Consider the following 288358-nt stretch of genomic DNA (forward strand, 5'->3'; position numbering starts at 1 on the left):
TGCATGGGAAAAAAAGTTTATGTTAAAGCACTCAATTGCCTACTTCATTATTTTTTATTATTATTCATTTTCTGAATGTCAAACATTAAACATTATTCAGTTTTTCAATTTCAAATTTAAATTGTTTTAATTATCATTTTTTATCGTGGCAGGCAATGAATGAATGAATGAATGTTGAATGTGTTTGTCTGTTTTAGCGAATTCTTTTGCATAATGAATGTGGAAGTTTATTCAGTTCGTTAGGATAATTCTTTTTTGTATGAATGAAGTACTTATTTGGTATGCTGGGGTGGTGGAAATATTGAAGTGCAAATTTATGACCCTAGACACACTGCCAAATGTAGGCGTTTATATGGCTGCCGCATGGAGTCGGCTTCAATTTGATGCTGAACTTATCCAATACTATCTCGACGGCTGAAGCTCAAGATCTTCAACTCAAACTTAAAGTCGGTGTTACAATATGGTTACAAGATTTGGAAAATGACCAAGTTGCTTACTAATCATCTTTAAATTTTCGTAAAAAGGTTAATAACAGAGGTTTGACACAGCCTTTAAAGTTCCGTGACGGAGCCTTTTTCAATTGTGTCGCTCGGGTAATAATGTTCCTTCATTTATTAATTTGAATGTTGAAGTGTTCATAATTGTTAAGATGACAAAATCATTAATTTTGATGGAAATACTGAAAAATTAGTTTTTAAATCCAAATGCGCTTTCTGCCCAAAAATCTCTGTCACAATTTTTTAACTCGTTAAATCAAGTCTACTAACTAGCATAAAAAATAAATGAATTTTATTCACATTTTTCATAAATTTTAGCTCATAACTGTGAGAATTTTCACGTCACAATATGAAAAGCGAATTGAAGAGACACCGTCTAGGATAATTCATAGCTGAAAGGTTGTGAAGTTTGTTACCCTCAAAAAGTTGCTATTACAATCAAAAAAATTATTTTAAATTCAATTTTCATTTTCAGTCAGGATTTTGCAAACTTTTTGTACTATTCTATTATTGTTTTCTTTTTCCTATCATTCCTCAAACCACAAAATTTTGAGTGAGAAAGAGTAAAAAAAAATTATTTAATTAAATTCTCGCTTATTTTTCTGTACATCAGAGTCATAGTGTCTATATAGAAATTTAGTTGTATATTCATACAAAATGACGATGATGATGATGCTGTATAAAGATGAAGGAGTGAAAAGAATGGCAAAATTCGTGTTTCGTGCTCAAATTTAAATAGATAAAGTTAATTGTTTTAATTATAGCTCAATTTAATATATAGAAAACGTACGAGTGGTAAAGAGAATAGAACGAGAATTATTACAGAGGCGTTTTCTAAACTTTATTCTTAATAAGAATCAATAAGACAGACTCTTCGTATCTGCCTTTCTTATTGCCATTTAGTCATTTAGCGAAAAAAATGAGAACACAGAATTGACAATTTAGCAATTATATGTAAAATTCACGACCCGAAAATAAAATTGTTTTTTCTTATATGTACACATCACACTAGAGTATTAAGTTTGTTCTTGTAAAAATTGTATACTTCCATTTTTCTGTAAATGATGCATCACAAGGTCTTTAATCTTGCAATTATGCCTAAATTGGACAATTAATGACTTTGATTTCATTCATATTTTATTCATAAACATACCTGAAGTTGGCTGCGAATGAACAGATTTACTTGGATTTTAAGAATTGTTGCAAATATTATTTTCTATGTCTCAGCAATCAGGGACAAAAATCAAAGGCCAAAATATCTGACATCTCTCTTTGCCACATTTTTCATACTTTAAACTACCCAAACGAAAAAGATGTTAAAATCAAATCCAGACATTTTTCACCACAAATCCCTCAGGCCTAAAGAATAGGAAAATAAATAAGATATAAATTAACACTGAATGTGAGTTTAACAACAACTTTATAAAAAGATTTGCCATTGAATGAACAGTTTGTATGATAAAAAAGGCGAGAAGAGAGAAAAAAGAAGGACAAAGAAATAGAAAAGAAATTAAGAAATTGGAGGATTATGATTCGTTGACATTAAATTCTTTTTATGAGACACGTTACGTTCAAGGTAATAAAAAATTTTTATATTATAGAAAACTTTTTTCTGTAACTCGCAATTTGTGTTTTAAGTATGTGTAAAGAAGCACAAAAGACAGTCATTAAGAAACAAAATTTATATTGAGAATATGGCAAATTAAGTATATTCAGTGAGGGAGCAGTGGTGCTTAAAAGTGTGAGAAGTTTCGTTTGGATCTAGATGTTCCTAGTGTTGAGCGCGTTTATTAATATGGTTCATTATTTTATATGTGGTTTAGTACTTCGGTGTCTAATATTATTGCAAACAATTATTAACCGCGAATTATTAGCATTAGTGCAGCTCTAGATCTCAATGATCTAAATTGCTGATCTGAAATGATGTCAGAATCTGCGAAAGATTTCATAAAACTTCACTAGTCTATAAAAATATTATGGTCCAATTCTACCAAAGAAAATCACAAAATTTTCCCCCTAAAAATTGCTCCAAAAATATCTAGTCATCCATAAAAATTTATTGCCCATTTTTAAAATGCCTACGATCATATGGCAATGTCTAGGGCAGTCAAGTAATTTCTTTTCGCTTCACTCGACGATGGAATTTTAATTTTCTCGAAAATAAAAGTTATTCTATCTCCAAAAAAGAGAAGAAAAATCTTGAAAACTATTTCAGTAAATGAAAAAAAAATCTTCGCTTCCTTTTGAAAATTTATTGATTTGAAAACAATTTGAAGAAGAAGTCGAGTTGGAAAAGAAATTTATTGGCAAATTTGGCATCTTAATTTGAGATTGTATGTCTTTTTATCTATCTTTTGTGTTGTTTTGTTTACACACATTCGGCTTTCATACTCAATAAATTTTCAAAACCGACGACAGTAGGAGAATACGAAGAAGAATGAAAAATAAAACAAAAGAATGTTATGGCAGTGGAAGCATGCAGTATTTGAGGCTTAAGAATACAATAATAAATATAGAAAAAGGGAAAAATAAAAGAAAGTTAATGGACATTCTTCGAGTGAAATAAAAAGTTGTCAAAGAATTTTCCAGTTTTCTTCTAATTGCTGCTGTTGTTTTCTTTCTATACAGAGAGCTAGAAAGGCACAGTGAATAAATTTTTAACCGAGATTCTATCAATGAAATTGAATATCACAAATAAAATTAAAAAATTAGTACGGTTCTCAGTCATGGAACATGACTATGCCGAAGAAGAACGCGCTTGACGTAATTGAACGAAAGGTCATCTGTAGCATACATCTTGTACCAAAAAAGGAAGGAGACTTTTTCGGAAGTAGGGCAACGCAGAAAAATATAAATCAGTATAAAGCAGTTCCATTAATTGTTATTGGTTTTTAAAAAATCAAGAGGCAAAGAAAAGTTATTTTCCCATAATACTCAACCCCAACTGCGCTTCAGGAAAAATTATTCTTCATTTAATGTTATAATGTATGACACTGGAATGAAAAAAATTCTTTTGTGCATTTCACAACAATTGGCATCTCTTGAATGTGTCTGTATGTGTATTTGTAATAAAAAGTACTTAAATTGCATGGAAAAATTACACAAGAATTCCTCTTTATGTTGCTGAAAACTTTTAAAAAGTTTATTGTAGTTGAAATAACGACGAAAATAAAAGGAAAATTTAAAAGTGCTTGTTAGAGTGGAATGAAAAACTTGTAGAAAAATATTTCTTTTTAATGCTCATGCTTTGCTATATTTTTGAATATTTAAGATCGCATTTATCAGAATATTTATTGCACTACAATTGACCAAAGATGATTTTTATTATTGTTGAATAATTTTGTGGCACTACTTTAAAGAGCTAGAACAGTGTTGTCCAAACTGTGTGCTGTGGTTCATTAATGTGCAGTAGGACAAACTTGGGGTTCGGCTTCTTAGGTAGTATGCTTTGTACCACTGGAATCTTAGTAGATTGGTATAGTGGTGTGAATGCACAGTATTGGTATAGTGCACCTTTGGGCTGGTGGTCCACTTTGCGAAATCAGGTGTACCATTGTCACGGAATTGCTGTGCCACGAAAAATTCTTTGCATCCAAAGTGTGCTGTGGCTCAAAAAAGTTTGGACAACACTGAGATGAGAAAAACTTCACTTCATAAGTGAAATAATACCTAAGTTTTAATTTTTAACAATTTTCTAAATTCTGACTAAATGTCAATCAAGAGTAATTTCACATAGGCATCTTAAAACAAAAATGCTCACATAACAAAAATACATTTAAAATATTTTAAAACTCATTTAGTCCCCTCGATATGTAAAATGACATTTTTATAGTAAATGCCATTCTTTAAAAGTCATAAAAGAGCATTAATTAAGACTGCTATAAAAATTCCTGAGATAATATTTGTCTCTATTTATCTCTTATATAGAGAACATAGTCTAGCATTGGCACTATTCATCAAAATTTCCTAGTCCATTAAATAAAATAACATCAGATTCCAGACACACATTGCGTGACGATATTCCAAAAGTACTCAACAGCCATAGTCTCTAAAGAAATAAATAAAATGCTGTAAACCACAAAAAAACAGTAAAGGAACAAAAAGAAGGAAGGAAAAAAATAAAAATATTTTTTTTTTCTTCTCCTTCGTGTTGAATGCAATGTTATTTTTTTAAGGCTTTTTATTGCCTTCTCCAATGAGTCTTTTGAGGTGTTTTACGACCACTTTTTCTTTCTCTCTTTTTTAAAAGACTTTACTTCTCATTCTATTTAAAAATAAATTCTCATGAGAGATTTGGTTACAGCAGAATAATAAAAGATATTTTTAGATTGTCAACAGGAATTGGTGATTAAAGCGCATTTCTGTTATTTTTAAATTTAATCTACTGATTTAAATTTTAATGACTTTTTTACAGACTCTGCGAAATAACTTCTTTGAGTCTTTTGTTGGAAAATGTAAACAGGATTAAGGAGAGACTAATTATTTAAAAATTTTCAAAAAGGATAAACCTGAAAATCCGATTTCAGTTCGACTTGACTCTATCCTGAAGCCGGATTTTTCAAATCTAGTCTAGGGCCAGTTTCACATTGGTCTGGGTTACATTTGAAAAAAATTCGGACTAAGTTCCAAATTGGAAATTTTTTCCAGTCCAAGTTCGATATAAATCCAATGTTGATCTGACAGAAAAAAGATAATCTCGAATTTAGGATAACGAGTGAACTCGAACCTTCTTTCAGCGATTTCTGGACACACTAAACCTTCAAGGGTTACTCGAATATATGGCAAAGTGCCATATGTAAACTATATTTTTCAGTATCCTTCTTACAACCACTACTTACTCTAGTCATGTCCATTCCATTCGTTGATATTCTAGTCAGTCTGAAGCAATTTAAGATTAAATCTGTTTATTATACCAAGCATAGACATCCAATGTGATAAAAACTTTTCTTCCGTCTTTCTAAAATTTTAACATTCAAAAATAATAAAAAGTTTAAATGAAATGTTTATGGGGAAACTTGTGTATTTATGCGTGGTAATCAAGATTAAAATTCACGTTTTTCGCAGTAAATGCTATTTCATGAACTGGAGACATATACGTAAAAATTGCTGACTGCCTTACTTACAACAAAAGCCAGATGTTCCTGTCTTGATATCATTCTTTCTTGCGTTTTTTGAGTGTTTTATTGCAGCACTTCCTCTATCGATTTACTTAATTCTCTATTGTTTGGATGTATTACAACAAAAAGGTTCCACGTATAAATGTACAGGCACAAAGTCGGGATGAAAAAAAAAATTTTTTTTAATGCGAAACACATGGATGTATAAAATAATCACAACAATACAAACTTTTCCTAAGGTGACGAACCTAAGAATTCTTATTATAGATTAAGGATGTAATATTAGAAGATGCTACAATAAGCCTCAGGGTTATTCTCTCCTTACCTTCTTCAATGATCTTTATATTGTATAATTTTAAATAATCCCTTAACCTTATTCGTTTGCAACTTCTTTTGTGAGCAGCATTTTTATTAGAAAGAGACATTGAATCCTAATTTTGTGTAAGTTGACTGTCTCACAGCTTTTCTGATCATTGATATTCATAGCTGCGCTAGGGCGATTCACCTTTAATAATTTTCTAACGAGTTAGGGTGCACCAAGTAAACCATTAGTTTATGGTGTAATCAGAACCACCAGAAATATTTAAAATTGCGCTCCTAATCTCATTGAATAATCACTAGCAATCATTCATTTGTTATTTGTTTAATGGAAAGCTTAACCGTAAGAAAAGGTAAACTATTGCAAACTATGAAAAAGGTATCGGGACTAAACATTTTCAATAAAATAAACAGCAAATAGGAAAACATAATTTTAATTTTATTGAAACTTTTAGGTGAATTTATGGTGAATGAGTTTGATGCCATAACAATGAATTAATCGAGATATAAAGGTCTTATTTATTTGAGGATTTATGTTCGACTTGAAGTAATTTGTTTTTAAGAAGCAGTAAAGGGGAGAAAAAAGGTGTCAATGTATAGAATTTAATATGAATTAATGTAACATATTGCTATGTTTTATGCTTGTAAGAATACCTTTTAAATTTATATATGATATAAATTAATTTTCTATTTATTACTACCAATTCAAATTTTAGAGACATCTTCAAGGTTTTCAAAAACTTCTAATGTGTTTTTGGTAGAGAAATGAGTTAGATTATGGCTTAAGTGCTTCTGTGTCTTTATGATTGTTAAGAGCAGTTAAGAGAATTTTTACGACTATTTTTATAGTCACAAATCATTTTTGAGGTTTTGGAATCAATTTGAAGATATCTGTGGATTTTTTAAAAATTCTTCTTCAAATAAATATCACCATTAATATTCATTGCAGTGAGCATGTTTATTTCTACTGCAACATCAATCGTGACAGAACCAGAAAGGAACGAAATAAGAGGAATAGAAACGCACACACCAAAATTAAACAAAATATCTCAAAATACTTTCAACATACTTCAACAAACTTCCATTTTTAAGACTCTTTTTATTTTCAAGCAAATTTATCACGAATACCGCTCTTTAAATCCTTGCGATAAGATAAAATCTTCAGTCATTTCCTGTCTCTATCTCCTCATCAGCAAACAAAACGAACACATTCGTTCACTAAAAATTGCACAATCGAAAAATGAATCTTATGATCTTCCTTATTTCGTATGGAATGTCTTTGTTGAATCTGAATGAATTGTGAAAAGAGATGGAAGTGGGAAAAATAAAAGAGAGTTAAAATAAACTACAAGTTGTTTGCAAACAAAGATGATTAAATCAAAAAGAATGAATTTTACTCCCCACACTTTTTTATTCTGCACAGATTTTCCTTTCCATTTTTATAAAAGTGTTTTAAGTTTTCTGTGACAAATTTTAGTAATACATAAAAAAATATTATTATATGGGATTCAAAAGAAATAAAGTTAAAAAAGAAATTTAAGCGCAAAAACCTTCACGCTGAAAATAAATAAAAATATGTGTGATAAATTTAAACGAAAAAATATTTTTTTTTTATTATTATCGTCACTTTCGTCAGACTCATCACTCAGCATTCACAATTTTGTTCTGGTTTATTATTTTTTTTTCAATATTCATTTACATGTTCGCAGTAAGAGACAGCAAGAGAATTGATTAACCTTCACTGACTGAACAACCCAACGAATGGCCAACAAGTTGATATACTATTGTAGGGTGATTAGAATGTCCAGCATTTTTTATGGTGGATATGATGTAAAGCTTCTTGACTGGAATGTTTGGGATTTGGGAAGTCATTCGAGTTTGAACACTTAAAGAGGAAAAAATTACTAAGGATAACTAAAGGGTAAAAATAAATAGTAAAGGGTTTACATACTACTTTTGCGTACAATTCATCCCTACTATGGGCAATAAAGGCAAACAGTGGACAATATCACGCAAAAAAGGATTCTCGGTGCAGATTTCAATAGTTTGAGTTATGTAAGTAGTAAGGACAAACTGAGTATATCACTATGTGCGTTTAATAATATAATAAATTCTCAAAAAGATTATGAAATGCAGGATTTTCCAAATCAATTAGCTTTTATCGTTACACACAAGTTCTTTCAACTCGATGTCCGCAAAAGTCATGTAATTTTAAATTGTTTGACATTAAACTCATTTCATTGACCATAATAGTGAATTATTCTCTTGTAAAAATGTTGAATAATCATACTTTTAATCACATCTCATCGCTCTTTTGTTATAAAAGGTATTACTGTCAGACTCTCTTTTTGTGAATATATTATAATGCACAAAAGCGATCTCTTTACACTTCTTATCCACCACGGGTGTAAGTAAAGCGCGTATAAAAGGCGAAACAAGAATCAGCAATTGTAAATGTTAAAGGCAATAAAAGACAGAAGATATTTCGTGATTCTCTGTTTGACATTAATTCGAATTGAGATGGGAGACAACGAACTGTGTGAGAGATATGATACAAATATCTTTGACTGGATATGTACTTGAGCGTACGTGTGATTACAAACTTTATTCTTTTTTATTAAAACACGTTTTAGCTGAATTTGTACGATAGTAAGAATGGAAATTAGGTTGGAATTTTGTCTACAAGTTAATATTGGATTCTCTGAATAAAATGCTTTTCCTGTTTACTTTAGTAGATTTTTACTTATCATGTGATTAATACTCGATCGCCACAAATTAATTATGGTAGACAAGTGAATGCTATCCAAGTGGCATTTTCATGTTAACTGTCATGAAAATTAATATGTGACCGCCATTTGGCTGCCATGGAAAACTTGTATCGATCGAGATATTTTCCTTGTTATTTAAAAATGTAAAAATATGAAAAAATAGTCATAAAAAATCCTTAAAAAGTATAAAATTTCAGAGAGTTACAAAGTCGTGCCGTACTCACTATTTTTTGTTCAAAACTCTCTCTCATTTCATTATTTGCAATGACAATGATCTCGGGTCAATTTCAATTTAGAATCATGTATGATATCACATGTGCATGTAAAATAAATTGCTCATATCCCCTCACTTATCTCCTATATATTATTTTCTCTAGATTTAATGGAAAATTTTTCGTTTGATGCTTAGAATTAGATTAGGGAGTTTAGTTAAACGAAGGTTCAATGAGCTAGAAAAAGTTTTAATGAATTTTAATTTATTAGTCTTTTCATGTGGATGAAATTCTTTAATGAATAATTTTGGATGTTGCAAAATATGTAAGGCTTTAAATGTTATAGATGAGGAAATTTTTAAGGAAATTACTGCTAAATTAAAGAGTATTTTGAATAAATATTTAGTTAAGAAATGTCACATCTCAGTGAATGTTTGAAAATATAGCTCAGAGCATGTAAGAAAATTAAAGCAATTAAAATACTAACAATCATCTTAAAAATTTTGGTATCTAATTAAAAAACAATTCAAAGTTGTTATGTTATTGATCGAGGGACTTAAGCGCATTTTTGCTTAATGTTCGGCCCAGTGTTAGCCAAAAATTTCCAATCTGTAGGATCCAATGGTTTTTGTAAGTAAAACAGAAAAATCACTAGTTAAATCATTTAACAATAGTTTCCAGTTAGCAAACAAAGCGATGTAACTCGATAGTACAAAGCTAGTGATTTAAATCCGAACTCTAAACTCGCCTGGTTGCTGAGATATCACGCCTCGCCCAATCAGCCAATCAAAATTAATTTATTAGTGCTAAAAATCAGTTCTTGTAAGAGCAAATATGCCACAAAATTATTGCAAATTAAAATAAAATCACGAACTAATATTTATATGGCCAGGACACCTCCGAGTTATTCCAATTCATTAAAAGATTATGTCTTCTCATATATCTAATCTCGTAAAAATAATGAGGATTGCCAAAAATATTCGTCTCGAAGCGTTTTATGGAGTTTTGTTAATTAATTTTTTTTTTAAATATATATATAAATGAATCTTGAGACTACATGAGTCAGGCTGAAAGAAAATCCCACGCAAAGAAATAAATTCGAATTTTTTAAATTTATTTTAGATGAGATGAGAGATGAAAATTGAACGAGACTCATTGAGGACAGATGATCATTTTCTGTGCCAAAAAAATATTGTGTAGCATTCATTGTTTCGTGTCTACATCACCGCTGTTCGTTTCATATGACAAAAAATTCTTTAATTTTTATTCTTTTTATTTTGTTGTTCAGACTCTTTTTTTGTTCATTCCGAATGTGAAATATGAGTTAAAAGTAGTGTTAATTTCGCTACATTGCTGTTTATTGTAAAATGTGAAGCGTCTTTTAGAATGATTCAGTGACTCAATTGTTTATTTGGAAGTGATAACATTAGAGTTTGTCTGAAAATTTTGAAGTAGTATTTTTGAAAAATTATTTATAAATTCCAGTGTGTACCGCGGCACACGGTGTTTATGGCATTTCCAAAACTATTTAGTGTGACGGAATTTATAGATGTCAAAACAGGCATTTGTATTGGTCGGTCAACAGCATTAATCTCAACTGAAAATTAAGCGCCTGCAGTTATCTTTGACAAATCAAAACAATTTAATCTTATAGATCATGTTACTACAATATTTTATTCAGTCAAGCGCATATTCCATCATTTTATATCTTGAATCCGCTAATTTTATAAATAGAACAGAAAATTAATGACAATTTTCGTTCTTCTTAATAAGTGATGATATTTAAAGAATTAAGAATTTGTACAGCACATTAATATTTTTATTTTTCTCATCTTTTAACAGCTTCTAATTTTTCATAATATTGTCACAATTTTTACATGTGTTGAGTTTTGCTTCCTCTTTTACTGGAACATATGAATTTATCTATTGCGTATTTGTCAACTTTTTCGTTTTATTTGCGAAAACTTTTATTTTCCTTTTTTTATGAAAATAAAGCCATGTCTATGAAATTTTTGAATTGAAAGATGTAAAGCTAGCTCATATATTTTGTGTATTATGAGAAAAATATGATCTAGTTTCAATTTAGTGAATAGCCATAAATCCTTAAATTTCCTTCTTAAATTATGACAATTCCTTAACATAAGCTCTAAAATTTTTCTTTCCATTCCAAATGGTTTTTCCATCGCCTGCAGATATTTCTTCGTTCATGTTGATGAAATATTATCTATTGCCAAATTTTATCATAAATAAACATTTCAAATGCAAAACAACCTACAATAATACCGAACATAGAAAAAAATTACGCTTAACACAGTGGGAGGATTCAAAGACGAAAGAGATGAGGCATGAAAAAATCAACGCTAAATGTCGACCGAGAAAAAGGAAGACAAACAAATTGATGAAAACTTTTTTTTTATTCTATTTACGTCCTTTTTGATGTCACATGCCGTCTATAATTTATTGCATTTTGCTCCCTGGATGAAAAAGTGTGTGTATTGTGGCTATATGATTTTTTCCCTATGTGGCTTTTCACTACAATAGAGACAATATTAAAATTTTTCGTACATATTATTTATCTCTCTATCCATGCGACCATCAAATTTCTATTTTTTGTCTCTTTGGGTAACCATTGTGAAAATCAGTGGTGGGCAACCTTTCTTGTGACATTTATAATGTTCGAAGGATCCAACCGAACTAGTGGCACGGCTATTAATAATCTATTGCTATGTATGTCACAAAACCTGATATACCCTGCAATGTATTCAGAATATTAGACATGCCCTGAGATTGAACCCTGGTACCTTTGACACTTATGGTCAATGATCTACGATTTAGGACATTGATACCATTTCATCACTGAAATGTCAAACTAAATTGACAAACAGTAACAGAATCAATTATCTCAAAAAATTTAAAATTCAATAATAAAATGATCAACATAACCTTAAATATGCTTAAAATGTATTTATTTCATGTATAATAATGGACATTGTCATCAGTATACTTCCTCTCTATCTGTTTTACCGCTGTTTTTGTTGAATCTTTGACAAAAAAAAGCCTATAACATAAAGCAATTATTCAAATCAAAATAAACAGCTCTTTTGAATTGTATGTTTTTGTAATGCTGGGGGTTGGTTGAGTATATGGCAAGTCAGGTTGACATTATTATTGAAATTCATGTAAATATAAAAGGCTGACATATATAAATAAATTCTAAAGCATGAAGTTTAAATACAACAATCATATGTAAAAAAATTACCGAGTGAATATCTGCAGCTATTTAAGTTGACATTAAACATGCTGAACAAGCTGAGCAACATGACAAATATATATACATACCTATGTGAAATTAAATTTTATTTTATTCGACATTTTTCATTTTATTTTTTGTAGCTGAAGGGCTTTTCCTTTCATCTCATGTGTTGTAGTCTCTTACAAAATACAAATGCAATCATAACATTTACTGCCGCTCTTCTCGATGCTATTTTTTTGTACTTCTGTGTCTTTATGTCATGGAATATGACTTTATGCGGTGTTTTTGTGGTGATGTTGGAGTCTGAAAAATATATTTGGAAGTATTTATTCAAATAGAAACTTGTTGAGAATATGTCAACTGTCGTTTAATTTTCAAATTATATTTTCAACTAAAATTAGTTGATTTCCCCTTTTAAGGTTGTTGGTCCCCTGCATAATAATATTTAGTCTGTTTTTGATTACTGGAGAATAAACATCGTTGTTATTAAATTAAATACGTGGGGAGTCTTTAATTAAACTTATTAATAAATATGCATTTCTGATTTACATTCCAACAAGGTTTATAAATCCTTGTATATTCAGACGTCATAATTAAGATTAAAATTTAAAAAACCTGCGCTTTGGTTCATTTTAAAAATTAAATCTATTCAAACTTACACTCAGAATGTAGCAATTGTCTGTTCGAGCATGATATGTATTCAAGAGTCATTTGTAAAAATAATTGAATGTAAAGTATATAAAAAAAGTTCGTAATGAAAACAGGTTTTTGAGTATGGCAGTAGTAAGCGGCAGCAACAGCAGCAACGAACGGAAAAAAAGATTTCCGAGTGCAGCCACTCTCTTTATGTTGTTGCTTCTATTGCTACATGTACTCAATTCGGTTAGTATATTTTTTTTCGGTTCTGAATGGAATTTAATTATACTCCAAAAGAACTCCCTCGGTCATTCGCTAAATTGAATGAGGATTTGTGTCGTACGTACTATTTTTATTATCATCTATTGCCACTTCACTGCACTCTCCAGATAGCTTTTAATTGTTTTTAATTTCAATTTTTTTTTCCTCGATGCAGTAGTTCCATTTTAAATTATATATATGCCATGTACATATTTCAGTGCTTGAGGGCAGCAGTTATTTTTTGACTCTTATATTGTTCTCGAAATTTTTTTGGATTTCCGCCAAGTAAGATGGACCTAAGTTGGAAGACTAGTTTTGTAAATATTTGGAAAACCGTTCAAAATTTTTAATGATGCACGAAAAAATTCTTTAGATATTTACACTCCTGAACACTTTCACATATATGTAAACAGCAATTGTAAATAATAGAAGCAGTGACAACAAGATACAATTAATGTTATGCATCCTTGAACGATGCCACAGCAAAGATAATTCACTGTTCAAAAACTTCCCATTTTTTATGGCTACTGCACGACTTTTCTCGACCGTCTAAACATATTACTGTATGAGTGAGGAAACACAGGAGGAAGATAAAAATCGAAACACAAAAAAAGAGATCACAGTAAATAAATTTAAATATTTTGTTTTGTTATAGCCATGTATGTGGAATCGTTTTAAAAAATAGGATAGTCACACCGCACCATAAATCCTTAACTTGGATCCTCGCCAAACTTATAGTCTTGGCTAGTTTTGCACTTCTTTGGAGACCTTTTTACTTACATATAGGTATCCTAACACCCGTCACTAAATATTTATAAAGAAAAGCTTTCGACAGTCTTCACACAGTTCCAGACTCATCAACTATTATCAATCCTTACCTTCCTATAAGATAAAAAAATGCACAAATCTGTCATTCATTTATTTTGGTGATGACTTAGATATAGTTTTAGTGGTGCGTAGAACGAATTTATAAAATAAATGCATGAGAATCCAACATAAACAGCACTGATATTTGCTTTAATATCTATGCAAGTATTAAAAAAAACAAGTTCATTCACATGAGAATTTCTTCACATTTATGCTCAAAAGAAAAACAAAAAAATTCTGTGCAAAAAAAGATTCTTCTTTTTTGCATAAAACCTGAATGTATTTAAAGCAGCATAGAGAGCACAAAATAAGGGATTTTAAAGTAGATATGAGTAGATTAAAAATTGTTTCATTTTCTTCATCTTCTTCCACTCATTTACTTTTACGAATAACATTATGCACGAGGGATTCTCTCAGTGCTGTTTTAGAAATAAAAAGTTAAATTCATTATCATATATTCATATTTATGCAATAAACTTTTCACATAAAATTTGTGTAAATTAAGCACCTGAAGAAATTCACTTTTTTTTCAAATTCAATTTATATGCTAAATATAAAATAAAGGAAAAATCGTTTAAATTACAATTTAAGGATGGAACTAAAGTGAGCCATACTGTTGATTTGAGAGGGATTAGGCTGAAAATTAAGACAAAAGTATGAATTCAATAAAATTATCTAAAAACTGAACCAGCGATCATGGATTCAAGACTCGGTATGTGAAAATTTTCACGTATCCATTAGAATAATATGTGAAAACGCGACTCATATCCTCCATTTGTAGATTAGAGACAATAAGCTGATAATAGTATCATTAAAGGAGTGGTTCTGATCCCATTCCTAAACTATAGATCTATTGAGTGCAGTGGTCTTATTTGCAACGAATCGCCCTAGCGCAGCTCTGGATCTCAATGAGACAAGTAAAACATCAAAATAATATTTGACTGAATATTTTCGAGTGGGCAGTTACAATCGAAAGTGTTTTTATATTAATTTAATAGTAATTTTATCTATTATTTAATCACGTGAACAATAGGAAAATAAAAATCTGATTTGACAATAAATAAATTAGAAAATGCCTAATAAAGACTAATTGAGTTCATAGACACAATAGTACACTATGGAAATAACGAGATATATGTATTGGCTTGTTAAGAATCATATTCTGTTAATTGACTCTAATATCATCAAATAACTATTCTCATTTCAATTGAAAATTATAGTATTTTCAACTTTCTTTCTTATTTAACATATTGACCTATAAATATTACTTTATACAGCATCTGAGAGACGAATATAAACTTGTACAAATGAGAGTCATTTAGCTTCATATTGTGGATCAATTTCATTTTATCTCCATTTCAAATCCTAATTCGTTTCGATACATCACGTTTATTATACCATACTGTGTGCACTTGAAATGGAGAGTGACTAAACAACAAGATAAACATGCGATTGAGATTTTTTTTCTTTGTAGCTTGCCGTGCGAATAAACTGTGACGCACTTCTGAGATTTCCTTTATTAATTTTGACTTTTTATGAATTTTTGATGAATGCGTTTGAACATAAATAAAGGTGACTCTTAATTGTTTATTCAATTGGGTTAAAAAAGCAGTTAATGCTCGAAATAAGAAGTATGAATGTGATCAAACTAATCTCAAAAAACTAGTTTGAACTAAAAATATTCAAAAAGTTTATCAAAATTTAAAATCATGTATCTCAATTCAAATGTCTAATTAGTAACTCTTGTCAAACATATTTCCATTTCTTCACATTCGCGAACCAACAGTAATCGTGATCAAAAACCTTTCGCCGTATATTTGTTGATTGTTTCTTGACATTCAAAACAATTTTTTGACAGACAGACGAACAAGAATGAATAATATTGCGGCATTCTAACTATTCTTGATTTCGGTTGTAAACGAGAATGAGAGAAAAGACAATGGAAATAAAAAGAGATTTGGCAGCATGTCATTTTGAATTCTGGCAAAAATGATTTGTTCTTTGTCGTCCATTGAGCTACTTACAATATAATTTCGTTAGATTATTTTCTTGATTTAAGAAGATGAATTGATCAGTTGAATGGAAATGCCTTCATATCTCTTAGAAAATGATGATAATATTTATCCTTAAAACGAAAAGGGACATTGACCGTTTCTTTATTTTTGTTCACATGCAGCCGTACATCTTTTGATATGTTTTTCTTTGCTTTCCATCAGGGGTGTAGCAGGAGATTTTCTTGATTGGGGAGGTGGTTGGTATTTTGAAATTTGTTGTATGGATTGCAAAAATTTAGGTCAATTCCAAAGAATTGTACACCCAAACATATTCTCTCCCCTCTCTTAATACGTTCCTGCTCACATATCAAGAATGTTTTATCATTTCTCTTCTGCCCAAAAACTCGACATTCGTTTTCATCTTCTGACAGATGCCTATTAATTTATTCCTACAACTCATTCCTATTTTTATACAGACATAAAAAAGTACGAACAAATTGGGTTATAAATATTGCACAGCCAACAACAAATAATCTATGGTGTTATTTTGATTTGTTCCTTTTTATTTTATGCTTCTTCTTCTATCTGCTTAGCTCATCGATTTGTTCTTGATTTTTTTTAACACTTGACCTGATAAATATGTATTGAATACATTCTTTTCGTCAGCATGTTTATTATAAACAATAATATATTTTGAAAGAAAGAGTGACCGAGCGACATAAATGAAGAAAGCTCTGTCACGTCCATATGGCTCCCATTCTGTGCTAATAAAGTTTTCGGAGTTTTCTTCATTTGTGTCGCTGTTTGGAAAAATCCTTGCTGGGAAGGAGCCACTCAAAGGAATAACATATAGTAACGAAAGCGAAAATACTCTGGAATGCCTCAAAAATAGATGAGAAAACAAATAAAAGATCAAGAACACATCCATTTTTCTTTAGTTCAAGTTTGGTCTATTTTTGAATCTTTTTAGCACATTTTTGAATTGGAGAAGCTTAATAAAACACTATGTCCAGTCGTTCGGTCAGCTACCGTTTGAAATTCGTTAACCAAACATTGTAGAGTTATTAATTGAGTTATTAGCATAGTACATAATCTTAAATCTTGTAATCTTTTCTAAATTCGATAATTAATGATTTTGATATCATTCATAAACATACTTGAAGTTGACTATGAATGAAAAATTTGATTCAGAAATTTGAATTTTGAATAATCGTTGCAAATTTTATTTTCTGAATTGACCAATTTCTGATCGCTGATACAAAAATGCGCTGAAGTCTCTCGGTAGGAACGATTACTTTTATAATATTTTTTGCGTGAACATTTCATTTTTGAATTCAATAATTTTTGAATATCTTATTTTAAAAAATAGATTTTCAAATGTAGGTTGAAATGTTCTTGTCGTACGATATTGAAATTTTATACAGTGCGAAAATGATAATAAAGACATTTTGATTGAAATGTATACGCTCTTGTCTCTAATACTTACGAAAATGTTATGATGGAATTTAAAATTTTTTGCTGTTAATGTTCTGGTTGAGTTTGTTTTAAGCTATAAATAAATTTTATCTCTAAATCGAGACAGTTGACTTGGTTTTATATTATCTGTGAAATATTTTGATTTATAAATCCGCTGAAATTAACATAAAGTGTTTTGTTGGAACTAAGTGATGGTTGTTTATGTATTTTGAGACAGTAAAAAAATTATGTTTTTAATTTAATTCTTGGAACTTCATTTTTTATGAGATGCAGATCTTAAGAGAATTAAATTATTTTTCTGACATCTGATGCTTGATCTGGTTCTGATATGTCGAAATTTATCAATCAAATTTTAATCAAATGTCCCAACTTTTTAAGTAAATAAAGTTTGCTTATGAATCATTAGTATCGAATTTCATAAAATTAGGTAACATTTTCAGCCTCGTTCTAAAAAATCATAAGTATCTTTCATAGACGGATAGAAATTTGATTACAAAATATAAAAAAAAGATAATATCTTATTTCAGATTACTCTTAAAAATCTCTTCGCATTTCTCACGACATGAACAATTCTTAGATTCAATTCTAGCTGTAATTCTAAACTTTCGAAATCTAATTTTTTTAATCAAGTCTTAATCGCATCAAGTTTCAAGGCTTTAGGTATCTTACCCGATATGCACGTATTGAGCTAAGCAGCCACTTAGTTGACCTTGTCATCATAATGGAAACAATTCAATGTGTGTCGATCGGGTTGCTTGAATTATTTATCGATAAAGCAGACTCATACTACTTCATGTGCCTGCATTTATATTCATGATTTAAAGACCCACCATATACACAAATTATGTGCAGCAGGGAAGAAAATTTATGAGAATTTTATTCAACATTTCTCACTTATTATTTTTCCATCTTTTTATATACATTTCATATGTATATCGAAGCAATTAATGTCCCATTCATGTGAAGATGAAATATTTTGTTTTTTAATCAACGAAAATTATTTATTTATCTTCATATCGTTATAGTTCCACGGCTATTGATCATTTTCTTGACATTTTCAGAACGATTTCATACATTTTTGTTATGAATTCGGTCATTTTTGTGCAAAAATGAGTCTGAATTTTTGGGATACTATTCAACTGAGTATTTATTTAAGGGATCATAAATCAATTCATTTGGATAGGCTTTTTTGAAATTTTACGAGATTTTTTTTGGATTTTGATTTTTTTTTGTTGGAATTCTTTAATTTTCATGCAAATGATTTTTTTGAGGATAAAATAGAACTTAAATAAAATTTTGGCGGACCAAGCATGTAGGATTTAATTGTCAAATTGCCATTTAATTAACAAATCCTCAAACCTTCCCCCCTTGAATACGCCACTGATCAAAAAATTCTTGGATTAAATGTTTTAATCCAAAAATTATGTTCAGTATGTTTGGCGTGAAATAAAAGAATTGGAAATAATAAAAGAATAAGAAACAGAAGAAGAGTTGTGAGTGAGGATGAATGGGATGTTTATTAATGTTCTTATCTGTGACTTAAAACAAATATCAATAAATTACCGTTCAAAGCCCACGCTATCCCGCGGTGATAAATGCCACAATAATTTCTTATTTTGTCTTCTCCCCTTTTCTTCTTCATCTCATCTCCTCTTTATACACGTTTTATTTATTCTTGTTCCTCTCTCGGAATTCACATGTTAAATGCAAAAAGCAACACGACTTGAAATTGAACTAAAGGAAAAGAAGAAAAAGAAGAAGATGTATAGATTTATAATAATGTGCATAAACATTGTCAATAGACACTTTACTTTATGTAAGCGTGTATTTATGACTTGCTGTTCACAGCAATTATCATCCACACTAATTTTACTTAATCCGACATTGTTGAAAATTAACTATGTATATTGTCAAATTCATGATTTAACTGAATAAGGAATGATCATTGTTGTCTTATTTTTTCATCAGAAGCTGTTTTCTTAACCTATATGGGTAGGTAAGGATATCATAGGCTATACTTGCTTACTTTATCTACTCTATCTTACCTATCGCTAAGGTTACGCTACCTCTGGACATTTACTTGCCTTTAACTTTTGGTTCTCTTTTAAATGCCTTAACAGCTTTCAGTCAATTTTTATTATATCCGTGAATGCACCTATGAATTTCAACTAAATGCTCTTTTTCCATTACTTCTCATTGTGTGTGGTCGTTGTCTCGATATTCCCATCAGCTCCAAAAAAAATCGAAGAAAAATTAAATTACATGATAATTAAATGGTTATGAAGATGAAAATAAAATTAAAAAAATGGGAGGCTTTACTGTGGATATTTTCAAGTGCTTTGGGTCTTTTCAATTTTGTTTTTGTTTCTTCTGGCTTTTATGCTACTCATTATCGAATGAGAAAATGATAAGAAGAATAATGCAAAGTGAGAAAAAGAAGATATTCAACATTATTGGAAAAGGAAGATTGAGAATTTGAAGGAATTGAGCAATAAATGGAATTGAATCGATTAAGTTTTCTTTCGAATTAAATTGATATTTCGGTAAAAATATTTGTAGATTTAATATGATTATATTAGCTAAAAAATTAAGTTAAAAAGTCCAAATTTAACACCAACTTTCGTGAACCGCACCTGCTAGCCGAGCTATCAAGACACTTTAGCTTCATTAGCATTTTAGACTTGAATATTCTCATTTCTTTTTCAGAGTGTTTCTTTGAAATATAATTCATAATACATCATCTTTGCATGCAGCACGGCACTTTATTTCATTCTAGAAAAACTTGAAAAAAGCAAAATAAATCAGATAAATTCATAACCAATTTGTTGCATTCATTGCTTTTACATTGTATGGATATCTACAACTTCATCTATAAGTCTATTCCAAGTTTTTTATAATTTTTCTGAAACTGACAATGTAGCATGTAATAGTAGATTGGATTTTATTTGTAGACATTCCTACTTAAATTTTGATTAATTTGTAAAAAGTAAAGTCTGTTAGGTACATCAAACTTTATAATCAAAATGCAATCAATTAAATCCCAAGTAAATTTCAAAACCCAAGAAGGAAAATAATTTTCCAGAAATTCAAATAAAAATAAACAAATTGGAACTTTCAAACCATAACTTTATTATGCAGTCAAACAGAGGAAATTCCATTACACTCAGGACGTAAAATATTTAATGCTTACCTATGTATCTCAGCTTAAAAAACCAAAAAATTCATTCAACTCTGCACAGCAATTTCACCAACATGATTTTCAAATGAGTTTGAAAATAGCCTCTGGGTAAATGTGAATGATTGCTTGCAAATATTTGGTCTTACTCGTCCAGTACACACTGGAAATTCAAAGTGAATTTTAAATGAAAATTGAAGTGATTGCTGTTTTTGATATTTTTAGTTCTGTCTAGTTTATTTAATACTGCATATGATTTTTATATGTAAAGTTTAAACTTTTTATAAAAAGGTTTATTTTTTGATAGATAATGCCACTAATGGATTCACTTACAGTCCTCTTAATTTATCAAATTACTTAGCACCAAAGTAAACACAGAGAAAAAATTCTCAAAGTATCATTAAACCTCTTGTAAATGCACACAACATGGGCAGGTCAATAATTAATTTCATTATGAAAGTTTCCTTTAAAGTCAATTATTAATCATAGCCTAAGGCATCCCTGATTCAAAACACAGCAGCAAGAGGTTTCGAGAGAAAGAAAAGGTCAGACTCATAAAGATATTATTATTTTTTTATTATTATTCTGTAAAATCGTTGCACCCACTAGCAATGAATTGAATATAGGAGGTACGAAAGATGCTAGGTATGGATTAATGACGTTTTATAACGCTTTTAAAATAAATTTTAGTTTTCTATTTAGAATCGCTTGTAACGTTCAATTGAGATTTGAATAATATTTATTGTTCATAGTTGAAACCCCCTTTTCATATAAAATGTCCAGTCTGTTTTTGAACTCGAATAAATAAACATCTCATTTAAATTATAAATCCGTAAAGTAGGTAGTTTTGAGAAGATTAAAAGGAAAAATATTCTGTTATTCTTGCTCATTTGGCAGGTCTTTTGCTACTTTAAGAAAGTAATTATTGAATTATTGACAAAAAATGGCAGAGTCAAGATGAACACAGACTTTCCTGATTTGTAGTTCTATAACAATAATGCTAAATCAAGTACTTAAAGCTTTCTAAATCCATCTAGACAAAGCTACCATAAAAGTTCGCGTCAATATTACTAATATTGTTCATAAAAATAAATTTTTTTAGCTCAGCAAATCTCCTCCTTTAAGAAAGTATCAGCACAAAGAAGTAATAAAAACACCATAGTACTTACAATATGTGGGCGGTTATAATAAAAGCAATAATATCGATTGTAGGAAATGAAGAAGAAATCTACGTAATGAACAAATCTGTTTTGCATGTTATAGGCACAAAGTTCAGATAATCAACAAGCAGTGACTGGAAACTTTTCTCATTTCTCGAGAGCAGAAGCGGTAGGCTGTTCATGGATAAAATCTTACCTCGCCTCGTCTACTTTCCGCCTTGTTGTGATTTTCACTTTACTTTGGATTATTTTCAGGTTGAGTACTTTGCGCAAAAATTGGGTTTTATGAAGTATATTCGTAGTTGGCTATGAATGTCTAGACAATAATGTTTCAATATATTTTCTAAGATCACTAAGATTAATCAATTGAATTTGAGGAAAAAACTTTAAAATAACAGCACAATTCATATTGAAACCACAAAAATGCATCAAAATATGTAGATTGCTTTAAGCTCAGTAATGTCTGTATAATAATGATTTCCATTAATATATTGCAACATAATTTCACTTTGACGATTGCAATTTGCGTATAAAGCCATAATTTATTGATTATAGAGGGAATCTTACGAACATCATCACGAAATTCCATTAAACACAGGTTAAAAAGTTCAATAAATTCACAAAGTAAAGAAAATAAAAAATCAGATTGGAATTTGGACAATGTCATGTGTAAACAATGGCAAAATCATTGATGCATAAACTGATTCGAGTATTTTTTTGTGTACTAAATTCTTTGTTTACTGCTCATTGCTCCCATTTGACTCGTGCGCGATTTTTTTGCTGCTTCTCTTTATCTTTATTTTCGTTTTTTTCTCTCTCGTCTCTTTTAGCTGTTGAAACTTTAATTTTATGGATATCTGCAAACATTTTAATATTTTTTCGCTTGATTATGTTTCTGTTTTTCTGAAGAAGTGAAGAAAAGTTTTTGGCAAGAGCGATTTTGAAATTTAATATCATGTAATGGTTATTTTGTTTTGTCTGCCTTCAAACAACTGACGGTTTTCAAACAACTAACTGTCTTTATTTGACCAACAGCAAATGAAATTTGAATTTTATTATAATATTTATTGCGATTTTTTCACATTTGATCACTGCTGAATTTTGTAGGTTTGAGAAGAAATTGAGACTAATTTGGCTTACATATACGCGCTTGAAAATTTTTAAACTTTGTTACGCTTCTTTAAGAATTTTAATTTTCTAATGGTTATTAAAAATTTAAATTCACTGAAAGCAAAAATTTGACACCGAGCTAATGCTTCAACTAAGAGCTTTCTTCAATGTCTAGTTGTTCAGATCTTGTGCTCGAATGAGCCTTGGAGGGTGATAAAATACTGAAAAAAAAATTGAGAGATTAATTATTTTATAGTACTTTTCAAGTAATTATGGCCTGAAGATAAAGATCGAAATTAATTTTAACTTTTTTGAATAAATCAACAATTTTCCATATGTTAAGCACACCTAAAAGTTCTATATATTCATCACCAATCATCTATAAATTCATATTTTCACTCATTTCAGCTATAGATGATGTCACATGAACTAAAATTTCTATGTTATTGTCATTATATCTCTTCTAAAAGAGCATGACTATAATTTCTACATCATTGCGTCCTCATTTTTTCAATCTTTACTTATGAATCAACAATGTAGCTACAAACGAGCAATTTCTTCCAAGTAAACGAATATATAATTTCATAATTTGTAAATTCGCTCAAACATGTATCTAGGTACTCATAATAATCAAAAATCAATGAAAATAAAGTGATCGTAAATCAATCGCTGCTATGATTTTAATGTCATGTAACGGATACATTTATGATTATTGTTATCACATAAATATGTTTTCTCTTTGATTAATATTTTTGATTGTTTTCTAATAAACATCAATGGATAATGATGATGAAAATATGAAGCGTGTATGAGGTATTAGTGTGACAACAATAGACTAAAAAGAATGTATGAAAATAAGTATTCAAAAAAGAATGAATAAATAATTCATTCATCAATAATCCTCCTCTGTCAATAGAATCGAAAAAAAAGAAAGCAAGTAAAAAAGTCACTTATGGATGGCAGGTTGATTAATAACGCACATTTTCTATAAGTTTTTGTGAAAAAAATTGACTCGGTGGCGAAATGGTTTAGTACTTCGGTGCCTAATTATTACAATATCGATCAGGTGAGATGGGTTCGAGACTCGGCACGAGATCAAATATAGTATATATTCGGATCACGGTCTTCATTTCCAGGCAAGGGACAGTAATGTCTTCATTGGAGAGATTCGGATTCCCATTCTAATAAGCTGTAGGTCTACTTAGAACAGGCGTCTGGTGCACCCCCACTAGTCATACTAAATGCACCTCTGGATTTCAATGATTTGAATAGCTTAAGGTTTTTATATTCATATAAAACCCAGTCAGCCGTTAATCAAAATAGTTAAAGTCTTGATTAAAGCACATTAAGGCACAGTTGATCTCATCATCATCACCGTTTGTCGTCATCGTTGGTGTTTATGGGAGGTTTTTTTATCTTGAGCTCTGGCATAAATTTGATGCAAGACAAAGACTCTACAGTGAAGAGCTTTGAACATATTCTTTATATTGTAAACAATAATCTGAACGAAGGCGCATGATAGATGTCGATAAACATATAAAATTCATATATTCAGCATAAATCATTATACCACAAAGTGGATTTCATATGAAATCTGATATTTAATCTTTGCCGAGCACACACAAGCCGAAATATGCACAAGAAAATTCACATAAAATCTTTATTTTTTTGTTTTGTGACCACAAGAATGGATATGCGCGAGCGAGCGGTAAATGACTAAATTCAAAAAGGGGCCTTTCATCAAAAAATCATAAAAAATGGGGAATCATAAATTTAAAAAGAAGAGTCATAAGAAGATTGAAATTAATAGTATTAATAGCTTTACTAAAAAGCACTTGACAGCATGCACACTTTCTGTATTGCTTTACATGTTACGGATCAACTTTTGATGCCTATTTTCTCATGTTTAACTCAATATTTATGATGATTGTTGAAGAAACAGTTTCAGAATGACTCAATTTTCGAAATTATATCCTATAAAGCAGTGGTGGGCAACCTTTTGTTTATCATGGCACACCTGGGTCTCTCGATTGTAAAAGCAAACATAATACAGATTCGTGGCATTTTTATAAAAATTTGGCGACACCAAGGGGTGCTTGGGCTCAAAAAACCTGACTTTTATCAAACAGAAATTTCTACTTGGATCTGTGTTAAATCAGTTAATTGATCACAACTATATGCGCTTTATGTTCAAATCATAACTCATAATAGCCAACTACAATTAATTCTTTTTTAATCGCGATTGAATTTAAGTACAAAAAAATTCATTTTGTGTTGCAAAGCTATGACAACATCCGCATTTAAAGAGAGAGATTTTTGAATTCTGATAATTGCCGCTTCTACTGCAGCATGATACTCATTTTTTTCTGTTTTACTTTAAATTTAACGGTTCATTAAGAAAACAATTAAGATATACAACATAATTCCCATTTTGTGAAATGGAAGTTGTCAGTAAATTTGATAGTTTCCATCCCACTAGATTCACTGCTAGAAGGAAAAATGATGAGACTGCATAAAAGAAGTGAATATATATGAGCATGCATGCACAGACATTAAATTCATATTTTTTTATCTCATCTCTTCTATTTTAAAATACATTCATTCATGTACACATATTGAGAAGGAGGAGATTGAGGAAAGAAAATTGAAATAAGACAACATACAAGCACTTTAAAAACACAGCATCCACATATAATTTTTCACATGTACACATGACAAATATTTAAAATGTTCAACAACAATGTGCTAGAAGACAAATATTGGAAGACACTGGAGATGATGATTAGAGTGTTTAAAGGGTCGAGTTTGTAGAACTTTGTTGATTTTGGCTTGAATATGTTAGAAAATGTGCGAAAGGTTTACAGTTTTTTGGTGGATTTTACTGTTATTTTAAGGAATTGCACATTAAGTCATAGACATACTTTAAAAGTGAGGGCTGTTAAAAATTGACATGAATCGAAGTGACTAGGTGACGGACTGTGATCATCGGCAGATGAAGTTTTTCATTTGTCTTTTTTCAAATAATTTGTAATGGAACTGCGGCTAACGCACTTTTTTAAGGATACAGGCAGTAATGTCATCATAGGAGTGATTCTAATACCATTGTGAACTCTAGGTCAGTTAAATGGAGAGGTCTGGTGGGCCCTCACTAGTTAAAATTGCATTTCTAAATCATCTCGTACATTTTTAAATGAACCTGCAGCTAGCCTTGAATTTTCAAATGATTTTCTTCAACAATAGATTTTACCATAAAATTGTTTCTCCCCAAAATCTCATCCTCATGATTTTTCTATAATTTAAGTCATAATTCTGACAGACAGTATTTTCAGAATGAGACATCATGTACATTAAATATTTATTTAAAATAGAAGTTTCATTTGCAATGGCCTGAGACATAAGAGTATTTATCATTAGGCTTTAGATTTAATAATTTGTGAATAGAGATACACATATGTTGTTATTATATAAGATGATGATGATTATTATTATCAAGCTTTACCTTCTTTGCCTTACAATCTCATTCACACATAAAAAGTTATTCATTGAGTATGCCATGAATATTTTAACTCTTAATAACATGCAAATTGGTAGCCGCCACTGAATAAACATAAACAGATATAAACACACGTGATTTCATTAATTTCACACTGTGTGCGAATATGTGAGGTGAATGTTGTGGCAATAAATGCCTTTTAGTTGGGTTTTCAGGGAAACAAATTGGACATGTTGTGGTTTATGCTTTTTGGCTGGATAAATGGTTTATTTTAATGAAATTTCAGATTGAATTGCTTTTTATTTATTAGTTTAAAATAAAGTTAAGATTATTCATCTAAAAATGCCAAAAATTTGCTTTTCAAATTGCCAAAAAGTTCATTGATCTAAGGTTGATTCCTTAAAAATGCGCTTTAACAGTACAATCACTAGTCCTTCTTAATTCTATTTTATGGAGAGGATTGAATGAGTGAGAATATTAGCAATCAGGCAGACACACAACTATTTAGTATCATTAAGGAATCAACTCACGTCTAACAGTCTATCTATACTGTGTATCAAAATACAAAATATATCCATTTTGCTTCAAAACACCTCCTACAAATAACATATACAACACTATGATTGAACAATTGCATTATATATTTTTTTTGTTATCAATTTGAGATGTGCACATTGTGTATTTGGTATTGTTGAATAAAATTTCATTTTTGTGTCTATTTTTCTCTCTCAATTCATCCACTTTATAACTAAATTCTTTCATCAGTGAATATTGATATAATCGATAATACCACGACTGAGGGATAAGAGCAAAACACTGATATATCCCTCGATAAAAAAGAGCGTAAAAATAAGGAAATTGGCATAAATAAAATTAGAAACTGGGGTAGAGTTCTACATTTAATTTGCATATGAATAAAATAGGGCAAGTTTAAAAAAATAAAATGAAGATAGTTGTGGATGATAGATTAAATTTGATCAGAGAAAATCAAGCCATAACAATGGTTAAGCACCAAGAAGCATAAAAATATATTTAAAGTGTAAAGTCCTCGTGTTATTGATTGAGGGAATTAAGTGCTTTTATTCGCAGCGATTAGCATTTGGTTAGCAAAAAGGATTCAATCAGTAAACCAAGCAACAAGTCAGTAACTCGAAAATACTGAACTCACCAATATAAAATACTCACCAATGTCTGGTTGCTGAGATCTTAATAAATGAATAAAAGCTTCTGCTCAATAAAACTTTCGAGTGCATAAATTTCCATCAAAATTTCGGAAGTCATTTTTTCATCTAGAAACCCAATTGGATGTACCGTAATCATTATTTGTTGGGAAACAATTTATATCTTGAAAAAAGAAAAATGGTACAAAAAGTTATATTACTTCCATTCTCGTTTTGTTCACACAATTTATGAACGATTTCATACACAAGCAGATGACAAAATTGAGATATCACAGATGTTTGTTAGTGCCTCAATTTTCTCGCATTTCATACCGTAAGGTGAAGTAATAAAGAGACAAGTAATAATAGAGGAACGGAAATTGAAACGAAAAGAATAATAGAGAGAAATTGTTATTTGGACATGAAATAAAACTTTATAATTTCCTGTGACTGCGTTATCAATTTTTATGATGTCCATTTTTCATCGCATTCACGTATGCTGGATGACAAATTGTCCAATTACAATGAGACGTTAAGTACTAAGAAGTGGGAGATAAAACATAGTAAGAAAGTTTGACTATGGAGATGAATAATTTTGTAAAGCTTTTAGTAGAGGAAACACTAGACATTTTGATTTAAATCAGTGGTGGGCAACTTGTATGCTGCGGCACACTAATTTGTCATTTTTCAATGAACCATATGCTGCGTGGGGTTTCGATCGAGGCTAACCACCAAAGAATTTCGAGAAGAAAGGTTGTCCACTCCTGATTTAGATTGTTGCATAATTTTTGATTATGTTTGATCCAAAACAATGGCTTCTTTTTTAAAAAAGAAGCAAAAAAGACATAACCAATTCCATTCAGTCAATAACTTTTACTCATAAAAACAAAAACAAAACGACAAGCACTTCCCACAAGTTTTACAATAACAAGCTAAACATCCTTAAAGTAACAGACGTGATTTTTATGGTTTAAAATGAAGTGAACTTTGTAAAGAAGTTATTAAGAATCTTTTTCATAATGCAATATTTTATTGAAATTGTAAACTTTTCGCATTTCAAAAATACTTGAGCAACAAAACTTTTTCCCTAAATTTTTCGCTCCTTAAGTTTATGGAGCACTTCAGGCGGGCATGTAGGAGGATAACAAGAGGAAAAAATAAAGAAACAATGTGGAAGGAAAACTGTCAAAAGTTTAACATTGTGATGAAATATTTTAAAATTTCATTCCCATTCATACATCTTAATTTTTTCTGGTAAAGGCATGTTTATGGGAGAATAGAGGAGTGTCGTGAAAATAAGTATATGCAGCATGCAATCATATATCATTTCAACTAGAAATATACATGTTTCATAAAAAAATTAAATAACGAAGAAATGTACAGCATGATGAGAAGCGATGAAAAACTCAAAAGAATGCCAACATTGACGTCATTCTTCTACGGCTGCTTTTGATAAAATGATTTATGCTTTCGTTAGCAATCAGGTGTAGCTGCTTAAATTCAAATTTGAAATGAAAATAAATGAATTTGTTTTTCCACTTCTTGCCAGAAGAAATTCCTTCCTGACTGACTGAGCGTTCGTGAGTTTCTTTCCGCATTTTTATTTCTGTCTCTCTCTCTCTCTCTCTCTCTCTCTCTCTCTCGCTCTCAGAGGAGATATAGATAGGAGGTATTATGTATGTCTGCCTATGATATGAGATTGTTTTTTGAATTTAGTTGATGCAAAAGAAATATATCGGATATTGACCAGAATATTGAAAGTTACTTTCTCTTGATCAGTGGTAGGCTGGTGGCCAACATGTGTGACGCTGCACACTAGTGTCACTAGGCCCAATGCTTTTGTTATTATTATTATTATTATTATTATTATTTATTTTATTATATTTCTTTTCAAACAAAGGAAAAGCCGATTTAAGTGTCTAAGTTACACTTAAAAAGGCATAAAAACCTTTGATCAACGTTATAAATTACAGAAGTTTATATTACTTAAGTTTCAGTGGCATAAAGCCGTTGAAGAAACTTCAAAGTTCTTGGAAATTATTGGCTAATTACAATTTTTTAGGTCTACAAAGGGTGACATTAATTTAAGTTTAAACATTAGAAGAATAATACATATATCTAGAGATTAAAAATATTACAGTAGCAGTTTTAAGATATAAAATAAATTAAAAGTTTCAAATGAAAAGTGTTATCCTAGCTTTTAAAGATATTATGAATGTCCTATTTGATTTCATTTTAAGAATTATTTGAAATTTCCTTGAAATAAGTGCTATTGAAACATCTTGACATGAAAGTCTCATTTCTCACGTGACATTTTAACGCCCATTTAAACGATGACATCGTCTTGAGACTTTGCAGTTCTTTCGGGATGCTGTTAAAAATGCCAACTCCCATGGACAGGATATCCTTTTTGCCATAATTAGTTTTGACTAGTGCTTGTTGAAGATTTCTTGAATTTCTGCCTCTTGGTTTACTTCTATCTAGAACGAGATTTGTGTGAATTAGTTTATGAATATTACCGTATATATAACACGCTGTGTTGACGAAATGTAGGGCTCTTATAGGCAGACAATTTTCGACCAAGTGGGTATACATGTTGACTTTGCTCTCAAGTCTGTCTATGTCAAAGACGTTGCGAAGAGCTCTGTTCTGGATTAGCTGTATCGGCTTGATGATATTGTCGCATGCAGATCCATAAACCTGAATCATGTATTGAAGGTGTGATTGGAATAATGCGAAATAGATGTTCTTTTTGACTTTTCGTGGAATTAAGTTTTTGAATTTCCATAATACGGCCGACGCAAAGCATAATTTCTTTTCAATATGTTCAACATGCATATTCCATTTGAGATTTGGATCCAAGTGAAGACCAAGATATTTGTATGAATATGTTCTTTGTATTGTTTGATTGACATTGACTTTAATCTCTTGGTCATCATAATATGTTGTGTTTGTTGAGTGAAAAACCATGTACATGGTCTTGCTCATATTCATAACCAATCCTAGGGACTCAATGTAGTTAAGGATGATGTTCATATCTTTTATTATCTTCAGCTCTACTTTTTCGTTCTTCCGATGTTCGTTAATCAACACAATATCGTCTGCAAACATAACAATAGATCCATTTATGGTTTTTAGCATACTTATCTCGTTAATAAAAAGGATGAATAGGAGACTTCCCAATGTGCTGCCTTGCACTACTCCTGTCTCTATGTTTAAAGCAATACTACATGATTTGTTGACTTTGACGATTTGTTTTCTGTTTTTCATGTAATTTTCAAGTAGCTCCAATATTGTACCTCTAAGACCATATTTATACAAGACATTCATCAATAATTGTCTATTCACAGTATCAAATGCTTTTGTAATATCCATGAATACTGTTGATGCTATTTTTCCTTGATCAATAATTGTTCTGATTTTCGAGGTCACTTCTAAGGCAGCTGTTTCTGTACTACTTTTTCGTCTAAATCCAAATTGGTGGGTGTACAAGATTTTCTGTTCGTCCACAAAATTGTATATTCGATTGTATAGAATTTTTTCAATTATCTTGTTGAATGTCGGCAATATTGAGATGGGTCTGTAATCTTTCATATTTGTCATGTCACCAGATTTGTTGATTGGAATCACTACTGCCACTTTGAAGATATCTGGATATATTGATGTCCGGAACATGGAATTGATTAGATGACATATTACCGGCACTAGTTCGTCTTTCATTATTTTAACATCATTAGATGAGATTCCATCAATACCAGGAGAGGCATTATTCTTAAGTGTCATAATAGCCATAATAATTTCATCCTCACCTACATCGTCCAAGTACATTGTTTTGGGAGCATATGGAATGTCTATTTTGCTGTAGTCAGGGGCTTTAGATGCGATGATTTCTTTTACGCTTGTAATGAAGTGTTCGTTGAATTTGTTTGCCAAAATAGATTCGTTGAATACTGGGTCACCATCGATTTTTATGACATCAATTTTATTTTTTTTATTCCTACCTAGTAGACCATTAATGTTATTCCACATTTCTTTAGGATTCTGTGTTGACAATTTCTCGTTGTAGAACTTTTTCTTCTCATTTTTAATTGTTGTTTTGACTTTTTTTGCAAGGGATACTAACTTCCATTTGTAGAGCTGGCTCCTGTAAATTCTGAATTTCCTTGCAATGGACTGTTTTTTCTTTAATATTTGAATTACTTTAAGGTTGAACCATGGACATTCGTCATACTCTTGTCGAATTCTAAATTTAAATGTTCTTGTGTTTTTCTGTTTCACTTTTGTCATCGTATCCGTAATGAAGGCAGCTATTTTGTTAGGATTTTTCTCTTTTAGAATATTTGAGTTACTAAGTTCTTTTGATAAGTCTTTTTTAGTTTTGGTATAGTCGATATGTTTAAATTCTTTTATGATACATTTCTTTCTTATTTTCGTATCGTTGAAAACACTAACAATCATATTGTGATCTGATAGACTATTGTGGATAGTGAAATTTTCAATCGGAACAGCATTGTTGAAGTTGCATGCCAGATGATCAATTATTTTATTGCTAGCATTTCTTGTTGGACAATCATTAACTACTTCCAAAAGATAAGAATCCATCAGGTTTCTGTACTCTTTAGCATCTTTTGTAATTGCCTTTTTGTCAATATTTATATCTCCTAAGAGAATTACTTTTCCAATTATTTGTTTTAATTCATTTTCCATGTCATCAAAAAAATTTACTAGATTACTTGGTTCAGGAGGTCTATAATAAGATAGAATTGAATATTTGGTGTTTTCTACAAGAATTTCTAGAGAAATTCTTTCAAATGTTGTTGAATGATATTGAGCATTGATTATTTTGATGTTCTTTTTGATGAATATCATTAGTCCACCTCCACTGTTTGTAGCATTTCTGCAGCAAGTAAGTCTAACGTATCCATTAATGTTGTAGATGGAATGTGGAAAGTGCGGTTTTAACTTGGTCTCGCTTAATACTAGCTTAATACTTGTTACTCCTGGATTAAAAATTCTGAATGCGTTTTAATAATTTAACATAAAACATTTAGAACAAACTTTCCTTCCATCGACTTCTTATTATTCACTTTTCCTTGTGATTAATGTAAAAATTTATTGGTCATGTTGAATGTTGACAGATTGTATTAACGGCTATAAATCAATTTAAATTTAGAACACGATGAAAAAATGCTTTTATTTTAATTTTTATTATTTGATTTGTTTATGTCTTTCAAAAATTGAAATCGAAAGTTGCATTTTGTGTATTGATTGAAATGATATTAATTATTATCAATTTGAAAATCTCCTAGGGAACATAACATGTCTGGCTTGTTGAATTATTTATATTAAAATAGAATATAACCAACTTTACGAAAATTATTTTACAAAATGAAAGTTTGCAAAAAGGAACTTTCATGCAGAATGTTTATTCTGAATACCTGTAAATACTAACTGCCCTGCCTGTCATTCATTCAACTTTACCGACCCATGTCATGATATTGTTTTTTCTATAAAAAAATCTTTCCAAAAATAAATGACCTGTCTATGACATATTATGTTTTTTTACCATGTGGAACTAAATATAGCACTGAAATCAGCCAATATCTCATATTAAATGTTATGTGACAAGTTTGTGTACATATCAAACATTGATATTGCTCAAAATATTGCACAATTTTGCTCTTACTTCTGACTCATAAGTTATTACGGTTTTATTGACTGCATGAATTTACTGAAATCTTTTAAAGTGCATTGACGTAGTAAAGCAGACTTTGGAAGAAATTGATTAAAAAAGGGAACAACAATCTTTTGAGATTTAAATAATATTTATTGTGCATAGTTGAAAACCCCTTTCATATAAAATTTTCAATCTGTTTTAGAACTCGAATAATTAAACATCTCTTTTATTTATAAATTCGTGAGGAAGACGTTTAAATTAAACTACAGAAACCGCAATTACAAAACCATCAGTATCTTTCTCTCTGTTGCTCAATCAAGGTCGTATTTGATCTCAACACAAAATAATTAAAAGAGTTGGTGTTTTGGCAAGTTAGAAAATTAGATTTTGGTACATGATTCTGGACATATTTGATAATGTTTAGCTTATTAAAGATATGTGAATGTAAATAATACAGCAGAGCTTTTCTTAAGGTCAGCAAATTAACTTACAAGCTCGTAACCATTAAGTTTGTAAAAATTTTAAACGACTATTGAAAATTTTTATTTCAAATCAAATTGACCGTGTCAATTGAACAAAACGGAACAAAAAATAACTCTGCTTCGTTTAAAAGACATCATAATCATAATGCAGAGACAAAAATCCTTGACAATAAAGCTAAAAATTCCGAAAATTCATCAAAATCGGAATGAAGCAGGAAGATATTTTCTCTTAATATCCAATTTCAATCGCAATTTCTTTCTTGATAAAGAAAGATTTAAGAAATACGAAGAAAATAAAATAAAAGAAAAACAATTTTGTTTTTAGAAAAGAGAAAGTTTTCCACTCAACTCTCCCTGTATTGAGGAAAATTGAGGAAAATTTGCATAAAATTCCCATTTTAGGATTATCCGCAAGTAGAAGCAGTAAGAAATATTCTTCAATCTTCGTCTTTGCTGGCGATAAAGATAGAGAAATGAAATTCTTTTCATAAATCTCACTCGATACTCCCTGCAGTAAACTTCCCTCAGCCTCGCTTCCTTATTTGTTTAAGAAAATTTTCTTAGTTCTTAAATTTTCACCGAAGGTATATCCATCTTCATAGCGTGAATTCTCTTTAAAAACCATTTTTGATTAAATGTTTTTGTTAATTATGGCTTTTCTTGTTTCTATTTTTAAGGTCCTCCGGGTCTTCCGGGTAAACGAGGAAAGAGGTAAGTGGAGAAATTTCGATGATAATGAAGCCTCATCAAGTTAAACAACCAGCATATCAACTATCTTTAATTTTGTATTCACAGAGGGAAGAAAGGAGATTCAGGGGATCCTGGAACACCAGTAAGTTTAAACAGCTTTCTTTCTAATGAGAAATTTGCATAAATGTTGTATTTCAACTAGTTTAATGATTCGATTAAAATGGAATGTGCAATGGTATATGCAAAAATGTTGATTAATCTCCCGAGTGGACAACTTGACATAATGCCTAGTTAATAAATGCTTCCTTTATTATTTCCCACAAGAATTAGTTTATAATGCAAACAGTAATCAGAGCTTCAACAACCACTTAATCAGTGAAATAGAATACAAAACCCTTTCCTTTTCCAAAAAGCTACTGCACAAAAAAGGTTTATTTTTTGCAAATATCCAATGATTTATGAAGTGTAGCAATAACAGCAAGAACGACAACATCAACAACAATAAGGCGGATATTCATAATTTTTTCAGTCTTCCATTTAGTAAGATAAATTGAACAGCGGCATATCAAATTACGACTCTAACATGGTTATAATGTGTAAAATGTTGTGCGAAGAACATAACTATGAATGAGAACGAATGTTGCTGATAAGTGTCGAGGAATTTCCTTAAGTAATTTTATTCTATACTATGTAAATGTCATGTTTTGAAATGGAATATTTACTGTGAAGTTGTGGCTAGTATGGCAAGGAATGTCATACCGTTCATTTGTGATTTGAATAATAATTATTATGCATAGTTGAATACCCCTCTTCATATGACATTTTCAGTCTGTTTTTAAACTCGGATAAGTAAACATCTCATTTATTTATAAATCTGTGAGGAAGTTACTTAAACTACAATAAGATTCTACTGTGTAAAGAGATGAATCTTATACACATCATTAAGTCACCAAAAGATTTTAACCTTTTAAATTAGAAAAATACATGAGTGTACTTTTAAACTTAAATAAATCTAAAAAAAATATTCAAATCCATTGCCCACAAAAATTTTCTTTTATAGTACAAATCAGAACAGGTGAGAACCTACAAAAAGGTCATGATGTTCATTTACAAATATTTAAATCGGTGTGATATAAAAATAAAAGAAAATTTCCATAAAGACCTTTTCCTTCTTGATTTTCCTCCATTCTAACACTTCAACTTCATTTATATCGTGTCAGAGTCTCCTTATTACAAAAGGAACAATAGTCGAGTAATCTTTGTGACATTTTAAAATTGTTCTTTTCATGTATTTTATCAGTTAAAAAACTTTTCACTTTGCTTCTAAAAGCTAAGCTCTTGAAACATGAAAATTCATTCACTTCAGTTTTGTGCCTTTTTGTTGTAATAAAGTTTTTCTTTTGAAGCAATAAATGCAGACTTAAATGAGAGCATATTTCATTCCACTCATTCCATTCAGTCGTGCTTTAACATCACTAATTTTCCTGCTAAATAATCCGCATGAAATTGTTTCAACTTTTCTTTCTCTGTCTTCTTCTTCTTTTCTTCTCAATGTTGTGACTATTATTATTGTTACTACTCCTGCTGTTGAAATGATTCATGAATTGGGAAAAGGAAAGAAAGAGAAAAGTTTTTTTTTCATGCGCTTCCACTTTCCACTCAACTAAACTTCTACTTTCTGTTGTTCTCCTTTTGTTACTTGTTTATTGTTCTTTTTATTATTAACGCGAATTTTCTAGTTTGGTGCTGATTATTTTAATTTAACTGTCTGCTTCAATGATGTTGTCTCATGTGCTTTATTCATAATAATGCTATTGTTGACTTTAGATAAACTAAATAGTTACTGGATATTTTCGGCTATTAATGTGAATGAAACTGTAGACCTACTGAGTGCAAAGGCCTGCTGCACCCTTCTTCGTTTAACGATTAGTAGGGGCGAATCGCCATAGATTAGCTCTGGATCTAAATATTCTTTCGTAATTTTTACTCAGGTACACAGCGCATAATGCAAACAGTTTTGTGTGTCCAGCAGCTAATTAAACTAAAACGAATAGTGTTATAAATAGAAAAGTTTCCAAAGATAAGCTGTTCCATATATACCATTTATACCTTTTCCATATGTACTGTCATTTTACCTTATCCAAGCTATATCCATGCACTTCCTCATACTCTATCCAAATATTTTTTACATATGTAAAGAAAATTTTTCATTTGTGCTCAACATTTCCACTTAAATATCTTCTCGTGTTGTTTCTCAACAGATGGTGATGTTGATTGTGTTTTCCCTCTATAACACCGTCATTTTTTCATCGCAAACCATTATTCTCCCTTTCTTGAAAAAATCTACTTTGTATAATAGTTTTTCTTGCCATCGGGCAAATTATATGTTGTTTCATGTTTTTCTTTATGCTGAAAACTTTAATTCGAAATTTTTTCCCTCTCAATTTTCTTTAAGATGCAAAGTTTTAATAATGAAAGATAAAATTAGATGAAAATTGAAGATTGTAGATGTATTCATTTTCTAGGGAAATAACCTTTAATGAAAATGAAAGATAAAGTTTAAAAGCTACGTGGATTTTCATTAATGCAAATTTCTCATGTTAAAAAAAATCTTTAGAAGGATTGCTGTGACTAAAGAAAATTTTATCTTTAAATATTTTAATAGGGGCCAAAAGGTCAGCAAGGAAATCCAGGTCATCAAGGTAAGAAATTTACAGTCTTTGTTGTCGATTTAATTATGACTTTTAATGAGAGGAACATTATCCTTTTTAAATAGGTCCGATTGGATTAGATGGACCAAAAGGAGAGCCGGTAAGTAAAAAAATTGATATTGCTACATTACTAAATGTCAAAAAATCTTAAATGCATTAGATAGTTTAAATAGATTTGATTTTATTCTGAAACATACAAGCTAAGCTATCCGAACAACACATGTTTATAAATGTTAACAATCACATTGATAATTGTTTTCTTAATTACAGGGTAGACAAGGTGATAAGGGTCAGAAAGGTGATGGATCATCAAGTGCTGGTGTTGATGTCTTTTCAACAGTAAAGGTAAATTGAAGAAGCAATATCCGTAGGTATATTTTGAAGGGTTTAGAGAAATTTTTATTTTGGGGAGATTAAATTGTATTCACCTTATCCTGCTTTCAATGATAACATTCTAATGACTTTCCTATTTGATACATTTGTATCTACCATAATTTTTGCGATAGTTTCATGAAAATGTTTCTTTTCATGTCATAAGAAATAATAGACAAACTTGGACACTTTTTCATAATCCTTTATAATTTCCCCAAAAAAAAACTTTGTCTATCCCTACTTACAAGTCACCCAAAAATAATGATGTCAAAACATGGAGAACGAAGATCAAGAAAGTAAAAATTATGGAGAAATGTTTAAGGTTTAATGTTGTCATATTTCTCTAAACCCTTTTTTAATCTCATACATTCAAGTCCCATTCCATTTTATGCTCATTTTATTCCATAAACTCTTAAAAAAACTTTTTTTCCTTTTTTTCAATCATTTCCTATTTTTTCTATTTCTTTAATTTAATTTTATTATTTTTATAAAAATGAAAACTTTTCAATATCAAGCAGGGATTGAAAAGATCAGTGACAACACTAAGAGGCGGCTCATTAGGTTATGCAGAGATAGTCGCAGTAAAGGTATTTACATAGAGCTGACTATTTTTAATACACAACAAATCATTCTTAGTCAGATTAACTTAGTTGCTTTAAAATTTTTTACTAGTTTTTTTGTATTTTTTGCTTCGGTGGTTTTAATATTTGCTGTAGTTTATTAATCCTGTTGAGATATGTCGCTTTATGGCTTTAAATTTTTGTATCAGTTGTTAAAAAAGTATGCAAATTAGATAGAATTTTTCCCCTAACAATACTCTTGAACAGAAGTGGGCAACCTTTGTGTCGCGGTACACTAGTAATTGCTGAAGATTTATTAGAAATGTCATGAATCGTATGCCGGCTGCGATTTTGGTAAAACCTTACCACCAACATGTGCCGTGAACAAAAAAAGGTTGCCTATCACTGGTCTAGATTATTTGGATACACTGAGTAGATTATTTATTTTATACATTTTTTGTGGAAAAATTCTACATATCGTTTGGAAGAGAACGACATTTTGACAGATCACTTCCACCCACATACATTGCATATTATGAGTGTAAAGCACTGAATGTACTATAAGCAAAAACAGCACATCGTATAACTCATATCTGATTTATAATAAAAATAATGAATGAATGATGAAAAATTATACGCAAGGATGACACTTGCATTAACTGATTATAGCGCAATTTTTAGACTTTGTTGTTTAGCTGACTTTATGTCAGTCAAAAGTTCATAGACAAAGGGTAGAATTTAGGAATTCCCGAAGTCTTGGTCTCATCGGAAACTTAGTTGATTTGAATGCTTCGTTGAATGCACACGACTTCATTTGGATGAAATTAGATGTAATTCTTGTATAAAAGAATAACACGGATGAAATCGTGTCTGATTAACTTCATTTTCCGGACTCAATTGTTGAAATTTCGGCAACCTAATAAACTGTCATTTAACAAGTCCCAACATTTCTAAAATTGCGCTTTAAAATCACGGATGTATTCACATCTCCCGAGAGGATGATTCTTTATGCACAATTTTCACAATCTTTTTTAATTTCTGTCGTGATGATATGCACCGCATATACATATCTGAACATTTTATTACCCTTCCGCAACAACGTGTAATGGCATCAGTTATGGGAAAAAGGCTGAATGCAATGGTAAAATTACTCTAATTAATAAATATGTGAAGTGGAGAAATAAAATTTTCTCGCATCGCTTCCAACTCTTTCTCAACTGCTGCAATGCATGCTTAATAATGTTATTAATATCCACTTTTAAAATTTTTGTAGTAAAAATGCACTTAAAATTTTTTCACAGTTTATACTTCATAAAGTTTCATGGGAAACATTAGTCTAGGCTGGCCATTTGCACGATTTTTCTTGGGATTTTATATTCTTAACGTGGTTTTAACTAGTTCTTCATATATTAAGATTCTCAAAACAACAATAACCCAACTTAAAAATGTCCTGATTATTTCAAAAATGTCCGATTTTTAGTGCAAATTAAATAGTCAGCCTACATTAGTTTGACATTTATTGCGTGGGTTGTCGATGGTTGAACAAGCCGTCAGAAAGTTGTGAATTATGAAAACCAAAAAACAATTGTAATAGAACGAAAAACTGTTGATTGTAGAGGCTGGTCTTGAATATCTTAAAAGGAAACTTTTTCATTCAAGTTAATTATGAATAATTTAAAATGAAGAGGAGTTGCTATTATCGTTTATAATTGAATTGATTGCCTTAATATTTATTATTTTTAAGTCATGATTGAATGGTTTTTTGAGCAGGAATAAAATAAATTAAACTGTTCATTTTTGAATATTTAATTAGATCAGTGGTGGGAAACTTGGACATCATAAAACATGTGCGAGTTCGGTCGATACTTACCACCAATCTGAATTGCTAAAAGTAAAAGGTTAACCACCCCTGAACTAAAAATTTGTGCAAAGTTGGGAAAGTTATTCTGTAAAACTCAAATATCCGTTCCCACAAAGTTGAAATTTTTAAATTAATGCCACAAATGTGCACAATCTATTTTCCAGACCCTTCTCTATTTTAATCTTTCTTCTTCCTACTCTCATGTCATTAATGCAAAAATCTTCATTTTTATTTCTTTTCATTCTCACTCGTTGATTCCATATGTACACAATGAATAAAAATTCTAATAAAAATCATCATAATAATTATTAGCAATATTTGCACAAAAAACAAATAATTCTTTTATTATTCTCTTCTTACACACCACAATGAATTAATTTAACTAAAAATATTCAATAATAATAAATAAAAAAAATACTAAAAGGGTTTGCAAGCTGCGGGACATAACGTTTCAGCTGCCACAATAATACACTTGAAAGTGAGTAGCCTAATAAAAATAATTAACTCTGGCATGCATATGCAATAATTCTATTCTTTCTATATTGTTGCTGCATACTTCTCTCTTTTACTCTGTCTCTGTCTCGACACAAAAATCCCATTTGTATGCAATGTTGAATGCTGAACGTAAAAAGTGGGAATCAACTTTATGAACCAGAATTTAATAATGAAAAATGTAAAAAAAGTTAAATAAATGAATGAATGGAAAAAGTTTTCCTTTACTTTTTCATACAATTTCGTCGTTTTTATGATCATTGTTGTTTTACAAAGTCGTAGTCTTTTTTCGTAGGTATTTTGAAAAACGGCAATGCAAAATTTTTATATTTTCTCTCATTTTATTTTCTATACATTTAAATTAAGTAATATAACAGATTAATTACTGCTTGTTGGATAAAGTTTTTCTCTGCTATGCTTTGTTTATTTTATGATATGTATATGTTGATTTTGTGTGGGCAATTTTATGGGTAGTAGAGAATATTTGCAAAATGGATTTTCGGATGTCGGGAGGTAGGAAATAATCTTTTGTTATGGTATTGAATGGAAATATAACTTTATCTTGCAATTGAATTTACAATTTTAAAAACTCGTGAATAATTTTTGAATACATTTCGATGTATTTTACATCATTGTGTTGGCATAATTTATGGTACCACTTCCTTTAGAGCTACATTTTATAGTGGAATCCGAACCATTTGAAAGCAAATTAGACATGACATTTCTTTTCTTATAATTTTATTGTTAACTCTTATGTAAACCTTGCAATCAGGTTTCAGCATTTCAAAAATCACCAAAAATTCAAAATCTTTAATTTTTGCTACCCCTGGAATTGCCCTAATTTATATTGCTAGAATATAGAGAATTTCATATTATAGATATATCTCTATGCATGCTTTTATATTGTTGGCATAATTTATTATTATACTGCTAATTGAACGTTAACATATTTTGCATGATGAAAGCAGTAAATTATGATTATTTTTTGTTGCATTGCACAGAAAATAAAGTTGAATGATGAAAAACATTTTAATTTATTTTTCTCTCTTTCTTTCTCCATGCTCGTTCATATTTTATTATTTCAATTTGTTTTCGTCTTCATCTACCGTCACTGCTGCGAATTATGATACAATGTTAATTATATAGGGAGAGCCAGGAGAGCCTGGGTGAGTTTAAAATGAAATTTAATTTGATTGTTTGATTGATTAATGTCAAATTACAAACAATTGCATCAATTTAGACCACCTGGACCGATTGGACCTGCAGGAATTCCTGGACATGATGGACGACCGGGAGTACAAGGTGAGTTAAGGTTAATTGATTGAGTTATCGATTGAATTCTCTTTAAAATCAAAAGGTGAACCAGGAACAAGAGGAGAACCAGGGTGAGAAATACATTTATGATAATTAAAGTAACATGTTCGGTGATAAAAATAGCACTTGCAGTTATTCAGTTTATTATGTAACATAAAAATGAATCTAATTATCGAGTTCATGATGTGGGCTTTTAATTTTAATGCTTATTTATATTTTACCACTCAATCAAATTTAATTACTGATGAATTTTTAATTGAGTAATAGTAAATTAAATTAAGTAGGAATCCTTTATGTATTAAGGCTTCAAAATCATTAAATATTGACTAATTTAAAATAAATAAAGCTATAATCATCAAACATGTTTAATTTAAAAAAAAAAAAAAATCTATGAATTTTGATTGATTTTTATTTATTTTTTTCAGACCACCTGGGTAAGAATATAACATAGTAAATGATAAAGCAGTTTTATTTATGATGACTTGTATTTAGACCTCCGGGAGCACCAGGCGAAACAGGAGAAAAAGGGCCTAAAGGTGAGATATCTTTATTATACTGAATGTAGGATAGTCAGTAAGCATCTCGTAAAAATTGAAATCGATAAAATTTAACAATTTCAACATTATGAATATAAGATGCTCTAACTGAACATTGTAAAAAGTTTTCAAATAAAAACATAATTTGCCCATATTTTTTGGAGAATAGAATTACATTAAGGAGCATAAAAATTCATTATTTTTTATCTCCTCCAGGCGATACAGGTGACAAAGGTGATAAGGGAGATAGAGGATATACGCAAACAATTAGTAACGACGGACAATTTCCCACGGGCATCATCGAAGGTCCTCCCGGACCGCCAGGTATGAATCAAAAAATTTCAAAGCAATTAAATTTATTTTTATCCTGTTTTTAACAAACTTCCTTCATTTTTCTTTTACCTTTTATGTACAATTCCATTTATAGGTCCCCCAGGCAAGTTTTTCAAAATTCTTTTTTCCTCACAAAATCACAATATTTGAATAATGAAATTCAAAATGGAGAAAATAATTTGTTAATGAGCACATCCTAACTGAATATTTTATGTGTTTTTTTTTATTTCTTCTTCCACTTCCTTTGAAATTATTGCGAAAATTCTATCTACATTGGGATCATTACAATGCGTCTTTTTAATGAATTTGAAATGTCCTGTTGATGATAATTTTATAATTTAATGAAAAATTAAGGACCTGCAGGACCCCCAGGACCAAAAGGAGACGCTGGTATGTAATCTTATTCGAAATGCTTAAATAATTAACTAGCGGAATAATAATCTGAATTGTAATCATCATTAACAGGTCCACAAGGCGAGAAAGGCCCAAGAGGCAAACGCGGCAAGAAGGTGAGTAAATTTGTTTCTAATTAAAGACTTTGCATTGCATGCAATTATAACTTAATATATCACATTTACACTAACTCACAAAATACAAATTAAACTGTAGAATAAAGAAAGAATTGCATGATGATTTATGAGCTTAAATCGCCCATTGCCACTCATTATTCATTTTTTTGCAAAACACACGCTTAACTTTCTACCATGATTGCATGCTTAATTGTGGAAATGAGCAATAATCCATAACAAATTATCACTCATTTGTGCAGTGTTTAAATCTGGGAAAAAAGGGAAAAAATCCGCAATGACAAATTTTTAATTAATTGATTTAAGCTTCAAAGCGGAAAATTTTCCAATCATTCAAAAATGAAAACTCATTAAAATCATTTTCATTTTCATGATTTTCCATATTCTCTCTGTAAATAATCTAATTTTAAGTTAATTTACCAGTTTTTAATTTCAGTAGATAAAGATTCAAAGGTTTTAATTTATTAACGAACATTCATGTACACACACAAAAAAAGTCATGCAAAATTTACACAGCAAAATAATGGTGAATGGCAGTTGATGGAATATTAGCACTGGATTATAAAAAAAAATTACGCACATAAAAATTTTAACCAAAATTTTTGTTTTTCACTCGCATTAAGTTCGTTGCACCTCACTCGCCTCGCTTTATATAAAAAAAAATTAAAATCAATTAGGAAGACTTTATTTGGTTTTCGTGGAAATAAATAGCAGCAAAATAAATGTGTGGGCAGACCCCCAATTATGTGAATAATTAACAAGCATATAAATATATAGAAAAAAATTTAGAATGAGCGAGAGAGAAAATGAAAGCACAAAACCACTAGATAATTATAATTAAACTAAACGCTCATTATCGTGCGCGCCACACTAAAAACTTTTTATAGCACACACTTACCTTGTAATTTGTAAACTTCTTTTATGATCAAAGCGTACTTTTTTGAATTGATCAGTTCTTTTTTGTATTTCCCGAGAGGCATAAATGAAGAAGGCTCCATTATGGGACTTTAAAGGCTCCGTTAAACCTCTTTCACTCCTTGGCAAAAGTTCTTCTGAAGGTTATGGCTGCTTTATGGATTATGGTCCATATAGCTGCCAAATTTAGACGGCTTCATTTAGTGATAATAAAAGAGGTTTAGCAGAGCCTTAACTCTCGTCTTTGTATCTCTCGGGGTTTGCTAAAAAGTTTTAATGTCATATAAGCTTTGATGCTTTTAAATGAGAAAAAGCGTTCTTTTTATATCGGATTATCTAGGAATTTGTAGGTTGATCCTTTAGATAGACATTATTAAATTCAGAAATTTTTACTAAAAATTAATTTATATTTTTCATCTCAATCATATGAATTTGAATTATATTATTCATTAATGATCTTCAAAAAATACGCTTTGAACATTTCACAATGAGAACTTTTAAAACAAAATTTATAACTATTGAAAAAGGTAGAATTAAGAAAAAAGTTGTTTTCTTGATCTTAAATCACATTAAAAAGCAATAATTTACTAAAAAAAGCAAAGAAAATTATAAATGTAGTTTACACACTCACTTAAGAACCACTCACAATGTTGATTAATTAGATGTTGCTGTTGTTATTAATAATATTAATGCTTTGTTGTTGTTGTTGTTAATTACATTCAATTTATATTATTTTGCGATAATAAAAAATGAGGAAATTTAATTTCTCTTAACACAAAATAATTGTTTATGTAGTGTAAGTAGATTTGCTGTTGAACATCTTATTGATGACTAGATTTATAACATTATCTAACTAATTTATGATTTTTCTATTTCATTTCATTCAATAAAAATTGAAGATTCCTGGAAAAGATGACGAGTACGATGATACGATTGTGTTACGAGGCCCACCTGGAGAACCTGTAAGCTTTGAATTATGAATTTATTAATGAATATTGATTGGAAGTTAATTGAGTGAACAATGATTGATGAAGATTTTAAAACTCATATGCTTCTGGTCAATTAAATATTGAGTTTGATTTTGATGTTTTCATTGTATTTAATTAAAATACGTATGAGTTCAATATATAGAGCATCATATATCATTATTATGATGGCTGAGAACACATTGATTCGCTTTAAATTTCTATCATTTACCCGGAAAGCACATTATGCATAAATGGATAAAAATCCGGCCCTAAGCAAACTTACCTCCACACTGTGTGCTTTTCGGGTTTTAAATTATGATTTAAGGTTGAAAATATTGAATAGTAAAATTATACCGAAATTTATTATTAGGGTACACCTGGTAAAGATGGCAAAGACGGAAAAGATGGCCTTCCTGGTGGTAAAGGTGATAAGGGTGATATTGGTGCACCAGGATCATTAGGACCAAGAGGACTCGACGGAATGCCAGGTGAACCAGGAATCGAAGGACCACCAGGTCATCCGGGTTAGTCATTATACGATTGATATTAAATGTTTAACTGAATTTCAATGAAACTTAAATTTTTATTAAAAATGTAAATGCATAATATTTAATTAAATTAACAATTATTTAAGGTATGCAAGGCCCACCCGGAGAGAAAGGAGAAAGCGGCGATATTGGACCTCCGTAAGATTGCAAAAATATTTTCTTTATAACAAGATAAATAAATTCCATAATTTTTAATTTTTAATATTCAGTGGTTTAATGGGACCGCCAGGATTGCCAGGTAAATAAATTGTAATTATATGAAGTAGACTAATTAGTATTAATAAATAATTTAATAATCCACATGTAGGCCCTCCAGGATATCCAGGATCTAAAGGTGATAAAGGTGATAGAGGTGATGCTGTAAGTATTATTTTACAGACATGCATGAATTACCGTAAGCCGACAAGATTAATAATAAATTAAATATCTTCTCTGTTTATCTCGTTCTCTACTTCATACACTTTCTTATTACATGTACTGCCACAGAAGTACCGTAAAATGAGAAGAAGACAAGATGAACATGGAATGTCAGATGCACCATACATCATTCCTGATATCGTAAGTTATTTTTTTTTTGAGAAAGATACTTAAAATAATAAATTATACTGCCGCTATTTACATAATCATTTCAATTTGTCAATTTCTAGCCAATGGGTCCGCCAGGTTAGTCTCGACTGTTTATTTACTTCACGTATACATAATTATAAAAAAGTTATGCTTGATTGGAGTCAATCACTAACAATTATCTTCATTCTTTTTTGCTTCTTTTCTTGTCTGATTGATTTGGAATGTAACAGGTCCACCAGGTATGATTTAAATAGAACAACTGAGTTTGATTGATGAATTAAATATTTTTGAATTCTTTTGATTAGGACCGCCGGGAGCACACGGTCTACCAGGTCTTCAAGGTAAGCTTTTATTTCGATTTTAAAAAAAGAAAATTTTTCCGAAAAGTGCAAATGAAAAAAAATTTCCTCATTTTTTACGGAAATATTTAACTTTGTAATGGGAACTTTGTCGGATTGAATTTAATTAATTTTTCATTTCAAATGAAACATTGACTTTTATTTTGACACATACAAAGAGAGCTTTTGATGTTGGCTTTACGAAAATAATTGGCAATTTTCATTCAAACATTTTTGAAATATTCAAAATTTGTGACATTCTGGCATTGTTTTAATTCTATGCTAGCTGGATATTATTACCATTGATTTGTAGGAACCTAAAAAACTTAAAATTTAGATTAAAGGTTTTTAATGGCAAAATTATTTAATATTCAATGCAGAGGAATAAGTTTAAAGAATTAGCCCTAAAATGGCTAATGCTCATATTCGGAAATTTAAATTTCTAATAACCTTAACAAATACTGTTCTTTCCATTTATTATTCAATTTCTTATGTATTTTTTTATATAGCAGTGCTAATTTATCGCGTAATTGTTTTCAGAAAGCAATGCTAATTTTCTATAGTTTTGTTCTTTCATAAAAGTATAATTCTTGCCACCTCCACATTTCTCATCTGCTCCTTTGTTTGTAAAAATAAATAATTAATTTCTATACTAACAGCAAAAGCAATTAGATTGAAGTTAAGTTTTCTATTTCTTCAGCAATATTTTTGATGAATTCTCAGAAAATTAGCTAAGTTATTTTATGAGGAATTTCTTAAGAATTAAATAGATGAAATAATTACATTTTCAGTCTTCAAGTTTTGTACATGAAGTTCTACATTAGAAAAATTTTATGCTACGGTGGTGCTAACGAGTAACCTCATAAAAGCCTTCATTTCACCCTCATAATAGGCTTACAACACCTTTATCACATCACACTTTGAAGGCATTACAAAACCATCATCCTTTCACCGACATCCTTCATGTATTTTTCTTCTCTTTTTCACATGCTTCTTTTTTGTCTTAACAATTTTCGAGAGAAAAACTTTTCCATTAAATAAAAAAAAAAATTGTGGAAATTAAAGACACAATGAGATAGCACAAGAACGAAAAAGTAGATTGGAGTGAAACTATTGTTGTTTAATGAAAATGAAAATTGAAGACAAAACTTTTGCTTATGAATGTTTAATGGTTTTTCCTCCCATATATTTTTATGTAAAATAAATTTTAATGGTGAATTTTATAAGAAAAAAAGTTTTTTTTCACCATTGTTTTCAGCATCTTGTCAAATGAAAATTTAAAACATTAAATGTTCACAAATTACGTAATGACATCCGATTTATGCTCAAGGGGGAGGCATGAAATACTTCTGACAAAGTTTCCATTTTTCTTGACCTTATTGCATTCTACATAATTTTAATTTCTATTTAAATATTATTTCCAGGACCTAAAGGAAATGATGGAAAGAAAGGCGATCGAGGATCAAAAGGAGATCAAGGTCCAATGGGTCTTCCGGGTCCGATGGGATTTAGAGGTTCTGATTTCTAAATTTCTTCACACACAAAAAATATTTATTTTTTTTCCTAATGAACTATTAAAATGACAAAAAACTTTCACAATTTTAAAGGAGAGCCAGGGCCTGCAGGGCCGATAGGAAAACCCGGATTTTCTGTAAGTAGACAAAACGCTATGTTGTAATTTGTTCAGTTTTGTTATGATTCACTAAATAGTTTGTTACTAACATATCAAGTTAAAAAAAAATCCCATTTGAATTAATCAATTGCCTTTATTGGTCTTTCTTTTATTCTTCCTCAGGTTCGGGATACTAATCACTATTAAATTTTAAAAAAAATTATCGCTTAATTTTGTTTTTGTTTTTCATTCTGACACAAAATATGAGAAATTTTATCTGAGAAAAAAAAATCATGACAAATAATGAGGTGAAATGTGTGCTCTAAAAAAAATAACAACAAGCGATAAAAGCAATCGCCTTAGATAGTAAAAAAAAAGTGAAGAGAAATAAATATTAAGATACAAAAAAAATTACTTAGTTAGATATTACCCAATATTGATGCTGCTTTGTATTTATTTCCATGCCATATTATATAAATGTCGTTTATGTTTTCATCTTTTTCACTTTTTGTAAAATAAATCTATTTAATCTCATATGTATATTAAGGAGTTTAAATTTAGAAGAATCATTTAGGATGGCTGTTGATTTTCAGGGTGAAATTGAATATCGTAGCTTAAACTGTTGGAAATAACAATTCAAATGAATGAAATCTCCAGGTCAAATCAGTTATGAAAATGATGAAAACACGACTTACAAATTTATAAACTATAGTTTGAAAATCAATTGATTTGACCTGTAGTTTTCATACTGTACAAATTTATTAACATTTGAAAGAACAGTTTAACATGAAAATTAGGCTATTTATGATTTAACAAAAAACAGCTGATATAGGCAACAAAAGATCAATCCCACTCAAACTATAGATCTGTGGTGAACAATCTGTGTGCCACGACACATCCAAATATTTTTCTAGAAATGCCATGAGCCGCATGTCGTGTGCGGTTTTAAAGGTTGTCTACCACTGCTATAGATTAATAAAAAAAATTCACGTTGACTCATAAATTAAGATAAAACAAACTCAAAAGCCGTGAATGGAATACGACATAAATAGATAAGACAATATATTATTGGACATTCCACTCATGTTCCATTTTAAAGATGTCACCAGATCAGATGACAAAATAAATTAAATGATAGTTTGTCAGGAGTCATACGATTTTATAGCCATTTAAAGATGTCACCAAATTTATACCCGAGTGACAGAAATGAAGAAGGCTCGACCAAACCTCTTTTAAAACATCAAATGGTAGCAGTCTTAATTTGGCGTCTATATGTCAAACTCAGGTGATATCCATTTGGTGTTAATAAAAGAGGTTTAGCGGAGCATTACGAGTACCGTGGCGGAGCCATCTTCATTTGTGTAGGTCGGAATACTTATCAGTTAGTTCATTGCTAAATGAAATTCCTGTATAAGGTCTGATCATAAATTCGTGGTATATGATCATTAAACTCTAAATCCTTGTATCAAAACGACTGTAAAGTCTTACAGGAATACATTAATCTTAATTCTGCCACTTGACCATACTAAAAGACATGCCGATGGCACTTAAAACGCCTTCACTTTTTTGTTGCGAAACAACACGAAATGTTATAAGGTGTTTATGGACAAGTATAGGTTTGGCTTAATTTGTGTTGTTCCGTGTCTTTAAAAAACTATTTTAAATAAATGCAAGTTCCGACAATCAATTTCATCGAATCACATATATCACTTTATCCCATCCTAAGTCATTCTTTTTAGCGTATTAAATTGTTTTATTTACATAAAAAAATAAATTTAATTTATTACAATATCCATTGAAATTCATTAAGTAAAATACAGAAAAAAAGAAGCATAAAACATAACAAATCTTGATCTTTCATTTTATTTAACGTCTCCGATCCAATTTATCTTACCAACAACAAGCAATTTCATGACAATTTTCATTTTGCATTTTTTTTATATTCATTTAATGAGAGTAATGTGTAAAAAAGTTAAAATAAAAGGCACAAGAGATGGTTTCATGAGCATAAATCACGTTTGTAAATTTACGATATGAAGTGGAAAGGGGAAAAAAAGTATAATGAAAAATCAGAAGTCATTTATTTCTTGTTCTATGGAAAGAGATAGAAAGGAAACGATATATTCACAAGCGCAGAAAATAAACCATCTGAACTGGCTTGAATAGTCTGTTTCTTTATTAAAATTGATAATAATCTTTAATGAAGTGCGTAATATATCCGCGTATATGCAATAAGAAGTGCACATATTATGAGGAAACAATAAAGTTAGGGACATTTGAAGCGTGAATCTTATTTCAAAATATTTTTTGTGTAAAAATCAAAATTTATCGTAATTGTCTTACGTGCTCATCTCTTTAATAAAGACTCTCTAATCTACATAGATCAAGATCTGAGATTGATAATTGCTTAAATTTCTAGCATCGATCTACATAGTTCATTGTTGGTTAGGGGAGGTACACAATCAATTTTAAAATGCCCCTTGTCTGTTCGAGATTAATAACAGAAATTGTAAAAAAATAATGAAAAATAATCAAAAATTGAAATTTCAACTTTTCGTTAATCGGAGTGTAAAATTATTAAACTTCAGAATAAGAAATGTATTAAGTTGAAAAAGAGAAACAGCTTTAATTTGATGAATTGGACATCATTTTGAAGTAATTGAGGTTTTGTTAACAATAAATTCTAACATTAAATCAGTAAAAAATTGACCAATAATAATTTCTCAAATTTATTCCTACCCTAGAGAAGCTCTAAACGAATCAATTTAATGAAGCATTCTATCAAAAAGCAAAAAGAAACGATTGAAATAAAATAAATTATCTTGATTTAAATCTCATAAATTTTATATTGCAACAAATCTGTATCTTCATGTTTCATATCCAATTTTATATTTATGCAATATTTTAAGGAATAATGAAAATCTGTGAGTATAAATGGATTTTTATGATAACAACATAAATCAACATATAGCTCCAAATTCGACCTCAAAATTATTAACATAACCTCAACATGCTTTATTATAATTTAGCATGAATTTCTCATATATCAATTTCAACTCAATAAATATTCTTCCTTTGAAGTTTTACAAGTAATTTATTAATAAGATGTTATAAGGAAATAAATTGAGTGTGTAAAATAAATTGAAAGAAGTAAATCCATCCATGGTAATGTTAAAAAAAGTTGCAATAAACAAATAAAAAGTTTTTACCGTTAATCATTCTCGATTTAATGTTGCAAGAAAAAATTAAATAATTTCTCAAACCTTCTCTCGTTTAATTGTTTTATGTCAATTGATGATAAATTGTTACTTAAAGCCATCATTTATTGAGAGCATTGAATTTTGGTTTTAAAATGAACTTAGAAAAGTACCAAAAACGCTAATTACAATGACTCTTCCGACAAAAAGAATCAAATAAAAAGTGAGCAGACAGAGAGACCGCCCCATAAAGTGGATAATTATAATTTAACATTTTAATCATGACAGGAAGTGGGAGTGAAGGATTAAAAATTACTGAGACGGCAACGAATAAATTTTATTTCAATTCAAGCCTTTTAATTTTTGATAAGAAAATAATGATTACAATTATTTTGTTTCTGTTAGTTTTGAGTTCTCTCTACTACTGTTATTTAGCAGAATTCAGGAAGAGTTCACGACCTTCAAATATTCTAGGAAAGCAAATCAAATGTCTCCTTTCATTTCTTTTGCTTAACTTGCAAAGTAAAAGCATAAAATCCGTTCACAAATTTGATGCTATTATCATATAATCAAGACATGTTGTTTTCATATTCATCTTTCATACCACACCTTTATCTTTACTCTTTATCCTTGATTCTATTACGCAACATACTCAATTCATCATTTACTTCCCCTAAACTTAACTTAAACTTTATTTTTATCATCATTTCTTTTTTGTCAATCAATATTTAATGATTTCTTTGTTCTGCATATAAATTTATTATGCTCATTTTTTAAAACAAAAAATTGAAGTACAGTTGATGATTGAAAATTAGCCCGAATACCACAAATCGTTTAATGATCAGAAATTCGACCCAGATCGACGTGATTCTGACTTAGTGTCGGATTCGGTTTAAATTCAGAAGCATATCAGAGTCAGACCGGCTGCTTGGTTTCATTGTTACCAATCAGAGTTTTGATTTTATTTTAGTTTAATTAATTAAACTTGTAAATATTTTCAAGCAATTTAAGCCTTTATCTTTTTCAAGTATTTCCGATACTCTCAATATTTTGATGATAACTTTTCATGTTTGTGTATTCCTGTGTATTCATTTATCCTTTTGCTCACTATCTCTATCAATCTATCTCTCTTGCCTCTGTAGGTATCGATGTGCATAGAAATAAAAATATGTTAAGACATATAAGAAAAATTAGACATATTGAAGATATTCTTCAATCATAAATAATTGAATTATTAATTTTTCTTTCTCTTTTCTCTTTTCAACCCAAGAACTCCTTCGTCTTCGTTCTTGCAAAAATTTATTTTCATTGAATCTTTTATGAGGTTTTTATGAAAGATTGGATTATGGAGATTAAGGGAAAGTTTTCATTTTTTTTCAACTTTCTTTAAAATGTTTCATAGTTCCTATATTTTCTTTAAAGCATGATAGATGACTTGTAAATTATTTCAACAAATTTTTCTGCAATTAAATTTAATTAATAATATTTATGAGTAATTCCAGTAAAAGCTGTGAAAGTTTTGTAGCTTTTTGGTTTACTGAAAATTGAAAATTTCCTAATGAATTGATTGAAATTTTCAATGAAAATGTTTAACTTCTTCAGTTATTCAGAAATTTATCACATATTCTTCATTTGAAAATTGATTTGTAACTCTGGCGTAGAGTTGGATTCGGGAAAATGGCACCGTGTGCCAATGAAATATTAGCTTCATCAATTAATGCATTTTAATACAAACTATTTTGATAAAAATTGGTTAAGTTTTAGTTTAATTTTAAATTTGATTAAATTTGATGTTTTTTAAAATTTTGAAGTGTTGTTCAAAAATTCTTGAAAAATTCAAAGCATGCTAAATTCTTTATTATTTAAATAAAACTTTACTCACGCTAACAAGTCAGGAAATAATAAACGAAAGAGAAAGAAAAATTAAAATCCCAAATGAAAATGTTTTCAAGAAAGAAATCAAAATTAAAATAAAATAAAAATTAAGAAATAAAAAAAAAGTGTAAAAGAGAAAAAGTCATGTTAAAGTTAATGATGATAAAAAAGGTAACACAATAAAATAATAATAAAAAATGTTAAAAAGGATAAAAGAGAGCAAATAAACAAATAATAATAACATTATTACGATAATATCAATAAAATAATAAAAATATATTTTAAGGCATATGAAAAATTACGTTTTGCTTTAAAAACGAGTTGAAATTGGATATAAAATGCAGAGTTGATGATTGAGTTTTGAGCCATTTTAAGGTCAATGATAGCTTAAATATTTTGCTAAATAAACATCCCTGACCAAACATAAAGGCTTGAAAGGAGAAAGAAAATGTGTAAACATGCGAAAGATAATGATAATAACAATAATAACATAATCATAAGTAAGTCAATCCAAGAGCAAAAGAGAAAGAAATAAAAAAAATATTGCGAGAATGATGTTGATTATAAAATACATAAAAGATATGAAAATAAGAAGAGAAAAAAAACACAAAGTAAATTTTTAAGGAGAAATAAGATATAAAAAGTGAAACAAGATTAAGGAGAAATAAAAAAAAAGAGATGCAGAAATAAATAATGTAATTTTTATAATTTATGTTTCATAACAAAAAAAATAAAAAATAAAGAAAAGAAATTATGAAAAACGAAGAAACAAAAATTACGATAAACAACGACTGAAGCACAATGTTTTAAGTAGCAAGGCGGTAAATTACTGTGAAACAATTTTGGCGCTTTTTCTACAATGTTTTGCGGAAAATTTACCTGATGCTAAATTTTTCTGGTATTTTTAGTTAGTTGCACAATTAAAATTTCTTAATTTTCTCTTTGTAATTATCTGGAACTGTCATAATTCTAAATATGTTTGAGCGGTGAAACGGCATTGAAGTTGCCAGAATGGTTGAGCCAAAGGTTGTGGGTTAAATCCCAGGTCAAATCTTATTTTGGAAGCCCTTTTTCTATTTTACCGTTCTGACTACAAAGCTCGACTCGTATGTTTGAGGCATAATTTGTCTCTACAGCTAGATATAATCTTGCGCACACGAATTATAACTGGGCACAATGCAGGGTACAACAGATCTTATGAACTCGTGTCCTTGTCATGTTTAGAGCTTGTAAGCAGTGTCTTCAGCTCAAAAGGTTGGTCTCTCCAAACATTATTGTTATTATTGGAGCATCCAAATGTAAAATATTCTTTAAAAAACAACAGAACAATTTCGCAACTTGAAAATATTTCGCAACTCTATAAATAAACCATTATTATTGCCAAAAAGCATTTAATTTGCATAAAAACAGCCTTATCTCGAGAACGTCTTAAGCATTTTTAAAGAAATTGAGCTAAAAAGAAATAAATGTGGAAAAAAGCTCATTAAAAATAATAAAGCCATTGTATTGGCTCGAAAGCGTGCGAGTGGGGTTGAAATCGGGGCGAGTTCGTTGAAAAATTTCACAGTCGGTTTTTATTGCTGTTGGTTTTATATTTTTAAATATCATTATCGAATATCAAGCTATCTTCTACTCTTAGAAGGAAATTCAAAGCAATCAGATCAGAATTTCTTCTTCCACTTCTCTTCACTTTTTATTCCATCGCCATTAAAAAATCATATCTGCTTTAAAATGTATGAAAATTATTCAATCTGGCCGTTGGGTAAGTGTCGCTGTTATTAATTTTTATTTACAATAACTTATTTTATGTATTTTTACATCATACAGACTTATTATTGTAGCTATTGCATGGGAATAATAATAGCAATAATATTTATTGGTACATTTATGCCCTTCCTCCCACCAATAAAAGCCATTACACATTTCATCCACATATCAAGTCACAATCATTATTGCCCACTTTAATTATTTAATTTTATTAGCATTATCAAAATATTTTCATGCATGCCACGCTTTTGCAATTAATTAAAAAAATTTCATATTAAATTAAAACTCCATTCCTCAATATACTTTGTATGGATAGAAGCTGAATTGCGTTTGTTGATTAATACTTTAAAATCTGTCATTTCTGTTAATTTGTTATGTTTATTCAGACTGCATCCATACAATATTGATTATCATTTTTTGTTTGCTTCTTTTTTTATTTTAATTAATATCCAGGGTCCAGCTGGTTTGGACGGAATGAAAGGGGTAAGGATATAAAATTGATTTCTACTCATGCTCAGTCAGTGATGCTCAAACACTAAGATCCATTTTTGGAATTTTTAATTCTCTATTACATTTGGGATTGTTCACTTATAACGTAACGCTTCCAAATGGACATGTTTACACTCAACCAAAACACCCAGCACAAAATTTTGACATCACTGAGTCACAGGAAGCTTTCAATCAGATAATTTATTTCTCTCTGCTTTCTGCTTCATTATTTCACATATAGGCACAAGGAGAGACTGGAATGAAAGGCGAACGAGGCGATCCCGGCTTACCGGTAAGATTTTAATCACAAATTTTATTTTATTTTATGTAACTTTTCAATTAACTCATGCTGATGACTTGCAAACAATGAATGAGTTTTATCGAGTGGATATTATTTTAAGTATTGACTGAATACAGTAAAAAAAGAGTACAAATAAAGAATATTAATTGAAATATTTTAATCGAAGTCATTTAGCTGATGAATGTGCAACACCTCTTTAAGAAGTTGTTGAAAATAAATGTTACATTTTCAATCAAGAATTGTAAACATTGAGTAATTTTAAAAAGCTACATATTTAATAACCGATAATGGACTAGATAACAGAAATAAATATCATAGCTTACAGTTTTAGATGATTTCTTAAACATTACTTATTTCAGGGAACTGATGGCATTCCTGGACAAGAAGGACCACGTGGCGAGAAAGGCAGTAAAGGAGAAGCTGGTCCAGCTGGAAAACGTGGTCGCAAAGGAGATAGGGGAGAGAAAGGCGATCAAGGAGTTCCAGTATGTTGAATAATATTATCCATTAAAATGTCAGAAAATATAATTTATTGCATTAAAATTAACAGGGATTGGATGCGCCATGCCCATTGGGTTCTGATGGTTTACCACTTCCAGGCTGCGGTTGGCGACCACCAAAAGTTAGTCAAATAAAACTTTATCAAAATTCATAAAAACCGCATGCGAGCATGAAAAATGAGTCAATAATTTATTTCATAAAAAAATTTGCTGTAAAAATTTATTTTCCTCATTTTCTTCAATTTATCTCTCTCACAACATCCACACATCCAGTCAAGCATGATTTTCAAAAATCAAAGAGAGAGAATGAGGAAGAAAAACATATTATGAAAGCCAAAAAATAATCTTTCTAGTATTTAATTAATGATGTTCAATAAAACAATCCATAACAAACCCTTTGACAGGAACCAATAATACATACTCCACAACACAAAGACTATTTACCGGATAAAACAGTACCAGCGGAGAATGAAAGTGATTATCACGAAGAAGATGAAGCACCCGGTGGCCCAGAAGATTATGAGGCAGATTATGAGGAAAACGGAATGCAAGACAGGAAGAAGAAATAATTTTTTTAAAGTTTTTTTTTACACGACGGAGTACAATTTTTTCATATTTTGGAACTTTACTTCTATACAAACTTCTTTTGATTTGTTTTGGCCAAAAAAGTAGGAAATTTGTTTTATATAGTCAAAAATGGATTTAGAAATTGAATTTATTATTATACTTACTTTTGTATTTATCTTGGATTATTTTTCATCTTTTTCGTGGCATTTGGCGCATTTGGTTAAGTGCTATAATTTTTTAGTATGTGTATAGATTAATGGCATATTTTGGGTTTATCAAAATTTTCAGGTATTAAAATTTAACAAAATTCTGTATTTTTTAGCCATTTAAATTAAATAGCCAGTCACTTCAACATTTATACGATAGATTTTTAAACAATTAGATTCTTAGACACTCATGAAATTCCCTATCTTCCTGTCTTTCTACGCATTCATTCTCAATCTCGTTTGCTCTTTTTCTCTGATCTTCACTATCTCCCCCGATCGGCACAAGTTTTTCATGGCATTCATTTGGTAATTTTAAGACAGTTAATATTTGAGATCACATAGCAGTCACAATATTGCCATGAATAGTTTGTGCCCATCGGGTCCTTTATCTCTTTAAAGCTTGTTGTAGTATTTCTCTACTCAGTATCTTCTATTGTATCTTCACTATTTATTATTTTAATTACTTTTGTTCTGTTTATCGACTGACCATTATGAAATCCACGAACGTAAATAACCCGATCAACACAAATTTTGCTTGATGGTGACCACATGGCATCCAAGTGACTGCCATGCAGAACATGTACCGATCGGGTAATAGATTCATGAATATGAATAAAGTTACCATGAAATGACACAACACATCACATTTGACGACGGAGACATTTGACACAGAACTACATATGAGACATAGAATTTATTGAGACATTAGAAAATCTTTAACACAAATTCAAACTCTCTTAGTTCTTATACATTTCATCTTTAATTAATTTTTATCCTCATAGATGTTCCCTTTGGAAAGATTTTGTTGGAATTTTTAAGCCTAATTTAATGAATTTTCAAAAAAGTTCTTTAATTTCATTCTATTCTATGTAAGATGGTCAATATATAAATAATAATTTTGACACCTTCAAAAACTTGAAAAATCTGACAAAATTTCCCCATTGGAACTATTAAATTTTGTAATATGAGAAATGACTTTATGATTTCACATTTTATAATAAATCATGAAGAAAATTTGTAAAATATGAAAATAAAATTAATTTTACTGTAAAGATGTAGAAAGAAAAGCAATAAATTTTTTTAAAAAAGAATTTTCAAGTGGATTTCTTTGCACTGACTTTCAGCATATATGTATAGACCGTTCCTCACATATGCGGATGATCTTTTGATGGAGATGATATTTCTCTCATACACTCAACATGATTTACGACATTAAATGTGTGTTTTGTTTTTATTATTTCAGCTTAACTGTTGTGAGATGAAGAGTAATATTATGACTGTGCGTTAATATATTTCATATGAATTAAATTAGTTTTCATCTCTATATTTTGAATGTTTGGACATTGAAGTTCTATTTCTTTCATTATAGTTTACACAAAGTAGGTAAATATCAGAAAAGATGACAGTTTCTTTAAAAATAAAGTTACAAAGCAGAACGAACTTTGTAATTCAAGAACAAAAAAATTAATCCAGTGGGCAATCTGTGTCCCACATCATGAATTAATCCCTGTCAAGTTCACCCTATGTCAAGTTCCTAAGGCTAGATCATTGGATATATTATTGACCTAAGGCGAGAACAACTTGCCCTGTATTTTTTGGACTCATATCATTTTAGTAAAGTATAACGGAATTTCTGTTGAAGTCTAGCATCGAGAAGCAACAAGAAGCCATAAAAATTTTTACACAAAAATTTATGAAATTAAAATCCTCTAAAAAATTAATACCATAAATCAATTAACAATTAAAATAAAGAAATATTTTAAATGCGATTAGCACTGATTCGTTCCCTCCAATCTTGTGGCTGTTATAAATTCAGTCAATTATTTTACAGAACGTTGAATGAACAATTTTTCGAAGCGAATGAGACATAAAAACGAAAATTATGCTAACAATTGTTCAAACCAGAAACTCTTTTTCAAATAGTTTTAATGGTTTCTCATTTGATTATGAATAATTTATGCGATAATATTTTTTGATTTATTTCCATTTACCATTAAATTTTCTTCAATTCAATGAAATAATCGAGTTTTTTTTTTCAAACTGAATTGTGAGTTTTTTCAGCTTGTGAATGAAGGGTAGACATAATATAGAGCAATCAGTAAAAAATTTAAATTTTGTTTGGCTAATTGAAAAAATGCGCATTTTCATATGAATGATTTATTTAATAAACGGAGAAAGGATAGTTATTTGGGGAGTTATGTTTATTTAGTCCTCCTGAGAATATACTAACGGTTATTTTATATTTAAATTATGTGCAACTTCAATTAGTTGTTTTCCCCTTTTAAAGTTGTTGTCCCCTCCATGTAAATATTTAGTTTGTTTTTGAATACTGAAGAATAAACATCGTTGTTATCAAATTAAATCCATAAGGAGTCTTTAATTAACTTATTAATTAAATAAGTATTGTTGATTTACACTTTACACAAGTTCTAAAGACAGCGTATGTCGTCTGGATCCGATTTTTTGTCATCAAAATTAGACACAAAACTAATCAAATACAAACCTGACCACTCAATATCCCTTGAAAAAATCAAAACGGTTAGATTAAAACCATAACGAGAACAAACTGTAAAAAAAGTTTTCTTTGCAAGAAAAAAAAAGGAATGGATTAAAAATGGAAAAGTTTCAATAATACTCTGATATAATAATGCAATTTACAATTTTATCTGTCTATGTACAAAGTTTTGATTACAATACACAGCTATTGTTTGTTGTTTGTTTAAAGATTTTAGGAAAGCTCAGCTAATTGATAGTGCAGTACATGCTGAATTATTGGCAAATATTTCCATTTCATTGAATAATTTCCTCTTTTTATACAATTTCATGATTCGCTTCTGTATGCGGAAAATTGTGTTTGTATAATGCTTCTTACATGAATAGTTTTGTATCAGAACGGAATGGGAAATTGTAAAGTATGTATAAAAAAATGAATGTTGACATTTTACATTAGATTTGACATGAATACATTTAATTAAGATATCAAATGTCAAAGCATTTGTACAATTCTACAGCACATAAAAGAGCTTCTCTTATTTCAGCATTTACGTGTGGATTTAATGTGTAACATAAAATTGAAAAGTTCCTCTTTATGTCAAACAAAACTGAACATATTCTTAGCATGTGTAGGCAGTAATTTTGCACGAACGATTTTCATAGGCTTCTTTCACTTAAATTGCTATTTTGCTGGAAGGTGAGTAAATAAAACAATGAATGTGAGTTTCGTAATTACATCTACGAGAATAAAAAGTTCATCTCTCTATTTCTCTTCCTCTATCTAATTTTCAATTTGCTCCTGTAGACTTCTAATTTAACTTTTTGCTTAAATACATAATTAGAATAAGAGAGTTCAACTATTTAGTAACTTGATTAGACCCAATGTAAATACTATTTGCATACATGCGTCATTACTGAACAGCTATTTTGTAAGTATCACGATAGATAACTCGTAGTATCTAGCCTAACATTCACTAAAAGAAATCTAAAATCCTCTTTGAAACATCAGCAGATACAGTAAGTAGTTTTCACAGAAAAATATTCTTCTTACATTCAAAAGTACCTATGCTACACATAATATACTTCACATTTATTTTCAACAACATCTAATAATTTCGTGAGTTGAAAAATAAATAAAATAAATATTTATTATGAAAACGAAAATTTTCCTGCTTTGAAGTCGTACTTGACAGAAAAAAAAGCTTTTAAGAAATGTTTTAGCTCATACATGAATATTGAGGCTTCAAAAAATTTGTTTACCAGAAAAAGAGACAGCAAAAAGTAGGAAGAAAATCGATAAAAGAAAAATCACCTTCGTTTTTACTTTTTTATAATACCCGAGTGACACAAAGATTCATATGGATTTCTTTGCTACCAAATTGAGCATTTTGTGGCCTGGGATAAGTTCTAATGACTATTGGGTTGATTACTGCATTTCAAATGATTCAAAAATGTCCCAAAAAGCACAAGGCGTAGATACCCGTCCTCAACCCAGAGTCAAGTTAACATGGAACTGCATAGTAGGCCATTTCCATGCCGTGCACCTTCCGGGTTCAATAAAATGTTCTAAGAGTTTAGTAATCGATTTATAACATTGACAAATAAGCAAAAGATTACATCTTTTACCTATATAATATTGGTTTTCCTATATAATCCTCATGTAGGTGTTGTTTTCTCATGGGAAACTAAGAAGAATAACCGAAAAGGTCAGTTTTATTAAGCCTTATTATTTTACTTTAGGTATTACATATTTCCTTAAATAAATTTCTCTAGAAATGATTATATTCAGATTATTGTTGGCTTAATAAAAATAAATTTAATTTAATATACCTAGATACAAATTGAAATTTAAATGTTAAAGTCAGTCATTAGGACTTACTTCAGGTTTGAATCCAGATTATATATCAAACCCCGCTCCTTAATGAAAAAAATTCTCCAATTTTCTTGGGTTTTCGTGAAAAAACCCAAACCCTCTAAATTTTAATTCCACCCACACTTTATGTACGCTTGATCAGCACAACAAAAAACAATAAGAACAATTTTACAGAGTTTCCTTATTAATTGCCATTTTAAATTTACAGTTTCATTAAAAACACAAAACATTGAAAAATCATTTTATCTTGAAAAATAGAATTCACTTTTCAATTAAGCTAATTAATTTCAATTGTCTTACGGAGTCTGTTTTAATGTATTTACCATTTACATTACAGTTTAAGGGAATTTTCATTCTTCATTATTTCGAATAATTGTGCTGCTTTTCTTACAGAAATTTATAAGTTTTATTTGGAAACAATCTTCTTTTGTTCCTTATTCCACCTTCACCAATGCTCAATATATCGTCTCAATGTTGCAGCAATAAATTCCACATTAATGTTGAATAAATGATGTAAACTTTATCAGCTTCTTCTCTTCTACTGCTGTGATGCTACGTGACAAATAAAGTTGACAATACCTAAAAGGAATTATAAATCTGATTGTGTGTGAAAGAAGGAATGCAAGATGCTTGAGGGGAAGTTCAAATAAAAATATTTTTGGTTTGTGATTCACAATTTTATTTCTTCTAGGTATCAACTCATCCTCAGTTCCGGAATAGAAAAAAATGTAAAAATTTTCATATGAATAATAATCAAAGCATATTTATATGCAAAATAAGGACATTGTAGGAGAATGTCGCGAGATCAAAAGAAAATTTCAACGTGCAAACATCATTTGTAGCGCTCTATAGAGCAGCGGTAGACAAACTGTTTGCTGCGGCACCCTAGAGTGCGGTCAAAACTTTTCGGAAATGCTGTGAACCAAAAGCTTTTTCAGGTTTCGGTCGAGACTTACTACCAAGGTGTGCGCGAAAAATAAAAGGTTGTACACCACTGCTCTATACAGATACGAGCTATTAAAAGACACTCGTTGACATGAAAGTGTGTCACAAATTTTCATTTCTCTCCCTTATGACGTGAAAATAAAGAGGAGAAAAATCAAATGAAAATTTCGCATTCAAGAGCAACGACCATAATCATCACCTTTTTTCTTATTTTTTCGTCTTACTTGCTTCGTCTTTTGCTGATTTTCATCAGCGACTTTGGTAATTCTGTATTCATGAAAAGAATTGCTCATAATTTTTTCGTCAACATTGGAAGGATGGATATGTAAATTTTCATTCCTGTGATTTTTTTCATTTGCTATTTCACATTCATTTTAAAATTTTTAAGAAATTTCTCGCTATATTTGAGAAGTCACAAGGAAAAGTATTCATGAATTTATAAACAGTTTTAAGTTGCAATCACAATTTTTTGAAGATATCTAAATATGTAGATCCTCGAGAGGATTTTATGAAATAATTTTTTTCATTATGTGAGATCACAAAATAAGGTTTTTTTTCTCTTCACTTGAATTAGTCACAGTGGCTCGGTGATGGAATTTTCTTCGATACATATTTATTGCAAAGCCGACTCGGCTACAGACAGTAATGTCACCAAAGGAGACATTATATTTACCATTAAGTTACCTTAGGCCTAAAGCTTTTCAAAACATGCATGACTTAGCTCTTTAAAAATTTATTAAAAATCTCCGGAAATTAATAGCGAAATTCACACCTAGATGCACATTCCAATGTTGTCTGTTCCCAAAAGGAAACAGTGCAGAAATATCAGATTGTATCTTGCACATTATGTGCATATTTTCAAAGTAATCTCTTCATAGTGGAATTCTCATATATTCACTAAAGTTTTTATTCATCCAAACATTATAACAACGTCGGTTTTGCTGTTCAACAGCAAAAAAAGTGAGCATAGAGAATAGAGATAGGAAGGAAGGAAATAATTTCATTGGAGGGTTGTCGGTAATGTTTATTTATGGATATAATAAACGTCAATTGTTAATATTTATTTGATTTGCATATGATAACATGAACATACATATTCATAAAATTCATAATTTTAGCTGTGAAAGTCAAGTGCATGTAGCAATACATGAGAATTTTTAAATTACCCATCCCCTATAATATTTTGTTACTATGCACACATATCCTTTTTGGAAGGTTAATTAAGTGAATCTATTGTTGCTATTAGCAACATTTTCATGCTCCATAGATAAATTGTTCCATATTATGTCATGTTATTCAGAACAATAACATACAATCTTATTTAGGTAAAAGTTTACAGGCACTTGATGTCAATAATCTATTAAAGGGATTTTCCTTCTTTCATCCGAGCTGTACACACATTTAACATACCATGTACATGTGTAAATACTTATTTCTACTCATGGCATGTTCTTTTCTATGCTTTCTTATTTTGATTTTATTATTCTCGAAACAAATTCACATCTTTATTCTTCTACTTTGTTTCTTTTATTTTTTGTTTGCTCCTAGCCTGCGGATATTATGGAACCGACATTTATATATGTGTTTTCAAGATTTTCAAGGCAAGGAAATATTTCGATGATAAACTTTTATTTGTCGTTAATCGCCAACTTACTTCCTTGGCTGTGGGACATGTGGGCCCATTGCCGCGCAGATAGAACATATAGAGCCGGCTCTATCCTTCGTGAAAGTCTGGCAGTTCAGAATGTTTGGGACTTTAACATCCTTTTCTACTCATCTTATTGAGGAATTATTTGGCCTTCCTTAAAATCTCTTACCTCATACACAAAGTTTGATACCGTTACATGCCGGGGCATCCTGTGGGCGTCTATATGCAAGACCAGCTCGTCTCTTTTCTTGGGAGCGCTGATACCGTCATTGGGTCGTAATTGATACTCATCGCCCTTCTATTCCTTCTTTTAGGCAACCAAGGGCTTCTTGATCAGCTTGTGTTTAGTTCCAAATTTCTGAGACACATAGTCGATGATGTTATTCTGTTGAAAATTAAATTTTGCAAATTCCTCATTGATATTTAATTAAATTTTTACATTTTTTTAATCACCATTATCAAAATGAATCTATACCTTGCACGGACATACAAACAAATAAAGCGGAAAACGAAGAGAGAGAAACGAAGAAACTTTTCCTGGTTGTAAATTGTTTTGCTCATTTCTTTTCCTTTTTCCTTTCTTTTTTCCGACAATGTTCATCGTAATCTTCTCCTATCAACACATCGTAGTAAAATACAGCACAAAGTATTGCGCTTATTGGAAAATATATGTATCTATAGATGTATACAATGTGTTACAAAACGATATTTAATTACAACAAATTTTCTCTTCGTTATTTTATTGCTTTCATTTTTTTGTACTTATTTTTGCAAAACATATGCGAAGATGAATAGCTTACTATTTGTCTAATGAGGTATTTTATTATTTATTTTGTTTATTCCTGTATATTCTAATTATTTATGAATTTTTGACATTAACTTATACTAAAACCTTCTATCTCGACTTATATATACCCCCATACTTCTATCTACCCAAAAGTGCGAATTGAATATTGGATGATAACTGAAATACTGACTCGGCACAAAGCTCGGATGCCAGCGGTGTATTTAATGGATATCACGGCAAGGTATACACGTGACATTTGGTCCGTAGCTCATCAAATCAAACTTCGGCTTCCCCAATCCCCCATATTGGATGATTGTTGAAGTGTAATTGAATCCATTATCAATCCTGTATCAAATAAGACTTCTTATTATCATCCATTAAGAGGAGATAATTCCATTTTATACACACTGAATGAATACAATAGCATATGCTATAAGCTAGATCACTATTGACTGTAACATATAGTAAAAAGACAGATTGTATAATATTCATGCGTGTTGACGAGCATTAAGGCCACAAATCTTGAACCTTATTATTCAATTTAACACAGCATTAAGCTGTAAAATTGACTAATGAATTTCATCAATCTAATATGAATCACATCACAAGTGTGATTTGCCCGAGAATATCATAAAAAAGTTTATCTATACAGATCAGTGGTGTGCATCCTGTGGTTACCAACAAGGTGTGTCGTGGCACAAAAATGGCTGCCTACCACTGATTCAGATATTCATTTTTTACCATACATAAGTTAGCTTCAATCTATATTTCAACATAGATTAAAATTTCAACTCTAGTAACTTCTACAAATCATGTGTAACTCGGACCTTGAATAGAAATGTTTAAGCTTAATCTTCATTTCATTTCTCATTGTTGGGATGATTCCATCCTAAAGCGACTCTCGGAAAATAATTTATACGGCACACATGGATGGAAGAGAATGAAATAGACAAAAAAAAAAATAAAAATGGGAAATGAAAGACAGAACCGAAAATAATGTATAAAAACGAGACGAGAAGTGTGCTTCAGACACACTGACTGATAATGTGGCAATTCATTTAATTAATTCAAATTAGACAGAGTGTCTTAAATGAGCACACAGAGCATCTGGAAATGAATTTGGAATGAACATACAATACGAGAGAGAAGAGACGTAGATAAGAAGAAGAGGATGACAGTAAGTAAAAATGCAAATTTATTAAGACATTAGGTCCACGCCTGCTGCTTTCAAATTAATTAATTAAATTAATTTTTCATTTTCTATTAGAGACTTTATATTTCCATGATTATGACGATTTTAAGTATATTGGGTGTTGATGTCTTTTTTATTATTATTTAAATTAGTGACATATTCGTAAAAGATTATACTTTTTATGACAATTTTTAAAGTCATCGCCTAAACAATGGCTTTTTAAGTCGATTACCACACGAAAAATTGCCTTGAAATTATAAATCGAAGCAAAAAATATGTTGCATTATAATAACAATAACTTTTTGTGGACTTTTTCCGACAACTATTTTTGCTTGTACTACTTTTGCTGCCACTGATGATGGAAAACTTAAGACAAACTTTTCATTTTTTTAATGTTTAATGTTGCACAAAAAAAGCAATTTATTCATGCTACCAACAAGCCAGACGAAAATTAAAAAACTTTTCTATGAAACATCATATTTTTTCTTCAGATTTTACTGCATTTTCTGTGATGGAACTACGTTTATGTCACAATTTTTTGATTATTTGAGATTCTTTTTTGTTTAGAATATTAATTCTGTTAAATGAACGTTTTTTAAATGCTAGATATTTTAAAAATGAACTTAAAGAATTTTATTGTTCTATTTTCTTATCGTAAGCTCGTAAGCTCAACGTCAAGTTTGTTTGAGTGCAAAATAGGTTTGAGAGGAGTAATAAGTTAATAGGTAGTGATGGAGGTTCAATTGATTTTTTGCATTAAGTAATAAGTAAACGGCCAATAATCATTGTGATAAGCAATTCGAAGTGGTCAATGATTATGTCTAACTAAGGAAGTTGGTTATCAGCAACAATTTTAGAACCTCCAAAGAATTATTTGAAGAGCTCGAACACGACTACATATAAATTTTGAGTTGACTTCAAGCTCTGATTTTTTAGAACGAAACTGTTGAAAAACAGACAAAAATGTGTTCGAGAATTTAAATTTATCATAAATTTTTGAAAGACAAAAGCAAGTGGAATACTTATAAGGATCACTGCAATGATGTACAGAATTTTAAATACCATCGAGAATTGTGACAGAAAGTGTTTGTCTTTTACTTTCTAATAGTACTCTTATTCTTATGAAAATTAGTTTTTATTGCTCTTCCTTTATGCTCTTTAAATTGTATCGTATTCAGCATAATATTATGCTGCATTCAATCCACTCCACAAATTCCAAGTATTTTAAAATATTTACCATACACTTCATTGTGTTTCATTAAAAACAAAATAATTTGAGTGCTGTATTTTTAGTTCTGTATATTCAACGAAGGAAATGATACGCTTTGTGTTTTGTCACTAAACTACTTATTGTATTTTAAATATTTATATTTTGTAATAAGTTTTGTAATATTTCAATACTTTACTTTCTTTCTACCTTTAAAACGTAGTTGGAGCTTAAATGATTGCATAGAACACATTTAACATCTAAAACTTATTTAAATATTAAAAATTTACGATTTAAGATATTATTTCATCAACTCTAAAGTTCATTAAGCTGTCTTTCAATTTTCATTTTTGTTGCTATTTCTTTTGCTTCATTCCTTTTTACTTTACCAAGACTTGTCAATGGTAAACTTTTAACGAAGAAAATCCCACCTGTGAGTTGTTGATAATGAGGAAGTTGTCTTAAAACTGATCGAACAGAATTTTCATTTACATTGCTATTTGGATCTTTAACAATTAAAGCAGTTGCGACTTCAAATTCCATCAAATCAGGAGTTCCAACTACAACAACACGAATGATGCCATCAATATTTTCAATCATATTCTCTATATCAAATGGATAAATCTCATTGTGAATATTCTTAATTGCTTGACTCCTTTGACCGACAATACTCAATTCACAATTTTCATCAATAAATCCCATATCTCCTGTATGGAACCATCCATCATCATCAATCCGCGCTCTTGGTTCATTGTTGAAATATCCTAAAAATCTGACTGGATGCCGCACTAAAATTTCACCAATTTCATTGACAAAACCTGTTGATCCATCATCTAATTGTATCTTTATTTCTGTATTTACACATGGAACTCCAATTGTCATTGTAATTGGTAAAGATACAGCTTTTGAAGAGATTCCTCCAACTTCTGATAAACCATATCCAATTATTAGCTTTCCTTTTGTTAATTTACTTAAAAATATTTGTCTATAATACTCAGGAACTGCAACTCCTCCAGTAACAATCATGTCGAAGTTACTAAAGTCAGCAGCTCGAAATCGTGGAGAATCTGCGATGAGTTTTAAAAGTGGCGTAAACAAGCTGCACTCATTGATATTGTACTTCTCAATAAAATCAAAAAATAAATCTGGAGAAAATGGTTTGGCAGTGATTAAGCGTTTTTGAGCATTTAAGGTTCTATAAGTGACATTGCTGAGTCCATTTAGCCAAAACATGCTCGAAGCACAATAACTAAATCTTTTATCAGCATGATCTTCAAACCAAGAATAGAATTGAAGTTGTTGCATGTGAGAGATGAGGGCTAATTTTGATCTTCCTGTACTACCAGATGTACAGACTATATATGCAGGTATATCTGTTGTTACATTTTGATAAATAATGCTAAAAATTAATTTTTTATAGATTTAAGACATATAGAAGGAAATAAAATAACTTACTCGTCTAAGACAAGGTGGTGATCAACTAATAAGTCTGATATATGAGGAATTCCTCCAACTTTTTCTGTTAATGTTATAACAAGTGCATTATTCCTTAACGACTGAAGTACTTCAAACACTTTTCCAACATTATCATGATCACAAAATATAATTTTCGGCACTGTTTTTTCATAAATACTAATAATTTCGGAAACATCAAAAAATTTATCAACAGGATTTAATGGAAGTTTGAGAAGCAAACATCCAAGAATCACTGGTGCAATGAAAGTAGAATTAGATGCACATAAGCCGGCAACATCACCACTTCTGAGACCAAATCTATATAAATTCTTAGCTATATTGATCATCATATTCGCTATTTGACCTCCTGTAAGTTCAATTCCATCATCATCATTCACTTGCAGTACTTTTAGAGGATTCTTGTGTATCTCATATAGAATAACTTGTCCAATTGACACATTTTGGTGGAAAATTTGAGGAACTCGTTTTCCACTTAAAATTCTTTTTAAAGGATCAAAACTGGCCATCCTCTATACAGTTTAAATAACAACTAAATTTTATTTTTTATAAAATTACTTTATTTGGAAACTTGAAAGTTTTAGATTTTTTCTACAATTGCAGGTGTTTTTGTATTGTCTGTGAGAACTTCCAGATACTCAAATATTGATTTCCAGATATCTATTTAATAATTCATGTAATATAATGTGATTGAGGAATTAATATGGCCGGTTCCATGGTCGAATTAATACTGAATATTGAATTTTTTTTTAAGAATTAATGTTTTCTTGAAATAAAACTGTATAAATAATTGAAACTGTACTTTCATAAAAGCTTGTATTGCGTATGATTTTAAATTGATATCAGTTGTGTTAGTACTTGTTATCAATCGTTTTGCATCTAGGTATGTGTTATTACATCTTATCTTTTATTTAGTAAACATTAATTTTCTAAACTCATTCTTTCCATTTTAAGCTGAATAGCAAGTTCCTTTGCTTCAATTCTTTTTATTTTATTTGAACCATTTACTGGTAATTCGTCCACAAAGAATATCCCTCCAGTGAGACGTTGATAGTATGGTAAATCACTTACGGCTTCATAAATCGAATCTTCATTAACATCGCTATTCTTATCCTTGACAACTAATGCCGTTGGAACATACAATTCAATTAAATCCGGAGTTCCTACTACAACAACTTGTTTTACACCGTAAACTGCTTCAATTCTATTTTCTATTTCAAATGGATAAATTTCACAGTGAATGTTTTTGATCACCAAAGTCCTCTGGCCGACAATGTTGAGTTCATAATTTTCATCAATGTATCCCATATCTCCTGATTTTTGGAAATGGAAAAATTAAGAAGGAATTAAAAACTAAAAAATTTTAGTCGGAACTGTTCGGAAGTACGGCATGAATTACTAGAACTCGACTGTAATTACAGCTAAGTATGTCCGAATTTTCGGTTGATCAAATGAATTTGTGCATACCTGTATGATACCAATGATCATCATCAACCTTATTTGACGGGTCATTATTAAAGTAACCAAGAAATTTTATAGGATGTCGTACAAGGACTTCACCAATTTCCCTAATTCCACCTGTAGTTCCATCATCAAGTTGGATTTTCACATCAGTATTTAAAAATGGAGCTCCTACTGATGAAGTTGAAGACGGAGTTATAATTTTTGTACTTACTCCGCCTGTTTCCGATAGTCCGTAGCCTACAACAAACTTTCCATTGACTAATTTTCGTCGAAAAATTTGACAAAACCGTAATGGTGTAGCAAAGCCTCCACTGGAAATCATATCAAAACAACTAAAGTCTGTCGATTCAAATCTTGGAGATTCTACTAATAGTTTTAAAAGTGGTGCATACAGACTAGCCTCATTGATTTTATATTTTTCAATTAAATTAAAAAATAAGTCTGAGGAAAATGGTTTAGCTGTAATCAAACGTTTCTGGGTATTTAATGTTCTGAACACAATATGAGCAAATCCATTAAGCCAAAATAAACTTGCTGGGCAATAACTAAATTTAATTTCAACAATATCATCAAACCACATGTAAAGCTGTAGTTGTTGTATATGAGATATCATAGCTAGTTTTGGATTACCGGTGCTACCTGAAGTACATACAATAAATGCAGCAATTAAATCACTTGGAATGTTGTAAATGAAACTGTTGAAGAAAGATGGAAAGATTTTTCACATTAATATATTATTCTCCGTCATTTGAAGCTTTGTGAGGTTGTTTAATGGATTTGAAGCAATTTTTCTTAAAAACATATTCTTATTAAACTTTTATTGGCAAGTCGTTGAGAGCTCAAGTTTGAAGCAATAATTCAGTACTTTTGAATTAATTGCTTATCACTTGGTTTACTAGCTTAAAATTATTGCTAATTGGTTTATTTAATCGCTGAGTAAAAGTGCGCTTAACTCCCAAGGAGTCGAAACAAGCTTCCGTAACGGAGTCATATTAATTTGTGTTGCTCGGGTAATATTCAGACATTGATTAACTTAATCGCATGTTGATTAAAAAAGATAATAATCACTTACCTTTCATTATCTATAAAGCAGTCACGCATGAGATCAGATATATGATTTAAATTTCGAACTCTTTCTGTCATTGTAACAATCATTGCATCACTTTCCATTATTTCCAAGACTTCCATTATTTTATCAACGTTATCATGATCACAAAAAATAATTTTTGGCTTAGTTTTTCTAAAAATACTGACAATTTCTTCAACTCCAAAAAGTTTATCAGCTGGATTGATAGGAAGTCTTAATAATAAACATCCAAAAACCAGTGGGGCAACATAGGTTGTATTAGATAGACAAAAACCCGCGATATCTCCACTTCTTAAACCGAGTCTATATAAATTTTTTGCTATATTTGTCATCATTTCTGCTATCTGTGTGCTAGTAAGTGAGATTCCATCATCGTCATTAACTTGTAAAATTTTATGTGGATGATAACTTAAAACGTGTAATGCGACTTGTCCAACTGAACTAAACTCATGATAAACTTGGGGAACTCTTCTTCCACTTAAAATACGATTTATTGGATCGTAATTTGACATTGCTGCGGCTTGAAATTTCTAATTACTTAAAAGTCTAATTACTTTCCTTAATTACTGATTAATTTTCAATAACAATATTTTAAGTTCAAACCGCGGAAAAATTACTGTACGTAAATAGAAATTTGAAAATGATGCGTGGCCGACGAAAGCACAAAACATAATAAATTCTATTATCGATAAAATTATTGTAAAGACAAACGAAAAAAAAAAAACGATTCCATCTGTTTAAACACTAATACAAGAAAAATGAGGAATGTTCTTTTGTTTATAAGTCATTTCCATATAATCAAATGAAAAATTAATGTAATTCATAAGATCATCTTTTTTCTGCCTTAAATTTGATGAATCAATTATAAATTTTAAAAATTGTTCTTTAATAAAATACTAAAATTCTTGGTTTCAAATCCAGAACGTGGCCCTCTCAAAAACGACCGTTATTTTTTTTTTCAAAATTTTTTTCATTTTTCTTTTGTAACGTAAATTTTTATTTTAAATAAAGTCAGAGTTTGAACTCTTTAAAAATGTTTGAATTTTTCGATAATCGAATGTCGAAAAGTTTGAAATTGAGATGACCTGACTCATTTCAAATCCTTTAAAAAACTCCCACAACTAAAAGTCATTTTAAAGACTTTTCAATATCTGAGCAATTTATTTTTCACATGTTTCATGATGCATGACTTGCAATAATCATAACCATTTTTCCTCATGTACAAAAAGATTGAAGGGACAAGAGAGGAAAGTCATTGTGGATGGAAAACTTATCATAAAAGTTTTTGTCTCTTCAATATTTTTTTCTATGTGATAAGAACTTGCCCGAAAGTAATTTGTAAACATTCTCCTGGGAACTTTCCTTTCTTGTCATCCAATCCATGTATGCTAGTATGTAACAACAACTCATCTCCGCTCAATTCACAATTTTTTCCCTTCTTTTTTTTACCCGCCTTAAAACAAAGAATCGAATTTATTTTCTTCATGGCTTGTCAACGACGCCTCTAAATATAATTTTTAAGAGAATGAAAATATGTAATAATAATAAAAAAACACATCAAGATTTGTTATTCCCACTTGACGATGTACATGCTGTGAAAAAAGAGGAAAAATTAAATTTTTCGTTTAGTCTGACTCACTAAACTATGAAGAAGCTTGTAATTGTAAATAAATTGAATTTACATCGCTTATTGCATCCACGAGAGAATTTTTAATACACAAAAAAATAAATTTACTTCACATATTGTCTCATCATAAGGCACAAATTAAATTAAGTTGTTGCCAGCGTTGGCATGCTGGTAGAAATAATTAAATTGCCATGGGATGTAAAGGATGTACATCCAGGAACGTATATTTACAGCATACCAGGATCCAGGAGTATAAATAACCCTTTATTTATGTTCATTACAACATCCAGCGTAAAAGTTCTTAAAAAATTCCCGAAATCAGCGAATTACAAGACTGCAGAGGATCATCTGAAGAAAGCGACCACCTGTGGAAAGATATATCCGCAAAATGTATCAATCTGTGGAAGGTGGACTAGTAAGCAGCAAAACCCTACCTTTGCCAACTCTGACTGTTGCAATAAAATATTGAGTCTTGTGATTTTTGAAGAAAACTCCACGTAGTTAGGTAAAATTTGATTTCCATATTTTGATGGACATCTTTTGTTACTGTTTCTTTGCTTAGTCAAAATAATATTAAGGACTCAGATTTCCGACAAAAAATCACAGCAAACACAATTTCTGTCTTTTCATTCATCTAAAACAGCATAGTAGAAAATATAAATCCCTTGAGATATTCATCACTTAATTTGATGACGAAAAGTCAATAAATATTTCAATGTGGCGTATAATGAGTCACGATTATGAAATGAAAAGAAAATTTGATGGAAAATAGAAAATTTTAAATTCACATTCATGTCTGTAAGGTCTGAATGATGTTATTATGGGATTTTAATTCAAATTGATGATATATGTGCGCGAGAGTCATGAGAGATGTGGAAAAATCTGCTGTCGTTGATGTTTATGTCATTTATGAATATTCATATGATATAGAGGCTGAGTGATAAGCAAAGACTAACGAAAATATCGAGGGTTAAAAATTTAATTTAAAATCAAAGAACTCATTGACATTCACTGCTTGAAAAATAAGCAAGCGAGCGATGAGATATCATCATAAATTTTATGTCGCATTAATTTCTATAAAATAGAGACAAGTGACTATGATAATAACGTTGATGATGATGATGACGATTATACGAAAATCATGAATTATTAATTTCTCAAACATAAAATTGACTTTTAACAACTCATTTAGAAAATGATTTTTATGTATTAAATTTCATTAAGTATGAATTTATTATAGAACATTTTTGTAATGATTCTTATCTTGAGATTATCATATGAAATTTTTTTAGTATAAAACAGTTAGAAAATCATTTTGTGTTCCACTAAAGTAAAGTATGTTGTCTTCGAAAAATATGTTTTCTTCTTGAAGTTGGCTGCGAATGAAAAATTTAACTCGGAAATCGAAATTCAAATTTCGAATAACCGTTGGAAATAATAAGAATTTTAATTGCTTTGTAAAATTTATTTCGGATTTATCAGATGATCACCCTAAAATTTACTTGATATTTAGTACTGCATAACACTCATAGAAGATAAACATTCTCTAAAATTGTTTATAAGGCTTTTTCTGATATTCTTTCAACCTATTCATATTGTTGCCATGTTACGAATTTTTTTGAGAATATCATTTAACATGAAAAGTAAAAATAAGTTTCAAAAAATCGAGGTAAGAAGAAGACGTACAGTTGTTAAAGGATTCAAAATTAAATTTCCTCAAATTAGATTAGCAAAATTTATAACAAATTTTCAGAATATTGTGAAATTTTAAATTTATTCGTATTGACATAACAAGGGAGGAAGTAATTCTCATATATGAACATGTTCGATGTAAAAAAGATCGCACGACGAAGAAATTCACTGAGTAAGAAATAAATTAAACTTTAATGTAATTAGTAGGAATGCAAATTGCTAAGCATTACTTTTTGTCGTTGTACGCTTCCCTCAATTCCTTCCTTTCTTGTGTCATGCTGTTATTTGTAAGTTAGAAATTCGCACAGTCACAAAAACGGGGGCCAAACATAATAATTCATTATCACAAAAATAAATTTATCTTCATTTTCTCACACAACATCACTGCATGTATACATGATGTTGTAAAAAAATAGAATTAAAGATAGAGTAAGTGTAAAACGTATAACGATAAAAATCCATTTAAGTAATTTCAAGAATATCACATTTAATTAAGCTTTTTCTTAGTATTTTCACATTTCTTCTGACTTCATGTTCAACTCTCTATACGTAATGGCATTTTAATCATTTTAAAACAATGGAAAGAATTTGAACACTTAAAAGGCAGCATTCACTTATTACGTTACAGAATAATGAATTTTTTGAAAGAACTTACACGGAAACGTTTCTTATGAGACATACAATAATAAAAGTTCATAAGTTTCATAAGACAAGCTCAATGTCTAAAACAGCACGAATGGTGATGACTGTTTTTTGTGACACATTTTAGTGAAAATTTTATAATGTTAAGTGACAATATGATATTGAAAGATGGAGATGCAAACAAGCCCAAAATGAAATATTTATATGAATAGAACATGCTGAAAAGTGTTGTTGAATATTTTTTTAGTCATCCTTTCTCTCCAAATTTAATATGCACTTAAAAGTGTTGTATGTACATAATGTTCTTTGACACATTTTGATGTTAACATATAGTGTGAAAAATGAATATATATCCATACTTGCAAACTCATATCTGCTATAACAGGACCGAGTTGATTAAATTGTCAATGTGCATTTATATGTGATTAGGGGTCCGAAAATTACCGGTAATTGTGATTTGACGGTAACGGATATTTACCGGTAATTACCGGTGATTACCGGTAATATCCGTATAGTCCGACTTCATATATCCGAATATTTAGCGTAAAAAAAATTTTTATTTATGGTCACTTTTTTGGTAATTTTGAAAAAAAGCCATTTATAAACGTTTTTAGAGGATGGCTTGTATAGAAAAATTGTAAAACATCCAAAAGTAAGAACTTTTGCATTAAAACTTTCCTGCAGTTTAAAATTTCAAAAAGAAAATATTTGAAAAATGACCGAAATATGGTCAGTTTTAGTTTCAGCTTGCGCTTGCGCTAAATAACTAGTTTTTCATAACCCAATAAATACCTGAAAAGTTAGTGTCCATCAAGTAGAACGGTGACCTAACGAGTTTAGTGAAACACTATATATGGGTTTTTTGTGCTAATTTGTGAAAACAAGAAAACAACTTTTAAAAATTTATTGGCAAAATTTAATTTAAAAAAAATTTATTTGAAAAATTTTTGCAATTTTTTCATATGGGAAGGTGTAAAAAAGTATTAAAAATCTCTATTTTTCATATTTTTAACTCTCAGAAATGCAAATCTTGATTAAAATTTATGAAACTTTTTTTGTTTCATTTAGTAATGATTGCAAATAAATCAGACAAAGTTACAAAAATTTTTGTTACTTCCTGTTGAAGTTAGAGCTAAAAATCTAAAAAAAAAACTAACTTTTTCACTATCTTGGAGAGAAAAATGGCTATATTTCTATATATAATCAAAAAATTATATTTTACTAAACTTTTTATGAACAATTAATATATGCACAATATTCAGGAGAATTTTCAATAATTTTGGTAAAGTCTTGCGTAATTTCCATGCAAAATTGTAAAAAACTTTGAATTTTTTGAGTTTAGGTTGCACGGGAAAACGGCTATATCTTACCACATAAGCTACATCCAAAAATTATTTTATGCTTATTTTGTTAGGTAACTCTTGCACAAAAAACAGGCAAAATTTAAAGAATTTTGGTGAAGATTTGTAGATTTCAGATTAAGAAGTGTGAAAATTTTTCGAGTTTTTCACTACTTTTTCGGCACTTAAATCGAAAAATTGATATAACTCTGTAGCGGAACTATTTTGAAAAAATTTTTTTTGGCTTATTTTACTGGGTATGGGTTGCACAAAATAACAGCAAAGTTTCAAATTTTTTGGTGCTGTTATGTTGGAGTTACATTTTGACTTCCAGAACGTCAAAAATTGCATCTTTAAATGCTCATATCTCGGAGCAGGAACCTTCACAAAATTTTTAAAAGTTGTTTTCTTGTTTTCACAAATTAGCACAAAAAACCCATATATAGTGTTTCACTAAACTCGTTAGGTCACCGTTCTACTTGATGGACACGAAAAGTTACCTTTTTCATCTCTCTATCATTCCTGATATTACCTTTTCAAATAAATAAAGCACTTCTTCAGGATTCATCATACAAAATTACTGATTTTTAGATGTAATTTTTGGTAATTTTTTTCAACAGTAATCAAATAAAAGTTATAATAGATCCAATGCTCACTGTGACTAAATGTGACCAAAAATATTATTTTTTGATCAAAAATTACATTTTACTTTGAAATTTATATATCTTGGAATTGGCAAGTCTAAAAATTCTTTTGGAAATATCCACATTAAAAGTTTTCAAAAATGAAAAATGTCTAAAAATAACGTTTTTACCCTAAAAATCTGTTACCGCTGGATAATCCATATAAATGAACGGTAACGGTAATGGATATTACCGGTAATTACCGGTAACGGGCGGTACGGATATCCGTCATTCGGACCCCTATATGTGATGATGCTGTATGTCGTAGATAAAATGCAGCACGATTTTTATTTATTTTCATCATTGGATTTAAGGATGAACTTGAATCAATTTTAAATATTTAAAAAGGTTCACACTTAGAGCATTAAAAATAGTTAAGGCCAACTCCCTGATTAAGAAGAATCTTTTGTGGGGTTTTCTGTTTAATCGTTATGTTGAATTTTTGATATTTTCAGTCTTTTCTGCATAATTTATATCACTAATGTAAATGTAGCTCAACGAAAATGCTTTAATTCCATTTAAATAATAAAGTATATCCAAAAATCAATGAAAAGTCATTTACATACTGAATTAACTCAGAATCATATTAAAAGCTATAAATTTTGCAAAAGGTGAATCCAATTGAAGGAAATTAGTCAGAAGTAATAAAATAGTTCAATCATATTAATGACTTATTGTGAAATTTGTGAAGATTTTCCGAAGCTTTACCTAGACCTAAGTTTGAAACCAAAAAAACGATGTTTTTCAGAATGACAATGAAGATTGATGTCACAAAAATATAGTTTTAGATTATCCATTAAATAAAAGTAACAGTGCCTTACACATTTATGTTTTCTTAAAACATACTTTATTTTTTATTGCAGTACTTTTTCCTCAATGATGATGAATAAATTTTTAATAACTAACTAATTTACAATTCTGCTTACTTTTTTGTTGTATTTCTAGTAATTAGACTAGGGGATGTAAATAAATTTCATTATTTTTTTAAAAAAATAATCGCGATTTTGTCCATGTGCAACGTTTAGACTGCATACTGTCCGATATTACAATTTTAAAATAACAATTTGATCATAGTATCGTTCATTCAATTAATGAGTTTAATGCTCAACCATTATTGTAAGCATTGCCATCACAAAAATACCAAGCACAAGAGCTCCCAATTGCTTAAGTGATTCAATTTTGTCTTCTTCTTGTAATAAATCAGGCAGCACAGTTACTAATGCGATATGAAGAAATCCACCAGCTGTAAATGGCATAATCCACGATGTTCTTGCTTCCATTGCAGATGTTACACCTGATCCACCAATAGCAACTAAAGCACCCATTAATCCAGCGCCAGCTGTCAATAATTGTGCCTTAGCTGCGTCCCAACGTGTGAAACCAGACCGAAGCAAAATAGCAAAATCACCAATCTCATGTGGAATTTCGTGGAGTAAAATTGCAAATGTTGCCAAAACACCATGTCTAAATGATACTAAGAATGATCCAGCAACAGCAAGTCCATGTGTGAAATTATCAATGGAATTTGCCAAAAGATTCAAATATCCTGCAACTTTCTTTTGCTGCACTTGATTTCCAATCTTATCTTTTTCAGCTAAAAAGCAGCCATTTGGTATATCTTCAATATCACAAGAACCATTAGATGCACAACTCACAGCCGTTTGCCCATCAGGTAATTTTCCGCCATTACGACGTAAAAGACAATTTGCTATTTCTACACATTTCGGTTGGGGATTATTCTCATCTGCATTTGCATATCCACTAAATATTTTCTCTACTATTGTAAATATTAAAACTCCACTTAGTACATACAATCCGCTTCTTATCGATGGATGTTCTTCTCCTACAAAAAGTCATAAAAGATAAGACAAAAATTATTGTTTTATATCCATACTTTGTATCTTACCATTACTCATCCGCTCTTTCATGTCATACTCCCATGCTTCTGGTAATAAATGTAAGAACACGTCGCCTAATAAACCTCCAACGGCAAAAGAAAGTAGCGTTTTTAGCAACTTTGAATCTGCGACTGTAAGTCATAATAAAAAAAGAAATTAATTGCAACAGTTTAAGCTTGCAAATAATGAGTTTAAGATAAGCTCGAATAGATGATATTTAACAATCTATGAATCATTTCTTATCAGTTTGGAATCAGATAATAATCTTTACAAAATCATATGAAAAGTTGAGAATTTGTGGCGCCAAAATACTTAAATTTATTAATAAAGTTAGCTAAGGTAAAAAAATGAGTTTAAAAATCATAAGATTTGATTTTTACAACAATGTATTTTCTAGCGTAAATCTGACAGAAATTACGATTAAGAGACTAAATAATCCACTTCACATGCGAAGAAAATGTGTATCCAAAAATCTCACGTACAAGCGATAAGGATGGTTAATTGATTGGCACGTCTAAAAAGTTTTATAACCATGACGACAGATAGGATTTAAAGTGTTACAAATTCAGTAAGGCATGTACATGGATTGATTTATGATTTGCCTCCCGTATGGCAATATAAATAATATAGCTAATTAATCTTTGGATTACCACGCGAGAAATTGTATCGAAAAAATTTCAGCTAGACGAAATCAATGAACGATAAGAATCTCTTTCATAAGTCTAGTGGTGATAATAATTAGGGCACTTGAAATTACATCATAGGACGTGCATTTACGAATAATTCATTTTATAGCATTTTTAAAATCACTCACGATTTTTCACTTCATTTTCCTTTCCCGGCTCAATATTTGGAATTATAAGTAATGGTAAAATGCCACTAAGTCCAATTAGTGCTGATCCAAATAGTGAAAAAAGCCATGGCACGTAATGGATCGTTCTAATATAATCCGGTACATAAAGATCAATTAGTGTCGTTAATGTATCCATTGATGAGTTCATTTAGCTCCTTATCTGTTTCGCAAAACTTTCTACGATTCAGAACAAATGTCGATGAATTTTATAGTAAATAGTTTGAACAATAATTTTGAAAATCAGTCAACGCTCATTTCTCCAGTCAAATGCGAAATTTTGGATTATTCCCAAATAAAAAAGATGATCTGACCTGAAAAGGAGAAAAAATTAATATTATTAATTGATTTAACAAAGAAAACTATTTCCTAAGAAATAAAAATAAGTACACACTACCGGATAACTCAATTGCTCGACACAAAATGACATGAGAAATTATTTTTACAAATGTATATTGAGAGCTGCTTTATCAGCAGTAACTAAATTGTTACACATTGATATGCGGTGATTCCTCTCTTCTTTCTCTGTTTTTTTTTCAGATTTTTTCTCACAACAAGAAGAAAACTTGTTTGTTGATTTAAGTGAATCAGCTGATTTGGTAGTACATAAATTTGTGGACATATTTATTATTGAAAATGTATTATCTTTACTATGACAAATAGAAATTTCTGATAGCTCTTATCAATATTGTAAAAATCATAAGCTCTAATTTTCTAAAGCTATGAATCTCGTTTCTTCCGAAAAGGATAATATGACAATATCGACAAAAGATCAGAATTATTCAGTAATTACAACACGACGTGAAAATTTTGCATTTAAAGTAAAAAGCAATCTGCTTACTCAGAAAATAGCAGAAACGTTCTGAACATGAAATTATTAATAAACTAATTAATTAAAGTTCTAGATGCAAATATTCTATCATTAAATGATTCATTTGGATTCTGTAATTATCGCAATTATTGTATGTTAATTAATCTTAATTGAGACACTATAATAACCCTGTCAAATGAAATGTTTATCAGTTATCATGTCCATTCCAGATCACTCAATAGCATTAAATGCTCTTATCATCAATTATTTGTGCAATTCTAGTCAATACTACGCAGTCATAATAAAGTTTGATAACTGAGGAAATGTATCAAAGGTAGATGTGTATGCATAAAACCGGCTATAAAAACTATAATGTGAAAATTATACGGTGACGATTTGCCTTAAATCGACCTTGACCATACTCAATATTTTTTCTCTCTTTTACATCTTCAAATAGTTAAATACTTGGAATTTAGAAGAAATGACAATTTATATTTTGAAATGTATGTGATAAAACTTTTCTCATTTCTTATGAAATTGACTGTTTGTGAATGATGAAATAGTAAATTGTTGATATATGACTCAGCATTAGTTATTTACAGTTCCACAACGTAAAATATTTGCAAAAACTTAGTAAACAGATCGTTCACTATTCTTTTTATTTAACTTTTTATCAGAATCAATTTTAATTGAGAAAACAAAGAATCGCAAATGAAATGAATTGACCACATTTAACGATAAATGACTTTCGATAAAGCTTCATTTCCTGATTGCGTGTTCTTGTAACTGAATAAATTATTAGCTTCAATTCATTTCACTTCAATATGTCATTAAATGCTTTTATCCTTGAAATGTAATATTCTGCTTTTAAATTTACAATAATTTCATATCACTTTTTAATAATTGTGTGCTTTTTAAAGCTAAAATAAATAAAATAAGTTAACTTACACTTCTCTGATTAATTTTGGAGACGTTAGTTAAAGAACGAATTTTGCAATGATTTCTGCGATTCAAAACAATAACAAACAACACAATGAAAATTTATTCCGAGTCTGTCACGGTTTTTAATAAAAGTTGATAACTTTTGCAAAATTTCTTACTTACATATTAATTTTATGCTGAAAATTGAATTATTTAAAAGAAATAAATATTTTGCAGCATATAAATACATTAAAAGTCAGAATCAAGTAGTTATACTAACATAAAAATAAAAATTCTGTCGAATTCTTAAGAATTCCGCGAGAAAATGAAATCTTGCTCAAATTTAAATCTGATTCTTAACCGTTTTTTAAGGTTCTATTTTAGGAATAATTCTCAAACGCAATTTAAATTTTTTAACTCAAAATGATGTTTTTTCATTTTTTTTATTTTTACTGATCGATAGATTTTTCTTCTTTACATTTAATTCTTTTTATTTCTTGATTTTTTAACTTTTTCTTTTGTTTTAAATTTCCTATTTTCTATCAATAGATGTGTTTTTATTTTTTTTTTAAAGGGATTGTGAGTCAACAGATAGATATATTATTAAGAAACGAGCTTTGCGTGACTGATTCTGAAGAGTTTCCACTATCAATTAATACTTATTATTCATTAATTACACTTAATTTATTTAAAATTTCTTATCAATTTATCTTTCTTCGGGTACATTTTTGCAAGCGAGCTATTTTGAGTGCTTTGGCGATATGACCAATATTGATGACCACGTGTTCGTCATACATGAAAGTTCCCGTTAAATTTTCAAAAGTTACTTAGACAAAACAACCAAAAATTTACTTAAAGAACATTGGAAAATTTTGATGGTGTTAGTTTTTTAAGGGGCGAAGTTTATTAACTTGACCTTTGCCAAATAAAAATGTAAACACGAATGACCTTGAAACCACATAAAACAGACTTTGCACTGTAAATGTCAATGCCTTTTCTCTGACACAAATATACATAGAGCTTAAATCACTAAGAAAACGTTTTGTACAAAAACCCTGATTGACAAAGGTTCCCAATACATGAATGCACGCGTATGCATCTAGTATCCACGAAAAAGAGTTTGTGTTAATGTTCATTGAATTTGGTTGTTTTTCTTTTTCTTGAAAATTTAGCAGTGGTTTTCTAGCACTAATACATACACATGTCATTATTGGGTTCTTTTATTAATCTACACTTTCAGATTACTCGAATTTAATAAATCCGTTAATGTACTAATTACCCGCATGCAAAAATGCCATATAGCTGAGCCATTCAGCCACAACGCCACTAATTCAACATTTGTTTACCCAATGGTGGCGGAGAGAAAATTTAAGGGCCTTATACTTAGAACTAAGGGCCTTATACTTAGAACAAACGTAGAACTCAAATACTAAATTTATAGAACAAAATATTTGAATTTTTAAAAACCGTTTTTTAATTAAATGAAAATATTAAATTAATGCTGTTTTTCCAATTGTAATAGTTGCAATCGAAATGGACACTGTTTATTTAGTCGTCACTGTCGTCAAATTCATAAAATAAATGAATTTGCGTCACAAAATAACTGAATTTATTTATCTTCAAAATAACGGTCAAAAATATTTTAAAATCAAAAATTTTTGATGTAAATTTGTAACAAGTTTCTTTTCAAAAAAATATTTGTTGTAACGTTGACTTTTCTGTCCGCCACCATTGGTTGTTTACATTTTCAATTGTTCAATAAAAGTTAATTAAAAAAGTAATTCTTACAAGATTCGATTCACAGAGAAGAGAGATAGTATCTAAGTGAGAAAGTTCGTCGTATATCCAGGGAGATGTAAATTATCCAATTCATTACTTAGTTTCCTCTGCTTATCAATCAGTCGTAGTATTTCATCTCGCTCGCTTTTTGATAGTGAACGACCTTTTTGTTTTGCGAGTTGAACGCGCTTAGTTTGTTCTACAATTTCGTGATCGACATCGTCGAGTTTCCTCTTAATCTCCAATCGCTTCAGTTCATTGTGTGCGACTTCTTTAAGTGTCGTCAATTGGCTAGTATTTGATTCTGCAATTGCAATTAAATCTGATCGTACTTTCTGGACTTCTGAAAGTACTTCGTCTACATCCTCTTGTCCCTCGCCACTTGATGTGACATCTTTTGCCTCTAAAATTCCCTGTTCAATCAGTTCTTTTCGTATCCTTCGCTCAGCCGCAATGCCATTTTTGAGTAAATTTGTTGCACTTCGCGTATGAACCATATTGGTATTATTTGGTATATTTTCAAGACTACTATTGGAATTTTCAGTACTTGTGGTTGTTGTAGCTGTTGCTGTCGAATGATGATGTCCGTCATTTATGAGATTCTCTTCCATTAGTGCACTTACAAGTCTTTGAGTAAATGGCCCAGTTATTCCTTCACCCATTTTCTTACTATTCCTTAATACACGCATCACATCACCATTCTGTTGACCATTTGGCTTCTTACCCTTTCCAATTTGTTGCTGATTATTTGTATCCTGTTCCTCTTTTACATCTTCAATGCCCCACGTAGTGGCATAATGTGGGCCCAATTCTGGAATCTGTGGTGCTAAAGTTCCAGCATATTCATCTAATAGTACATCTAGTAATCGAATGTCTTCTTGTGTAATTGGCACGGTAAACGGTTCAATTGAAAGCCAAAATTTATTTGGAGTGTCATTACGATGGTATATATGTTTTGGATTGTGACTCGATACATCTGAACTATCGTCTGTATGCTGACTTGGTGCAGGTGATGAGTTTTTAAGTTTAGATATTTTTGGAGGCGGGTGATTGAGTGGTGAATTGGCGGAAAACTTTCGTGGCTTACCACTATTATTTACTGTTGTTGAAACTAATCCTGCCCCTCCCCGTCGAGAAATAGGTGCACGATCTAAGTTCTTTGATCTACGACTATCATTTGATTCCAATTCTGATTTTAATACTCGATATCTTAATGCAACAGTTGATAGGAGGGTCTCAAGTTCTGCCTGTATATGTTCTAAATCATCGGGTGGCAATTCGCCGGTTGATGCTCGCGATAATGCAGCATGATACTTTGGCAATTGTTCTGCATTCTCTTGGCAACGTATATGTGGAATGATTGGTGATGATGGCTCTACTGATTCCGGCGATGATTTTGATGTCATTACTTTGCCTTTGCCTTTGGTAAATCTCTTACCACTGCCCTTTTCAGCCATCGTGTTTGTTAAATAGCAGTTTTTTATAATCAATTTTCAATATCAATGACTTTTTCTTATGAACACAACTAAGGAGCGAAATAAAAAATTTGAATTTTTATTCTCGACATCCAGACGATATGAAATAATAATTTTTTCGTTTCAACTTTCCACTCAATGTGCCATTTTTTTCTTTTTTCACTTTTTTTCAGACGAGAAACGACGACGGGCGGAAAAGAAGAAAAATACAAAAGTATGGTGTGTATATACAGCTAAAAGAGAAAAAAGAAAAACAAAAAATATTTTTTATGAGTTTCAAGCTACGGATTTTAGACTTCGCCACAACACATTCATATGAATTATAATAGAGGTAAATGTATTATGTTGCATGGGCATAATAGTCTAATTATGTTGCAATCATAATAATTTTCTCTTTATGGACTAATGCTTCATTGATTAAAAAAGCCGTTGACATTAGTAGTGCACGAATCCGAACAACCAATCACAAAGCAGGTGTCGAAGTATAAACATTTCATACTCACATAAAATCAATGAATTATATAGCAATTACAGTTTTTCTAAAGATGCAAAAACGTCTTTTCAATGCAGGCCAATGTTAATTTAATTAATTTGTTGATTTTAGACCTCAAAATATCCTTAATATAGCTTAATATTTATTTAATTCTTGTTGAATTAAAGTTTCTTAAGAATTTTTTCTGAACGCACGTAAACAGTGATGGACAAACTGTTTTTGTTTACTTCACGACATACATTATAAACAATTTATTTTACGACATATTTACTGACCTTTTTTTGTAGGCTAAAGTTTCATCAATCTCTAAATACAGGTACTTTTTTGGATAATTTTAAAATATTACGTTAAGTAAAGGTCAATATAGATTGAGCATCACTGTAATTATCCGAGGTCAGTAATGTTGATGACTCATAACTGTAAACCAATTAAATAACACTCTTCTTCATTTATTTAATTGAATGGATAATTAGCAAAAATTTACTTTTTTAATAATAATAAAATACGTTTTATTCAAAATATAATTCAATTCACATAAATTTGGTTAAATTTATCTTTTTAGGGAACATTGTTAAAGCAGCGCTTCAATTTATTATTCGTTTAAATTTAGATTTTTCGTTAGAAAAAAAGCACGACTAACTTTTCTCTGATAAATTTTTTAAACATGATATTATCTATGCACGAATGGTTAATTAACACGATTTTGCCAACATGTATCACACACACGGACAGGTTTTCCAAGAGCACCTAAATATAAATCAAGTTTTCATTAGTTTTTGAATCTACTATTCATTATTTAATTTAAATTACCGGTTGCATCTTCTAAAGGCAATAAATGATCAGAACAACTCTTACAAACAACTTCTCCGCAGCTCCTATTGAAAACAGGAATAGTTAAGGCTTTTTTTAATCAATATGAAAATCATTAATACATACCTGCAATGATGTTTTCTCTTAGTAATTGAAAAGGCAGTTTTACAGCAATTGCAGTTTGAGACTTCTTGATCAGGCGTCCAGTCCATCGCCATGACTCTTCCGTTCCCTAATTCCTCAGCTATTTTAGAACGTTCTTTAAGCTCAGAAACTTGCAATTTTGTCATGCTTAATTGTACACCTAGTTCTTCCAATGTTTGTTGGTCTTCATTATACTTTCTACGCAGTCTTTCCAGTTCGGCTTTGGTTTTTTCACTCTTTTTCAACTCCTCAGCATGTTCGTTAATTTTTGACTGTAATTTTGCTATTGCTTCCTTATATTCAACTTCTTTTGATTGCAATGCGCTACGCCACTCACGCTCTATTCTCAAATCAGCCTCACAACGCGAACGAGCTTCTTCACAAGTAACAATTTGAGACGTCAATGTCTTGGTTGTATCTTCTAATGACTTAAATGATGCTAAGTCTGATGAATGCCTGAAAATTTGAAGTTAATTAAAAGATTTAAAATTTTAAATTTTTATCTTAATTTTATTATCATTTTTAGACTCTCATAAGCATAGAAAATCTGCCAATATATGCTTGGGATTATGGGAAAAGACAAATGAAAACAAAAATAATTTGCATGGAATTGTCTAAACTTCATTTTTGGCATAGCTTTAAAAATTAATATTTGTTCTTTTCTTACTTTTTTTCTAATTGCAATATTGCACTCGACATAGATTCACGCTGACTTTCGAGCTTTGTGAGCAGATCTGTTTTGTGTTTCAGTGATGATTCACACTCCTAAAAATTTATTTTATACATAGTGTATAATGATTATTACATTATGTTCCTTTACTTCATGATATAGGCATTTTTATATATAATATAATTAGTAGATAAATAGTAATAATAATGTATAATAGATTATGTTAGTCAAAACTCTAGCTATTCATATTTGTTCATATGAATGGAAATATTTTGGTGATGTTGAACTTTTAAACAAATTTATGGTAAGGTTTCAAGAAAATTGCAAATCCACAAGTACTAGATCTTTGGGTATTAAAAATTAAATTTATTTTTTATTCAAGCAATATCTTTGAATTTTATTATTTCTTTTTATATGTATGCTTGGTGCGTCTAAAGCATTACAGCATTTTCTCAGCTCCAATTTCCATTCATATGAACACTTATGCATACACAAGTTAATTAATGCAAGTTAGTAAAGCGAAAAACATAAATTTAAGTTCTAATGATGAGTAAATAGAAGACAATAAGCGATAATTTTTATTCTTCGTTCTTCACTGGTTCTTCTGTTAAAGCTTCAATAGTCATGCTTGGTGATTGCTTTTGTTCTGGCTGATCTTCAGGAGTTTCACCTGATGGTGATTTTTTAACTTTATTAGCATTAAATGGTGGAATTTGTTGAATTCTTAAATGAGCGCGTTTATTTGGTGGTTGATTATGGCTAAGTAGTTGACCAGACGGAGATTTTTTTACTTCTGATTCCTCGCCACGTGTGCTTGTGTATTTCTTCTCTAAACTTGTTAATATTCTGCCGATACTTGATGCTTTTACCTGTAAGCGTTCTACCATCTCTCCTTTTTGTGTTAATTCTTGTTCACATTCCTGATTTTTAGTTTATGTTAGTCAATGTTAACTTATTTTATAGAAATTGTTTTGAAGACGCTACAAATGCCAACCCTTGTGTTGGAAATTATATCATTTGTAAAGTCTTCAGTAGATTTCAATTGCCACAACAAAGTAATTTAAAATAATTTTTTGTAAGTATAACTTTACCTGTAACTTCTTATACATTTCCAAATTAATCTGTTTTATATCCTCAAGTTGACGTCTCAACGATATTATTGTGTCCTGCTTTTCATGAATATCCTTTTCCAACAATTTCATTGCCATCTCAGTTTCAGCTTTTAGGCACACTTGCAATTCCAGTTCTCTCTCTAATTCTTGTCGTCTTTTCTTCTCATCCGCTAATGCCTCTGCCATTTCAGGATCAATTCGATCCAATACATTTGCTCTATCGACAATTTGCTGACTTGCATTTTGATTTTGTCTTAATGCTGCATTTTCAGCTTGTAGTGTCAATAAACTATTACGAGCGATTGCTAAGTCTTCTTTCATAAGTGCATTTGTTGTTGTAAGCTGCTCAGCCTTTTGTTGAAGATTCGCAACTGTAGCACTAGAAATTAAAATATTTTTAAGCGTCCTAATAATACTAATAATAAAATAAATTTACTTTAAGTGTCGATTCAATTCTTCAATGTAATTTTTCTGATCTAAAACTGCAGTCATATTTCCACCACCTTCAATAGCTGGTTGATCTTCTTCAGGACTAGAGCGTGAGCTTGATCTCAGATATAATGAGAAGTCAATAACGCCTTGTTGTGAATCTAAATCCTCTCCTTTAACACACAAGTTACAATCAATAACATTCAGTCCGACTAATATTCCCATGATAACAACGATTTCATCGCTTAACATTAATGCATGGGGTTCATAATATTCAACAAGAATTTCATTTTTGTGCTCAATTAAGGCTTGCAAGTAGTCGGCAAGTTTCTTTTGCATTAATGCTAAACGTAGCCATGCTCTCGATCGTCCGGTATGTGTACGAACTGTTGGTAAATCACGAATACTCATTGTTACATCCTGTGCTTCAGGACAATACTTTTCAGCACTTTGCAATAAATCCCATAGTTCTTTTTTTGGACCAAGTAATCCCTTCTTGGGTTTTAAGCCATGTCTAAGAATATGTTCCAAAATTATAAAGAAATGTTGCAGCGGAAGATGATCAGAATCTAATTGACGTCCATAGCGTAGTGATTGTTCGAGAAGTTCCTTAACGACAAGTTTACAAATATTCACTAAATTTGATCTCTCAATTGATGCTGGGTCACGTGCTAAATGTTAAAGAAAAATGTCCAATTTTTATTAAGAATTTATTTTGGTCGAGAAATTTTTTTAATATTTTCAAATTCAATCATAGAAACCAATTTCTTATTTTTCTTTCTTTAAAAAATGAATTGAAAATGTTACGTCGCACCGCGAGTTTAAAACTACTGATAATCACGTTGATCTTAATGCATTATTGTAAATGTTTAACGCAAATTCAGCCTTTAGGATCAATTTTATTTGAGGACCATGGATTTTCGAAGAAATGCTTTATACAAAATGACATAGCACAACTTGCAACCAGACTAAAATTTCAAGAGCTACTGCCAAAAAATATTGAATTAATGAATGATGACAATTTAGTGGCGATGATCAAATATTTTTATGGATTCAATGAGATCATAGAGCATATGGATCAAGGGGAAGCGAGACAATTAGTTCTTAAGTGTTTTTACGACATGCTTGGAAGGTGAATATTGGCAAAATTAATCTTAATTATTTTCCAATAGTATATTCCTTCTATTTAATTACAGTTACTTAAAGCATATCATCCTTCCAATCACAAAATATTCGTTCTATGCTGGCAATGTGACATACTCAGTTGCTCAAAATGTCTTTAATCTTTTCGATCGCTGTAAGGAACTACTTGACACAAATGGAAATAGTTGGTCGGAAGGAATAACAGATTTCTCTCAATTAAACGTCAAAATTATTCCACTAATGATTCCAACAATTTCTGACGATGAGGCAATGAAATCTTGTTCTAATCTGGTCACTAATCAAAACGACGATGATAATGAAGAGGATATGCTTGTTCCATTGCCCAAAATAGAAACTGAAGATAATGATGATTTATCGACAATTCGATTGCCATTAAAGCGCAAACATACGTTCAATATAAATTCTAAAAAGTCTGCCTTTATTCTACTTCGTTATTTTGTGTCGGTGACTCAGTGCTTCAAATATCAAGGTATCAATCAATCATTATTCAATAAGAAACTTAATTTGTGGATAAATGACAACGTTTTGCCATATCTTGATGATGAACAGCTTTATCCAGCATTTGGTGCTGTTTTGAGAATTTCTGAGTCAATTAAAAGTCCTTATGATATTACGTATCAAGGAACTAGTCAAAAAAATATGAAAAGACATAAGCAGCAGCTTGTGGAATCGACAAATGTTCTTGATTATAGTAGAAACTTTAATTCTGATGAATTTTCGTTCGACGACAGTAATCGTGATCTTAATTGGTGGCTGAATGCTGTTTTAGCATCAATCGGAATTGGAATATTGACTTTCTTGTTAATTTATATGATTATAAGGATTTGTCGCAATCGAAAGAAGATTCAGGAAGTCGAATACAAACGATTTCCAAACAAGAAAACTTTAAAGGAGAAAATTAAAAATGTCCTTAAAAGCAGCACACATATGCCTGAACATGATGAATTTTATGAATATAAAAAAGTTCGCAACAAAAAAGGAATCGTTTTTGAGAATGAAAAGAAGTCATCGCCACTAAGAAAATTTAGAAAAGATAAAGAGAAAGTTAATTTGCCACTATTAAACATGGCTGAATCTGAGGATGAAATTGTGCTTCATGAATCCAAAAAATCCACTCCACATTCATCACTAAGCTCATTGAGCAAGAAGACTGCATTTAAATTATCAGAAGATTCAGAAAACAATAATGTGCAAAACATGAAAAATTCACATAGATTCCTACAAAAGATTCGTCCTAAATCGCCAGCACGAAAGAATCGTAACGGATAGGATAGAGATGTTAAGGTTTTGTAGGGTTTTTCAGCGTTTTAAGCAAAGCTCTTTTAACAGATTATAAATTGTGTTTAATGTATTTACAAGAATGTTCGAGATGAATAAAGGAATTAATGTTGTTGTTATGTGAAAAGAAATTTGCAGTGAGTGGGTGTTTTGTACATTGTGTTGTTGACTCATACGATCGATATTTGAAACATTTGTTTTTTAACTTCTATAAAATTATGCTAATTTAGGTTGATCACTCAATTGTGAATTGACAAGATTGAACATCACTTTAAATTAGAACTACATATAAGCTAAATATTATATACCAGGAATTACTGACTAAGACCTTTCATATATTTTCTGATTTATTTTAAAGCAGGTCTTACAGATAACTTAACTATGAGCTGATCTTCCAGTCGTATTATTCTATTATCAACAACATTTGTAATTTGATTAAGTTTTTGAATTGTTATAGCTGGTGTATAAAACAAAAATAACAGAGCGATAACATTGACTTATGCAAAATGCGGGCGTCGCAACTAAATCATAAATCAATGAAACTATGTGGAAGTCTGTGTATATGTGATAAAGTGTGATAAACATATATGTACTGTGTAAATTGTTAAATAACTTATAAAGAACAGAAGAGCATAAATGTCCAAATTTTGAGGAAATCATAAGGAACTTAAGAAAAATTTTGATTTAAATAGTGACGAAAAAAGCACCTACAATAATAATTAACCCAATCTCGTTCGACAATCTTCTCATTGCACTTATCAGTACTTGCAACAATACTTTTATCATCAATTGCTGCACCTTCATTTTGATTTTGGACACCGTCTTGCAATTCCTTCAAACAAAGCCATTCGCCATCAACAGAAACTCGAAAATTACATAGATAAATTGTGTCCTGAACGCCCGTCACATCCTTATTTCTCGGTAAAGTAATGGTGCCTTCATTATTATTATTGTTGTTGCCTCCATTCTTCAGCTGCGACACTTTAGAATTGCTTGATGGATGCTTGTTATTATGACCTCGCATATTTCGTCTCAACATTTACTGAAATATGAGAATTTTATTTGCTTTAGTTCTGTTGGATTCGTGCGGCATACGATGGAAATATCTTAAATCCTCACGTTGTGATTCATTATTTGCAAAATTATCGATTTTTCGTTCCTTATTGCGTTTCTTTTTGGTATCCTTTTATGGGTTTATTGTGTTTAATTGATGATATTCGGTATAAACTTCAATAATTTCTTCACTGGATGTTACTTATTGACTCATTTTTGTATAGATTTTGACGAAAATAAATAGAAAATCCAGTTAAATTAATTTTTTTGTTATTCAACACACGGTACGATAAACTTTCACTATACTCTTCTTATTTGATTTATGCGCATGCTTAAAAATTACATTTTATGCAATAAATTTGCAGCACAGATGATTTTTGTTTTCAAAACAATTTTCAGTTCCATTAAAATTTCTCCGAAAATATGGAAATGATACATCTCTAACGATGTTAAATGATTAATTCATTATATAAGGCACACAATCAAGATTATTATCGCTATATGTTCAGCAGAACATGTCATGGGATGTTTACATTCTTAACTCTATTAACTCACCAATTCTATTCAGGATTTTTTCATTTCTTTCGTCGCTATTCTCATGTGTAGACCAGGAATCTATATTTTCTCTGATTGATGTCAATGATGGTGATCTTGTAATATTTTCACTACTTTCGGATACACTTCTTCTCAAAAATAAACTCATTTTGATAAAAACTTTTTAATAAATCACAATTTACACAAATATTACATAAAATACACAGCATAAAATAACATTATGGAATGCACAATTTATTAAACATTGGGTTTCTAAGATTTTTATCGCGTCAACACACAGGAGATTAAAGAAAATTAAAATTATTTATTTTTTAATAAAATCCAACTTTTCTTTCAAATCAAAACATTTACAGAATAGTTTGAATTTCCAACGACCGTTGAATGCTGTAGGAAAGTTCAGTAATATGAAACTACTTGCTTGCTGTCTATCTCGGTCTATCTATTGATTATTATGGTTTTCAAGCACAAGTGTGTTGAGATATGAATTTAGTTCATTTGGATCGGATTTAAGACATTTTATGAACTGAAAATAAGATGAGCGTTGATGGATAATCAGGCAATACAGGTTCTTTACAAAAAATTTTATTAAATAAATTTCTCTCATTTTTAAGTGGAATTTTTAGTTAGTGTTATTATTGTTTATCCTTACTGAATCATTCAATTTTTAAGAATCCATTCTCACATATCTTACACAGAATTTCTATTAGAAAGGAAATTACACAAAGAAATTGTAATATTGAGGATTATGTGAATTATTATGTTCTGTTGATTATAAAATTTCCTGTTGATGCATGTAAATTTATTGTTTGTTTAATTCAAGGAATATATTTATTTACAAACTACTGAAAAGATTTCATTTTGTGCAAAAATAATTTTTAATATTATGTCTTTAACTGCACGGTATAATCACTTTTACAACTCCTGTCATTCGTTTTGATCATCATTAAAAAATATTGAAAAATATCTAACAAAAAATATTATAGTTCTTTTAATCCCATAACAAAAAGAAATAAAAAATATGTTGGTGTATGAATTCTTGCAGAGGTAGTTGGTGGTTTCTTGATGGTATCAAATTCTTGCTTATTGAAATACTATGGATATAAGCTTGCACAACTATTCTTAAAATTTGACGGATTTTTTTGAAAAGAAATAAGCTTTAACAGCGAATAGTCCTGAGAATTTAGATAATTTGGATCTATCATATTCATTACTGCACAAAGAACAGAAATTGAGCAATTTTTAACATTTAGTGAATATCACATGCAAACAATCGAATGGTATCCACAATAATAAAGAGCTTTAAAAATGACACCAAAAAGAAATCTAATCAACTAGTCTTGACATCTAAACATTTTGTTGAATTCTCGTCAAGAATTATGTTAAAAATTTTTGGAAACTTAAAAACGAATAAAAATAGAAGCCCAATTTGAGAATACAAGAACCAAAAATAAAAATTATAAAAAGCAGCATCGAAATGCTCTCTAATTTAAAGAGAAGAAATATGGTGGTTGGTAGAAATTAAAGAAGTACATAACATAATCTATAAAGGAGCATTTTGAATTCTGTCTATTGATATTCGTCACAATTAAATTATTTCTTCTTATGCTCATCCATGGAAACACCACCAGGTCCCAAATTGACAATCATTAGGAGACCACCGATTACGGAGAGTGTTTGGAAGAAATCGTACTTGAGGAAGTCTCTCAATGGCTTGTATGATGGAATTGTCCACCAGCAATTGTGGTAGAGATTGAGGACTGTTAAGAGAGCAACTAAGATTAAAGCCGATAACTTTGTCTTGTAACCAACTATAAGGAAAAAACAAAATTGTCAATGTCATTCAAATTATCTTTAAGTGATTGAATACATACCAACAACAAGAACCATCAAGATGGATCCAACGATGTCTTGAACGATTTGCATGAAACTGAGCTCGAATCTAATCAATGTGATGAACATGAAAGCAAGTAAGATTCGTCCAGCAAGCTGCATAAATGATTTTGGTTTGTTATCTCCGAGACTTGGAACACCGGCAAATAATGATCGAGCTTCGTTTCTTGATTCCGCAAGAACCAACAATAAAGCTCCAATAAGAGCCAAGTTTCTAAGCAAGAATTGTAGATCCCATAAAATTGAGTAGGCGATAGTCTAAAAAAAAAACCATTCGTAAATTATAAATATTGACATTATCACTTGTTGAATGCCGTTGAATGTAAATTAAATGACCTTACCTGAAGTATTACAATAAAGAATAACATTCCGCAAGCGATTGGCACACGTAAACGAGCAATAACCATAACAACGCCTCCAAGTTGTCCAACTAAATTGATAAAAACAAATACTGTTGCTAAAAATGTTCCACATCCCCAACTCATGTTCATGTAATCCCTCTGCTCGTACCATCTGAAAACATATAGAAAATAAATACATTAATTTTCTTCTTCTTATTAATTATTGAGATTCTTAGACTAAAAGTCAAAGTAACTGATTTTAAACTATAAATGCTTATCATAAGCTCAAACTCAATTTGTCAGATATGTTTCAATCTCTCATTAAGTACGTATACTTTTTTGATAAGCATATATGCACAGAACGAAGCATAAGATGAAAATACTTACTGGACCCACATTCGAATGCCATCTTCTAAAAATGTAGCAATTAAGCACAAACGAGCTATTGTTGGAAGAATTCTTTTGCCTTTTCTTTGAACCTGCCAAATTAGATGCAATTTATTATGTATTTAGAAAGTGAAATTTTTTGATGATGTGGAGATCGAAGTTAATGTTTGGAAATTTCCACATAGATCCAGTAGAATTTAACAAAATTTCAATCTCACCTGATCAGCCACGTCCTCTAACTTTGAAATTAATTCATTGCTCGGCATTGTATTCCTTATTTATTTTAAATTTTTTGTTAGATTTAATATTCTTTAAACTCAAGTTGATATTTTCTTTCAAAAAATGACATAATTTGCTTCAAGGGACAAAAGTAATTGGATTTTCCTGCATTTATGTCACTTTTTTTATTGGATCTAAAAGTTTTTCTTTTTTTGTGTTAAACTATTAACCTGCTTATTAGATTATTTTTTGTTGCAAATCACTAATTATAATTTTAAAGTTAAAATGACTAAAATATAAATTTTTTACTTCAATCACGATTAAAAACGAAATTGTTTGTAACGGTTTTGTAGAATTTAAAAAATTCAAGTCGTATTTACAATAACATTGTAAAACATTGTAAAAAGTTGTTTTGAAGACAAATCAGTGAAATTTCACCAAAAAAATATTTAAGTTGGTGTAGAGCCATTAATTAACTTTAAAACCAGTTTCTAATAATTTATAAAGGTAAAATATATTGGAATAAAGTGAAAATATGATAGAAAATTCAAGAAAAGCATCAAAATCAGTTCTTTTTTCAAAATGGCATTGGGAAATAATTGATCGAGAATGACTTGCAGATTTTAAGCTTGTTTTATTCTTTATGCGCATCTGTATTTTATATTTTAGTTGGATAAAATAACGACTGCAGCATTGGATTACACATACGGCAACATGCCACATCCGGATATTAAAAGGGAACGGAAAAGTTCAGCGGTAAGTCTATAATCATTTTTCAAGTACTTGTTGCACTGTTTACATTCACTATATTTAAAATTCATCTCATTCCTACTCACTCAATTCCACAAAAAAAAATTCTATCTCATTTATTTAACTAGTTTGTGCCACCTAATCACTGGAGTCAAGTAATTAAACAAAAAGCTTACAGAACGATGATTTACCATTTAACAATTGTTATTTTCATCTTATTTTAGGCACCATTGTCGCCATGTCCGTTTCCTGATATATCGGATGATGAATTGGTATCTATTTCAGTCCGTGACTTGAATAGAACACTAAAATTAAGAGGATTAAATCGAGATGAAATTGTTCGAATGAAACAGCGACGAAGAACGCTCAAAAATCGTGGGTATGCTGCTTCATGTCGAATCAAAAGAATTGAACAGAAGGATGAGTTGGAAACAGAGAAGACACAAGTAGTTAATGTAATTTATTCTATTATGGACTTGAAAATTTTTATTGATACATATTTCTAGGAATGGAGAGATATAGAGTCGATGAACGATGATAATATGGTCATTAGAGAAGAAATTGATGTTATTCGAGCAAAATACACTGCACTTAAAAAATTTGCAAATGATAAAAAAATATCATTACCACCTGAATTAGAGAATTTATAAATTTTTATTGTACATGCAAGCTTGTACTTACCTCAATACATTTTTTTTTCATCATTACAAGTAGATCATAGATTAAGGGAAATTAAAAGGATATCAGTGAATTTATTACCTATGTAGTATAATAATGATATTAATATAAACAATAAATGACATTCCATTACATTTTAAACGATTATGCAGGACAAATGAAATATCATAATAAAATTGTATTCGCTTTAACCGAATATTTTTAAACTTATAGTTTGTCATGCACTACACTTAAACTTATTGATATTACAGCTCGTAATTTCGTTAATGCAACGGAGGAAGTTATGATGATTTTTCAAAAAAAACAATGCTCCACTTTGTTCCGTATATTGAAAGAGATACAAACGGTCAAAAAGGATTTAAAAAGTAACGAAAGTTCAAAATTCAAAAAAAGAAGTTCAAAGTTTGAGCTTCAGGAATTTGTGTGGGAACTTTTTCGTTTTTAAAAATAGGAGATTTTTAGAGAAAAATTCAGTCGAATTAGAATACTCAACGAGTAAAAATCTAAGTGAAAAATAAAGGATAAACATAAAGGAAAAGGATAGAAAATGGCTAAATATAAATAAGAAGACGGTAGATTCATAATTGAATTGCCGTTGTATGATTTTAAATTATTCACAGCCGAGATCTAATTCGGATTTATTCTGCTAAGAACAATTAAATTAATCATCCATAGTGACACTTGTTCAAAGCAATTGATATTTTTGAACCTTCAACAAACTTAGCAAATGATGGAGACTTAAAAATATCTCTCGGCTGATACTGCAAGGGTCTGATTGCGATTCCCAAAATAACATATTCAAGTAAATACAAATATAGGACAGGATCACACAAAGAAAACAAATGGTGTTGGCAACACAGCAGCAATCAAAAGCATCAGGAAAGGCTAAAAGAGTTTCGAGCAGAGCGGATTTCACGTGCAGACTTCACACATTTAAAGAATTACAAACCTTATGACCTTGATGTACAGAATAAAAAAGTAAAATTACTCCTGAAATTAAACATAATTGAACTATTATCATTAAATAAACTAGATTTTGTGTTCATTTTCACTAAATTTCCATGTTTTATTCTTCATCTAATTGGATTATTAATGTAAATACAATTAATTATGATTATAGTTTTCTTCCTTAATTCTTTTGTTATTTTCTTCGGGTTAAAGGATCTCATTTATTTTGAAATCTAAGAAAAACGTTTCTATAGTTCATTATCCATTCTTTTATATGACAATAAAAACTTATGCTTTTTGTAATTCATTTCATTTTATGTAGTCCATTATTATTATTTCCTCGTAAATAATGTATAGATTGTAGTAAAAATTGGTAATTTCTATACTTCTACATGATTCCTCATCATTTATTACTTATTTAGTTTTAAAATATGCTTCTTTTTTGTTTTTCATCGTTTATTTTTTATTTTTCCTTAAGTTTCATTATTTTTTACTTCATCGGGCACCGAAATGATATGTTTCGAATATTTATTTTTCTTGTTTCCATTTATTTATTTACTATATCTTATCGTTCAATAGAATGCTTGATTAATTTAATTTATCATTTTAATTCAATTGTATATATTCCCTTTCTTAATTACAGGCTATCGTGTAACTTTTTTTTCATTTATTCTCTTGTTAGGTGTAATTTATTCTTTGAAACTGAATGTTTTTGCTTGACTGAATCTTTGAGATTTGGCTGCTTTAATTCGTTTTTGTTCAAAATTTGAATAATTTATCTTTAAAGATTTAAACAAATCCTTATTGCAGCATTAGTGCCAGTCAAAGAATAAAGGACGCTCATGTCGAACCACAACGGCGACATCATGCTACTCTGATTGTTGGTTTTATATTTTTTTCATGGGTAAAAAAATTCTTCCTTTTGTTTGAATTGATAATTGCTCTCGATTCTGAATGACTTCTTTCTTCTTTCGTATTTCTATTGTGCTTATTTTCATAAAATTGTATTTTCTTGTATCAAAAAGAAGGTTTTTTGTGTACTTTTTGTGTTAAAACTCCCACGAGTTTATCGAAAAGATGAATTCTTATTCCGTTTCTTTTTTGTGCTACTTATAAACTTTTTTTTTTGTCAATCAAGAGCAATTTGTCAATTTCTCAAGGACTTGATACTTCTTTCTTCTATTTAATATTTCTTTTTTTGTTTTGATAAGAAAAGCAATGAAGAATTCCGAGAAAAAAATTGCTAAAATTTTATAATCGTTGTATTTTTATATTATGTATTGTTGTTGGAAAAAGGATAAGCATCCGAAACAGAGTTGGTAACTTTTAAATTTTTTGAGATTTTAATTTCAAAATTTTAACTGAAATTGACGTTTAGTCATCTAGTCATCTCAAACTCAATATTCAGTCAAAATATCTTTTATATAACCTCAAAAAAATTTTCATATCCCAAAAAAAATCATCAACTCTGTCTGTAGAGATAAGGATTATCAAAAAATTCCCTTCTCTTCTTGCACAGATAATATATTTTTGTCTATCACATGTATTCAGCTCATTATAAAATATTGTATATCCCCATCGAAACATAATCAAGTCCTACTCACAACAAGCACGGTTATAAACCTTTTTTTTCCTTTCTTTCAAGCTTTAAAATTGAATACCTTTTATCCCATATCGAAAATACTTTGCATTATCGTCTTTATCATCCAATAAAACCCTTTCTACACTTTAAAAATGAGAGAAAAAAATTTAAATTAGGTATTTGAATTTTCCTCCAACCTTTAGACATCATCTTCATTATCAATCAGTAGTTAATTGTTTTACTACGAATTTGTTCATTAACAACTGATTCTATTATTTCTATTTTTAATTTTTTTAATGATTCTTTCACCTCGAAAAAGTAAATTTGAAATTAATTTCATTAAAAAGTCGAAAATTTTTTTTCATTAAAATATTTTTTTAAAATTTTTATAGCTCCAAAAAATGAACGAAAAGCTTCTTTTTTGATATGTTTTTTGACGTTTTAAAATTGTATTTATATTAATTAAAAATGTTTGTGTATATCATGTTAATTATTATGATTATGATGTTGTTAATTAATTGATTTGATCTTTATGAGCAGCATCATGAGTGTGGCATCAATTAACACACAATTAAATAAATTATTTAATGATTTTTTTGACTCTCTTTGGTGGCAAGAATTAAAAAGTTAAAAATTACATAAAAAAAGTACGGATATATTTTTAATACATAGGAAATTGATGATGTCACAGACATGGCTGAGTGATTTGAATCTTTGAACGATCTTTGAGAATTTCTGTGATTTTACTTACATTCTTAAAAATTCGCTCAAATTTTCAAATCACTCATTACAGCCATAAAAATCAAAATTTAGTTTAATAAAATTTCACTTCTTCCACAATAATATAAATTCATAAATAGCAATTATTTTTTAGGTTTATTATTAAAACTTTTTTTAATTAATTTAATTTTAATTTTACTACACATTGAAAATTGGACGGAATGTTTAATAATTTTTTTTTTCTTTTTCATCATCTTCATTTAATTTATCATCTACATTATCATCTTTAATCTTTTCATTTATGAGGAAAAAAAAGTGGTGGAAGCGGATCAATAGTTGGAGATGCTGATAGAAAATTCGACGAATGTGAAAAATTGGATCAATTTGTTAATAATACAAATACAGTTCATAATCAGGGCTCAAAGTCAACTAGAATTTTGTATAGAAAGGCCAACTTGACTGCATATAAAATTCAAGTCGACTTAGAGCTCTGATCGTAACTAGTCAGTACTACAATACTATGATATTAATTCAGATCCTTGCTAGATTTCTCACCATAAGTCGCCTCCCTCATTATGTTTAAAAAATCCCCTCGAAAATTTTTTTGCACTAAAAACACGTGAATTTTTCTTTATAAAAAAGAACATCTCCGCTTATATTCACAGTTATTATAGGTAGTTCTTATCCACACTGATTTTTTTCAATCACCATGAAAAGATTAAATATGTATCTTGGTTTATATGGAATCGTTAGAATGTTGATTATGCACAGGGAACGATTTGAATTTAAATTATATTTGTTACATAGCTTGCCTGGTATCTTTTCGACATTCTCCTTTTCTATCTCATATACCAAGATACATAACTTGTTCTTCTTGTTGTTTATAAAGCACACAGTAGAGTATTCTTTTTCGAAATGAGGGGGTAAGTGAGAGAGATACAATTTTAGAAAGGGAATGAAGCTTTTCGGTTGTATTTATAAGGATGAAGAGCTCCCGTGAGGAGCTACTCTTTTCATCACAAATCCACACACAAACAAAAATATCACTTCGGACTCAATTTTTTTTTTCTTCAGAGTTTTGTGATTTAATCAGTTTTAGTAATTTATCATTTCACTTGTTTCCTGTTTTTTCAAGCTATCTTATGTGTGAAGCTTCGCCTAAATCACCTACTAACTCATTTCAGATAAAGAATTTTCCACATAAATCTACATTATGATTTTCACACACACACACAAACGTACACACACGAATGATATATTATAAGTTATCAATTTTTAATTGCTATAATGTAATTTAATGGGAGATTATAAATTACAAGCAAAAAAATCATAATAAATTAAATCATTTTTTACCATAATTTATAACATATATGTTTATTAATTACATATTACGATTCTTTTCTGCCTAATTGATAATCATGAAATGTTGTTGTTGGTGTTGTTAATATCAAAAATAATATTATTAATAAATTAACAAACAATTAATGCGAAAAATAATTTAAAGGTAAATTTTTTTAATTTGTTGAAGCTCTATTAAGTGGATGGGATTATAGAGATTTTTTTTCCAATGATGGTGTCGCTTTTGTTGTAAATTTTGAATAAAGTTCTTAAACCCGAATTCAAAAAATTACATTTTCCCGATCAGTGCAAGTTTATGATGGCAGCTAGAAAGAGGCCACCTGACATCCAAGTGGTGACATGACATATGACATGAAAATTTCCTCTTAGACGTCATATGGCAGCCACTTGGCAACCATGAATAATTTGTGCCGATCGGGTTTCATTCTCCCAAATATGCATCCACTCGATATGAGATTCAACAGTACAATAAATTACTTCGTGTTGTAAACGAGAATTAAAAACCAAAAAATTCAGTTAATAAATTATGCTTGCAGTAAAATGAACGTATGTAAATGATATTGTTATTAATTTAATTAATTCATTAAAAATTTTAATCATAGACATAATAAAGAACTTAAATATTATAATTGCTTGTCTTTTTGAACCATAAAATCAATGCCATCGGCAGAAAATTGATGGTGAAAATTCTCCGATGACAAACTTTAACATTGATTTGGTTTAATTTTAATTCATCTCAACTTAATTAAAATATTTATTATACGATTCATGGTTTATTTTTCTCACAGATAATGAAGAACATTTAGCGCAATTTGTCGCATTTATAAAAAAAATTTAAACTAATACAAAAAAAATTAATAAAAGTAAAAATAATAAAATTATCATTTTAAATTTAAGCTTTGGCTTATTTTGTCTTCAAATAAAATACAAAAATGGTCATTTCAAAATGTTTTTTATATATCTATATATATATCATATCCGAGGGACTGTAAATTGATAGAGTGTTGTCGATTTTTTGCTTCATTGATTGATTTATGCTTAGAGGACTTCTCGAGAGAATTTTTTTAGTACTTTAAATTAATGGATTTTGGTTTCTTAATAGACTATGAGCGTGCTCATGAGCATGCTCATTTTCTGTTAAGATGTATTAAAAGCTTCAGGCATACAAGTGCTGTGCCACATTTTTTTGGAAATACCATGAACCACATACCATTCACATCCAAGTTTCCATGAAAACATATTAAAGTACATACAGTATCTTGGGACTTAATATAATCACATAAATATTACAATGGAAATGCTCCAATTATGTTATTCACAGTCACATATTAACTACTTAAAACTTTGCTGACGATTAATTAACATTCACATGTCAATTATTCCATACATTCACGTTTATGTGACATTTATGGTTCGTAGCAATTTAATTGGAAAATCAAGAAGATTTTTAAATATGGTAGTTATTCTGATTATTGAACGTAGTTAACAGACAGTGACTAAAATTATTTCAGTTTTAATGAGCTATTAACACAGTGTTGTCTAAACTTTTCTTGCACCTTGGCACATATTGGTGGTAAGTCACGACCGAAATACGGTACATGGCAACAAACAATAGTGTGCCGCGGCATATAGTTTAGACAACACAGACCATAAATACAAGTAAGCAAAAACTGGACAACATTCAGCTATTTATATTCCTCAAAATTCATTAAATTACTTTTTTTTTCATTTCTTCTTCGTCTCAAAGTTTTAAAAATTTATTTTTCACATAAAAAATGTTTTTTATTTTTTGTTTTGTTTTAAAATTTATTTAGATCTAATAAGAATAAGCACTTTGGTAGTTTGGTAGGTTCTCTTTTGTCTTTTATAATAATTCATTTTATATTGAAAGACATAAGAAGATAAAAAGACTTTTTCATGCACAAAAAATGGTTTTTTTGAGAGCTCAATAATCAATAATTTAATTACTATTTTTCATTATCATAAAACGTGAAATCCTTAATGGAAAAAATGTAAAAAATATAATAAAAATTTTTTCTTCTGGTAACAGAAAACAAAAAAAAATATTATTTATGCCTCACTGTTGGATAAGTCCTTTGATAAACTTACACGTAGCTTACTTCATTATACCTTCCTTTTTTCATTCATTTAATTAGTGTGTTAATATTGTTGAATGAGAAACAAATGACGCGTCTTTTGTCACTGGCAACTTCGAGATATGGATATTTTTAGAATATAAATAGAACCTTTTAAGAAGAGATTGAAATGTAGGACGTTAACGTCATTTTGATGAGATGTTAAAGGACATCTTCATTAAATTGAAATATGAGATGATTCTATGGAACATGTGAAAATTTGATCAACGATTGTTTCTATGAGCCTTACATTAAATCTATTTATCTGGTTTGAGTTTGAAGAATCAGATTAAAAATCTTAACCTTATTTCTTGGAAAATATTTCAATTTTATTTGTGAACTTGGCAACTTTAAATTAACTTTCGCTCACAGATTTTTAATTCGAGTAATTGAATTTAAAATTTATAAAGTTATAGATCAGAATTTAATTAAATTTCACAATTTAATTGAAGCGATTAAGTTAGAAGTTTGATAAATGAATTGAATAATTCATTTAATATGATAGGAGGTGCAAACGTAATTTAATTTAATTTTCACATTCTTGACATCTGACGTATATGTTCCATTGAGCATTTAGTGACTGAATTGTGTCAACAATAATTTTGAATCTCCATGGTATCAAAGCATTTTAGGCTATTGATTTTTAACGCGATTGAAGTTCATGTGTGGGCTATTTTCTTAGAATACATTACTTTAATTGTAATTAATCACATAAATTGTGTGGTATTCGTTGGTAATATTTAATACCTAACTTCAATCTTATTGAAATTTAATTGATATCGTTTTGTAATCAATTGGTCTAAATATTTCGTCATATCCTCAAAATAAGTCCATATCTCGTCTTCTACCTTGCCAAATTAATTTAATTAAGATTTAAAAAATAATATAGAATGACAAAAGGGAGGGGAACAAGGGAAAAAGGAAAAATATGAAAAATTAATTATTTATCATTCTAATATAAAAAGTTATATCGTAAATTGATTAATATATCCTCATATAATAATTTTTTTCTTGTTTTGTATCATCATAATTTTTTTAAATATTAATTAGTTAATTATTCACTAAATTTACATCACTTTTTTGTTTTTTTGTTTTCATTACTTATTTTCCTTAGTTACTGAAAAACGATATACTTTATATAATGTATCATCTCCATCATCATTTTTTTATCATAAAAGATGTAATTTTCCCAGCGCATTTAACTATTTGACCAAGAGCAACAACATAATTGGTTGATTTATTATAAACTATAATATTATTTATCATTTCTTTCGGGAGGCAATTTACATATTCATATATATCCTTTCTGATCGTAGAGCATGTAGAAATATATTTTTTGGGATCCACCGTATATTGATTTTTTTTTTAATTTTCGCATATTTGCTTATTTAACTTTACTGTCATCGATATTGTTTTTATAAGTATGTAAATATTGTTGTAAGTATTAGTTTAATTGCGGAAACGATATTGCTGAATTTCTAGAAGTTATTATGGAAATGTAAATTATAATTGAAATTGATAATTTTAATTTGTCGCAATTTTTGATGAATTAATTTTTCTTTGGATTATTTGTAGATTTTGGAAAATCAAGCGGAATGAGAAGCATGCTTAATCAGACAAAAATGTTTCATTTATCCACTAATTTTCCAAATATTCTTTTTTAATTATCAAAATTGAAAAAAAAAGAAAAATTCTTTCATATTGTTGTCAATATTTGAATTACTTTAATCAACATTGATCGATTTGTTCGTTATTATCATCATCATCATATGTATTGTATGAGTTATTGTAATTTATGGGGCTTGGAAAGGCAAGAACAAACTAAAAAGGTAAAACAAAAATGGGGAAAAAGAGAATAAAGAATTTGATGCGTACGCGCCGCAATATTTTAATCAATTAATCTTATTATTTCGAATAAAAATATCAAAACGAATTTATCAATTAATTGCTACTATATTGCTCATATTGTATTTATATTAACATCAAACAAATTTATCAATTATTATCATTCATAATAATTCTTTTTCTTATTATTTTTTATATTCTTCTTTTTTTATTTTTCCTTGTGTTTCATGTAACAACATTGAATTTTTCATCATTTCATAAACTATGTACTTTTGTCATGACTTGATTCAGATATATTTTATGGGAAAAATTCGTTGGTGGGAGGCGTACGGTGAGTTTTTTATTTTATTCTATGATGTTTATTACATTAATTTTTTTCCTCAATCGATAATATGATTCCATATTCAATCACTACTTTTTTATTCCTATATGATTTTTGGTGTTCCTCCTCTAGTTTTCAATCATGATATCTGACATTTATGTCAGAGCTTTTTTATTGAAATATGCCATACGTATACGAAAGTTTTTACATTTCATTTTTTATGTTTAGATATAACTTGTCTCGAAAGGATTCCTTCTGTTTTCACAAAAATGTTTAAGAATGCTAAGCAGGAACAAACATTTTTTTTTGAGTCAAAAAAAAGTTTTTTCGTTCCTTTTAAATTGACAAAGTTTAATTTTGGATGTTTCAAGCTAATCAGAATGAATTTTAAAGCTTAACGATTCTTAAAATTCTTTGAAATATGGACTATCAGACAAATTAAAATTATTTCCATTGTTGTCATGTAAAACTATTGAGATTTACTTCGTAAGAAATGCTACATTATCCTTGACAAGTAAGTCATCACTTCGTTTGTAAGAAATTCATTTAAATCCACCGTACTTAATTGCAAATGTCTTTGAATGATATTAATTCCATTATCTTAATAACAATGAAAGGATTTTCATTTTCTCAATATCATCGTTAATTGTTACAACCATGTTGAATAATTTCTTGTCTGTGAACTAATGGTAAACGATGACAATGAGGAAAATTTCCTTTCGAGACGAGTCAATATTGGCATATTACATTTGTATGGAATGAGGAAAATTATTAATTATTCTTCGATGTAACTCCTTTCAGTTCCGCACCATTCCTTTTTAAACCCTTTTATACTGATACCCCATAAAACTTCCCTTTTTTTTATCCATTCCACCCATTTCATAGGAAAAATTTATTCATTCATTTTAATTTATATAATTTTTTTTGTAAAATTGGTTATTCTCATACTTTTATAGGGCACATTATGGTAAAAAGTAAGCATTATTCAGTAAGTATAATTATTAAAAGGTAATTATGACTTGCCATCGCAACTTTACCGAATGAAAATTGCTGAGGACATGTCGAGCTCGACAGTAATTAAGTTTCATTCTTTTTTCATATAGCTCGAAAAATTCTTTGTTCTATAAAAACAAATATATGTAGGAACAAGGGCATGGTGTGGAAATCGTTGAAAGTGACTGCGGTGATTTTTTGAACTCTAAATTATGTTGATTGATTTGCTTTATGTTTTGATTATTTCATCCAAACGGTACATATTGAATGTTGGCACCACGTGGCTGTAGTATCAACATAAATATGTACCGTTCGGATATTATTGAAATAATCTCTTGTTTATGTGGAGAAAGGCAAGAGTTTGGACATTAAATTGCAAACTTTCAGATTGAAATGACCATAAATGTCAGTTAAAAATTAGTAGATAAATAAATTCCAAACTTATCTTCACAATTAACCCTGAATGAGAAATTTTAAAATTTCAAAATGTCCACACCATGCTAAACAAAACTTCCTTTAATTTAACAAAGATAGAGAGAAACAAAAACGAACAAAAAACCGCATTATACATAGGTATAAAATAAAGGATCAATAATTTTTAGATTAGAATGAGAAAAAAAGGAAAAGACAGGAAAAACTTTTATCATAATAATTCCCTCTAGCGAGACCATAAATCCCAAATGTCACATAAGACAATTTATATAGTTTTTATATCTTTTCTTCACTTAGAACATTACTCTAATATATATAATTTAATATAATATAATATGATTTTAATTCATTTTTATCATTTTTCATTTCCATCAGAAAAAAATGCGAGACTCATCTCATAGTTTCCTTATATACTTAATAGTTTTCTTAGTTCTTTGAAAATAAACTAGAAAATTTTTCATATAATTTTACGAAAATTTTCTAAGCACAATGCTGATATGTATTTGATTGAAAATTTCCATTGAATCATTGTTAGTTTTAGTTAAGTTAATTCATTTGATAATTTTTTTCACATTTTTTGTCATTCCTTTTAAAATTGCATTTAAAATTTATCATATAATAAATTTGAAAATTTTTTAATCGTAAAGAAAAGGACTAAAAAAATTAAATGTTCTACTTCCCCAAAATGTATCTGCACTCCGTAGGAAAATTTATCGCTAAATAATTTTGATATTTTTTATTATTATGATGTATATTCATCCAATGATGATAACCGTTATGTTGATGTTTGTTGTACTTGGTTGTATTATGATTATGATGTGGTCAAGTCGATGCCATTAAAAAGTTTCCCAGATCCCTTTCGCTTTTTTTGGTCAAATGTTGATCGAGTGATGTACGTTCAACTCCAGCGCCTCTGTAAAATTTAACCCATTTTAAGGGGTTGCAAGAGGGAGAAAAAAAAACAAATATTTTATTAGTTAAATCGTTTATGCTGCTTTTTATATTGCAAATTTATATTTTTGGATGTTTTTTAATAATAATTTTATTTTTCAAGAAAAGTGAAAGATAGAGAGAAAATGTTGGAATGACCTGAACTTATAGCAATATTATTAATAATCCTCATGCAATTCCAATAAAATTTATTTAACTTTTTTGGTTCATGTATGTTGCAATAAGTGGATGTTAAATTTATTTTATATATTTCGATGGGGATAACGAGTGCCATAAAATTTGTAAGTAATATTGGAAGCATTAAAAATACTGTGAATACCAGGTATGTACATGAATGGTCTTTTGGTCATGATAAAAAATGAACGGAAATAATCCCTAGCAGGAAAAGAGCGTTCTCTAAAGTAAACAGTAAGCAAAAAGCTACATGAGCATGCTCACACAATTGAATATGCTCAATTAGATTAATGTGACGCTTACTTAGGCGAATATGTTCATTGTCTGTTAGAGATTCGTGAATTTCGCAATTTTAAAATCTTTGGCCAGCCACCATTCAACAAAAAATCAAATAAATAATTCATCTAACGGTATTCCTGCACAAATTGTCCTATCCTATTTTTCAAATAGCAGATTATACATAAAAATATATAAGAGTGAGGTTGGGTAACATGTGCGAAAAAATTTATGGCATAAATGCATCAGCACGCTTATGATAAATTTCTTTTTCAGAAAACTTTTCTCGTCTCTACGATGTGATTATTACACATAAAAATTTATGTGCGAAAAATAGATTTCACAAATAGGGTAAAGAATATAATTTTTGTGGTAATCTAATTTTTGTGGTATTGACATTTTTTTGAAATATCTATTTTACAATGCTTTTAACATCCAGAAAGGTAAAAAAATTATGAAAGAATGCTATAAAAATGATATATGTTTAGTTTTTTGAAGCTGTTACTATGCTATAACTAAGTTTTTATGATTCAAAAATTTACCTTAAAAATTCAAGTTTTTACTACAATTTTCAATTAAACATTTTCTTAAGGATTTATCACTGATTCTTTAAGGAAGTGAACTAAAATGATAAAACAAACCATATATTTTCACATTAACTAGTATTAAACAGTTAAAGTTAATTAGTTTAACTAAAAAAACACATTTAAAATATGTAAACATTGAATATAATTTTTGTGGTAAAAAAATATAATTTTTGTGGTATTTTTTCTAAGAGATTTTTTGGTTGATTTTTCCCTAAGGTTGATGCTCCCCTATCTTATTTAAAATTTAAAAATTCGTTAAATTTTTTTCAAATATTTTTTAGTTAATTTATCATTTTCCACGTACTTTCCAGACTTAAATTGAACTCAAATAAGTTGAATATAAGTCTGATAATAAATTTAGGTAATCTTCTTGAATAATTAAGCTAGAAATCCTTAATTTATTATTACCACAAAAATTAGATTTTTTTACCACAAAAATTATATTTCATACCATAAAAATTAAATTCACTAATAAAATCAGTTTTTCACGAAAACTGTTATTTTACGATAAACTTTGATTGGCTTGTAATAAACTTCCTTGTTTCCTGGATATTTTGCCGAAGAAATTATTCTAAAAGAATTAACGCGTGAAAAGTTATGAACTTTTAAAGTCTTGAAGAATGGAATTACCACAAAAATTATATTCTTTACCCTAGTAAAGGATTGTTAAATAAAAGCATTTTGATATCTATGACTCCTCTTGGTGTTAATCATAATATCTCTAACTCTCTCTTGCTTAACAGTAAAGTAACAACAATTGAAAAAAAAACTTTTTCTTTCCTCACTCGAGCATAAATTTCCTCTATTCGCTGTTTTTATGCCATAAAACTTCATAAAATTTGTTATTTGTTGCCAACAGCAGCGGTACCACTTTTTATACTACTGTAAAATACTTTTTTATCTATTTTTTTTTCATTTAGTGCTGACTGGAAGTATTTAAAGCAAAAATTCACGTTGAAATAGTAGTCATGAAATTCAGGAAAATTTAATTCAATTGCAATGAAATTTGTCAAATTTCTGATTGCTGTTCAAATATTCTATTTTGATTAATAATAAAGTGAAATCAGTTAAAAGCTTAAAAGTTCAAAGTGAAGTTTTATAAATTCACCTAATTTCACAAAAAACAGACAATTTTATATATCATAACAATGATTTATTTTCATGTGCTATTCAAAGTAGAAAAGCGCTCCTTTCAGTAATACCTGGCATGCTTTATTGTTAGTTTACTTCCATAATGTATAAGACGTTGAGAAGTGAAGTAAGCAAGTAAGTAAATAAGCAAAAGAATGAAGTGAAGAGTCCTCAAGGGTAATCGTATGATGGATAATAATACAACTCTGATTGTATTAAGACATAAAATGAATAAATGAATGGATTACTAAAGTTAAGTTACTTCCCCAAAATGAGATAAAAAGAAAAAAATTGTTTTTTCTTTAGAAACTTTTTCATTTTCATTGTTCTTTTCTTCATTTTTGGTCCGGTTATTGCAACATGCAAAAAAAGTGATGAACTTTCAAGTGCAGTTTCTTCCTCATTCTCAATTGGTGTTAATTAAAAACAATTAGATATGTATATAAAATACAATTTTCTTCTCTTTTCAATTATACTTTTTTTCATTTACTTGCTTTTGCTTTCAATTGCATTCAATTTAAATTCTAATTGACTTGTAGATTTTCATAGCTTCAATGCTCTCTATTTAGCTTTCAAATTTGAGCTTTTACAAGTTTTAGTTTCTTTTTTCATCGTGTCTTCTGCAAAAAGGACTCAGTCGAATGAAAAATAATTCATTTTTTTGACTTCAATTAAGATGAAGAAGGAGTTCTTGATTAAGAAATTAAAATCTAGCTCTGATTTTAAAACTTTTCAGATGAGTTGAAATTGAAATGAAACGAACTTTTATGTTAAATGTTTCTTTAAAGAATAAACTTATAAGATAAAACTCTTTTTTCACTACTCTTATCCAAGTGGACGTAACCTTAACATTTTTAGAAAACTCCCACAATATATATTGTGATTTTGAGAACATGCTCTTTGCATGCTAAGGGTAATTCCAATGTAATTTTGCAGTCCATAGTAAAATTTTCATTAGTAAAATTCATTGAACTTTCTTATCTCGACATTTTAAAAATTTTAGGAAACTTTTCCAATCTTAAGATATTGTGGACGCCTTAAAGTAAAGAGATTTTTAATTCCCTTAAAGATTTGGGGAGAAAAAACTTTTCTTCTTAAAGAATCAACAACTTTTGTTATCTTATCATTGTTCATTGAAAATCTACAAGCAATTGAAAGTTGAAAAGTGTTTGAAAAGATTTGAAGTACATATATAAATAGAGAGAAACATAGCAAGGAACTAACATAAAATAATAATAAAAAAAACATACTTCTCTTACGTTATTTTTGTGATAACATTTGTGCTCGGATGGTGCTGGAGTGCGATTTTTTTTATTTTTAATTATATTTGATATTTATTTTTGAGAGGTGCAATAAAGACAAAAAATTAATTAATTATCATTTTTGGATGCAGTAACTATTACTATTATAGAAGTAGTTGTTGTTGATGTTGTTGGTTGGTTTTTTGTTGTGATGCGATTATTATTTTTTAAAAAGGTCATAACATAAAAGTTTTTTTTATTAAATTTTATAATGTACTCGATGTCCATTGTATACAAGTGTCGGTGTCATTGATGCTTGAAATGTTGCAATCATTTGGTCATTTAAAGCCATCTTTGACTTAGCATACTCAATGCGCATTGCACCACGATCAGATGACAATAAGTATTTTCCTTGCAACAATTGCATCGCTTGACCAGCACTTTGAGTATCGCGAAATTCGACAAATGCAACTGGTATGTGCTGACTATTGTTATTGTTGTTGTTCGTTGTTCTCGTTCCCTGTTGTCCGCATCCAGAATGTGCTAATTGTTGAACTGTCGCTGGATTAGATATTTGTGGTGTAGGTGGTTGTGGCATTGACTTTAAATGTGTATGTTGCATTCGTAGACGATTAAAACCAGGCAAGCTAATCATCAATATCATCAAGTGTTGTTGTCGACATCCACGTTACATTTTTTTATATTTTTCAATATATTTTTTTATATTTTTTTAGATATTTTTTAATGAAATGTATGTGTATATGTGGTGTTGGTGGAGTTTATGTGATGTGTAATGTTCGAATAATAAAAAAATATGAGTTAAAAATTTGAGCATTAAATGAAATAAACAACAGGAAAAGTATATGATGTGAGCAGAGGGGGAAAGAGATAGAGAATTGGTAATGGTGGTTTTAAATGAAATAATAAAAAATAAAAGGTGTTAAAAAGGATGATGATATGGATGTTCAACATAATTTAAATTGATTTTTTGTTGTCGAGGTTTGTTCATGTTTCGTAAAGAGTTTTTTTTTGAACGTACGAATAGGTTGAATATAAAAAGGTGCAAGTTAATAAAAATTTATGCGGTTTGTAATTAAAACAATTTTTTTTCGTTGTTCGGTTGGTGGTCAGTTTACCAGTTAGATGGCAATTTTTTTTTCATAAAATTATAATGTAATTTAAAGTTACGTACGGGGGTAGCAAGAGTGATTGATTATGTAGATTGCAAAAATAACGTAACGTAAAAGTGATGTCGTGGTGGTATTGGTGGTTGTGGTGCAAGAATGAGATTTGAAAAAAAAAATATAAAAAGAAAAGAAAAACAACAAAAAAAAAAAATTAATTTTTTTCATGATTATGAGCGCAACAACATATAATTAATTTTCATTATTATTATTTTTTTTACGAGCAACACAAAAACAGAATTAAAAATATCGAAAAAAAAGTTGTGTGTATTTAAGGTGCCATTTTAATTATATTGCATTTTAGAAATGTTTGAGTTATTTTATTTTGCTTGTCCGACACTAAATATAAAATTTTGCATTTAAAAAAAGAAAGTGGAAAAAGAACGGAAAAATTGACGAAAATTAAACTTTGAAAAGTAAAAGATTTTTTTTTGTTGGTTTTGTTGATTTTTTGTGGTTTTCGGAAATGCTATTGAGACTCAATTAATTTGATAAATGAGACAATACACATTTCCTATATTTCCCCTACTCTACATATATCAGACAAAATTTTTTCGAAGACCACTGAATTTGCATAATTCATGGAAAACAATATCAATCTACAAACACAAATGCGGTTCTGTTTCAAATTCTCAAAACTCGATTGATTCTCGATTGAATTTCAAATTAAATTATTGTCATCAATATAAATCTCGTGCTCAATTTCTTTAGTATGTCTAGTCACCACGGTTATTAAATCAAAAACCGCATCACAAATTTCATTTTTTACTGACAATTTGCGTGTGTCTTTTGTTCAAATCACGAGATTTCAATCGCGTTCAAAGAAAGAGTAGATACCTTTTTGCTTCAAGAATAATGCAAACTCATCAACATAATAATAATCATCATGATCTACATAAGAAAGAAATAGTATTTTTTTTCTCATTTCTAGAGGGAATGGAACTGATTTGTTTCATGTCAATTTATGTCGATTTTTCTTTTCTTTTTTATAAAGGCTTAGACACTAAATTATTATATTTTTACCATACCGTTATGTTATGTTAAAGCTTTAGAGTTTAGTAGGCTCTAAAGTATGAATTTGGGCATCGATGTTGTGAACTACCGAAATGAAATAGAAGCAAATTTGGAATGTATTAATATTTATGTACTGAATAATACATTCTAATAATTTAGAAGTCCATTCGTCGTATTGAGAACGTTAGCTATTAATTGGTTAGTCTAAGCCTCGATTAAAAATATAATTTTGAACTTCTCGAGTTCCATGCCCTTTGGCTGTATATTGAGAAAATTGAATTATAATTAACCAAACAATAAAAGACAAAGTGGATTAGGTGAAATAATATACGACAGTAAGAAAATGCTCTATTTGCAGATAGATATATTATGTCCATAAGCAAAATTACCATCATCATTTTTAATTTTTTTTGCATTTTACTATAAATCTGAACTTTAATCATCATGTTAGCAAAGCAATAAAGTTAGTAAGTAATATGACTGAGTTCTGATGGAAATTTTTGCATTAAAATTTACTTTCATCACGAAATGGAGAATTTTTCTCCTTCTTCCCATTTTTATTCATTCTTTATATTTCCATAAACATTATTGCAATATTGTGTGACATAGCATTTTATGGCTGATGGTTTTAGCTGAAGCTATAAAGTAAAAAATGTAAATTTTCCACACAACTTCTCTTATTCTCTCTACCTCAAACATATACACGTATATGCATAAATTTGTTTGTCTATGCCATTTTGAGTGAAAATTCATGATTGAGAAAATTCCATGATTGCGGACAATAGTCGACGGTTGAATGTCTCAAATGCTTGCATTCTTGTTTGTGTTTAATGCACTTTGTGGAGAAAATAGAAAAAACAATTGCGTTTTTGTGTTTATTTTGTCTGAATTGTTGAACATGAAACTGCTCGGTCGATAATTTTAAAACAAAGCTTTGTGGATAGTTTTAAGGGCTTTTGCTTGGTATTTTGTTGGTTTTGATATTTTGTAGTGAAAGTTCTGAGTTTTACATGGCACGCATAATGTTTTGATTAGTGTTAGTAAGTTCAAAATTCAAATTGATATAATTTCAGTACCTATTCTTGACCAGTCAAAAAATCAAAATGCGCTTCAGCTAAATTTAAATTCTTATAAAATTTCCAATCAAATTTATTCAGTGTTGTTGTATCGGTATTGCACCATGTCTGTTCTATTTTCTCCCCACCATATCTTCATCATCATCATGAGAAATCCCTCAGAGATTCATTAAAATTTCATTTCACTCGAATGGATCTGTGACAGAATTTTTCAATTATTTCAAAATGTTCATTTCTTTTTGCTATACTTTTTATGTGTCTCTGTCATTTTTTCAGAAACTACAGTACAGTTCAAGATACTTTTAGAATGAATGTAAAATTTCACAATCGTCTAAATTAAATGGAATATAGACACATAAATGTATGGATACATTCTTCAATCATCATGACGATGATCATTTTACTTTGAACTTTGTGACCTCTAATTAAATAATCGACAAACGATGAATGTATGAAAAAAAATACTTTTGTTCAGTTTCAATAAAAAAAAAAACAACAATCGTGTTGTAAAAAGAAAAACTTTAACTGAACTAATTTAATAAATGACAAAAACGTATATTGCTTATGGCCAATTGGGTGATAAAGCAAAAAAATAATAATTTTCGTCTTTTTTGATAATTTTGTTTTAATTTTTGATGTGAAAGCGAAACAAAAATAATATAAAAGGAAAACTAAAAGTCATCGGCTGTTTTTGTGTGAAATTGAATGGATTCAAAGGGGGTGAACAACTTCAGATTGAATCCTTTTTTTTATTGATTGAATGGTGTCAATCGTAATCATAGATTTTTAAAATTAAAATAATTTCGATGGTTAAAATGGTTGAAGCATTAAGTATCAAATGTCAAAAACATATGTGAAATTATTTTATTGAAAGCTGTTCACCCTATGAAAAATAAAACACAAATAGCGAAAATAATGTCAAAACATAGAGCTTTTGGTGAATGAAATAGAACACAATTAGATGGTTCAACGCGAGAAAATAAAAAAATAAAATAATGTAAGTAGGCAAGGTTAACAAGAAGAATAAGAAGAAAGCAAAAAGTTTTGTGTATCACATTTAGAAGGTGAATGAGAGAAATAAAATAACATATAAATCATGGTTGGTATATAAAAATGAGCATAAAAAAATAGACAGTGGAAATCTATATAGCTTTTAAGCACGGGATGGTAAAGGAAAATTTATTGAATGGCGCATCAAAATGATTTATGATTTTGTCAGGGCACGAAAATATCGTTACAATGCAGTAGTTATTGCGACTACGTCAATTCAAATTTACCTACATATTGACTTTTACTGGTTATATCACAAATCATGTCGCGGTAATTTACCTATGAAAGTCTATGACTTTGGTTTGAAAAGGAAACAATGAGAGACACACGACATGTGAACATAATAACAAACTATACATTTTTTTCTATGGCATTCATTCATTCAATAAATTTCGATTAACATCAACGCAGCAGCGTAAATGAAACTCAATAATATAATGTAAATAGAAGGTAGTTGGGGGTTTTCAAATATTCGGAACTGAGGCAAAACATAATATAACAAACTAAGAAAAAATGAAGATAATACATAATAAAATCTATTGAATGGACATATTGGAATGGGAGAAAAGGAGATGGTGGTGGTGGGAGGATAGAGACAAAATCGTAAATGGACATATTTGACACTTACCTAGCAAATATCTCTTTCAGTTCGTGTTCAGATACAAATTGACCTAAATTTGCAACAAATAATGTCGAGCATGGAGCATTAGCAGATATTGGTTGATTAGGAGGCTGGGTAGTTCCAGTTGAACCAACAGGACTTGCTAATGCTGGGCTGGCTAAAAAATGACCGGTAGAAAGGCCAGCTGATGCTCCAGATAAATGCATTGTTGATGGATGATGGGGCTGAATTGTTAAATTTTGTTGCTGTTGCTGCTGCTGTTGGAAAAAAGTTTTATTTTTATTGATTTTTATTTTTCATTCATTCAATTTCTGTTTTTCATTTATTTTTCTTCGAACAGGTATTAAGCTCAGTCAACGAAGCTTTGTCACCAGTAAGTCTCGTTTCGTTCGCCAATTATAATTACTTTTTCTTTTTTTTTTGTTTTTCTCTCTCGCGACGTAGAAATAAAAATTTCCATAATAATGAAAAAAAAAAAAATAGCTTTATCGCATGATATCGTGTCAAGAAACAAAACAAAAAAAAAAAAAATGAGAGACGTGTAGTGTTTATGCATGAAAAGGCGCTCATTCACATCTAAATCCAAAAAAACGTAAATTTTATGTTTTTTGTGAATATTTCTTTTTGTAGCGCATTTTATGAGGTACGTTTAAGGTGGGACTGAAAACTGGAAAGGTAGGACTAAGTTGTCCTAGTTTATATACTTAATTAGGATTGACTGTTGATGATTTTCTCATCATTTTCTTCTTAAAATGTCGAATAGAATGAATTAAGAAATTCTCGAAAGTTTTAATTTGAGTTTGGTCTCTAAACTCCCTAATGAGAATGTAAAATAGTGAAGGAATATAAAATAAATCAAATCATAAATTGCAATTCATAAATTCAACCATTATGCTCTTTTACAGACAGACAACCAGTCAATCAAAATACAAATGACACTATCTACAAATCAGAAGAGATTGCGCTTCAAATTGTGTACATTAGACTAATAGTAGTTCCAACCCAAAACTATATATTTTCAGAGTGATTTTAGACATATTTAAAAAAATTCAACATAAATCTTTCTTTCAAGCTCAATGAAAAGTTATGACTGACGGTGTAATTTTTCATTGCTGTTAATTGTCGTGCATAGCGAAATAAATAGCTTTGCGAGTCAGACGCAAAGACACATAAAAAAACACGTTCACATACGAAAAAGGACAAAAAAAAAATCATAATTAAATTTTTTTGATGCATGATGCTTTATAGTACTTAATGAAATGTATATTTCTCTCTTTTTCCATTAATTTGACTTCCCGTGCTATACTTATTATTATGAATGGTGAAGTGTTTTTATAATCTCATGCATATGAATATTGACTTTTATAAGGGAGCAAGAGTGTGGTGAGTATGTGTGAAAGTAAAATCTAAGGGACACATTTTCAACCTCATTTTAATCAAACAAATGTAAATCTTTTATTAGCTTTGTCGAGTAAGTCGCTCGAGTCGCGTGATGGCATGGTATGTAAAAAATATATTGTGGGTAAATTAAAAATTTTTCGTTTTGCATTATTATTACTCCAATGAGCTTGATTCTTTTTTGTTATGTGGGTAATAACATATCAGCAATTTTTGTCATTTATTTGTTGTAATGTCACAGCAAAAATCAAAATAATGAACATTTATTTCCCATATTTAATAGTCGCGATGTCATTTGTTGATAAGTCAATGTCAAATATGATGGGCGTGGTTGACTTTAAGCCATTTCAATCATATTCACACCGTATTAGTATTATTTTACTTAAAACCTCATTAAAATATGTTAAAATATTTTTCATTTGACCATAAATAACATGAGTATTTTTAATATTCTAATAGGAAACATTAAAAATGTCACATTAATAAATTAAAATCTTGTTCAAATCTATTATATAAGTGCTGTGTGAATATGAGTAAAATTCGTTAATCCATCATCAATAGTTTCAAATAAGTCATGTTAGTTACACTATATACAAATTACAAAATTATACATCAATTGCTAATATTTACCTGGTCATTATTTAGTCAGAGGTAAGACCTCACCGGCATCTGGGGATGCAGAGCCGGATGAACTAGCGTTGCGTGTTGTAAGGCTGCAGCTGAACCTGGCAATTCAGCGGCTGCTGCTGAATATGCTAAAGGATGATGCCATAATTCATGGCCACCAGGAAAAAAAGGAGCTCCTAAGTCTGGAAAGAATTTTGGAAAGAAAAAAAGAGGAAAATTTTTACATCAATAATTTTTAAAGTAATAATTATAAAAATACAAAATGGAATTCTGTTCATGAATAAAGGGCTTTATGTTGTTTTTAATCATTTTTATGTATTTTAGTCTCATTATAATTGGCGAAAGAATAAAAAATTGTAAAGTACGAACAAGGGAGACAGTAAAAAGTTTGCTGAAAAGAACAACTGCAACTGTGAGGAAAATAAATTTCTTGTGAGGTTGCATTATGCATTTTAAAAGAAATTGCAAATTAATTCTTCTTTTATCTTTGCTTTTCTTGCTTGTGATTTTTTTTCCTCCCTTCCAATTTTTGTTTTGTAGCTTGCAACTGTTTTGTTTGATAAAATCAAGTTTTATGACGAGAATATAAAGCACGCTCGAAAGAAATATAAAGTAAGGGAAATTGAATTTTATAAAATTTGCATGATTTTCATTGAAGCCTCATTAGACGTCTAATGATTTTTATATGTTCGCGTAGTTAATTTTCGCGAGCATATTGTTTATCATTTGCTATTTACATTTGCCTTTGTTTCTGTAAATACAACAGGTAATGTTGTTTTCATGTCGTTAATAATACTTGTGTACATGACTTTTTGTACTGAGATGAAATCGTTAGAATTATTGAAAAACTTAATATGATAATCCTATCGGCACAAAGTTTTCATGACAGCATGGCATCATACTGTTGCATAAATAATTTGTGCCGAACTAAACGACATCAACCCTAATCTAATAAATGTGTTTAAATAGCAACTTTTTGTGTAATTAAAAAACACCTAAATTTATTTTCAAAATACATCCTAAGGAACAAGTTCCTTGAGAATCTTCATTTATCGAAACAGCAATTTAATAATATAAGAAAAAAGGCAGACTTCAATGAAAATTTGAATGAAATGTAAATTTCCTTCTAGATTATCTATACACAAAACCCCAAAATTAAATGAACGAAAAAAAGTTTTACAAGTTTCCTCCACCATCAATTCCAGTTCTTTTTTTCTATTATTTACTTATATTTGGTTCATTTTTTTAAATTTTCTTTTCATTAAAGTGAAAAAAAAAAAAATATGCTTGTAGATGATTTTTCTTTCTTGCTTCTCTTTTTTGCATAATCAAAAACTTTTTCAATTTTCTTGCAGTTTGTATTTCGATTGAAGAATGAAAGGAATAAGAAGGCAAAAACAACGAGGATTTGATATTACTTTTTTGACTGTTTTTTAACGCACTTTTCTCATGAAAGTAATATTTATGTGTGTTTTTTTATTTTATGCTTTGCATATATCATTGAATTTTAGATCACGAACATTAAAGGCTCTGCTAAACCTCTCCATTTGTGTGCCCACTATAAGGGGGCTTCCATTTCGTGTTAATAAAAGAAGTTTAGCGGAGCCTTTAAAATTTTGCCAAGGAGCCTAAAAAAATTTTGCATTCTTTATTGATGTTGCTTGAGTATTTATTCATTAACGTTATTAGATAACCTGTGTTAAGGTATGAAAATTTTTAATTCTCCTGAGAAAGATGCGTTATTTTTTTTTTACAAAATCAGAAAGTAAATAACAGCAAATGCGAGATAAATAAGTGAACTTTTACTTCGAATAATATTTTGGTTGGTATTATTTTTTTTTGCAATAAGTAAGGTAAAGTAGGATGATGGAAAAATATGAATTATTGTGTGAATATAAAAAAGTGAGTTAAAGCTGTTTTATTTTTTTGATAAATCACCAAGAAAATTTTGCAAGCCTCGACAAAAATACAGTTTTTTGTTCTTGAATTCATTCAAAATCTATGGATAGAATTTTAGGAGTAGTAGATACTTACGTCCGGCAGCAAGTGGGTGCATCTGTAATGCAGGATGTGCGGCTGTTGATGATGCATTTTGTGTGGGCTTAGGTTTACTGACTACAAATATATTGATTGGATTTTGTAAATGAGTTGCAATAAGAAATAAATAAAATATGTAGAAAAAAATATCAGTTGCATTTGGTTTTGAGTAATTTTTTCCATTGGTAAAACTAATTATTATTTTTAACAAGTTGCTCCTCCAAAACTCAATCCTTAAAAGCTCTTTTTAAAAAATTAGGAATGCAGGTGTTGACATCAAATTCTCTTGATATTCATCCAGATTGGGAACAAATGACACCATGTTAGCTACCATAAAATTTACCATTTAGCTACCACCTAGCTGACATGAAAAATTTCGAGCTAATCGGGTATAAAGCTACGATGATAAATTATATTCCTTTTAAAAGTCTTAAAAATTACTTTAAAAAATGTCAACACATATCAGAAGGAAATATGAATATTCTTAAAATTTCAATCATGTCCTGAATCGAAAAAGGAAGTTTTAAACCGAAAAACTTTTCATTCACGCTTTCACGTTCTACTGATGCTGCATTATAATGATTAAATTTCAATATATTATTTGCTTTTTAAATTTCATTTTTCATGGCATCTTCTCGTCCATTTTCATTGGATTAAAGTAAACGGAAAACTTTATTTTCCGATCTTTAAGAGTTTTTATATCATTGAAAGAGCTTTTCACGTTTGAAGGAGCAAAAAAAAATGAAAAGAAGTAGAAAGAGGTGAACAAAAAATACACACATATCTCGAAGATGATGACAAAAAAGACAGTGAGTAAGAGAAAAAGTTTAAAGCACCTTTAATGCCAATACCTTCGAGACAACTTTTTATTCGCTTCAGTCCTTTCTTCTCCTTTTTTATTCTTGTATCTTATTTTTTCTAACACTTTTTTTATATTTTTTTGGTTGCAGTTAGTCTTACCTTTAGTGTTACTCTTTGCAAACTCCAAGCGAATTGTTTGGGGCATATCGGGATCAAATCGTACACCCTGCTGCAAATTGTTGTATTGTAGTTATAATACATATGAAATTAAAAATTGGATGTTTTTTGTGTGTAATAGTGATAATAATAATGAGAAATTGCATTCGCGAGTAATTGAAAAATATAGTTGACTCTTATTAAAATGTGTGACTTAACTCATTTTTTAATTAATTTTGTTTTCACTCACATAATTATACTTAGTATGGGACTGAACAATTTTTGTCGGTTAAATTAAAATATAAAAAATGCATGTTAATGCAGTGAAAATGTATGTACATATATATACATATCAGGTATAAATGCTGAAAATGCAGCATTAATATTTCATCTACATTTCGAATCTCATTTATCCTTCCAACATTCAGTCAGTCAGTATCGTCATATTCTCGATTTTTATGTATGTACATCATATGCATACACATAAGTAAAACATCTGCATATGGCTTATGCATGTTTAAAGTTTAAAAAAAATGATTATTACAGCAAAACCGCAGAATGGATGAATGAAAAATATTTAAAGTTCTGATTTTTTATATCCTTTTAAAAGGGAAAATCAGCATAGTTATTATCAACATAAGTTCTCTTGTTTTTTGTTTTAATTGAAGAGGGTTTGGATCTCCCGAAAGTTTAATAAATTGGTGGACATTTCTTAAATTATTTAGTCGTTCTGTAGTATGCCATCGCATACAGGTTGCATATCACGTAATAAGTGAACAGTTCCTAAAGCTGTTTTTTTTTGGGAAATTCAATCTTCATTTAAAAAAAATTTTCAAGAAGGATAAAATTTAAAAGAAAATGCTTAGATTCTGTTCTACTCCAAAATGTTCTACTGAATAAATCAACACACTATAAAAATTGTATCTATAAGCATGCATGTACAAACAGGATGAGAAAAAAATGAAAAACTTTTATGTTGAATGAAAAAAAAATTATCTTAACATAAATAAATGAATTCGTCTTCAACTTCGTTTTTAAGGATACTAGAGCAAAAAGAAAAACATGAAAATAAAGGAAGAAAAAAAGTTTTTCATTTTTCCCTCATTTTTTTTTTTTTGAATCTCTGAGATAAATGTTTTTAAACATTTAGCAAGTACTGTATGTTAACAATCGATTAAAATATATGTCTGTACATAATTTTCCCTCCATTTTTATAACCTCTCATGCGCGCGATTAAATAGCTTAAATTATGTGTTATGGTTGTGTTGATTCTTATCTCTATCCGCTCTTAAAAGTGTAAAGCATTATTTAGCTTTACAGACACTCATTGTTAAGAAAAATCTCATTTTATATCGTAATCCTTACGACAAAAGGAAATATAAATAAAGGGAAAAATGAGATGAAAATAGAGGTTCAGATCTTTAAATGTTTGGTGCCATTTTGAGGCATTAACCCGAACTGACATGGAGCATGCTCATGAGTATGCTTACAAAATTGAACATGAATATGCTTATTGTAATGCAGGAAATGTTTAGACAAGATTGAGGCACAATTGTCAATCATTACTAAGATAATGATTTTGCTAATCGTTACGGTTATTGCATACCGCAAAATGAACTTAATAAATTGTCAGCATGTGGTAGTTTAAAATTTCAAATAGAGTTGAAAGTTTGTTATTTAAGGCTTTTTATCCTTACGGCAAACAGTGTGTACATAAACTTATATATTATTATTCCACATATTTAGTTCTAACAATCTGTTTCTTTTCTTGTGCATATGCGGAAAACGATGACAATGACGACAGAAAGTTAAGTGAAGGTAGGCAAAAAAGATGGAAAATGTTTTTCTTTTTTCTTAAATAAGAAATGAAACTTGAGGATAAATAAAAACATTTCAGACAGAAAAAAATAGAATATAAATATGATCTTAGGCTCCACTGTCGTCGTTGTCTGTCAGTTTCTCATACACAGCTTCATACTAAAAGCTTGTTTATAAAAGTTTAATTTACAAAAAAAAAAAAAAAAAAAAATAAGAAAAGCCATGAAACGAAGTACAAGACATGCATGCATGCTTGCATATATGTGGCAAAGTAGATAAAAATGTACAAAGACGTTAGTATCGTCTCGAAGTACGACGAGTTCACCTTAGAAATAAAATAAAATTCTAGACGGCACAGAAAGAAATCTCTCAATAGATAATGCATGATGGGTGGGCCGGTCTATAAAAAGCTATAAAATAAAGTACTTTGATATTCAACTTGCATAACTTGAAGGCCCTCAAGGATGTAAAAAGCATTCAGTATGGTATAAAGAAAACAAACTAAAATATTTATTCTCGTGTGATATAGTTTGTATACATTTTATTGTGTCTTGTACCTTTTCGTACCCATGTTATACATATAATTTCGTGGATTACTATGTTTTCAATTAAGTGCTTTATATTTACTAGAACGTATGGGTTCTGTTATTTTGGACTGACAAGTCAATTTTGACTTGAATAAAAGAAGTTATAAAAAGTTTTTGAAGCTTATTGAATTATAGAAAAATTGATTAGAATCTTGAGCTTAACATAATATTTAAATAAGTTTTTCCAAACTTTTTTTCTCATTCATCCTTTTTTTTAAATTTAGTTTTTTGTTCCAACAATAAAGACACTATAACAATATATAGTGTATATATGTAGATTTTCAGTTAAGGAAGATAGACAGAGAAATTGTATGTACATGTTTATATATCATGATAAAAGAAGGAAAAAAAACATTCAACCAATAAAACTATTGATATGGCATGAATATAAAATGAGACCTGAATGAAGATGGAAAAGAATAGAAGAAAAAAAAAACAATTTAAAGAATTTCCATTTATTTAAAACTAAGCAGAGGGAACAAAAAGTTTTTCTTGTCGTTTCCGCCTCTTTGCTCAAGTCCTTAGAATAATTTCTATTACAAATTTTCTGGACATGTTTTAAATCCTTTATTAGGTAGTAATGAGCTTTATTTTCTATCTTAATTCATTTATTTTGTGTTTTACGGGTATAATAATTCATCCGTATGATTATTTTTATCGATTGTTTTATTTCAATAACCTTAAACTTACAATGAAAACAACTTGTACGCGGATGCGTGTAAATTAATTTTCATATTCGCAAATGCATTTTCTCTTTAAATGTAATGATTATAATTATAAATGTGTGTCATAGATATATTTTTTCTCGGTGGTGTATCATCAGTGTAGATATTTATGTGTATATATGTGAATTTGTGTCGATTTTATGTGATATATATGTATAAATATTGATATTAATTTTAAACTTTTATTTTCATAATATATGATACGTGATACTAGCTATTTGAAAGGAATAACTAAAAAAAATTGTGTCATACTTTTGTTCATATACATTTCTATAGATTTGATACTTGCACATAAGGGATAACAAAAAATTTTCATATTGCGAAATGAGAGATGATATTTATTGATTGCCAGAGCTTTTCGTTTTGTTCTTTGTTGTCTCTTTATGCACACGAGCATTAATTTCATTCACAGCACATCAAGGATTTTAAATGTTATTTTATATAATATAACATGAAAAAACGAAAGTTAAATGTGTCACGTGATTTAAAGAAATTGAAACGATAATATTATGGGATATTCATCTTAATTTTGAACATTTTGAATATTTTAGTGGAATCAGTTTAACATTAGTGCATGTAACTTCACTAAATCGTACAACATTGTCCAATGCAACTATCCAGTTCTTTAGCCAATAACAACTTTCAAGACAAGAATAAGATATTGTGAAAACTCTATTTTTGCTCTTTTTTCATTGCTTTGCTGTTGCTGATGCTTCTGTTGTGCTTTTGGGATTCAGCATATTTTTAAATTGTCAATTTGAAATGAGAAATAGATTCAGTACAAAGCAGTGTGAAAACTCTACAGTAAAAATGAATTTTTGAAATTTTAAATGCACTTGAAAATTTTATATTGTGCGCTATGTTATGAAATTGACAAGAATGAGATGCGAATGCTGATAGTGTAAGTAGGAAAGAAGAGGATCTTATAGAGAAGTGCTAGGGAAAAAATATTATTTCAATTTTTAATTAAAAAGTTATTCAATAAATTTTGCTGCAAGTGGTATCGAGAAAAATACAAAAAAAAAGAAAATTTCTCAATAGTTCAAGCACACACATGCTCACAATTTCCTCTTGATCGAAAAAAATATTCTTACTTTTATGTTATATTGTTGGAAAGGCAATTTTATTGAACATTAATGTATGAAACATATGACGACGACAAATGTTGTGTATGTAAGAGACATTCGAGAGGTTGTTGAACGAGCTCATAAATACTTTAAGTATTATCCTCAAAAACAGTATAAATGGTTTTAGAATGGTTTTGTCAGAATATTTTATGAAAATGAAGAATTTAGCAGAGCTCGTCGATTGAATTTAAGTATAATCTAGCCGAATCAAAAAACTTCAAATTGACTCTAGTCGACTTAACTCGGTTCTAGTCGACTTTACTCGACTTCGAGCTCTGGAATTTAGAAAGACAAGTAATAGAGATGAAAAGATACTGAAAGACAAATGATTTTTTTTAAATTTTTTATCCCCTTTTTTGCACATCATGTTGAACTTGGTTTTAAAGGTTCTAAGATTTCAAGATATCTAAATCATATCAGAAATTTAAAAAAAAATCTATAATAAATTGACACATTCTGAAGAAATTTTTTGTACAAAAATAAAATATCCCAAAATCTGTCAAAATTCAAACTGAAGCCCCATTAAGGAATTCCAACAAAACATATCTAAAGGGAAAAAGGGGTCAGAAAATTTGATGATATGTTTAGAGATAGATAGGAATGGAGCTCTTAAATCATGGGATGATTGTATACTGAATTGGATGATAAAGTTATACATATGAGAATTTTTTTTCAGCCGCCCACAAACACACACATTTATCATACATAAAAAAATACTTTTCATTTTATATAGTTAAAGCTCTTGTATATGAAATATGTTTTTATGGAAATTGGGCATAGATAGAAAGATGAGAATAAAATAATTGATGAAGGTATACAGAAAATAAAGAGGGTTTGTCTGATCTGTTGTGTTGAATGTGAAGTACTTATCGATATTGTCTTACCTGTAAATCCTGTTTTGCTGCCTCAGCTCCAGCTCTTGTATTGAATGTGACAAATCCGACCGGCTGTTAAAATAATTTATGAAATGTATTCTATTAGATAAACATGGCCTAACATTCAATATGCCATAAATTACCGATGCTGTCTTTCCATTTTTGCTTGTGACTTTCAATAATGATCCTTCATAACCATCATAAGCTCTAAACAATAAGTACAATTCACGGGGCTTTGCATCCATCGGGAGGCCACTTACGAAAAGTGTCCTTACCTGCAGAATAAAATAAAATTTAAGGTTAGAATTTTTTTTTTGCTCAAAACAAATCCTTTTATCAATATTTCTCAATCATAATTCCATTAATGCATAAAGCGAGGTTCGAAGAGGAAGAAATAAAAAAAGAATAATTTAAAAAATATATTACGTAATCGGAGCTATACATCTGAATAATTCAAATTATAAACGATATGGATTTTTTTTCCTGTAGGTTTTTCCCACTCTCTTTTTTTATTATAAAAACACATCAAAAAGCTTTGTTTACTCGATTTGCATATTCCCCAGTTTGAAATGATGAATACAAAGGGTATGTTTTGAGAGAAAATACTTGATAGAATTGGTGAAATTGATGAGATTCGCAATGATTTCTATTTTATTCCAAAGAATATTTATGAAGATAGTTTTGATTGGTTTTGTATTTCGTAAGTGGAAATGGAAAATATATGTGGATATGGAACTGTGCTGATTTAGTTTTGTAAGGTACTCGAGGGGAAATATTAAATTTTTATGTGATCACTTGATTGATTTACTGTTGCTTTTCTACACGTAATAGAAAATATACAGTGGACTTAAATGATTTAATCAATAAATCTCATCCAATAATGAATTATTAAAAGAAAATAACAATAGCTTCAAAGATATCTGAAATTGTCTATCCATCTTCAAAAATTTCCTTTGATCACGGCACATTCCTTATCATAAAATTCATTGTGTTCCAAACTGGGCATCCTTCTTTTTAAAATCAAAATACAGGTACAATGTACAAGTAAAGAGGAGGAAGAATAAGAAGAAGAAATCTAAATTTCACCGCAAGGTTTAATGTCGCCACTCCATTTTTTGGCTTTTCAATTTTTTTTGTTCTTTTTCTCATTCACTTTGTGTATTTATTTGATATTATAAAAATTTCCATGTTTCTTCCTTTTTTTTCTTTTTTTCTCTCCTCTCATCTCTCCCGCTTGACATCGCTTTCTATTAAATGTACAACATCAAAATGAATGAACACAAAATCGTGTGTTATCACGTTATCTAAAAATTAAATTGTGCCACTTTGCACTTCACTTTTGCTGGCTCTTTCTCATTTTGCATAGCAGCAGCATATCTACAAATGTTTTTTCAGTCTTTATTCAACGAGGTACTTTTTAAGCAGATTTTTTGTTTTAGAAATGTGAGGTGATGAGGTATGAAATTTTTTGCTACTAAATAGATAGTTGGTTTAATTAGTTCAAGATTGATGATTGTTTGCATTTTTTAAAATTTAAAACCAATCTATTTCGTGATGAATTGAAAATCATGAAAACTATTTACTTCAAGTTCATTTTTGTCGGTCTTTTATTACCGAACAATTTGCTTAATTGAAAAAAAGTTTCTTTTTTTGCATAAAATACAAATGGAATTTGAAGACTGATTTGAAAGGAATTTCACCTGAATTACAAACAAATTTTTCAAAGAAAATGCGCTGTCTTATCTCGATCAACATCATATTTTCAGTCCGTGCTACTGCTGCAAGCGGAATAAGTACTACGAATAATATTTATATGTTTCATTATTAGTATGCAATATGTACGATGAACAAAAAAGCTGCCATAAAAGGTAATTCTTTGTGTGTCTAATAAAATATCTCTGATGAAAAATTATCGTATGCCAAACTTAATGCTGAATCAGAAATAATCGACTTTTGTATTTTTCATGATTTTCATATTTTTATCTCTCTCTATTGAAATTGAATCCCTTTTTTATGATTTTACAAAAAATATTTGAAGTAAACATTTTTCAGCATGTAGCCATAAATTATGAATTGCATATATCTGATGTGAATATCATGATATTTCATTTAGAAACGCAGTTTATGAAAAAAATTCACTCATTCATCTGATGACGGTAAAGGAAAATTGATTGAGTATGCATGCGGATCGTTACACAATCAATTAGGCATTTAGTAAGTGCAAATATTAGAAAATTAAATTTTGGATGCAAGCAAATCAGATTGCTGAATGCCTAATACTTTAAAAAACCCTTTACATCAAATTCATATCTTTTTGAATTGCTCATAAATCACTATGCAAATTAATTATTAAAATAATTTCAACTATTTTATAGCACTACTACCATCTGCCAGTAATTTGCCAGATTTATAATATCGGAGATGATTCTAACGTGTGCAAGCACTTCTTCTTATTCAAGATTTTGTCTCTATATGCCTTCTAGATTTTCTCGTAGAAAAAAATACTTTTCTCTGTACAGGTTTTTTAAAAAAGTTGCTTAAAATGTTTTTGACTGGCAACTCAACCTACTGTATGTTTAATCATAAGGTAGAAAAGTTGAATCAAGACATTTTCGGAACTTTTCTTAGGATTAGACATACAACTTAGGGCGTATTTTGGGGAAGAGAGGGAGTTGGTAAAATAGTATTGAATTCGACAAGACAGCATCAAATTTTTACGACAATCCTTAAAATTTGCCCTGTTTATGAAATTGTTAACTTTTTATTTCCTAATAATATTAAATGCATCATAATAGTCTTCTCATCGTGACATATATACTCAGTTACTCATATTATTCTTCTTCCTATTTTATTTTAATGAAAAATGAAAAATTCTTGATCATGCGACGCGCACACGAGTGGATAGTTATAATTAAATCTATAAAGTGTCATCGCGAAAAGAAACAAAAATATTTATAGGAAAATTAGATTTTCATTCTAGAATGAAAATTTTACAAGAAGAAAAATATCAACAAGAAGGAATTCACGTCATGTTTATGTTGTTTTTAATTCAACTGTGAAATGAAAAATAAACAGAACAAGTTTAGAAGTGATCAGTCGTTGCTGATATAGATTTAAAACTTAGGTTCGACAAAGAACTGCAGGTCTATATATTTCGGTTGTACCTTATAATTAGTTTAAGGAGGAACTCTTAGAGTAAGACATACATACAAATGGTCAAATAAGAACCTATTTGAACGAATGGACGGACGGACAAAACGTGACAATATCATCATTCCCATTTATGAAAATGCCAACGAAATGCACTAAAATGCTAAATAAAAAAAAGTAAATTACATTGCGGCAAAGATGATGAAGATGACGATATAGACAGATGATGTGAATAATGATGCGTTTGACTGCAGCAAGAGGCAGTGACAGCAACAAAAATTGATTCAAACGTGTAATTAACATAGACACAGATATCACAAAGACATGACATGGTTTACAGCAAAAAAATGTTAAAGACTGACTACAAATTGCATGTCTCTTGATATGATAATTAACTGTATGAAACTCTAAATAGATAAAATGTGAATGAATGGATAGAAAATCAAATAAATGCAAGTCGTTGTTAGAAAATTGCTAGTATATTGAATGCCCGAGAATTCATTTATGACGATGTCTTTAAAGCAGTTAATTTCATTTGATGTCAGCAAATTGTGCGATACTGCATGCATTGTCAAGTTAATTTTCATGTGGGATCACGTTATAAAGATTAAAGTATTTTTAATTTATGTGGTAGTATCCTCATGTTAAATTGTGAGGGAAAAAAGGTTAAAAATGCAACATTGTGCGAGATGAGCTGAGATTTATTGTAAATTTTGTTTGTCAAGGTGTCGGAACTGCTATGCTATTTGTTATCTATGTCATGAGCAATGTATAATACAGTCAAGATTATCTTACATTGAACATTTGTAATGAATTTAAATTACTTGCTCATTATTTCAAATTTAGCATGAGATTTTCACGAAATCTTTGTATTTGACCAACATATGAATGTTTTTATTTTCTTATTTATGAAAAGAATTTAGCTTATTTTGAGTGTGTGTATTATATAATAAATTATTGGCATTCATGAAGATATTAGATGTTAAAAGTAGAGTTGAGCTAAGTATAGCAAGCCTGCATTTAAAATCCATAGACCTGTAGTTTTCGGTTGTACCTTTCTCAAATAAATTAAGCTTAAAATTGCACAGATACTGTATCGTTCCAATTTTTTTTGTATATACAACACAAAGACTCTTATTGCCACTCTGTCTGAAATTGAAATTGAAACACCTTTCATCGTAGATTTCACAATTCTCAATATTTCTTAAAGCCTTGGTTTTCATTTACATATTTTTCAATAATCAGTAGATTTCAGAGAACTGTCATGTATTATTAAAAACAAGTTATGAAGTAATAACATTCATTCAATACTTATAATTCATATCGTTTCTTTCCTGCCTATAAAGCATCTAACATGTCCCATAGCCTTGATATAATTATTTAACTAAAAATAAATTCAAATGCAATTCTCTCTCTCGGTTTATTTGTCATCAGAAGATATTTTACATTATAGAATTTGTTTGAATTATGATGAAAAATATTTTATAAATACAGGCTGACTGCAAATATGAGAAGGTGGAATTGAATGAGTATGAGAATTTTGTGACTGTGACGCATTCCAAAAATGGATCGAAATCAGCCACCACAGCGTTATTAAGGCTACTTTGGGTCTCACCGTTAATACGGCAGCGTAATGGTGCCTTAGCGAAAATGCTGAGCTGTTTGGGTATTTTGTAAAGTCAATAATAGTCAAAAAGCATCTATATCTTCCCATCATATAAAATAAAAGCTATTAAGAGACACTCCGCAGAGAGTGAGTAAATAATAATAATAGCGTCACGAGATAAATTTAATTCAGGGATGCCAATGGAGGTTCATAAATATCAATTAAATATAATATCCTCTCATAATTTCCCCATCTCAATTATACATGTACATAGCGATACACATAAACTCTATGAACGATAATGAATGTGTCAAACTTGAATCAGTAATAAAAAAAAAAAAACAGAAGCATACCAAAAAATGCGGGATTAATTTGTCCTCACATAAATCATATCTTTCATATACGAATGCTTTCACTGGCTCGCGTGCGAAATGTTTAAAATATCTATCCATCCATTCATCCCTGACCTATGAAACATGTCATGCTGTGTTGGTGATCTTATTAAATATCTAACTCTCGTATACATTAATAATATTTTTTTTTCTTTTTCGCCTTGTGCAAAAAAAACCACAGAAATATGAAGCAGTGAGAAAGAAAAATTGTATGGCAAATGGCAATGCAATGTACACAAAACGACACACACCGATCGATAGAAGGAAATGACTTTAAATTAATTATAACATTCACAATCTAAGTAGATGAATTTTAAGTTTTATACGAGATTTATTTGATTGCACTTTCTGCAATATTGCATCGTCACTCAGATGTGTCTCATTCAATATTAAATGCATTTTAATGCAGTTGCAGTTTATTGGGTTGTACATTTACAAATTGAACGTTTGAAAGGAATGACTTTTCATTCTATTTGTATGATTTGTTGAATTTTTCTTTCATGATTTGCGACTTTTTTCATCGTCAACATCAAGCATAATTTTTTATTAATATGAACTAGACTCATTACTATTGACATTCATGAAGAATTTACAGATAAATAATTGATTTTCATTCTCAATCATTTAAATCTCTTTTTTCATTAAATCTGGTAATAGAGGCATTGAAAGGATGATGAAATAGTTAAGGAATGCTGGTAAAACCGCTGAATTATGAGAGGAATTGTATTGGATATAATTTATTAACCGCTAGACACGCTTCACTTGAGCAATCAGTTTTTTAAGAAAATGCTTATTTCATAGACAATTCAGTAATTGTTTGGAAAGAGTTTCAAAAAGTTTATGAATTTATTCCGATCGAAATAAATTTTTCATGGCTGCCAAGTGGCTGTTGTATGGCGATCAAGTGGCAAATTTCATATTATTTGAAATAACGAAAAACGTGGCCGTCACTTGGATGCCATGAAAATCTTGTTTCGAATGGTTATTTATAAATTAAACTTTTCTGTCAAATTTCTCTCAATTTTTAAAAATCTTAAAAACACCCACAAAAGCACCCGAAAATTCATTTCACAAGCCAACTACAAGACAAGTTTATGTACTTATGCCAATTAGTATTTGCCGCAGCGGCACACATCATCATGAGAGAATAAAGAAGAAATAAATTTTTTCTGCAGATTAATTCTTAATGACAACAGAAATTGAGAGCGAGAAATTAAAGACGAGACATGACAAATGGGGAGGACATGAAATGATTTTTTCGTGCTGCACAAAAAAAAACATAAAATTTTCTCCCTATTTATTCATTTTATAAAGGAATAAAAAGAAGATAGAAAGTTTAAAATTAGAATAAATATTTTTTATCCACATAAGAACTAATAAAAAGTAAAACATAACACAGACACATATTGTGTTAGATAATCTAAAAACTATGTCATTCTAATGTCTAGAGCATCATTGTCTTTTCTATCATATGTTTTGCATACACAACACATATATAATATATATCAAGTTGCTCTGATAGAAATAAAAGCTTTAAAATCCAGATGTTAGTATCACATCCACCACCATTAATAATATCATCATTGATTGTATTGTATGACAGACAAATGTCAAAGACGTGGAAGTTTAAACACATAAAAAAAATTCCTTTTATGCTTAAATCGCTTCCCCAACCATCCTCAATCATCGATATTATTGAAAGTGTATTTTGAATGGAATCCTATGAGAACATCAAAAGTCTGGGGGATGGGAAAGGAAAATTGACGGCTGCGGATAAATAAAGAATAACTTTTTCATCGTCATCATTGTCTTCTCTCTTCATTTAAAACTTTGCTTCATGAAGCATAATGTATATAACAGAGTTAGAGTATGGTTCTGTATTTTTTGATGTGGGAATTCGTCGTGCTGATAAATGAAGTCGGTGGTAAATTTTTATTTTTGAGGAATTGTTGTAGTCTCGATAGACTTTTGAAGTATTTGTTGTAATCGTGTGCCTAGGAGGCATTTTTGTTGGCTTGCAAAGGATTAACATTGTTCTATTTTTTTTGAAAAAATGTCAAAAATTCCAAAACATCCAAAATTAATAAACTAAGCATATGGTAAAGTACCTTCTCTCATCCATAAGAATTTCCCAAATTAATATCATGATTGCTTCATAAGTGAACTGCTATAGCTAATACGAAAAATTTGACACTTTAGAATCTCATAAGTACTCAAAGCATCTTTGTGGTATCAAACCGTAATTGTTTCCAAGAATATATATATATATATATTTTCCTCAGTATCATTTAATTATTAATTTGTTGTTTCCTTGTTAATTAAACACTATGGAATGAGATAGGGAATGAGGATTATGGTGTACTTATTTAGAATACTTAGTAGCATAGCTTAATAGCGTTTTCAGAATCTTTACTAACCCGCTTATGCTATTAAAATTTATATTTTAATGCAAAAGCTAAAGCATAAAGCTAAATATCAAAGTATATTTACATATACAGCAGAGGTTTGTAGATTTTAGAGAATATGGGGCTATTGCTTAATTGATAGAATAATATTATCGTGAACGAAAATTCAACGTGAAAAAGGTTAGGAGGAGAGAAAAAAATTTAAATTTATGTTGGAAATTAATGAATAAATAAAAAGAAACTAAAAGCCATTCGTAATTTCCTTATCGTCCAGCATAATAATTTTTATTTTTATTTCTTACTTTCCTTGTTCTACCCCTCAAAAAAAGAAGAAAAAAATTATTCTAATTGCCTTGTTTATGTTATCTCGACTTCAACTCATTGTTCTTGTTGTTCCATTTTTTTTTTCTATTTTCTGGTGTTCTGTTAAGTAATCTCATGCCAGGGATGGACAAGGAATGAAATTTTGTTTTTAGATTTTAAACATAACATGTATTAATCTTTTTATCCATAAATTTACTTAAAGTGAGGTTAATAGTCGTTGTGAGAAATGGTATTGTAATAATTAGGTCCGAATTACTAAACCGTTGTGCCAACAAGCCACTTCGACTCACCGATCTAAGTTTATATATAATACCAACATTTAAAACCAAACATTCTTCACCCTTTATTATTTTGAACCAGAAGTTATATTCTCAGCGATGTCAGCAGAACGTTTTATCCTTGCAACATAATTGGAAGCTGTTAGCTGTGCTATTACCGCTGCTGTTGAAGTGATTATGCAAATATGCTTAATAGCTCTACTTGAGTGGTGCAACATAAATTATTTATGCACTAGATTTTTTTAAATGATTTACCATTCCGACTATTTCTCCTCTCATTTCCAAATGCGGGATCATAAAAAATACAACGATTTCATTATTTCCTCTTTTTTTGTATTTGAATGCGCGTGTCTACCCAACCTATCAATCTAAATGTACTCTATGTATTTTAAATATATTAGCATTCTTTTTCTTTTAGCTTTGCCTTGTTCGAGATTCAGATATGTATGCGTATAGTAACATTATGTTTAAGACCAAAAATCAATTGAGTAATAAATTGTTCTTTTTGCTTACTTATTCAATAAATCGCAACTGAAATGAATTGATTGAATAAAATTTCTGTGATTATGAGCTTGAAAGCTCATGATTGTCGTAATTATTTCAGGTTATATCCGTTATTTTTGATGGTGTCTGATTATGGTTTTTAAATAAGTTATCTAGCAAAAAGTTGAGAAAATTATCATGAAGTTTGTACTATTCATGCTGCTATGAACACTTTGAATATGTCATGATCTGAACAAAAAAACGAAATGTGTTAAATTACGGAGGACATCAGGGTATTAAAGTACTAAGCTTGGCACTCAGATTTTATTGACTTTTATCAGATCAATTGACATACAAAATTAGAATAAATTGTCATCAAAGTAAAGAATTCATTAGCAATCTCTGCAGTCCAATAAAATCTAGCCTGTTTACATAAGAATATACTTTTAACCGTCGCATGTTTAACACTAAGAACATCGTTCTTATAAAATTAGATTTAATTCTTCTCCTATTTCCATTTCATTTCCATACCGGCAAATCTCATTAAATTTATTCATGGTTCAATTCGCATTTATGCTCGGCATTATTATTTCCTTGCGTATACAAGTATATCTAGCAGAATAAGTAATTTTCACATTAAATCGAATATCACGATTTAATTGAGTCAAAATGTAGCCAAGAACTACATTACATTAATAATTAACAATCAAATCAAATTATAAGTATAAATAGCTATCCACTAACCCAGCTAAGCGAAATAAAATAATTTTCTTTCTATTCCTTCACCATTAATTAAACATTTAGTGCTACACTTGTGTGAATATTCATATATGTACATTTTTTTCAGGTTCTCAGACTCGCAACCAAGTGTATTGATTTATGCAATTTCTGGCTGTAGTGTATATATTAATAAATATTAATATATACAGCACAAAAATTGTATACACAAATAATAATAATAATATATGAATTGCACGTATACATTTTAATGGCAAATAAACAAGCAATTTATGCTTTCGCAGCAGCTTGTGCCATTAATTTGGTTTTTGTTAGCGATCCATTTATTTTCTTCCCTTTTTCAGCGTTTTCTTCATTTTTGCTGGAAAATTCCTTGACACTCTTTTTCGTATTATTTTCTTTTTGGTTGTCCTTTTTGTGCTACTTTTGATTGAGATGGAAGAGTTTGTTATGAATCTAGGATAACTGGGTAGAACAAGATAAATTAAATAGCTAATTTACACAGCAATAGACATTTTCAATTAGTGAGCGCTTAATTCATGATGAAATTAGATTGCTCGGAAATATCTTTCCCTGATATCCGTTTTTATCAGTGGTGAACCACAAATACGACGAATTTATGATGACTATTTAAAAGCACATCCAGGAACAAAATCAAAGCATTGAGTTACAATTAAAAACATTAACGACAATGTAAAAACCTTTCTTGTCATTTTACCTAAAACTTTTTCCATGCTAATATACTGTCGTGAATGTAATATTTTTTTAGTTACTGGAATCAACAAAAGAAGGACGAAGAAGAAGGTAAAAATATTATTCTTTTGTGCACTGAATTATGAAGCATAAAAATTCATAATTTATTGTTTCGCGGATTAAATGACTTAATAAAATCAAGTCACTAACAAAATTGAATCTTTTGTGCGCTTTGAGATTGTCTTTTATCATTTGCATGTGAAATTCAATTCCTTTTCTGTACATACTTTTCAGTAAAAATAATCATATGTATGCTGCCTGAAGTGTTTCTATGGGAGTTATTGTGAAAATGATATTTCCATGTAGCACAACCATAATACAAATAAAGAGTCAGAAAATCGAAATAAAAATTGTAGAAGGATCTTTACATTAACCTATAATATTTCATACATAAAATATTTAAGGTTTTTTATATCTCTCTCTACTCATCCTTATCGTCTTCATATATTGTACCTTTTTCATGATATAATTTATATGCAAACTGTAAGACAGGCTGTATAGCGCAACTTTATGTTTTTGAAATATTTAAAATCATCTTCTTTAAACGACTTTTTAACTTGGATATTTGAAAATTTGTGGAAATGCTGCTGTGTTGATACCCGGAAAGCACATGGCGAAGAAATGGCCGAAAATTTGGCCCCTGGTTATCTTAACTCAAGTCTGATTCTGGTTAATTGTTTGCACTTCTTATACTTGTCCTCACTAAGATGAGCGTGCTCATGAGTATACTCGATCATGCCCAATTATATTGATAGAGTCCATTTTTATGTGAGCTGAAAATATTTTGGCACCCCGAAAATTGCGCTATTTGACATGATAAATTTTTAAAATTCTTTATCTATCTATTTCACTCCTTCTTTGTTATGTGATTGTTGTTTTGTGTGATTTTTGTATCTTCATTCTTTTTACTTCAATGTGTTTGGGTAACAAAACAAGAAGAGAGAAATGGAAGCGCACAGAAAAACAAAAAAGAAAACGTGAAGTCAAGTCAGTTGAATGGATAAATAAAAGAGGCCTCGTATCAGGCAGTGTCTAGTACGAGCGATGTACAAAGCTATAATGCTTCCATTTTTATGTGAGTTTCACGTTCACAATTTTCATTTTGAATACTTATTTTTTTTGACGACTCATCGTCGTTTGGATGAAACCTGGGTAACCTAAAGTCATTCCTTTTATTTTTACGTTGTTTACATTTTTATGTGACTCGTTCTTATTCCTTGTTCTCCTCATTTACGATGAAAATATTTCTGTTCTTTACTCTCGCTTTTTTATTTATACATGCTTGAGATGATGTAAATATCTATGTACAGATTCATTGAAGTAGAAAAGCAGCAGAAGCGAAAAAGATTTCTTTTGTACATTTCAATTGTTATTTCCTTTCTTTTCCGACTTTATCAGTACTTGCTCCATCGGCATTTTTCAATTGCTTATCGATTTCAATTGCTTTTTAATGTCCTTCAAATTTTTCATTTCATTTCTGTTCGTTGTCAGCTTTATTATCCGCAAAACTATCTCGTGCACTAATTCTGACAACATAATCATGATTCACTGTTATTTGTGAATTTATAGCGCTATTGCTTCTCCTTTTTGATATTAAAAATAAGGTCAATAACTCGAATTATCTTTATCATTATCTGGGAAAAAGGTTCTTTGATATTGTTATTATTTTATCCACATAGTAAAGTGCTTTGACTATAAGGGGCTCATTTTTTCGACAATAATAATGATATTGCAATTTTCAGTCTCTTTTACTTTATTTATTGACAATAAATTGCGAACATAAATTATATTTTTATTCGATTTTCATTGCAATTTCATGGAATATACTTAAAGAGAAAAGTGTTTGGCATAAAATTTGTTGTGCTATTATTGATGTTGCTGCAAGTTTGCAATTAGATGATTTCTTGAAGTTTTTGTAAAACCGAAAGAAATAATTTAAATGTAAATGGATAAATTTGGCCCTAGGCCAGAGTCATATATGCCTGTGGCCGGATTTTTATCCATTTTTACGCCATGTGCTTTCAGGAAAGGAGTCATAATAAGAATCAAGAAATGCAGTTAACATCAAATCACTTTTAATTCTATCATCCAATTAAGATGATCAAAAATTTTCGTACATTCCAATGTTATTTGGAATACGTTCAGCAATTATTATAAAAATATTTACAGCATTCATTTCTCATATATAACTGATTCAATTGAATTTGTATTAAGTTGCCAGCAGCACTTTAAATTATGAAAGCTCGAATTTTCGAACCATCGAAGTTTCTACTTTTTTTACTTTAAAACGTTGGAGGAAATATTTATAGATAATTGAAAGAAAAATTCTCCATTACAGAGCTTTACAGAGAAGCTGACATCGTAAAATGAATTAAAGTGAACAGGGTTCCATGGGCTGGGAGACTTTCCATGCTATAAGAAGACTTGTAGAAGCTACTTTGAATAAGGTCTTCATGTCTGATTTTACAGATGGCAAAAGCTCTCGAGGAAGGCCAATTAATTCATGGAAGGAAGCTGTTGGCAGAAACAGTATTGCATTTGGTATTGAAAATTAGGCCAGTTTCAGATGAAAGGCAGAATTAAAATGTTCGATCAGTAAAGTAAGTTAGTAAGAACTTCAAAAATCTATTAAATCTTTGATGTCATAAAATGCGTTTTTTAAATTTATCTGTTGCTGACATTTCTAACTAATTTCTTTGCAAATCAAAAACTCAATTTAAGAAATTAATTTCACCCATTTCAAATACACAAAAAATGAAAAAGATGTGCGAAAAAGAGCAAGAAACTCCTCCAAAAAATTGCGAATAATTTTTTGTGCGTTATTGCTGAGGAAAAAAATCAATTTATTCAGCCTTTTATAATAAATCCTGAGTCGTTTCACTTTCAAAGTGAGCAAGAGAGAGAGAAGCTCCGAGTGAGAAAGAGATTTGTCAATTTCCATAATAAAAGCTTTCCAATATTTTTGTCATCATATACATTTTTATTGAAAAATTTTCTGCTTTAGTCATATTTTTTCACGTATTTACAAGCGCATATAGTCATTGGGGTCGCGGATTCGACAAAAAAGAGTGAATTGAAAAAAATACGCGAGGGTGGTTGTTTTATCCATATTTATTGATTTTCATTTCCTCTCTTTCTGTCTCACTCACACTCAATTTTTTATAATATTATTATCATCATCAACCCACTCTCTTAGCATATAATATACATGTGAATTCACATTAGTATGCTCCCGCTTGTTGTGTCATTTTTAGTTGCTATTGCCGTTAATATGTATACAGGTAAGCCTGATATATTTGTTTCACATTTATGCCAAAAAGAAGCAAATGTTCATTTTTTCCAATTGATTTCAATTTGAATTGGATTTTTTTTTCGTTGTGTTCTTCGACTTATTTCGCATATGTATGAAAATTTTCATTTTTGGCGCTCTTTTTTGCGAAATGAAATGTTATATTATTCAGCTTAATTTGTTTTTTCATAAGAATGTTTAAGATTCTTAAAGATTTTCCTTTGTTTGATGTTTAGTCATTTCTTGTCATGGTAAAGATTCTTCCAGGATTTGCATAATCCGGAAGGAACATTGTCTAGTCCTATATGTCTCGATAAAGTTCGGCTTCAGGCCACAATTATTTCACTCTGGGGCCAGATTTTCGGCTATTTCTATGTCATGTGCTTTCCGGGTAATAATTGCACTTTAATTAACCGCACAGATATATTTATTTAATTTTCACTGGCGCCAGTTTTATTTTTCCTCTTTAGCCATTCAATGTTGTTAATTTGTTCCGAATAAGAGGGAAAGAACTTAAACCTCGATTGTAGAAAATAAGGAAAAATTTTATTTGTTGTTGTTCGTGGGTCACATTGTACATAGACATACGAACAAATTCAAAAAAATCAAATGGGAAGGTAGAATGAGCGGGTGGATTATAGGTTGACATTTATCGACATTATGTGGCAATATCATAGCAGATATATGTATGTGCGATATTAAATATATATAATATTCAGCATAAGAGGGAAAATTTCGATTTCCACATGTGAGTATCTACATAAAGTACACCACATGTACTCATACTGTCAACATAGAGGTGGTTTGCTGAGGGCGAGAGAATGATTCGTAGATCGCAACACTATACACACAGGTGATTAATTAATTATTAATACGTTTACATTATGATGGTTGTTCCATTCAATAGAAAAAAACGAAAATAAAATTCTCTCCGTATGTGAAATTGCTGCACACATTGAGTATTGTCAAATTTCTTTCCCCTCTCACGCCAACATGGCATGAAGCTAGGGAGAAACTTATTTTATCGATACTAGCAATGTTCACAAAAAAGTGAGTCGAATGAGCAGAAAGAAAAAAAATACTTGATGTGACGCGGCAAGTTGCTTCTATTTTCAGTGTCGTTTTGTACGAAAAAAAAAAAAATACAGACATTGGGATAAACCCAACAGATGGAACTTAATAAACAATAATTTTTTTGTTATTAAAAAACACAAATTTTATGGGCTTTGCTATTTCTATTGTAACAATATAATGTGAATAAAATGAGAGCAAAATCAAGCAGATACTTAAGAATCTCTCCACTATGCCATCAAAAATCCCCATAACATTCTGATTCTATTAGCGTTTAAATGCTTTAAGGCAATCTCATAAAGAAAATGACGTTTCAAATAACGTGATAGTGATAATGAAGAAAGTTACATGAAATGAACAAGATAAAGTTTCTTTGAAAATTCTTCTCCTTTTAATATTGCCATTGAACATTTTGTGAACAACTTCTTTTCTTTTTTTTTCAAGCATTTTTCATAACGATAATGTGTTTTGACATTCGTTTTGACTGAGGTGTTGGATTACTATGAATGTTTTCTTCATTTCCTGTTGCCATTTATGCATTTTAAAAATTATGATATTGTGACACTCCCGATTTTTGAAAGTTTATCCCGAATAGCTCACGTTTTCATGGCAACAAAATGACGGCTTTATGGTATCCAAGTGGTAATTTTTAAGGCAGTTAGCATAAAAATTGTCACTTGGACGCCATGTGGCAACGACATAGTTGTCATGAATAATTTTTGTCGAACGGGAATATTCAATAATTAAACCTTAGGGTGACTCATGACAGAAAATGTCATTAATCCAAAGTAGGTTTTAACGAGACATGATGAAAAGTTGTCTATACATTAATGTCACTTAATTTTTTTTGTCTTATTTGACCGTGTTACTATGTAGAAAACTAGTTAATTATTAACATTTTCTTTTAATATGGAAATTATAGTCTTAAATATTTGAAAAAACTTTGAAGTGGCTAGGAATATTAAAGAATTCCATTAGTTTTTGTCCCTACTTGCTATTTGATTTTCAAAAGAACGTTAATTATGGAAATTATTCTCATTATATTAATATGAATAAACAAGCACAATATGCGTTCCATTTTTGCTAATAAATAATTCAGAAATCAACTTTCGTTCATGTTTGTTCAAAAAGGAATAAACTTTTTCTTTTACATGATCATTTTCCCAACCAAAAATCAATAAAACGAATGAAAAAAATGTTATTAAAAGTAAGAGCGAGAAAGAGAGACTTTAGTCGTCATTCCGTTTCTCCTGATTCTCATGGACACGTAATATGTATATATTTTTTGGTGAAGAATGAATGAACGAAAAAAAAAAGTTAGCAAGAATTATACGAATGTCCCCATGAATTATTGAAGTATGTTTGTAATTCGAAAAAAATTAATGTCATATGTGAAGTGAAAGGAAGAGTGTAAATGGACACAGCAGTCGCAAAAAAATCTAATAAAATTCACTTAGCATTTGTATTTGGTGACGTGTTGGAGACACCCAATAATTAGCTGGTTAGAAGAAAACATTCATCAAATTGTAACTACAAAATAATTGGGTAAATTTTTTTGTGGTGGAACCAAATTTTGACAAAAAATTTTTTGTCGGCGCATGAAACAATAAGTAGACGTGAAAAGTCACCTTTTTCAGTTCCACTTCTACGATCATTCGCACACGCGGAGCAGAAAAAGAGCTATTTTTCCAAATGTCTATATGTAAATTAGGGTTTATGAACAAATTATGAACAAAAAATAAATTATTTTACGGTTGGAAGTAAGCAAATCATTATCAGCAAGCGTTGAAATTATCGGTGACAAAAGGCAACACTTTGATGATTTTTGAGGTAATTTAGAAGAACAAATGGAATTTTTTCTGATTACATTTAAAGTAATTTTGATTCTAAACTTCATGTAGTAAAGGACATAAGCTGTTTAAATGAAAACTGACTGAAGTTCACCAATATAAAACTTTTTGCTTCAGAAACATCAACAAATTCCTTTCAGTGTAACATTTCTCACAATTTATAATTCTTTTCATAAATCACAGGCTGTGAAACATTAACAATTGGGGAGTTACTTTTCGCATGTATGTATATGTTAATATTTAGTTCCACTGGCTAATTTGGTATACTTTTATGACGTTCTGAACTTTTTGTTATTCACTCATTTGATATGCCAAATGAAATGAACAGAAACAAAGTACATAAAACAGCTCAAACATCCGTCCTTTTCATCCAATTAAGCATCGTACTCATTTGATGATGATCGTAATGCTTAATAGTGCACTACCAAAAAGAATATTATGAGTGATATCATGCGTTATTATTCTATATACGGTGACAGTATCGTTCTTTTTTTATATATTGACATATAATTAATATTTTTTCTATTCTATCACATTGGCAACTTCCGCTGATGAAATTAACTTTTTTCTGTAACATTTTTCACTTAACATAATGATGATTAATGGTTGAAAAATCAAAAGCAAAAGCCGTTTTTGATTTTTAGAAAGCAGAACGAACTAAGCTTGATCAAAAATGAAACATTATTGATGATTATGGTGAAATGCGTATTCAACAGCTCTAAAGCAATTACGTAAAATTTAAACTATTCGAGTCTAAGTTAAGACACTTTTCATATCTTTGAAATGCCATCATAAGTTTACTTTTTAAGGTTATAAATGCAAAAGATATCAGTTATTCATAATTTATTTATTAAATAGCCACAAATTCAATAAATCACTTTTTCAATTTTCTCACAACCAACGTAAGCTTCCTTTTCTCTTCCAAATACTTTTCTACCAATTTTATAACATCTGAGGCCAATTTTGTTATGTGTGAGACTTTTTTTTGCATACGTGCCATGTCAGAAACAATACACGAAAATCAATAATTGCCTTTTAATTTATCAATTTTGAACTTTTTTCCTTCGATAATAAATAAATAAGCAAAGTAAGCAGCATGCTATCTTTAATATGGGAACAGGAAAAGAATGTTTGAAGAAAACCACAAAAATGCTGTTACTTTGTGTGAATATGTATAATGAGATGCAATTATGACGGTGCATGTAGTTGTGGAGTGGAGATTCCGTTCAATGAACATTGCGTTTTTCATTCTTGAATGAAATGTAATCTTTCGTTGTTATATTTTGTTGCTTCAAAATCATCAATTTGAAATTGCTGTCGCATTTGTTCATATTATCACAATCAAAATCATTGTCATCATCCTGGCATATCGAGTTGAACTGTAATTAGTGTGTTACTGCAACAGTGCAAACGTAACAAAATTTAATAATATTTATGGAAAATTTATATGAATGTTTTTTTTTGTAGAATAACAAGAAATAATGTAGCCGTGCAGGAAACACGGTTGAGTGAACAGTGAATGTTAAAAAAAATCCACATCAACAGAAGGTATTATACAGAGAGAAAAACAATAGAAAAATAACTTATAAACACACTAGTGTAAAACCTGGATTTTGAAATGAATTTATTTTGTGGGACAATGTGGTTTATTGTTTAGTTGAATTTAATTTGAGACTGGAAGTTTGGGTTTATCCTAAATTAGTTTTACTGACTTTTAAACCTTTTAAATTTCAATTTCTCAAAATTTAATTCTGATACTGTTGAGTTTACTTCAATTAATTTAAATAGTGTGCAATATTATAAATGACATCACAAAAATGAATAAAATTAATTCATACAAATTTTGATGATGAATTACTCGAAATCATGCAAATAATTGATTATTCCGTGATTAACCATCAAAGCGGAACTTAAGCGGTATTTTGCAGAGTTTCTTTTTTCTCTATTTTTATTGTGTTTTATGTTTTGCTTTTTGTTGTGGAGAGAAATAGAACAACAGGAAGAACATTCAACACTATGTGCTACACGCATTCGTCAGCTTCTTCCTTCTCATATACATACACAAATTCATGCTATTTATCCATCCATCTATGTTGCTACAGTGAAAATTACAGTTAATTAACTTGAGCATACACTTTTTTTGCTGCTGTGTGCCCCACTCCTTTCATTTGCTTTAATTGGCACTATGTGAATTATTTACTCATAAATTAATCTCATCTATCACATACTCATACTTTTTCGTTGTCTAGAATTCACTATTTGTATGTGATCAGTATATTTTGTGATGTGAATTTTTGATTATAATTTTTTTCTTCCAACTATATAATGCTCAAATAGGCTTGACAAATCAGATCTTTAGAGACAAAATGAGTATTTATAATCTTATTCTGACTAACATTTTAGCAGCCAAAAGAAATGTTTGTGAATGTTGATTCTTTCAGAAGAGATTATATCTGTATAACAGAACTTAAATTTTAAAGTTATCTACTCAAACTGAACGTATTTTCCTGAGAGAAACAAATGCTAATCAATCGTACATTGAAAAACATTTTTTACTGCTAAAACACATCGGAAATGACTTGAAAGCAGCCAAAACAATGGAGCATAGAGCACATACATTATTGTGTATAAAAACTAGGTGTGTTGTTGTGAATAGAACTTGAATTGTATATAAAAATAAGTCATGGGTCACTAGCTTTTTTCCAATTTCCATCTGTTAACCGTACCCATCCAGTGCAAGACGACAAAAGTCAATTTTATAAAAAATAACAATCGATTAAATAATTTTTTTAAATTTTAAATGAATTTTTTCTACTTATTCGCTTTTATATGTTCCGGGGATCGGAAATAGGAGACAATATTGATTGAAAAAAAAAATAATTTCGCTTTGTGCCATTCGCCTCACCTCTCAAATTCTCATTTATTGCTATTGTTGAGTGCTTCAAAGCTAAAACATTATTTATTGCGTAATTTGTTTTTTAAATAATGTATTTCAAGTATCATTCGTCCATAAAATCCGGTCGTCCATTTTTCATCGTGTGTCTTGTTGTATTTATTCTAATTTATATATTTTTCATTCATTTTCTGTTGACTTTTCTCTTGCTCGATTATTTTAAGAGGATATGAAATGAGGGAGATTGTCAACTTGATGAAAAATTCATTGACACCAGTTGCACCCTACAGGTTTATGTGTATAATCATTTGAAACTGTCTATTTTCATGGAAATCATTTCTGCCATGCATAAAATAAAATGTATTTTTTTTCAGTTACTTTTCAGAACGAGACGCAATTTTTGTACAGTAGCAACTGTTGATTGTTGTCATATTGACTTTTTAAATGCAGATGAATAATTTCGTAGACTTTTAACTGTATTGGTCATACACATGGATATAAAATACAAAACTATTGTGAACAGGGTATGATTCTTAATAATTCAAGTCAGTTGTGGACAATCTGTGTGCCGCCGCACCCTAGTATACCACCAATTTTTTTTCGAAAGTCCATTAATCATATGCCGTATGCGTTTTCGGTCGAACTTTGCCATTTAAGCTTTGAAGAATAAAAGGTTGTCCAACACAGATTTGGGTAGTTGGTTAATTTTCAAGATTTGATTAGTGATTGAACTAAGGTAGGTCATTAGTAGGATCGGAAAAATGCGTCATAATAATTAACCTCAACTAGTTTTTTTCTTTTTTTTTCCTCTTTTACAATTAATAATATTCAATGTGAATCGTGAAACTAAAGGAGAGCTTTTCTCTTGATTAACCATGTGAAACGTTTACAATACTCATTTTTTGCTCTTCTGTTCTATGTAATATAGCAGGACGGGAACCAACAGACAGACTATTACGGAATGTTGTGGAAAGAGGAGATGAATGTAAAGTTGGAAACATGACTTGCTTGTGTTGATTGCGTTCAGTGGCTTGTTCGTCTTTTTAAATAAAGAATTCTTATTTTATTTCGTACTTTTTTCTCTTTTATTCTTTTCATTATGGTTGTGAGGGAATTTTCTTTAATAAATTAGCAAAATTATGAGAGTAATGCTACAACTACGACGACTTGTGTATGTTTACTGGCTTTACTTTATTGCTACTGTTCTGTCTGGTGGATCATGAAGAATTTTTCTTTCATTATGTTTCAATTTCAATTTATTATTTTATAAAATTGTATTAATAGATTTATATTGATATAGTTAGGTATTTAATACGAAATGTTAAATATAAAGAAATGTCATGAATATATTTCATAGTCACTAAGAAGCAATGAGCATGCTCTCAAGAGCTTACTCTGATCAAAAGTAGGATTTTAGTATTTTTGCTAGCGCGTGTGAGCTTTTAACTTACTCTGCTCTTCAAAGCACGTCCTTTGCCTATTAAGGAGTATCAGTTAAGCTCCATATCAACAAATTTTACATTTGTTTTGTCATAATGCACAAAAATAAAATATGTACGACCAACTATTCAGCTCACATCCCTTTTACCATCCACATCTACAGTAAATCTTCAAAGTAAATCACTGTCATGGTATAATTAATCCAGACAAACTTTTTACTCTACTGCAGTATATTTCTCTTTCAAATATGGTAGATATAAAAAATAACGAAGAGGATCTAAGCATTTACTTTCAACCGTAATTCTCTTCTCACTCGCTTTTTAACTCCAAAAGTGCATGAAGAGATTTTTTTTCTACTTCTTCTTATTCAATTTGTTTATATTTTATATCCATTTCCGAGCATTGTGCCTGAACTGTAAGTAATTTTAAAGTCGTACACATCAAATACATATTTTGTAGCGACGGCGTGGGAGTTGAAGCCTTGAATTTAGAATTAAGAAGTCATGAGTGCTTTACTCGAATTGGAATTGTTTTCTTAAATGGATTTTAAATTGCCTTCTGCTGTATTTTTCTTTAATTTTTTTTACTGTCGTTGAGTTTTCAAAAATCTCACTCTATTGAATTGCTGAATAACAACGATATTACTATCTCAATAGGATTATAAATGTTGCTCTTTTTTCTTTGTCATGATCTGTATCAAAATAAGATGATAAATAAAACTTTGTCATGGTTTTTAATGTTATCGATTGCTTTTGTTTATGTAAATGGAATTAGGAGAAATCTATGTTGCTTAGCTATATATTGAAAACAATATAAAGTAGCGGTGGACAACCTGTGAGCCGCGGCACACTAAAGTGGTTAGCTTCCATCAAAATCGCACATGACATGCGGTTTGTGGTATCTCCAAACAAGTTTGGAGTCACACTAGTGTACCGCCTCACATAGGTTGCCCACCACTGATCAAAAGTATCTTGAGAATAAAAAAGCTTTAGAGCTTCATTTTTGAAACGAGTGCTATAGCTAATTTTGTAAAGTTAGTAATATATTTAAGCTTCCGAATTTTTCAGTTCTAATACTTTCATGCTTTTAAGCTTGTTTTCAATATAAGAACGACGAAATTTCCTCAATTATACTCGATTCGCAGAATAATCACAAAAAATCTTTTCATCTCATTAGCTTCCTACAAAATTAATAATTAACTGACCACAACAATTCTCACCATAAAATCTTTTTACATTTGATTCGCATCATGTGAAAGTCTCTCTTTCTCTCATCCTCATTCTCTCTCTCTCGCTATGTGCGCCTATGTACTTCAGATGGTTTTAAGAAGCACTTTAATATTATGCTTAGTTTTTATATGTTTCTTCTCCATTTATTCTCCCTTTTCTCTACTTTTTTCTAGTGTGGCTTTTCATTATTTTGCTTTTGTGGCTACGGATTCTCTATGTATCATTATGTGTGAGTCAGAATCAGAGAGTCATGAATGTAATAATGGTAAAATGGCTAAACGTATTAAGTTTGTTGAACTCTTTTTTTATTCATTTTGCCTTTTTTTTTCGTTAACTCAATTTTACAATCAACAATTTTTATTTTCAATAGTTTTTGTTGTTGTTGTTAGTATTGCATTATACAGAACATAGTTCTTCTTTATGCCTTTTATTCTTAGTTATTCTCTGCCATAATTCTCGATACAATTTCTTCTATGTCTATGTATAATCTACCTTTTTTTATTCGTTCTATATAGTTTCTTTTTTGCTGGCAGAAAAAAGAAACCAGAATGAAAAGAGTTGTGGATATTGCTTGAACTTTTTATACTCAGAGTTGACTTGTTAGGAAATTCTATTCAAACATCACGACAAGAATACTAACATTAAACTTTTAACAAGAATTGAATTGCTGATTTGATTCCTAGCCAAGTTTTTAAATAAGGGAAATTTGAAGTGCAAATTAGCATATCACAATCTACAACTCTGCATTACCCTATAAAAATTTATATCCACACAGAGAGCAGTATGAAAAAGAAATCATAATAACCGCATATGATGATAGAAAATAGTGTGAACAAAGAATAAAGTTACTATGCCAATGCTACATTTCGGTACAGTTTTGTTGTTCAATAGAGACGATTGCTTGTCGCCACTATTATGCATTTGTTGTGTATTAGAAATGTATCGGATATTCATCATTATATATATGTGGCCTTTTTTCTCTATCCGGAATTAGACTGGCAAGTTTTTCAGATAATACTAATTACTAAATTGCTGAACATGTAGGTAATTAATTGAATTGTCCTGTGTGACAATAGACGACGGTCTGAAAAATATACCACTAGAAAAATTTATTAAATTTTTGTTTAAATGAAGTTTGAGTTAAGTTTAACAATATTGCTTAAAAACCCTTTAGCTATTAAGATCATTGAGCTCTAGAGCTATTTTGATGACATTACTGCCTATGACAAATTAACGAAAATTTTAAAATAATTTTTAATTGCTCGTTTACTGTTTTTGTATTTCTATTGTATTTAAGTATTATTTGTGCCTAAAAATTGATGAGATAAATCACGTTTTTAATTATAGATTGTCGAATATTTTCCCAAGGAGATGCAAATTATTATAGTAAAAAAGTTCTCATAACCTCAAAAACAGTGAATGAATAAAAATAATATCTTCAACATCAACAACCTATGCATGTATCGGTATCTATCTGTTTTTACTCAAAAAGAAGAGTAACGAAACGTGGTTTTACATGAGCGCATCATTGAGCACGTTATTTTTATTGTTATCTTATCTCGTGCGAATGAAACATAAATTAATTATATAAAATAAAACTTTCTACTCACTTCCAGAAAATGATCTAGACAAAAATAAAGCGAGCAACTTAACTTTAGAGCAAGAAAAAATATAAAAAATATTTATTGCAATGAAGGAAATCAATTGGATTTTATTAACAACTTTATTCATCCCACAAGTAGTTGACTGTCTGTAACTCGTTACTTGAGACTAATCGACAAATTTATACACTCTCTATTCTAAATGATGAACTGACTTAAAGTAATTATTTAATTTATATAAAATTTATTGGCTCGACACTGAGGCTGATAAGTTTGTTTGTATCATAAATGGAATAAAGTAGATAATGAAAGAAATGAGGCGTATAAGAGGGGTGAAGTAATTTATTTCAAAATAATTTAATTATAATTAATTCCATTAACGATTGAATGAATGATCTTCGAATTTGAGTTAAATGTGTTGGAATTTAATTTTGTGTTGCTCAATTTTTAAAGAAAATATAAGATCTCAATGAAGAGTTTTCAATACAAAATCCGTATAGTCGACTTTTTATAAAAATCCGAGTCAACTTCGAGCTCTGGAAATTAAGTTTGGTAGAATTGTTATTCAATTTTTTGTCAGTTTCACTTTTTTTACCAGAAAATCATTAAAAATACTCTAGCAACAATCGTGCAACAGCAGCATTGCCAACAAAAACAAACTATTCTTAATTTAATGTATGCTACATATTTTGAATAACGACCGTCAAAACATTTAATGATTTTAATCCATTTTTGGAGAGACAATCCTTTATTTTTGATATTTTATTTTCACCACATCATTGGCATTGAGTCATTCATCTTTTTCGGTCTGCTGCGTGCCATATAACATACTAAAAAACTTAAATCATTTTGAACAACTTTACTTTTTTGTTAGGCTTATAGAACGCCTCCATGAGAAATTCGTGTGAGTTTATTGTATCTAGAAATAGTGATCATCCGTAGTGCATAATAATCGACGAGTTTTGTTCTTATAAATTTAGTAAAATAATATATTTAAAATTCTTAGACAAATAATTTGACGCTGTATATTACATGAATTTTCTAGCACGATTATGAATTAAAGAATCAAAATATTGAAAAATTTCTCTATTGAGTATGGATTGATGAACAGTTATGCATGCGCATGCACGAAGAGAAATTTTAGTTAGGGAAAATTAATTTTTTTTTTCAGAGTTGTAACATGTGGTTTGCTTAAAATTTTTGCTAAACTTTTTTAAACAATTGTCAATCTGAAAATGATCTTTGTAAGCCATATAGCACAGAGCTCGAAGTGGATTCGAATTTTGTATGGAATTGAATCGACATCAAACTCTATCTCTGCATCTAATCATTACTTTTGTATCTTAAAATATTATCGACGTGGGCTCTTCTCGATGCCAACTCATACTAGTGGGATGTAATTTCAATCATAAGCTTTGCACATAAACATATAATTTAGAAAATTTCTAATCATTTACCATAAATCTATTCATTCGTTCTAGATCATGAAATTGATTTAATTGCAATTTTTACTAATGAAATATCCGAGAAGTTTAATTAGTAAAATTAACATTAATTTACAATATGAAAAATTACATGACTAAATTATAGGTCAAGTTTTTGGATAATTTTTTCTACTCAATGAGCTTGCAATTTTTTTTTCCAACTTCATTAAGGATTGATTGTGTAATACTTCGTTGATGAAAATGAGTTTAAGGAGAAAAGTTTAGGTTAAAAATATACTATCGATTTAGTTTTTTTTTGTTATTTTTGATTGATGCAAGGTTAAGTTTAATGATTTGACTTTGGTTTATCTTAATCATTAAATTAATTCGAGTGTTAGGATTTGAAAGGTGTGGTGAAATGGGTAAAATTCCAGAGTACATTAGGTCTTGGATATTGCAACTCAATGAATTTATAGCATATTCAGTATTTTTGTTTATTTAATTTATTTAAAAAACAATTTTTTTTATCTTTTTACAAAGAAACCACGTTTAATTATTTGTATGACATAAGATTTAATTGAGATAAAGAGAGAACTAAGAAAAATATACTAAAATTAATTTCATCACAATTTAATGAAAAAAAGAACGAGTTGAGGAAGAAAAAGTAAAAAAAAATATTTTTACAACTAAAAAGAAACAATGGCATCATGTTGTGTAATTGAATTGCACAAATTGGCAACATCGCTGTTTTCTTATAATTTTTAAAGCTCATTTTTGCAGGAAATAATACAGTAATTACCTCATTCTGGAATTTCATGCTGACAAAATTTTGTTCATTTGTTGCAGGTTGAAAATATTAAGCATTTTATCATGATTGAAAAGTAAATTCAGCAAATTCAAATATTAATTGATTCATAAACCTCAAATAGCCTCAATCATGCTCTTTATCTACTGAAACCTTAATAAACTCGCCTAACTCTCAATTTTCTTCTCTCATATTTTATTTACATCTTCCTCTTTCATTCATTCTATTCATTCTATGTTACCATCATGTAATTAAAATTTTAATGCATTTTGTTATTACTTTTGTGATCTTGCATAAAAAAGTAAAGCTACAGCAGCTCTCGTACAATGAAGACTGAAAGGAAGAGGAAGGAATGAGTAAAAAAATATTTTTATCATTCTCTCGTCCCCAGTGTGCAAAAATGTTTATTTTATAAATGGCTATAAAAATGTTTTAATATTTCACCGCAATTCTATATCATACTGGGTGAAATGAGAAGTTTCAGGTAATCACTACTCTATGTAAAATGCTATAAAGTTCATGATGATGAACATATGATGTAAAGCAGGAGTGGACAACTTTTCATTCTTTGCGATTCTCCTCAATACAAATTCTCGTCCGAAGCCGCACTCGGCATACGGGTTCGTGGCATTTACAAAAACATTTGGGTGGTTGTATACCGCGACACACATGTTGCCCACCACAGATGTAAACTATTTGTTAGTAATTGCAAACGAGCTAAGAACTGCTAATAATCATTTGTCGGATGTGCTTCTTATTTTTTTTTTCGCATACCGATAAATCATTTTATTTCAAGCCCAAACAGATGTTTTTTTTTGCGCAAATAGATGAAATATCGACACTTTAAAAATATTATTTTTTTTTCTTTTCATTCGTTCGCAGTCCAAACTTTGAGTTTGCCCATCATCAATAAATGTGTTATAAATTTTTCAAATGAGTTAACTTTTTATACCTTTTTTTTGTTGTTGTTAAAAGCTCTTAAAAGACTTTTTAAGCCAAAATTTCATGAATTCATAAGTCAGTTTTGATTTTAATTATTCTTTTACGATCTTTAAGGGTTGAATGATCAAACTTTGGGTTGGTAAATAACAAAATGAAATTTGGAGATAACTGGGTTGTTTGTGTCGAGTCTGCGAGGTTGATTTATGATTACATTTTTGAGATAAAAAAATATTCGAATAGCTTGTTGTGTGTTCTTAAAAAAGAATTTTGATAGTCTCATGTGCGATAAAAAAAACGTGGATAGATTAAAACCTCTTAGAAGAAGCAAAGCCTTAGTTCTTTTCAGATTCTGATCTAATTTATTTATGGTAGGATAAAACGTAAATTTGCGCTCTTGACGCTTTAATAAATATAACCTCGAATACTTGATACATAAGCACTACCGTAAAAAATTCTGTTAAGCCTTTATAGGTGGTCGATTTGAATAAAAAATATTATATTTTCAATTCCTTATAGTCCAAACAATATACATGTTCTTCTCATCCACTTGACTACCATATATATTTTCCCATCATTTTATTTTTTGCATGTTCTGCTTTTCATAAGCCTGGCTAATGGCGCAAGGAAAAGGATGGGTTCGAAAGAGCTTAAATTTTTTTTTCTTTTCTGTTTCCAACAATTTCCATAACATTTTATGGACCACTGCAATTAACTTTTCTCACTGACTTGCCTCATGAAATCTCTTAGGAAATTTACGATCAATAACTTTTACATTATTATGGCTTTATAATTGTTACATTTTTCTTGTTCTATCTTCCTGTCTTCCTAACCTCAAAATATTTTTATGAGGTGATGTTGAGTATTATGGTAGTGGGATCGTTAAGTTGTAAGATGTAATAAATTATTATATGACAAAATAGTAACATAACATATGTTTTACATTATCATTCTTCGATGGCATAGTTTTCATTCTCTCCTGACTTCTTGATGCTTCTTCTTTCTTTTTGCATAAACAATTAAATTCATTTTGAATGTAAATAAATTTTTTACAATTCTCTTAAGAGATTGTATATGAAAATGGAATACATATTTGAATTGTCTTTTGTTGTAAAATGTATAACAATAGAAAATGGCAGTAGACGAACAAGAGAAACATAAAGAGAGCACTTTAGAATCAGGAAGGGAGAAATTTTCTGCATAATATTATCAAGCAACAAAGTCAACAATTCAATTGTCTTTCTGCAAAATCTGTAAATATTTTCCCAGGATTTTCACAATTCTACCTGCTCTGATTTGCGTGTTGTAGATACATTAAGTTATATATAATCAATCTTTTAATGCGTTTGTAGTGTATTTTCATTTCTAGATTAAAATTAGGTCGATTCTCTTCGCTTATATGCAAATTTTTACATAAATATTTGACGTAATTTTATTCAGGAATAATTGATGTTTGTGTTCATTTTGACTGCTTGATTTAATGATTCGCTTTACATCTTGTAAAATGTGCAAATTCAAGGATTTTTTTGTTATTTCTGAATAATAATAAGTGCTTTTTAGATTTATTATCACCATTACAACGACTGAAATCACGTTTGTAGTTTGATTTTAAGGTAGTAAAATATTGCATTCATGTGAGAACATAACCTTAAAAATTTGTTGTAGGAAGTCACGGATTCATTAAAATTTTACAGCTGTAAACATTTCAAATTTTTAAAAATTTTAAAAATTCAGTTGAACAATTAAAATTTTGAAAAACTAAATTTTTTTTTATAATCCATGCCGAACTAGAATCATTATTTCCTCAACATTAGTGTGCGAATGTAAGCTTCTCAATTTCCACCGTCAATCACTAATTATTATTAAAATCATGTGAAAAATGAAATCTTCTCTTCATTCATTCAATTTTACACTCATCTACATTGAATAATGTATAAAAATAGATCTTGAACTTCAATTCGCATGAAATTTTTTTTCCATACTTCATTACATCAGCGAGTACACTCGACCTGGTGACCTCGATTTGCATAAATATACTTTTTTATGCTTCTTCAGCTATAATTCACATTCAGTTCATCCATGCAAGTTCAAATATTAATGTTTTATGTACAGTTTGTATGCGGTGAGAGGAAAGAGATTTAATGTGTGTAGATATGTCTCTCATACATATCAGTACTTAGGCCATGCATACGCGCTTATTTTAATCATTCTCTATATCCATTTGTAATATAATTTTTTTATTTTCTGGAACTATGTGAAACACACACAATATAAAAAATTATTTTCATCGCTTTTTAGTGGCTTTTTTGCACACAAAAAATATTACTGATAAATCTCGCAAATTACTACATACACACTTATATTGTGAATGAGTTATTGTTTGTTTTGTTGTTGCTTTTTGACATTGGGTATAATTATTTCCAGATTGAGATTTATGGAACTCGATGATTGTTTTAAAGATTATGTTATTTTATGTTTATCGATCGATGCATACTGTTAGCTGCTAATGTACGGTCGTGAAATATTTTCTTTATTTACTGTAGTGAGAAAGTTCTTAACTGTTTGGATTAAAAGGTTAAAGTTGAAGTTTTATGAATTTTCAAATATTTACAACTAACTTTACACAACAATAATCAGCATAAATGCACATTTTCTCCCAAAAATAATTTCATCTAAACTTTTACTTTTACATTATTCAAGAGCTTAGTTCTACCCTCAAAAAACAATTTGAAAATTCATTATTCTACTCTGTTTCTAATATTCACTCGATGTGAACATGCATCCCGACAAAAAGTTTTTAAAATCTAAATATCATATTCTCTCATAAATTACAAACCGCTGCTTTTGCTTTTATCACCGAATCCAAAAAATATAAAAAGGGAACATCTAAACTCGTATATATGTGATATGTTGCGCGTACATTACATAATAAACAAACATATCAAAAAAGTGTCATGACATTACTGTACACATGATAACGTCGACGACAATAGTGGCATTATTATAGAACCATGGAAAATTTATGCAGGGAAAAATGTTTAGAGTGTTAAATACGAAACTGCAAATATGGCTAGTAGGGAACGATGGATAGAATCAGATATGTAATGTATATCTGCATCATAACGCGCCAAATAGAATGAATGAACGAGAGATGCTCTTGCACTTTTATAAAGACATAAATGCCAATTTCAAACACAGTAAAAATGTAGCGAATTATGAAGAACGTCATGAGAATGAAATTATACGGGATCTTTAATAATGTGAAACATGAAATTTCACAAACATAAATTTTGCTTGAGGTTTTATTATTTTTTTTCCTCCTCTTTTCTGTTTCATGAATAAAACACAAATGGAGTTACAGATTCTGTTTTAATTTGATTAAAAAAATATTCAAGCCATAAAGAATTTCCAATGGGAATTTTCAGCTGAAAAAGTTTAAAATTCTTTTATCATAAACGACCGTTAAATTTTCCATTATAATCAATTAACATCAGAAGTAATTCAAGCATGGGGATAAAGTAGAAAAGAAGTTTAATAAGCCATTCGTTGTTGCTACTTCTACTGACTTCATGTCGTTAGCTATTTATTTTGCTCTCGTTCATTTCATTTTCTACGTTTCAGCTGCGAAGTTTAGAAAGTCTTTACAGGCAAAATTGAAGTGTAAAAATCCGATTTTTGACTCATTTTTGCTTATTGAGTTTGAAGGTTGTTGAATGGAAACTTACATATTGTGTAAAAATGTTTAGCTGCTTTCATAGCATTTTTCTTTAATCTAAATAGCTGTTGACATTTTTTTTTATAAGAAAAGAAACTTATGGTATCCAACAACAGAGTTGTTACCCATTGATTTGCCAAGACAATGACAAAAACTAGGCACCTATCTGACAACTCTGCTCAGGAATCATAATTTAAATTGCGTTATAACCCCTTCAAATATACTATTAAATGCACCTCGCTTTATGACATTAGTCTATTTTATGCTTCTACTTGAATGCATATTTACGTAAAAGAAAGACATAAAAAAATTTCACTCACCTCTTCCTCATTGCTTGCGGTATTCACAGAATCCATTGATTGTGACAATGGATGGGATTGCATGGGATTTTGTCCCATTTGTCCGACTGGATCCATATTATTGTTAGTTGTTGTATTTGGTGTTGTTACTGAACTTGTTATTGTTGATGTCGTCGCAGATGATGCTACTGAATTATTATTGCTGGCAACACTTATATTTGATGCGGATGTTGTATTATTATTGTTATTACAATTATTCTGTACTAATCCTTGTGTTGAAGCTGTTATAATAGCTGATTTATTTTGCTGTTGTGTTGCTAATGTCGCTTGTGATGGGTTAAAGCTCGATGATGTATTAATTGACTTGATTTGTTGCTGCTGATGTTGAGCTGTTGCAATATAGTTGGGAATTTGTGTTGGAATTGTTCCCGTTGGCGTTGAAGTTGTAATAATTGAATTAATTTGTGTTAATGCGGGCGATTTTGCAGCAAGTGGTAATGGCAAATTCTGTAATATAGGCGAGGCTTGTGGATGATGATGATGATGATGATGAAAAGGCGCTAAAGGATGATGAGGATGTTGAAAGTTTGCTACTGCTGCTGCGGCGGCTGCTGATTGTGATGCCAACAAGTAGTTATTATTTAGAATATGTGATGAAATCACAGGCGGTAGTGTCGATACGACAGTTGGATTTGCAGGTGTCAATGTAAGAGGATTTGACGCCGGTCGTAATCTCTTTGGTGACAATACCTGAGTTGGGGCGCTCGCTACCTGTTGTGATGATGATAATCATACAAATAGAGAATCATGTTAGACTGAATTTTCATGAATATATGTTACGCACATATCAAATTGAATGAATGAATACATGAAATGAAATTCTGTTTCATTTCCGGACGTACTGAAGTATTTCATAATGTCCAAAAGCTTTTTTCAATTATTTTGATGAACATAAAAACATGAAATGAGATAAACTTACCGTTATTTGCGGAGCTGGCCTTCGTTTGGCCACTGACGACGAAATGGTGAATCTATTTAAATAATCCGTGGGTAAAATAGATTGGCCCAGTGGTATATTATACTCAGCTCGACTCGTTCTTGCTTCGTTTATTAAAATCTGCAAATAAAAAAAATTAAAAAAGAATTTTAGTAAAAGGTTACTTTAATCAAAATTAATTTCTAGTTCATATAAGAAAAACTTTCTAGAGAACAGTAAGAAATTGATTCTATAATTATTAAAAGTATACTTTTTCAATTATTACACATTAGAATAAAATTGATTGGCGGTTATTCGTTGCCAATAAATCATAAACATACCCGAATAGCACAAATTAGTTAATTAAAGGAAAATCCGGCTTCAGGCTGGCGTGACACTGACTTGATGTCGGATTCGATTTTGAAATTTGCCACTGTGCCAGAGTCACACCAGTCTGGTGTCGGATTTTAGATCGATTAACCAACTTGTGTTGTTCGGGATTCAATTTATTTCAACAGTAATTATTTCGACATACTCAATTGAAATGCAATGAAATAGATATCAAGTTTCATAATTATTCTTAAATTGCTATAAACCTCTTTATGACAAATTTAATGTCAAATGTTTTGACAGATTTGCATGGGTTACAAAAACTTGCATTACATGCTTTTCACATTCAGCATTGAATTTTTTTATTTTGTAGGAAGAAGTTCTCCTTAAATGATCGGAGATATTTTGAATTTAGCATGCATTCGTAATATCTTCAAGGTTTAAAGTATAGGAGTGGAAATTTTCCATTTACTGACATTGTGTGTCCTAATTTTATATTTTAAAGTCAATTCAATAACATTTGAATGACTTTTTCAGTAACAAAATCTGTGTTTTTTATAGCTAGATATTTGGTTTCAAAAGTGAGATAGATTTTATTCTGCTGTATAAAATATCAAGAAATAATTTAAACTTATTATAGGTCTGAATTCCACAAGATTGTAAAACTTGCTATAAAATCTCATTTAAAAATGATTAAAGCAACGAAAACTTCAAAAATCTAAAATTTAACACAGATTTCTTAACAAAAATTTCCCAAGACCTTGACAATAACAAAGCAATCATCATCATCACATCGTGTCAAACAATAAAATGCGCTCGATCGTGCGTTGAATTTTAAAGTTCTATGGTAGAGAATACAAAAAAGTTTACTCTCAAAACTAATTTAATTGAAGTTCTTTTTTGTTTATTTTTGTTTCGTTTTTGTTCTTCTAGAAGCTTAAAAGTCATGAACATGGTGCTATGTTATTTTTTGTTGTTTTATTTACGCTTTTTTCTTTAATTTTTTAAAAGTATCTAAGTATTTCTTGCTAGCTTTTTGATGGAACAATTTACGAACACTCGCAAGTGAGTGAGGAATAGCAATAAAATTTTAGAAAGAAAAGTAGAGTGAATGAGTAAGAAAGTTGACGAAAATATAAGGTTTGACGTGCATTTCATGAATATTTTTAGAACGTACCTTCGGAGATAGGATCGGAACAATTGAGTAGTACATCAAATGAAAGGATGGATCTAAAAAATTAAGATTTTTTAATCCAAATCGAAATTAACAATTTTTAAATAATTTTGAAAATCTTCCAATATTTTTTTGCTTATGAAATAAATCAGTCAGTCAAAGTGCATGCAAAACCAACACACAGCTTACATACGAGACAACTTATGTTAAAAAAATGGACCAATTTAATTGTTTTACACTAGAAATAAATGTGTATAAAAACTTTTCATCTCAGTGTTGTGTACGAAAGCGTTAATGCAAAGAAAATAAAATCATTTTGAACAATTCATAAATTTCTGGCGTAATATGGACGAAAGGTTAGAAGAGAGATATGAAAAAATACGTGAAAGGTAAAGCAATTTTATATTGAGATATTTAATTCGATAAAAATCTGTTCCTTTATCTATAGAAAGCTCTGCTTTTCAACCTACATCTTAAAAATAATATAATTTTTTTTATTTGAAATTTCATATTTCTGGATTTAATATAGCAAGTAGCAGTGCTTCGCGTGCCAACGCTTCACAATTGTAATCTTCAAAAGGAAAATCTCAGGTGATGTTCACAATATTATAGTAAATGAATACTAACAGAAAATATTGTATATATATTCATAATAATACTTCGATAGCATGCTAAACGATTGTATATAGACGAAACTTTGCCAGTTTCTTAAATCATGTCTTCTTCTTGCAATTCCTTTGTGATTAAATTTTCATAAAAATTTTTATTACACCTTGAATTCTTGCGTAAATCAGTACAATCAGAGCAATACTATAGGATTTAAATTAGGGACCGGTTCCTCAGTATATACCTTTATCTACATCTACATCCCTAGGGTAAACCTTAGTTTAGACGGCATCTACATCTACCTTGAGTAAAGGTAAGTGCAGGGGAAGGAGCCAAGTTAAGTGATAGGAATACCCGTAGATATTGTAGATTACGGTATACACATTAAACCGACTCAAGAAGTTCAACATCACAATTCAAATACTTAATATTTTCATTCATGGAAAATTAATTTTCAAAGACCGAGAAAAGAAATAAATTTCACTTCCAAACGCATACAGTGGAACATCTGTGGAGTGTTTATATATTATGCTTTTATCGTTAGCAAATCAAAACATAAGTTTTTAATTTTAAGCCATTTAAATGAAAAGTAGAAAGAAGATGGATAATAAAAAGGAAAGATGTGAAGAATTTACTTTTTTTATAATATTTTTCGTTCCATTCTTGTTACTTTGTAATCCATGAAATTAAAGAATATTTCATTACTTGTTCCGTTCTGTAGACTGTATATTAGAATCAATAACAGATGAACATGAAAGAAGGAAAGAAAGAAAGTGAAAAAGTTGGAATGAACTTTTGTTGAAGCAAAACAAGTGAAATGAAGAACGAGAAAGAAATAAAATTGAAAAAAGTTTCACATCAAATATTAATTTCAGACGTAAGGTATACTCGTTGAGTTTAAAAAAATATTTCCGCTGTTTCTTTGGGAATTGAAGCAATGAAGTTGTCTGTGGAAGGGCTTGGAGGGCTTATCCTGAGATTATATTGAAATAATGCTAGTTAATAAATGTAGAAATATTGACGTAGGACAAGCTTAAAATCAAGAAAACGTTTGAAAGGAATTTATGAGGAACTAATTATTTATATGGCAATGTTTTGAAAATTTGACCTCATTGTCTGTTGAGTAATAAAATAAAACTCATAATCAATTTGTCATAATTTTGACAATATCTAAGGAGAATATCACATGCAACAATCATCAATTCCTTTCTAAAAGTCTGTAGTTACAGACCAAATCATAGTGAACCTTACTTCTATTTCAATTCATTTATTCTTTCCCTCATAGCTCTAAACAGTACCAGTAACAAAAAATCGCATACTTAATCTTCGTGTGGTGCTTTGTTAATATACACGTTTTAAGTGTGAGTGACGTCCATCAATCAATCAACATTAAAGAGTAAAGGTAAAGAGCAAAAAAGAGAACTTTTTCGAGAGAGTAAAAACGTAAGATTATTTATAAAAAAAAAGATTTTAATCTAGCATAATTGTGAATGCAAGATGAAGGTTGTAAAGGTAAGGTAAGGTTAGTAAATCGATAAAATGGAGCAAAAATTATAGAATTCGAAATTCTACAAAGAAGAAAATGTAAGTGAGCATTTGAATGTCTAGGACAAGTTGTAAGTAACGAGCTTATAGTGTAATACGATGATGGGTTGTTGTATATAATATCGCGAGTAAACTTTAAAAAGTTCTTAAAATGCACATAACTAAGTATGGTTTGTCGAGGAAAGAAAGAGCATGAAATAAGATACAGGTAACCTTCTCACGATTCACAATCTCAATTTACCACATAATACGATTCGAATTTTTCCTCTCTTCTATTTACTCTATGTATTGTATTTACTGTAAAGGGAAGTGAGTTAGAAAATCACTAGAAGTTTAGTTTTAGACATTTTTATTACTATTTTTATGCTCTAAAATTGCACGGAATATTCAGAACTTATTAATCCACTAAACTCAATGCATGATACATGCACAGAAAAGATTGATGATTTTGCCGACATGAAAATCATCTTTCAAAGTGAATCGCTATTTATTAAATCGGGCACATGATGGAAAGAAGATTTACAGAATTTAAATTATTACTATTTTTAAGAAAAGAAGTGAAATATATTTGAGGATGTCATTGGTGACAAGTTTCTCATTATAAGCTAGATTTATTTATTATTACTGCCATTATTATTTTATTTCTTAATATATTGCGGCAAGTAATGAAAAAAATTATCCACTTTATATCAAGGATATCAAGTTTATATGCACTCATTGACTCACGCTTGGGACGATACTTTGAAAGTGAATTTTAAACTTTTAATCAAATTGAATTATTTTAGTTTTTCACTTGTTTTCAGATATTTGATTTTTTTTTTTATTTAGACAGCATAAATTGGTGCATAGTTGAGATAACTCAAGAAAAAGAGATAAGAGACAATAATTTCATCAGATGACAAAGTCTTCGATTATTTGAGCCACAACGAGATATTTTCAGATTACTATATTTTATACGTATTGACAACGAGCTATTCATAGCATATATGGCCATACTTGTCAGAGAACGTAAATCTCTGCAAAATAAGAGGCAATAAAAATCTTACTATGGTTGGATAAACTGGAAGCATTTTTATGAAAAATGCGTAAAATTTTTACTTGAGGAAACATGTCTATTAATAGTTCTTGTCGGCATGGTTCTCACACCTTACTGATTGATTATATTCAAAATATAGTTTATTTATTTTTAAAACATTAGAAAAATATATTAAAAATTTGTGAAATTGAAGAATGGATGCAAGATTTTATTCAAAGCAAAGGAATAGAAAATAAAAGACAACACTAATTGACTCTATTAACACAAACTTTTGCTGAACACATATATATAATCCTTTATAACTATAACAAAACAATGGAAATCCCTAAAATCGTAAAACTAAAATTCTCATCTTAAAATAACTCATTCATACAAAAACAAGAACCTGTTGACTAAAAATTAATTTAAATTCATGATTATGTAGATTAACAAGTGTGTGTAAGCTATAAATGAGTTGTAATCTTTCAAAATGTAAATAATGGCAATATTTTCTTTCTTTCTTTCATTTATTTTATCAATTAAATCTCGTTTCAATTCGTTGAACTTTTAGGCAAGTAAATTGCATTTATGTAGCATAATTGAAAGAATGCGACCGAGACAGACATTATTCTTCAATTATATCCCTCTTCTTGATATTTTTTTAGCAACAATAATATTGATAATTTGATAAAGAAATGTGAAGAGATGTAGCGGCTACTGAACACAAACATATTCTTATTTCGCGTATGAATTTGCATTTTTTAGAACCATTTCATTGCATGTCTTTAACAATTACAACAACAATTTCGATTTGCTTACATAACAAGATATTAAAAGAATTATATTTTATTCATTCATTCCAGCATTCAGATAGAGTCTGAACATACATACATACGTCTATGCATGCCTGCCTGACTGTGCTTATTAAGTATTTTATATACATTACATTTCTGTATTATATTGTACGTGCCGAGAGGAATCGCGAGAATGATTGTAGTTGTATATAAGTATCTTTTTATTGTTGTTAATGTGGAGGCCTTAGAAGATCTAGTAAACTTCATTATTATTATTTGTAGGTTGGTGTTGTTTTTTTCTCATTCTTTCTTTTTAATTCAATTATTTTTTCCTTCTATTCCTCTCATCTACTCGAGTGATGAAATATTCATTCATTAAATATAAATTCTTTGCATTTATGTCGTACAGAATAGAATTAGATTGAAACAATGTTAAAAGTCACTGATACATATGGTGGGTATGAGATAATTGTATGCTATGGACATTGAAGTTATTCTAAATTGTTCTAAATTTTCCTGAATCAAGATCAGAGCTTAAACACGACTCAAATCATTGTCTTAAAAGAAATTTGAACTCAAATTCGTTGTGCACACCTGAAGCATATAAGATTAAAGACAAAAACCTTCAAATCCAAAACCCCACAGAAAGTATGTAAATATTAAATAAAATTTCAATATTTTTCAATTACTCTAAATACAAAAATATTGAGACTTGATAAGCCTTTGATTCATGTAAAAAATTAGATTTGCATCATTCAATACAAGAAATTGTTAATAACTATTTAAATTTATTGCTGATTTCATACAAGGCTTTACTAACAATGTAATCTGAATAAAATTACAACACTGAACTTCAATTAAAGCTGTTTAGAAGTGGGAATGAGAGAAAAATAATCACATGATCCAAATTATTTAAAAAAAATGTTGAGAATGTACTAACAGTTATTTTATATTTGAACTGTTTGCATCTACAATTAGTTGTTTTTCCCTTTTATAGTTGTTAGACCCTTTCATATAAGTTTTGATCGCTGAAGAGTAAATATCGTTGTTATTAAATTAAATCCGTGAGAAGTCTTTAATTATACTTTAATAAGTATTTTTGATTTACACTCCAACAAAAGAACATTAAAATTATTACTTTGATCCAGAGTTGTCACCTATCAATTTGCTATAAAAGGCAAAAATCTATCACAGGCATTGCCTATTGAAAGGCAAACAAATTGGCCTACTTGTAGGCTTACCTAGTCAAAGACAAAATCTAGACAAAGGCACTGGCAAGCCAAAGGCAATAGTTTTTGCCTTTGCCTAGGCGCTGCCTATAATAGACATGCCTGTGGCTAGGCAAACCTAGCGTAGATTTAGGTAGGTGCCTAGTGTTTTTTGTAAAAATGAGAAAAAATCACGCACCTACTCAAATCTATGCTAGGTTTGCCTAGGCATAGACATGCCTATTATAGGCAGTGCCTAGGCAAAGGCAAATACTATTGCCTTTGGCTAGGCAGTGCCTTTGTCTAGATTTTGTCTTTGACTAGGTAAGCCTACAAGTAGGCAAATTTGTTTGCCTTTCAATAGGTAATGCCTAGACAAAGTCAAAAGCTACCATGATACAGCTAGGCACCTACCCACAGGCACCTATCTGACAACTCTGCTTTGATCACCATTGGAGATGAAATTACTGATAATTAAAATAATTGAGTATGAATGTGAATGAAGTATTCAGAAAATACTCAAAAATATAAATAATAGTAATATTTTTTCTTTTAATTCCAATCTCACGAATGAAATAATTAACATTATGCATAAATCTATCAACAAACTTATCTAAATACACTCTAATTTATACGAGATCCTCATTAAACTGAGATATATATCGATTATTATTATCTAAACATTTCATGTAATTGCCATAACACGAGTGTATCATGTATTAAGTATATTTTCTTCAGAGTTACTTGGCATTACAATGAGGTTGTCCAGGCTCTCTTCCCTCATTTCTTCAGGTGTAAATGATGTAAAAGAAGTTGAATGAAATAAAGGAATGAACTGGAGGAATGAGTTAGATAAGGAGAATTAGGAAGATAAAGGAAAGCATATCAAGGTTCATAAATTATCATACAAGATAAATTATATATCATAGGCTTTTTGATCTTTAGACACTATCGCTTCTATTCACTCTTTCAGTATTTCTCTTCTTTCTTCCGCTGTTGTGTTCTACACTTTGTCTTTCAATTTTTTTTATTCTTGTTTTGTGTGTCTTATGGCTTTGTGTCTTTGTATGAATCTCTTCTTTATTTTGTATATGATCTCATGTACACATACTTGAGTGTGATGATATGAATTAGAACGTGTTGAAAAAGTATTTTTTTTTTGAGAATTCAGAGCGCAATATACTTTGACATCAATGTTAAATGTTGTGCAGATTCAAATGAATTTTTAAATAATAATTTAAGAATCTTCAGAAATTAAATTTTTGAGCTTTAATTATCAAAAGTAATATGTATTTGCCATTCAGTGCAGAATAAAAATATCTAAAAACTCAATGTCAAAATGTCTTGGCAAAACCTCATAATTCACCACAATAAACTATTTACGATGAAAAAGGGCTTTATAATCATTATTAGTAACAACAATGTTATATTTTGCGGCGACATACATAGCTATTGTCTCATGAAAAAGAAAAAATGAATATAAGTGTATACACAAAGAGTCAATGTACAACATAGCTTAATGATATGAAGAGAGCGAATACATGTTATGATTGTTCTATATACACAAAAAATGAGGTATATGATGTCGACAACGTTGATAATGATGTCAAAAGAAGTAGAATAAGAGGAGATGAATACACAAAAAATGATTCACGAAATCGAGGAGATTCCTTCCGCTCTTCGATTATTCCTTTATTTCTTGTTTTTTATTTACTTTTTTGTCTTCCCGCATTTTCAATTCTTCTTTATATTCTCTCCTCGTATTCTTGTTGTTAAGTTTTATTCCTGCGAGTGTGCATTGCCCTCAAAATAAAAGGTTGAAGAAGAATAAAAACGACGTGTGCAGCTCTTTCACTTTCAAATGAATTCCATAATATTATATCGAATGTTACGTATGTACATAAAAGAAGTCAATGGGAAAGAATGAGCTAAAAAAAAGAGGAAATTGCCGAAGCCCATAAAAATATATGTAGCCGCATATACATATCGTCAATATTCGTCCGAATGTGATGGCTTAAAGGAAATAAAAGAACATTAGGTTCCCAAAAAGAGAGAAATAGAAGGAGAATTAATATGAGCGGCGTACACAACACGCAAAACTAACAGAAAAACATAACAAAGTAAATGAAAGAACTAAAGTAGAGTAAAGTAAAGTAAATGGGATAAAGAGCAATGTTTAATAAAATATAAAATAACAGACAGAACTGATATTGAATTACCAATTTAACATTTAAGTACAATAACATCAATTTTTTGGTATGAAAAATCAATAAAGTATAATTTCTTTCTTTTCCGGACTGTCTAGAACAACTGCTGAGTTTTTGATTGTTTTTCGATTGATTGAGATTTTTTGAATGTGAGATTTGTAAACTTCGTGTGAGATTTTATGGCTCCCCAAAATTAATGGAATTTTTAGAGTTTCAAATTTCAAGTTAGAATTGCAGACGCAAATCTGACTAAAATATGCTTCAAAAACATTAAAATTTAGCCAATATTTTTTAATTTAAACTTAAGGTTTGAGGCTAATTTGTCGAGAATCCCTTATCGAACATCACCAATGATCATGAAAAATATTCCATTCATTAAGTTGCCATTGAGTAAATTTTTTATTACGTACAACATATGTCCATCTATAGATATTTGATGAATAGATTCTCACCGATTGCTCATTACGAATTGATAGTTCTCATACCGAGAGTATAAAGAGGAACAAGAAGAGAAGTAAAAAAACGTTTTCTTTTTATATTCCAAACGTGAAAAAATAGAAGCATTTGATGCGCTTTTTACGTAAGCACAATGAAAATTCTTTTTTGTTATTCTATTCAATTCTAAAGAAGAAGGAAAAAAATTAATGAATCTCCAACTAGAAACGATTGTGTAACTGTGTATGTATGTACATCGGTACAATTTAAATGAAAAATATAAAATCTCGCGATGATGATGACGATGAAAAATTTAATTGCTGGTTTCCGTAGGAATCTTTGTGGAGATATGTGAATTTCGAAATATTCATTTCACAAAACAAAGTGAGTTGTGCTGAGTTTTTTGCATTAAACTATTTTGAGGGACATTTCTATAACATCTAATATGTCGTGATTCTATCAAAAAAATTTCTATATAGCAAAATTTGATTTTTTAATGATAAGTATATTCCCACATTTTATGTACACGATATCTAACATGCTTTGTCATTGTCACGTGTCTTGTTTATAGCGAATTATCAGAACCCTGAACATCATACAATGTTAACTTCTTAAGTACTGGTATTGTCAATGAAAAAAAAAATCTTGTTAATTGGAAAGCAAAATTTCGTCACAAAATTATTATTTTATTTCGCTTTCGAACAAATTAGCAATTAAATCAATGCCACGAAAAATAAGATTACATTTTGGAACTCTTATTGATTCTTGTAGTTAATCAAGCAAGAAAAATGCTGCTTTATTGATTATTGTTGTGGCAATTCTTTAACTAGGTGATTTTCAATGGTTTTTGGCTAAATACCTAAACTTTCTATTATGGTTTCTTTCAACTTTTTGTGTTAAAAGCTTTTTGCTTAAGATTATTTTGACGGAGGTGTACTCATTGAATTTGCCCTGTAGCAGACGAAAAGATCAAACTCAAAAGAGTAAGAAAATGCTGATAAGTCCATTCAACTTTGATAATTTCATGCTGTATTGTTTTTCTCCTTCAATTTAAATCTGTGGTGGACAAACTTTTATTTTTCGCGGCACACCTTGGTGGTAAGCCACGACCGAATCCGAAAAAGCCATGCGATTCATGGTATTTTAGAAAAATTTTGGAAGCACACTGGTGTACCCCGGCACACAGTTTGGACAATCAATACTGCTTTAAACCATTGTTTAAATTAGAAAAGACTTGAAAAGGTAATCGATGAAGATTGAAAATTTATAGTTATGTAGACTTTTAGAAAAAGTTTGAATGTAAAATATTAGAATTTTGAGTAAAACGATCGAAAAGAGATTTTTGAAATTTTTTTCGATCGATACAGCTTCAAATCTTAATAACAAAATGTTTGTCTGCTCTAACTAAACATAAATATTCAATCATAATGCTTCCTTTATTAAAAATTTATTTCAAAATTATATCAAAAAAGTATTCAAACCTTCACGATACAACTCAAAATTACACGAATAAGCCATAAAATAATTTGACTACACAAAAAATGCAATATTGTGTGTATATTTTTTTGATAAACCATAGTTACAATACCACATGAAAAATCTATTAATCTATAGGCTTATTTGGAAAACGAAAGCTATTCAATTGCGTAATAAATTTTTTAGAAGTTTTATTGATTTACTTTTTTCTGTTCTTTGAAGCAAGGTAATGAATTTGTAATAAATTAAGTGTTTCATTCATGTAGTTTAATTGAATTTCTTTAATGTATGATGTAGTAACAATCCTAATAATAATTTCAATGAATTTTGATACAATTTGAAACTGGTTTTTATATTAAAGTTTTCATCCAAGCTTAAGGTTCATACTTTACTTCATTTTCTAACTAGGTACTATTTATTTATTACATAACACTATTGGTCGAAAGAAAGAGTTTGGAAGGGGGTTCAAAAAGTCGATCTTCTGTGTTACGTAATAACGACTACAGAAGTAAATAAAAATCATCAGACACTTTCAACAAAAAATAATTAAAAATTCTATCACACATCAAACAATTCCATCAAACGACTTTAAAGTATTTCAAAAACCCATTTTTCATTTATTAATATGAACTGTAATATCAAGATTGCTGAGATTTAATTGATAATTCACACAGACTATAATTAGTGTTAGAAAATTAACGTCATTAATGTTTTGTTGAAAATAAAATGAAGTAAAATGATGACTAAGGTGCAGGTTTTGTATTAAAAATGAAATTGAGACCTATTTTATAGATGAAAAAAGTTTTCGTATCACAGCGAGATGAAAAAATATAATTGCGAGAAGCTGTTAAAAGCGACACATATTTAATGAGGACCGTTTTTTGTGATACGAAAGATGTTGCCACACAGATTACAACTTTTGAGTTGATGTCTTATTATAGCTCTATGAGAGCCTCTATGTCTTATGAATTTTTTGTCCTTCATTAAAAAGTTCTCTCTTTGGTAGACTTAATAACATTAGTAAGCTCCTTAAAATTCATGTTTTAAAGAGATTTAAAAGTTTTTTTTTTATCTAGATATGAATTAGAAGTATTATTAGCTTTGGGCAAGGTGCCGGGATAAATTCTGTGAATTATTTTATCCACAGTATTCTACTTTATCAATAATTATCCATCTGAGAATCGAAATTCCATTCAAATAGTTAGCATTTAATTTTGATTAAATAGACAAAAAAATATCCCAAGTTCTATTATTATTTCCTGTTTATTCAACATTCAATCACATTAATGCTTTGTTGTCATATCAATTTCGATAAAATGGGAATTAGAAAAATTTTCTCATTAAGTTTTGATTTTTCTATTTCCATAGAAATTTAATATGTCGAAGCTTTTAGAATTAATTAAGTTTCGTCTAAGATCTTGGACCTGCATTTTTTATCTGCAGAATTAATATAAAAAATTATTGCAGTTCAATTTAATTAAAATGGAACCAACTTTTATGGGTAAAAAAATAATTATGTTTCAAATAGTTTTAATTAAATTGGAAATTTTATTTAAAAAGTCAGAATCAAACTGGAGAATAAAACTTTATTTTTTGCAAGTAATTATGACGTTTCTGTTAATTCTACCATGACGATTTCCTACAGAATGCTCTATAATAAAATGACTCACATTACAAATTTAATATATACCTAATTGAATACTGAGAGTAATTCGATAGTCAATAAACGTCATATTTATATTCTCTTTTTTGTGATGATTCGATTGGAATTCGAGATATAAGGTCATTGAAGAAATATCAAGATTTATTTTAGAAAGCTTATATATTAAAAGTTTTTTTTTCCTTTTAAATGAACCAGTTTGCAGTTTTGACCAATAGAATAAAATGCTAAGAAATTAATTATTAATCCCTTGTTGTAGTGTCTCTTTAAACAAGATTGAGAATTTCACATCTGACAAATTTAATACAAATTTTCTATCAGAGTTGAGTAAGGAATGAATTTCTATCAATTGGAGGAAATATTTTCTATAAATAATGTCAACTAATACAAAATTTGACATGAAGTCTATTAATTAATTAAATAATCTCCATTAATTTTATATAATAGGTCTCAATTACTGAACTTTAAAATGAATGAACTGAACAAAATAAATTAACATTTTAAAATTATGTCGCATCCGTACAAAAAAGAACATCCGTAAAAGGGCAAACTTAACGTTTAAAGCATCTGTTGACCAGCATTTAGATACAAATTTTTACCGCATTCGCAGAAGGCATACATATAAATTTGTGTGATAAAAAGGGATACTTAAAGTTTTGTCAATATTGCGTTGGTCGCGTTATTCAAAAGTAAAATAAACATAGGATTTTGAAGAATTTGAATTTTTTAAAGATTCAATCCCGAGCGACACAAATAATGAAGGCTCCATATGGCTACCAAATTTTGACTAGGTTCCGTGAAGGAACCTTCTTCATTTGTTTCGCTCGGGTATCATTGATTGCTCATCACACTTTAAGAGTTAGCACATCGATATACTATTGTTCTATTTAACCAGTTTGTATTTTATAAAAATTTTAATCTTTAAAATTGAAATCAACAAAAAAAAATTGAAATTCCATTTATTTTACATTTTTTTGCACTACAGTCCACACACATACGATATATCTACTTTTATTTATTTTTCTAACTCATTTATTTTATGATCAACAGCAAAACAAAAACAGGAAAAAATTCATTCACATGTCTATGTCTCTCGCAAAATAAATTTATATGTAGAATGCACCTGAGTGAAATATTTTATTAGTTATTTTTTCCATTTATCTCCATTCAATCATTGTTTCAGAATTGAAAATTAATATGAACATGAAATGAATATCATCGGAATCGATAGATTCTACAGTAAAACATAACGAATTTATTTGTGCTTCAAAAAATATGTATATCCCATTTTTATTATAATTACAATTTCAATTAAAAAGCAATTCTTCCTCATTTTCCCTCACTCAGCCTTTGTTCTTTTGTGAGAATACGAGGTCTGATTTATCAGTACTGAACAATTTTTATCATATTATTTTTTACGTTATTATTATTGTCAGGCAAAAAGAAGTGAGTCTACATAAAGGCAGACAAGGGACTCGCACAGTACACGAAATTTTTTTTCCTCTTTTTTTCTTTTTTATTTGATCGACAAAAATAAAATGAAAAAGAAAATTTTTATTGGAATAAACTTTAGGTGTCAAATGAATAAAATGCGAGGTTGTTTGCACTTTAATAAATACAAATGGGATTTTAATGGGCTTATGGGAAAAAGATAAGCTTTTTATTGAAATTTGAGATGAAAATTAAGGATTTTAAAGTGTTTTTTGATTTTATAAGTTTTTTCTGCGTAGTTAAGAAGTTGCAATTCTGCGTATTTAAAATACAGGAAATGCAGGCCCGAGTAATAATTCGAGACAGTTTATAAGGCAGCAAAAATGAAGAAAGATGAAAGAAAGAAATAAAGCTCAGAAATCGGAAATTAATTTTATATTGAAGTCGAGCAGACAGAAAAAAGGAAAAAGTTTTTCAATACATATTTTTTTATAACAGATTTCATTGCACCTTTAGCTATGTTTCATAAGTTTCAATATCATTTCTTCAGCTATGAACAATTTCTCTTCAATTTGAGGTAAATATCTCTTAAACATTTTCCATTTCGTTGAGTTTCAAATAAAAAAGAAACAACCGATTTTTCTATGATTTTTTAAACAATGTTAAAAAAGTAAAGGAAAAAAATCAACAATTTGGCATGACATGTAGGAAAATTAAATTTGAAAAGAAAAAGCTCAATTGACTTTTTATATTTTAATAAATTTATTGCTGTCAACATTGTTTTTTGTATGAAATTTGAGTGGTCAAAAATACCTTAGAACTAGTTATCAACTGGGTATTAACCAGTTATAACGTTTTTCTGTCAACACGGGAAATTTTAGATAGAAGTTTGAAGGATTGTGTAAAAACTAAAATTAGCTTTGCTGAAATTCTTTTAAAATTTCAGTGAATTATTGTAAATATTTTGTAAATCAAATTTATAATTTCCAACTTGAATTGTCCACAGAAATACCAATAAATTACTAAATTTAGCACGAGAAAAATTAGGTATTTGAAACTAATGTTACATCATAATATTCAAACAAATAATTTTCTTTTGATTTATATCAATAATTTGCCACAAAATGTCATCTAATCTACATCACACAATTTCTGTCTGTATGATTAATAAATTTAATAGACCTTAGCCTTTAATCAATGATTTTCAAATCATTAAAAATAGCAATTTATTTTTGACGCGTAGAAAAATTATTAAAAATATCAATTTTCTCAATAACATCCACATTATTAAAAAGATATGTATACATTACGTGTATGAATATAGAATTACTTTATTTTCGGTTGAAAAGCTCTCTTCCTTATTTTTGTTTTAAGTATAAATGAATTCCTTCGGCATTCAAATGATGCGATTTGTTGTTGGAAAAATAATAATTTAATTTTTATGACTCCAACACACAAACTGGCTGCTGCTATTTTGCTTATTTTTCAGAAGGCTTAGCGTAAATTTATCTCCACACTGTGTATGAAATGTTTGTTGTTGTATCAGCAATGATTTTTTTTTTATTTTGTTTCATGTATTTTATACCACTGAATTTTTGAATAATTATTTTACAAAAACTTTGTTGTTTTAATTTTTTTTCCTCTCGTAGCAAATTTTGTCTTTAATAATGTATGTATATATGGAATAATGGATGCAATCTAAAGCCACAGCAAAAAATATATAATTCAATTTTTTTTCTTATTTAATTTTTTTATACGTCGTTTATGAAAAAATTATAATTATTTTTTTTTTCACATTCAGTGAGAAAAACTTCAATAATAATATGCAAATGATTAATTATTTTAGAAAATACACCTTTTTGTTTCTTTTTTTTTTATATGTACGAAACTTATTTTTTTTATATAGGCTGAATTATTATACAATTGTTATTTTATGTATATTTCTAACACAGCAATAATGAATCGTAATTCTTTCTTTTCTCTTACTCTTTACACCACGAAATACATCCAATAATTTTCAAAACGCGATGGTTCGTTTAATTCCGCAAAATTAACTTCCTTTTTCTTAACTTTTTTTTTGTCTTAAAACCACTTTTTTTATTTTACGAAAAAATAATCAAAATTGATTTTTTTGAATACACACAATTTAACTTTTTTTATTTGGTTGATTAATTAATAATAGATTAAGATCTTTTATTTTTATATCAATGAAAAATTCTTTATGTTTTACAATTTGCGAGCAATCTTCACGACGGCCAGCAAAGAACTAAACTTCTGCGATCGAGTAAAAATTTACAATTGAAGTGAATGACTAGAAAAATAATTGCGAATGAGAGAACTGTATACTTTTTGAGATATGTTGAGAGTAAATTTTATAGAGAGAGTCTATATGATGAGAGTCTAAATAATTGAGTGGCAATGATTGTTAAGTGAAAAAGAGAATGAAATGATGATGAGAGCCATTGATGAAAAAAATCGAATGTAAGGAAAGAAGAGGAAGGATATTTCGGAGGAAGAAGCAATCAATTGTCATAGAAGCCGTACAATTTTTCCGGATATTGAGTAAATTTTGAGAAATCTGATTGATTTTGGAACATAATGAATTAATCTCGACTAGAAAAAAGCATTAGAATTAGTCATCAGTTAGACATTGACCTGTCTATGTATGACTTATATTTGTCCATTTTGGAAGGTGTCAGTAACAATTAGGTTCTTTTGTATGCAATTTTAATTTAAATGTATACATTTCTAATTCCATGATAAAATTAAGGTTTTGGCTAAGTACCGCTGGCCTATAGTTTTGAACGAACCCTAGAAATAATCTTTACCGGAATTACTATATTTTATTCATAGAACCTGCTTATTTTTAATTTAAGAGCAGCAATAAATTCTTAACCTTCTGTGAGCTAGTTTATCGACAGGTGTAATGAAAATGCAAGGATACACTTGTGCCGCTTGCCAACAGTTTCAAATATTTAGTGACATGACATTAGAAGAATTAACACATGCAATTGAGAACCTCTCGCTTGTGAGAAATTATCAAACAAACAAAACAAAGTTATTCAGAAAATTGAGAGAATTTCTCACAAAACAAAAATTCTCTCTCAACACAAAACACAACAGAAGACATCTAACAGAACAAAATCGTTCATACATGCAAGAATATTCATTAGTATGTGTATGTAATGTCTCATTACTTTTTCATTCACATGTTTCGAGTTATAAAGGTAATACACAAGTCAGCACACTGGAAAAATGTAATTCTCTTCCACCTTTACATTTCCACCTTGTTTTGTACATTTGTATAAGTAAATCGATTAAACAAGACACAAGAAATATGTTATAATAGAAGTAAAAGAAAAGGAAGATATTAAATTTGCTGTTTCAAGAGACTTACTACCGCTTTATATATATTTTCACTGAGAGCGACTCATGCAACATTGAAATCAGAGAATGAGGGAAATTTTTGTAATAAAATAAAATTTTACACAGGTAGGAAGGAAAAATTTTCATCTTTATACGGTTAAAATTAAATATGTATAGAAGTGATGCATTTTACAACAGCAGGAACCACTACAGTGTATGTAACGTTTGCAAGTCAAGAACATAAAATTATTACATTATATCGCTGTGTTTAAATGTATATACGTATATTCCACCTGTGCATGCTATCTGCCTTCACTATTAGGGTTGCAGCTGTACGATCATTTCTCGATTGTTAATATAAGGAATAAGATGGGAAATTTTGAATGTTAGAAGGAGTGGATAGTGCGCATTTTTTTTAAAGAATGAAGAATAGCTTCGAAAGTCAATTATTATGTATGACAGTTGTCAGGCAGCACTAGTTCTATTTTTCAATTTTCACAAACAGACATTGATATTCGGCTAAATGAGCGTGAGTATATTCAATCAATATGATTGAACATTCATGAGCATGCCCCTTGTCTACTCGGGTTTGTCACTTCTATTTTTCCAAAAATTACTAATATGCACAATTTCATTACCTCAGCTATAGTTGTTATGACTTTATTTGAGAATCCGACTGTATTGGAGTCGGAGTCCAGCTAACTCTGACCTCAACTGTGACAAAATGATAACGGATCTACAATTTTTATTTGATCGGTAAAAGGAAGCACTCATAAATTGGATAACTTTTCAATAAAATATAAAAAAAATGATGCACACGTTGCGGTTGGTCAGCAAAGACGTAAAAAGCGGGTGCATAAAGAAAATTAAATTTCTTTCTTTCTTTTTTTATCCTCATAACTTTTCTTTTGCCCTTTATAATCTTCCTTCCTTTAAAAAAACGTCGAATGCAATCTTTCGAGATGAATTTATATATATTCATCGCCATTGGCTATACTACCGTTTTTCCTCATGTCTATCAAATATTAACTTCCAACTACCTTTATTTTTCTATCAAGTGCAGCAACATTGACTGTACCTTTATGGCAATAAATTTTCATTTGCATCTCATATTTATATACTTCAGAAAAAAAACTTTACATTGATTCATGAATATTTAAGTCTCGAGCAAAAGCATCAGGCATGAAGACGGCAAGCAAACTGCATTGTAATATAAAAACAGTACTGATAGAAGAATAGAGAGCAGATAGCTTAATGGGATATGTTGAAGGAAGAATGCAGGTTTAATTTTTTTTTGAGAAGGTTTGAAAAGACAGCCCGCATAAAATATTCAAAATTGCAAGTGCACATTATGCAAATTTAAACAACGTTTGCTCGACGCTTAGTTGCTGGTCTTGAAATAGGATAAAAAATACATTGGGAGAGAGAAAAAAAATTCTTCTGAGAGTCTTGGAGAATCAATGATTGTTAATGATGACTGAGAGAAGAGAAAATGTCTCATTACAAATATCAAATAGTAGATTGTGTTTCTTCGCCATGCCTTCTTGAGATTTAAATCTGTTTGATTTGAATAATTAACAAGTTGAAGAGGATTTTCTTATATCATTCTGTGTGAATATTTCATGGTATTCAGTCCCGCAAAAAGAAATTATTTCGGATTAATCCAAGAATATTCTCGTTCTAATGATAATAGACATTTTTTGTATGCTACTGTATCGTTTTCCACCCACACTCAATATAATTTGTTGTTCTCAATTGACAATTTAATTCGTGGTCTGTCGTATTATTTTATCGAAGCACATGTAGCGGACTAGTAAGAATAAGTAAGTGTATGTTATAAATTAATTATATACAAGGAACAAAATTTTACTTTTGTTCTGTATATTTTTGACGTGATGTCGCAACAGAAGCACAAATTGTTCAATTGCCCACTGCATTTAATATCCTAATTATTTTAATGAACTTAAATGAAACTGTAATGTCTTGTGGGGTATTTCAAATTATAGACCAACAAAAAACATCACAGCATATCAAAATGTTGGTATTGTAAAAATAAACTAAGATTGTGATTAAAGAACTGACCGAAGCATTCTTAGGTTCCCAACTTTAAAAAAAGAATCCCTCAGAAATTCCTTAGCTGAACTAAGGAGACCTAAAGTTCATAATGAGGAGGACAGAACCACTTCTTTCATGTTATTACAGCTTTTAGCTTTTAAAGACAGGGTCCGCTTATCCACTACATATGATTCGAAAAAGTACAAGTTAAAAAGTTCCCGTGTCGAATCTCGAAGCCATGATTGCAATAATTAGATAATAAGGTACCAAAGTACTAAATCATTTGGATACAGAGCCAAATTGTTTCATACAATGTCATATATGATGATTCTTCAAATAAATTCTTAATTTAGATTTAAATGAATAATGTATTAAGCCCAAATAAAATGACTTTTACTTAATTTTCTAGACATTTTCAACATGTAAACTGTTTTAAAACCTTATTTTGTCTGAATGATGTCACTTGATGACATTTTGTGATATTTAAAGAAAGAAGAAGACACACAGGTCAAAGTTTGTAGGCGTAAATTGCAAAATCATTTGAGAAAAATGATTACATTTTTATATCCAAATCAGCAAAGAAAAAGGCAAAAAAAAGGTTTCTCGTCTAGTAAATTTACTTGCATGCCCATAATAACACACATCCTTCGAATCCCAATTTTTTTATTCGTTTTCACGAATGAATTCATTTTTTTGTATTTTTTTCGACTTCTTGTTTATTTCGATGTTTCAGGCATAAAAATTCTTAGATTATGTACATGCGCTGAATTTTTTGTTTTTTTCTTCTCTTCCTTTACTTTCATTTATTTTCTTCCTTCCTCAAAAATTCCCTGTTTCCTTCTCGTACAAAAAAATAATGTTTCTTCTCGTATGTCAGCTGTGTGAATGTATATCAAAGTGCCTCAAAATAAGGTGTGTATTCTTTATTAAGGGAATCAAAATGTTGAAATTATGGAGCCAATTTTTGTTTCTTTTTTCTCTCTGCTCATTTCATCGCCGCTTCTTCAATTTCTTTTTGACCTTCAACTGTTTTGTAAAATTTTATTTTTGTGTATTTTTAGAGACGGAATGAACTTTTCGGATTTTGTTTTAATACTGACTGACTCCATTCAGCATACAAATTTGTTCTCATGTTGATGGGGTGGCTGATTAGAATATATTATCATAGTCTGTTGAAATTTTTATTAGGCTCATTTGAGCTAAATTAAATTTCAATCTGCTTCCTTTTTTCTCAGAGTTACAAATTCAATCTTGATCTCAGTATGTTGATTCAGTTTTATTGAAGTAAATTAGTTTTGAGTAACGAAATTTTTTATCGTGATTCCTATCCCGGCAGGCACACTACGTTGAAATGACTGAAAATCCAGCCACAGCCCGATTATATCAATCAAGCCTCGGATCAGTGTCATGCTGGTCTGGTTTGCATTTTGTGCCGTTTCTTAAATTTTTCTGAGTTATAATAAGAAAATTCAAGAATTTAGGTGCAATCTAAACTGCTAATAAATAATTATTGTTTTCAAGATATTTTCTAGAGCATTAAAGGTAATATCGATTTGTGAGGTTGAATCATGATTTAGTTTTTAGAAGATTTTGTAGCTCACGAAAGTAGTTTAGGGGAGTTTTACGTGTTAAAGTTCCATGATAGGAATATTTACCTTATCTTTAATTGGCAAACACGAAACTTTAACTATTTATTGGAAAAATGGATGAATTGATCATTAGTGGCTAACATCTGTACATGTTTCTTTCAAAAATTCATGTGCAACTTTAAATTTTATTCTAGATCTATTGTCTTTTATTTATCGGATTTATCCATAACTAACAGGCTCTTTAGCATGCATATATTCAAATTGTATATCTACATATTGATAAATATTGTAAATATAAAATTATGAAATACATAAATTATATCTCACTTAAGTTAATAACTAAACTTTCTCTCAAAATATATAAACACAAGAACTTATCTTCATTCCCACGACGGGAAAGCTTTATCTGAATAAAGGAAAAAAATCTCATAGATACAATCATGACAAGGAAGTGAAAAGACAATAACGTAAGCTCACAAAATAATTCTCATGCGAGCTTTCAGGATGGTTAATGGTATTAGATTTTTTTTATTTGAAGGCAGACAATAATCATTTGTTATCATCTAAAAAGCGAATGAGAGGAAGCAAAGCGAGAGGGCAAAAATGGAGCAAAAATAAATTTGGAAAAATCTTTTTTTATGAATTACAAAATCAGTCAGTGCTGTTGCAGTACATCGAAACTGTTCGTTAGGATATTAAGGAACAATTTGTAATGGAAAGAAAAAAGCTGATTCCCTTATAAGGATTCATAAAAAATGTTTTGATTATCGATTATACAACCGGGGAATTAGGGAACCGAAATTTACCAAATGTCAAGTGTGCGACTTCTTGTGGTACTCTCTAATATCGCTTTATATACCGTTGGCGAATAAGCAGTATAAGGACGTTAAAGGATATATTAAAAGCCTATTCAAAACACCTTGTGTGAAGGGTGGCAGCCTCTTAATCGGACTAGGAATGTTAAGGCTGGATACTTTTTAAATCAACTTGAACAAATAACGCAATTTAAGGTAAACAGGACGGGACTAACAGTGAAGATCCAACACATACAACAATATACATGCAACCATCATCAACCTAAGTAGAATCAGCAACAAATCTTTCTTAGGGATGGAAATAAAAAATTTGAATCGAAGCAAAATGGACTGTAAAGTGTATCTGCATAACAATTTTATTTTTCTCGCATTTTTTATGCTGTACGAGGAATGGCAAAGTACTGGAAAAGCAGCGAATGATAAAGTGAAATATTTGCTGAACGAAAATTTTCTTTTCGGCGCAAAAAAATAATAAAAATAGCTGTACTTATCAATACAACGACGAAGGTGCATGTCAAGTAGCGAGGGTAATCGCCATAAATTATCGATAGGAAATTTCCTAAAATAAGGTGACTTTGAATAAACCGAATAAATCATAGTTTCTTCCACATTTTTTCTTCTTTTTTTGACAGTACAGTCATCGTAGTTGTCGTCGTTGAGTTTATTTCATGTCGTACCTGATTCAAGTTTGAATTCCTCTCATAATAAAATATAATAATAACAATAATGAAACGACCTCATCGTCATAGCAACTGATAAATAATAACACATCGCGTTCCCATACTCACACTTCAACCAACCACCAACATCGTCATTGCCTTTACTTTTTCTTCTCTTTCTCATCTAATACATATGACTGAAGTAGAAATGTACATATAAATAAAAAAATATGCCATATATAACTATAGACATGCTACCGGGCGGAAAAATAAGTAGGATAAACGTGAACTATTGTGGATAAAAAGCATATTTAAATGGTTCGTCGGCCATTTGGCCAAAGAATTTTATTTTTTAGTATGCTTGTCCTTGTAAAAGAATTCCTGGATTGGACGTGTAGGAAAGGACTTTAAAGACCTTAACATTCCAAATTGGCATAAGTTCTCGCACGATATTGTCGACGTTAGACATTCTCTCCGCGAGACAATAAATGGCCCCCGAACAAGATCTTTTGTAAGTATGCTTGTTCATGATTTAACTGTTAATAATACTTAAACGTCGAACATAAGAAAAACTGAAATTAGTTACTCAATTTCTCAATCACAAATGCTTTTAGAGGAGAAAATAAAGTAGAAGACAATTTAGTGGCAATTTGAATAGAATAATAGATAGTCATGGAATATAATAATAGGCACATACATTTGACTTGAAATCATGCTCCAAATGCCATAATGGTAATTTTCAATGTGCGTATATGCTTTTTTCCTGACTCTTTCGCATCGTTGTTAGCGTATGAATAAAATAGAATATAAATATGAAGGAAAGTTCTTGAACATGAACAATAGGAGCTGAGTAAGGCATAAAGAATTTTTTTTTTCCATTTTTCTCCATGAAAATTTTATTAGAAATGAATATTTCTACTTTTTTATTCTTACCTCCTTTAAATTGTGTACGGTGAGAAGGAATGAGAGGAGAAAAGAATCAGCAGTTAACCCTTTTATGAAAATTGGATCGCATCGGCATCACATCTAGAATTTATAAGAAGCTATTGAGGAGGAATTAGAGGATGAGAGGAACATGAAAAGAACAAGCAGGAGGAGGATGAGAAAAGTGAAAATGAATAATGGAATGCTATTGATTTTGGCATTAGATATTTATGTAGATCTAACACACTTAAAATTCTTCATATTTGTATCCATAAATATCATACAAATATACTTTTAAGCAATTATCAGAAATTAGGATAATTGAAAACAATTTTATGATGATTCAAACTTAAATTCAATGATTAATCACTTCCTTACAATTAAATTGTCATTGACTTTGAAAATATCATCATTTATCATTGTGCTAATTTTCATTAAATATTTAACACTACAAGCACGGCATAATGACAGCTATCAAATTAAAGAGATTTACGTCATTTTTGGCCTCGTCCTAGGTGAGAAAATGGTAACATTAATATACTTCTTGTCTGTGGCCATCTAAGCAATTATGTTGAACTCAATATTGTCCTCATATATTTGGACAAACTTTGCTCAATAGCCAGCCTCATCGAAATATTATAGGATAAACAGAGACAAAAAGCTTTTACTTGAAAATGAGCTTAATTTCCTTAAAGTTAATTAAATATTTTTTTTTTTCAATTTATTGCATTATGTATCAAATTTATTAAGTTAGTTTGGAACAGAAATATGATTAATTTTTAGAAAATTTAATGGACATTAGGTCTTAATGGGCCAATTTTTTGTCATGCTATGATGGAAATCGGCGATATTTTTTGATGAATATGAAAAGAAAATTCTGAAAAACTTTTATACGACCATGATTGTTGAGAAGGTGTGTCATTCATAAATTGAAGGACGATTTCTAATTTTATTTGGTAACAAAATACTGCATAATTTGAAGTTTGTTGAAAATCAGTTTTTGTCATTTTATCTAAAAATCATTCATTTTAACTAGAATTAACGCAATTTATTAAGGGTATGTGTTCATCCAGGGTAAACGCATAGAAAAAGTGACAGTTATTTTTGTACGGTTCTACAAGAATTTGTACTGTTTTTAGCATTTGAAATTTGAAAAAAAAATTAACGGCAAAAACATCAAATTTTTAATGTTAATATTAATTGATATTTGCTGAATTAATCAAGTAAATTGATAATATTTCTGCAAGTTATCAACTAATTATCGATAAAAACTGAAATTTATGCTTTAAATTCAAAAATATATTATTTTTTTGTGAAAATTTCTAACGGTTTTTCAAATTTCAAACATAAGTGCTAAAAGCAGGACACTGCTAAAATATGAATGCTAAAAGCAGGACACTATCCGTTTACCCTGGGTGTTCATAAAAGCTGCTTTTACCAACAGAAGACAAAAGGAGTTTAAGTTATTAATAATCATTTTATAAGAAATTTTGAAAGGAAAGAGGAACATTAAATCTAAAATTCTTTACTCATTTTTTCCCTTAATTTAAATGATGTGAAGTAAGAAATAAGTGCACAAAGTTAAAAAAAAGGAAACAAAAAGAAAAACTTTGAAAATGAAAATTTTGTTCATGCCTCGCCATAAAAAATTGATTTATATGAAAAAGCTTTTAACTCGCAACATGCAATGAGAAAAACCTACAAAAATTGTGGCATATGGAATAAAACCATATAATTTACTATTAAAGAGCATGAGAATGAAAGAGATATCGTCAGAATAGATGTATGACATTAACTCTTACAAATATCCACGTATGTTCGTTAGAAAATTATAAACACACGCCATAGAGAATTTAAAATGTTTTCACACACAAAAAGAATGTCACGACGCAAAGGGTTTATATTTTATGCTTATGACTGTTTTTTTACGAATGTAATGTGAAGTTTGTCTCATTAAAATTATCCAAACAACTACAAAAGAAGACAAGGATGGATGATGAAGATGAAGAAATAAAGGGTGAAAAGAACCTTTCTCATCATCATCCATGTATGTTGGTAAATAAATAAATGTCTTCATATCTTCTATTGTTTTATTATACTCATTAACCTGGTACTAAATGTCCTGAGGTGAATTTTGAGACGAATTTTAAAAGGTTGTAAGGGAATTTAAGAGTATTTTGTTCAATGTCGAAGTGGCTCGGTGGAGGAATGATTTAGTATTTTGGTACCTTATTAATATAAAACCGGCCCTCCATCGTGAGTTCGAAACTCAACAGGAGTAATTTGCCTTCATAACTTTAAACTGGCTGCTAATTATAAGAAAATGAAAATCTGACGAAATTGTTCCTATAGTTGAAACTTTCTTTTCTTTTTTCTTAATTATATTTGTTTTAACATATTTTTTATGTGTGTATATATACAAAAAATGAATGAATAAAACACAATGAACTAGCTTAAGAACAATGAAGTGAGGCACAAGATTATAATGTAAATATGTGACTTCAAGCTAAGCAATTATAATCCCTTTTGATGCCCAGATTTTCTTCTATTTTTCATATACATATGCATATATCATAATAAAAATCGTAAGCCGGACAATAATTCCATAGCATAATGTTTGTCGCTTATATTGCATTTTATCACGAAGCTACACGGTACCCATATCATGCATCGTTCCAAATATAATATTTTCGTATGTCACGCAAAAAATAATGTTTTTAATAATTTAGCAAATGTAAATTTATCATTAGGTATATCAAATAATTATATTATTTATATTCATGTGTACTTTACACTACTTTACTTTATGTTCTTCTACTGCTTTAATACTCCTATTTTTGGACACAAACATATTTCGTTTATCAGAAGGGAAGGATCATTGTAATGCTTATGCTGCTTTTACTTTTTGTAGTTATAGCTCATTTATTTTAAGTAATAAGTTGCAATGAAATTATATGATTAGGGAATTCAAGAAACGTTTGTTTGATTTTCGATAAAATAATTATGTGAAAATGGATTATGTGAAGTAGGTCTCAGTGGAGATATATAATAGGAAATTGTAGTTAGTATTGATGGTTGTTAAGGTTATAATGATGAATTTATTCAGGGAGTATTGATCTGTGGCAGTTTTTTGATAAAATATATTTTTAATGCAAGAAAAACCCTAGCAAAATTAAGAATTCTCTCCAAAAAGTGGAAAGACCCACTTTAAATTTAATTTTGTAACAAAAAACCTTGATACAAGCAAGTATTGCATTTCTTTAATGTAAATTTACTTTGCTTAAAGATACCCCAATCCTAGATTCCTATAAAATGAATAATAAAATTATCTCCTTCTTTTTTAAATATAAAAACACCTTGAAATTTCAAAGTAAGAGAGATGCCTGGCGTATGCTAACATTTTAAGATCTAAATCCGTAAGATTAAATTATCTAGGTAAATATTTTTCATCATAATATTTTGTAAAAATAATTCATTCATCTACTTTTCGTGCATCAAAAGTATTTATTTTTCATGTAGAAAATTCAAGATGAAGCACGTAAGCCATACTAGTCTAAGTAATTCCGTAAAATTTTCATCATCGAGACTTCATCACATGAGAGTCTCTAGTAAGTGAGACGAAAAAGAAGGAATGAAAAATTGATGTGTATATCATACTTACAAGTTGTTACAAGTTGTTACTCTCGTATATTTTCTTCTCGTTTTTGTTCAGCTCGCAAAGCTTCTTAATGACACTCTGGTACTCGTTCTCAGTGTTAAAAAATATTTTCACTTTTTTATATAACTTTCTTGTCTCTTTTTAAATAAGATATGATTATAATGCTGCCTTTATTTCCCTTGATTAAGGAGGATTTGACTTGATAATTTGTTCTACCTTACAAGTTCTAATTTATTTCAAATGTAAGTATAAAGCAGTAAAATGTAAAGTCTAATTTAGATATGCACGTATGTATATGGGGTATATGTTGTCAAACATAAAGAGAAAAAAGTTTCGGCAGCATAAAAAACTTGGAGAAAGGAAAATGTTAATTAAATATTAATGTCCCTGGGCTTCTCATTCCATTCATTTGTGTATAATATACATTAATATATGGTATCACTGTTGTGTTAAAATATTACACATGCGAACATTATTATAGAAGATGTCTCTATATATCCTGAAAATACTCTGCGTCTATGTGCCGTTCTGCTGCTATTATATCGTTATGTGATTTCTTAATGACATGAAAATTTTTTCCTCCGCTGCTAACACGATTTTTGTATATTCTCTCTTGTTGTTGTTGTTGTTTTTGTAATCTTATTAAGTTTATATTAAGTTTTGATTATGATTTCAATTTTTAAATAACCAATTAATAATAAATCACTAATTCTTTCGAAATTAAGTCAACTTATTCAACATTCAACGTCTTTTTTATGCTTCAAGCATGTAGGTTATTTGATTTGGGAATTTTACGTAGCAACACAAATAGCAAAAGTTTTGATGGCTCTGCTTCTTTTATTGATCTTTTTTTTGAAGGATTGTAATTTTCTGGTTGAATTAAAAATTAAACCTTGAGATTAAATGGCTGTGTAAATTACATTTCATGAGAATTTTGTAAATTTTTTTATGGATTAAGAATGAAAATTTGTGACAATTTTATGAATTAGATAAAGTCTATCATATATATGTAAATATGATAGCACGTGTATTTTAAAAAATTTTATTCTAATGAATTTTCATTATTTTCAATAGAAAAATGACTAATTAATGTAACTTTACCTTTCAATTCTCAGATTTAATTTTTAACTTTTCAATCAAAATTTGTCAGCAAATTTTTCAATCCAAAAGTTTTTATTGCCAAGAGTTGTATTAAACTTTATCATTTATTTCATAACATACAATGTTATTTTTCCGATAAATGCGCCACCTAGTTTTCACTTTATGGGCATTGACTTCTTTTTCCTTATGTGCTCCTCTTATACTTTTTTGCCGAGTATTTTATATTTTTTTTACATTCTTATCGGGATGAGGAGAAAATTTTTTATTGACGATGAGAAAAAGGTTTCTTTTTTCTTCTGTGTTGTTCCTTTAATTGAATTATTTATGAGATAAAGTACATCAGATACACACACACAATCACAAACACACGGTTATGAATATTTTTTTTATTAATTTTATGATAGAATTTCAATTTTTTTACGAACTACTTTAAAGTTTTATATTAGAAATTGCACTTTATAGGATATGTGTAGATTTCTTGAAAGTTTGAAATTCAAGATTAAAATGTTTAAAATAAGATTGCGATATATTCACTTTATTTTATTTTTATGATATGTAAGCGATTTCACTTAAAAAACTTTTTTGTGTGATTTTTTCAACCTTAAAATTTAAACATTTTGAAATTTTGTTGCACTTGATATGATATGTATATTGATATAATTTTGTGCCCCTTTTAGACTTTCTATTCCTCTTCTTAGAAAGTGACTTTCATTTACTGATTGCTACAATTAACGAATTAAACCACTTTTCTTAGCCTTTTTTGCCTATTAAAACGCCCAGCAATTCGAGTCAGTGTCGAGCTGAGAAATGTCGAAATGAAATGTACTTCACCCTCACACAACTTCTGAATTGTTTTTATTTTTCAAGCTGAGAGCTTTTTTTCTTCACATTGCGCATGTGCTTTATTTGCGGCAACTCACACAATGATTGTATAACATGGAAGAGAAAAATGTGCAAAGTAATTTCTTTAAATTTTTCTCTGTGTGTGATTCTTTTTCTATGTTTTAACATAAAGTTAGATGACATGCGTTTGAAGTTTTTTTTTGGGGTTGCCAATTTTTTTCATAACATCCGCGTGTAGATTTATTTCTTATGATATTCTTTTTTCTTTTGAGAGTAAAATTTTGTGTGTCTGTCTGTCAAAAAATTGAAAATAAATTGAAATAACGGATTTTTACCATGAAAATTATGGAACTTTAATACTATGATTTGTATATTTAGGAGTTTATTAAAATTCTTTAGGAAGAGGAACTCTGGGAGATAGCTGATTTACATTATTATTATTATTTATTTGTGTTGACCATCACGGTCTGTAACAGTCTTATATGCATTCTATTTCATTCAAACAATTTTCAAATTTATGAATTGAATAACTTCAGGATTTCGCTTCAGTGATCTCTACAATGCCAACTTGCCATATTCTCAAACATTACAAACTTCAAGGAATTTTGAATTTTAAACAATATTAAAAATGCAGAATTATATCCAAAATTTATTTGATCCGTTTTTAATTTACTGAGTGAAGATTTTAAATTTTTTATTAAGGTTATGCGTTTACTTTGTTATTTCCATAGTGACAAAGTTTTCCTACTCGTCATACATACCATATGTAAATATATCGTGTGAATTTGAATGCTATTAAACCGCCAACCATAATAATTCTCTCTCCTTTTTTCTTCTTAATGACGACAACAGTACTTTTTTTAATATAGTGAGAAAATTACACGAACTGTATGTGGTGTACCGGCTATTTGGATAAGGTAGGGTATTAATGAGCGACCACATACAATTTATTATTATTATGATAAATAATCTGTTAAAATAACATTCGTATAAGGCGCAGTCTTTGGTCTTTTGTTCATACATTAAGCTGAAGAGGTCGAGATTTATGTGAAAGACGTCACTGAAAATTTATCAAATCATATTCGTACTTTTTATATTCATTTGCTTCCATTCATACACCAGTATCAAGTTGAATCGCGTGCATCACGAGATTTTTCATTACATTGTATGAAATTGTCCTGTAAAAGGAATAATTTTATTGATTTTTTTGCTGCTCTAACGGACGGCAATTTTATATACATCACACACAGAAAGGTTATTTTCGAAGCATTATGACTTGCCCGCTAATGTCACTTTGTTTTCGTTGTCACTTTGAAGCAATTAATTTAATTTACTTCATAATCATAAAAAAAATAAAGAAATAGAATTGATAGATAGGGAAAATTGACGTAAAATATTTGTGTCAATTAAGTCATTAATATTATAAATAAAATTTTCTGAAATTAAACAAATAAAATCGAAAAAATTATTTGGATTGATCAAGATAATGAGTTTGAAAACTGTCATAGATTGAACGCATTTGGATATGATGGATTTTGATAAATATACCAAGAAATGACCAATAGAATGATCAATTCGATTTCACTCTCTTTAATTAATTAAATGAATTAACAGAGCTCAATCAATGTACTCTATTGCTCATTGCACAAAAGTTCTGGTTCCGGGAAACTTTCATAATCTAATATCAGTTTGTTGTTTCATTATGACACTATTCCTTATCAATAGAAGTTTCATCAGTTTTAACTCTCAAAAGACAGGAAATCAACCTTAAAAATTTCTTAATTTTTCTTCTTCAAATAACAATTTTTTTTGTGGTATTGTAAAATACTATATTTGAATAAGATGAGGATCTAGAATAAATGTAATCAATAAACTCACCTACATTAAATGCTTTGTAATGTAAGTGACAAATAGAACCTTTCGAATTTCCTGCATGGCAATTGGAATAATTATTTGTTTCTACTGCAAGAAAAATTCTAAGCACGGAAGAAATTTATTGGTTTTAAAGTAATCAACTGAAGAAGAAAATATGAATAATATCAACGAACAATTGATCACTAATGATTATGGTGTCTTAACTTTATGGAAAAACGAAATCTGAAATTTGGAGATTTGAAGCTTTTACGTAAGCATTCATGATTAAATTTAAAAAAATTATTTACGAATATTTTTGACAAAACATCAATCAAAAATGATAGACGTAACCTAATTGAAATTAGGTCCAAGACTATTAATTAAGTTACATCCAAGACTTTTAAACAGAATAATATCCAGAATCCTGACATAAGGTGCAGGTACTTACAAAAAAGAGATATTGTCCAAAATCAAAATGAAAAAAGTTGATATTAATCTAATATAATATAATTTTAAGACTAAGTAATTTTGTAATTATATAATTTAGTTCATATGTTTTCCTGTCAGTCATTCCACTCTTACCTCTGCCCCTCTTCAAAAACACCAAATTTCCTAATAAAACTTTTTTTTTACCAAAATTGTGAAACTTTTTTAATTTGTTGTTATTTACCTGAATTTATGAAGAATCTCAGAACTCAGAATTTAAAATTATTGTAAAAATCCTCATAAAAGCACGGGAAACTATTAAATTAAAATCTTCCCACCATGCTTGGTAGAGGTTTATTCTAGTTAACATATTAAATATAAATCCTCAAAGGAGTCCGGATCTTTTCACCATGCTTGCACACCATGCACTATATATGCACACCTGTATAAGTTGAAATATCCAATTAAAAATTTAACAATTTTAATTAAAACCTTCTAGAAGAAAATTTGTAAAGCTAAGAAGATAAACAGAAGAAAATTCTGCGGATTTTACCTTGGGGGTCGTACACTTATTACGTTCGCTTTTTGGAAGAAAGGAAATTAAAGTTTTGCAATATTTAATCATGTTCCTCATTGTCTAAAAATTCGTAATAACGTAATTAAAGAATGACTTCGAAGTTTGAAATACTATTTCTTATTGACTTATTTAATTTTTTATGCATCTTATTCATAATGGATTCTTTTAATAAGCTTGTTTCCCTTATTTGAACTTTAAATTATTTCAGCGAATTTTACATGAACAAATCACCCTTAAGAGAATCAATAAAAAGGGAAGCACGAATAATGAAATGTGTACCTTTTCTGTCACAGGTCCATTAAAATTTCATTTATTTCAATCTAAATATATTCTTGTCTACTTAAAGCTTCATTATTAAGTAAAAAAGAGTCGTGGATGTAATTTTAGGTATTTCTTTAATTTTTTAGAGCTCAGGGTTGTCAAAACATTTTCTGTTTTACAGAATTTGTAGATATATTCCACTTATTTCATTTACATACAAGGGAAAGTGTAGTGATATGAGTAAAAATCCAAACATGTTTACGTGTATACACTAGGTCCTGTTTTTAGCAACCCTTGTGGAACATTTAAAGTTCCGAGGCGGATCTTTTTTCATTTGTGTCGCTCGGGCTGTAAATTTATGAGGGGTAAAATTAAATGATTTAAAGATAAATATTTGAAATGGGTCATCAATTTAAATACGCTATGGCATTAACAATGTCAATGAAAATTCAATGTGGTTCACAGCAAGGTTATTCTCCAGGCAACTTCCAAGAGACAACATCAAATTCCTCAACGAAAACATCAAATGGGAAACCGAAGCTAAATATCTGGGAATGATAATCGACAAGAGAGTGACATTAAAGCAGCATGTAGAATATGTGACCAACAGAGCTCACACTGCACTAAGACTACTTTATCCCCTCATCAGCAGGAACTCACATCTCGACGTTCGAAACAAACTTCTCATCTACAAGCTAGCCGTGAGACCCATCTTCACATACGGCTGTCCAGCATTTGAACGGATGGCAAAAACACATCTACAAAAACTACAAGTACTACAAAACAAATTCTTGAGAATTGTTCTCAACAAAACAAGATATGAAAGGATATCAGATCTACATACTGAAGCAAAAATACCCTCTATTGAGGACTACGTCGGAAAGTTGCAAGCGAATTTCAACACTCGTCTTGCGTCGCGAAACACCGAATAAACCACAACATAAATTAAAGCAAAACAATTTCAAAATAAAATCAAAAACTAAGTGATTGAAGGCGATAAGTCAGAATCCTTAAAATTTTAAATACAAATAAAATTTATCCAAACTTTGTACATAATTTAGTTAAAAATTTAATGAATAAAAAGTTTATTTAAAAAAAAAAAAACAGCAAGGTTATTGTTATTTTATACGATTTTTTTATTAATGCTTAATATTAGGAAAAAATTCTTGAAAAAATCAGTTGAACTTACCATGCACGGACAATTTTTTAATATAATTTTCACCAGAAAGTGATGTAAAGTTGCTCTTTGCTTTTTGAGATACTTTTTTTCATCAAGTATTAAAGTTAATTTTTAATTTGTTAAAAAGTTTCAAGATTAAAATATTTAGTTATAAAGCAGAAAGTCCATAAAGACTTTTTGAAATTCAATTTTGAACCAGCAGAACCTTTTAGATAGTCAAAGAAAATTAAATTGGAGTTTTCTTTTGCTGCTTTTTTCATTTCCTGATTAAGCTGAAAATAAAAATGAATATTATACAAAAAATGTTTTATTTATTAAAATAAAAATGCTGCAAACAAATATTAGAATAAGAAAAGGAGAATATTGGGGTTAGTGGAAGTGGACAAATGAAAATTCAATTCAATTTCTTATTTTTTTGTTTCATCATTTTTTCACCTTTATTGTCGTTTTTTGCGACATATTAAATCATATTTTTTTATTATTTTAATTTCATAATCATAAAGACTTGTCGTATGTTTCCTTATTTTTTGGTTGGCTTTTGGTATTTTATGATAATTATTTTCATGATTTATCATTTTTTCATCATTTTAACATTAAAACATATACAAATACTTTTCTTTTTCATTTAATTTAATTTACATTATTACGGATTTTAACTTCAATTTCACTGCATTGATTTGATTGATTTTTTTTTCTTTATTAATTAATTTATTTATTCTTTAAGTTCATTAGAATTTTTGTGATTAAAAATGAAGAGAGAATAGAGAAAAATAAAAAAATAAAAAATGTTTCATATTTTTATATTCATGAATATTTGTCTCGTGGATTTGAATACATGAATTAGAACAAATTTCATTTGATTCGTGTGAAATTAGCTTGAATTTGGTTGACAAACTTCACTCTCGATAAAAAGATTTGATCGAATTTCAAGATTTACGAGTAATTTTTTTTTCTTTTTCCTTATTGGTGTACCTTATCATTATACATCTCCAATTTCACACGAATCTTTGACTTGCCATTCTCAATTTTCTCATTCATTAACATCCATTCTTATAACATTCAAGAAAGACTTGTCACATATATGTCTCTTCACTTTATTTTCATTTAAAAAAAAGCATATTATTTTTGGTTATTTCATTGTTGTCATATTTATCGCATTTGAAAACTGTTTAACAAGCTAATTATGAATTATTTTTTATTGAAAACTTAAATTATTTGAAACTTAATCAGGAAAAGATTTTCTCTTTTAAACGTGTTGATTAAACACGTTTTCTAGCAAATTTAAAATCTGAAAATTTATTTTCTCATTTCATATTTCTTATAAAAAAATATAACAGTTTGGTAAATAAACTTTTATTCTTATTAGCTTAAATAATTTCTTTTTTCATTTCTCATCTTTAATATTTCTTATTTCATATTTTTTGAGACATTCTTTTTCTACCTTTTCAAGTTTTTTTTTATTAAGCGTTTAGTAAAAAATTTCTTTATTAAACTATTTCTTGTCTAGCATTTTTTGTTTTTGCATTCACAACACTTTCCAGTTTCTGTCACTTTTCGGTTACTTTATTTTAAGGAGGTCAATGAAACCCGGAAGGCACACGATGTACTAATGTCTGAAAATCCGGTACAAGGCCAGCATGACTTTTGGTTGAATTTTCAACCATTTCTGCGCCGTGTGCTTTCCGGGAAAATGTTTAAGGATTTTTGGTGGATTATCTTGTAGTTAAATTTGGAGGTAAAGATAAAATAAATTTCTGCACAGTAAAATAACCAGAACTTTCCAAGAAAAAAACATTGAACTCCTTAAAATATTTATTTACCTAACTTCCTCCTTTCTGCTTTTGTAGGAAACCAATATTTAAAAATTCGCAACTGAAAATATTACATTATATCATTTATGTAGGCCGTGATTATACATCTCATCTTTAATCTTTATCAGAATTTTCATAAATGGAATTTGGTGCAAATGAAAAATTTCTTGAGCTTTGAATTTTTCTTTCTAGTGTAAACACCTCGCATTCTTGATTATTAATATTTCATGACACATATATATAATTTTGTTCTTACTTTTAGCTCAACAATGGGAATATTTAAATTATTAATCCTCTTCTTTTCATGGGTTTTCTTCAAAATGAAATTTACAATGTAATAAAAATTAATGTGAAAATTTTTTCGGTACGCGAGCTTTTTTCATGCGTTGTCGCAATAAATTGAAATGTCATCTTGTTTAATTTAATCAAAGATTGTAAAAAAATGATTAAAAATAAATTGATGAAGTAGAAATATTAAATCATAGAATTATATTGAAATATTAATAGAAAATTACAAGTTTTATATTGCCTGTTTCTCTGCCATATTTTGACAAATCAGAAATGATTGATGGATTTGAATTGAAATATCGTTTCAGGGGCGTAGAGAGGGAGAAGGGGATGCTTCAGTAAAGCAGCACTCGAAGTCGAATCGAACTTTAATGTGGAGTTGAGCTGACATGAATCGACTTGGCTATACGAAATTCTTGTTCAGATAGAATTCTGGTGTTTACATTTAAAATATCAACAATTTTTTGATCTTCATGAAATGTTTTTTAAACAATGCTGCCATGGACGGATGATTATTATTAACATTAACTTCTGAATTTAATTTAAAATGAAATTCTCTTTAAAATGCATTTCCCTTTAGCAAAAAAAAAAGACAGATCGAATAAAAATAATAATAATTCTTTCAATTGCAAAAATTGCATTATTCTCTTGAAAATATTATTTTTTAAAAATTAAAAATTAAATTATTTAGTTAAGGATAAAAAAAACATTCAAATTTTTAAAATGAATTTAGAGCAAGTTTGAAGATAGAAAATAAATGAATTTGGCAGTTTATGTTTTTCAAAATTTTTACTTAAATGCGATTTAAGAATTTATAAAATTTATGTCAAATTGTTTAAATTCACAAAACTCAAGAAAGTTTTACAATTCCACGTAAAATTAAAAAGATTGAAACTTAAATAGTTTTCTGCAACAGCAAACATTCCAACAACATCAATTATATGAATCAATTATATTATTTATCTTGTTTAACTATATTTCTGTACGTTTGAAGTTGAAGTACATAGAATGTCTTCATATAATTTCGATGCAGAGTTTGATTTTATAACAAATTTAAACAGAAATCTCTGAGAAAAGTAAATAATCATGAAAAGGTAAAAATAATATATTATCATAATTTTATTTAAATTCTCGAGAAATACTAAGAAAACTTTGATGCCATTCACCTAAACCATCTAGATAGATTGGCATAATAAATGTATAAAATTTGAATGAGCTATATTATACTAAGAAAATGGAAACTAAGTAATTATGTAGTAATGAATACATACATAAGTAATCATGACACATTTTCATCATTATTCTTTTGTATTTAAATAGTAGTAAATGAACAAATATTTTACCATTCGTTTGGTTTTGTATGTGTTTTTGTAAAAGTCTAATCGAAAAATTTAATAATGTCATAACGACTTGGGCAATGATTAGGAATTTCTCGTCGTCATCCTTCATATTTTATTTTATTTATTCTTATTTGTTTTATCAATTCCAAAAAAAAGCTTTATCTATATTATAATTTTGGAATTTTGCCTTGTTTAACTAATTGTAACATTGAGCTGAAATTAACACTTATGTGCAAAGTTCACAAAACCACAAAGTTATCATTAACTGATTCATTAAACCCAAATTTAGGTAAGTTTACTGTTTTTTAAGTACTAATCAGAGCTCGAAGTCGACTCAAATATTTTATGAAATTGAGTCAATTTGAGTTAAAAAATGCGAGTCGACTTTAAATTTATGTTGTAGTTAATTTTTCCATAGATTATCAAATAAGAATATCAATCCTTAACAAATAGCTTTCGAACTCATTTAAAGATTTGAAGTTAATTTAAAAAACCTTTTAAAATAAAAGTAAAAGTATTATTTTTTAAATAAATTTTTCGACCAAACTGTTTATTTTATGTACCAGGACTAAAATAACGATCATTTCCTGCCGTACAAGTCAAAACTCCAAAACCATTCTTCATTTATTTATTATCAAATGCTATTAAAATGAATAGTGAAATATATTTTTTATTTAATTCATTTTTGACTTTGGGGAAAATTATGATTTATTTTAGATATATTTTAAAATCACCTTTCAACAATCATCTCATTCTGCTTGTCATTTAATCAATTTTTTGTTTAAGTTGAGTTTTATGTACACATGCGTCAAGTTTTAAAGACGTTTTACTGTATTTATATATAAATATAAATAATATTTCAAGATATGACTTTGTAGTTTTTCGTCTTTCCTTATCTCTTCGTCATCATAATGATTTTGGTTAATTTTAGCTAATTACATAATTTTAATATATTTATTTTTTTCATAATTTTTTCCTATTTATGATGCGTCAAACGATATCGATATGAGATTTTGTTTTGAAAGGGATTTTTTTGGTATTTTAAAGAAAATTTAAATAATTTTGGACATTACTAATTGAAATATAATTTCTTAATCTTGTAATATTAAGAATCAAAAACTGTTACTAAGATCAAGTCTTTATTATATTCTATCTAAATTTTTTTCGATCTTTTTGTCATAAATGATTATAAATAAGAGCTAGAATAGCTTTTTATATCAATAATCCTTGTCTTTCTGACTTTGAAAGACAGCCAAAATTTTCTGCAAACGATCTTATAAAAGAAAGTTTTGGGAAGCCTACTCAGGCGAACTTTATTAGTTTAAAGCTTTACTACCCAAACGAATGAAGAAGTCTCCGGCACAGTTTTTAAAAGGCCCCACTAAACCTTTTTTATTAACACCAAATGGGGTTAAAGCCTTTTAAATCCTGCTTCGGAGCATTCTTCATTTGTGTTGTTCGGGACAATTTTGTTTGAGAACTTCACATCCATAAATTTTTCATTTCAAACAAGGATGAAGAGAAGAAAAAAATTAAATTTTCTTAAATTCAAAAATTTTCTTCTCCTTACAAACCTTGTTTCAAATTACAAATTTTTCCAAAACAAAAACTCGAAATCGATTCTTTATGTGTCAATTTTCTGTTTGGTTTTTTGTGTTAATATTGCAAGTTTCTTTTTTCTTTTCGTAAAGTTTGTTCAATCTGAAGTCAATTAATTTTTTCATTCCTCTTTGCATTTTTTTTATTTTTTTTTTTCTTTTCTAAGGCAAAAGTTGTCACTTTAAACTTTGAAGATGATTTTTTTTTATTAATATTTTATTCTTAAAGATTTGTTCAAGAAATATTTACACAATCTTAAAGTTTTATTTTTCGTTACTTATCAATAATTTTACTTCTGAGACTTTAAGATTTTTTAGTTTATCGTATTTTTTTATTATTTTATAATGAGTATTATTTATTACTATTTACATTGAGAATAAACTTTTTTGTAAGATGGAATGAAATGAAATTTTAGAGATGGGAAACTTTTTTGGAATATATTTTAAAGTTGAAAGTTGGGCAAAATTTGTTTTGTTTAAGATTTTTTCATAGATAAATTATCAAGATATGTTGAGACTTCTTTTGACATTCATAGATACGAGCCCATAAAATATCATCTTTTTATTATTAGCGAAGTTATACTTTTATTTGGATTTCAAACTTATGTCAAAAACTTTAGTTAGAAAAAGTTTAATTTTAATTTTAAGAAGATTTTATTTGAAATTTTTCAAATAAGAGAACAGATGAAAAATTGTAGACTAAAATGAGAACATTTCGCAATTGTAGTTTATATGTCCTAAAAATTTGAAATCTAAGTATTCAGATCTGAAATACATGAAAAACCCATCTAAAGACTAGAAAAGTTCGGCAAAGCTTTAAAGTCAGTTTGTTCCCATCGCTCAAATTTCACATTAAAAAGTTTAAAATGTTAGCAATGATTAAAAATCAAATTAAAAAGATTTTTCTTATTCTTCTCAATTTTTAAATTTAATAAAAATAAAAAAGCTTTTATTTTTTAATCATCATTTTAATAGCTTAATCACTTGTTTTTCATGTCATATGATTTTAAAAGGCTAATACTTTCAGTTTTTTCGATTTTTTTTTGTCATAAAAATTTAACTTTGAAAACAGTTTCTTGGTTTTTTACTTTATTTTCTTCGTAAAAAATTCATTTTTGTGAAATCTTTTTATTTATTTTTTGTAATTTAATTAAATAATTTTTTATTTCCCTTATTAGTTTAAGTAAGTTCATTCACTAGATTTAGGGTTCTTTTTGCTGAAAATTGGTTGTGGATTTGTAAAAATTAGCGTTTACTGAAAATAAACAATACAGAAAAAAAGAAAAAAGAACAGAAACATAGAAATTTAATTAAATATTCTAAAACTCTTCCTTTTTTATTATTAAAATATTTATTAGCTTAATAACAAATGCAAATTAATTTAGTTTTGTTTTCTGTCATAGTTCCAACGACATGAAAATTGAATTATATTTGCGATTTTAAAATTTCTTTAAATATAATTTCATGACTAGAAACACTAACTCAAGTTTTTTTTAAAGAAAATCTTCAGTTAAATTTTAAATAAAATTCAAACTTTTTAATAATTAACTTTTTTTCAACAATTTGAAAATAAGAATTTCTTTTGAATTTATTTCAAATAAACAGCTTTCATGTCATTGGATCAAACATATCTAAAAGTGAAAATAAATTTGTATAAAGATGTTTTTTGTTGTGTCTAATATGAATGTCTACCAATAAAATGTAGTAATAATAATTCAATTAATTTATAAATATTGTTAATACGAGATAGTTTATGTATGAGGCTAAATTATCTTTTTTAATTATTCTATGCTAAATGTATGTTTTTACGTAATGAATCTATGAGATCTATGAGAAGCATTTATGATTCTTTTAAGTTCATTAAAAAAATCATTTTATATTCTATGAATAAGAACATAAATGTTTTTTGTCTTTTTAATATTCTTTAACAAATTTTCGAAACAATGTTTGCAAAATAGAAATTAAAACTTAAAAATAAACATAATTTTCAATTAAATTTACATATGACGTCAATCATTATGGGCTTTTTTTTAATTTCTGTTACTAAATTTTCGTAAAAAATATACTCCATTAAATGTTGAACATCATAAGCAAATGACATAAAACTAATTAACTGAATTGTAAAATCTACGAAAAATATGCAACACCCAATATTCTAGCATCCATACTAGCATTCTACGATAAATATAATAAAATAAAAATTATCTTTTGTTTTGAAAGTGATTGAGGTTTAATGCACAATTTTTTTTGTGTCATTAGCGATTGGGAAAAAAATTAAAACGAAACTAAATATAACTAAATAAAAAAATATTGTTATATAACAGTCTCATAAAATGTGCTAAGAATTTTTAAAAATTTCTTATCAGATAAAAATATATTTTTCTGTAACATTTTATTCATTCTTCAAACATTATTCACCATTCAACGTCAACCACTTTTACATCTCGTAAGTATAGTTTCTTCTCAATTCTTTCTATATTTTTTAATGTAGCTTTTAATTAGTAATAATGCAGTCTCGAGAGATACAATGAAATTTAATGGTAACCGAAAGGCAGCTAAATTAATTAAAAACAATTTCAGATCTGTTTTAAAAATTAACTTTTTAATATTCTGAAAGTCAAACCTTGCATCGATATAAACAAAATTATTCTGACATTTTTAGATACGTGAATACGATACATAAGGACGGTTTTGATTGTATGGGAACAATTAACAAGATTCATATTATGCTTTAATTACTTCATATTGACTTATCGTCTCTTAAATGAGTCAACTCAGAACTGATTGTATTCAGCTCTAAATTATCTGGTTCTTTTTAAACAAGTAAAAATATGGAAAAATCGACAACGAGCTCTGTTAAAAATGAAATGACCAAAATTCGTCAATGTTTCAAAATCAATAATTTAATGGGTCAAATTAAAAAAGTTTCACTGATATTAGAATAAAAACTGACCCACAATTTAGTTTTCTTACGCTTACTGTATTTCTTATTGTATCTCTTGAGTCCGAACATCCAAACACAAAACAACTAAAGCCAATAAAATCAAAAGAATAAACAAAAAATCAACATTCTTTGTATATATATTTTTTGGATAGAAATTGAGAAAAAAGGGAATCAAAACATACCTATTCTACTAAACAAATTGTTCAGGTTTCAAACAATGGCATTCAAGTAGAAATTCCGCGCGCAAAATGATAGGTTTTTTGGTATTTCAAATGGAAATGTTTTTTTTTTTATATCATTTTTTTATTATGTGTGTATATTTATCTGTCATTTTTTGGCGTATATGTGGATGCGTTATTTTCGTTTATACTGCGATATATTTTCTTGAATATGAATGGGTGTTGTGTGTGTATTTATCGATGTATTTTTTTCATTTCCAAAATTTAATTGAAAAAATTAAAAAAAATTTATGTAAAATTTTCCTTTTAAAAAGTGGACATGTCTTGGTGAAATGAAAAATTTTTGCATGAACTTTCTCGATTTTAATAAATTTTTCATTATTATTTTTTTCAAATATTATTTTATCTATTTTGAGAAATTTAAAATTAATTTTTTTAATAAGTCATATGAATATTCTTCTTTTATGTTATTTACAACTATTTTTTACTTTTTTGATTTAAGAACAATGCCAAAATAAATTAATGTTGTTAATATTGGAATTAGGGAGTAAAAATTTTTCATCCACGAATTTTCAATTTAAAAAATTGTTTTAATTACAATTTTAAATATTTGCTAATATTGATTAAAAGAAAACGTGCTTTTAAATGAGACAATCGTGTATTTATAAGAATATTTAGATTGTGTCATAATTAATGTTTTTTGTATTTTTCAATTGAATTAAACTTATTGATTGTTTTGTAATTTGAAATTAAAGAAAATTTTTTAAAATTAAAAATTTCGTTCATGACACAATCTAAATGAATTTATATCTACAAGTCTAATTTCACTCTAAAGATTTTCTAAATTTGAAAGATTTAAAATCAACAAAAAATTTAATAAAAATGAAAACAAAGCTTGATGTTAGTTTGTGGATGTTTGTAAAGTCGATCACTCGTCCATAAGTCAACGAAAAAATTAGATTTAAATTGATAAATTTGCAAAGAGTTTTGAATTTATTAACTTATTCAGAGTGATTTAAAGCAAATTAAAATTTAATCAAACTTTTTTTTTTCATCATTTTGAAGAAGAAATGGGAAAGAAATTAATATTTCAAAGATCAAGTGTAATCGAAAGAAAGTAATAGAAGTTTAATATTAAGTACGTATGTTCATGGTATTTTTTTGTTTAGTTTATCGTTTGATTGATCGTAACTATCAGCAAAAGTGAATGAGTGAAGGAAGATATTTATTGAAATAGAGAGAGAAAGTGTTATCCTTTTTTTAATATAATATAAGTAGTAACTTGTTCTTATATCTTCATTTTTTTGGTTGTTCATTTGAAAAAAAGTAATAGAAAAAAATAAAAATCCATTATCAATAAATATTAATCATGATAATAATAATGAGATATTTCAATATTATTAATATTTAAATGTTTCGTATTGTTTTTGAATTTAATGAGTAGTGTTAGAGCTTAAGCGAATCTAGTGACGCGATAGAGGATCGTCTAGAACCTAAACCAATATTAGGTGTATGATTAGGTACCAGGCTGGTTGTTCCGAAGAGTTTGTACCATCCGATGACGATGTGTGAGAGATTTAGATTATCTAACATTATTTGAGCTACACCCATAAATACTTTTTTGCCCTCGATCCGTCCATAATCACCCCATACGGTAACCTAAAATGTATTCAAAAATTTAATTATTATTAATTTTCCAATCACATAAAAAGTATTTACTTGAAGGATGCAGCCTTGAAACGGTTCCCGAAACGCCAGCGTCTGTTGGTAAAGTGGATCTAACGTTTTTCGAGCTGCGGCTGTTTTTGATTTTGCTATGCACTTTTTACCCGACACTAAATATACTTTGACATATGGCGCGGGTAGTACTTTTGATCCAGTACGTGCCTGATTAAAGAAAAAGAATATTTAATAAGTTCTGACATGATATCAAATCAGTTCATTTACCTGTAATCCTCTCGCTCGTATCACTTCGACTTCTAGGAAGCCTTTTTGGTAGCACAGTGATAATTGAATATCACCTAATGCAGGAGCACCCAAAACTTGACGACCGACCAACTGACCTGGTCCTAAGCCATCAATAAATTCAGAAAGTTGACCGCCATCGCTGACCATTCGTAGTGATGGTGACCATCTGTTGTTGTTTAATTTAACATAATTGAATCAGATGGAAAAAAATATCATTTGTTAGAAGACGCATATTTTAAGGCTTATACTACATAAAATAAATATAATTATTTTTGCTCTTATTTTTTTAAAAGCAAACAACTAGAAAATATACAAAAGAACTTAAAAATTCTAAGCTAAAAAATGAATTTCATTGGAAGTTCTGATATACAAATATTCAATTCTTTTTGTTCGAGACAAATTAAGAATGCTCTGCTACGGAGCTTTTAAGGCTTCCAAATTGAAGCCGCCAATTTTTGGCAACCATATAAGCCTTAAAAGCTCTGTGGCGAAGTCTTCCTGCTTTATTTGACAATAAGTGCTGAAAAATCATCAATAAGTCTTTTAAACTCTGAATAAAACAATTTACAATATTGAAAATTTTGATGATTTTTCAGTATAAATCAAAAATATTTCAAATTTGTAGATTTGTAATTCTTCCAATGGATTTCATTTCTAAAATATTTTTTGCTATTATTTAATATAAACAAAATATCGAATATGAACATAATATTTTTTCAGTTATATAAAAATGCATAAAATAAATAACAAAAAAGGAAAAATAAACATGACTAAATGAAGCTGTAAAGAACAAATGAAAAGTAATATAAGTGAATTATATGGAGGTGAAAAATGAGATAAAAATTAATTTTCTAATGCACAGTATGGATCATTACAAAATAATAAATTTCAAATTTATTATTCATCGAGCAGCTAAAAGGAAAGATTAAGTTTGAAAAAATAAAATGGCGTTAGGATGATACGAAAATGTGAGAGAGAACAAACAATTTTACTCGATTCATGTAAAACTTTTTGGATGCATACAATTTTTGATATTACGATATTTTTGATTTTTAATTTATGAATTTAAACTAAGTTAATTTATGAATCTATTAAAAATTAATTCTATTTATATTCTCTTAAAATTTTCACATTAAAAGGAGAACATTCGTTTGATTTTGATTACAGGGAGATGTAGATATATATATATAGAAATATATATTTATGTTATTATTAAAATTATATTTTACCACATATTTTGAAACTTCATTTTTCTTTTTTTTAACATTTAGGGTGCAAGAACGGAGATCAACAACAGTTCTACAACAGTTAAATTCTTTTTCGTAACCAAGAAATGAGAAATTTTTATCTGTTTCAAAAAGTTAAAAATTTTCGTTAAATTTTTTTTTCCAAAATTTATATTTTCAATGTTTTTTATAAAAATTAATTTTAGCGTAAATTAAACACAAATCTTGGGAAAACTTAGAATTCAGGATTTTGAATTTAAAATACTATTTTTTTTAATAAAATTATTCACAATTTGACTTTAATTTTGTGAACCACAAACTTCAATAATTATTAATAATTGTTACAAATTAAAAAATAATTGTAATTTCACTTTATTTTAAAAAAGTTTCATTTCTTGATTAGAATTATTAATAAAAGATTTTTAAAACATCTAGAAAAAGGTAATTCTTCCTCAATTCCTGGCTAGAATGAAAAATATTATTCTTATTTTAAGCTTGAAAAAATTATTGTACTTTCTAAAATTCGTGGATCGCTGTATTTACTTTAAATACCTGAATGTGAAAATTTGAAAGAATTTGAAATGGTTTTAAATATTTTACTTTTTTTAATACAATCGGGTAAATATTTTATGGTCTCAAATGGCTTAAATTTAAATCCAGACCGTAATAAATAACGATAGCTTTTAAATTGAAGAAAAATATAGAGGAAAAGTGCATGTAAGCAAATGTTTGTATCAATCCCGAATTTCACAAATCAGGTAATCGATTAAAAATCCGACTCAGCAAACTTCCAAGTGGATGAGGGATTCCACAAATGTGAAGTTTATTGCTAGACATTAGGTCCCGGATTTCGGATCGATTAAACGATTTTTGCTATTCGGGAATTAGTGAAATTAGTATATTTAAAAAAAAATACAATGGTGAATAGTTATTCTATCCCAAAAAGCTTAAGTTTATAGAAACCTCAAATTGGCTGTGTTAAAATTTTGCCTAAGCTACCAAATTTAAAAAAAAATAATGCAAAGCTTTTGAAAAATTTTAATTAGAGTTTGTATGCAATAAAAACTTGTTGTAAGTAATGTAAGTCATTCGAACATCAGTGAATTGTGAAATTTTTATTTGAAACTGTTTAAAAAAGAAGAATTTATTTTCAAGAATCGTTATTCTCTATTTATTTGCTTGCTATATAAATTGGATGTATTTTCCACTGACTTGAAATAATACTTATGCAAAACCGTCTTAAGAGCAGGTTTTATTTCAAATTCTATATTCTCTCATCCTACCTAGTTTAATTGATACTTTATTTTATATATTTTTAACTATTTTAAATTATTTGGTGACCTAATCTAAGTTTTTGTTTAAAACAATCTTCTATTCTAAAATAGTATCTAAATAATTTTTTCAAAAGCTATAAAATTCATCATCTATTTATATTAAATATGAAAATATTTAGTGTTGAAGATTTGAAAAGTGTACTTCAAAAATGACCACAAAACATCAAGATTTTTTTTGACTTATTTCAATTCAAAATAAAATTTTGAAATGCGTAAGAAAACATAAGAATCCACAATAAAAAAATTGAACAGTATTAAAAGAAGAGGAAAGGAAACAAAACACACATACACTTGACTGTATATGATTTTATGGGTTAAAAAATAGAGATAGACAAAGATAGAGAAATATAAAATCACACTCAGAATTTTTAAAGTCCAAAAATATTTCAAAAATTGAACCAAAAATTGGAATAAAATGATACACAAAAACACATTTCGAAAGAGCTTTATTGCTTTCATGTCATGTTTTCAAAAAAATTCATTTAAAAAAAAAGATTGCGGAAACTTTAAAGGCGAACACTTACGATGAGCCTTCTGAACTAGAAATTGAGTGCAGACTACCAGCTCGAGTCGGAACGACTTCTATTGAGCGCTGTATTGAACCAGCAGATGAACGCTTACGTTGTGTAGTGACGCCTTGATCTATTGTGCATAATAATGAATATTTTCGCTAATTGTTTGGCTATTTGTATTATTTTAAACTTCCATGTAAATACATGGAAGCTTAATTAAAATTGATTAAATATTTTTGGATTGATTTTATCAAGTATCATGTCTGTAATTTTTATTTATTCAATTAAATGCCTGTTATTTTGTAATGGTCCTACTCTTATCGTTTTATATTTCATTAGGTAATTTTCGCTGTTTTTCGATTAAAATTTGTAAGGATATAATTACTGGTCCTAAAAATTCTTACTTCTGATTCAGTTCCAAAACTTGTTTGAATTCATTGTTTAATAAACGCTCTAAGTTTACATCTTTATTCTTACGCGCTATAATTTTCTAATCATTCTTAATTTTTTAATCCTAACACAACATTTATTTAGTATAGTTTTATTTCCATGTCCTTAAAATTAATATTGAACAAATGATAAATTGCAAAATATAACATTAAATTTTACTTATTCACGTAGATTCATCTCAAATATGAAGTAATAAATTATAAAAAGCAACTACAATTTCATAGATATTGTGTAAATTATTTGTATTATTTTTGCTCTAAATCTCCCCGCAGTATTTTTACACACATTATTGTATGGGCATGTCAAATCAGTTCTCTTTATTATTATTTTTTGAAGAATCTGATGATTTTATTTGTGAAGTGATTATTTTTTTGAAATTGATAATTATCTCGGACAGCAAAAACATTTTTGTATGAATCTTTTTGAAATTACTGGAAATATCATTTCAGAGTTTATTTTCTAATTGATTAAGTTAAAAAGTGAAACAAATTTTTTAATAATTTTAAACTTTGGAAGGTACGAATGACCGAATATTTGACTTCTGGCCAATTCAATGAATCCGACAACACGAATTTGTAAGAAAGGATTTTCGGCCATGTGTACCGTGTGCGGAACAGAATTTTAGAATTTTATCAACGGTGCTTAAGTTTAAGCATTTAAAATCTGATTAAGCCTAAGATCAAAAATCATCCCATTTTCTTCAAAAGATTGTTACAAAAATCATTTGCTACTCGAGATGAAAATTAAAAATTATGGATGATACAAAAATAAATTATTATATTACAATAAAAAAAAATTAACAATAATATTTAAATTAGTTAAAGCAATACACGCAAATTAAAGTCACAATAATTGTGAATTTTGATGCTTGTTTTTGAGCAGCAAGGAAATTGTATTAAGTAGTTCTTTAGTGATCTTATGATTTTCCACAACTACACTAATTTCCATGCTGCTAAAGCAACATTTCAGATTCAAAATTCACAAAACTAAAAAAAAATATCCTTAAATAATTAATATTTTTCTCTAAATTGTAAATCACTAAATTTTTAAAGAAACTCATAAATTAAGCGAACCTGTCGCCGTCAGCACTGCCTTCACCATCGCTAGATGCGCTCGAGCCACGTGATAGCCCACCGCGCATCTCGCCGGGCAAAACTTCTTCACTTCGATGAATTGTAAAAGAATTTTTACCCCTTTTACCGAAGCCCATACGCCGCTTTCGACCTTCATTTGTCACACATAAACATTGGAACGATAATAATCACAATAATAATTTTTATAATTTTAATTTAATTCAATTTTACAGCAAGATATTTTTAAAAGATGAAACTAATTTCTTCTATGAATTTTTGTGTTGTTTTTTTTATCTTTTAATTTGTTCCTAAAAATGGAAAATTTTGCACTACTGTCGGACCAAATTAATGCTTCAAACATTTTTTTTATTCTTATCATCTGATTTAAAAAATTTAATTCGAATTTAAATTTAAGAAATAACGCGCATCTAATCTCATGATATTAATTAGCGTAACAAATACTTAATCTCTTACTTAAATTACCTGTTGCCGACAACTGTGATGTCGAATTGCTTTTTCGTCCCATTCCACTACTAGCACCACTGTTTCGATCTTGTGTTGACGTTTCGCTTTTTGGAGATCTTTGGTCCATTTGTTTACCACGTCGACCATCAAGGCCTGTAAGTCCGACAGCTGTATCACTTAAACTACCATCTAAAATGATTTTGAATATTAGAATATTCATCTATAGATTCAAGCATTAGTTTCTCGCCACCCATTGGGACAAGGAATATCATTGATAGGGTGGCAAAAAACCAATACAATATCCAGTTGAGCTCAATAAATATACAACCACTGCAAAACCATCACACAAACTCACCTATTCTATCTTCTATATTAGTATCAGTATTCGATAAACTACGATTAAGATTTCCATCTTTTAACTCGCGATCACTTGCATCTCGATCTTGTTCATTGGTCCGATCATTTTTCTTGAAGGATTCGCGATGTCCGCCTTCTACAGTTCTCGTTCTTCTATCATAGTCACTACTATTTCGTGGCGATTTTTTCGTTTTGGGTGAGGATGTGGATTTTTTAAGTGAGCCGCGTTTCGGTTTGGTATTTAATTTAGCGATAGCATTGGAAGAAGCAATTTTACTTGATTTAGTTATTTTACTTGGAATATTATACTCAAAATATTCAGGATTTTCATTAATGCTAACGGAACTATTACGAGTACTCTTACTTCCAGTGGAACTATTACGAACATTGGATTTTAAAGGTAAACCTTCAAGACTACTACTGCGTCTATGACTAGGAACGCTTTTACGATTTTTAGCATGAAAAGAAGCATTTCTGTCGAGCCTAAATGGCTTTTCAAATACATCATCGACAGTTTCATCTTCCTCATCACTTTTTGCATCAGTCGAGCCTTGGGAACTTCGAGAACGACATTTTTGGAAAACATTCGGTTCATTATTAGTTATTTTCTTTATATCCGAAAACTCATTTTCGTTTTCAAATCCAATTGCTTTTTCACAAACATATTTTGTGGATCCGGCAGTTTTTGAATTTATTTTTGGCGATACAACTTTTCCCTCTAATTCAGCTTTGAGGCTACTTCTTCGTTCCTCTTGAACATCAAATGATTCGTCATCATTCCCAGCATCGCTTTGTGACAAAACCAATTGAGAACGAACATTGTTAATTATTGAACCTATTGTATCGCTCACATCATCTTTATCATTACTTTCAATCTTTTTTTTCTCATCATCAGTATTGTTTTTATCACATTTACTTTCATTGTCATCAGCATTGCGTATGATTGTTGGTGATTTTGGTTTGTTTGCAAGTTTCAAATCAAGCTTTAAATTCTCACGGCTATAGCTTCTTGCGCGTTGATGCTTTTTGACATTTTTATTTTTATCAATCTTTTCTAATGGATTTTTGCGGACATTTTTAGTCATCCATCCGGTATCAGAATCATATTCAACATCAATGATTTGTTCATCAGCAATGAGAGAATAGGAGCGACGTAGTGAAGTTGATTCGTCCTCGGATTTTAAATAACTTTCTGATAGATTGCATATATCTTCATTGTTTCCATCTTTTTGTTCATCAACTAATAATTTTTCATCAAAACGTGGTGAAATTGGTGAGAATTCAAAACTTTCAGCATTTGAGTCAAAAGATGGAATTGTTTCAAATGTTGGTAAATACAGTGATTGAGTGTTTCTTGCTGGCAATGGAATGTTAGGAAGTCGACGACGAACACCACGCAAACTATTAGAACTCGATAATTTTATTGAATTTTCTTTCCCTTCACAATAATTCAAAGGAAGAGAATCAAGTGGAAGTATCAATGGATCATTTGAGTAATGAACACTGCAATCAAATGTTTTATTTCCAGCATTTATATTAGTCGTTAAGTTTTGGTCAGAAAATGAAGATTTGAGAATTATCTGGCTTGATTTATTTCCAGTCTGATTTGAAATTACAATTGTCTGATTATTTAAAGAACCATGATTATAGTCAAACGATCCTCTACTTCCAGAATCATATTTTGAAAGTAAATTCGGCTCTGATGATCGCGATCTTAGTTGATGTCTAATATCATTTATTAAAAGTTTTGGTTTAAGGCTTAATGCATGCGATGAGAAAGCTGAATTTAGTGTCGATGGATTTGTTAAGTCATGGTTTGGGAATTTTTTATTTAAGCAATAATTGTTGGGAACACTACTACTAACCAATGGGCTACTATGGTAAATAGATTTAAGCGTTTCGGGAATTTTGGGTATAGAAATTGCACTTGAATTTTGTGGGATACTTTCGGTAAGTTTTATAGATTTTAAAAATTCGCTTTCGCGTTCCGTAAAGATATCATCACGAAACCATGAAGTTGGGAGGCTTCTTTGAAGTGATCGTCTTTTATAAAGGTTTCTTCTCGGTTTGATTTTTTAAAATTAAAAATTCAAATTTTTCATTGAATTCATTCACTTCAAATTTCAACTTACCTTAATCCTTTTGAACCTCGCGGCCTTTCAGATTGGGTTGAAAAGGCACTCGATGTGACACTTACAACAGATTCCATATCTGAATCTCCAAAATCACCTATTAAGTCTTTATCTGGCGAAAGAGAGGCCTTTGGTCGTAACCGAGTCTCGGCATTAGGTAAGTCACTATCGGAAAGTCCGGAGTAATGTCTTTCCCATCCTAAAAGTCAAATTTAATTATTTAACTCGTTCTAAAATAATTTAAAGGTAATCATATACCTCCAGCACCCGTACTCCTATACTGTGGTATGTGATATCCTTGACGTACACGATATCTCGATCTACCCATTGAACGCTCCTCAAAGTCTTGCATCAGTCGATCTCGTATGGCGGGATTTCGTGATATTTGAGGTACTTTTGGCAATTGGCGCTTTTTCGGTGAACCAGTTGGCGTTGCTGTTGCTGAACGTGATTGAAATTTTTGTGGAAATGATTGTTGCTGTTGTAATGGAAGAACCGGGTAGTCTTTGGAACTTGTTATAAAACGATCATCTGGTGGTGATAATGAGCCACGTCTTTCACTTCGATAATCACTTGGTGCTGCTGATTGACTTCTATGGCTCATTGACATTTCGCCCCTTCGTTGTACGTTTGACTGAAATTAATATAATTATGATGATATTCTTAAATTCATTTGAAATTTTAAACTTACTTGCTGATAACTATGTGATCCACCACCTATACCTGATACAGTTTGATAGTCACGTGATACCATACCAGCAACTCGTTTACGACCTTGCGGTGACATATCACGTCGCGAACGACGTTCAATCAAATCGACCTGAGGTGTAAAATAAATGAAATGAAAGGTTATGTAATTTATGTAGCATAAAACTTTTTTGATGTATTAAAATTTGAGACTTTCTAGGAAGAATTTTATGAACTTGTTGGCAAGGTAAGTAAGACTTGAAGAGTTATATATTATTAGAAAAATGGATGGCTGTTATTTTATATATAAAAAACTACATTATAAATACAAAATAGATCTAAAACCTATAGTAATCTTGTTAAGCAAAGTGAAAGCAATATTGATTAATTTTAGAGAGAAAACTGAATAAAAAATATATGATAAATAGGAAAAATCGAAACATAAAAATGTGCTTTCATATAAATAGAATAAAATATTATAAGTAAAAAAATGTCATTGTTTGGCCCTTTAAAAGTCAAAATCAATGGATAATAAGCCATGTACTAATTAAATCATAAAAAAGCATTAAGCATCATCAAAATTATGTCTAAATTTCAAAACAAAACTTTTGCATGCAAACAAACTTTTGAATATTATTTGCTTTTGTATATGTGTGTTTTATCTTGTCCGTATTCTTATGTCCACTGGCTTCGTTACCCATTTACATACAGTAAAAATATGACACTCAGAAAAAAATGATAAGAAAATATTGTTCTTCTTACTAAAAAGAAAGGAATTAGAATAAAACATTTTATAAGAGGTAGTTTAAGATAGGGATTGGAAAGAAACCCCATAAGTGAACTATTACCTTAGCAAATGAAGTTATAAAATGTTTAAGAATACGTATCAAAATAATTGAAAACTTAAGTCATATTTGCATAAAATTGATAATGCATTAAGAAGTCATACTGGATTTACTTTATACTTCTTCATCAATTTTGAAAAAAAAAACTCTTTGAAGCGTTGAATTAAAAAAAAAAATACTAGGGAATTGAATGCAAGAAAATTTATAATTTTGATAATATTATCAAAACAGTTAAATAGTAAAATATATCCAAAAATTAGATAAGAAAAATTCACATAGTGGTATTTCTAAAACTCTGTTAAAAAAATTAAAAATTAAAAAAAAACTTAAAACTAAACAAAATGTGTGTGTTTAAAAACGTCATTACAACATTTTAATTAATATCATAAATAGAATTAAAATAATATTAATTATAGATAGTCAAAATGCGTGAGAATGTGTGTTGAAGGGCATAGAAAATGCACGCGCACACGTATAAATTCATAGAGAAATTAAAGGATAGATTGATTGTTTAAGACATTTACAATATTTTTTGTATCCATGTTTTATCATACATATTTTTTATTAGAATGTACCTCAGGCGGAGGACTTGAGGAACTACCAAGCGATGAAATACTCGCACCATCACGGCCCGTAGTTAAACCGTCAATATCGCATTCCGATGTATCTGAATCACTAAGTCGCGATGTTGTGCTTGGCGGTGATAAATGATCAGTTGGTGTGACTATATCTATTTCGTGACCAGTTGAATGATGATGATGAATATGATGATCATCAGACTTATGATACTAAATTTGTTGGTAAAATGAGAATATTTCAAAAGTTTAGTAAAATTTATGGATTTTTTTTTCCATACAACATCTATTTCCACACAAAGAGTTAAGAGAGGGAAGTTTCGTGTTCGATTGATGATTTGGTAAATATTTTATATTTCATGTAAATCATATGTGTATTTGTATGATAACTCATAATAAGGATTAATACAGGAATTAATATCGAATGATACAAGGATGAAACCAGCTAGTAAAGTCACAGACAGTCACTTCTATTAACTTCCATAGAGTATTTGACTGTAAATTATAGTTCATTCAAGGCTTCAGTTTTGCGTTTTTTGTCTGAATGCCTGCATTTTGTACGAACTCTAAAAAGTTTTAGAAGGAAACTATGAATTTTCATTTTTATATCAGACGAAATATGTAAAAAAATACAATTAATGAAAAAAGTTATTAATACTTTGTGTCTGTCTGAAAAGAAAGCACATCAACTACAAAGAAAATTTGTGGTTTTTCACTTATTTGTTCATTTCTAAAAAGATAAATCGAGAATTTTTTTCTTAATCGTAAAGGAAATAAAAAAAAATATTAAGAAAGCACGAAAAATTATTTTCGCAAAAGTTGTAGGAATAAAAGTAAAAAAATAAAATGTGTTGCATAAAATTTATTTAAAGTAACGGGAAAGAAAAAAGGCCTATAAAATATTGTGTACAAACCGTTCCAGGATATTCTTGATGCTGCTGCAACATATACCACTCGGCTTCATCATCGAGCGGATGGTTGTGCAAATCTACTACAACTTCTCCTAAAAATTCATGCACATCGTAACGAACATAATCCCAAAGTGTTATCTATTAAAGATATTATGTATTAATATAATTTCTGATAGACAATTTCTCGTAAACTCACTTCAAGTAAACGATTAGTTAAATCGGCTCGCCTTAAACCCGTAAATGTAAATGTTTGACCCCAGCGTGGCTCATTTGTACTAGCTAATGTTTTCGTTCGTCGTTTGGATTTGTCGGAATGACAAGGAAGCAAGAATATCTACACAATTGCAATAAAAAAGTAAGTGATAGAACCAATGATAAAGCTATTTTTATACATACTTTGGCATAAGGATTACGTGCAGATCCATTTGGTCGGTATGTTAAGTCAGCAGCACACACAATTGTTAAAATAAGTTGCAATGTACTCGATTCGAAGCCTAATTTTATTTGTGTACGACCACCAACATTTGGATCGATTGAACCTGATTGCATCAAGCGCCTCTGATATCGGCCGAGAGGTCGCTTTGAATGAGCTGTGGGTTGAAGTTTTTGTTGATAATTAAAATCCGGCGATCCTGGTGATGTTACTAATACACTTGGCTTATCACGTGCATCAAACGGCTCTATGTTTTTTAAAGATTTAAAAAAAGAAGAATATAAAAATTTATTAAAATTCTCATTTTTGACTATAAAATTTAAATATGAAAAAATTCTTTAGCGTCGCATAAAAAAATTGCGAAAGGTTAGTTTCTAATATTGAAATCTTGCATAATGACGTGTAGTGAGTGAGTGTGCAAATATTGTATATTTGTGTTTGTGTGCTGTGGTTGATCTGGATAGAAGTTTATTCGTAAAATATCTCGTTTTATATATTAAAAAAAAATTAAAATAACGTTGCTCCCCATTTAAACTCTAAGTAAAAATTATGAAAATTTCTTTTTAAATTCGCATAAATTTAACTTTTTTAAAAAATTTCAAATTTTTTCCACAGTTTAGATATTAAAATTTTCAAGTAAGATTTGTGCTACCTTTCTGTAGATATTGTCGATTTTGTCGTATTGGTGAATGCGATTGTCGCCAGGAAGTTTGAGCAGCTTTACGATTTACGCTCAACGGTCGTGATACAATTAATTCTATTTGTGACTCATGTCGACTTTCTTCAATCACATCATACACTTCTTGTGCACTTTTGCCTTGCAATGAGCGACCATTCCACTCAATCACTTCATCGCCTTTTTGATTTTTTTCGTTTCATTTTTTCGTTGTGTCATTTTTTTAGGAAATTGAAAAGTTAATGTAAAGAAAAAAGAACAAAAAAATTAAAAATATGTTGTGGCTTAAAAAAAATAAAAATAATTAAATTAATAAACAAAATCAAAATTTTTGGATATCTACAGTCTAAAACTAACGAAAAAATCAGGATGAATTAAATATTTAAAGGTAATGATACTACTGCATTAACTATCTAGAGGATGTAGTTTGACATGTAAAGTTCAATTTCTCACGTAATTTGCAACGATGAAATCACAATCGTTTGGAATAAAAATAATTTATATAGTTTTCATGAAATATCTTTAGGTTTGGAACGGTTTGGGATATTTGGGACTGGCTCTCAAAATCAACTTTGTTCTGATGTTTAACAAATAATATTATTGGCGTCTTTAAATACAATCAATAAGAACAATTAAAATCTTAAGGAGTTTTAGATAACCCGAGTGGCAGGATTAGGTTGATCGATGCTGGAAGATCGATTAACCTTTTTGTGCTACTCGGGCAAGTAATTAGACATAGTTTGTCTTATATGTAGGTAAAATTGCCTGTTTCAAGAATAAATACATCAACATACATAAACAGCATTTTTTGCTTTTTCTCGGTTTTCAATCAAGCATCAAAATTTAGCAGTGAATATCCTTCCAAACGATGTTCACAAAATAATAATGTAACTAATAACGAAGCGAAACAATTTCAAAATGAGGGGTAGGGAAAACAATAAATAATTAAAAAACTCTAATATTGTTCATGTTTTCTTACCCACTCTCAAATGTCCTTCTTGCTCAGCAAAAGATCCACGTTTAACTTTTTCTATAATAGCACCTTTGCGTGATGATGACAATAATTTGCCACCAATAATTTTTAAACCTAAAATATCTTCGCCATCAATATTCTTTCTCAATATCATATGACCAATCATTCGCTGACCATCTGCTGACACTTGCCAACTTACAGGATTCTTTATTTAAATTTTTTGGTTTGATAAATTTATCATTTTGTGGCACGTTATAAGTTGATTCAATGTTTCATTGCAAAAAAATATAAAATCATTTTATTTGAATAAATCGTAAAATGTTTTATTTCGTGAAAACACAAAAATGCAATGATTTGGATTGAGATTATTTTTATCGAAATCGATGATGATTTTACACGAATAATATAAGAATGAAAATACATAAAATTTGTTTTTGGAGGAAAATAGGAAGAAAAAGAAAAAAAGAAAAATTTTGATCTTAGAACAAATCTCTTAATATAATCTTTAATATCGCTATTTGTTTGGTCAAGGTGGGAATACTTGTGGATTTTATTGAATTATTTTTCGTTTAGATCTTAGTTTTGGATAATAAATCCTAAGAAAATTGATTTGAACTTAACAAAGTGGAGAAAGTTCTACGCTCATATTAAATTTTTATAGAATCTAAGAAAAAGCGCGTTGTGCTTTTTTAAACGTCCTAAATCCTTGAAAGCATTACAGCGGCACATGTGGCCGCCATTTGGATGATATGAAAAACTTTTGACGATCGAGAGTGAAACTTAATATTTTAAAAAGTCATATGTATAGTTGAAGCGTGAATTAGGAAAATATTTTAATATAATTCATCATTTCCACAAGTATCAAAACCTTGATTTGTGAATCTATTCAGGCCAATTAAAATATATAAAAAATTAAATAAAGTATGAAAATACATAACATTGTAGTGATTCACATTTAGACACAATAATAAGAAGAGAAATCACAAAGAGAGGATGGGATTGAGAATAAGGAGATTAAAATATTATTTAAGAGAAAATGAGAGCTGAGAATGAACTCAAATATGTGAGAAGATGAAAGATGTTGTTCCATCCAAAAAAAACTTTTGAAGGATAAAAAAAAGTTTGTCTTCTGTTCAAGATAGAACACACACACTTCTTATACTTTTGTGATATTTTTATATCATTTACCGTAATAATAGAAAAAATAGTGATATTATTAATTAAATTTATCATTAATATAAAATATATGTTATCTCATGCAGCAAAAATGAACACTTAGCGCATATAAATTTAGTAATAGAGTAGAAAGAAAATTAAATAGATAGCAATACATGCAACAAACTAGTAAATTAGCAATAGAAAAAGGCTTCGTTCATTTTTTACTAGATTATATTTCTTTTTTCATCAAAGAATTTGCTTTATGTGTTTCTATATTGAGTCATTGCATTGAAAAGAGGAAATAAGTTTAATATCAAAAAAGGAGGAATATCAAAGCTTGGATTAGTTCGGAAGGAAATTAAGCTAGTGATCATTTTAGGCAACAATCCATGATCAACTCAAGTAATGACAGTTCGACTAAGAATTTAAAAATAAAGATAAAGTTGAGCAGAACTTGTTTAAAATCTGGAAATTTTAGTAAAAAGGTCAGCAGTAAGATACCATAAAGTGCTTGTCAAAAGACTCAATATAATTTTGAGTCTTCAATATAATTTGCAAAATATTGAAATGTCCCCGAAAGCTTATGTTTTTTAAAAGTCTAAAAATCCAGCTCCAGGCCAGATTCGATATTCGGGTATGTATCCTCGATTTATATACAATAGCTCAATGTAGAATCTTCAAATTAATGATAATGCTTAGCAAAAATCAACTTAATGCTCTAAGAGCCTAAAAAAATTGTTATTTTTCAGCCAGACTGTCGTCTTTTTTGATTCAAATTTTTTGATGAGACACAAGATGAAGAAGACAATTTTAAGAACTTTGGAATAAAAAAATTGGGGGGATAAAATTTTTGAAATTTTTTCAAATTAATGGCGTCAAGTAAGTCTCGTTCATAACCAAAGGAGGTGAATTTTACAGAGAAGTTCTCAATGATTGTTTTCAATTTATAATACCTTTGGTCCATCACCACGATTAGAATCTTCACTGCTGGTAAATGTACTACTTGTATCAATTCCCGAATCTTTAGTTGTTGAGTCTTGACTCTCTTGTCGTTCACTTTCCCAACGAGAAAATTCATCCGAATCTTGTCCGTCAAATCGTACAGTCTTCTTTCTACGTTCTGTAAATCTTCGATTATCACCTGCTGATTGCTCATCCACATATGGATCGAGTGTATCACTTAAGTAACGATTATTTGAATAATAACTGTACGAGCTACTACCACTATTCGATTGATTGAGTATGGCACTGGTTCTATTGTTATAATTATACTGTGACGACGACTTCGTTGGCGATGATGCTAAAGTTGGATGATTGTGGTGATGATGGTGATACGCTAGATCATCAATATTATGCAGTGATTGGTCATGAATATGTGATGATGGAAGAGGATTTGTATTATGATAGCTATTACTACCTAGACGATTATTATTATTGTTACTGTAATTATTATTGTTATAAATGTGACTTGAGTGATTAACACGATTGTATTGATTTCTTTGATGAATATCCAGCTTTGATGATGATGTTATTGTACTTGATATTGGTTGCGATTTCGCCAGCGATATTCTTGAGTCTCCGACTATATTTGTTGTTGCTGATGTTGGCGATGGTGGATAGTTTTTTTTCGATGTCGATGACGTCGATGATGGTGCACCATCAAAATATTTCCATGCTGTTTCAGGAGAAATGTTTTGGTTCAGGTTTAATTTATATTATTTTTTGTGAGTTTCTTTCGGTTAAATTTTGTTTTTAGATTAAACTTTTTAATATAAGAAAATTTCGCAATATTTTTAACGAGAAATATTCTTTTAATCCGAATTTTAATGATTTTGTTAAATGAAAATTTTTATTTTGAAGGGCTATTTTTGTTGAATTTTGCAAATTTAGCAACTCAGTTGTACTAAATTATTTAATTTTTTTTTGCCGACACATACACATTGACGCTTGGTTTTCAAATTTTCTTTTTAAATAAATCATAATAAAAATTATAAAACAAATACCTAAAGTGAGTTGTATTTTCGAATAAGAATTTGAATTTTTTATGAAACCAAATCGCAGAAAAATAAATTCGAAGTCTATTTAATCTAGTAACGTATTTAATTAATTCCTGTCCCTAACAGGCCAAGAACATGTATCGAGAGCTGGCTCTTCATAAATTTATTAGTTGAGTATGCTCGCGAGCGTTATTCTCTCCTTGCTCTTGCGAGCAAGCTCTTTACTTGCTTGATGTATTGGTTTCACTTAACTTAAATCAATTTTCTTTTTATTCTTGAGCCTTAATAATTTTATGTACATTTAAAGGTAATAGATAAGAAGATAGAGGATCGAATGAGAACACTGAACAAGTTTTAAATATCATAATTAACAATATAAGGTCATAGTATTGAAGTGGTTTAAAAAAACATTTATGTATTGGGAATAGTTTAATTTATATTTATATGGAGATAAAAAAAACACATGAAAATACAAAAATAGACAGAGAGCCGAGTGATTGAAGAATAAATAAAAATGTTTATTCTGTGCTTGCGTTTTGTGTGAAAAAAGAAAAAAAAATCCAAAAAAAAATTATGTTGTCCATAAATAAAGCTTTATCAGATAAAAACAAAAAGATAAAATAAGATTTTGTGCATCAAAAAATAGACTGATGGGAAAACAGAGCTGAAGCTTTCTCAGTGCTTAATTGATAGAATCTTCAACTCTTTTTTCAGCCATCCTCTTTCCAAAATTTCTTTCACCAATTTGTCATCACCATCACATTCAAAACTTAAGTAAGGATAGATAGATAGATAGTACTAAAGGAAGATGAGGATAATGAATATGAAAGATGTAAAAAGAATCAAATAGTTTAAAAGATTTAAGGTGTTTAATAGTAGTTGCATAAGGCATTAAGTACATGAGGTTCATTTGCTTATAAGCGAACTGTTAAGTTCATTACTTAAAAATTTGAAATTTCCTTCAAATTGCTTATAAAACAAATTCAGATTTCTATTGAATATATTAGTTCTTCTCAAATTTTTTAACTTTTTTTAATTCTCTGACGACTTTTCCGTTAATAAAGTATGATAGGAAATTCAAAGCAAAGCTCTAAGTCGACTCAAATTTCAAAGAATATCCGAGTCGACTTCGAGCTCTGCTTTAAAGCATTATATTAGGAAACATGGGATATTTAGGAAGAAAATGAAGAATTTAATAAAACAAAATAGAATTTTTACCGAACAATTAAAGCAAAATTAAATTTGAAAGACAAAATATTTTGCGCTTGATAATTTTAAATTACACAATTATAATCACAAATTATTAAGCATACATTGCATTTCCAAAATTTTTTTAAGGCCACACTAAAAAGTAAAGGAAATCTCAAATTCAAAAAATAAAAATTAAAAGCTTTCAGGATTTTCTTTTTAATTACCGCTAAAAAACTTTTTATTTTTTTGTCTAAAAAGTTTTGGTTTTTTGAAACATCAGATGATGATGACGATGGCGTTGATGCTTTTCTATCTACTTTTATATTGTCGCCTAAAAAGTATTGATATGATTTTTAATACATTAAATTTTGAAATAAAAATTTGAATAAAATTTTGACCGGAAAGATTTTTGATATTTTGTATTCGAGATCTAATCTTTCACAAATATTTCAAAATAATTTTATTTAAAGTCTTGACGCATAAGTAGTAATTTTAATTCACATTAAAAAATTAACATTTATTGAAAATGTAAAAAATCGTTTCATTTTTTTTAGTTTATCCGAATAAACGTATCAAAGTGTCAATAGTATCAAGGGAAAAAAATAAAGGAAGTAGTAAAACGTTACATTTTTATTTGCAGTTTAGGGTTAAACATATGAAGTATGAGAAATCTAATTAAGTCATTTAATAATATATATAGAATGTCATAAATATATCCATTATCTTCCTATCATTATGTCACTATATCTATATCAATTTTGTGATTGTATCAGAGCTTGGCTGATATGAAGTTTTTAAAATATGTCATTGTTGAAATAATTTCCAATATATTATATAGACTGGAGGAAAGCAACATAAAAGGTCTATATGAAGATAAATGAAGATACACAAACAGTAAAAAAGGCATCATTAACAATGAAAAGGACAATAAAACTGGATATGTTACTAAAAATAAAAATTTCCAACTGTTCGCTTCTTTTTCACCTGATTGTTTTTTATTGTATTTAAGTGAATATATAGACAGAAAATGAATGAAAATAGCTTTTTAGTAAACGAAGAAATTGGGAAGAACAGTACAAAATTACATTACATTGTACAAATATAGTCTTTTATGACATCTACTAGTGTAAATTTTTACCTGTATTAAGTTTACTTAATAACAAACTATATGCAACGGAATGAAAATTATGAAATGTGTTATAACTAAAAATGAACATAAACATAAGAAATAATTATAAAAAATTTAAACTAAAATGATACAAACAAAAATAATAAAAATAATTCTGAAAAGCCCTTTGACCTTGCTTAAGTGCTTTTGTCGTGAAAATTCTTGGTATATGATAATTAAAATATTCAAATACTTTCTAGTATAGACAAATAAGGCATACAAAAAAATCATTTGAAATTTTTAATCAAAATATCCTTAATTTCTAAAAGTAAATTTTGACTTCAATGTTCAGTTGCTATGGTTCAATTGATGAGAAATTGTCTGAACTAACAAGGAACATGCTTATGAGTATGCTCACAAAATTTAGTATACTTAATTTTATTGATTCTATGTTTTTAATTATTTTGCATTTCATAGATGATTCATTAGAAAATAATGACATTGAGTAGTAAATATAATAATTTGGGAAGAATAGAATAAGAGTGATTAATTGAAATAAATCAATAAATGATGATTTTACATATCGACTCTTATAGATTTTTTATTTCCAAAACAAAATAAGTAGAAATAAAAAATATATAAGAAATACCTAAATAAAACACAAAAATAAATAAATAAATTCAAAACAAAATTTAAGTAGATTTTTTTCTCAATTTGTGAGGAATGACAAAAAAAGCCCCGTAATATGTATATCATCTTATGCTTTTGAAGCATCATCAAAAATTTATGCATATAATTTCAGTCTTATTGCGGTTTCCGTTGGATGATTTTCAATATAGGTAGATTTTTTTATGTATTTCTTTTTTTCTAGCATAGTTTGCTATTCGCTTGGAAATTGGCAATGGGGAGCAACTCGAGACACACACAATTTTATAAGGAATAACAGAAAAATAAGAATAGAAAAAATTGTGTGAATAGATGCAAAATAATAAATATAATTTTTCATAAATTCTTCAATTTGTAGTTTTTTAATGTATCTTTTATCAAGTTGAAGTTTCTAGAGGGATAGTAACTTTATGAGAACAAACTAAAGCTTCAGAAATGAATTAAAAGTGAAATAATTTATTAAAATTGAACAAATCAGAGTTATATGTTTGTCAAAATTATAAGAAAATAAATTTGAGCATAAAATTAAGGGAAATTAATGTAAGAAATCATAATTACCTATTATGTATGTCTCAAATTAATTTTTTGAATTTCTATATTTAGTGTTTATTGTGTATGTGTTGAAAATAATTTTATTAAATTTGTTGCATTTCAAATATATTTAACCATTATAAATAAGAACTGTTAAAAAATTATAGACTTATGGAAAATATTCTTGAGAACGAATCTTCAGCCAACGAAATAATGACGTGAATTCAAGCTTCATTTTAAGTGCATCATCATGATGACTTTTTATTATTATTTGAGGCGAATCATAAAAAAGTTTTGGAAATAATTTGTAGTATGTCCCGAGCCATATTTTTGGCAGCTATATCGACACTAAATGGAGGCGGCTTTCATTTGGTGTTAATAAAAGAGGTTTGGTGGAGCCTAAAAAGATTTTAGGCGTAGCTTGGTCGTAATCTTCTTCTCTTTTAGAACATTTTTAAGTTATTAATAATGCGAATCCTAAGAAAAAACTACTTAAAGTACTCAAATGAGTGAAAAAATGTTAAAAAAAAAAATAAATCAAATTGAACGAATTACAAAACTTCAATCAATAAAGAAATGTGCTTGAATTTCTTTCCGACATAAATAATGATTTTATAGGAAACGTGATTGGTATGTTGTCAGTTTTAATCAAATTATTTAAACGGATTTTGGATATTTGCTTGCTGGTTTATTTTTATTTAGTATATTTAATTTAAATATCATTTAAAAATGTTTCTATATTTACACCGTATTCACGTGTGTACCTCACATTATAAATATCCTTTATTCGTATCTCAAAGAACAATAGCTATGTTAAAGTGTGGCAAGCGGATTGAGAAAGTTGACTAAGTGAACGTACCCAGTTTTACATTGAAATATTAACTTTTTTCAAGATTAAATTTGTGTATTGAATGCTTCAATATTTTGGAATTTTTAAAAACGTATTATTTCGAAGCTTCGTCGGGAGGCAGCAGCTCAATAAAAAAGTACAGTGTCCCGGCAAAAATAGACCAAACGAACTCTCGAATTATTTTATATTCATTTGAAAATTGCGGCATCTTATTTCAAAATTATTTTAACTCATTTTATGCTCTTTTTATTCTCATTTGTAGAGCACAGCAGTAGAATATAGAAAACAAGAAGAAAATAGAAACAGAAAGAAAAAATAAACATGGGAAACAAACGTCAATTTTATTGATTTTTCATAAATCCTTTTTCTCCTCTCATGCTTGTTAACTTTTTGTCTTATGAGAGCTGACTCGTGCTTTCGTGTCTATGCAAGTTTCAAGTACAATATGATGTTTTTTTTTTTGGAAATCATTTTTGAACGTTTTTTCTCTCTGTCTCTCTATATTTCCTCATTGTCAAGACAGCTTTAAAAAGTGTGAACAAGTTCTCAGCATGTACAGTTTAAACACCATCTTTAGTATTGAACATGAGTTTTCATGCATACAAATAGCAAAAAAAAAATTTGGAAAAAATCAGAAATATTTATTTAATTAAAGAGAATTTAATATGTAAAATTTGGTTCGACCCCAAATGCCTTCCATCAATACGCCCCTGACTGTCATCATTAGAACTTTCAGAAAAACTACTTATATTTTCACCACATAGTCATCGTTTGGACTTTCATGAGAATTTCTTGTTTTCAATACTTAAGAATCATTAAGCATAGTTACATTTATGTTATTGCATACATTTATGGAAATGATGACAATTTTGATGCTTTTGTAATATTACATTACATACAATTCATAACTATAGGAGAACAATAATGATAAGAGGAGAATGAGCATCTTAGAAGGAAATAGTTTAGTTGCTATTGAAAGTGTTGCATGGAAAGACATTCATAAAAAAAACTGAATGAGAAGAAGAGATAGTCGATAAAAGCCTTCAAAGCAAAAAACTACTCAAAATAAGAGTAGAGGATTTTTTCCTCCAAAGACAATAGCGAAGCTATATGAAAGTCATATTGTGTATGGGTAATTTGGCTACGATATGTGTCATAAAGAGAAACAGTATAAGAACAAGTAGAAAAAATCATCATTTGGCTTCCAATATACTCACTCGTAAAATTTTTTACATAGAGTTTGTACATAGAGTTAAGCTTGCTTTTATATATTGAATATTTTTATTTTTGCTCTTTCGAATGCTATGGGACAAATTCATAGATATTATTGTTCTTTGATTTTCGAATTTTATGGAATCTTTTGAGAAATCTCTTTTTGAACTTGATATTGAGTCTGGAAATTTTTTATATGCTTATAAAATAAAATTCTTAATTTAATAAAAATTATAGTTTTGCGGTTTTGTAATAATCTCAATCAGAAACCCTACACATGAAACATATGTAAGAACGAACAAGAGAAAATAAAAAAGAATGTAAGGATCAAGAAAAATATGTTGCCAATTATTATCGATTATAAATAAATTGATTTTTAATTATTGCCTTATAAACGACAATACGACATCAATATCGTCAACAACAAAAGCAGTGTGATATAAAAGGCAATGGCATAAAAGTAGTACCATAGCATGAAAAAGAGCGAGTCAATGCATAGAAGCTAGTAAAGCAAAAATGTAGAAGAAAAAAGGCGGGAATGGGGGGGTTAGTATTAATTGTTGTGAAATTCATTTTTCATTATATTATCGATATCGCCAATGTGACAAAGTGGCAAAAAGGCGAAGAATTAACCGAATGAGAAAATAAGTAAGCGGAAGAAAGTCACAACAGTGTAGTACAGATGATTTTAACCTATTATAAAAGCATTGATTGGATTTTCCTTTCATGATGACTTAACAATAAAAATAGGGCAAAAATTATGAACAGGAATTATTTTTTAATTTAGAAAATTGCATTATTTTTTTTTCAATAATATTCTCCTCTTAACAGCCTGTTCAATACTTAATGAGTCCTTGATTATAGTATTTATGCATACGTCAATATGTGAGTAAAGGCAACATGTTCGTGAACAGAAAAAGAATTGTAAGTGTGACCCAATTAAGCCTCAGCTGACAGATTTTTTTTTACTTTCATTCTTTTATTTCTTAACCATGAAATATATAATCAGCAAAGAGGATACTTCAAACATGTGAAGAACAAACCCAGAAAGCACACGACGTAGAAATAGCCTCGAGCTAACTTGACTATGGCCTAGGAGGTTTGAGAGTTGCACTGGTCTAGGACCAGATTTTCTACAATTTCAATGTTGTGTGGCTTCTGGAAAAGCTATATATCAAATTTTATACTCTTTAGTAATTCTAGAGGTCGTAGTCGATTCGGGTTTTGAATTGAAAAGTCTACTCCATTCTATTTAAATTTCGAGTGGATTTCTAGCTCTGATATGATTCTATTGTAAAAATTATAACATTAAATATACATATTTTCATGGTGTGTGGAACTTTGTTATCACAACATTTCTCTTTCTCTTTCTCTCTCTTCCTCTCTCACTCGTCCTTTACAGCTCGATTGAATATCTCCCTCTCTTCATCTTGCATGAGATAATATTTTCAGTCTGGATGAATATTTTCATGTACGTCATGAGAGTCATTAATAAAGGCTGTCCGTTTAATGTGGGCGGTTTGTTGCCTGACGACAACAAAGACGATGATGATGCTGATTTTATATTACAGTGAATGTGAGAAGCAAAATCCTTCTTCTTTCGACCTCTAAAATGCACACATTAATGAGCACTGCAATTTGCAACCCACAGACATTTTTTTTCTTTCTCTCTGCGATTCTCTTATTCTCTCTTTTAGAATATTTTTAACATATTCTAAGTTTTCTTTCATTTCATCATGAATAGAATAGATCAATTGAGAGCATTATACGTAGATTGGAACGAGTTTAAAAAAAGTTTTTATGACGCACATGCATTCTTACTCTTCTTCAAAAAGCTCTTCTTATTCCACTTCTGCCAATTTAATCCACTCGGTATTTTGTAGAAAATTTCTCTTCATTTACTTTTTCTTGTATTTGAGTACAATTTTTATGGATTTAAAGACTCTATTAAGGAAGTTATTTAGGATGCTAAAAATAGAAGTGGATTACTAAGATGATGATGAAGATTTTTTTTCCAATAAAGGAAAATTTTGTTTCGAAATCATTTTATTTTTAGTAATTTTTCCAAGAATTCAAAGTCTTTCCTTGATAGCATACTGCGTAGACGTGGTCAAAAATCGGACCCAGACTAGCGTGACTCTGGCCTCAGACCAGATTTGACGAAATTCAGTTTCTGATTAGTCTTAATTAATCCTTGGGATAAATTTTCAGCAATTTGTATGCCATGTGCTTTTCGGGTTTGCATTTTAAAATCGATTATGATGAATCTTATTGAAAAATGAATAAAGTCTAAATTTGGAACTCAGATGCCAGAAAAGTTTTACCTTAACAATCTTTCAACTAGAATCTTTTCCTTAAATTTTTTAATATCAAATCATGTTAAATGACAACAAGCTATGAGCACAGCTTATAACAATGAGAATGTAGTTTCCTGTACCTTGTATAAAAATAATGAGAAAACAGGTAATAGGAAATGCCTCAATTTATTAACTTTGTCATGTGTTTTCAATTAACTGTAAATGATAATAAATTTATTGCTATTCATAGCTATCAGGAATGAAACACTCATAAAAACATTAGAATAAATTGTAAAGTTTTAGTAAATTTACACGTGCTTGAATGCTGTCAAAGTGATGCTCATTATTATTTTCAATTGAATTAACATATTTTTATTTTCTCTATATAAGCACCTATCGAGATAATATTGCACTTGGAATCGGGAATTGGCAAGCGGTAGCCAACGAAGGAGCAAGTTTAAAGCGACATCTATAGGAGGTCATGGATCACATTTAATTTCGAATTTATTTATTTCAAAAAATATGTAAGTTGTAAGTGCTCAGGAAATCATTTCGGAATACGTGGTAAAGTATAAAGAAGAGCTAGCTTTACAAGGTTTATTCTTTCACACCAGTTATACTATAATTGAGAAATTCTATCATGTGCAAATCTTTTCGTGTGGAATAATTTAGTATAAAACTTAAAATATATCAATTATATAAAAATATATCAATAGCTTGCTGTAAAAGTTTGACTTGCAAATTTGTGTAAATTATTATTTTAAGTGTATGTGTCGGCTTTTTAATGAGATGATTTTTACTTTAATTTTCGATTGCGCTCTGTAAATGTAAACAAATTTGCTCACCTCTATTCAAAAATTATCCATATAAAATTTTGAATCCTAGATTTACTCTCTTATTTATATAAGTTATTCAACAAATTTATCACATCATAACTATATACATTATTGAGAAAATCTCATTTGACAATTCTAATTCATTCACGGATTCGATTTATCAAAATATTATTTCTACTAGATTTTTAAAAATAGAATTCAATATAATTCCATTTATGCACATTTACACCACAATAAATCCATATTTATTTCTGGTCTCTTGTTTGTTAAAGATAAAGGAAGAATAAAGGAAAATAGGAAAAATTCTAATTTATTGCAGCAATTTTAAACAATTTTGTAGAAAATGCACTTAATATAAACGTGATTGCATTTGAACAACAAAAATAAGTTACGTGGTATATCCTCCTTTTTTACATTTCACAAATTTATGTACACATTGAATAGTCTCTATTTGAATATAATCCTTTTTTTAGTTATATATTTCTTTCACTGGACATTTGCTCCTGTGTTGATTTTATTAAAATTTCTAGTTGGATCTAATTATAGCACTTTTTGTGAGAATATATATGTTCTCTTTTTTGTAAATATAGCTGCAGCTGTTAAGAATCAAAAACAATTTTGATAAAATATTCCAGAAATATATCAAAACTTTTCCAAAGGCTTTTATTTTGTTATTCCACTTTTTCTTTAGCTAAAAAGCACAAAAAATACACATACACATATATACACACACATACATTCACTGAGTGAGAGAATTTGTATGCTTTTGTAAATTAATTAAAATTGATTTTTCACATTTCTTTTTTGCTTTTCCGTGTGAAGTTGAAACGAGTGTGGATATTTTTAGTTTCTTTCTTTCGTTTTATTTCCTTCTCTGAAATTTTTTTCTTTTACTCCTATTACAAACTGCCTTTTTTCATTATTATTATTTTTCCTATTATATCTTCTTCTTTTTTTCTGTCTTTGTAGATATTTTATTTTGTGTACAGTTCTTTTTTTATAATATTATATGCTGTGTTGTTATTTTCTTCTTCTGAAGAATGAAAAAAAAAATCTTTAAGCTTTAAATACGAACTACCATTCACTACGGTAGTTTATTTCACAATGAAATTCTCCCCGCAATATGAATGCAAGCGAGTGAGCGGAGTGAATGAAAGCATACAGAACATGGGAATGGAGAATGAAAAAACACAGCAGCAAGCAATATTTTTGCATGTATGTGTGTGGATAGGACGAAATTGCTTTGCTTATTTTTTGTGCTTTGCCTCAAAATTTTTTTTCGAAATGGGAGATAAAATTTGAATTGAGTAAAAGTTTTGCATTTGCTTTTTTGGTGGGAAGAAAAAGGAACAAAAATTCTCAATGCTTTTTGGTGGAAATGAAACTATTTCTACTGGTGGAAAAAGCTCTCATTTTACTACCACATTCGAGCGTATATACAATCGGAGCATATAAAATGGGATTTTTTTTTCTCATCTCTTCTGCTTCATCTATTTATCTATTTGACTATCGATAATATAACATTTATCAAAATGCTTATTGACTAAAGATTGAAATTAACACTATTACTGTTTATTCCCTATAAATGAAGTGGAATTATGAGCTGTCAATGCATAAAAAAGTAATAACTGAATTGTAAAATTACATATTTGTAAGTACGAGAGACATAAACAAGAAATCATTAAGGAAGGTCAGAATTTTATTATATCCATTATGATAGAAGTACAAAAAAATGCTCATGTGGGACATAAAGCTGTTAAAATTAAAAATCGAGGGCGCAGTCAAGGTGGGAAGTTTTAGGGTGAACTGACCAAGATTAGGGAGCAAGCTTCAAGATATCAGCAAAAGAATTAGAGAGTTCTTATTCAATTTTCTTACTTTGTCTCTGATAAAAAGGATCCAAAGATGCTCTAATTTATTGTTAAGAATTATTTAAAACACAAAATCGAGAACTAAAGCATTACTAACAAAATATTTTTTCGAATCTCAGCTCATGTGACTCATAAAAAACTAAATAATACTTTTAAATGAATCGTCTTATGAATTATCTTATGAATCATCTTATGAATCATCTTATAAAGGAAAATTCATCAAAAAATCCACAGAATCAGTTATATTTTTTCGGGTTTATAAAAAGTATGCATATGCATCCATACATATGACTACTGGTATAATAAAATCGATGCAGAAAATTATATTTTTCAGGGGTTTTTTTCACTTTTGGACGAGAAAATCTAGACAAAAAATTACAATTTTAGGGGGTTTCATCTTAGAATTAGAACATAAATGTGGTTGTTCCGGAAAATCATGAAAAATTAAATACCTAATATTATGCGCGTAGGTGCGCATTTTTTGTTATGTACGCATATCGACATACAAATTAGCTAACCCTATATTTTCCTAAAATAGAAATCGTTTCAACAAGAAATCGAATTCAAAAAATTTGTGCATACATTTTTACATTTTGTAGACACAATTCTATATCGAGTGGAAAGAAGAGCCTATAATCATGTTTATGTGGATAAATGATGATATTCGTAGCTAAAATTTACATTGCAATTATTGTAACATTTCTTTACCCCCAAATACAACATAGTCTTGTGGAGAGGATAGAAAAGAATAAAAACAAAAAAATCAAATAAATCCTTCTTGAATAATGGCAACACAATGGTCTATCCTTATGCTTATGTGTAGATCATCATACAATGTTGTGTGCTTTTTTCAAATCTACACACTTCATTTGTAAAATGAAAATCATTCGTAAAAAGCACTTTTTATTTCTCTCCCTATGATAAAATTTCTTTTTTCTTCTTTTATGCTTTTGCCGTAAAGCTTGTTTGTGTGTATAGTTTAGTATTCACCGAGAGTAAAACAGAGAGAGGAAGAGAGATAGAGAGAGAAAATGTTCCGAAAAAAGCTTCGTAATGTATTCATACATTAAAGTACATACATATACATTTGCAATATCTCTTCAACTTTACATTCACAAACTGAGTATCATAAATAAATGGAACAGTAAATAAATTTAAAATGTGCAATAAATTATTGCTCCCTTCATATTTTTTTCTCACCCCAAACCCTTAGGGCTCTTTTATGTAAATTTAATGCCCCAAAAACTGTTTACTTATGTTCTTAGAATTATTAGAATTCATGATTAGTCTACGATAATTAACTAGAACAAAACCCTTTCAAGCATGGTTGTGTAGAGATATAGAGCTATATATGCCAAACATATCTGATATACATTCATCAGATAGTGCGCATAGCACTATACGCAAGAGCCGCTATATTGGGTAAATATTAATTTAACTACTCGATCTATTTTGGTTATTTTTATATTATTTGTAAGATTTTTAAAACTTATTAAAAATTTTAAGGTTCATTAATGTATTTATTGGAAAATAAATAATGAAATAAATTGTATTATTAAAAATTCTAGTTGTACTTCTTTAATGAGCTTGAAATCACGACGATTCAAATTCTTTGCTTTAGATTAGTTTCAATTGGCTGATGTTCGAAAATAATAAATTTTCATTTCGAAATATACAAGGTTAAGACCATGTGGCGATATTTGAGTCAAATTTTATACATTTGTATAGAAAATGTTTACACTTTAATATTGAACGATCAGGATCTCCGAAAGGAGAGGCCCAATTTAGAGATCGAATACAATATAAAGGAGGAAAGAAAAATTTAATTTGGCATTCTGCCATAATGTTTTGTATGTTTTGATAAATTATTAATAACAGTAAGAATCAATTATGATTGTTTAATTCTCATTGAAAACGCCAGATCAGTGGTCGGTGGGCCGCGAAAAATTAAAGGTTGCTCACCACTGCGATAGATACAAAAAAATATATTTGATAGCAAAATCATTTGTAAAATTTTCTCAAAAACACCACACAGTCTTAGCATTAAAACATTTCTTTTAGGGTGTACTGAGTGTACTGTCATTATCTGAATATTCATTGTGTGAATGAATAACCAAAATAATAAATAAATAATAAATCATATCAATTAAAATTCCGTTGATCGACGTTAAACAATCGTAGTTTATTATTTAACATGATTTACTTCTGATTTTTGTTATCTTATTGCCCCGAAAACGAAAATTTTTCTGGTTGATTTACGTTAAAAATTTTCATTATGTATTTAATTAAACATTTTTTTAAATAGAAAGTTTGCAAAAGAGGGAAATCAGGAAAATATTTCAAACTTACCTTCAAACTCCGGTGTTGAACGTATATCCTCTTCGGAACTACTAAATGATCTTTGTGCTGGTAAATATGAGCCACTCCCTAACGATCTCTTTTGTGTCTTTCCGTATGGATCTTGTCCTCCATAATGATGATGATGCTGATGCATTTCTTGTGCTGATTTTGGCTGTTTCATATAACTTGATTGTTGTTGTGAATGACTCATATAGGTTTGTTGTCTTGGATGTACTAAATGCGGATGTGTTCGCATTAACCCTTCGATTTCTCCCTGGAAATTTTAAAAATTTATTTATTTTTTCTTCAATATTTAAATGAATTTGATTAACCTGATAATAACGTGGATCATCGTCTGGCGGATAGCCGCTAGTACTTTGTGAATAATATGAACTACTCGTATTTCGATATAGAGGCGTTTGATTTAAATATTGACCATCAACATTCGAACTACCACTGACAATACTGCTACTCTGCTGATGTTGTGAATGTAAATGACTTCGTTGTATATAACTATCGTCGACACCACTATCCGATGCTGAAGCCCGACGTGGTGTTGACGTTTCTTGTTGTGAATACTGACGCCTTAATAGGCTGCCGGTTCGTTGTAATGGCTGATTTTCTTTTTCAGCGGCACTTCGAGCTCGCTCTAATTTTGGTCGTTTGTCTGATGTATCATGCGGATTTAGTAATGTTGTCTATTTGCCAACAAAAATAAGAAGAGAGAGGGAGAGAGAAAGAAAGAGTTAAAATAAAAAAGAGGAAAAATTGGCACATGAAACTTATTTACTGTTATATTAGATTACATGTGCTTTGTGGTATACATAATGAACTTTCAACTTACTCTAGTATCGCTACCAACATGCCTAATGAGACCCTCTGGGCTAGTTGTCTTATTAATCCACTGTCCAGTTTTCGATAACAGTTCTTGCTTTTTACGGCACAATATGCATACCCAAATGACCTGATGAGCAAATAACAAATATTTTTATGGTAAAATTTAAGAATGAATTGCAAAATTAAATTTTTTTGCGAAAGGACAATTAATGTCTGCATTGAATAATTTTCATAAATCGTATAAGTCACATTACTTATTATGTTATGTGATTCTTTCAATATATACTTTATGGATATTCAGAAAATATCATTTCAAAAGACAAAAATGAAACGATATAAAGACTGAATCTGATAGAGATAGTTTCTGTTTATATTTTTGTATGACCTAAATCTCAAATAAAACCAAAAGAGATATGACTGCCTACCAAAAATTATAAACGTGATGACAACAGTTTAAAACCCGATCGGCATAAATTATTCATGGCAGCCACATGGAGTCTAAGAGGCAATTGATAATTGCTAGAAAAATTACCATGCGGACGACATCTGGCTGCCATGAAAAACTTGTGTCGATCGGGAAAAACCAAGGAAAGGAGAAAAACGAATAATTTATTTTTGGATGCTACTTTGCAGACTTATAATTTGGAAAGAGGTTCAAGAGCTTTGCCCTACTGTATTTCTGAATTGTTAAGAAACATTTCAATCAGAATGTGGAAATATGAGTGTTGAATTTCTCGGACATTGAGTTTTCGAAGGTCGTCGAAATTTCAAATTCATTTTGACCGTTATAAAAATCAATGAAAATTATTATTTTGAACTTGTCTCATATACATCTGCTGTTGTAAATGTCTTCAAATTTTGAAATGAGTGTGATAGGGATAAAAAGTATGCGTAATGTACAGTATGTTCATGTCATCACTGCATTGAAGCAATGATAAAGATTACTCTAATAATAAATGCTATGTAATAAAAATGCTCCGCATCTTTTGTTACTGACTGCTATTATAATTTTTTAGATGACGTCAAATTCCTCGATATCATATATACATATATGTACGTGATATATATGAATGTGTGATTGTAAGATTGTTCCGACTGATACACATCAACAGCAATAGAAGGAAAAAAAAGTAAAGTTTATTGAGATAAGGAGGAAGAAGAAGAAGGAAAAGAAAAAAATGTCAACGCTGCCTTGTCAAGGCCGCTCAAGTATACAAGAAATATGGAATCTCTGTAAGTTTTTGTGCTTTCTAATGTTTAAATTTCATTCACAGGGATATTTGTTTTAGTTCTTCTTTCTATAAAATCTTCGATTTATTTTGGCTTAGCGCCAGTGATATACCAAATGAAAGGATTCTTTTGCTGAATATCTTCTCGTACAAATATTTTTTTTTTCAATATTTTGCTTATTTTTCAGGAGTAAGCTATTTAATATGTTTGATATTACTGAATGGTTTAGTACTTTGCATAATTATTTTAACCAATGGCTTATAATTAGAACTTTTAATTATTAAATCAAAAATAAATAACCCAATTTTTAGTTAATTATTTTTAGAAAAATGCTCACAAAACTAAGCATGCTTGGTTATATTAATTGGGTACACTCTTGAACAAGCTCATTTAATTGAGCATGCTCATTGACTGTTAGGGAAGTTTAACTCTTTACAAAAGCTTCTTGTGCTTTCTTTTCTTTTTTTTCTTTCAAAATTTATAACTTGTGAACATGAAGTAGAGAGAAGAGAATGTGAATGAAATGGATAGATAGAAAATTAGAAAACCATCAGCCATCATCAGCATCTTAAGGAGGAAAAAAATGGGAAAATCATTGTATAGCTGAACATTACAGTTTACATGCAAACTATTTTTCTCTTTATTCACAAAATAATGTTGCTGCGGTTTTGCTGTTGTGACGTCACATATTGGTCGCCAATCTTAATTTGTTGTTGGGACTGAATTTTTATTCATTTTCATTCAATGAAACATTCTCAATTCATATTAATTTTAATATCCTTCCCGAACGACATACGGTTTTTAGCATCCATATGGCTGCCAAATGTATGCAAATTCGAAATTTGTTCATTCGGATCAGACGAGAAAAATCAAGAGAACGGAGATGATAATTCATATGAATGTTTTGTTTTTATTTAACAATTGGTAATTATTAAGTAGAATTCAGCAAAATTCTTGAAAAATCAACAAAAAAATAGCTTAGCTTTTTCTGAACAGAATTAGGGAAACAAGTTCTGGAATTATAATCTATCATTATTGTAAAATTTTCTATTTTCATCTCAAACATGCAACTTCATCTATATGTAAATATTTTGAATTTAAGTGAGTTCTAATTTATTCCATCTAAATTATAAAGGAATCAATTTTACAGGAAAACTAAAAGAATCAATCAAAAAAAATGTTAACAAATCTATTTTGAATTTACAAATTTACCTTATTACTACGTAATGTTACTTTTCCACCGCATCTAGCGCAACATCTAATACTACAATAATGACACACATGTCCAATGCCATCAGCAAATCGTGTCTTTAAACATATTTGACAAGTTGCATCTAATTCAACACCAGCCTTTTTTTGTTGCTCGGAACGTTGTCTTATGCTCTGCTCTAAATTTTCTACTTCGACTTGTTTACGTCTAAAATGACATTATTTTATATATACGTGAATTTTTTAGTATTGCGAATATGAACAAATTTTTTTAGAGGAATGAAAAAGAAGAAAAAAAAAGAAAGATAGAAAGATAGAAGTAAGTAACAACATCAAAATTATCATAAATATTTTTTATGAAAAAGTACATAGATTTAAGACAGAGTTTTTCTTTTGGCTGCGAAATAAAAGTCGGTAAATCGATTTAAAATCCGAATTCGATTTTTATTACTCGGTTTATCGAAATGAAGTTAGTTCACCCGGTCGACTTCGACCTCTGTTATTCTTAATAATTCATGATTCATAGGAAATAAAAACTAAAACTCTCAAATTGTCGCATAAAAAAATATTAACACAGAAACAGAGAACAAAGAAAAAAAATAGTGAAAAGAAGATTTTTCTTGGCAGTTAGTAAACAGACAGAATAGATACATAAATTTCAAGTAGACGGACAGAAATAATATCAAATAAATCTAAGCTTCATTTGTGTGCTGTTTGTAATTCACATTGGCATAAATGTAAAAAAAAATTCATGACAATAATGAGATATTAACAACTAATAGCATGACTCATTGCATTGGGGTTAAAAGAAAAGAAAATGGGAAATCAAACAGAACAATCAATTAAAAATGTACGGTTTAAGTGAATTTTTAAGGAAAACTCAGAATTCTGTTGGACAATAATCATAGAAAATAGGTTTTATCAATCTGTTTGTGTTGATTGAATTTGTCATCAGCCTTTCATCATGCCTTGTTGAAAAATTAAGCAGCTCATTTATTAATGAGGCAAATGGAATAATCGTAACTTATCAAAATTAATATTTTTCTTAGTTTTTAGGATATTTTTTCCGAGGTTACATGTAATAATCTCGAACAGACAAAAAGCATGCTCATGAGTATGCTCAATGATATTTGTTATCGTTCATTTAGATAAATGTGTAATAACCAAAATTGTGAACGGTTTTGTAATTGCTTCAGTTGATGGACTGTAACAATCAAGAACAACAACATTTGTAAAGTTTCTAGATAGATATATCGTCATGACTCTATATAAATTTCGAGTCGGCTTCAAACTCTGCAAATATATCCCTGACAATATTTTTTCATTAATCTGCTAAAAAAGAACTAAAAACTTTTAACAATAGAAATTTCATAAATTAAAAGAATAAAAAATATTTAAAAAACTTTCAGATGCACAATGGAAGATATACTTTCAGGCTATTTGTGTGTTCACAGTAGATAGCAGTAGATAGAAAATGTAAGTAAGTACAATTATTACTACTATTAAATTACTTTAAGTATAGAAATAATGAGTGATGATAATAGTAAAGAGGAAACGAAATAAAAAATGAGTTGTGCATATGGCAAGCGAAATGATAAAATTTTAAGTGACATAAATCATATTATAGAGATTGGAAGCGCATTTTTTTGTCAAATTACTTTTCTTGATGTTAAATGCCTAAACAAGGTTTTTTGTGGTTTTAATGAAATTGAAATTAAATACATCAAGAATCTCATTCTGTTATCCTTAAAAAAATTCGGACCTAATATTTATAAAGACTTAAGTTTTATAAAAAACTAATGCAGCGGCTTTCAAACTTTACAGCAAGCAACACCAAATTTTTTTTCTTAAATTCATGGTACACTTAACTCTAGGGTTCGACATTTGAATGCATGAACATACATACTGATTGCAAGTATTGAATACAATTGTCGAACCCTACCAAAATCCCTCCTAAATATTATTCAAAGAAGAATTTGGAATCTAGTGCGCAGCCAAACTTTCTACGACAAATCTGAGATCGTTCCGAGAGAATAATGCAGTGGTGCGCAACCTTGGTAATAAGCCTCGACCGAAACCTTACACGGCATTCGATTGGTGACACACAAGTTGCCCACCATTTGAGTAACGTGTCGTCTAGCATAGTTTGAGAAGCCCCAATATAGTGAGACAAAAAATAAAAAAAAACCTAACATCCATCAAAAACAATTGCGCAATTTTACATGGAATAGGTGCTTTTAAGTTTTAAAAAATTTATAGATGGAGAGCAACACAGGAAGGAAGTACAATAATTGAGGTAGAGTAACAACAAACAACAGAAACGTAAAAAAAAGTAGAAATAAACATACATAGTTGAATAAACATACATAAGTTTTCATCAATACTTACTTCATTAATTCTCGCTCGGTTTCTTCTTCTTGTTTTTGTCTACTAATAACATTTTCGATGATCGCACGTTCTTCAGGTGTTAAATGTGATAAATCAGGCATATCAGCCATGATTTGGGGGGACCACAATTTTCACAAAATTTTTGTCGTCGTTCTTTCTGTTTATTTTATTTTTAATTCCTTTGGGTTCACAAAAGTGTTTTTTTTTTTCTTTTGTCCTTAATTATTGTTGTTGTTAGCTTGTTACTATATTATTATTGTTATTATTTATTCTAATTTATTCTTATTTTTTTCTTGTTGGTTATAATATTAAAGGAATCGAAAATCAAAATAACACAAAATGCATGTAACGTGGTTGGAAATAAAACAACAGTTGCTGGCCAATTTATTGCGAGTGTTCATTAAAACCAAACTGGTGGCGGTAAAGTGGATTGAACGAAAGGTAAATAGAACGTAACCAAGGACATAATGACGAAACTAAGGAGAAATCATAACATAAAAGTCGACAGTTTTTGTCACTTAACGTCACTTTCTTCTTATTATTCTTGTGTATTCAACTTTGGAATACTTTTTTCTCTCTCTCTTTGCACGAGGACAGATTCAAACAACAACAATGACTGCAAAATGTGACAACGGCAACGATGAAATTCAATTAAAATATTAAAATAACTTTTTATCTTCCTTTAATTTTTTTCCGTTTTTTCTTCTCCTTAAATTATTTTTTTATAATGTGTCGTTACACAAAAGTTTGTGTCTTGTCTCTATGTACTAATTGCTTGCAACTGCCTGCATCATAAATCATTGTTCCATATTATAATATTTTTATATGTACACATTTGAGATCTCATTTTAAAACTATTTTGCATTTCTTCTCCTCCTTTTGTGCTCCACTTTTATCTCCTTTATGATGATATCGGTTGCATTCTGTGAATGTTGTCGATAATTTATGTTTAAGCAACATTCTTTATATTTATTCTATTTTTATTTATTTATTTTTGGATATAGAACTTTTATTATTTTACATTTTCACTTCTTTTGTTTAGTTACTATTACTATCCATTATTTATGTACATATGGGACTTAGTATGTGTCGAAAAAAATCAGTAAAACACATAAAATTTTCTTATCACAAATTTACTCCAAAAGCTTTCATCATTTTATTCATTCTATTCACTATTTTAATGTAGCAAAAACGAGAGACAATAACAAAAATTATATTATTTTCAATTTTTTTGAATATTGCTTCCTCCATGTGCCAAATAGATAATTCAATAAGTCAGATATTTGAAAATATTTTATGTCAAATTAATTTATTTTTTTATATATTTGTTGCTGATTTTTTGCATTGAAAGTGTGGAAATGCAGTTTATTTGGGATTGATTTTATATCATTTTCATGTAAGCTTTTAGCTAAAGAATATTGAAATAATTATTTTTGATTATTCACAGCCGTAAAATTAATTTAGTCAGAAATCTAGGATTTTGACAAATACTTTCCGTATTTATTAGTATTTAATGAATTACTTTAATTATTGCCATATTTTTTTTTTTTGCAAAAGTTTCCATTTTCCCTTGATTTTTAAAAACTTTCCACGATAGTTCAAAACCTTTACTTTAAATCTTCACAGAAAACTATAAATTTACTTGTCAATGAACTTATTAATATTTTCATCTATCAAATTTTGATTTTATTTTAGAGTTATAATCTAAAATTATGTCTTCCTATCACAACACAAAAAAGACAGTTAGTTCTAGAAATTATAACCTATTCTCACAAATAATGATAACAAACCATAAAAAAGGTTTCTTCTCCTCCTTTTTTCTATCACTAGTTTTTTTTTTTGTTTCATAAAGGAAATAAGATCAAGAGATTTTCCTACTCCTCGTCGGGACAGGAATGTGTGAAAAAAGTTTTTTTTTAAATAATATTCTTGAAAATCGGCATGTGCGCATGTCATATTGGACTAATACACAAGAGAAGAAAGAAAAAAAAAATTCTTCTTCCTCACTTTTATGTGTCACTTTTCGGAATGAAAAAAGCACAGAATGAAAAAGAAAGAACTTGAAGGCACAGTTGTGATTATGGAAACTGCTGGCTTTTCTCCTTCATTTCTTATTTTTTTTCCTTTCTTCATTCTTGGCGAAAGACTAAGAAAAATGTCCAGAAATAAATCATGTTTTGCTATGTGTATTCTTTAAACTTTGAAGTTATGCACTAAAGATTAGAAATGATGATGATGATGATGATGACGGTGATGGCTGGTGGAAGAGAAGATGAGAGCGGACGAGGATGAGAAGAACTTGAATTTTTTTTAATTTCACCCACTTTTCTATGAATGAAATTGTGAAAGCATCAAGCAAATGAAGTGTTGTGGGCAGAATTTTTATGTTATCAATTTTTGGTTTAAGTTTTAAGAGAATTTTAACTAAATTTTAATTTAATTAGTGTATAAATGATTTTTTTGGAAGTAAAATTTACTTTTAGATATTAGCAAAAGTTTCTTTAATTAGAAGATTGGCAAAGAACAAGGATCGTTTGAAATTCATCATGTATCAAAAGTTCAAACTATCCACATAAATTGTTTGACAAGAAATCTTACATTGTGTTATCAAGCAGAGCTCGAAGTCGACTTAAATTTTGAATGGTGTCGAATGCAAATTGAATTTTGGTTGGATTTGAAAAATAAATCAATAAATCTTTTTAAGTAATTAATATTATCAGCATCTTCAAGATGGCTCTTCTTCAGGAATCACTTCCTGTAAATCTCATTTCTAATAAATTAGCAATAATGAACTAAAATTTAAAATGACTTAATTATAATCCTCTCATCTAATAAAATTGGCACCAAAATAATTGCAATTGAAATAAAAAAGGGGATTCTTCAATAATCTTTTGGCACCGACTATCATCTCTTTGCCCAACTATTTCATTCATTAATTATGGTTGTGTATCTTGCAAAACAATTTTTATAAAGAGGCCATTGAGCTTTTTATATATATATTTTCTTTGTTGAAAGCTCTAAATGTTTCTCGAGACAATGGTTCATGTTTCCTTCTTATTTTTTTCTCATAATATAAAACATATATGGTGTTGTACTTTAGCAATATCTTTAGCAATATACTCGTTTTCTCGCTCTGCTGTATGAAGATGGGTATAAAATATGAATTGAGTTCATAAAGAGATTTTTTTGGCAAAATTATCAGAAAAAGAAACAAAATTGTCTTCATTTCCCTATTGTAAATCATCGCAATTTTATGATATGTGAACCAAATGCAATTCGTAGACTTAAAAAAATTGCAGATTTTGAAAATTTAAATACACATTTAAAATGCCGATATGATTCCTCATAGACTTATATGGGAATGCAACATAATTATTGTTGTGCTTGCGTAAAGTAAAGCTGCATACAAATTTCCTTATTCATTATAGTAAAATTTCTTTCCCAATTTTTTACATTCAGTAAACCTTTCTTTTTTTGTGGTATAAAAATGAAAATGGCGACCTTTTTATCTATCTGCCTGTGTATTTGTGTCTCGAGATGTACATATCTTCTCTTTTTCGAACAGAACGAAAAAAAAGGGGAGAAAAAAAAACTTTTTTCATTTGACATAAAAGTTGATGAAATTTGAATTGAATTAAATCTATTTGGCATATTCTAATATTTGTTTTTGTCACAATTTTTCATCATCAAAGTCACAAATTGAGCAAGGAAAGTGAGCTAAAAATTTAGTTTTTGCTAATTTTCCGCTATCACATACTCATTTTTACACGCACTCACACACATTAACAGCATTTTCTTTTTTTCTTTGTAACTTTTTCTCTATCATCTATCACCATATTTCGTTTGATTTAATTAATTTCGAGCATAAAACATAATATTTGCAGCGAATAATATTATTATTATATGTACAAATCACTTGAATTATCCAAATTTGTCGCAAATAATCATCACAAAATTTTTGAATTTTTTTTTCTTCCTTTTTGCAGATAAAAGTTTCCTTCTTTTCTCTCTTTTTTTGCTAGCAATGAAAATTATCCATCAAATAATATTATATTCCACTTTTTTTCATTTTTATAATGTCTCGGAAGGAATATTGCAAACAATTTAACACTTTATAACAAACAAGGAATCAATGAACTCTTTATTTAAATTGTCTAATTAACTTTTGGTTGCTGCGAAACTAAAAATATGTTTTTTTTTTCGAAAAAAAATTTCACTGATATTTTTGCTGTGTTCTATCCGAGCTTTATGTGTCCGCGAACCGATGGTTATTTGCTACCTCATTTTCTCGCCTTTTTAGCTCTCTTACTCTCTTTAATTTTCCAGCTTTTATTCAGCTTTTAACATTGTGTGGGTAAAATGGAAGGGTACTTTATACTTCCTTCATATCACCAACCTTAACTGTGTGCGTTGAGAGCGAGTTTACAATTATGAATTTTTTCCATCTACGTCACCGAATTAAATGATGAGATTGCGCAAAAATGTATTTTAAATTTATTCTATCGTTCCAGCTCGTCAATTTCGGAATGGATTATTTGGACTAGAATTTCTCACAAACGAAATTATTCTCTATTATTTGAAATATCAACAGCGAGCATGACTTTCAACGTGATTAACGGATGATCTGAAAAATATTTATATGGACGAAACCTTATCGCTATAACATATATCACGCATATTTATTACTATTTAATAATTTCTTTTTCAATATACATAATATAGCACTATTCAGTATTTTTGATGTCTAGAACTTAAAATAATTACATTTACATATAAGTATTATTCGTTTACGTTTGTAAAAAAAACAGTTATTGATGATTGACACGAGAAATATAAAATAATGGCACGGCATCCTAGCAGTTTAAGTCGAATGTCTGTACTTTGGTTGAGAAATTAAATAAAAAAATCTTGTGTAAGTCTTTATATGAACTTGAAGCATTTCTGCTTGTCGTGAGGAATTCGCGTCTTAAATAATATCGAATCTGCTCGATATTGTGTATTCAAAAGTGGAGTGTAGCCAAATACCTGTGGATTAATTTTAAATTGTCAATAAATTACATAAAATTTTACATTATCGTATATAATACATTAATGCATTTTTCCAGTTGTGTGCTGGAGGTAAACTTATTTTACATACCTTCGAAAAGAAGTTTATACATTTATGTCGTTCCTGAAAATGAGTATCATCCTCAGATAACGAAACTGGACAGACTGGACATCTAAATGTCCACCGTGATGTGACTTTAACTGGAGGTTGTCGCGTTATATGTGATACAAGAAAATTCATTGCAATATCCTCACAATTCATATATTCATCAACTTTATCTCGTATAGCTTGTGGTAGCCAATATGTGTAGAGATAAGTATAATATTTATGGAAAAATGCCGCTCCTGTCAGAACCATTGATAATTCACAGCTGTAATTTGAATTATAATTCCAAGCGCCATTTACATCCCACGCATGGAAACGTCCAGGAAATCCAACGATTTGATCACGATGCTCACGCCATACTCGAAAGCCAAAAAGAATTTCATCATGACGCAAGTGTGCATCATCGTCCACTGACAAAATTGCTTCCGTTTCGATTGAATCGTATGGAAGGAATCGATTGTTTAAAGAATTTCTAGCTGCTTTAACGACTTCAACTTGAACGCCAATTTCAGGCCATCTTAAGTCTTCTAATGGAGGTTTAGGTGAGTTCCAAACAACAATGACTTTGTGGAGATAAGGAAGTCCATAAAGACGACTAAGAGAATCCATTAGAACTTGTTCACGTTCATAAGTTAAAATAACTATTGTGAACTGTTCTCTAGGATGATTTCCACCCAAAGATTCGCCAAATTCCTTTCCCGTTCCTCCTACTCCTTTTCCAATAGGCCGAAATCCTAAATTAGAACCAACAAATTTCGCATCACTTGGTAAAACAGGATCGAATGGTAAATGTGGATATAAATAAAAAGGATCGCCCCAATCGTTCCATGCTTCTCGTCGTTGTGTCAAAAAAACTGTATAATTTCTACGGAATTGTGGTGATGGATAAGGAGGTTCAATTGGACCTAAAGATTCTTCAGGTTCAATATCCATTACTGGTGGATCGGATTTAAGTGGAACAAATGATGAATTAAATACACTAACTGCTTTGACTTGCGAAATTGGTTTTGGTGGAATTCCTAGACGATCTCTAATATTAGCAACAATTGTGTCAATGACTGCCTGAACAGAGCTTAAATATCTTTCCCATATTAAACGTCCTTGTCGCCTCATCAATAATAAATCATTATCAGGTACTGAACGAAGGAAGAAATGTAATTCCGTTACACGAGCTTTTGGTAAGAAAATTACAGCTCGTTGCCACTCAATCACTTCCGAAAATGGAAGCACAACTTGATCACCACCAAGAATTACTGGAATACAACCAGCTCTTAAAGATTCATATATTCGAGCTTGAAGAAGAGTCGAACTAATGATACTTCGATCGGGCACCAAAATTAATGCAAAAGTGGACTCTCTTAAAATAGTACGTCTAGAATTATCAGTTCCACACAAATACCAATCAATAGCTGCTGTATTTGTCTGTTCTGTTGCTGGGTTACACTCAAATTGTAAATAAAATGTATCGGAATGTACTCCATTGGAAATTTCCTTTAAATGCTCAATTATAAACTCATCAAGTTGAGTCTCATCTGATGTTTCCGTTGACGATTTATTAACCGCTGTCATTTCACCTTGAAAGCTTAAAATGTATTTTCTTCGTGCAGGCAACATTGGTGCACATTCCATCCACACATCACCGCCTGGTGAACCCAAAATTACTGGGACAATTAAGTCAAAACCATGTCTATATTGAAAATCATTGAATGTTGATTGCACTAACATAGCTCTTCCCGTATTTGCATTAGCAAATATATTTCTCGATCCAGTACTTAAATCACGACGAGCTAAATTTAAAAGGACGTGATTTCGTCCGTCACCGCCCCAATATTTGAGTCGTTGAAGTGCTGTCACATTAAGTATTTCATTTGATGACGTTGTTGCCTTAATATCGATTGTATTTGCGTAGCGGTTATTGTGTAGTGTTTCTTGTTCAGAAAGTGCCTCACCAACGAGGACAAGGAATATACATGCTATTTTCGGATCTCTTGTAAGATGAGCATTATATCCGAAAGTTTGCTTAATTGTCGTTTTTAAAAATCCATCAATTTCATATCCTTGATTTGTAACTGATGTAATGTCCGGATCGTAGAGATATATAGGGAAACTGGATGTTATTGAACATCTACTGTGATCAAAGCAACTTGACATTTTGCATTTTAAATATTCATTGACTGAGGGCGGTTTAAATGTTTTTGGTAAAACATTTGGAAATAGAGCACTTGGAAGTGCCAATTCCGGTGTATTTCGTAGCACTGCTTCTCGTTGCGCGACTTGAGCTTGCTCAACTGAAATTTTTAGTCTATTCAGTTCTGTCTGTTGCCTTGATAACTCTTGCTTTAATTCGTCTATTTTTGAGTTGTAGTTTGAAATGTCTGATTGTAATTTTTGACGTTTTGCTTCCAATTCTCTTAATTCTGTTGATACAGTTGTCTTGATTTTAAGCATTTCAGCTATTCGCTGTTTTAAATCAGTTGCTTTCATTGAATTAAAGTCTTCATAATTTTCTATATTATCTAGTCGATATTTACGAATTGTATCTACATTTTGAATACTTGAATCAGCCTGTAAAGATATTTCCATTAGTAATGTATATTAACAAGATCCAGTAAACTTACGTCTGATAAAAAGTGATGAATAAGAAAATAGAAAAATAAAAAACCGAGAAAAATAAATAAAATTGAACGAAAACATCGATTCCTGAAGTTATTTCCTTTCATTGATTGATATGAATTGTTGCTGAACATCCTAATAGTCTTTTATCACATTGAACATGATTAAAAATGCCGTTATTCTTTAATTTTTTAATTAAAACGAGAAAACTTTTAGAGTGAAGAAAATCTCAATATTTTTTTTGTTTATAATTTTGGAATAAAGCGGCACCTCAGAAAAAAAATATATTCAAATATTTTGTGACCGTTATTTTTTTTTAAGAACTTTTACTATAATTATGTTAAAGATAGCTATAAGGATTTTAGTCAAAAATTAAGTTGATTAACAGAATTACAGAAAGTTAGTTAATAGATTAAAATAATTTGAATATCGATTCAATCACCTGAAATAAACACAAATTTGAACACAGCAAAAAACATAACCAAAAAACTTCTGGATGTTAAACAGAAAAATCTTTTATTTCATTATTATTTCAATAATAGTGAATACACAACAGTTAGTTTAAGCTGATGAACGCAAGTGTTGTTTGACAATATCCAAAGCTGGGGTTTCTTGTCCGTAGTTCTTAATAACTACACATGAGCATCCGCAAATCTTTCTTGGTTTGCCTTCTTTGTCAATCTTGCAGAGACCTGACCATTCTCCCAATTTTTTGCTGCTATCAACACGGAGCAATGGAATTTGATGTTCATTGCACAAGGCTGTGATTAATTGCTTGTATTGTGGCTCGTCGCAGCTCTCGGAGAGGATGCAGAGGACAGCTTGACGCCTATCAAAAAGGAAACAGTGTCATTGACTTCTATTCAATCAATTTACAATGCCACAAATGGATATGAAGCTTATAAAACTTAGTTTTAAAAGATCCAATCAAAGTTGTGGCCGTGTAAAGACCGAAGGTCTCTTCCGATCCTTTTTCAAAATCAGATTTTCACACTTTCTTGGTACTCACTTGTCCAAAACTTTGCATGATTGGTGGATTCCATGAACGAGTCCATCACAAATGAGTGATTGCTTCAAGACTTCTTGGAGAGCGGTGTTCAAATCCATAGCTCCATCTAAGGAAACTGATGGTTGGGCGACTTCACTGTAAATAACAAAATTTTCATTAGAATTTCATATTATCCTGATGTATTGTGTTGTTATTAGTTACTTACACTTCAGTATCAGACATTTTGAGTTGATTTAATTAATTTTTTTGATAAAAAATTAAGAGCCTCGTGTTACTTGCACAAAGGGGAATCGAAAAAGAACGAAACATTGCGTTTCAGCCGACGTAAACGTTTTCAAGAAACGCTTCAAAACGCTCAGCCGCAAAAAATTGACGTATAGCCGAAAAAAACGTTCATCTTCCTTTTTCTCGCGAGTAATTTTAAAAGAAAATCATGCCGGTGAATATTTTTAATTTTTTAGTGTCTTAACAGTTCCAAAACTTATTAATTTTGTGTGAAAAAGGTTCCATGGATATTCCTCAATCGCTGTAATATGGATAATTCGTGATTTTCTGGAGTTACGGGCTAAAAATTGTATAATTAAGGAAACATTGCAAAAAGTTCTTTGTAAAGTTGCATATTTTGCTTTTAATGGACGAACAATCTATTATGTCTATCTTTATAGCATCACAAAATATCAATGATGCATAAACATACATCTATTGATAAATATTCATGGAATTTAAGTTAATTAAATTAAATGCACCACATAAGTCTTGGAATTTTTCGTATACACAAAAACATAACCACAAATTTTCATTTTGTTGTGAAATTCACTTTATCTTTAATCCATTAACTTTCATGTTATTATGAAATTAATAAATTTCCTTATTCTTTCTCATTTTAGTTAGCTAAAGATTTACTCCACCCTCTTCCAGCTGAAGAGAAGCGCAAGCATAAGCTTAAGCGTTTAGTACAACACCCAAATAGCTACTTCATGGATGTCAAGTGTCCAGGATGCTATAAAATCACAACAGTTTTCAGTCACGCTCAAGGAGTCGTTGTCTGCACTGGATGTTCAACAATCTTGTGTCAACCAACAGGCGGTAGAGCAAAATTGACAGAAGGTAAGTTCTTTTTTTAGTGCACATCAACTGGTGTTCATAGTATTTTAGTGAATGTTTTTGGAATTGACTGGAAATCAAGTTGGGTATTTTCGTGCATTTAATTTTTCGAAACTACTTCATCTAGAATGGACTTGTGGCTTTTTAATTTGATAGCAACTTATGTGATAAATTATAAAATTTTTGGGGCAGAAATTGACATATTTTTATTGAATTTTTGCTAACGTTTAGTTTAGTCTGAATAATCTTGATTTTTTGTTGATTCTGAGAAAATTATTAATCCAGTCAAAGTTTAATAATTTACGTAATCCACAAAATTTCACAACATTCGAAACTTGACAACACCTAATTTTGACATTTTCTTGATTTACTTCGACCCCTTTATGATATGCCACAGAAAATACTAATTCTCTTTTCTTTTTTTTTCATTTCAGGATGTTCATTCAGAAAAAAACCATATTAAGCTATAGAATGTATGCTAAGGATTTTTGGTTTTGTATTTTACAATATTCAAGACCTTAATAAAGTTTCAACCGAAATTCCATCAAAAATCAAAAGGTTTTAAGGTTTTTGGTATTGCAAAAATAAAGTTGTGCATTTCTTGTGGATTTTTCTATTTTTCAGGTCAAATTTTTTTTCAACATTTTATTACAGAATGCATAAAGAACTAACTTAAACTAGTTTAGTATAAGATAATAATTTAAGTTGCTGGTTTCTCTTCTGTTTGTGTAATTTGGCTATTTGATTCTATTTGTTGTTCCTGCACTTGGTTTTGAAGCAGCTCTTGTTGTTTAGTGAATTCTTCCATTCTCTTTTCATTTATTTTCCCTTGGACTTCAACATATGTTTTCATTACTAGTTGATTTGCGTTCGCATATTTGTCGACACAGTTCCTCACACAAAAATCCTAAAATTAAAAGATCCAGTAATGGAAATAATTTTCTGAAATATTCCTTTTCTTACCTCTTGACTCTCAACTTCTCGTGTAAAGAATCCATCAACACATGAATTGAAGCATCTTTCCGTAATGACATTGTATAGCTGAAGAAAGTCCTTAAACTGTCTTAATTGTGAATCCAAATCCATTATTTAATTATATTAATAAATTGCAAATTTACAAGAAATTGTGTTATGGTTAGCTAAGCTGACGCACAGCCTTAATCAAATAAACGTTCTGCTTTTAATTTTAAAGCACCGCTTTATTTAAGAAATCACATTGTTTTCAAAGAAAATTTCAATTAATTTTCTTAAAAAATCTATTCATTGTTAGTTAACGCTAGTTAAACTCTACAAAATGGTAAATCAACAATTTTTGTCAAAATTATGCTATTCTGAGTGGTTAAATCTCTTTTTAGGTAAGAAAGAAGCGTCCATTTATCGACAAAAAGAAGGCCGTTACTTTTCGTCTAGTTAATCGATCGCAACAAGATCCATTGATAGCAGATGAGACAGCACCTCAACATGTCTTAGTTCCAATAAATAAGAGAAGTCAAGAACCATCAAGTTCCAAGTCTTCAGATATATCATTACCTCCAGAAAAGCGAAAAAAGGAACAACAAAAATTTGGAATCTTCTATGATGACGATTATGATTATTTACAGCATTTAAAAGAACCGGGACAAAATGATGTTCATTGGGAGGAAGTTCCTCAAAGGAATGACAAGAACAAACCGAAAATTCAACTTCCTAGCTCAGTTTTTGCTTCAGAATTTGAAGAAAAGGAAGGAATGTTGAATAAAGCAGCTCCAAGATCAGGTGAGTTTATATGATATATTACTACGCTGCTTTATATTAATCCATAGTGATTCCTATATGAATCTTTTATTAGTATGAATACTTTATAACGTCCAATAATGTTTCCCTTTAATAGGTCCTAGACTTGATTGGGATCCAGACGTTGTTGCAGCGATGGATGATGATTTTGACTTTGAAGATCCACATAATGAATTGGAGGATGATTTTATGGAATTAGCAATGGGTGGAACTGGAGATGATGATTTCGACGAAGAAGATGAAGAATGGATAGACGAAGATGATGAGGACGCAGATATTGATTCAGACGGTGCTGCATACTCAGAAGAAGATGATGATAAGATAGGTCCACTTCCAAAATCTGCAAAATTCCCAAGTTTCGATAACGAAGAAACAAAATCAAGATTCACAGAATATTCAATGTCAAGTAGTGTAATTAGGAGAAATGAACAGCTCACGTTGCTCGATGATAAATTTGAAAAATTCTTTGAGGATTATGATGATCAAGAAGTTGGTGCTTTAGATTGCGAGGAAATCGAAGGTCATGTCGATATTGATGATCATATGTTAAATCAATTAAGTGCCGATTTCAAAAAGAAACAACTTCCAGTTCAGTATGAAAAATCATGGGATATTTGTCGTATGGTGAAAGTTCAACAAGAAGAGGAAGAGAAACCAGAAGAAATGGTGATATTAGAAGTCTCAGATGATGAAAATAAGAAGAAATGGGATTGCGAGAGCGTTCTTTCAACATTCTCAAATATTTATAATCATCCGAAACTTATAGAAGTCCCATCAAAGAAAAAGATTCAAATCAATCCAAAAACAGGAGTTCCAAAAAATATCTTAAGCGGCGAAGAATCTGGAAAATTGACAAAGAAAACACTCGCAAAGCTTAATAGCGAACTAACAGAATCGACATGTGGTAATGCTGGTCCAAAATCACTATGTGCTGAAAGTGTTCTCACAACATTAAGTGTTCTATCTCTTCGACCGAAAGATGAAACCCCTGAGGAGAAGCGGGAACGTAAAAAGCTATTAAAAGAGTATAGAAATGAGCGAAGGATTGAAAAGAAAGCAAATAAAATCGCATTTAATGATGAGCGATTGCGACAACATTCAATCACTATGAATCAGAAAAATAATATGCAGGCAAACAAAATTCTTTAGGGAATTTCTCTTGTTTGTCAACAAATTGGAATTAAATTTATTTTTATCTTTTGAGTTATTGACAAATTATCAATATGTTGAATTGAATAAATTTTTTGGTATATCCTAAATGTACATAAAATTTTTTTAAAATAAATATTAGAGAACTAGAATGAATTTACAGTTATTGTATCATAACCAATATGCTTAAGTGCTCTCATTCTGAATAATTCGTTTAAAAAGATACCCACGCAAAATAGTAGTAAATATATTCCATCTGAATCAACGTTTTCATTATTTTCGTGACAGTACATGAAATTTACTAATGAATCATTTATCTTGCTTTAGTATCAATTAAATCTTTAAAAATCTTCAAGGTTCTTTTCATTAATAATTGAAAGCAATCTATGTAATTTGTAGGGACTGACTTTTAGTCGAATTTTGACACTGATTCAAACCATACTTGTTTAATTGATACGCTTCTCTTAAGCAGTATTATTCATTGATGGGAAACAGGTGATGATTAAACGTATTTGTGGATATTCTTTTTTTAAATAAACTTATGATTCATAATAAAAATTATTGAGCATTTGTCGACATCGAAAGTCCTCATCTAGTATAATTAAACTCTTGAGAGCATGATTCCGTGCCATTTACGGAATACAAAACTTGGTTTCAAGTTTATGATTTTGTTACAAATCTATACGTTTGGGAGTAAACATCGATAAACCAGCAGCGGCCTAGTGGTTTGAGTGCCGGCCAATTGATTTTTACGACTCGGATTTAATTCCAGAGGAAGTCTAGGATAACCGGAAGATTTTCTTAAAAAATCAAGACACTTTTAAGTTTGGCACTATTGGGGACTCTTTTGAACTATCTTGAGTCTTAACAAGATAGACAAAAGTACAGACCACCCTAAGTTAAATTCGGGTGCCTTTCGCTGTTCTAACCACTAAATACAGTTAGTACATAAATTCATATAATTTACAAGTAAGCATACACCATGCATACACGTTCAAAAACAAAACCCAGCTACTCAGCAAAATTCACAAAGGCACAAAAAAATAATAATCCGTAACGGTTTTCAACACAAACAAAATTTCGAAAGATACAGAATGCTCGATTTTTTTCTGAATTGTGATACTCAGTCCGAATCGACTGATAGAATCAATTTTCTGCTTTTGAACGGATTTATTTTAAAACAATAAATAATTAAGTTTTCGCGTAGAATTTAATAATAAATTTAGTGAAATTCATCCAATAATTTCCATTCAATCAGATTCAATATGAAAGTTAGTGCTTGAAATTTTATTTTCATACACTTTTTTGATATTTAAAAAAAAAGTTCAACTTTTTTCATCTTAATGCAAAATTTTCGGTACGAAAAAAATAAAAAAATAAAAGAATGGAAAAAATGATTCACACTTGAATTAGTGGATATTAAATTCAATTTGAAGTCTTCATTTGTGAATTGTGTTGTAATTATTATGTGTTAATAAAGTCACAAAATGTAGATGTCTCTCAAGAAAAAAATCCACTTTTTCGGACTAATGAAAATTCAAGGATGAGTTGGGTAAGGTTCATGTGATAGATAAAATTAGAATGAATATGTTGCGCTTAAATCTATGCTTTTAAGTGCCTTTTTATCTCAATTTGAAAATAATCTGAAATATGTCAAGTGTAGCCTTCAGTTCTACTATCATAAATGATTGAAACAATCTAAAAACACAGTCAAGGAATTAATCTCATGAAAAACTACTTGCATAGTGAAAAAGTTTCGATTTTTTTCTTCCTTTCTCTTTGTGGTTCCTCCCTTACTGCACTGTGTACATGTACACAAGGTGAACATTTTCATTCATGTTTGCAAACGTAAGAAAAAAGAAAAAATCATATGTTGACTTGCTGATTGAGTATTTATGAATATTGAATGAAATATGTATTGAAATAGTGATATGCTCACGTTTTCTGTATGTCGAAATAAAGTTGGTGGCGACAGTTCGTGGTGACTAATGAATTCATGTGGGAATGTGATAAACACGAACATTACAACTCTAATCAAAATAATAATTAGTTGTCAATTGATTGCTGTGGAAATCCGTTTGTGTCCATTTTAATACAGATGTGCGACTTATTTTTGGATATTTTTTACAAATATTCAAATGACTAATTCTGGATATGAGCAAATTTTGAATGAAATTCATTACACAAACTTTCCGCTCTATTTCCAAGTGAAAAACAAAATTTAAGTTGTGACATGATTTGAATTCACCAAACAAATTAGGCAATGCATCTTTAAAAACCGGAAAAATGGTCTTAATATTACAATGTCAGCTTTTACTTTGTTTCAAGTTCCGAACAATCAATAATGTTCTCCATATTTTTTTTTTTTGTAAAATTAGTGACTTAATGCCAAATATGTTGTTGGTGCCAAAATATGTATGGATATTGTACTAGAATAGGTCATGGACAAAGATAAAAGTAAATTTCACGAATTTGTGTAGTCATGTCAATATTGAATAAATGCAGTGTCTTTTTCGCGACAATTAATTACAATGGTGGGGAACCTGTGTTCTGCCGACAAAAATATATTAGAACTAATAATTATTTTGACTTTAATTACATTTTCAAGGTTTTTTGAAAGAATCGTACAGAAACGAAAGTGACACAAACTATTGAATTCCCCCTCCCCCTCTAAATGATGACCTAATACCTAGTTATAATTGGCGTGCGAAAAAATTTGCATGGAAAATCATCCTCGTGTATTAGAGGCTGCACTCGACACACAAGCCAAATTTCGTAATTAAAATATTCGGAAATAAGGCATGACCTGGGATTCAACCCAGTTTATTTGACATTAAGCCTTAGCAGACAATGAGACCCGGCTGAATGAGGGTGTTCAAACGTAAACTCAACCAATATAATTAAGCATTGTTAAACACGATCAATTTTGTCTGTATGGGAAGGTCAACGCTCTACCATTTGTGCCACTGATATCTTCATCGTATTATCATCGTTTAGATTGATTTTGAACATTAATGAATTTTATAAATGCTACTTATTTAGTAACAAAGATGACAATTTGGCTATCAAGATAATTATTTCTCTAAACAGATTTTGTAACAAAAGTAACATATCACTTAAAGTGACGTAATTTGCAAATAGCCTTAAAAAAATTTACACACACGCTTGTAGCAATTTAAAAATTGTCTGCTAAAAAATACGCCATAGCCATCTCTCATTAAGTTGTGACTATTCAATTTATCACACATTCATTGACATTTGATCATAATTCGCTGCGAGAATCCATACAAAGTTCTTTGTATAATAATTTGTCGGCAACCAAAATATTTACTTATTTGTCTGAGTAAATTATAGAATGGACCTACGCCAATTTTTTTAATAATAATCTCACATATACATGTTGGTCTAGAATCATGATGTAAGCTTCCTATTTGTGACATCGTAAGCAAACTAAAAATAATTTGCATATTTTCTATCATTTTCTTATGTTCTCGACGTTGTTCCTTCTTCTTATTTAACACGGTTTCCTTTCTTATTTTTGGGGCTAAGAAGCGCTGAATGAAATGACAAAGAAACTAAAAAGGAACAAAAACTTTGATTTTATGATGAATTGCTCGTGCGCGCGATATTTTATATTATTATTGTTATTGTTCAAGTGATCTGACTAACCTAATATTTTGGAGATAATCCTTTTTATTGAATGCTTAGATAAAAATGCTGTTTTGAAATTTTAACATTCGGACCTGTATTCCGATTTGTTTTTAATTCATGAATTTTATTCGCCAGATTAGACTCAAGACAGACAATCAGGGAAAAGAATATTATCTTGTTAAAGATCAGTGGTGGGCAACCTTTCATTTTTTGTGGCTTACTTAAGTGGTAAACCCCGACCAAAACCGTACATAGTATAGAGTTTATGACATTTCCAAACATTATTGGTAGGAAAATATTATGCCGCGGAACGTAGATTGTTCATCTTTGTTATATGTAGATACACAGAAAAATATAGAATAAATGCAAGTGACAGACATAAAACTGCGAGAGATGTGTGTGAATATTAAATGAAAATTACACATTATCACAATGTAAATTGAACAACAGATAACTAAATGAATGTGAAATGAGACGATAAAGTGCAAATTGATGAGATGCAGTTTTTTACGTAATGAAAATAGGAATTAAGATTAGTGATAGTGAATGTAAATGACATAAATAGCCTTTACAAATTGAAGAGTTGTTAATTGATGACAATTGCATTCAATTTGTTATTCAATAGACTTTTTTTTGCTGATCAATACCCTTCATCATCAATTATCCATTTGCAGTGTCTCTTGTAATTCAATTAAAAATTATTCTAGACGCTCTGTTTATTGAAATTTACATAATTTTTATTTTCTTGAGGTCGTTTTTCGCAAAAGAATGAGGGTTAAAAGGTTATATACTAATGTCTGCTATTAATTTTAACCGAACGGTTGTTTCTGCCATGTATGTAAATATGTATTTAGTCTATATCATGTTCAAAGTCTAATCAGCACTACTATTGTTTTGATTTCTTGGGTACTAAATTGTTTGTTGGGTTATCAAATAGCACATTTTAGAATTTTCTCGACAATTTCTTAACTCGCCTTAAACGTGTTCAAATTAATATTTGGATTATGATTTTAAATGTCAAGCAAAAATTTTACATAGACATAGAGCATAAAATGAACAGGCAAGGTGCTTGTTGAAGTATATTTATGAGCACGCTAACTTGAGTGAGAATGATCATTGTCTGTTTTGGTGATTTACCGTATTGCTTTGTTTTCCCAAAAAAAATTCAAAAACTTGATTTTTCAATCTGAAATTATTCAATACTTGTATATGGTGTGAACATAAAAATCACAATACAATTTCAATACTTTTACCATAAAAATTCAAAAATAAGTTGTTTACATGATTTCGTTTATAGAAATCTAATAGATAATTAAAATGTTAAGTTCCAAGACTAAACATACTCGAGCGACACCGAGCATCTTCTTAGCGAAACTTTCTTCATTTTTATCGCCAGGAATATAGCAGATCCCACACAATAACACAATAGGTGACTTACAATCATCACATACTTGAAAAATAAAAAATAAATATATTCATTTTTCGTACGTAAATAAATTAAATTGTTAGTGATAAAACAATATGACCTAAGTGACATTTGTAGTGCTTCCCTTCAATTAAAAGACATAAAAAGAATTCTATTATTGTATATTTTTAACTCTATATCCTCTTATTCACATCACATCTGATTTACATCAATTTATATTTCATTGTGCTCAACCATGGCTGAAGAAGAGGAAGATTCACAGAAAAAATCTAATTTTATAGCGTCTTTATACTTAGTACAATTAACAGCCAATAAAAATAAACATGGATTTTATCAGTTGAGCGAAAATAGATAAAAGTATTGTTTATAATTTTTGAGACACTCAATTGATAATTTTTTTCATTTCAAGTACCTACTGGTACTTACATATTTGGCTCGTGCTAAATATCATATAAAATAGGTAGCATTTTTATTGTTCAATGATAGCAAAGGATGGAAAAAAGTTTAAAATGTATGCATGAAGTGCTGTCGCATTCGATTACGATAAAAGCTGTCAGACGAGATAAAAAAAGTCATAATTTTCATTTCTCGATACGTTGATGGATAAATGAAAATGCAACCTTATGTTTTTAAGTTTTCAAGCTTAGACAATCTTAATGGAATCAGATATTAATGAAAAGGTAAAACCCAGTGGTGGGCAACCTTATTACAGATTAATGCGATTCACAAATCATTTTAGTTAGACACATACTTGTCTCAATCAATCTGTCACTATTCATCTTTAACCCCTGTTTCGATTCTCAAATTTCATATCACTTTTTTTATTTTCATTTTTCAAATCTACACGTTGAAAAGAAGAAGACACATTTATTGCGTCATGAAACTGATAAATGAACAAACAAAGTTAAATTATCTTTCAACTTCTAATCCAATTTCAAGGAAAGCAAACTATAGCAAAATGTTTTGTTTAAAAATATTTCAAAGTGTAAAATGGAATGGAAATAAAATATGTTCTGACTTGTTGAGACTTGAGAGTTTCATGCTTGCGAATATGCGTAGGTCGGATATATGGAATGAGAATATTGAATAAAAGGTAATACAAACTCATGAGACATCATGTGATTGTTTTTAATCTAATCTTCTTTATAGCACTTTCTATCGCATTTACATTTTTGTTTTGTGCTAGCATCAATTTAATTATATTTTAAATTTGGACAATTTTAAAATACTGATACTGATAAAATTAACCTAGCATATTCTTCGTTCTATCTCCAATCATATATCACAAGCAGCAATATATTATTAGTATTATCAGTAATTGTTGTCCATCGCTTGATCTATGCTATTTTATTTAGCACTATAAAATTTTCTATTTAGGAAACATTATATGTGATGATATGTCTATTGAATCGTTAATCTTACGTCATAATCTACGACCTTCAGTAGTTTGATGTTTTTCGTCATGAACGATTTTGCTGTAAATTAATGAATTTGTGTTAGTTGACACTTCGATCTTGAAATTAGATTTTAGCGTATCTAGATAGAAATCGCAAAATAAATTATTGAAATTGTTTGTTAAAGCCTCGTCAGTCTAATTAATTATTTTTCATCATCTTTTCACCTGATATAGCATTTTTTGAAACAAAACCGTCGGCTGTATATTGAAGAAAACATTGTAATCATTGTTTTTGAGAATTTCAAAGAATTAAGGATATTTTTGCGATTCCAATGACGCTTGATATTTGATTGTTACTATTCATTCATTTGTAATCTGATATTTCTGTTTACATACAAAAACAATTAATTTGCTTCCTCTAATCTAGTGTTGATCAGATTATTTTTTTCGCCACGGCACACTTTAATGGAAAAAAAACATTCCAAAAAATTTCAACGGCACACAGGCATACTTTAAATCGACTATTTTTGAAAGAAAATATTTCTCATCATTAAAACTTTAAAATCATTTACATGCACATAGTGCATTCTTTTAATTCAGTCTCCAGTATGAAACAATAAGAACAAATAAAATGACACATGCAAACAAATAATTTTGTAACTTTCAACACGTAAACAATCATTCTTTTGTGAATTATTGGAGCGCATTGCGTGCTTTTTACGTAGTTATTCTTGAAAAATTTGACGATTCTTACATTTGGATTAAATTAAAAAATACAGTGCATTTTATTGAAACTGAGCACATCTGATGGTACACATGTTTTCTACCACTGATCTAGATAAAATAAAGGCTTTTTCAAACGTTCGTTCTTTTCCAAAAGCACATGAAAATGTCATAGATGACGTTCATTAAAAAAATAATATAAAGAGACTGAAACATTTTCAAAGTTGCAATTTATTTTCTCTTCCACTATTTTCCATTTCCATCATGTTTATATGTTTTAACTCATAAATGAATGTCTTTCATTGTTTTTCCATTCCAGCTCGTTTTTCATCGAAGCCATAGCATACTCAAAGTGTCGTCATTGTTAATATTATTTGGAATAATGCATATTGCAAATATAGAAAGAGGGAAGTGAAGAAGGAAGAGGAAAAAGTTCACAAAAAATATATTAAAAAATACATAAAAAATAAAAAGTACATGTGAAGGAGTGAAATTTAATTTTGTTTATGTACGAGTCACTAGCAATAAGTTTAACCTGCTTGAAAAATTAAAAAAATAAGGCAAACGTTCTTCACAGAATAAAGTAAAAGAAACGAAAAAACATAGTTATTTCATCGATATTATACATATAGTTAGTTAGCGAACATAAAGACACATAAAAAAGTGAAAATAAAGGGACGAAAAATATGTCTGGTGGAAAGGAAAAGAAAGCATCACGAGGGAGTAAGGCACAAGGCTGGGAAGAAGCTGGATCAGAATTTTATCAAGAAAGTTATCCTGGAGATATTGATAATATTCAACGTGATCCATCAAAACTTGCAACTTTACTGCCATCAAAACAGCGTGTTGGTGAGTTTTCTAGTTCCTCAATACCGAGCGACACAAATTAAAAAGGTTTCAATTCCAAAAAGACGTCAAAAAAGTAGCACCCATTTAGTGCTAATAAAAGAGGATTACCGATATCTTTAAAGCTCCATGGCGGAGCCTTCTTCATTTGTGTCGCTGGGATATTATTCGTTTCATTTAAATATTATGGGTGTGTATAGCTCCATTGCGGGCAATAAATATCACGCGTTTTTGATGCATTCTGATTATTAATAATTCTAATTATAAATCGATGTCCATTAATCCGAAAAAATTTACAACGATAGCAATGGGTTTGGCTTTATTTGTTCATAAACAAATTTCGGGGTTTTTTGTTTGCTATTCAATTTGTGATAATGAAGTAAAAGTTATAAAAATATATAGAATGCTGAAAATTGCGAATGATTTCTGGGTTTTGTTTGGCAGCAAAGAGTGATTGCTTTTGTCTGATATTAGAAGAATGAAAATTTTTTATCAAGACAATATTTACATTTTAGGATTTTGTTTTAGGAAAATTCGATCAGTAATAAAACAGACATTTAAAGTGTTTGATATTAAATTTTGTATTAAAATAATTTTACATTAATTTATAAAACTCTTGAAAAGGTTCTACCAAGAATCGTAAGCTTACATTTCCTACATTTTAGATGGGCGGACCTTCAGTTTTGGGCTCTACCTTATAGTTCGTCCAAGGCTGAAGGCCTGCAATTTTGTTTAAAAATTAATATACCTAGAGCACGGTAAAATCGGAGCCTTAAAAGTTCTTTAATAATCCAAAATTCAAGCTAAAACTCTTGTTTATATTTCCATTTCAATTTAATTATGGAATAGATATTCTGTATGTTTTTATTCGTTCATAATTTGTTTTCCATTTCATATTTTTTATAGCTACAAATCGACGCGGCCGGCAAACACATCAGGAGTTTAAGACAACACGTCGTAGAAACAGTACGTTGACAGCAACGCGAACGTTTCGACGTGGCTCACAATATCAGGAGATTCAAGTGGCAACGCTGCCCGATTTGTCGGAAAATTTAATCAATGAAAGTCAAACGTGGGAGGAAATTCGCGAAATTAAAGCGATGCCAGTTCATATGGCTCAGAAACGTGAACTTAAGAATCAATTACAGGTGAGCTAGTGAATGTTGTGTTTATGATTTCGACTCAGAAGCAGACATACAGGCACTTTTTAAAAGCATACTGCATTTATTGTAATATAAATCATTAACTCGTTGTTGTTGAAGTCTCATGGGAATGACTACATGAATGATTATAGCATAAAGTAATAATTTAATGAATATTTTGTTACGATAAATTTTGAGAATAAAAAGCTCTCACTGCTCGTATTTAATTGGCAACGGAAATCTGCATTTAAGCGCTTTTCATTGCATTTAAATGAAGAGAACTTTTTGTGTGAGTGTTCTTTTTATCTATTCTCCTCCATAGGAAATTTACCATGATATGAATACATAATGTACAAAAAAGAATAATTATTAATTGTGAATGCTACCATTTGTGTTGAAATTAAGAGGCAAAAAAGGCATTTTAAGGCAACACTCCTAGTAAAATTTGGTTTTTAAATTTTTTGGTATTTAATAAAGAGACGGCTTTTCCCAACTAATTAAATCTAAATCTATAAAAAGTGGACTCGATTCCATACACAACCAAACAACTTCGAGTTCTGTAAAAACATATAAAAAGTATTAAGTTCTTTACAAAAAAAATCTGTGAATTTCACGTGAAAGTACTTTAACATACACAAAAATGCTTATACCTCATTAACAATATGTTGACAAAAATCCGCATTGTTTCTAGTCATTAAAAATGTGCAACAACAAATTCTTTAGTTTTTTTTCTAGTATTATTAATTTTTTATTATCTTTTGTTGTATAAAACTAGTTTCGTTTTTGTGCTGAGTGACCAAAAACATTTGAATAATTTCCAAGGAATTGATATTTGTTAAGGAGTTGCTTTAGAACATTTCAGAAAATATCGATTAAAATAACAGTTCGTGCATTTTAATAAGTGAAACTGGTGACGAAAATGAAAATGCAGTTAAGCATTTCACCTCTCACACTTCCTGTAAACTTTGTAGTTTTACAACATCTACTACTTGTCGTATTTTTTTCTTATTTCATTTCCTATTTGACGATCATTTCCTCAGTCTGAATAATTTTTTAGTCAGTGTTCATTCACATTTCTTCTTAATTTTAAATTTGGTTTGTTTACAATACAATCAGCACGTGCATAGTAAGACAACGAGTGTGTACTTATCAAAATTGCAAAATACATGAAAAAAATCAGTGAGTGATGTAGTTGAATGTGATTATTTTCTTTAAAGAGAGGCAGAGAGTTAAAATGATTTGTTTTCCTCATAAGAAAAAATTGTGCACTTTTAAATTTTTCTTTTCTTCTCATTTCATGTTTATTTTTGTTGACGATACGGCACTTGTGGTTTCGAAATATTTTTAGCGCAAAATTGTTTTGCGCAATTTTTTTTGTTTGTCGTCACATAGATATAATGAAAAAATGAGTTTATTATTTGAAAAATTTAGAATGATTTTTATCGGGAGATTAGTAAAATTGTTGTAAGTACGTTAAAGAACCGTAGATTTTCAGAAATTTTTTTTATCTCGGAGCGTTGCTAGAAATTTTTTAAGAGGAAAATATTTTGACGGTCCAAAGCTACTTCTCTCCCCTCGCCTAGAATACGGCTCTGTCTCCATCATAATAGTCACTATTAATGGGTTTATTTAATGATTTTATTAAATTTGAAAATGCGCTTATTTTATTACTAAGTTGCAAATTTTTCTAGCAGCTTTTCTTTCTCTCATTTTCTCCTTCAATTTCTCTTGCAATGATGAGGTGAAAAAATAAATTATTTAAGTATGTGAATAGTTGAAAGATTTGGGCATGTTGATGACTGATTTCAACAGTTAATTTGACAAAATTGAAAACAAACATTGTTGAAAAATTAATGATCGTCTCTTTGAAAATAAAAATACAATTAATTTTAAACAAACCAGATGTAGAATGTAATTTTTCTTGTGTAATTACCTGTAGTGTTGAATTTCATGATGAATTCTCGCTAGTCTTTCATGTAAATTTACATATAGTTGTTGTGTTTAATGTGCATAGCGTTCCATTGTAAGCCATAGTCCTAACAGCCAAAGAGTCTGGTTTCATGATCCAGAAAAACCACTACGTCTGTTAATTTTTTGCCTGTGGCTTTATCAATTTTATTTTAGAGTCATGTGAGTAAACTATGTGCATTAACCTTGATTAATTCTAATTTTATCCATAAAATATTTAAAAATAAAATAAATTAGTACTTTTTTAATAAAATTGAATTGCGAGTGTCGACAGTTTTGTATTTTCAAATCAAGGCTTATGTAAAAGACTTCATAAGAACCACATATAAATTCGCATTGGGACATGCCAAACTGACGAAGAAAAATTCATCGCACAGCTTCTTGTATCTATCAAGTCGCCAAGAGACTTTTCTCGTCATCAAACTGTAAAAAATCACAGGAAAAACTCATTTGTAAATCATACTCGTGAGATTATCTCGCGAAATTTTTGAGATATTTTTTTTTGCGTAGGTTAAAAAAAGATATGATAGTGAATCCATATGGTTTATTAAGTCGTTTATTTGAAATTGCTGAGCATTAAATTGAACATTAGCATCACATTTTCACTCTGCTTTTAAATACTTATTAAAATGTTAGTCGAAGGTATTTGGTCTAAAATCTGTGAATTGGCTAGTTAACCGACGCTGACGTATTCACACAAAACCATAGAACGACTATATATATTGAAACTTTGTGTCTCATGTCCACCATTAATTTTAAACGATATGTAAAAAAAATTTAAAATTTCATTTTAAAAATCAAATCTGTTGCTTCTTGGAAATGAACAAAAAAAGGGTTTTTGAGAACGGTAAATAATACGGTGTGAATATAGAAACAAATCTATTTCAGTACGAGAGCGATTCTTTAGTCAAAATCGTTTGTGACTCCTTCATTTTCATTCAATAAAAATTACTTAAAATTTAATGAGAAAGGTGAGATGAATTTAGTTCACTCAAGTGGTTGCTAAAGTGAAGATTAAATTACATTACTGAATTGAAATTTCCGCTGTTTTATTTGTAAAAATCAAATAATTTTATTTTTATGTAAACATTCGGTGAATCGTCTGAACTATACTTTGAAATTTTTATTTAGAAATGAAAATATTGCTAATAAAATTGAGCAGGTAACGTCAATATATCTGTAGTTTATTAGGATGATAATTTTTATAGACTTTAAAAATAAATTTTGTAATAAAACCGGTAAAAATCTTAATTTTAAATATTGCACTTGTTGCTAGTAAGATAATAGTCTAGCACTAAAGCCTGAGTATTGCTTTCTTTGAACATGTTGATTTCGCAAATGGTCGATTGTAAACCTTACTATCCTTAGTCTGATTGTGAGGCTGCCACTTTTCTAACAAGGGGTTTTGGACAGGCTTATATTGTAACCTTTAACGTACTGATCCCGGCATATAGCTCGGAAACAGCGGTATATTTAGCGATATCAAGGTAAAGTACAAGAAGGTTTACACTTGACATTTGGTCGGAATTAGACTACGGCTTCCCCAATCCTCAAAGCCTGAGTATGAAATATCTGAAAAAATCTATAAATTGAACTAAGTGCTTCTCTTACTCATTGTTTTATATCAAAGGCTTGCATTACTTTCTATGTACTTGGGTTTTAATTATAATTTTGCAATTACTTAATACTCTCATTTATACTTAAAACAGCAAGAGAGAAAAAAAAAATCTTTCAGACGCTCATTAACATTCAATAATTGATGTATGTTTAAAGTGTGTCATTGCACCATCATCCCGGCATTTAAGAAAAAAAAAATTACAGAAAGAAAATTAAAGTCGACATAGAAAATAATTATAAGAGCATCAACAATACTTGAGCGAAAGAGAGCAGCGGTAGAAATGATTTATTTTTTTAATTGTTAGTCATTGCCAAGATGACGCTGATAGTGGTGCCTGTCGGTTCGAATAAATAAATTTACAAAAAATTTTAACTAATTATTTTTTCTTGTTACAATTTTTTAGAATGCAACAAAATTGCGATTGCAAGGCTTTGAGCAGATCAAATGGAAGAGACGGAAAGCGTGGCAGAAGATAATGAGAAAATGGAGTGAATATCTCACAAAAATGGAATTGTGGCGATCATCTTTAAAGAAAATCGAGGGAAATTTTGGAACTGGAGTAGTCGCATATTTTGTATTTCTACGATGGTTGATGGTTTTAAATCTTCTCATCTTTACAATCATCTTCATGTTTATTGTACTGCCTCAGCTCATATTGAATGAGCCAAAAGATTTACCATGCGATATCAATGCTCCACCCGAATTAAAACCCCGATGGATAACGAATGTCAATAATTCAGATAATGGATATTATGAGGATACATGGTACTACTCAAATACGACAGTACAGTGTTGTCGTGAGGCGTACAATAATGAAATTAAGCATAATCGAAGTGATTTTTCAATATTACATATTGTACAAGGTACAGGATTTATGGAAAAGACATTTCTATTTTATGGAATGTATACAAATCAAATTTATGGATATGATCCATTAGCTAATAGTCAACAAGAACAAGATAGGAAGAGTAAAATTAGTAGCAGTAGTAGTGATGTGCAACAAACTTCCCCATACATGTATAGTCAAAAAGACGATAATTTCTCAATCGATGAGAAACATAATTCATCTTCGATAATGATGAGTGCTTTGCTGGGATTTAATGAAAATAGCACTAGTTCACTAGCAGCAGATCTCACAAATTTTACAACATGGCGTGAATTTTTTAACAATCTGGATATTTATTACGACTTACCGCTCGCATACATAATCGTTACGATAGTTTGCTATCTCTACACACTCGTTGCAATCGTCAAAGCTGTTGCGCATGAATTTAAAGATCGTCTTGTGGAGGGCGAGGGACAATTTTATCAATATTGTAATTTAATATTTTGTGGATGGGATTTTAGTTTACATAATGAAAAATCAGCACAAATTAAGCATAAGGCACTTTATAATGAAATTCAAAGTCTAATGCACATAAGACGATACGAGTTCGAGAGAAATAATCGAACAAGGGATATCATGATTAAACTTTATCTTATACGTATGTTAATTAATTTCTTCGTATGTGTTATTCTTGTGATTTGTGGTGTTGTCATATTCTTCCTATTCAACGTATCATTCATGCGTCTGGAGCCCAATTTCGAAACAGTTACTCGATATCGTAGTTTTAATGTTTTCATGAGTAAAGTAAAGAAATTGACATCGGGTGAAGAGACAACAACTGATGTTGATGCACAATTTGACATATTATTTTTCGAATTTCTACCATACGTAGCTATTGTCATCTTTAACTTGCTCGTGCCAATCTTATTCAACTATCTTATTCAATTTGAACAATACTCACCACTTTTCGTCATCAAAATGAATCTATTTCGTACCATTGGATTACGTTTGAGCTCATTGGCTGTATTATTAAGTCGATTCTACTATCTCATCACAACACGAAATGAAGATTCTGAAAATGTTGAATGCCATAATGTACGTTACGGTACACCTCAATGCTGGGAAACTTTTATAGGACAGCAGTTCTTCAAATTGTTCATTGTTGACTTCGTAACGCACATTTTTGTGACATTTTTTATAAACTTTCCGCGAGCAATTATTGCACGTAATATGAACAATGCATTTTCTAAATTCATCGAGATAGATTTTGAGCTTTCAAAGCATGTGCTTGATGTTGTATATTCACAGACTCTCTGCTGGCTTGGAACATTCTATGCACCATTTCTGCCTGCCATTGCTGCTGTACTCATATTTTTTATGTTCTATATAAAGAAATTTGCGTGCCTCGTAAACTCAAAACCATCAGCTATATTGTATAGAGCTAGTAGATCAAATTCACTATTTATGATAATTCTACTATTTAGTTTTACAATCGCTATAATTCCCGTAGTTTATGCAATCGCCGAAGTTATTCCATCGAGAAGTTGTGGACCATTTAGTGGACTTAATTCTGTTTGGGAGCGTGCCATTGTTGCATTCAATAAATTACCAGTCGTTTTACGTGACATTATCTTCTTCTTCGGAACATCATCTTTCGCCATTCCATGTTTTATTGTATTAATACTCTTCCTATACTATTATTATTCTGTATCGGCAGCAAACAAGCACATGGTTCAAGTACTCAAGAATCAGCTTGTTCTTGAAGGACATGATAAACAATTTCTACTTAATAGGCTTAGTTTGTTTATTAAGCAACAACAAGAATATCAGAAGCGAATACAAAGACAATTTTATGATCAAGCAAGTACGACAACTAATTCACAACAGTCACAATCGCAAGGTATTAATATTGACACGATACCACCGCCCCTTTTACCGCGTGCACCACGCAGTGAAACTGGAAGCAATGATCGTAGTGAACGATCGTCTGTTGAGATTAAACATCATACGAGAATGTCCAAGGATATTGGTGATATTTAAATATTAAGGCAAATTAATGATAATAAATTAAGTTAAGGAGAGAAAAATTATTTTTCAGTTATTTTTTTTTCGATTTTGGCTTGTAGGTTTAAGTGAACTTGGAAGATATAAAATCGAAATATTTGGTTTGATTATCTTAAATTCTAGTTCACATTATGTTTACATAAAAACAGTTTCTTTTTTAATTAATGTAAAATTTAAAAGTTCATTGAAATCTTCAAGACAGAAAACATATATTAAGAAGAAAATATAAAAAGTCCCATAAAAAGAAAAGTGATATTTCATTTAGTTTTTAGTAGATAAAAGGAATTATTTTTTGTGCTTGTGTATTCATCGTCCTTAATTTTTAAGACTTATTTATTGAATTATGGATAAAAATAATGAAACGAAAAGATTTTATTTTCATATGAAGAAAAAAGATTTTACTGCTTAAAGAATGTGTTGCCAGAAAATTATTTGATTTTTGATTGACATCATTTTATTGAAGTATAGGATATGTGAAGATTCTAAATAGTCATGATGTTGCAGGATTTCCAATTTAAATACAAGATGAAGAAATTCCCGAAAATCCAACTCGAGGTCCGTGGTACTCTAACTCCAGACTAGATTCGATAAAATCCGGCCTCGAGCAAGATTCTTTAAAAATCCTGCAACTAGTAGTTAGTAAAAACTAAGGTGACGCAGTTGAGATTATGTAAATAACGTTTTAAGATAGATCTTATCTATCTGACCGAAAGTTAGGAAATTTCTCTCATTTATTTATCAATCCTATAGGATTAAAATTCTTATAAAAATTTCTGCATTCAATTCTGTTATTAAAATGAGAAAGTTAATGAATGTTGAAGATAAATCCATAATGAAAATGCATTGAAAATAAATCATATGAAAAAGGTTGATGTGCAGCTATTTAGGATTTAATATTTTTATTCAGTTCCTGATTAAATCCCTCCTTGTAAAAGTCATTAAACATTAAAACAATATACATTCAGAAAATTAAACATAAAAAATGTTGAAGAGATCATAAAAAGATTGAAAAAATCTTTTGTTTCAGAAAAAACAAAGCTTGATCTTTTTTCAAAAATGTTTTTTTATCATTTGTTTCATACTCACGAGTTTAAGCTCAAACATTAAATCTGTGTATGATCAATGTAAAATTCATTATCTTCAAGTTTATGTTATCCCAAACGACACAAATAAAGAAGGCTACGCTTCGAAGTTTTAAAGGCTCAGCTTAATTTATTTTATTAACACGAAATTGAAGCCAACTGAATTTGGCGTCCATAGGGTTGTCAAAAATAGGTTCCATGCCGGATCCTTCTTTATTTGTGTCGCTTAAATTGCGAAAATAATGATTAATACACTAAAATTTGGAGGATGAGATGTCCTTTTATGTCTACAATAATGTAAATTGCAAAATGGGTTGAAAAATCATTCACAATGAAGACAGATAAAACGTCAAATATTTGAAGATTATAAAAGGAATGTGTTCAAAATTTATCCCAAGATCAAAAGTTTTTTAAATTATTTTAATTATTTCCCTAATACGTAAAGAGCATCTCATGATAGGGTTATTTCTATAAAAAAACGAAAAAATTTTAAAATAAATCATAAAATTGAGTCAATAATTTTTAAAAATCCACACTTAATTTATGTCACAATGTTTAACCCTCAAAGAAAAATATTCAACACATCATCACACTCGCGAATAATTGATAATAATAAAGTAATTAAGTAAAATAATGGTCTCACTAAATAAAGAAAAAAATTAGTTAAATTATCCCACATAACTTACATAAAAATATCCCAAAAACACATAATTGTGAAATTATTATGTCCAAAAAATTAAATTTAAAATATCTTACCTTAGTCAAAATATAAACAAAACACAATTCTCTATAGATTTAATTGCAAAATGGAAAAAAAAAAAATTGAATCACCTATTTAAGTATCGATCATTAACATTCTTCAATAAATTTATTAATTATATCTAATCTTAAATCCACTCAACATGCATTACAATAATGATTGTCTTTTAAATATGGAGAAAATTGTTTGATTTATGGACGGTGTCTTCTACAAGCGACCAATATAATTTCTGTCGCATATTTTTGTCCTAATTATTGCTTGTCATTACGTAAAATGTTGGAAATCATAATAAATAAATCTGTATCACTTATACTTGTAATGAATAATGAGTAATTTAATCAAAATTAATTTTTTAAAACTCCAATATCCATAAATCTTGCAAACAGCACTCCACAGGACAAATCAAATCGAATGAAAATACAATAAATGAAAAATGATATTCAAAATAATAATCTCCTAAATAGTATGACAATTGCTATCTCTTATAAATACATAATTATAGTGAAAACCAAAAATAAAAAAGATATAAAATGAAGAAAATGATTCATTTTTTTGTAAAAAAATGTTGAATATTGAATGAAATAGTTTGAACAAATAGACAAAGGAAAATAATCATTTTGCCGCTCAAATTTTTATGTAAAAATTAGTGAAAATTTCAAAATTGAAATAACAGAATACTTTCTTAAAAGAAATAAAACAAATCCAAGCGTTTTTGTGAAAAATAAATGAAAAATAAAGAAAAGGAAAAAAATCATTTTATAATGCAAAAAGTTTTTAGTCTTACATATTTAATTTATTTTTTTACCAAGTTTTTCCAGGAAAAATTATGAAAATCTTCGTGTTCGATCAAGTGACTCAAATGTATTTGGGCATGGCCGTTTAGAAATTCACACTCAGTAATTTGAAGTTAAAGGCATTTTTCTCCTTAGTTGGACTTTTTAGAATCACTTTTGATAGTTATAATTGTAGAAATCCATAAAACCAACAATTTGGCATATAATTTGCTATGATTAGTGCTTTAATTAATGCAAAAATTCAAAAAATATCTCAATTACTGAGTGTGAATTTTTGTTCCATTTTTAAAAAATTTTCAGAAAAATTAATAAAAATCGCTAAATTTATGTGTTTATTATGATTTAAATTGTGGAAGCATAAAGTTTTTATGTTCCTTTTTAAGATTAGATTAATCTACGGAAGCAAATCATGCTTTAAATTAGTTTAATTAACATAATTAGTATTCTGCTTTTGAAAAAAATTATTTTTTTCCGTTGAAATTTTGAAAAAAAAATGGAACGTTATTTGCGGCTAAGCCCATTTAGATTCAGTGATTAGATTAAAGAACATGTCTGAATTAATTCTGAACTTTTGTAGGTTACAACGCTACGCACTACTTAAGCTGTAAAATATAATTTTTAGCGCATTTTTTTGTAAGAAAAACAGTCTGTTTCGATCCACAATACAAGTTACAGTAGATTCAAAAATTTTCATTCGAATTATTTTCAACGGTCAAATGAAATTTAAACTAAGCTCTTAAAAGCTTTTAGATTTTGTACTAGATTTTTGAAAACCATCCCTAACAATAGAATTTTCCACACAGAAATCCCAAAGAACAATCCTTAATTTATCCTTTGTAATCTTTACATTCTATTTACCAATTTACTTCCTCTAAATTTGAATTTTGCTTGCAGGCACTAAAAAAAGGGGGAAAGCAATAATTTTATAGGTAAACTTTTTCATGATGTAATTATAAACCAAAAAAGGAACAATTCTTATTGTTTTTTTAATGCTCAAGAAATTGAAATCACAAAATTTGATTTACAAATATTTATTTACAGAATTTTATATAAAATGTTGATTCATGCTACATATTTTGATGCTAATAATGATATTTTAATTGTTACTAATGAATTTTTAAAAAATCCTTAACATGCCGAAGCCAAACTTAAAATTGGCGATATTCAATATTATAGATAAAATAAATTTCCTGAAAGTTGAATCAAAAAACTTAAATAGTTTCATAATCACCCATTCCAACCCTTATATAGCCTCGAAAAAATCACAAAGTATTCCTTCTGTAAATCAATTAAATTCTCATCGAAAATAATTGCCCAAAAATGAATTTGATGGACATTTTCACGTTATCACGGCTAAGCATGGACATGAATTTCCTGTTAAATAATTCTATCGTCATTCGTCCCCAAAGACTATTTCATCATTTGACATGAGACATGCACGCATTATCAGTACATTGAATAAAACTTTTGTTTATTGCGTGCCCTCATTACGTTAATCTTTTATTTTCTTTCCCCCTTAGTCGTATGTATATTTACACTCATATACAATATAAGTAGAGTCGTGGTGGAATGTCTCGAGAAAGAATAAACATAACATGCAACTACACTTGCTGTAAATCTCAGAATGAACACAGTAGGAAAATATTATGATTTATTGAGAGATTGTTAATGAAGTTATGGAAGTTTTATGCACTTTATCTTCACTTGCTTATCATCTTTAATACAATTTCATGTAATTTATGCGTTTTTCTAATTGAATGTTTTCAGTCTTTTGAGGAATGAGATAAAGAACATTGATGGATGAAAATTCATAGAATAAAGGGAAATTTTCCAGGACTTTGATAATAGTATAATAATTTATTCACAAAACGACAAAAAATTTGGAAATATTTCAGGTTTAAATCTTTTCTGATGCTGCTGGCAATTTCAAAGTAACCTCGTCCATTTCGTTTTCAATTTTCTTGACATGTCTAGTTGGTTTCATAGTTCGTTTATCATTTATTAATCTTTCAATCCACACAAACGGCATTTCAATACTTGCATTTAAGATCAACGATATAAACACGCATATTAAAATATCACCAAGTCCAGTGTGAAAGACATCCCATGAGTGAAAATAATATGCTTCTTTCATTTTAAAAGTTGTAGAATGCTGATAAACTGGATAGACAATTTGAAGTGTTAAGCTTATCTTTGCAATTGGTCGCCAAGCTGAAGAATTTATTATACTGTCAAACCAATCATCTTCCTTTAAGTTGTAGCAAATAAAAATGATCCAACAAATTGCAGCTGACCAAAATATACGATGCAATGAAGCAAATATTGCGCTAACAATTACATCATTTCCTATGATATCATGGTTTTGTAATACATAGACATAGACAACCAACATGATCAAAACTAAGAAAGTTATAATGGAATTAAGTATCTGGAATTTCTGAAAAATAGAAATGATGATAAATTATTGTGTAAAGTTTTGATATTCTACTTACCTTCTTCACAGTAAATTCTTCTTTCAGACAAAATGAAGCTAATATTATTGAAAACAACCATGGAGCACATCGAAAATAAGAATGCATGTCATATATTGAGGATCTAAGTAATAAAATATTTGTAACAAATATCTTTAAAATTAAATAACCATAATCATACCTATTCAAGACATCATATGGCGAGTATGAATAGATAAGAGCGCCAAAAATTGAGGCATACGATATAATTACAAGAATGCCAAGAATAATGAAGCCAATTTTTTCAGACTTGTAGCAGATATAAATCAAAAGCGGTAATATGATAAAAAATTGAAAATCTATGCTGAAATACCATCCATGATATACACACTGAAATTAATAAGAGACATAAACATTGGATTATTTTCACACATATCATAAACTTACCATATGATCAGGTCTCATATAATTTTCAAGCATTAGCATTGTCATGAACCAGTAGTTTTCACAACTTTCCACTCGATCTAAAGCTTTAGATGCTATAGGTCCTGTGAATGTATATTTGAATAGTGTTAGCTGGTAAATGACTGAAACCAATAGTAATGGTCCATATCGGATGTATCGATGCAGCAACAATGATAGATAGTTAAAATTTTTTCTGAAAAAAAAAAAGAATATAATCGAATTGTGCATACTGTGCAATTTCAAAAGATACTAACGCTTTAAATGTCCGAAAACAGTAAATTGCCAATAAAAATCCAGAAACGATGAAAATCGAGTCATAAGCAGCATCTGATAAGCTAATAAATGTTGAAAATCCATGTTTGATCCAAATTTGATATGCGTTGGTATTTTCAATAGCAGATTTGTAAATAACGTTAAAACGATCGGAAATAATGAGCCACAGAATTGAAATAGTTCGTATTGCGTAGAGACAGTTGACATTACGATCATAACTGGATGTTTTCTTGAAGATTCTTAGAATGTTTGAGTGCAACGAAAATACGGTCATCCATTTGGTGGGAGGTTCTAAATATAAATGTTTGTTCATTATTACAGGATTAAGGTGTCAAGAGATTTAAAAATTCGATTTTTTTAAGAACTCGAAAGAATTGAACAAACCTTTTTTAGAAACCATTATGCATTCATAAGTTGTACTGGCTATCACAATTAAAGCCCAAAGTGCAAATAATATACTGAAACAGATGAAAAATGTGAATATTATTTCATCAAATTTTCATTCAATACTTTTCGTTCGAATGTTTGAGAATAGCGAAAAAAAATAATGATTACATTGCTAAATAGTCCCCAATTCTAAATTCAGGATGAGCATTTTGATGAAAATGTCTTATCAATACTCTATTGAAACCTTTTAAGGATTCCTTTGCGATAGAACTCAAACCTTCTAAGCTAGCTGAATCAGGAAAACAAAGACCTGAAAGAGTATTCAAAATTAATAATAGTAGATACGTACGAATTTTAATAATGAACAGATTCGTAGGCTTACCGCTATAATGAGTTTTTGTGGATGATTCAGTTTGATATTCAGCCAAGATGTATTCTCCTTTGATTAAATGATTATCTATGGGATGACGTTCACTAAAAGTCACACATTTTTCAAAATCATTGAAATTATATATTCGTCTATTTTGGATATTTTCTTTCAGGACAGAATCAACGTCAAACACTAAAATAATTAAAAAACATTCTAGAATGAATTTAGGTAAACTTTATTTTTTATAGAAAATGTTTCTGAATTTTCTTAACTTTTGAAGATTGACTTACTAGATTCATTTGATTTAAGAAGGAAATACCATTCCCGAGCAAAAACTTTTTCAGACTTCATGTTTCGAAAATTAAACTGTTAATTTAAATATGATTGCTGCGATCTGCAACTGGTTTAATTATTTTATTGAACAGGAAAACATACTTTGATTAAATTGAAAATTTGGCACATAAAAAAGTACTTATTTCATTTAATTCTAAATTTACCTTGAATTTTTATACTTTATGGCTTATAAAAGAAATATTTCATACCCTATCATTTATCTCATAAAAATTTCTTTATTGAATATTTTAAAAAATTCCTATTCATAAATTTCAATAATTCAGAATACGACAACAGAACAAAGGGAGGTAAAAATCACTTCCATTACACAAAGAAAGGCAGAAAAGGAAAATTTGTCCCGTTATATGTCGACATAAAATAACCGCCCTTCCATTTAGCTGCCCTCGTTATCTAATTTTCTTCACGTTAATGTCTTCTCTCTTTTTTATAAAAACGTCATTAAACTTTTAATGAACATTTCCCATTAATATCCATAACATCGAGCTGTTATTTTGTTTCTTTCATAGCATAAAAGTCCATTGCCATAATACTTGACTGTATATAGATATAAAGTCAAGAAGAAAATACTTTTAGTGAATTTTCTTAAGAATAATGAAGTAGTAATTTTATTTTGTCTGAACTGCTGAACTTAATATGACAGTAAACTGAACCCGGAAATCACATGGCTTAAAATTTAGCAGAAATTCGGCTCCAGACCTGCATGACTCTGGCCCAGGTTAGAGTCGATGAAATCCGACCTTATTTTAGAGCCAAATCGAGCTAGGGCTGGATTTTAGGTCATTATTCCGCCAATAAATTTTTGGATAAGCTGATGAATATTCGGTTAATATTTCGGTAAACTCAGATATCAGCTTTGAAAATGCGCTAAAATCTTCAAATGATACCTAAACATTGACCACTATACCACCTCTATTTTCTTTCGGGACATAAATTGACTTTCTCACTTATTTTCATTCTACCACAAAAAGACTGTATTCCTTGCTTTTTCCACTCTTCGTATTCTTTTTCGCGCATCGTTACTTTTATTACAAAAACGAATTAGCCGGAGGTGTAAATGGTTGATATTGCATTTTATAAATTAAAGTTTTACGATAATTAAACGACAGCAGAGGAGATTGAATTAAAAGTAATGACTTCTTTTAGATGTCCTGTTTTTTTTGTGGATAAACCGTGATTTAAATGTATTTACAAGGTGATGATACTCCCTTGCGACACAAATGAAGAAGGCTTCGCTACGGAACTTTAAAATTCTATGGCAGAGCCTTTTTCATTTATGTTGATCGGGAATATATTCTGTGGAATGAGATATTTTTCTCAAAATTTAAAATTTTCCAAATTGTCTAACTCTTCCAAAAATATCTTGAAAATGTCATTAAACTAGCTGTCTTTTCTGATTTCCGACTACTTGAGAGAAATATTTAATTACAATAGGAAAGTGAAGTGACATTAAGTTATTTGATATCATCTTTCAACCTCTTTCACTTCGTCTTCAATCTAAAAGACTCATTTCACATTGTCTTCTATTTCATCCACCAATTTGTCATGTCCTTCTTTCTATCTCATCTGTGGTGTAGATGTATCTTAAGTGTCTGGTACGAGGGTTAAAGTGGCAACAGATGTTCTCATTTCATTTTTTTTTGTATATTTTTTCCTTACATTTTTCAATTGAAAAATGCGAAAAGCCAAGGAAAATCTCTTAAGGATTTATTTTTAATTCTCCTCGCTTTTTTCCTTTTGTATTTTTTTTCTCATCTTCCGAAGGCTAATTGCGGTTTTAATTTAAATCGCTTTACGCGCTTGTGAAATTATGTAATTTAAAAATAATGAAACGGACTGTTGAATACTAAAAACAGACTTAAATTAATTTATGATGTGATTTATTACTTTAATTAGGCTTGAAATTGTATCATTTTTTGCTTGATTTTCCTCATCTTCATGTGAAAAAAATAATATTTTTGGAGGGATTATTGCGGATTTTCATTTTCCTCATATTTTTTATGTTGTGTTTTTTATTTGTTTGTTGCGTGTTGCGTCTCTAAGTCACAAATGATATGAAACATAGAAATGTTAAAAAATTGTCTTTGTGGGCTGAAGTCAAATACCTCAAAAAATGTGTGTAGTTTTATATATTCTACAGCAATTCTACACTGAGTTTAAATATTCATGAAAATTTTGGAATGAAAAAAGAATAAAACAGAACCGACAGTTTTCATGTGAAGTTGAAAAATCTCAGGAGAAATTAAGAGAGGAAGTAGAAAAATGTATATAATTCTTTTTGCAGGTGAAAAATAGAAATGTTGTAAAATTTTCATTCACACAAATGTCTCTACTTTATTTTTATTAAATTAAATTTGCTTTACTTTTTTGTGGCAGGTGTGGGTATATAATAAATAGGCATATAGTTTTTCAAATACATTTTTTGTTTATATTTGAGCAGTGCCATTCTAAAAGTTTAACTTTACATAGAAATTGAATGAAGGAACAAATTAAAAATCGAAGTTTAAAGTAAGCATTAATCATGAAGGTTGAAAATTATTCCCAAGATTTCAAAGGGTGTAAATTATACCAAGAAACGATTGATTTATCTATCAAGCATTAAACACTCAAATATTTGGAGCTATGGTTACAACAATAGGCTTTCCATTTGACTTTTTTACTTGCTCTGTCCAGCCCTGTTTACCAAAAGTTGCTTTTTTTTAACAAGTTGATTTCGAAAAAAGTCGATTACAAGCTTTATTTTCCTTAGTCTGATTTCTGGGCTGCGACCCAAATGTCAGACACTCCAAAAGTACAGTACTTTACAATACTTACTGTATTTGTATGAAAGTACAGTAAACACTTGTATGAAAGTACAATAAGCACAGCACTGTACACTGGAGTGTCTGACCCTTGCTTCCATACTTCAGATAAAGTGTTTTTACTCAATATGTTAATTGTTATTTTTTCCACATTTTCCACATATAATTCATGATGAATTATGAATTTTCCTAAAATCTTCAAGCTACATTTTTGACTACAAAAAATTCGCTTTCTGCAATAAATGATTATAATTTAATTAATGTATATTTTAACTGAATGGGAGAAAATGCGCTTCCGGTTGTTTCGAATGGCCACATCTATACCAGTTATATCCATAAACATCACCAATTTTATGATTTATGTACTATTATCGTATTCAGTTGTAAAAGACGAGGAACTTCAATCAATCATCACTTTCTCGTCATTTCCATAAAAGGACCAAACGAACAAAAAGTCTGTCAAGATTGTCTTTTTATGTAAATTTATTGAGTTATAATCAAAAAAGTTTTAAAAATGTGCAAATCTCTTGAGGATGCTTTAAAATGTCAATTGAGGATTTTCACTCAATAAAACTGACTCTTTTGAACTCAATTTTAAAAGGGGAGAAAAAGTTTTTTTTGAAATTGATAAGAGAACAATTTTGTATATTGATCTGAAAAGTATTTCTATCTTTCTTTTTACTGCTCTTTAGAAACACATGTGTGGATAAAAAATCAATACTTTTCTGCTTTTTATTTTCACTAAATTAGTCAGTTAACCAGAAATTTTCTTCTTTAAAGACACAAAATAAAACTTTGAGGAGCAATAAAGAAAATAGTAATTAAGACAGGAAATCGTAATCACAAGAGAAACAAACAGCAGAGTGTTAAAAGTAGGGTTGGGCAGAATCGTATTCGAATATATTCGAATACAAATATTCGAATATTTTATGCGAATATATTCGAATGCATATTCGAATATGCATTATTCAAAAAAATTCCGTTGCAATTGGTTTCTTCAAAGAGTAATTTCTAATCACATTTGTGAAGTATGTAATTTCATACAAAAGTTGATCAAAAATCCTTTTTTTGCTTATTTTAGGCAAAAAATTAGAAATTATCAATAAAATTGCATTATTGCATCATCATTCTTTCATAAGAACATTATTCCGAGTCATAGATACATGTTTTAACACAAATTAACTAAGATTTTATCATTTTTTGCCAAAAATAAGCAAAAAAGGGATTTTTGATCAACTTTTGTATGCAATTACATACTTCACAAATGCGATTAGAAATTACTCTTTGAAAAAACCAATTGCAACGGAATTTTTTTGAATAATGCATATTCGAATATGCATTCGAATATATTCGAATATTTTTTTGTTCATATGCGAATATATTCGAATATATTCGAATATTTGCCCAACCCTAGTTAAAAGAAAAAATGTGTGCAATCAAGTGTGGTCATTTATTGTGAGAAGAGACACATATGAAGCTTAATGTCAATCAAGAATCCATTATAAGAAATTGAGATAAAATTAAGTAAATTGAGTGAGAAAATTGGAAGATAATAAGGAAGGAAAAAGGGACAACAGTTGGAGAAATTAGTTAGATTGTTTCAAGACATGAAATAAGAAAAATAAGTTAAAGTTCATGTAGTATTAAAGTGAGGGAAATACTTTGGTAAAAATGAAAATTTTAATTTGTGTTAAGAATGTTGGATAAAGCGCGAGATCTCAGCAACCAGATATCGTAGAAGGCTAAGATTTTTTTTGACCGTTATGAGTCTGAATTGTAATAATTTTGATTTAGGTAAATTAAACTATTTGAAACAATAAAATTTGAAGGATGAATGAGGTGAATTCAAAATTAATTAATTGTGACACAACATGCTTACAAAATCGCATGGAAGTGCGTTTAGAATGTGAATCTCTTTTAAACGCTGTTGAATGTTTGCTTTTGAGAGAATCCCTAAAATAAAAAATGAGAAAAACTTCTTCAAAGGAAATTCCAATGACTGCAAATGACATAAAACAGAAGAAATAAAAAAAAAATCCCTTAAAAAACAATAAAAAATCAGTCACCAAGCAATTTAGAGAATATGTTAGGGGAGAAAAAAAAGTACAAGAAAAAGTGTTCAGAAAGATTAAAAAACAGAGGGAAAAATCGGAAGGTCCCCTCAGGAAAGAATGTGTCTCGATTTCTTTCTTATTTTTTTTATTTTTCCAGGAAAAAAATTACATTTTTTGCCCTATTTGTTTTCTTTCCAACTTCTTGTGGTTAACAAAAGATTTCGTTTTCTCTTGTATTTACTTGATGTGCTGTTTATTTATTGTTGTCCTAACTTTCTCGATGATAATACGGGTAATCTGTCAGCAGATTGAAGATTAGCCGGAAAATGTTTTGGAATCTTCTTCAATTTATTTTTTATTTCACCACATAAGGAATGAAGAAAAATATTACGATGATTTTTTGTGTAATGATGAGGATTAAGAGAATTATTTGACATTGATTATCGTGTAAATACTTTATATTATTTTATGCAAACAAATACATATTTTTTGATAAATTTGACGGTTAATTAATAAATGACGATGAATGACGATAAATGATTTCCTTATTCTCTTATCTTACATTTTTTTATGCAGTGAATTTAAAAGTATTTACGATAAAATAAAGAAAGACAGTGAAATAAACTAAAAAGAAAGAACCAAATGTTATTAAAGAACATTAATCCCCTCACAGCATTTAGAATTCCATTGAACTATTGAAGAATACATCAAGTTAAATCTACGATTTGAAGTTAAAGCGCAATTTACAGCAAAACTTTTGAACTACTGCAACTTACTTAATATAGGTAAGAAAAGTATAAATTTCAGTTTTGTACAGTGCTGTTCACTGCTTTACACTAGTGTGCCACCGTAAAATTTAAAATTTTTCTAAATACCTAAGCTCGAAGTCAACTCAAATTTTGCATGGAGTCGCATCGACTTAAGTCTTCTTTTACACACAAAATCCGTGTCGACTTCGAGCTTTGCTAAATACTTTACTACAAGCACTGACAAAGTAAGATTATTACTCCTTCTATTATACAAAACACTACAAACAATAGCTTTACTTAATTGTTTATCAATACACAACTAACATAGAAAATAAATATAAAAGAAAAAACTAAAAGACGTGTTAAGAATCAATAAAACTATTTCAATAAATAGATTTCTTTGCTACAGTTGTTGCAATCTTAATGAAAAGTTTTTGCCGTTATACTTCTGTGTTGTACATTAAAGTAAATTGGTGAAATTAAATTACAGTTCATATGAGGCTGCTAAGAGATTATTCTGTATAAAAGTTTAATTGACATAGATATTTGTTTTTTGAGCCGATTTTAACGATTATGCAACTCTGATCTACCGAACCCTTAAATACTATAAGATTTTTGAAATGTTTTCTCATTAAAGCTTGATATGAAATAGAAATAAACATTCCAACAAAGTAGTTGCATACAGAATATAAAACACCCCTCATAATCGGTCGTGTCATAAATATTTAATGAAAAAACATCCTTTTCTAAATAAATTAGCTCATTTACACTATTGTTGGTATAAATGTTGCTCTATATTAAATCCTATTGTGGCTTTACACCTAGTTAGTTTACTGTCTAACATTTTATGTGCCATTCACAGTTTTTTAAAAATTAAATTTTACATTTAAAATGCCACAAAATTATGCTGTGATTTAAGTATATGAATTTTCCATCTCATAAAATAATTTTCATATGCTGGAAAAATGCCTTGTGACATTTTCATGAATTATTGATGCCATTATGGTTATTGTTAGCCCGAGTGTCTTGGTTAATGGCTCGTCACAAATTTCTTTCTCTTCTTGCCTCCTTTACGCCTTTTTTGCTCCCTTTCAATATTACTCTATGAAATTTTGTATGCAGACATAGATTAAATAAAAGGATGTCTTATTAAAATAAAATTGCTTGGTTTAATTTTGTCATGGATAATTTTTGATAAATATGAGGACATTTATTTTAGGGCTAAATAGAAGGAACAAGAAATGGACATTGAAATTAATTTTTATGGCCATTTTCTATTAACTTTTGTTAAGGCAATATTATTTATTTAGGGTCACATTCCAAAATACCTAAATAGTTCTAAAATTAAGTTTATTGATGCTATATTCATAATTTTATAAGATTTATAACTAGTTAAAGGTATATATAAAGGAAACATATTTTTATAAATTCAGATACGGCGATGTAGTTGTGCCCAGGCTAACAAAATGTGCTGTTCGGGCACCTCTCTGAAATTATATTCGTAATATTTAGCAGTTTATAAAAACTATATCTAATTTTATAATTACTAAATTGCCACTTTAATTCAGAACCAAACCATCAACATGACAAACTTTCATTTCCACTTCCAATCTCATTTCCAAAAAATTAATTTTACAAATAAAAAAAAAAATGTTTTAAAATTGAAATTATTTACTGTTCAGTTGGTCGAATAATGTAAACAAGTCAGAGAATTAATTAATTTTCATTTCATGGCTCAATTACATTTCATCTTTCAGAGTTGAAAAGCAAATAAATTGTATTTGACAAAACAGAGAGCACCCCGTCGCAAAAATATGCAATGCGACCTTTCAACATTAACAAGTAAAAGAATTTTTCAATTTGAAATGAAAATGAAAATTCCCATGAAAAATGTTTAACATCCCACATTCAACCCATCCATCGCTCAAACCACTTCGACAAATATTCTATGCTTTTAAAAAATATTTTTTGACATCATGTTATACTGAAATGATACATTTTTGAAACAACTGAACAAGTTCTATTGTATTTTGAATTCGAAGGGGTGATGCTAACAATTCTGACGAGAGTGAAATTGATACTGAAAATTGCCTTCGGGTGTCAATTTTTATTTTTTCTACTCCTTTTTATTTGATGTTTTTGTAATCAAATTTTCACAAATTTTTCTTCTCTGTGGTTTCACTTTTTATTGAGGAAATGAGATCAACGAACAGGATCATTAAATTTCCTTATCATTTTAAATTGATGTTAAGGATTTGGGTTTAAAATTTGCATTATATTATATTTTGGGGTGAGAATTAAACTCGTCAAATAATATGTTGATGATACTAAGTTAAAGAAATCATACGGGACATAGTTATGTATTATTAGATTAATAGTATGCTAATTTTGTGAATAATTTGAGATAATTGATTTTTAATAAATTTGTTCTTAAAATGAACATTTCTGCCTGTACTCTAACTAGTAAAAAGACTGGTTTTAGGTATCATAGTGGTATTTTTTTAATATGTTACACTAATTATCTTCAAAAAATGAAGAATTTGTTAAATTGTAGATATTTTTTAATAAAATTTCATACATATACGAGCGCAAGCCTTTAAGGCAATTAAAGTAATATTCCAAAAACACCCATGTACCTCATGTTAATCAGCTACTCATCAAAATTACAATAATATCCTAATTACATCCTACATCAGCTCTCTTGAAAATAATCAATGAAGGCAGCAATTCAAACTTTTATTCTCTCATAAAAATTAAAGCAAATATTAAAGTTCTTTTAGGCGAGAAATTTTTACCCATTTAAGAAGAGATTCATTTCAATTTGTAGTGAACTTTAATTTTTTTCTCATTGCCTATAAAAACAAACAAACTCATTTATCGATTTTTCTCATTTTCCTTCCTCTTTTTTATAATATACACGCCAACCTTAGCTACAACTCAAAAATATATAACATACGGAAAAATTATGCTTTTTCGTATTGCGTGATGTAAAGAAATTTTTGTTGTATTTCACACATTGAAAAACATGATTTCTGTTGTGTGTGGCATGTGATGTGTTACGTCGCATGTTGTCTATCTGTGATGTTGCAGAGGGGAAATTTCAAGTTTTACCAATTGGAAACACAAAATTTCATCATTTGAGTTTTCTCGCTTATAATACTCAGAAATAGAAAATTTTCTCTGCATCGGAAAAATTGTTATTTTTTTTTTTAAAAATCGGAAAATTTAAAAAAGTAAAAAATTTCTAGTGATAAATTCAAACGACATAAGAAAAATGTTTTGTAACAAAAAAAGGTTGTTCTCTTGCTAAATATTCGTGACAAATTTTTATGTCATCTTTGTGTATTTGGAGGTTGGACATAAGCTCATGTGACAATGTGGAAATGGAAGTAGAAAAAAATATATAGCAGATTTTGGTTTGTCTCTTTTGTGAGAGAGAAAATTTTTGTCACCAATATCACCATGAAAATTTTCACATAGCACTGCGTTGCTATCGTTCTTGTTGTTGTTTTTGGTTGTGTTTGAGGAAAAAAAGAATCTCCGATTTTCTCGTATAAATTTATCCCAGCATAAAATTTTTGTCCTTGCGCAAAAAGCCATTTGAGGGCGTGGAAGAGTCTCTTATATTTTTTTCCACTACTGCTGCTGCTTCTCTTTCAGGTAGAAGCTTTATGTGATAAAATTATGTGATGTTTATGTATAATTTAAAATTTTGTCGCTGTCTGACCAAAACGGAAGATGAAATGTGATACAAAAAGTAAATTTTGATACTGTTTTTGAGATTAAAAATTCAATATTAACATAACAATGAAGCAAATGAATTATTAAAAATTTTATTTTCATCCTGCAAAAATGAATAAGTTTGACTTAAAATTCGATACTTTTTAAATAACTTTCGTGAGCTTTGAATTCAAAAATGTTAAAATGAAGTCTAATATTTATATTTTACATAAAAATAGTAACTTTTATAACCAAAAAATAAAGCTCAATTTGACTCGATAAAGTTTTTATTTTTCTTACATTCTATTTTTAATTCATCTAATCAGATTAATTGATGAGATGATTGATGAACAGATTAATCATATGAATATAAAGAATCAAAGCTTTGAAATTTTAATAATTTTGTTATAAAGTCGTTTTGTGACAGATTTTGCATATTCTAATTTGAATTTGTTTTGTTTAAATCTGCTAAATTTATGTCTTCCTTTTAGACCCTTGAAAATTATTTTTGATTTTAGTCTGCAGAATTTTGATTTTGTGCCTTCGATAAATGTATATCGCGAGATAGTTTTTTGGAAAAAATATATAAGCACATCAATCTTTTCAAGTCATGGAATCACGATAAAAAATGTGTCTTAATTTGTCAAATTTCCAGCATCTAATCAGGTGTAAGTTTGCGAATATCGCAAGTCGATTTTGGCGAACATTTTGTTCTGAACTTAACATGAACTGTGCAAAAAAATTGAGCCCTTTTGCGTTCTACTTTTTTCTCAAAATTACTCAAACGATCCACTTGAAATCTCCTCAAAAGAGGGAAATAAAAACTAGAAAATAGAAACTTATGAAAAGAAGGAAATTGTGCAGCGTGACAACGCGAAATATAACAATGAAAATAAATTCATTCTAAAAATAATTTTCCCATTGTATTTTTCATCGAATGTGTTTTTATTCATTCTCAGTTTTTTTTTCAGAAATAAACGACGCACGTAATCGACATATACACAGACATACTCAAACACTGAAAACACAGTTTTTGTAGAGGAGTTAAAAAAATTCACTTGAAAAAACAATAATAAATTTTTTGTGACACATTACGATTTGTTTATTGAATGAGTTTCGAAATTCCTTCGTTTTCCCGTCAATTGTGCCACAGTGTTTGCCTGATGGCACCATGAAAATTTTTTATGATGTCTGTTTGTGTGCTCGTTGTACGTTGTGTTTTAGTGATACATAACACGTCTCGTTTCTCAGCTTTTTTTCTTCTCTTTTGACGAAATCTGTAAAATAATATTAAAATAAAAAAAAATTTTCATGGAAATTCTCAATGATTTGTTTACAGTACATCCATATAACATTTTCACAGTTTTTGATGATGAAATTTTAGTCTCGTTATTATGTCGCATTCTGTACATGCATGCAAGATATAATTTTCTATTCTGTATATTTTCATGTTTTTTTTTGGGGAAGAGGCATTACACAACATCATGCTTATGGCGTCCACGTCAATACGTTTGTTTACTCTTACAATCTATCTGATTGATGTTAGAGATTTTTTCTTTTTGCTCTTCGTATTTTCAGACGATATTGTTTTAGATTGTCTAGTGGATTAAAAATTTCATATGGAACGAGGAATTGCAACAATGATTCAATTGACTTAATTTAATTTCGAAAGGATTTAATGTATATGTACAGCCCGTAACATGGAATGAAATATTTTTATATCCAAGATTATCTATTTAAGAAACAAAAAATAATAATTCATAATTTTATGTTCTCCCTTTATTACCATAATTTTCCACGACCACCCCTATTACTATGTCTCTTACAAATTATTTGTTACAGCCGTTCCTATGTCGACAGTTTAATTAGAAGAGAATCCTGCATAAAATTTAATTCTTCGACGTTCATGTAAAATAAGGATAAAGGTATACGGTTAAAGCAATTTGTGATGATAAGAAGGAAAATATGCTGAGTCTGAGAGAAGAGGTTGATCAAAAAAGTTTTTCATTTCACATCTACATAATTATCACGAAGGGAGCCATTGAATATCATTAAGCCAGTGAGAAATTTTCTTCCAAATTAGTGAAATTTAAAAGAAAAAAATTTAAATTTCATACTGTCCTGACGAATCTCAAACTTTGGTGACTTTCGGATGCAATTAGTTTCGTAAGATGAAATGAAATTTCTACCAATATAGAACAAAATATTTTTGAGCTTAGAATAAAATTTATTATGTTTCTTACTGGGTATTACGTTACTAATTGCAAGAAAAATAAGTTCATTTAAAAGGCTTCAAAAAGTTTTTTTTTTATTTCCTACAAAGAATCATAAATTTTAAAAAGAAAATTAAATTACATGGCACGAAATTAAAGTTAATGCTTACAAGATTTCGTCCATCGATAAAAAATCTTTTTAGAAAACGACCATAAGATGTTGTCATAAATGCGTAAAAATGATAACACGAAGATGATGAGTATGTAAAATAAGGCAAGTAAGTTAGCAAATACGAACCATAGACAGAACATTCTTCGCTTTTCGTAATGATGAGCATAACAGAATTTTGCCTAAAGGCGGTTAATGCGGTTATCTTCAATTGTAAATTTGAAACATTAATTACATTCAATTACCGAAAATGTGTGCACATCTTTATAAGTGTATAGTAGGTACACTAAAACGCGGCAGCAGCTAACTTGGCATCATACTATGCTTTTCTTCTTCCTACATATACAACAAAATTTAAAAAAAAAAATTCATTCATTTTGACCTTAAGTTTTGGTATATTTTGTTTTATTAAATTATTTTAATACCTAAAATATGTAACAAAATTTTGCACTTTTAGAATTCTGTAATGTAAGTTGTTTGGATAGTATTTCAATCTTTATTTCAAATTACTTATCCCGGCACAGAGATCGGTCAATTACTGAGTCAGACAACGACTACCACAAACTCTCGATACTTAAAGGTACAAAAAACAATTTGATTAATTTATTTCAAATATAAAAATCAAGAAACTCAATTAAAGTCCTATTGCAAGTTTTTTGAATGAAAAATGCGTTCCTGCAATCAGCAATCGCCAAGTATTTCGTACCTTTCTCATCATTCCTTCTTACTCTTCATCACACACAATGCATTGATGATATAATTATGAACATGTTATCATAAATATTATTATATGTGGAGATGTTATGAATGAGACGTAATTTCTCGCTTGCTCTTGATATGCGATTATTTATGAATCTCGCTTCTTAATTGATTGTTATTGATTTTAAATAAATTTTAAATGGATATTTTAATATTTAATTTATTCAGCGTGAATTTTTTTCAATTTCTTTATAAAACCTTTTCTCTCTTCTTTCCTTGCTTTACATGCTTTTATAGCCTTTTACCACCAGTCTTCGTTTTATTTAATTTACATACTTTCATTGATTGTGAGAAATAAATTTATTGGATTATTATAATTATGAATTGAGTTTATTTTGGTTTATTTATTGAAGGCTTTTTCATGTCATGAGATGCAGTCTAGATTACATACTTGATACATTCTGTTGCTCACTTAGTTTTAAATCTACATGAGTACTAACTGAAGCTTCAATTTTTTTAACAAATCCATGATTAAGAGAGTTTCTCTGAATCATTATCAATGAGCATTTATGTAATCTATTGAATAGTTCTAAAAATCTATATTTTATGTAATCCAGTAAAATTAAAATTTCAAAAAAGTGTGTATAGAGATTTATTTTCAAGAAATCACCCTATTGATTAGTAATTCATACAAATTTTAGGAACACCTTGTATCAATGTAAACATGCCTTTTGTATTCAAATACTATTGTAAAAAACTATATAAGAAATAGCAAAAAGATACAAAATAAGTGGATGAAACTTTGACGACTCAAACACATGACGCGACCTGTCGGTCAAATTGTTCATTTATCATAACTATAGGAGTAGAGCGAGAAACACATTATTTTAAAGAGATTTGGAGCAAACAAAATTTGTGGCATTCATCCATTCCGAGTTTATATTTTCGATATTATGAAAAATAAAAGAAGCAGACAATTGTACGCTAGATTCTCGTTTTCGTCAAAAAATCTTAAAAACCCCTTAAAATTTTGCGATCCATGAAGCATAAATAAGAAGTTTTCTTAAGATAATAATCGAGCAATAACTATTTATTAAACTTATATAGATGTCTACAACCCCCAAGTCATCTATTTATCTTCAACATAAAGTTCTTAATATGCAAGTTAACTTAGTAAATCATAAGCACATATTTTTGCATACTTAAAATCTCGTGTTCACACGAACTCAAGTTTTGTCACTGCAGTATTTTATAAACTAACTTTTCCCGAGTGGACACAGCTGGTTAATGTCTACTATTAGACACCATTCAACTAGCCATTTATTTTGCCAAAAATATACACGACAACGTAACAAGACATTAACGAGACTTTAACTTGACACATGGAAAGTCGATTTCTAAAGAAATTTGTGTGAAACCATATACTTCACAAGTGCAAGCAGAAATTACAAATAGAAATTCGTGTGAAACCATATACTTCACAAGTGCAATCAGAAATCACTTTTATAAGATCAAATTTTTTTCTGAAAATTTTTTTATTACATTTATGTTCAATGAATGGTGTGCACTTGACGACTTTTGCCAAAGTGCAATAGTTAGTTACTAAGTGACTTGCTAAAATGTTTTAAAAGTAGCTACGAACGTGTAATTCTGATTTTTCCAAAATAATTAATTAAATTAACAAATGTCTTCATATCCACACATAAAATTATTAAACAAATTTTGATTTTTTCACGTACTATAGATGGTTATGGTTAACTAGACATTAACTATACATAAGTACTGTACATATGTCTAGTTAAATGGAACGTTCCAAAAATGTCATTAGTCTCAGATACGGTTAGTTACATAGGCTAGTTTATTGGAAAGTAACTAGCCATTGATGGGCAAGTAAATGACAAGTTTTTAACTAGATGCATGTCCACTCGGGTTTATTGCTTCCAATGATAAAGAATGAAAATAAAAATCATTTAAAAATATTTTTACATAAATTATAACGCATAATAAAAAGTTTACATGCCTCTCATATAGTACTATATAATATTTTTTCTTTCACAAAGTCAAATGAATGAGATAGAGACGTGAACTGACAACTCTATATTATGCATGCAAAGAGGAGCAGAAAAGAGAGTCAAGAAGAAATGCCATAAGGAGATGATTATTACCATTAAAATGTTTATTGATTCCTAGAAATTTATGTGTGTAAGTCAGCGACATTAAAATTCCTCCGCAAGATGAGCACATCGAGAGCACATTTATTGTGTCGATTTTACCCATGCCGTATTATGCTCATATATTTGTCGGCAATTTCAATGAAATAATATTGTGATTTAAAATCAAACAGTTCATTCCTCTTCTTCCTTTCTTGATGCTCTTTTTTGCATTATATTGTATGGATATTATTGCGATTAAATCAATAAATCTTTTGGCAGTGTGAGTACATTTGCATCTCCAAGCGTTATGGCTACACAAAAGTTATTCTGACGCGCTGATTTATGAGAGATAAGCGGGCTTGAGCTCATTGCATTTTGTCGAATAATCTTTAGATTGAAATATGTTAAAGTTATAGATTCTGATACATTCAATTCAAAATTGTTTAGACTTGGTTAAACTATAAGTGATGGTTCAAGCTATGGTTACACATCCTTCTTAACTAAGATAAGCTTGTTACATCCGCCTTGGTTGAAATCCCCAAGGCAGGTAACGTGTGGACACAGAATTTGTGGAAACTTGGTGGCAGAACCAGCAACAGTATTAGATGGTAACATGGATAGCATTATTCCTTGTTAACCCTTTTGTGTAGATTTATCAACCTCATAAGATTCAAAAAAGCGTTTAGTGTTGTTATATTATAATTTGTACTTGTCACATCTTTTCTCTCACTTCTTCATTTGTATCTTCATTTATATCCTATATGATATAAAATATATTTCAAAAGTCGATGTGAAAAAGAAATAATAACATAAATAATAGCAACACAGCACAGCATCATCATACAACAAAAACAAAATTAAAGCGAAAGAGTAAGTGCAGTTCATGTATTTGATAAATGCATAAATTGTGAACCGATAGATCATCACAAACAACGAAAATATTCTCAGTGTGTTAAAGCCCTGTTAAAATAAACAAACATAAAATGTGGAAAAAATCAAATATGTTGCACTTCATATGTTATTTTTAGGATATAAATTGAAAAACATTTTTTAATCGGTTTGCTTTTTTGTTGCTATTTTTGCTTACTAGCGCGTTGAAATGAAAATATAATGAAATGCTGAGGTTTGAGTTAGGGTTTCCAGAATTCCCGTTCCCGTGAAATTTCGGGAATCGGGAACGGGAACGGGAATGGCCTTCGGGAACGGGAATATTCCCGGGTAATTTTTACTCCAAATTTTTGAAATTTTTTTTTGAGAAAAATTGATAAAACTTGAATAAATATACAATGAATAATGTATATAAACACATTAGTTTTAAATTATTAATTAAAAGACATTTTTTCAGAAAAAATTCTAAAAATTGAAAATTTTAAGTCAAAAAAAGTTTGGTTAAAATGTTTTTTATATGAAACGGGAATTCGGGAATATTCCCGTCAGATTTCGGGAATCGGGAACGGGAATTCCCGTTCCCGTTCCCGGGAATTCCCGGGAAAATTCCCGTTTTTGGAAACCCTAGTTTGAGTGAGCGAGAAATAAAAATTATGAGCTGCATTTATATGATTAATATTATTATTGAATTATTTAAATCATGGTTGATTGTGCATCACATAAAGTGCTTTTTTATATCCGATCAGGTGAATTTTTATTGAGTGCGATAAATTATGTTGTGAGTACTTACTTGAAACAAGGTGGAGGTACTTACAATGCTGCATTATTGTTTTTGTTAAAGAATATGATAAATATTTTTACAATTGTGTATTAACAATTTCACTTTAAATTTCGCAAAAATCATCTGGTCACCCTAGTCTTAATCCAAGTTTTCATTGTGTAAAATTATCTGAATTTTTGATAAATTAAATTTCTTTATTAACAAATAAAAAGTGTACCACATTATAAGAACCAACAAAAAGCAAAACAAAAAATGTCTATCCATTCAGCTCAATTCTCTTCATCAACAATATTTCCATTCTTTACTTGAAAGAAAATTAAAATAGATCTTGTTGGTATTTCTTCTTCGAATTCATCAACAAACCTTAAGGCTAATCGTGTCGTATAAGAAGATCGAGAGTGGAAATAATGTTCAATTGCCTTCTCAATTTTCAGCATTTACACACAGCGGCATGCAAAGTAGATGAAATAAGTTGAGGTAAGTGAGAGATGCCTGTCATTTTCATTTATTTGGCATTGTCATCTCTCCAATAATTTTTTTGTATTCTTAAATGTCATGCTTAACATTTTGTTCTTTATATCAAAATAAATGTATATCTATTGATGCACAGCATGCTGATAACATTCTTCATTCTATTCTAATTTTTGTCTATATATATACAATAGTAATAACAGTGAAAAGCATAAAAGTCAAGTATACCGCTCACAACAAAAAGAGAATTTTTCTTGATCGACAATTGTCAGAAGACAAAATGGACAGAATGGAAGGGAAAAAATGTGTTGAAAATCAATTCCAATAATAAACGAAAACAGCTTTATGATGGCTAAGTCCATTTCA

At 29.3% G+C, this 288358-nt stretch overlaps 16 protein-coding genes across 25 annotated transcripts; 5 read left to right on the forward strand and 11 right to left on the reverse strand.

Annotated features, from left to right (window-relative positions):
* The first annotated feature begins 32885 nt into the window (after positions 1-32885).
* On the forward strand, positions 32886-57826 carry LOC139095773 (collagen alpha chain CG42342). The gene is made up of 31 exons (XM_070647241.1): positions 32886-32937; positions 34334-34367; positions 34452-34488; positions 37012-37048; positions 37123-37157; positions 37328-37402; positions 37948-38016; positions 41489-41508; positions 41583-41644; positions 41700-41727; positions 42082-42090; positions 42149-42192; positions 42409-42516; positions 42880-42915; positions 42991-43034; positions 44867-44929; positions 45306-45459; positions 45570-45621; positions 45693-45721; positions 45791-45843; positions 45973-46041; positions 46131-46150; positions 46267-46289; positions 46356-46391; positions 47813-47902; positions 47996-48039; positions 55293-55322; positions 55570-55620; positions 55989-56114; positions 56180-56251; positions 56534-57826. The coding sequence occupies exons 1-31, from the start codon at positions 32886-32888 to the stop codon at positions 56696-56698; spliced, it is 1767 nt and encodes a 588-aa protein (XP_070503342.1). The 3' UTR covers positions 56699-57826.
* A 9504-nt stretch (positions 57827-67330) lies between these two features.
* On the reverse strand, positions 67331-71732 carry LOC139095774 (uncharacterized). The gene is made up of 6 exons (XM_070647242.1): positions 71057-71732; positions 69988-70679; positions 69456-69833; positions 69116-69180; positions 68503-69032; positions 67331-68446 (listed from the first exon to the last, which is right to left on the reverse strand). The coding sequence occupies exons 1-6, from the start codon at positions 71581-71583 to the stop codon at positions 67363-67365; spliced, it is 3276 nt and encodes a 1091-aa protein (XP_070503343.1). The 5' UTR covers positions 71584-71732; the 3' UTR covers positions 67331-67362.
* A 6147-nt stretch (positions 71733-77879) lies between these two features.
* Zip99C (Zinc transporter Zip99C) lies at positions 77880-81669 on the reverse strand. 2 transcript variants are annotated; one of them, XM_070647358.1, is made up of 4 exons: positions 81563-81669; positions 79768-80117; positions 78962-79084; positions 77880-78898 (listed from the first exon to the last, which is right to left on the reverse strand). In XM_070647358.1, the coding sequence occupies exons 2-4, from the start codon at positions 79952-79954 to the stop codon at positions 78153-78155; spliced, it is 1056 nt and encodes a 351-aa protein (XP_070503459.1). In that variant the 5' UTR covers positions 79955-80117; positions 81563-81669; the 3' UTR covers positions 77880-78152. The 2 variants fall into 2 exon arrangements, with proteins under 2 accessions (XP_070503459.1, XP_070503460.1); XM_070647359.1 differs by lacking the exon at positions 81563-81669 and adding an exon at positions 80201-80470.
* A 322-nt stretch (positions 81670-81991) lies between these two features.
* Ada3 (transcriptional adaptor 3) lies at positions 81992-85448 on the reverse strand. Of its 2 annotated transcripts, none has more exons than XM_070647710.1 (2): positions 85293-85448; positions 81992-85022 (listed from the first exon to the last, which is right to left on the reverse strand). In XM_070647710.1, the coding sequence occupies exon 2, from the start codon at positions 84769-84771 to the stop codon at positions 83356-83358; it is 1416 nt and encodes a 471-aa protein (XP_070503811.1). In that variant the 5' UTR covers positions 84772-85022; positions 85293-85448; the 3' UTR covers positions 81992-83355. The 2 variants fall into 2 exon arrangements, with proteins under 2 accessions (XP_070503811.1, XP_070503812.1); XM_070647711.1 differs by having other exon boundaries at positions 85322-85412.
* Positions 85449-85784: 336 nt separating this feature from the next.
* On the reverse strand, positions 85785-92829 carry LOC139095699 (protein RUFY3). Of its 4 annotated transcripts, XM_070647138.1 has the most exons (8): positions 92009-92479; positions 91601-91931; positions 88455-89118; positions 87998-88397; positions 86904-87001; positions 86219-86692; positions 86093-86157; positions 85785-86029 (listed from the first exon to the last, which is right to left on the reverse strand). In XM_070647138.1, exons 2-8 carry the CDS (start codon positions 91926-91928, stop codon positions 85971-85973), a joined length of 2088 nt encoding a protein of 695 aa, XP_070503239.1. In that variant the 5' UTR covers positions 91929-91931; positions 92009-92479; the 3' UTR covers positions 85785-85970. The 4 variants fall into 4 exon arrangements, with proteins under 4 accessions (XP_070503239.1, XP_070503240.1, XP_070503241.1 ...); XM_070647139.1 differs by having other exon boundaries at positions 91688-92479; XM_070647140.1 differs by lacking the exons at positions 91601-91931; positions 92009-92479 and adding an exon at positions 92498-92829 and having other exon boundaries at positions 85786-86029.
* A 234-nt stretch (positions 92830-93063) lies between these two features.
* Surf4 (Surfeit locus protein 4) lies at positions 93064-95471 on the reverse strand. The gene is made up of 5 exons (XM_070647142.1): positions 95334-95471; positions 95116-95207; positions 94729-94900; positions 94369-94645; positions 93064-94305 (listed from the first exon to the last, which is right to left on the reverse strand). Exons 1-5 carry the CDS (start codon positions 95379-95381, stop codon positions 94088-94090), a joined length of 807 nt encoding a protein of 268 aa, XP_070503243.1. The 5' UTR covers positions 95382-95471; the 3' UTR covers positions 93064-94087.
* Positions 95472-95723: 252 nt separating this feature from the next.
* Positions 95724-96958, forward strand: maf-S (MAF bZIP transcription factor K). Of its 4 annotated transcripts, none has more exons than XM_070647562.1 (5): positions 95724-95841; positions 96004-96090; positions 96213-96239; positions 96309-96539; positions 96591-96958. In XM_070647562.1, exons 2-5 carry the CDS (start codon positions 96049-96051, stop codon positions 96732-96734), a joined length of 444 nt encoding a protein of 147 aa, XP_070503663.1. In that variant the 5' UTR covers positions 95724-95841; positions 96004-96048; the 3' UTR covers positions 96735-96958. The 4 variants fall into 4 exon arrangements, with proteins under 4 accessions (XP_070503663.1, XP_070503665.1, XP_070503666.1 ...); XM_070647564.1 differs by having other exon boundaries at positions 96309-96530; XM_070647565.1 differs by lacking the exon at positions 96213-96239.
* An 861-nt stretch (positions 96959-97819) lies between these two features.
* cpo (couch potato) lies at positions 97820-173786 on the reverse strand. The gene is made up of 12 exons (XM_070647148.1): positions 173427-173786; positions 159723-159775; positions 158219-158356; positions 157261-158010; positions 126699-126830; positions 126565-126627; positions 121427-121496; positions 120464-120544; positions 118466-118611; positions 116411-116628; positions 111477-112105; positions 97820-108011 (listed from the first exon to the last, which is right to left on the reverse strand). The coding sequence occupies exons 2-11, from the start codon at positions 159756-159758 to the stop codon at positions 111718-111720; spliced, it is 2022 nt and encodes a 673-aa protein (XP_070503249.1). The 5' UTR covers positions 159759-159775; positions 173427-173786; the 3' UTR covers positions 97820-108011; positions 111477-111717.
* Positions 173787-200645: 26859 nt separating this feature from the next.
* Positions 200646-239984, reverse strand: Rim (Rab3 interacting molecule). Its single transcript, XM_070647759.1, has 22 exons — positions 239660-239984; positions 235903-237074; positions 233518-233722; positions 231083-231202; positions 230571-230936; positions 230248-230512; positions 216293-217014; positions 214188-214386; positions 213185-213388; positions 212496-212779; positions 212296-212433; positions 212103-212237; positions 211189-211401; positions 209773-209901; positions 209340-209715; positions 209082-209280; positions 206948-207117; positions 206611-206781; positions 206128-206278; positions 201512-201698; positions 201284-201451; positions 200646-201223 (listed from the first exon to the last, which is right to left on the reverse strand). Exons 2-22 carry the CDS (start codon positions 236010-236012, stop codon positions 201011-201013), a joined length of 4725 nt encoding a protein of 1574 aa, XP_070503860.1. The 5' UTR covers positions 236013-237074; positions 239660-239984; the 3' UTR covers positions 200646-201010.
* A 597-nt stretch (positions 239985-240581) lies between these two features.
* Positions 240582-243902, reverse strand: botv (exostosin like glycosyltransferase 3). Its single transcript, XM_070647765.1, has 3 exons — positions 243673-243902; positions 241040-243619; positions 240582-240927 (listed from the first exon to the last, which is right to left on the reverse strand). Exons 1-3 carry the CDS (start codon positions 243799-243801, stop codon positions 240823-240825), a joined length of 2814 nt encoding a protein of 937 aa, XP_070503866.1. The 5' UTR covers positions 243802-243902; the 3' UTR covers positions 240582-240822.
* A 255-nt stretch (positions 243903-244157) lies between these two features.
* Positions 244158-245039, reverse strand: RpS12 (ribosomal protein S12). Its single transcript, XM_070647664.1, has 3 exons — positions 244882-245039; positions 244677-244811; positions 244158-244496 (listed from the first exon to the last, which is right to left on the reverse strand). The coding sequence occupies exons 1-3, from the start codon at positions 244896-244898 to the stop codon at positions 244229-244231; spliced, it is 420 nt and encodes a 139-aa protein (XP_070503765.1). The 5' UTR covers positions 244899-245039; the 3' UTR covers positions 244158-244228.
* On the forward strand, positions 244978-246369 carry RpS27 (ribosomal protein S27). Its single transcript, XM_070647665.1, has 3 exons — positions 244978-245115; positions 245564-245783; positions 246215-246369. Exons 1-3 carry the CDS (start codon positions 245110-245112, stop codon positions 246241-246243), a joined length of 255 nt encoding a protein of 84 aa, XP_070503766.1. The 5' UTR covers positions 244978-245109; the 3' UTR covers positions 246244-246369.
* A 111-nt stretch (positions 246370-246480) lies between these two features.
* LOC139095775 (mitochondrial import inner membrane translocase subunit Tim10B-like) lies at positions 246481-246866 on the reverse strand. Its single transcript, XM_070647243.1, has 2 exons — positions 246744-246866; positions 246481-246687 (listed from the first exon to the last, which is right to left on the reverse strand). The coding sequence occupies exons 1-2, from the start codon at positions 246864-246866 to the stop codon at positions 246481-246483; spliced, it is 330 nt and encodes a 109-aa protein (XP_070503344.1).
* A 92-nt stretch (positions 246867-246958) lies between these two features.
* On the forward strand, positions 246959-248812 carry LTV1 (LTV1 ribosome biogenesis factor). Its single transcript, XM_070647410.1, has 3 exons — positions 246959-247077; positions 247136-247535; positions 247651-248812. Exons 1-3 carry the CDS (start codon positions 247075-247077, stop codon positions 248700-248702), a joined length of 1455 nt encoding a protein of 484 aa, XP_070503511.1. The 5' UTR covers positions 246959-247074; the 3' UTR covers positions 248703-248812.
* A 1173-nt stretch (positions 248813-249985) lies between these two features.
* Positions 249986-266905, forward strand: LOC139096036 (transmembrane channel-like protein 7). Of its 2 annotated transcripts, XM_070647655.1 has the most exons (4): positions 249986-250254; positions 256218-256747; positions 257651-257892; positions 261876-266905. In XM_070647655.1, exons 2-4 carry the CDS (start codon positions 256585-256587, stop codon positions 264336-264338), a joined length of 2868 nt encoding a protein of 955 aa, XP_070503756.1. In that variant the 5' UTR covers positions 249986-250254; positions 256218-256584; the 3' UTR covers positions 264339-266905. The 2 variants fall into 2 exon arrangements, with proteins under 2 accessions (XP_070503756.1, XP_070503757.1); XM_070647656.1 differs by lacking the exons at positions 249986-250254; positions 256218-256747; positions 257651-257892 and adding an exon at positions 259894-260016.
* A 1990-nt stretch (positions 266906-268895) lies between these two features.
* Positions 268896-271294, reverse strand: LOC139095777 (O-acyltransferase like protein-like). The gene is made up of 8 exons (XM_070647244.1): positions 271234-271294; positions 270956-271135; positions 270742-270883; positions 270571-270644; positions 269896-269996; positions 269651-269838; positions 269491-269593; positions 268896-269435 (listed from the first exon to the last, which is right to left on the reverse strand). Exons 1-8 carry the CDS (start codon positions 271292-271294, stop codon positions 268896-268898), a joined length of 1389 nt encoding a protein of 462 aa, XP_070503345.1.
* Between the last annotated feature and the right edge of the window lie 17064 nt (positions 271295-288358).

The sequence above is a fragment of the Chironomus tepperi genome, unplaced genomic scaffold (assembly GCF_022539635.2).
Source record: "Chironomus tepperi strain 1889 unplaced genomic scaffold, CSIRO-AGI_Ctep_v1 contig_376, whole genome shotgun sequence".
In the NCBI taxonomy this organism is placed as follows: domain Eukaryota; kingdom Metazoa; phylum Arthropoda; class Insecta; order Diptera; family Chironomidae; genus Chironomus; species Chironomus tepperi.

What these genes read in the sequence shown, in the direction of transcription:
- LOC139095773 (XM_070647241.1), top strand. Translation starts at nt 32,886, where the DNA reads ATGAAAGTTTGCAAAAAGGAACTTTCATGCAGAATGTTTATTCTGAAT. An exon ending in ATGTCTTTTCAACAGTAAAG is followed by an intron (nt 37,403 to 37,947) that starts GTAAATTGAAGA and finishes AATATCAAGCAG; the next exon opens with GGATTGAAAAGATCAGTGAC. An exon ending in GAATGTAACAGGTCCACCAG is followed by an intron (nt 46,290 to 46,355) that starts GTATGATTTAAA and finishes TCTTTTGATTAG; the next exon opens with GACCGCCGGGAGCACACGGT.
- LOC139095774 (XM_070647242.1), bottom strand. Translation starts at nt 71,583, where the DNA reads ATGTCAAATTACGATCCAATAAATCGTATTTTAAGTGGAAGAAGAGTT. An exon ending in TGATCATTGGTATCATACAG is followed by an intron (nt 69,834 to 69,987) that starts GTATGCACAAAT and finishes TCCAAAAATCAG; the next exon opens with GAGATATGGGATACATTGAT. An exon ending in GCTTAAAATGGAAAGAATGA is followed by an intron (nt 69,181 to 69,455) that starts GTTTAGAAAATT and finishes ATTATTAAATAG; the next exon opens with ATATCTGGAAATCAATATTT.
- Zip99C (XM_070647358.1), bottom strand. Translation starts at nt 79,954, where the DNA reads ATGAACTCATCAATGGATACATTAACGACACTAATTGATCTTTATGTA. An exon ending in GGAAAATGAAGTGAAAAATC is followed by an intron (nt 79,085 to 79,767) that starts GTGAGTGATTTT and finishes TATGACTTACAG; the next exon opens with TCGCAGATTCAAAGTTGCTA. An exon ending in GAAAGAGCGGATGAGTAATG is followed by an intron (nt 78,899 to 78,961) that starts GTAAGATACAAA and finishes GACTTTTTGTAG; the next exon opens with GAGAAGAACATCCATCGATA.
- Ada3 (XM_070647710.1), bottom strand. Translation starts at nt 84,771, where the DNA reads ATGGCTGAAAAGGGCAGTGGTAAGAGATTTACCAAAGGCAAAGGCAAA.
- LOC139095699 (XM_070647138.1), bottom strand. Translation starts at nt 91,928, where the DNA reads ATGTTGAGACGAAATATGCGAGGTCATAATAACAAGCATCCATCAAGC. An exon ending in GAATTGAATCGACACTTAAA is followed by an intron (nt 88,398 to 88,454) that starts GTAAATTTATTT and finishes TTTAATTTCTAG; the next exon opens with TGCTACAGTTGCGAATCTTC. An exon ending in ATATTGCAATTAGAAAAAAA is followed by an intron (nt 86,693 to 86,903) that starts GTAAGAAAAGAA and finishes TCAAATTTTCAG; the next exon opens with GCATTCATCAGACTTAGCAT.
- Surf4 (XM_070647142.1), bottom strand. Translation starts at nt 95,381, where the DNA reads ATGCCGAGCAATGAATTAATTTCAAAGTTAGAGGACGTGGCTGATCAG. An exon ending in TAGAGGACGTGGCTGATCAG is followed by an intron (nt 95,208 to 95,333) that starts GTGAGATTGAAA and finishes CTAATTTGGCAG; the next exon opens with GTTCAAAGAAAAGGCAAAAG. An exon ending in CTTGATGGTTCTTGTTGTTG is followed by an intron (nt 94,306 to 94,368) that starts GTATGTATTCAA and finishes TTTTCCTTATAG; the next exon opens with TTGGTTACAAGACAAAGTTA.
- maf-S (XM_070647562.1), top strand. Translation starts at nt 96,049, where the DNA reads ATGCCACATCCGGATATTAAAAGGGAACGGAAAAGTTCAGCG. An exon ending in GGGAACGGAAAAGTTCAGCG is followed by an intron (nt 96,091 to 96,212) that starts GTAAGTCTATAA and finishes TTATTTAACTAG; the next exon opens with TTTGTGCCACCTAATCACTG. An exon ending in CACCTAATCACTGGAGTCAA is followed by an intron (nt 96,240 to 96,308) that starts GTAATTAAACAA and finishes ATCTTATTTTAG; the next exon opens with GCACCATTGTCGCCATGTCC.
- cpo (XM_070647148.1), bottom strand. Translation starts at nt 159,758, where the DNA reads ATGTACTACTCAATTGTTCCGATCCTATCTCCGAAG. An exon ending in TGCAAAGAGTAACACTAAAG is followed by an intron (nt 120,545 to 121,426) that starts GTAAGACTAACT and finishes ATATATTTGTAG; the next exon opens with TCAGTAAACCTAAGCCCACA. An exon ending in CTGAAAGAGATATTTGCTAG is followed by an intron (nt 112,106 to 116,410) that starts GTAAGTGTCAAA and finishes ATTGATGATTAG; the next exon opens with CTTGCCTGGTTTTAATCGTC.
- Rim (XM_070647759.1), bottom strand. Translation starts at nt 236,012, where the DNA reads ATGGCTGATATGCCTGATTTATCACATTTAACACCTGAAGAACGTGCG. An exon ending in TTCAACACCGGAGTTTGAAG is followed by an intron (nt 217,015 to 230,247) that starts GTAAGTTTGAAA and finishes CTCCTGAAACAG; the next exon opens with CATGGAAATATTTTGATGGT. An exon ending in CGAGGTTCAAAAGGATTAAG is followed by an intron (nt 207,118 to 209,081) that starts GTAAGTTGAAAT and finishes GCCACGAAATAG; the next exon opens with TAGTGACTATGATAGAAGAA.
- botv (XM_070647765.1), bottom strand. Translation starts at nt 243,801, where the DNA reads ATGTTCAGCAACAATTCATATCAATCAATGAAAGGAAATAACTTCAGG. An exon ending in TTCATCACTTTTTATCAGAC is followed by an intron (nt 243,620 to 243,672) that starts GTAAGTTTACTG and finishes ATATCTTTACAG; the next exon opens with GCTGATTCAAGTATTCAAAA. An exon ending in GTATAAACTTCTTTTCGAAG is followed by an intron (nt 240,928 to 241,039) that starts GTATGTAAAATA and finishes ATTAATCCACAG; the next exon opens with GTATTTGGCTACACTCCACT.
- RpS12 (XM_070647664.1), bottom strand. An exon ending in TCATGCAAAGTTTTGGACAA is followed by an intron (nt 244,497 to 244,676) that starts GTGAGTACCAAG and finishes CCTTTTTGATAG; the next exon opens with GCGTCAAGCTGTCCTCTGCA.
- RpS27 (XM_070647665.1), top strand. An exon ending in TAGAGCAAAATTGACAGAAG is followed by an intron (nt 245,784 to 246,214) that starts GTAAGTTCTTTT and finishes TTTTCATTTCAG; the next exon opens with GATGTTCATTCAGAAAAAAA.
- LOC139095775 (XM_070647243.1), bottom strand. Translation starts at nt 246,866, where the DNA reads ATGGATTTGGATTCACAATTAAGACAGTTTAAGGACTTTCTTCAGCTA. An exon ending in GAGAAGTTGAGAGTCAAGAG is followed by an intron (nt 246,688 to 246,743) that starts GTAAGAAAAGGA and finishes TTTTAATTTTAG; the next exon opens with GATTTTTGTGTGAGGAACTG.
- LTV1 (XM_070647410.1), top strand. An exon ending in TAAAGCAGCTCCAAGATCAG is followed by an intron (nt 247,536 to 247,650) that starts GTGAGTTTATAT and finishes TCCCTTTAATAG; the next exon opens with GTCCTAGACTTGATTGGGAT.
- LOC139096036 (XM_070647655.1), top strand. Translation starts at nt 256,585, where the DNA reads ATGTCTGGTGGAAAGGAAAAGAAAGCATCACGAGGGAGTAAGGCACAA. An exon ending in GCCATCAAAACAGCGTGTTG is followed by an intron (nt 256,748 to 257,650) that starts GTGAGTTTTCTA and finishes TATTTTTTATAG; the next exon opens with CTACAAATCGACGCGGCCGG. An exon ending in AACTTAAGAATCAATTACAG is followed by an intron (nt 257,893 to 261,875) that starts GTGAGCTAGTGA and finishes ACAATTTTTTAG; the next exon opens with AATGCAACAAAATTGCGATT.
- LOC139095777 (XM_070647244.1), bottom strand. Translation starts at nt 271,294, where the DNA reads ATGAAGTCTGAAAAAGTTTTTGCTCGGGAATGGTATTTCCTTCTTAAA. An exon ending in ATATGAGACCTGATCATATG is followed by an intron (nt 269,839 to 269,895) that starts GTAAGTTTATGA and finishes TATTAATTTCAG; the next exon opens with TGTGTATATCATGGATGGTA. An exon ending in AAGAATTTACTGTGAAGAAG is followed by an intron (nt 269,436 to 269,490) that starts GTAAGTAGAATA and finishes TCTATTTTTCAG; the next exon opens with AAATTCCAGATACTTAATTC.